General features: G+C 40.7%; 2 protein-coding genes across 2 annotated transcripts; one reads left to right on the top strand and one right to left on the bottom strand.

Annotated features, from left to right (window-relative positions):
* Positions 1-90,560: 90,560 nt before the first annotated feature.
* Positions 90,561-129,976, bottom strand: GABRA4 (gamma-aminobutyric acid type A receptor subunit alpha4; the record flags this gene model as incomplete). Its single annotated transcript, XM_081999464.1, has 9 exons — positions 90,561-91,094; positions 109,245-109,504; positions 112,666-112,818; positions 114,209-114,352; positions 116,131-116,213; positions 116,317-116,537; positions 118,976-119,043; positions 129,668-129,786; positions 129,894-129,976. 9 exons carry the CDS (start codon positions 129,974-129,976, stop codon positions 90,561-90,563), a joined length of 1,665 nt encoding a protein of 554 aa, XP_081855590.1.
* A 17,067-nt stretch (positions 129,977-147,043) lies between these two features.
* Positions 147,044-285,947, top strand: GABRB1 (gamma-aminobutyric acid type A receptor subunit beta1; the record flags this gene model as incomplete). Its single annotated transcript, XM_081998852.1, has 9 exons — positions 147,044-148,283; positions 148,366-148,457; positions 148,543-148,610; positions 224,670-224,890; positions 253,237-253,319; positions 276,725-276,862; positions 276,970-277,122; positions 278,424-278,674; positions 285,600-285,947. Exons 1-9 carry the CDS (start codon positions 148,198-148,200, stop codon positions 285,945-285,947), a joined length of 1,440 nt encoding a protein of 479 aa, XP_081854978.1. The 5' UTR covers positions 147,044-148,197.
* Between the last annotated feature and the right edge of the window lie 2,411 nt (positions 285,948-288,358).

Raw genomic sequence — 288,358 nt, 5'->3', positions numbered from 1 at the left:
TGCATTTTCAGCCTGAACTGAATGTGGTCATGAGCACTCACAGGTTGCTCATCAGAAATGCCCAGGGCTCATCACTAAGAAATTACTCCAGGTGCTTTCTTCCTTATGGAGCAACACATCAAAATACAATGAGGACTGAGGGGAGAAAGGATGGCTGAGAGAAGGATTCCTGCAAGTGAGTATTCCCAGGAGCCACTGGGATTTGTGTTTAACATCAAAAACATCCTGGAGAAGTGTACAAGCTATAAGAGCTTCCTTCCTCAAAGAGCTCCTTCCTTCCTTCGTTTCCTTTTCCTTAAAAAGGAGAACTTTAATGTCTCTCTTCCCTTCCCACCCCACCCCTTTTCCCTCTTTTTTTTTTTTGTCTTTTTTTTTTTTGAGAGGGGTTTTTGGATCCCAGCACTAATTCCTCTGGGAGAGACCAGATTTTGCTGGTGTCAGAGCTATGTCTCTCTTTGCAAATCTCTTTCTTCCAGACTTCTTGTACCTCCAAGACAAATGAAATTCCTAAATAACATGCTTAGGGCTGGTGTTAGCTGTAGAAGTTCTGATCCTCCACTCTCATAAAACATGAGTGAAAATAAGCTCAGCAGGAGCAGGCTTGGGGAGGGCTTCTAGTCCTCCTGCATAACATCTAGACCCAGCACTTCACATTCTCTGCCATTTGTTTCTGCAGCACTTAAGCGACATGTAATTCCTTATCCTGCAGGTGACAGATATCTTTGGTGTTATTGCTGCCCTGTGGGCAATAAATCTCCACTCAGATATAAGCCTGGGTCATGCCATATGACAACTTCTTTACTTATTTGCATCACTGTAAGGCAGCCTGGCAATTATACAGAAAGTATGTTACCATGGCAACACAGAAACTGCAGCATCTAAAAAAAATTAAAACCGCAGAATTACTTAACATTTTATTCCCCAAAGACTTTGGTATTCTGAGTTTAAACTTCGAATGAAAAATCATAACAAATGGTGCCTATTTCATAAATAGTGCTTCCTACGCCTTTTAGAAGTAATTGCTTCTTTTCATCAAAGCATTTTATACTTTCATCTTTGTGGAATTATTGAGTACAGAGTTTAATGAGTAAAATACTCCTCTATCCCCTGTCCAGTTTTTTTTTGGCAACAAACACTACTCGATTATTAGTCAAGTCAAATACAGTAATTATTTCGGCACAGTTAATGCCGTTAAGTCCCCTCACGCACCTCCCACACAAATGACTGCAGACAGCTCTGACAGCTCCTGCATCCTGGTAAAGCTCTGGAACAGCACAAGAGAGTATCTGAGATTTTACTTTTCATAGGGTGGGAAGAGCCAAACAGTCTGAAACATGAGAAAGAAGAAAAAAAATTTGAGGAACACAACCATCCAATGTCCAAGTTGCGGACTGGTACCCACCAACTCAAGCTAAAAACCACTCTGGTTTCTAGCATAAGTCACAAAACTACTTCTGGCTTAATAGCTAATTCAAAACTGAGGTTCAGCCATTCGAAGATGGCTTTGTCACCCAGGTCCCCCCAGCTGCACTAGTTATGGGTGTCGCATGTCACATGATTTCTGCTCTTAAACCTTTTAGTCACATACATGGTGATCAGGGAAGCAATAGGCAACAGAGACTGTACTGTCCTCCATATCAACCTGCTACTGCAGATCACCTTTGTAGACCTGGGGCTTGTAATCATTTAGTATACGAACTGTTGCTAGCATATCATTACTATAAAAAGTGGCAATACAATGAAGTACACATACACTATTAATGAAACTCAAATTAAAAAAATAAATCACTATATCCAAGAGCATTTTCTCTTGTTCTATTGTTTGTAAATTGTTTCATCTCACAAATGTGGTCAAAGCATGTAAAGGCAAAAACTGTTTAATGGCCTAAAAATGTTCATTATGTGCCACTTTGGACAGAAATAATTATAATCAAATATGAAGCAGTCATAGTTTTGTGACACCTTTCTCACAGAGGGTAGGCAGAATGCTCAGTCTGAGCCCTTTTTGACAAAAATGGAACTGTGTGACACAGATACAAAATTTTAGAGAAGTCCATTAATATATAACTAATGCTCTACACTGAGGTACATACTCTGGGTTCAATTTTTTTCTAAATGGTTCAACACTGCTAGCAGGCTACTTTGAAGTCTGATTTTTAAAATCACCCCATCCATCCGTTCATTGGCATGACTATGAAAAGCATGCATTGACTTCTGTAGATCAGAGTTTGAAAAACAAGTCTTGCTGTTCAGTGTCTCTGATCCACATTCCACGCTAATTAATCTATATCTTTCAATTAAAAAGAGATCTTTGTTCCTTAACAAGAAGCTTAATTATGCTACCTACATTGCATTTCTGAAACAGGTGATAAAAGTCCAGTCTCAAATTTAAGTCTTTATTAACACCACTAACCAATAGGATACACAGGGAGCTGGTTAGGAACAGAAACTCTAAAAGTGTCCAAAGCATTTGCACAAATAAAACATGCAGAAATTAACCACCATGGCCTACCCAGAATTATCTATTGCCTTAGTACATGCAATAAAGAATTCAAAATAGCCAAACTGTCTTGAGTAAAATTCTAGAGCTTGAGGCCAACAATACCACAGGAAATAAAGTAATGGATCAGTAAAACCTCAGAAATAAAATCAGCAAGGAAATGCTCATTCTTATTCCAAACAATAGTCTCAATGAACAAGAACAAGAATGCCAGGCATAGCAAAAAGCAGAAGTAGCAGGAGGAAGAGAGGTAACAGAAGGAGATACTTGATGTTGTCAGGGAGTCTACTGACATGTCAACCAAAGCAACAAGCTGAGAGCTGTGAAAAGAAAATGGTAAACAAGAAGCAGCAGCTCAATCATTAAGAAGCAACAGCCAGCTAATGGGAAAAGACATCCGACTATCAGGAAGCCAACTGCTTGGGATAAAACTACCACAACGGAAAGATGACCACCTGGCACCACTGAAAAGAAAGCAATATCCAGTTGCATGTACCGACAAAATTACTAGAGTTATTGAGAGGAAGAAGCAGAAAGAGAGGAAGCCTGAAGGTAAAGCTGCAGGAAGGTCTTAACCACACTGCAGACATTATTTGAAACTAATTCAATTTTTAGTACAGCTTCCTGTAGCTGCAATGCAGCTTTCACAATGAAATGGACTGATTTCCAGGTTCGCACTGGAGAAAATGTGTCATCATAGGAACAGGATTACTTACCAGCTCTGACTAACCGCTTACCCACTTCTCTTTGTAAAAAAATGCTTAATTAAGTGATATTTCTATTCATAGCATAGGATTCCTTTCACATCAGAGCAGTATTTCCCATCATGCTAAACCCCAAAGACAGCCACATGTCTAGCTAAAGAGGAGAAGGAAGGATGGAAGACACAATACCATTGGCACAGGACGTGAGAAGCCAAGCAGGTTCAATTCCCTGCTCCACCACACACTTCTGGAATAAACTTTTACAAGCTGCTTTAGGCAAGACTGCACCTTCCAGTAGACTGTGGTTCAGAGAGCCTTGCCATGGCTTTCCACTGGGCTCTTCAGGTGACACGTGAGCCCGCACTGCGATACATAAATGCTCCTGCAGTCACACTGGAAGCCTTCCTACATGTGAAATGAAGATAACAAATCTTTGCTATTCCATAAAGGTGTCAGCCAGACAGAGACACTGATGGCAAAGGGCTAGTGAAATATTAGTTCTGTGTATCCTCTTTATTCACAGACCACAAGCTGCATGGTTAAAAAATCTAGTGCCTATAGGATGAAAGGAATGTGCAGCCACCTCTGCAGAAAACATATGGCTGAATTCAATCTTGGTGTAAACAAAAATACTCTAAGATCACACTGTGTCTTTTCCTCCTTTCTATTTCACACTTTTGCAATAGCTGCAAACTATCATCAAAGCCCATCACAGCCGAAGTCATTTCTGAAGCCAAGCTATGCATTTTTTAACACCACTTTATCTTTTTCCATATGTCACTCCTTCTATTTCTGTTGCTCTTCTTCACCTGTAAGCCAATTATATATCTGGTAATTCACTCTCCAGTAAAGCCTGATTCATCTGTAGCTGCATAAGGACAGATTCCATGAAGAAATCTTTAGGCGAGACGGTTTGGAGGAGGAAAACTTCACAGTTTCCCCTAAAGATATTTTTCCAAAATGTTCCATTTCTAGGAAAAAATCTCTCTAAATCCTGTGGAATTAACATAATAAATAATACAATCCCTAAGGCTAAAACTGCATACAGGGAAGCATGTTTCTGGACAGGTTTTCTGTCATGCAGTATTCCCCTGTGCACTTTATTCCTTTTTAAAGACACTCTTGAAAGGGGTGAGTTATATTTTACCATGTCTACAGTAACTACAGAAATTATTTCACCCATTTTAACAGGCATCTTTCCGCATTGGTGCTCTTGTATTGTTTTGCCTGTATATCCAGTCTTTTTTGACTCTAAATCAATGTTTTCTCTACCATTTACTTTGCCTGTTTGAAACTCATGGATATGCTTTACCTTTTCCATAAGAAATATGTTACTTTACCTGCTAAATTATTAGCCCCGAAAGAGTTCATTAAACATCTCTTACCTTGTTTGACATATTGTTATTTTTAATACCTCTGGTAGTCTTTCAGCCCTTTTTTGGAACAAGCCGCACTACTCTTGCTCAAGTAAATGTGAATTAATTTTTGTCAGCTGATTTTCATAGGATGAGATAAATGTCTGAAATTAAATCCAGAGACATTTCATCTGCTGCAGTCTGTGCAGCCACTCATTTTCTATTGCACATTCAATATAAACGAACAATGAAAAACATGCCTGGTAAAAAATAACTTTTAAGAATTATGATACTTCCTGCTCAAAGTGTTTGTATATGCTTAGAGAGACATTTTTCTACACTATCTTACTATGCTTCTACAAGCAGAAGCCAAATGTAAAAGTCCTATGACTATCTTCCCCTCACCACTCCCCCCCTTTACTCCCAGCTCACGAATCTGTACAGCCAGATGTTTTTTCTCCCATTTTTATTTGGGAGACAGGGGCTGCTGCTCCTTCTCCTGGCTGCAGAGCCCCTTCTACTCCCTTACTCTGGAATCCCAATGCCACGTGCACGCAACGTCCAGCGTGCGCAGTCCTACAGCGCGATGCAAGCGATGCAGGTGCTGAGGCAGAGGAAGGGATCAGAGTAGCTCATGTTCAGTCCACATCTTACATTGCCCCTGAGGGCTCCTCAAAAATAGCTCATGATAGATGAGCTTACTTAACATTTGTTTAAGTGTTCCCCCCAAAACTGCATGCCATAAATTCTGCAGAGCAGCAGCTCCTCCCGGCTCTGCTACTTCAAGTGTTGCCTCGCTTGCTCCCTTGTCCTCCCCTGAAATCATTTCTGTATGACCTTACCTTCTTTCTATTTTGTGTGTGCACATATGACAAAGAAATTTAGCAGGGAATCTCAATCTTTGCCATTTTCAATTCATAATTAATTCTCTCCTCCTCTTCATTTAATAATGAACTAATTTCTTGCTAAAGTTGAAGTTACTCAAAAAGGAAAAGGCAGAAGTTTTTCAGTGCATGGCATTTTTTTTTTATTTTGCGTTTGCCTCTTATTTCTAAGCCCCGTAAGTCTGATTAGACTCTTCAGAGGAGGAAAACAAAAACAAAGCCCTGAACTGTTCCTCTATAATCATCCTCAGAGAAGACCTTTTTTCACAGCTTTGGAAGATGTGCCTCCCACCGTCACGTCTGGGGTTAGTATTTATTTTCCAAGGACCAGGAAAGCAAACATTTGCATTTGAATACAAAATACCTTTTATGATCATTAGCATCCTGGAATGGGAAGCTCAGGATTTCAGGGGTCTAACTCAGGAATTATAAAAACGCAGAGCAGACCCTATGTCCCGGTACAACTTTTCCCATTTTGGAGCAGCACAGTTGTGCAGGTTTGGCTCACACTTTACATATCTCCCCATATGATCTCATCATTATGCTGAGCTACACATCGCCTCCTATGGGCAATATATTGCAAAGTGAGGGGAAATATGGGTAAGTGAAGATAATCTACCTATACTTCTTGCAGCGAAATCTTTGAACAGTGCATGCCACCAGGCACAACTGCTGGATTACACATGCCTCCTCTTCTCCCTGCCCTCTTCTGTAACTGCGCGTCACACGCTGATTGCGGATTACACTCACTCCCCCTTCGCTAACATTATGTTCTCATTTCCATGTTCTCTTAGAAAATAGGTCTTTAGCTCACTCAACTATGTGGCATCCACCTTTCTAAAACAAAAAAATAAGTTCAACCAAGGTCATAATTACTAATGAAGCCTATTCTAAAATTATGTAGCCTCCTTTTTTTTTTTTTTCTTTTCTCTTTTAATCAAATGTAGGACAAAAGTAAAGCATTTGAATTGACACATTAATATAGGAGGGAGAGTATGTGAAGATGGAATCAGAGTTATAATCAAAGCTTGCTGCATGAAAGCAGACTTAGCTGCAGCTATGTTCAGAGTGTAGTATTGGTAAGGAAACAAGTTACTGGGCCCTAAAATCCACATTTAAAATTATAATTATATTAAAATTTGAGGCAATTCATACTTATAACTGTCAGTGAGTCTTTATTTGTATCTGCCTAGAGCAGGAAATCATTAATTGTGCTAATGTATTTGAAGGAAACTTCATTATTTCATCAGTGTTGAAGTCAAGAAAGGATACAAGAAAGAAATTGCTGAGGAATGTGAGCCCATTCCTATAGAAAGTCAAGCACATAAAATTGCAATACCTTGTTTCTCACAACTTTTGTTAATTTTTGAGGAACCGAGACACCAAAATGCAGCATTTTTTGTTGGTTTCCATGAAATTACCACTATAGACTGCACTGTAATTATCTCGTAAGCAGGCTCCCTTCCCACTTTGCTGTCCATGAAAGAAAACAACTGAAACTCCCCTTCCTCCTGTTCTTGTTTATGTGATACTTGCATGCAGTCTTCCTTGTAGCCTTCTGTTGTGATCTCTTGGGTTTTGTGTGGTCATTGCAACTAATTCAGGGCCTCTATTTCATCTTATATTTTAGGATAAGCCAAGAAAAAGTCACATAAATATCTGCTGGCCCAAGACTGTATAGACCTAGCAGCAAAACCAAAAGGAAAAGTTACTACCTTTTTTTCCTGAGGGCTTCAAAAAGCAGCCAAGAAGGGATAGCCTTTGTGTACCACACATTGCTAGGGAAATGGCAGCATTTCCCTGCCAAATACTGTTTGTTACCAGAACAAAATCCAGCTACACGGTTGTTAAACAAATTTCATTGTTCCTAGATGGAAAGTTTCAAGCCCAAACCGAACAGCAGTGCTTTATTTGTTCTTTTTGATGTAACATTTTTGATTGCTATATGGAAGAAAAATAAAGAGATTCATCAGGGATTACTGAAAATGTTACTAGTTTATGTGAAAACATTACATGTGAAAATATAAAGTGTTGGTAGTTCAAGTGATAAGTGAAACAAGTCAGCACTTTAAGTTTTCCACATATAAATCTTATATATAACTTATATCTAATTAAGACATTATATCTGATGGGATAATTCATATCGCATCCTGTTCTCATGGTAAGGCTGGTATAGGCTGGGAATGTATCAGCTCTGCTTGAACCACTTCTTCTGGGATTTACATGCATGCTGTATAACAAGAATAAAACTTCATGTCATATTTTGAAATAGGATTTATGGTCTCTTTATGGCTTCACAATTCAAGGTCATTTACAGGGATCATTACCCCCACTTATTCTGCCAATTTTTTTCAGTAGTTTGACATAGTCAACTAATAAGGTTTCTGAAAGCATTAAAGCACAAGTTCCCTTAGTTTAAAACAGGTACCCACTTAGATGAACTTCAAACTAGAAAAAAGCATATGTATTTTGGTTGGGTTTATATTATAAAACTCAAGTGTGTATAATTAACTAAGGATCTTAAGCACTTGTTTGTAAAGAGATTCTCATATTCCTGGAATAATTATTAAATTCTGTAACAAAAATTGTTCTTCAAACATTATGTTTTCATGCAAAATACTCCTTATAATAATTTTAAGCTCAAATACCATTTTAATTTTGTTGTTGAAAAAAGTATTTTTATGAAATAATTAACTAGAAAAAGATACTCAGGAATAAGGTATTAAATCCTACTACATGCAGGAAGATGGGTCTAAATCTCTTTGACATTTTTCAGCTGGCAATGCATCAAGCCTTATTTCATCTGAATAGCAGGAAAATTCTTACTGGTTTAACTTCATTTACTTTGCATAGTCACTGGCAAATTTAAAAAATGGATTTATTAGGGATTTTCCAACTCTAGGGACAAATTTTCCCTCTCTTTCCAGCAAGATGTGCAGAGCTGCACTAGTACAAGTATTAACCTCTCAGCATCTACAGTAGTGATACATTTTCCTACTCCTCTCCTAATAAAACTAATTCAGGCATTGAGTACTTTATTACTTCTTAGTACTAATGACTCTTTATGCAAGTAGCATAAAGCAGCATATTAGTTTACTGATAATAACATTGAATTATCAATACGAATATACCCATGTAACTCCAACAGTGAAACTATCTGGCATCAGGTACTGTTCAATGCTGTGAATTTTATTCTTTAGTCTGCACATACCTACAAAAAAAGATTTACTTGCCTACAGATGATCAACAGAAACAAATTATGGACCAGGTTCATTAAAAACATATATCGTTTTTAGTAAGTACTAGTAAGTAGGACATATAATGGAAAAATATTTGTACATAAATACAGGCACTGGCTACACTTTGGCTGCCATCTCTCCTGCGGAGTCAGACAGCAAGGTGCTGTACTGTTAATGTCATCCCACTTTCTGATATGTTCTCCACGTGAGCTTAGAAAGCCTTAACTATGTTTAAGAGTGGTTCCTTGCCACACTTGTCTAAGATGCCTCACACCCCAATTATGCCAATATTTATCGCAGTCATGTTCTCAAAGGACTTCAAAGCACTGAATGCCATCCATTTCAAATGGAAATACTTGGCTTTTTTAGAAATACCTTTAATGTTTATCTGGCTACATTCATCCCAGGATGCCAGTGCTTTACTGAACGTAGCACAGTGCTTTTAAGGGCATGGAGGTAAGGACAAATGAAATAAATCTATCAATCTCTCACACAGGAGTTCTCTTATGAAAGACCGAGAAGGGCTTTCTTCTGCTGTAGCCAGAAGACCGGAACTCTGGTGACTGTTATAGTTAACTTTTATAATTAAAATAGCTAATAATAAATGACCACTCCTTCATCCCTTCTGCTCTCCAGTTAATAAAACAAGTCTCCTGGCTCTTGCTTGTATTTCTCTTTGAGCAGCTTTTGAAAGTGAGATCCAGAGCCACATGTTTGGCACCTCCATGGGAAAAGAACCATTTCTGAGACCGCTGCACTTGGGAGCCTTGGGCAGGAGGATGGGTGCCTGAACAGGCTGAGGAAAAGCAGCCCTCGCTGAGTCTCCAGTCTTCAACAGGAGCATGGGATTTTGTGCTATTGCTGAGAAATCAAGCAGCAGGAAGCCAAATGTTTAATCAAATGGCTAAAATGTATTCCAGCCTTAGAGGTACTCTTTGTTTCTCCTTACTTTTGACCCACCTGAAACTTGCCTTTCTCCTCTGCTGTGTGGCTCACTCTGCTTCTCACTACATCTCTCATGGTGAACAGTTGCTCTATTTGTGAAAGATAATTTTGGTTTATGTTGGTACAGTTAGGAGAGACGATGCCCTAGACAGAAAGCTACAGAAGCATTTGCTGGGCATGGTTTTGTGGTGGTTTTGCACCCCAGATTTGTATGCACACAATGTTTTTCTCTTTCTTCTCAAGCAACACCAAATCAGGAGGAGGGAATATTTCTGGAAAAAAAAAAAATTGTGAAACTCTATAAATTATTTTAAGCCAAAGCCCTTTAGTGTCCCCAAAGTATAGGCAACAACACTGGCTGCTATTGTAACTGGGTCTGCAGTTCAAGGGAGTGAAGCTGATTGACAGCTAGCTCTGGGCTAATAACCACAGAAGCTGAGCCATGTTTTTTCTACAGCTGAAATACTCCTATAGAAGCTTAAAAGCTAAACAAAAACTTTTTATTTTTCTCCACTTAAAATATGTATTTTTAATTACCTGTTTAGAGCCCTCCAGGGCACTTTTCTGCTTTCTAACCAGATTTCAGTGGCATCCCATCCTCAGCATGATAAGGCATATGTCATCCTCATAACAGAATTCCTTGCATTCCTATTTCTTTTAGGTCACCTACAACACAATTTTTAAAAAATCTAAATGTGATATAAGACTGCAAAAAAAACAAAAGGACTTTGTTTAGACTCAGGAACAGTTCCCCAGATCTGAAGGGAGTTTCTGAAATTACAGTGGGAGCTTCTCTCCATTTCAAAAATCTCGCTGTATTTTCACACATTCCCTGACTGATTCATGAGGTAGTCACTAAGTTGATGCAATAGCCCTGAGGGATTTAAAAAGATTATACTAATTGAATTAGCTAAAATGCTGGGAACACATCAAAATCATCAAAACTATTACGTACTTTAGAAAATATAAAGTTATTTAAGCCTAAGGCAAATTGTATATTCTATTACAAAATAGTACATCAAGAAACAGTTGACTTCTTTTTTTCCTTTACAATAAGCCCTGGGCTAAAAATGGATTCTTCTCCCGTCCAACTTGCTTCCGCTGTTTCCTCACAACAACAATAATCCTTGTCTCAGCAGTGTGTGTTAACCTTAATGCAAAGCATCTCAATGAGAAGCAATGCACTGATGTCTTCTGTGGAATTTGGTACTTGGCATATGCAGTACTCAGAATGCACTATGGATAGTGTACATACAAGACACCTCTAAATTTGCTCGTTTCAGTAGTGTAAATCAGCAACTTTCAGAACAGATTGTTTGAAAGCATTCATCACAGAATTTTTTTTTTTTAAATCTTCCATGAAATCTAGTACTGTTTTACTATGGCAGCAATACAAACCTCTGTCTTCCTAAACTTACGGGAACATGTTCTTCATTCTATCACAAACCAGACTAACCTTAAAAGTCAGTATTTTTGCGTGATTTACTTCACAGCTGTGTTCCAACTACATTAGTGCTCAAAGTACAGCCAGCCAGCTGTGCAATTGCTCTGTCAGCAACACAGAGTCTTTTAAACCCAACACACTAAAACGGCTGTTTAAAGATGTGTTGAACTATTCAGCGGTGATTAGAATACTGAATGGGAGTGGCTGTTTGCTGGTTAATGATGGACAAGAGATATCATTTCTTACCCATGAAAATAGATTAAATTTTTAGGACTTGCTTTGTCATGCTACTGCATCCTAATTTACAGCACACAGCACTGCATGAAAAAAAAAAAAACAAACAACCCAAAAACCCCAAAACTGGGCTGAATTCCATAGGCCTTTGTCAGGCAAAAGCCATCACTCAATTAGAGAGTGCAGAATTTGGCTCACAGACCTTGACCATTTGTCTCATAGAACATACGGTTTTCTAAAAAAATGAAAATTTGAAACTAACCAATTGTATTTTGTCTTCCCCTCTTGTAAACAAGAGGAAGTATGAATGTTTATATCCCTTCTATAATTCCTACTTCTAATGCAACTGTAAATATTGTGAAGAGACATACAAAAGTTTAAGACTTTTTGGACTCCTGTTTACCACCTCTCTTCAATGATATCTTGGGACAATGCATGATAGAGATTAATTATCCCTTGCAAAAAAAGTATTCCTTTTTTTTTGTTCACTCGGCTTCATGTTCAAGTGATTGAAGGTTCTCTTGTTGTCAGCATCTAGGAACTGTGAACATGAAGGAGTAAAAGAGACCCCATGAAATAATCTAGATAAATCTACCTCTCAGACGTACTTAACAGCATAAACACCACTTACTCTCAGCTAGAATGACTCCATAGTCTGTGATTTTTCAGTTTTAAGTTATATGCGGTGAACAGACACCACTTGCTAAAAGAATCTTTTTCTGAAAAAAAATTGAAATCTTTTCTCTAATTCAGTAAGCATTAAATATTGCTTATTAAGTTTATTATTGCATAAATGGGCCATTACAGTAAATTGCCAATATCACTTACCTTTACAACATCAACAGTGCCATTCCATGATTCCTGACTGTCATTAAGCATAACGTCAGCTCCTGGTTTTGTTATCTTTAAAGTCATTACTACAACTCTTCCTAAGGGACAAATTCCTGCTATTTGTAGAGACACCAAGAAAATTTTTGCTGGCTTTCCTACAAAAGGATGCCAGAAGGACAGGGCTATCTTCAAAAAGAGTAAAAAACCTTCCCAGAAAAATCTCTGATGGGAGAGCAGACAAGGCAAAAATAATAGACTCTAAGCTTTAGTCCTATTTCAATGTTCAAATGGCCTTTGCATCAAAGCTGATTTTCTGGATCAAAGCCCATTCAACACCAGGGAGGTGCTAACTGTTATTACTCATCTAACAAGATGAACAAGCCCTGAGTTATCAGGAAAGGTTGAGCCAACTTCCCCATACATTTGTACTGAAGCACAACGAAGTCTGCAACAAATTGCAGCTCCTGCTGGAACAAGTTTTATAGTCTGGCGCCATTTATTAAGTCGGACCAATACACATACCCAGAACTTTATCCTCATGATAGATAGCTTTGTCAGTTGAAGCATTTCCAGCCTCTCACTATCACATCTGAGCTGCTTTCCAACAGCCTCTCTGAGCAACGCACAGTATCGTGCACAGCGTCACTTCCAATGAAATTCATTGCTACCTAGCTTAGCTATATGCATTCACAGAATCATTAAGGTTGGAAAAGACCTTTAAGATCATCAAATCCAACCATCAGCCAAACACCACCATGCCCACTAAACCATATCCTGAAGTGACTAAACCATATCCTGAAGTGCATTCTTTATATACACCCCGAAGTGCATTCTTATATTTCATTCTGAAGTTTTCCAATGAATCTAAGAATTCAGTTTGTACGTGTGTGAGTGTGTCCAAAGAAGGGCAGCAGAGCTGGTGAGGGGTCTGGAGAACAAGTCTTATGAGAAGCGGCTGAGGGAACTGGCGTTGTCTGGAGAAGAGGAGGCTGAGGGGAGACCTTATGGCTCTACAACTCCCTGAAAGGGAGCTGTGGTGAGGTGGGTGTTGGTCTCTTCTCTGAAGTAACTAGTGATAGGATGAGAGGAAATGGCCTCAAGTTGCGCCAGAGGAGGTTTAGATTGGATATTACGAAAAATTTCTTCACTGAGGGTGGTCAGGCATTGGAACAGGCTGCCCAGGGAGGTGGTGGAGTCGCCATCTCTGGAAGTGTTCAAAAAACGTGTGGATGTGGCACTTCAGGACATGGTTTAGGGGACATGGTGGTGTTGGGTTGATGATTGGACTTGATGATCTTAAAGGTCTTTTCTAACCTTAGTGATTCTGTGATATTCAATATTTTGGTTATGGATTACACACATGGATCAAGAGAATATAAAAATCCAAATATTTTGGTTGAAGTTTGGAAACACTGGTGTAACATTTCCACGAAAATTTGTGTGCCTTATTCTTTTTCTGTCCTTTGTAGGCCAGTCTCTCCTCCTGGGGAAGTCACCTATTTTCAAACAAAAATTCTGTTTAGTCAAAAAACACTTTTGCAGTGAGAGTGCTCAAGTGTAATGTTCCATCAACTGTAATACTAACAAAACAGTTGAGGCTGAAATTTAAAGTCCTGTTAGTATTTATATTTTATAGCTTGTTCTTTTTCATTCTACTCTCTAAACCACTTTTTACATGAAAGGATACATCTCAAGGATATAGCTAATGCAGGGGACCATAAAGTAAGAATCATTTACAGTCAAGGCTAAAACAGTACTTGCCTCATTAAAGGTTTGTTATTGTAGCTGTTATGGTCTATCAGGAAAGGAAACCTGCTTCAGCACGAAAATTAGAATCGCTTGGTTGAGTCTTACCCCTGCATTTCCCAAGTTTAATCAGATGCTTAATTTTAGTTTAGCGTATCTTTTTCTCTGGATTCCATTTTTGGTGCTTAAAAGTCGAATATTAAAAAAAAGAGTATTTACTACCCAAGCCACTGAAGCACCAAGTATGCTGTATAATTCACAGACAAAAAATTTCTTCAGACAAGTCCTAGCTTCCCTCTTATGTTAGGTTTCTTCCAAAATGACGGAAAAATTTGTCTCTCTTCTGGTTAGAACATACCCGAGGGTCTCCAACCCCCTGCTTACCAGCTGTAAACCTGACAGCTCCAGCCACACAGAGGCACAGCAGAGGGCAAGGCTTGCTGTCACAACACGTTTCAGACTCTCAGACTCAAATTAGGCAGGACTTTGGCTTTAGTAATTAAGTGCTCTTGATCAGTGATCCAGGTGTATAAATACATGCATCAGTCAAAGTTTAGGTAGTCAAGCAGTTACCCGTAGCGGTACCTAAATTAAAAGATATCTGAATCAAGCATGCACGGTTAAGTAACTTCTATACAGTTAGCAGGCTTATTTTTACAAAACACTTAATCACACTATCCAAAGATTAGTTGCATAATTTAGTATGTCAAATACCACCTTCGACAGAAAAAAAATCATAACTAACATATTTCAGTGAGCAGTGAAAGTAACGAGAAAGGACAATATTTTGTTATAATGACAAGCCCATTTTTTGTATGCAACTTTTTTAACTGGATCAATGTCTCAATAAAGAGTAATTGATGTGAAGTCCTTCTGGGATAGTTTTCTATCCTGTGTCAAATGAGATGCACAAATACCTATTGAGTGTTTCCACACATTCTTCAAGCCGTAGTAATTTTTACAGAACTACCTGGAATCCTGGCGCTCAGAAGTTGCTTATCCAAAGACTCTGATAAGACTGTCTGGTTTCTCATATTTCATGATAGATTGGGGGGGTGGAGAACAAAGCCCCAAACCACCACACGATTCATGTTCTCTACTCTTGCACTAGATCACCGCCTTTCCCTATATATTCTCTTGTCTTTCAGACCATAAGTGCTTCTCAATGCCTTCCCCTACACACACTACAGCTAAGTTAAAAACTGAGCCCTTAGGATTAAAGATGGTTCTGTACTGTTTTTTCTTCAACATGTCAAGAAATTAAATTAATTTGTTTCAGGAAGTCACTGTTGTTTGGTCTCTAAGAATATTAACAGGAGTATTTGAAAGAATGTCCTTGAGCAGCAAATTTTCTTATCAATAGCAATTTTGGTCTAGTTATCTACACAGAAACCTCTTGCAGTGGCAAGAAGGGTAATAAAGACAACTGAAATAGAAAGCACCTAACTAATAAAAATGTAAGTGACCAACCAAAAGACAGAAAAATCTCCAATTTCATACCATGTTCACAGAGCTCAAAGAAAGAGGAAGCCACCGTATTATCTACATCTAGAGTCTGGCCTTCAGATCATTGCTGATCTACAGCTTACTAAAAAACAAAAGGTACAAATTCTTCATTTCTTTATGACTTTCATGGTAAAGTACAAGTAAATCTAAAGCTTCACAGTGATGCATGTGTGTTCAAAACTTGGGTAACCACTGTCATCATAATCTCCTGCAGGCACACCTATACTGAGCCCTGTCACTTGACTTACTTAGGCAGAAGTTTTTCACTTCTTAGATAAACAAACAGATTTTTTCAGGCAACAAACAAGAGACCAATGCCTAAGGCAAGGAAATAACAAGATATCCAAAAGTCATGTACGAAAGCCCCACTACCTTCAGGCTCAAGACAAATCCCCTGCCAGCCAAACCAGGGAAGTCGGTTTCCCAGATGTTTGTGATGGTTTCTGTGACCCTGAGCATAGAAGGACACCAATTATTTAACAACATGAATACAACCTTCCTAACTCACTCTGTCATTTGACCAAATTTTGAAGATTCTGATGAATAAATAAATAAAATGTGTAAATTTTTCCAGACCTTCCTAGGCAATGAGCTGACATTGGAGATTCAACTGAAGCAGGAGATTGACTTCTACTTACTGTTTTGTTATGTAGCTGCAAAACATCAAAAATGTGTGCTGAGTGCAACACATGTTTTACTTGTGGATCCTCAAAAACCCACAGATTTCAAAGTCCAAAAAATGCTATGACGATCTAGACCAGTACAAGAATAATGCTTTTAGAAAATATTTTGCCTCCTTTTTAAGGTTTCAGAAAGTGGAACAGTATTGTACTTCCAGTACTACTCTTGAAACACTGAATTACCCTCATATGAAGGAGCCTGCGTCTTTGAAACTAGAGGTTTCTAACTTCAGCCTGCATCTCCTGCATTTTGATAGAGATAGGAGTGGAGAAGAAGGGAATGCTTTCTGGCTTGGAGGCCCATTGGCGGAGAGTGGGATAATACTCTCAGCAATTATATGTTTTCCTTTCATCATGGTCAAGTCACAGGTGTTATTGAATGTTGGGGTTGGGGCGGTGTTAGTTTATGGTGGAGTGTTTCTTAATATTACCCAGCTGTATTGTTTTAACATTCTCATGGGTTTGTAGGTTTGGAGCTGGAAAAATGTAGTTTGGAATAAAGAAAAACCCATAAATATGCTTACAGAGTCCCTTTAAAAGCTCTACGTATATGCTATCAAAACCTGTAGATTTGAAAATGCTTAATTTTAGTACATACTGCCTCACAGCATGTATCTGGTAATCTACCTACCGTACCATACCATACCTGATGGAGCTATCACCCTCCTGCAGAACAGGATTGCCCCTCTGCATTATTATTTATAATCAACATTTAACAATAGCTATTTCTCCGACTGAAGCTTTTCTATTCCTCAGATATACCAGAGAATCTTTGTGTGGTTTTTAAGCAAAGTAATCATCAATATTTGATTATTCCTTCAAACAATCTCATCAGCCATCTATATGATTAACATTTACTATATATTTCATTGCATTTATCATTTGCTTTTCATTATTTATGTGATATAAATAACTAGAGGTCCTTTAAGTAGAATGGATTGTTACCCAGTGTAACTTCTGATTCCCCAACTGTTTTTAAGAGTTTAGGAATGTCTCAAGGTGGTGTGTTTCACCACAGATGTGCTCACAACTGTTTGGACTGCTGTGGACTAGTCTCTACAAGGAAGGTGCATGCAGTTTCACCACTTGGGTTTTCCCCATTTTTCCCAGAGGGAGGCCAAAAAAAAAATTAATAATTCCACAACGCAGTGTTGTCACCTGTCATGAAGCGGGAGTGGCCTCTTCCAACATCAGAGACCACCTGGGTGCTTCATTTCAATACCTCAATACAAATGGGAGGAAAGATACCAACGACAAAGACCACAGGATGCGTTTCACCTAAAACTTAGCAGCGAAGCACACTTCCTCTGCGACGCTGCTGTTTTGCTAATCCATACAACACGCCTCAAGGCAGTGTGACTGTAGGAGATAAAGGAAAGGATGCACACAGTTAATCCTTATAATCAGAAGGGATATAAAGAACATTTCTCTTAGTTTGCTCTCAGACTTTTGGAGTGTTTAATGGTTCCGCTCTGGCAAATACACTAACTTTGAAATTACAGACAGGTCTGACATTCATGTATAAAAGGACGATATTCTACCGAGCCAACTCTATCAGCATAACTAACTAACTAACACAAGAAAAAAACCTTCGCATTAACTTCGGTAGTGGATTATTTGGCTGTCTAAAATTGCTGTGTTCAATCGTTTTACATCACCTTACCTCTATTTTCTAGGGTAAAGCAGCAATGAAAGGAAGCATTACCATGTGGAGAAACATCTCAGTTTTCAGAAGAAGTACTTTCTCAGAGGTAGTACTTCATTTTGTGGCATAAGTGTGTTGCAAAGCCATAGCACGCGGAAGGGAGGCAAGTTGTTTTGTGCTGTTGCCTGGCTAAAATCCATCAGGTAACAGTGAATGCAGGTGCCTGGGGCTAATGGTTATAATGCCCTTAGAGCCCCCGTACATCTATTACCTTTCCATAACAGGCATCTGGTTTTGAAGGGATACTTTACATAGCATGTAAAGAGATCAGTCTGAACTCTAAGCATTGGCATTTGGAGAAGGCAAAAAACATTCAAACTCTAAACTGAATAGAAAGCAACTCAGAGAACACTTAAAAAAGGGGGAAGTTAACAAGTATGAATTCTGTGAAGAACAAAATCCAGTGGGCAAGTCACTCTATTCATAAGTCACTTTTAATAGTTCTGTGAAATTACGTCAAAGTGACATAATAATAATTCAGGAAATATTTCAGAGCCTTTACATCAATTTTAAGCTAGCCACAAGCAATGAAACCAGAAAACCAAAAAGTATATCCATTTTTATGATGAGGAACATCATTTTACAACCACGCACATGGATAGGTTCACCAGTGTCTATGGACTGTGAACAGATGCTTGATAATCTTAAAATAATTCAAATAGCCTCTCTGAGACAGATCACCCTCTTAATCATATGCATTTTGATTTGCTGCAGGAGTCATGCACACACAAAGTAAGCAAAAACTGTGAGGAAAAAAGATAAATAAATTAGACTTTCCTGCTTAAATAAGGACATTGTGTTTTCCTGAGCTAAACTTTTACCTTTAGTTTGTCATAGGTGACTATTTATTCTGTCTTTCCTACTTTGTATAGGTGATAAACAGTAATCGGGTGATAAAGAGTAATCAGGGAGTCAATAGTAAATACAAAATGTGTTATTTTCTGGAAGTATAGTTTCAGCAGACTTCAATATTGATACCAAAAGTCATTATTTTATTTCTATAATTCCAATTATTTTAATCCTGATTTTGCCTTTACATTCTGTTGTGAGAAAACTGCCATTGAACTTCATGGCCATAACATAGTTGCTCAGTTGTGGTTATATTTTGATTTGACATGAAATATTTAAAATAATTAAGGAAATTAATATGTAATCTATTTTCCACTAACAGAAGAAAAAGGGAACCCACCCTCTTAGCTCTGAACCCAAGTGTCCTCAATCTAAAGGAATACAAACTATTCTGGAAGGAAGTTTTGTAAGTTTTGTATTGCTTCACATCATGTACATTTTAAAATCGGGATTGTTTTTTTTTAAATAAACACAAAGGTGTACACAAAGTGGTACTATGAATCACACCATGCATGGAACCTTTGGTAGGGATTTCATTATAACCATTATAGAAATGATTATAAATCTAAAAGCTATTTGGTCAAAACACAAAAAAACCAACAAAAGTGTCTTCTCACTATACAGGTCACGTCACTCTTGTAAAGGTACCAGCAAGTTACAGAGATAACTTGTGAAAAAGATGGACTCATGCTTATGCTTTAGAAGGGGATCTGCCTGTACAAAAGAAGAATACTGAACAGATAGCAACCACAGAAACAGAACGGATGCTTATGGTATATTTTATGAGCTGAAAGGTATGTTACCTGGCTTTCTTGTATCCATCCTTCTGGCTAAAAAAAAAGGCAAAAAAAAAAACCACCAAAGTATTAAGTGTAGAAGTATACTTGTGATACATTTAAAAAAACAGTATAACTCATGTTTCAACTGAAATAAGAAAATTTCTGGTTTTGCTGAAACATCAAATCATCTCATTTATTTTATGTTTACCAGCAAATATTTTGACTCTAAAAAGCAAGTCTTCAAGTAATTGCATGAAACTTTAGCTACGTAAATGGTAAGATGTTGCATATACTAGTGTAATAAGTCTTAACTTATTGACAGGTTGTCTTAACTGTATTTAAAGACTACTTAAGAATTTTTTCTTTTTTTTTTTTTTAACAGATAGATAGTATGATAAATAAATAATTTTAAAATAAGTACAACAGCAGTAAAACCAGAATTGTGTTACAGAGAATGGAGGTCATCTGTAAATGCGGGATTAATTCACACTTGAAAAATTTTTTTTTGAAAGTTCATGTAATTGTGAAAGATAAAGAATAAATAAAAATGCTGAATAACCAAAATTGAATATTTCTGGTTAGATTTCAAGAGTTTGTCTTAAAGTGAACGTTTTTCTTCTCATTTTGTGCAGAGTTCTGTTCCAAGAAAAAATGAATTATGTTTGCCAGCTCCATGTTGTGGCCACCGCAGAGAGGAGAAAAGGAAACCTCTTCACTCTGATAAATAGATAAAATAGATGCATAAGAAAAAAATGGTATAAGAATTGAGTTAACATTCAAAAGATGTTCCAAGAGCTTTCCTACTCCAGAGGTGAAAAATAAAGAGATAATAAAAAATGTTTTTACAAATACATTAACAACAAAAAGAGAGGCAAGGAGAATCTCCATCCCCTACTGGATATGGCGGGGAACATTGTCTCCAAGGACGAGGACAAGGCTGAGGTACTTAATGCCTTCTTCGCCTCAGTCTTTAATAGCCACTCCAGGTATCCACAGGATATTCAGCCCCCTGAGCTGGAAGACGGGGATGGAGAGCACAATGTACTCCTCATAATCCAGGAGGAAGCAGTCAAGGACATGCTAAGCCACCTGGACACCCACAAGTCTATGGGGCCTGATGGGATCCACCCGAGAGTACTGAGAGAGCTGGCGGAGGAGCTTGCCAAGCCACTCTCCATCGTTTATCAGCAGTCCTGGTTAACAGGGGAGGTCCCAGAAGACTGGAGGCTTGCCAATGTGACGCCCGTCTACAAGAAAGGCCGGAAGGAGGATCCTGGGAACTACAGGCCTGTCAGCCTGACCTCTGTTCCAGGGAAGATTATGGAGCGGTTGGTTTTGAGAGTGCTCACAGGGCATCTGCAGAACAGCCAAAGGATCAGGCCCAGCCAGCATGGGTTCATGAAAGGCAGGTCCTGCTTGACCAACCTGATCTCCTTCTATGACCAGGTGACCCGCCTAGTGGATGAGGGAAAGGCTGTGGATGTTGTCTACCTGGACTTTAGTAAAGCCTTTGACAGCGTCTCCCACAGCATTCTCCTGGAGAAACTGGCGGCTCGAGGCTTAGACGGGTTTACTCTTCGCTGGGTGAGGAACTGGCTGGATGGCCGAGCCCAGAGAGTTGTGGTGAATGGCGTTAAATCCGGCTGGCGGCCGGTCACGAGTGGTGTTCCCCAGGGCTCGGTTCTGGGACCAGTCTTGTTCAATATCTTTATAGATGATCTGGATGAGGGAATTGAGTGCTCCCTCAGTAAGTTTGCAGATGACACCAAGCTGAGTGGGAGTGTTGATCTGCTGGAGGGTAGGAGGGCTCTGCAGAGGGACCTGGACAGGCTGGATCGATGGGCAGAGGCCAACTGTATGAGGTTTAATAAGGCCAAGTGCCGGGTCCTGCACTTTGGCCACAACAACCCCATGCAATGCTACAGGCTTGGGGAGGAGTGGCTGGAGAGCAGCCCGGCGGAAAGGGACCTGGGGGTGCTGGTTGACAGCCGGCTGAACATGAGCCGGCAGTGTGCCCAGGTGGCCAAGAAGGCCAACAGCGTCCTGGCCTGTATCAGGAATAGTGTGGCCAGCAGGAGCAGGGAAGTGATTGTGCCCCTGTACTCGGCACTGGTGAGGCCGCACCTTGAATACTGTGTTCAGTTTTGGGCCCCTCACTACAAGAAGGATGCTGAGGTGCTGGAGCGTGTCCAGAGAAGGGCAACGAAGCTGGTGAGGGGTCTGGAGCACATGTCTTATGAGGAGCGGCTGAGGGAACTGGGGTTGTTTAGTCTGGAGAAGAGGAGGCTGAGGGGAGACCTTATCGCTCTCTACAACTACCTGAAAGGGGGTTGTGGCGATGAGGGTGTTGGTCTCTTCTCCCAAGTAACTAGTGATAGGACAAGAGGAAATGGCCTCAAGTTGCGCCAGGGGAGGTTTAGATTGGATATTAGGAAAAATTTCTTCACTGAGAGGGTGGTCAGGCATTGGAACAGGCTGCCCAGGGAGGTGGTGGAGTCGCCATCCCTGGAAGTGTTCAAAAAACGTGTGGATGTGGCACTTCAGGACATGGTTTAGGGGACATGGTGGTTTTGGATTAATGGTTGGACTTGATGATCTTAAAGGTCCTTTCCAACCTAGTGATTCTGTGATTCTGTGAAAGCAATTACACCTTCACTGCATTAGCAGCACTGAATATGCATTTTTATGACCTGTCCTCTGCTCTCTGCATTGACTTCAGATAAAATTCACAAGTCACAAAGTTATTCTCGTCTTGGAATAGTCTGTTACAAAACACTGATCACCCCCTTCATATCTCATGGATTTATGGAAGATGAACTCATCGGTGTTTATTTGTGAGCTACTAGAAACTCTGATAACGGGGACCAAGTGAAAAACATGAACACACAGTGTCAAATAGTACTTCTCTGATCTAAGAGACCTCCAGCCAGTTTATAGGTAAAATTTCTAGTACTGTAGTTCTCAGATTCCAGTGTTGTGAATCTATGATTCTTGTATGGTCAGGCAACATAATGCCTAGTCTAAAAAATTTTAGATGAAGACCGAAAGCCATCAGAAGTTTCTGCAAATCTGCAAAGAACACACAGCAGTAGGGCAGTACTAATTTGCTTTTTGATCCTGTGTGCTGAAAGATTTTGTTTTCTAGCACTGATAGCTTGAAACAGCAAATATCTGCCTAATTAAGATTTGTTTAACATTTAGGACTGACATTAAAATGCTAACTGACAGGTAAAGTTAATAGTAAAAAAAAAACCAAAAAACCAAACACACACACAAATCAGAAGTGTCCAAACATCACTAGAGACCCTCCAGAGCTGAGGAGTCTATTCCACTCTGAAAAACCATTGCAATGGATAGTCTTTTTTTTTTTTAATAACAATCTTCACTTATTTCAAGTTTGAATATTTCTTCTTTCATAAATCAGATACTGAACATCTCTTATCAAAGTTTGTTCTCACTGTTACATATAGACTTTTCAGCCCTTAAATTTCTCTTTGATAAGTTAAATGGACTGAGATTCTTCAGGAACTCATTAAAGGCCTATTTTCTAGTCCCTATTTTCTTTTTTCCCTTCTTTCATTCCTTCTTCCTACTTTCCAGGAAACGTTCATCTTTAGGAATGAGTTTAGCAGAGTTTAAGTAAAAAGACTAGTGAAAAAAACAATCTTAAAAGTTTGATCTCTCTTAATTATTGCACAGCAGCTACTTGCTCTCACTGATTTGAATCAAATAGAGCCAAGTGAAATGTTGTGTAGATTGACTCACTTGAACGAGGAGCCATGAAAATTGGTGAGGCAAGTGGTAGAGGTGACACTGAATGGACAGGGAGAGGCACACCATCAAGAGCAATTTAGTACTGCTAGGCTCAGAATGTCACCAAGAAAGGAGATACCTCTGCAGCACCTTGCTCATTTTACCTGGTCAGGTGCAGCCTAGGTGTTCCCTGGCAAGGAGGATACGTCATGCCTTCACCACATGTTTGGTGCAGGAGGGTGGGACAAGTTACCAGCAGCGTGAGTCTGCAGGTGAAGTACGTCAGCATGAGGACAGCTAGCAAATGACCACCTGAGGCGTCCACTGAAGCGGCCACAAGGCCTGGCCATCTAGTCACCCAGTCAAAACTGTGTTCTTCCAAATCCACCAAAGAACACTCACATGTTTTGCTGAGAGCAGCACAGCCAATTCGAAGGCTGTGTTTCTCCTGGTGGCCAGCATTTCTGATGTTGGGGCTGTGTGAGATCAGACACGCAGACTAGGCTACTCATCGTGAGCAGCGGCAACTACGTTTTGGACAAGTGTAATCCTCAGCAGCTAGCTAGGTACAAGGGAGCAGTTATGGGTCCCTGCGGGGAAGATCACAGCCTTTGAGGAATAGTATGGTCCTAATAAGCAGACACTAATACTTTTGTCTTATTAGATATATCTTACTAGAAATAAACCCTGGATTATTTTTGAGAGCGTGCATTTTTCCCACATGTGTTCTTTATTGATAATAAACACAATTTGGAGACAATCTGTGCAACAGCCAGCATTGCTCTACCCCGACGGCCTGTGCAAGAAATAAAATGGCATTAATATTCTCCTTTTTCAGATGTAGACTGCAGTTGCTGGGGATATTTTAATTATCTTTAGTCACAGTAAAAATATAATAAAAAGCTCTGTAAGAGAGAAAACTGCACTTGGCTCAAGTACTCAGCATGTCATTTTTAGACTTTTTTTTTTTAAAGGTAGACTTATTGCTTACAGCAATTCAATATTATCTTTCAAATTCTAGCATTTTCACATTAATACTAAATTAATAGCAATAAATTAACATATACTGTTTATATAACATCTTTGAATTTAGTTTGGTGGCACCTTAACCCTTAATGGGTGTTTGCAAGCAAATATAGCAAGGATCAAATATCTATTGATTCCTTTCACACATGGGAGACAACAGCTTGTAACCACTCCCTGAAATGTAAGGAAAAAAGCCAAAAGCCTCCTGCAGGCAGTATCTCCCTGTGTGTGAAAGTCATTGTATGAAACAAGAGCTATATGGAAAAGAAAAATAAAGTTGACATCAGTTCAGGGAATTAAACACCAATAAATCACAGAGATGTTTGCACAAAAAAAAAAAAAAAGAGCGAGGCACACAGTTCCACAACGTAAGCATTCTGAATCTTTTGACTCAGTTTCCCCATCTAGTAATGTGAAAATCCAATGTTAAATACCTCTGGTCCATGGTTCCCCTCCCACACTTTCCAGCGAGCCGCTGCACACTATCCAAGCTACAGACCGTGGCACAACACTACACATCCCCCCTTAATTCCTGGGGAGATGCGTTGTCATGCAAAGGTGCCTGTTACGTTGCCTCATGCCTGGCTGTATCACCGCTCCTGTGCAGTGTCGTCTTCTCTTGCTCTAGATGCGCCTTTGTGGTTCTCTGCCTTTAATACAGCCCTCGAAAGAGGTTTTCATGCTCTCAAATTGTCTAACAATCATTTCTTTACAAGCATTATGATCTCAGTGTCAGCTCTTTCAAATTTTATTGCAAGTTATTATGAGTTTCATTCTGGCAAAGGCCCAGAGCCTTTGTCCTTTCCCTTCTGCCCACATCTCTAAGGCATCTGAACTCCCACACCCAGCAGCCCGTGGCTGAGATTCAGTTACGCGGGAGTCTCACTCACCCTGCATCAAATTCACGTCATTTGTTGCTTATTCAGTCAGCAATGATAACAACACCTCACTACCTCCATAAACAGAGCTGGGGGAAAAAAAAAAAAAAAATAAATAGTATTACGAAGCCCAGCCGCGGCGTTTGCACGGGCGTCGCGGCTGCGAGCCGCGCCGAGGCCGCCGGGCCGGGGCTGGCCCTTCCCCCGCTTCATCAATAGATGGCAGCAAGAAGCTCCTTCTCTCCGGAGCCCCGGAGGAGGACGGACAGCCCGGACACGGCTCTCCTCTACAGGAGCACAAGACAAACTTTCCAAGAGAGTTTAGATCCTAGATGTTAACAGCCATGTGTCGCGTCTCCTTCAAGAACGGCTCGGTATACTCTGCAGCCACGCAGAAGTATGGAGGTGACCGCTTAGTAAAGTATCCCGACACGCCTGCGGTATGTTGAGAACACATCGCCAACAGGATTTAAAGTACATTTTCCACTTGCGTTTACTTATATCTTAACTGACGTGGGTTAAAATCCTAAAATGAACCATAACAATCAGTGAAAGCAACAGCTAAACCGGGTCAGGATGTCATCTGCACCAAAGCAAAGGCTGCAGAGGTTGTAACTCATGAGCAGTGAGACTTTGGTAAGAGCCCACTAAACAATTTGAACAGTTTGTGTGTTTAGAAGCAAGATGCAATTTACATTACATGAAAAGTTGGATGTGTATTAAAAATAACGGGTTTTTTTCATAGTAAAGATGAGTCCTTCAGGAGTCTCTCAAAACTACTGCATCCTTCTTTCCTGCACTCAATTTGACTCTTTTTTCTGGACCAACTCCATGTTTTGTTAGCTCCTCTACTCAGAATAGTATTTTTTCTGTTCTCAGAGTATCTCTTTACTCCCAAATAACCTTTCCGCATGCACACCTATCTTCTGCATAATTTCTTTTTTCTTTCTATTTATCCCTTTCTTCATTTCTCATGCCCTTAGACTGAAAAATATTCACATCAAAGCATGTCTTTACAGTTCCACATGTTGTAAATTCACTGGGTTGGACAGGTTATCAAAACTGGCCAAGGAAACCAGTGTCCTCTGAAGGACATGTGGAATGAGAGTGAATATGCCCTAGCCCTGTTACTGCCACACAAAAAGAGGCATTGCATTAGGATTGCTTGGGACAAAGTTTTTACTATGATATTTAGATATATCTGCTAGTACATATAAATACTTAAGCCACAGAATTATTTAAGCAGACCATTAACTATTTTTGTCATACAAAAGATATTTCAACATAATTTCCTGAGCAAATAATATCCAGTAAAAGAGGAAACTATACCTTCTTTGAAGGATTCAGACAAAACCTCTAAGAATCTGGAATTCCATTGTCGATTTTAATATTAAAAGGATTCAGAACTTTGACCTCAAGACCTTTCATTTCCTGCATCATGCTATATACTTTGAAAAAGTCAATTTGAAAAAGTTAATACTGTGTTATTCTTTTCAGTAGCAGACCTATTACTTCTCCTTAAGGTCTGCCAAGTTCTGGAGCAATTAACATTTTCTTACACAGATATTGAGTAAGAGTTCAAATGCAAAGTCTACAGCATCACTTCTGAATGCCTGAAGTCAGCCCTAATGTCAGCAACAACAGGGATAGTGCCATGAACCTGGGAGCATGTGCCTACCCGGTAAAGTTCTTTCAGTCTCCTACATGTCTAAGCAGAAAGGGCTACGAGTGCCAATGGCAGCTAAAACTACATTAAATTCTGGCTTCCTATCAACAGTGTCATACTGTCCATGTTAAGGGGTATGATAAGTTGAGCTGGAGACAGATGGCTAGATTTGTGGAGGGATCTAACATTTTGTGGTGAAGGTTGGAGAATACATGTGCTGGACAGGCTAGGAGTGTCTCAGCACATCACCCAGCTCTCCCCCTGCAAGTTTAAGAACTTTTTTCTTTCCTTCCCCTCCCTCCCCTTCCCTAAAAGTTCTGTTGCTGGGAATACAGAAAGACAAACTATCTTTGGAGAAAAGACAGCTTCACCACAGACTGTGGCCTTTTTTATCCACCAGCTTTATGGGCTCTTCTGACTTCGCTGACCACAATCTCACTCTCAGAAGTCCTTTGAGGATTTTAAGCAAAATCATGTAGTTACATCACCTTGTCTTTGAATTTAAGCTGGATGACATCAGGTTTCTTTTACTTGCAGCTTTTTGTTTCCAGTCTTTTACCTAAAAGCGAAATATTCAGAATTACCACAGGAATCTTTCCTTGTTTTTCACTGTTGGTAGACCCAAACTCAACAAGTATTTCTGTGGGCATCTCAGAGCACGTTTAACAAAGCTTAAGGTTGAGGAGCACTTTCTGCCAAGTTAAAAAGAGGCAGAGCAGAGTCATGAGCTTAGGTGGAAAAAGACTTCCCCAGAAGGTTGAAAACCAACATTTTTCCTGCAAAGTTCTGTTAACAGAGAGATAGCCCAGGACTCCAAGCAGAAGTAAAAAACCCTCATGCTTGTTAATTTATTCTCCTCTTCTACGCAACAGAGATCACTGCAGAAAGGTATGGCTGAGGAGATACAGATTTTTGAAGTTAATTTATGGTATGCAATTTTATTTCAACTTATCAAAAATGTGCAGAGGAGGGAAGTGACACCTACACATTCAGCCAGAGGGTGGCCATAGATCTATTTCTGCCACACTGGAAGCTGCATCCCCCTCTCCTGTCACAATTATTTGCACATCCACTACCCAGCCAAAGTACAGTCACATCCTAGCTGTGTGGCAGCACCAGTCACGGGACTGCAGCGTGGGGGAGCAGGCAGAACAGCCAGCTGCTGCATTCCTCGTTGCAGGTCACGGATGTCACAGGATGCACATCTGGCACATGTTGAAAAGCACCATTGCTTTTCACACGGTGGGCATGTGACTGGTCACAGCAAACTGAATGCATCCAGCTCTGGAGCCCTCAACACAGGAAAGACATGGATCTGTTGGAGCAGGTCCAGAGGAGGCCACGAAAATCATCAGAAGAGTGGAACATCTCTCCTCTGAGGACAGGCTGAGAGAGTTGGGGTTGTTCAACCTGGAGAAGAGAAGGCTCCAGGGAGACCTTATTGCAGCCTTCCAGTACTTAAAGGAGGCTTACAAGAAAGATGGGGACAGACTTTCTATCAGGGCCTGTAGCGATAGAAAAAGAGCTAATGGATTTAAACTAAAAGGGGGTAGATTTAGACTAGACATAAGGAAGAAATTTTTGCCAATGAGGGTGGTAAAACCCTGGCACAGGTTGCCCAGAGAGGCGGTAAATGCCCCATCCCTGGAAACATTCCAGGTCTGGTTGAACGGGGCTCTGAGCAACCTGATCTAGTTGAAGATGTTCCTGCTGATTGCAGGGGGGTCAGACTAGATGACCCTTCTAACCCAAACTATTCTGTGATTCTATAAATGAGAGCAGCTTCTGATTGATACCCCAGCATTTTGGCTGTGTGACCCTTCCCCAGGTGCAAGGGTGAGAGACAGTCCTGAGAGGCATCCAGACAAGGACAACAGGAACATATTGTAGAGGGGAGGAACTTCAAAATGAAGTATATGTGGCACATGGGCCATATCTCAACTAACACTGGTTTGAAGAACAAAAGAATGACAGACCATTATCCTAGTTTAACAGGCAACAGGAGGAAAGAAAAGTAATAGCAATGAGGAACACAACACACAAAATCTTTTCTAAAAGTTAATCCACTAAATAACATAGAGTTTATACCCTCTAGGAAAATATTTTCCATCATGGAGAGTCTTTTCTACTGGTTAAGACACCATTCTGAAAACCACTAACAAGTTCTGTTCATGTACCACATGCGATTAAAAATCGTTACAAAGGTGAAAACTCTGATTTCCCATAATTTACAGGTGGGCATCAGTGAACTATTTTCATTATTACTTAGTCAAGGTTAATATTAAATTTAATTACTTAAAAGATTCCATTCATACAGTGATCTTGAAGTAAAGGATGAATTAATATTTTAAATGCATATTAATCAGATCTCATATCCACACAGACTAATTTCAATATGATTCCCCTGATAATGCTTCTGCAAACTGCATCTCACCCAAGGGTATCTGAGAGCAGAATTACACCAGATTCCCGCTGCTTCTTGTATCTTCTTGCTGCTGTTTGCACTCTTGTAGTGATAAATAGGACAATTTAAGGAGAGACTGCCATAAGTGGAAGGGATGGCCCTTGCCTGTGCAGTTCATACAAGGCTTATTCCCATGTCTTCGTTTCTTTTCGCTGGCCGAAGAGTGAGCACTGCTCCCAGGAATTAAATGGCTTGTAAGTAGCAGTACCTGTCACCTTCCATTACCCTACGCATGCTTAAGGTACTGTAGCTCTCCCTCAACTAAGTTACTGTGGTTCAGGCTGGTGACACCATGTGGATTCTTTCTTTGTTATTCTGCTAGCACCAACCATCTGTTTTCTGCAGATATTTCAAAGATTTTTCAAAGGCTCTTAGAAAGAAGAGATTTTTATGTCTAAGTGTATTAATATTCTGTGGTCTTATTTTCATTACATATTAACTTTCTTGTGTTCTGTGTTTGATATCAAGGCTTCTTTTCTAATTTAGAGCTGAGAAGAAATTTGACCATTGCCAGCTTCTTCAATTCTTTAACCATGCATTTCAATGGAAAGTGGGTAGTTTGGATTGTTAAAGTAGGTGTTACTTTTTTTGAAAACAAAGGTTTCATGCATCACAGTGAGTCGTGTGATATACATAGCTTCCTTTTTCACCAGTTTCTTGCTTGGAGACAGCGTGAGAAGTTAACTTTGCAGAGTCATACATACAGGGCAGATGTAGGAGGTTTCACAGGTCAACAAGCTTCATCTGATCTTCAACTAGTTTCACATAGCAATACCATCACATCTTGTTTACTCTATTCTGAGTTATGACTCTTCCTACAACATCATGAATTTGTGTCTGCAAGGCAGCCAGACAAAGAAGGATGCAATCAGTGGCAAGAGATAGAAATTGGCTTCTCAAAAATGTGCCAGAGATGATAGGAGAGAATGGAATTAGCCCTGACAAAAACTGAGAAGTGGAAATAAGTTTGTATCCATCTGATGTATTTACAAAAAAAACCCAAAAAACACAACAACCCATACCCCACTGTTCTTGGGGAAGGAAGCAGCAGTGAAGCAGGATGAAGAGGAAAACAGTGACATTTTGAATCTATGAAGCATGAATGTGGTCTGTGCAACATTCAGTGAAGTAGCATGAAAAGGATGTTTTTACCAGTTCCAAACAACCACATGACACTTTTTGAGAAAAACAACTTTAAGGTGATGGGTGAGAGGAAAGATGAGAATTTAGATGTCAAGATTACAGTTTTATTTTGTATTATGGAATTCTATTAACCCTGTACATGAACTGCCCTGCTCACTACTGTAATACCTAAAATATTATACATAATAATACCATCTGTTTTAATATTATTAGCAAGTCCTGCAGCATTGCTTTTTCTGAAGGCCTTCAGGTCTTTCCAAGGTGCAGTATTTCATTGTCAGCTTTTGTAGCCTTTACAAAGGAGTGTTCACTGTCAATCCTGTTACCATTTTCTCACTGTATAGTGCACGGTCAAGATAAGTCTAGTCGTTACAAACATATTCTCCCTATGCAGAACTTTACTCATAATTCTAAGATGATCTTATCTCTTTGTTGTGATTTCTTTCCCCTAGAATGAGGGCAGATGTAAAACCGCACTATATGACCTATACAAGGTTTTTCAAGGACTAAGATGGCAACAATTATCTTTGCTTATTGTGGGCTGACAGTGATTTCAACTCCGTCACTCAGTTCACAGTAACCTTTTACATGCAGAAAAATAAGGAAAGAAAAGAAAGAAAGAGAACCTCAGCAACTTCACTTTTTCCCCCTCCTTGTCTGGAAACCATAGAAACCAAACTGAAAGTACAGCCAAGAATTTCGTCATTTGGCTATCTCTGGCTGATCTCCATGGAAACATTTCACTTTTTGTTGAAAGGAAAGATTTTCAAATCAGGCAAATAGCCACAGTCTGATGGGTTATGACATCTTCAGGCAGAATTTAAGGAACAAAACCAATGTCAAGTGTTTCTGCTTTACATATTCCTATTACATCTCTCTCTTACGCTATGCAGGCCTATTTTATTTCATTATAAATTACAGCTTTTCTTTCAGAAATGTTGCCAAACAAGACATTGAATTTGTGAGAAAAAAAGTGATACCCTGCCTACAAACCAGGGTCTCTTCACTCTGGTATCAAATTTAGGTATCATTTGCTGTAAATTATGTAGGTCATCCAATACATTTTTGGCATGCTTTGCCTGGGAGATTGAATAAAGGCATTGAATGCATCATAACAAGACTGAGAGCTAAGAAAACATTCAACCCTGGCAAGTCACATCTCTCAGAGCTATTCTTTAAGGAACCCTGAAGAGCCAGGAAGGTACTTCTGTCTGCTTTCCACCACCTTACCCTGCAATGTTTGTTACAATTAAAATAAGCAGTTGATTACTGGGGAAAAAAAATAATCTACAGACAACTAATAAAAAGGTGATTCCATGAGACTCAATTTTATTGAGCCCATAGAAGTACTTGGGCACTTTGCATCAATGTCCGTGAGGGCACTTCTGACAGAAGGTGGAGTGACCTGAGGTTCCTACTGAGGCTTCAGAGTGCAGTTGGGACACTGATGCTCAGCCACATCAGCAGTGAGGCTGCTCAGGGCACCAACAGAAAGAAGTTTGGAATGACTCCCCCTTTATGACTACTTTTAGTAGCATATAGGTACCATCTACACTGTATGTACCACGTAAGCTGGTAAGATATGGCTAAGCAGTGCCAATACCCTGTTGAACTACGGATTCAGCGGTGAAAATTAAAAATTCTTGTTACAAAGTGGTCTAAGGTACTAAACCATAATTAAATTTATTCTTAAACCACTCCAAGTTACTGCTGCAGCCATTCTACTCCCATAAGTTTTTATTTGCTTCTTTTGCAGGTAGTATACGTAACACAGGTGAGAAGAGGGTAAATTTTTCTGCTACCTTAAATACACACAGAAGCTCCACTCCCAGAAAGCTCTTGGGCAACAAAGGAAGGAAAAATATTCGTGCCATCTTAGCTCATACAGAATGAAGAAAGAATCCACAGCCATTCTAACATATTAAAGAATTATTCTGTTTATCATTATATACAGCAAAACAAGCTACAACGCATATGGGATATGACTTACAGTCTCAGAAGAAACTCTAGATTTCTCTGACTCGTTATGCAATGAATACTGTTTCCAACATCAACATTATTGCATTAAGTGTTGTTAACTAACGCCTAATGGTGGCAGTTTATTACACTGCTCCTATCAGTAGCCTACCTGGAAAGAAATAGTGACAACAGAGATTAATGTAATGGAAATATTGCCAGCGATGGAGACATCATCTGATTTCAGCTGCAGACAAACTGTCACTGAACAAAAGAGTGAAAATGTGCTGATGCTTCCTGAAATTTGAAAGAATGTCAGAAAGATTGCAATGAATTATAGAGACAGAAGTAAACAGAGCAGGAAACTCAAGGAAGTCATGAAAGAACATTCATAAAGAAAGTGACAGGCAAGAAATTACTCTGTTGAAAGTTTTATCAAATATTCAAAAATAATAGTCCAGAGCCAAGAGGAAGAAAAAGGTCACAGCTGCCTCAGTTAGAAGTTACTTTACAAACGTACAAATGAAGACTTGCATGAAAAAGGATGGCAGACTTTGGTCCAGGTTATTCAAATCTGCTGAGGGACAACTGTTCTAAACATTTTGACCCCATCTAGTTTCTCTATCTCTGTACGTTTCAATATTTATCATCTGGAAAATTAGTTGTAAGATGCCCTTTGTATCAAAACGCCTCTAATATCAGAACATAGTAAAGTACAGTTGTGCAGAAGCAATTATACAGGATGTGGCAGTGTTAAGTTCACAGTTAGACTCAATGATCTTAAAGGTCTTTTCCAACCTAAATGATTCTGATTCTATGATGAAGGTGTTAACAGTGGTACAGGTTTTTGCCTTCGTGGCACATAAGTACAGTATGCAGATATCAGTCCTTTCAACTACTCTATCTGTAACCATATGGGAAAGCAGGGTGTGTATTATTTTAACTCAACAGGTATGAAGAGACTGGCATTTTCCAGCCTGATTCTATTGAAGTTTTTTATTGAAATTTTATTTCTTTTTATTGAAGTTCTTTTTAATTAATGCTTGAGAACTCAAAATAATCTCAACAAGTTTATGAAATGATTGGCGGGGTGTAGGGAGGGAGAGAAAAAGTATTTTGTATTTGTGCTTAGAAGGGATCAGCTGCCCAAACAAAGAAGGAAGATGATCAGCTTAATATTACCCAACAATCTCAATCTTGAAAAAGCTATCCTTGTGCCCTGATGTATATAAAAAAATGGGTTGTATGCAAGGCAGCCAAGCTGTTTTGCTCAGCACTGCTCCTGCATCAGTAGTGCTACACCCCACAGAGTACCAACTTCAAGAAATCCATGGATCAGCTGGAAAGAACCCAGAGGAAGACAAGAAGAATAAGAGAGCTACAGAATGTCTTATATGGAAGGTTTGAATGAATTGCAGCTACTTAGTTTGCAGGGGAGAAAGCTAGAGGGGGAATGAGCAGTCTTCTAGTATGCAAAAGCTCCTTGCAAGGAGATTAATCTGTTTTCCACGTCCATTGCAGGAAGGCCAAGGAATAACAGACTTAAATTGCATCTAGGGAGATTTGGGCTACAGACCAAGAGAGATATATTTCTAGCATTAAACACTGTGATAGGTTTTTCTAATAGAAGTGGAAAAATCTCCATCATTAGCAGTTTTTGAGAGCACATCATACAAACATCTGTCAGAAAGTATTTGTACATAATTGGTCCTGCTTGGGACAGAGGAATTGGCTAGATTGGAGTTTCTTTGCTTCACTCCCAAGGCCAGAACCACAGGCCCCTGCAATGGCAACTGAGGCACAGGGCGAAGTACCTTCCACTCTTTAACCTGGAGAGTCAGAGGGGAACTCATCAGTTGGGTGTAAAGCACTGGCCAAGTTATTTCAGCTGCACCAGACTAGACAGCCTCCCCAAGTTCTTCAACCTTGTTTCCTACAATTTTCAGGTAAGGGGAAGTTGGAGTGGTAGAAACAGACCGTTTCAACTTTTCATCATATGACAAGCAATTACAGTTTAAAACTTGAATTCTAATCCAAAAACATGACTCTGAGGAATCAGGTGAAAATTGGTTTTGATTAAACCAATTTAGGAATATCCTACCTGGCATAGCAGTTGGAAAGTTTAAAAAAAAACTCATCGGGATGTTTACTTGCACGTAACCTTTTTGTAGGAAAAGTAAAGCATATTGCAGCATCTCCCCGTGCCCCCTCTGCCAGGCCTTTCCCCATTCCCACCAGTGGGGCACAAGCCTGCACATGTTCCCAAGACACTGCCAGTCCTTGAAGGCAGTAAATCTTCCTTCAGCAATAAAAAGGCAGGCACTAGTGATGATGGGGCAACCATTAATTACTGTGCAATCTGCATAAAGCACCCTACAAATGTCAATTTTTTAATTTATTATGCTTCAAAAAATATGAATGTGCATCACTACAGGGTAGTTTTAGATAAGTATTTCCTGAATGTCTATATTTAATAATATTATTTATTAATTTTAATTATAGATTATATAATTTATAAATTATAACTGTATATATCTTTATATCTAGAAATATATAAGATATAAAGATATATATAAAATGTAAATTATAAATTTTAATTATAACTATGTTTAATAACCACATTTTTATTGTTCTTGCCTCAATCTAAACTACTTTGTGGGCACTAAGGCCATTCTCACATTAACAGCTGCTTCTTTGCTTTCACACAAAACTATGAAAATTTCCCCTTGACTTCTCTTGGTGCAGCTTGTAATAGAACTGCATCTGGAAACATTATACCGTATTCTTATACTCCTTTTCAACAGGAACTGCTAAGTATTTTGGCTCACTTACAAATTCCTCAATTCACTAAGATATAATTGCACTGTGATTCATGCCTTTGCTAGATCTATGCAAGTTGTGGGCATGATTATTAACATCACATCAAACCCTAGAACTAAAAAGATTATCAAACAATTTTTTTTTTTTTCCCCTGGACATGGACACTTAGCAGATAAATTACACTGTCAAAATTGTTTAAGGAAAACAAAGCACAATTATGACAGAAATGGTTTTATTTTGCAGACTGCTCTACTTTTAAGGGTTTAGCAATTGTTATACAGCAAAATACAACATAATTTCAACATTTGTTTATCCATGGAAGAGCACAAGCCCAGCATAAAATAACATTAAGTGTTCAATTCAGGAACTTAGGGTGTTACTTCTTAATTTCAACAGAATTTCACACTCAGGATGTCATAAGCCTTTGTAGTGACATACAGTGGCATAAATAGGCCACTGTATGTCACCTAGTAATTGCTATAGAGCCTATCGTCTTTCTGTGAACCACAACCACTGGGCCACAAATGGGTCCATTGGCTTAATTTCAAAATGAGATTTTACTCAGCTTCAGATTAAAACTGCTACCTTTTCTTATATGTTTTTCTGATGACTGAAATCTCAACACAAGTATGCACCAGCTATGATCAAGTGACCATTCAACTACACTAAAAATGGCCTCGTACTTCTCATTGCTAGGGAGATTTCCCCCCCCCCCCATCCTCAAATAGGTTTGACCCACCAGATGTTTTTTGCTAGGATACTGCAGATTCCCTAAGGAGGGGCAGGTGAAAATAGGAAACTGTTGCCTTGGGTTGAAGGGGTGAACTAAATTGATAATAGCACATGACATTGACTTCAGCAAAATTCTAAAGTGAATTAAAGAGCAACCAGACTTAACCTGTGGCTGCAGGGTATTGTCTCTGCAGCCTCTCAGGAACCTCTCCTGAAAAATTCCAGAGGAATTCTAGAGGAGCTGGGAAATCTGGCAAGAAATAACAACTTTAACTTTCTTAATGGTCAATTTGGTGACGAAGATGTCTTGCCAGGCCAGTTGATGGTAGCAGTGACCACCTTCTGAAACAGTTTCAATAATTTTTAAATTTTTTTTATGTCCTTTCTCAGCAAGATCAGTGCAGAGAATTGTGCTGGAGAAATTGTGGTTAGGGAAAAACATTACACTATAAGCATCATTCATCACTAGAAATCTGCATTAATATGAGCATACAAGCAGTCTGAGCTAAACATAAACTGTCTGTTGCATTTATGATCATTAATTTTGGCACATGTATAAAACAAACAGATTTTAAAAGCCATATTTATCTCTAAAGCCAATAAGGAAATCTGTCTTATTAATAGTGTCAAGAGGTTTATAATAAATGTTATGTTACTTGCAAAATAAATAATTTTTAAAAAATCAGTGCTTTTAGTCATTAATCACTCATATCAAGGAACTTTCTTGTGGCAAATGATTCCCTTGGTGGTTATACACTAGAATATTTTCAGATAAATTGTGTGTAAATGTTTTCAGCAAAGAACAAAGGAGCCGAAAATACCTTTTTGTTGTTTCTGTCAGAAAACTGTAACATCAAGACCACGGAGATTTTCAGTGTCTGGTAGTAGGAACAGATCAAGGCTCAACCCGAATAAAACAAAATTATATTGCGTTCAGATTTTCAGAATACTCAACACAAGAGACTGACAGAGATGTTGGAGCTACCGTATGCAGGAGTACAATTCACTTCAAAGCAACTCCCAGGTAAGAGGGCTAGCTCAGCACACCAAGCCAAAACTACCGAGGCAATCCTGGAGAGACACAGGAGCACGCTTCCCGAATGCCCAACCTGAGTAGCCAGGTATCGTCGCTCATCGCAGGCGAATGGGAGAGGGAGGCCATGGCCATGGGGGTCCACGAGCTCAAGCACAGGTCCTGAGCCCCGGGGACTGGCATGAAGTAGTCATCGTTAGTTCAGGATAAGGGGCACAGCACCACAAATAAGCTGCTGAAACAGCGAGCCTGAAAAGCATCCCGGTGGTTTTTTTCAGTCAAGAGCTCACTGTTGAGGCATCTTTGCTTTCACGAAGGCTGAACGAACACATTCACTCCTCTCAGTAGCTCACTGCTGGTAGCATCAACAAGCCTAATGCTCAGAGCTGTATTATTCAACGTGTTACTGGGATGAATTTCATCAGGATAGCCATGGAACAATTCAAGTACACTGCCTAACAATCAAACCAAGAATTACTAGAACTATAATGCGCTGATTAGCTTTCATAAGACCTCAAAAAGACAACGGCAAAAGTCACAACGCAGGCAGTCTGCAGTTAGATGACAGCCTGCCACATTAAGAGGGCAACAGCACTTCTCCCTATACACTCACCTAGTTAAATTGTTTTTTTAAAGTAAAACATATTAAGTAAAAATTCAAAGCAATACAAAATACCAACCTGCATAATCACTTGCTAGTCAGTCAGGCTACAGCAGAAGAAAGAGCCGAAAGCTACTGAGCAGCAGGTAAAGGCAGAAGTCATTAACAAATTAGCAGTGAAAGAGAATTTTATTTTGATCAGAGACAGATAAGGATAATTACCAACTATCCTTTTTTTTCTTCCTAGTCGATTTGCCCACCCCAAACCTCAGCCCTGTTCATTATGATAATGGTTGTAATGCTTTGCAACCGTGAACGTGACAGAAGATTTTCATGACTTTTTTCTTCTACAAATATTAATGTCAAAAAAGAAGGCGGCACACCAGACAACAAACAATTTCTTGCTTTGTTTATCACAATTTTCTTGTTAGCCACAGGGCTCAGTTTAATTACAGTTGCCAGCATTGGGTCAGCTGATTTCTTGCCTCTGATAAGTTTGTAATTGTGAGTGTCCTCCTTGATCCAATGTTATCATTAGCGAACTGCAGGGCACTGAGCCTGATATCGTCATCTAACATCTACCCAAAGAAACCCAGAGAAAGAGATTTATCAATGGGTTTTGTTTATTTATTTTAAAAATAATGGCTGTAACCCAGAAGACTGACCTAATCAACATTCTGAGAGAGTAGCTCATTAAGCCACTAATTAACAAATAGGCATCCCTCAGTCTCTCTGATTGTTACAGGACTAGGCAATATCTATGAGCAAAAGAGATAATTAGAGATGCTTTGTAGTTTATCTTTTTAAGGCAATCTAAACATTGTTGCTTTTGGAAGGGAGTGTGATACAGAATATGTCAAAACAAGAACTGCAAGCACCATTTAACCACTGTTTTTTCTGCTTTCAGTTATTTAGAGTTGAGGTAGGGCTTTTACTTTCCACAAGCACATAACAGTAAAACTCTGCACCACTAATATATTAATTTCTCCTCTACTGGAAATAATCTCCAGTCCTGTCATGGCTCACTGTATGTGCCATGCTTTAAATCAGACTGGAACAGACAATATGCAGTTTGCTACACTGGTGAATGTCAATTAAGCACACGCAAGCTCATTGTATGGTGATAATTAGAAAATACTATTACCCCTATTATCACTTTAAATGGGTGTTACTAAAAATGTAACTGATTTAAAGAAGTTTAACTTGATAGTATGGTGCAATTGTAGAAAGTAAAATGATGACCATTTTAGAACAGTTCAGGAAGAAGAAAATAGGATTGACATGTCTATATTTCTCAGCATAAAAGAGAGGTTTCTCAGCTAGTTTTAACAAGGCAGTGTAGCTAGAGGAAATAAACTTATCATGCATGCACTTCATGCCTCTTATAACGTGTCATGATATGATACACAAATACAGGAGACTATAGCTCTTTCGGGTGTCCAGGGGCCTCCTGGTTTTCTCTAAGACATACAACTGAACACTAAATGCAACAATAATTCAAAGTAGATATTTATATAAAAGTACATTTGAACAAGTTTAATGTTTATCTGAACAAGTTCGCAAATCCCTCCATATAAATCCTAAACAAGCTGGTTTTATTCTTCTTATTTAATTATTTAATCTGTAAGATCATTTAATTTGCATATAAATATATATTATTTTTGTAAACTATACTTATTGCACTACTCATTGTAGTTAACAGAGTTCATCTCGTTACTTGCCTTAAAGCTTGTGCTGATTTTGTATGACAGATATTACCAGAAACACCAGCTGAAAACCAGATATTTGTAAGTATCTTGGAAAGCAGGGACTGACTTTACTAAAACTCTAGAATACTTGCTGCTCAAAAGTCTTTATTACCTAATTTATAAACAACTTAAACATAATACATAAATGCTAAGGTTAATGCATAATGCATAATGTTAATATGTCTTGTTATTAATCCATTGCTATCAGAAAGACTACATAATTCATGTTGAACTGTTACATAGTTTGTTCATTCCTATTTTTAAAATCTTAATATTCTTACATTTACTTAAAAATAAAAAAGCTTTTAGGTTGTCTTCTTCACATCATTATTATTTTCTATTAATACATCTCTAACAGCATGAAAGTTTTAGTGTTAATAAAATTAACCCTGGACTTATAGGAATGCTGCCAGTTTTTCACTTATTCTTTTTATATTTTACCCTGTTACATGATATTTTATTAATTCCTTAGTTTTGTCTGTTTCCGCATATTTTAGTGTATCTGAGCCTCCATAAGATGTGCTTTCTAGATACATGATGATTTGGATGTTTTCTACAAATCTTTTTTTCATTTTCTTTCTGTAAGGGAAAAGAGAAGACTTTTGACAGTCTTTCCTTCTTACTTCAAAATCTCATTAGATAGTTACGGAACTAGTTAAATATTTTAAATCATGGGGCAAAACAATGTATGCTTTAGGTCATATCGTACCAGATAAACTCTAAATATAAACTGTAAGTAAAGCCACAGAAGGACACGTGGCCTAAAATTATTTTCCAATTTTTTAATGTATGAAAAGAGGCAAACCTTTTAATACAGAAACTATCACAGAAAACATGTCCCTGAAGCCAAGTCAGATTCCAGACAAACAGGGCGTTAAAGTAGAACCAAAAGGATAAAATCTTCATGTGCTCGGGGGATGATGATTCCCTCTCTTGCTGCATAAAAACATGATGTTTCTATTTACTCATCTAATTCCTGGTCACACCCTTTGATGAAGATGGACAGTCAACCCTCTTGGCACACACATATATGGATTTTATGAGTACTGTCCCAGCATGGAGCCCCCCCAAGTGGGTTCAAATGGGCTGGGGCACAGGATGAAATGGCAGATCCTGGTTTCCCTCTTTGCCTTCCTCCTATCTTGGATTTAAACTCCTCTTTTTTCCCGTAGCTTGGGTTCCTGGTGCATCTGCGAAGTTTAGTGGCTTAGCCAAAAATGCATACTATCAAGTAAAAATATATAAAATATATATATAAAAAATATTTTTTTTAAAAAAGCAGATGCATGTAAACAGTGCATATGCTTCTACTTTGGGTAGTATAGTGTTTACTGTCACCCAGTTAGGAATAGCGTACCTGTGAGTCTTCTCATATATTTTGAAGTATTCCTTCACTGTTGTAGCCAGATGGCCTGCAACCTCCGTAGTTAGACTACTAAAATCCAAGAGCAGCTTTCTCTAAAAATGTTCTTTAATAAACCTCTGCTACCTTTACAGTGCTTCACATGAAACTTCTTAATTTTCTTTTCTCCTCCAAAATAAGCACATGTCCCAGTCCTCAATCAAAATTTCCATTTAAATTCTATTTTGTCCCATTATAACCTCTTTTCAGATGTGAATGCTTTTTCTTCCTCTAGTATATTCTGATTTCATGCTGTGAAATCCATGTTTCCCAAAGCTTTCCCTGGCACTGCTTTCATTGCTGCTAATACTTGTTCACTGTGGTGCTGAGCTGAGCTGAGCATTTCCATGACTTCAGAAGAAAAGTTATCAGAAAATTCACTCTGGGTTACTCCTTGACAAGAAATTACTAGTTTAAGCATAGGCTTTGTTTTTGATTTAAGATAACGGCACAATTGGAGAACAAATCATTACTGAGCAGAAAATCTCATGACATCTGGTTTCCTGCATACAGAGAAAGAAGCAGCCCATGCTTATGTGATTTCTGAGCTATCCTGCATTGTACTGGGTGATCAGTAAGGAAAACAGAAGATAAAGGTCCAGAGCTCAGAAGCTCTGCTCTGACAGACTGGAGAGAGCACTAAATTTCTCCCTTCTCACCAGCTGTCTACAAAACTAGGAGCAATTTCGTATCATTGAGATATCTACCCATCTGTCATGTCCGATTGAAAATGTTCAAGTTACACCTTTTGGGAAGGGAGAGGAAAGAGTTAATACTAAAAGCATTGTGGAAATGCACAGCTCAGAGTTTGGGCTTCTGGGCTATGAACTGGTGCTACCTCCCACTTGGCAAAGCAGCGGTGAAGGTGGTGGAGGCCATTTGCAGTTAGGGAATGCAGCTGAACGGCAGCGATGGGAAACAGAGCAGCACCCTGGCTGGGGAAAGGGATCACAAATAACAACCAAGGCTCAAAATAGTTTCCAGGATTCTGCCCAAAACTGGAGTATTTCCTAGCTGCTCAAGTTCTCTGACCACAGTGAAGCTTAAAGAAAGTGAAGCTTAAAGAAAGTAAAGCAAAGACAAGATGCTCTGATTTGAAGAATAGTCAGCAAGAATCTCAAACTAGCATTAAACATGCTTGAAAATTGGTCTGGAGGAATGTTATGACTCTGGAAGAGTTATTGCTAAGATTCACTGCAACATCCAGCAAGTTATGTATCTGCAGTGTCAAAAATGAGACTTCTGAATAGTATTTTAAACTCTAGATTCCATTAGGTTCTTGTTCCCATCTAAATGTGATAGTTATTTAAGAGTAAGAGTTGACTGATTGCTTTTTGAAAGAGTATTGAAAGAAGAGGTTGGAGGTGAGAAGCACTAAAGGACTAGAGGCTGAATTGTGCTTGGCTCAAAGGAAACCAAGGACAAGTCTTCTTATTTATATGTCCTCCTGAAGGAAACATTTAAGCTAGGGAAACCCAGATAAAGTATTTAAGCTACTGTTGTAGAAAGTATTAGTTTCCTGTTTTCTTTGTTATTGTGACATGTGTCCTTTGGAGATTGAGACAACCAGTTTGTTTTACATAGGCTACCAAGACTAACTACTTTTAGTCATTGTTAACCTGAACCAAATACAATACACCGTCCAAAAGGTGAAGTTGTTTCTGCACATTATTAATCCTCTACAAAAAAGGCAGCCAATGGTCCATTTTTTAGATTACTCAGAGATTGTGCACCTCTCAGAAGTATAGTGACACTATGTAGATAGTTTAAAATACTCTTAGAATATAAAGAATTCAAAATTATAAAATTCTGAATGCCTTTCCAAACTTACTTTTCCTTAGGACAGGCCAGAAGTGGAACCTCTAGCATTTTCACTTGGTTTGTGGAGCAGCAATGTCAAATGTTGGGTTCATGAAAGGCAGGTCCTGATGGACCAACCTGACCTCCTTCTATGACCAGGTGAGCCACCTAGTGGATGAGGGAAAGGCGTGGATGTTGTCTACCTGGACTTTAGTAAAGCCTTTGACAGCGTCTCCCACAGCCTTCTAATGGAGAAACTGGCGGCTCGTGTCTTAGACAGGTTTACTCTTCGCTGGGTAAAGAACTGGCTGAATGGCCGAGCCCAGAGAGTTGTGGTGAAATGGACCTAAGTCCAGTTGGCAGCCAGTTGCAAGCGGTGCTCCCCAGGGCTCAGTATTAGGGCCAGTCTTGTTTAATATCTTTATTGATGACCTGGATGAGGGGATCGAGTGCTCCCTCAGTAAGCTTGCAGATGGCACCAATTTGAGTGGGAGTGTTGATCTGCTGGAGGGTAGGAGAGATCTGGACAGGCTGGATCAATGGGCTGAGGTCAACTGTATGAGGTTTAATAAGGCTGGGTCCTGCACTTGGGTCACAACAACCCCATGCAACGCTACAGGCTTGGGGAGGAGCGGCTGGAGAGCTGCCTGGCGGAAAGGGACCTGGGGGTGTTGGTTGACAGCGTGCTGAATATGAGCCAGCAGTGTGCCCAGGTGGCCAAGAAGGCCAACAGCGTCCTGGTCTGTATCAGAAATAGTGTTGCCAGCAGGAGTAGGGAAGAGATTGGCCCCCTGTAATGGGCACTGGTGAGATTGCACCTCGAATACTGTGTTCAGTTTTGGGCCCCTCACTAGAAGAAGGACATTGAGTTGCTGGAGCGTGTCCAAAGAAAGGTAGCAAAGCTGGTGAGGGGTCTGGAGCACAAGTCTTATGAGGAGCGGCTGAGGGAACCGGGACTGTTTCATCTGGAGAAGAGGAGGCTGAGGGGAGACCTTATCGCTCCCTACAACTACCTGAAAGGGGGTTGTGGTGAGGTGGGTGTTGGTCTCTTCTCTGAAGTAACTAGTGATAGGGCAAGCGGAAATGGCCTCCAGTTGCGCCAGGGGAGGTTCTGTCTGTATATTAGGAAAAAATTCTTAACTGAGAGAGTGGTCAAACATTGGAACAGGCTGCCCAGGGTGGTGGTGGAGTCAGTATCACTGGAAGTGTTCAAAAAATGTGTGGATGTGGCACTTCAGGACATGGTTTAGTGGGCATGGTGGTGTTGGGTTGATAGTTTGACTTGATGATCTTAAAGGTCTTTTCCAACCTTAATGATTCTATGACTCTGTGAAAACTCCCACTTCCCACTAATGTTTAGGTGCCAGTCAGCATAGCGTTAGCTCCCCTTCGCTCAGCTTACTCTACGTGTTCATTTCCTTCCCAGTCAATCCATCCATCCATCCATCCATCCATCCATCCATCCATCTTCTGAATACTCCTCAGGCCAGATGTTTGCAGGTCTCAAGATGCAAACACCTGTGTGCATACATAGCGGTAAATCATATCACTGCCGTCTGCCACTGTGCAAATCTTGGAGTTAAGCTTATATTGAGTGTTTTCAGCTTAAGAAGGTAACTTTACCGGGCCCAAGGGCAAAGGCCACAGCTCCTGTCTGTCCCAACATGCACATCCTATTCTATTTGGTCTGGCAAAGAACAAAGGGTGCACAGTGCAAGCATGACAGCTTGGGACCGTGGCTAGGAAAGAAAAAACACAAAAAAGAAACAATAAAAAAACAATTCACACAAAATGAGACTGGGAAGCAAAACTGGAAGACTTTATCTCTGAAGACTATTTGATGATGTAAATAGCAAGTTATATTAAAATCTTTAAGTCTAATTAAGTTGTGGAATATAGACAGTAAAACTAGGTTTGAAATTCAGCAGACTTTCATTTTTAATGGAAAAAAGGTGGTATGATTCAGCCCTAGAGATGTAACTGTAAATGCCAGGCTTGACTAGCTGATTCCATAACAACATTGCTCCAAGTGTTCATTTCTCTGTGTTAACTATTATGGTGTGCAAATGACCGTATATGCTGTGCTTTCTAGATACCTCAGAAATTGCAGCTTCCTCGTGCTCCCAGATCAGGAGACGCCCAAGAAAAACATACTGGAAGTCCCAGGAGTTGGTGTGGCCAGTGTGAAGCCCAGGATAAATCACTGCATGGCCCTATACCTGCAAAGGGCAAGCAGCAGCCCCTGGCCAGGAACTGTGTCAGGAAGGTCCTGGTCCTGAAAAGCCTGTTTTTTCTTCAGGAAAGAAGAAATCCTGCTTCTCGTTGCAACCAGAAGAAATTTCAGTGGAGCTCATGTTTCACTGAAATTTTGCTTTGGTATTCAGACTAATGGAGGTATTTCACTGAGGGGCAAGGATTTTTTTCACTCTAAAAGTTAATGGCAAGCAGAAAACATGAAGGAGCTTCTTTGAGCACAAAAAACCTCTATACTTTCCACTGAACCTGTCTAAAAGCCAAAAAAAGCTATCAGAATTGGTCCTATGGCCCATAAACCCCACGCACCTCAGTGACTGGAAGTACAAGCATGATTGTAAGACTAGGCAGGTGGGCTTTCACTGCTCTTTTGTAGAAGAAATTGTGTAGAAATATATTTGATCCTCTCTGGAATTTCAGTTGCTATAATACCACCTCACTGATGTGAGCAAAGGGATCTTTCTTGGTGGGCTTTGACTGAAATTTGATCTCCTTAATGTTGATGGAAATATTACAGCTACGTGGTTTCTTTATCACCAATAAATATGAGGACTTGTTATTTGGCAGTAACAGTGTTTTGAACCAAAGAAAGATGTTCAGTTCTGATGACTAGGAGCTCTCAGGATTTCTATCTAGAAGGCCATAAAATATAGGACTTGGAAATAGCTGCTAAGGCATCAGGTTTAACTCACATTTGCCTTTTGTTTTCAGTACAGATCGGTATTTTGGCCAGTTTGAGGGTGATGAGTATTGTAAGCCTCGAGATGACCTTCTTAGATGGGAGAACATTTGCCAACAATTTGTCTTTCAGATTTATGCTTGATCATATCAGTAGATTAAATGTTAGTCATTTCATTCCAAGTAGGTGAGTAGTACCATGCATTAATGTGGTTAGCTGACTGTGAAGTGAGTGCAGTGGAACAGGTTAATGGCATTGCTGACCTGAGAGAGATCGGAAACTAGCTCTGATACAGGCAACAGGATTTCTGAGACATACTCCATTGACTCAAATTTTCAACATTAATGGTATTTTATTAGAAAAAAGCAGCTGAAATGAAACATATAATGCTTCAGAGAATGGAAATATACGCAGAGATACAAGTATTCTTAAATGTTAGCATGGTTCCTGAGTCATTATGGCATTTCTTTTCCATTAGTCATCAAGAAAAAAATATTAAAAATACCACTGATGGGTATTTATATGGGTGGATTTACCCATCTGTCTAGCTAATCATAAGGAAACTCAGTTTCTCTGAGTCTGTGTATGTGTATGAGTATACAAATATGTGTACATATATATATATGCGCATATTTGACAAGTATGATGTGACTCTTCAGTTAGAGGAAGAGCTGTACAAACAAGTAACAATGGCTTGAAATCTTTGTTGTAACTGACTGAGTGGGTTACAATGAGGTGGGTAGATGTTCATGTATGCAGTGGTTACTATAGTTACACTATCTATCTCCCTCTGTCCCTTTAATGAAGAACTAATCACTTTGTTCTCTGCCCAAGACATCCGTATTTTGCTCATTCGCCCCTTCACCCACACCAGACAGTATTTCTTCCCCAAGGGAAGGCAGAAATATAGCAATATTAACCCTGCACAGCAAAAGACTCTTTGACTAGCTAATCCCAAGCCCTTAGGGAAAAGAAATAGGATTTCCACAGAAAATAACTCCGCTGAATTTAATAATGGGCAGGAATCTGCCATGCCATGGAGGTAGATAACACTTCCCACCTCACCACAGCTACCAGAAACCCTAAAAGGCTGCCAAGAAGGTACATACCTTACATTTCTATTGCCACCTGTCATTGAATTAAATATCAGAGATGGGGAAAAAAGAACTCAAATTTGCAAATATTTGAAGAATAGCTTGCTACAAGGCCCCAATACTTAGTAGTTCCTAAAATTAAAGACACCCACAGCCTCTATATGCACACATGGTAGCTTTTCTCCCCCTGTGAAATTACATCTTACATAGTCGGAGATGAATTGTGACCCAAATCCAGGGAGGGATTGAAGGACTCACATCCAACAGTTAGGATGCTGTGCTTCTCAAAATATCTGCCAGTTGCCTTCAGTACCTCCCTTCACAGATCTATCTAGCTCTTTTCTTTAGGTAAAAAAAGACAAGATTCAGGGGCATAAATGTAGGTGCCAAATGCCCTTTTTAGGCACAGCTGGGTTTCTGAAACCAAGTCTCATCCTCTCAAAACCTCACCTGCTGGGCTGGTAGGCACAAATACCTCAGCACCCTGAGCAAGTGATCTTTTACACAAGGACCAACAAGGGAAATTTAGGGCTAGCAACTTTCACAGTACATTTTGCCTCTCTATTGAGTAGGACAATCCCTCAAGAGGTGGAGGAGTCTGGTATCAAATATCCTAACTCACGGGTAAAAGTCACCTGAAGAATAACTGTATTGGAATAATCAGCTACTGACCATTTAATATCACTAAGTAAATGCAGTATCATCTTACCCTTTCAGTTTCTGTCCGTCTGCACTACAAATTATAAACATCAATGGCATTAGTCACATCTGAGAGCATGTTTTACTGAGCATAAGCCCAAGCTGAAAAGTAACCAACAAAGAAAATGAGATTGAATGCCCCTAACCACCATGCATATCTGTTATTTCTGTAAGATGCAACTGTCAACATTTTCAGATGAATGTATAGCCAGGCTTAATGTTGAAGAAAAAGGGCTATATTAAGCTTCGTCATAGATTTTCCTCAATTTAACTGACAAGCTGAAATTACCCATACTTGGTCTTTGCCTCAAAGAAATGAGGTTTAAATTCACCGAGGATTCCAATGTGTGTGAATATCTACATGTTTGTCTGTATCTCTGTGTGCTCTTCCTCTTTTGAACCCATTGCCATTTATCAGATAAATTTGACAGAGTTGAATATGCTGTTGTAAATACCATAAAAATATTAAGACATATCTTGTCTTTAACACCTTAAACATATTCTAAATATCTGTACATTCTTAGTTATACCTTAGTATTTTTAACAGTTTCATGAAGATACTAAGTTTTGTAAATATAAGTGGTCAGAAAACGAAGAAAAGATGTGCAAGTGCCAAGGTAAGATTGTGTTGTGCTTTCAATCCATCTGCACCAGAGAATCCAGATATAAGATAGAAAAAAATGGGTTTCATTGGTTTCAACAATGAGCAATATTTTGTTGAAATTCTAAAAAGCAAACAAAAATAAAATAGTTTTATTATTTTATATGTGAGACAGGGAAAGTATGGTTATCTGTTTAGCAAAGGTTTCTGACTTCTCTCAATAGATCCTTCATTATTTGGAGGAAAAAAATTAAATTTAGTATGCTAGTTCTTGAACATAAGAAATGCCACCATAAAACGTGACAAAAATGTGACTGAACTGTCATTGCAGAAAGTTACTGCAGTCTATGGGGATTTTTACACCCTTTGGGAACAGCATCACAGAACAGAGTTTCAGCACAGGACATCATAGACAAAATAGCTTCTCTTTTGTTTTACCTTCAACCTCCTTATTCTTTGTTCAAAATCCTTCTCCGTATCATGCATAACTAATATACATATGTTAACGTTGTTGAGGGTAAACTTAAGGTTAGTCAGTTCAGTTTGGAGGCCTGAAGTCGAAGTGCTGAGTGATCCACCTTAGACTGACAATTAAGATAAATACAGTAAAGGATAACATAAATGCTGATAGGAGCTGAGTTGGGGAGACACTACCCAGACCTTTTGGGGTTTTTCTTATGTTTTATTCATTTGTAAATGGTCTACTTACACAACAGTAAGAGGGAAGAAAGTAGCTGATGAGAAAGAAAAACTGTGCAAAGAGGAGACAACTAAGGTGACACTTTGCTCTTTGTAGAAATGTTATCTTAAAAGATCATTTTCCCTTGTTAGCTAAGATCTTTCTTTTTTAGCAAATCAAGAAAATAGGAAAAAAGAGTTTTTCAGACCAACATGTGAGACACGCATATTAGCCAAAGAGTGATAGAGAGTTGCACAAGCACAAAAAGAAAAGATATTTTACAAAAATTATAGCACCATTAATTCCTGAAAAGGTTATTGTCTTAGAATATGCTCTCCCTTGTTCAAAGTCCCTCACTGATAGCTGCAATTACTTAAAACAATAGTAATTATGTTCCATGCAAATTGACACAGATAGTGAACATGTTGATAAAGTATATTTTTTATATATATATATATATTTTTCATCCTATCCTAGGGTTAGGCTTTCTCTACCTAGTGAATTAGAAATACATTTTTTTTCTACAGAAAGATCTAAATTGCACCTGCTGTTATACCTGTTTCTCTGAATTTCGTGTAGGCATATGAAGTCTAAACTGCCATAACAGGGTTATCTTTGCTAGACCATGCTTATACAAATTCCCCGCATTTGGAAGATGACACTTTGCTGAACGCTACTAACAAAGCAGCTAATAAGTTTCCCTCTGAGCTGTAAAATAGTTTATAAGACCACCAATTGTCTATTTGCATATGAAAGACAAAAAGCAACAATTAAAATAATCTCCAGGAGATCAATTATTTCATCATTGCAGTTCTACATATAATTTGTCATATCGTATTAGCTTTTCCTTGTTAAAATATCATGCACAGCATAACCATTTCTTCCCAACACATCCTTCTGCAAGATGAACGAGCAAACTGTATATTTTAAACATTTCTGCTCTATTTAAAATAGAAAGTGGGTCACTGGGTTTCCAGATAATTTAATTCTCAGTTGTCCTGTACCTCTTGTTATCAGGATGAACATTAGATGCTACTAAATCAAATGGTGCTATTTAATCACAGGAGCCAGCGACGAGGCACCTGCATTGCATGGCAGGCTGCCGGGGACAGCAAAAGCTGCTCATACCTCGGATGGCCCCACTAACAGGCTAGCACATTAACACAAATCACAGGCACGTGCAGACCCTTTTCCTCCTTTCCTGCCCTGGTGGAAGGACGGTTAGCACAGCTAATCACCACAACTAAGGTCATCCATTTCAAACACCAGCATGCCCACTCCTCTGCCAGTGGGTCGAGGGTCTGGGGGATGGGCTAACCTCCTCCTCTATGCCTTTCCTACCCACAGGGACAGTGACTTCCACAGCAGGGCAGTTAACCAAGGCAGGTAGCATCATAGTTCGATCATAATAAGACCAGGAACTTTTGAAAAATCAGGCACCTTCCACATCTGCAAATTCTCAGCCTGGGCGTTAGCGAGGTACAAAGGAATGAGGAATAAAGTTGCAAGTCCCCTTTCTCCTCATGCATTTCTTCATCAGTAACATCTATTTCTTGTAGAGGAATATGGGAACAGATACTACCCTAAAACTTCCGATACAACAGAAATCAACAAGAATAGTCTTTGCTCCAGTTATCTCCATTCCCATTAAAACCAGGTGATCCTTCTCACCTTATTCCCATACTCAGTGGCCAGGAGGAAGGGACATCCTACATCAGGTTAGGACGGTTTATCAGGAAGTCATATGGCACTGATAAACTTGATCTATTTGAAAATCTGTAATCTCAGCAATACGAAAAAAAGAGGAGACGATTATCTCGGCAAAAGTCAACAGAGAGCAATTTCCTGAAATGAAACACTTTGTACTTAAATTGAAATAACAAACTAGCTAAAATAGGTAAGTAATAAAATGCTACTGACAATAAAGAACAGTGAAAGTGGATACCCCTGGGTATCTTCACTTGCCTTGCAAACAATGAGGAGTCAGGTCTCAGGAGCTTCTTTGAGGTAAGCAAGGCCAGCCAGCACCTGCCAAGGTGGCTGCACTGCAGAGCAGCACCCACAGTGCAAGTGGGCCCCAGCACAGAAACATGCATCTAATGTTCCTTCTCAATTTATCATTTACTCACTAGAGATTTCAAACATGGAGGGCTACTAAAAACTGAGACCCTTATGATAAAGTGACTCTCTACAAGATGATACATCCATTAAGAGAAGTATAAGCCACAGTATCTATCTGAGACATAGAATCATAGAATCATTTGTGTTGGAAAAGACCTCTAAGATCATTAAATCCAACTGTAAACCTGATACTACCAAGTCTACCACTAAACCATGTCCCTAAGTGTCATGTCTACATATACCTCCAGGGATGGTGACTCCACCACTTCCCTGAGCAGCCTGTTCCAATGCTTATAACCCTTTCAGTGAAGAAATTTTTCCCAATATCCAATCTAAGCCTCCGCTGGCGCAACTTGAGACCATTTCCTCTCATCCTATCACTTGTTACTTGAGAGAAGAGCCTGACACGCACCTTGCTACACCCTCCTTTCAGGGATTTGTAGAAAGCAATAAGGTCTCAGCCTCCTCTTCTCCAGACTGAACAACCTCAGTTCCCTCAGCTGCTCCTCATAAGACTTGTGCTCCAGACCCTTCACCAGCGTGGTTGCCCTTCTTTGGACACGCTCCAGCAACTCAATGTCCTTCTTGTAATGAGGGGTCCAAAACAGTGTTCGAGGTGCAGCCTCAGAAGTGCCGAGCACAGAGTGACGATTGCTTCCCTACTCCTGCTGGTCACACTATTTCTGATACAAGCCAGGATGCTGTTGGCCTTCTTGGCCACCTGTTGGCCACTTCTTGGCACACTGCTGGCTCACATTCAGCTGGCTGTCGACTAACACCTCCATGTCCATTTCCGCTGGGCAGCTCTCCAGCCCCTCTTCCCCAAGCCTGTAGCATTGCATGGGGTTGTTGTGACCCAAGCACAGGATCTGGTGCTTGGTCTTGTTGAACCTCATTCAGTTGGCCTCAGCCTATAGATCCAGCCTGTCCAGAACGCTCTGTAGACCCTTCCTACCCTCAGGCAGATCAAAACTCCTGCCCAGTTTGGTGTCATCAGCAAACGTACTGAGAGAACACTCGATTCCCTCATCCAGATCATTGATAAAGTTACTAAACAGAACTGGCCCCAATACTGATACCTGGGGAACACCCCTTGTGACCAGCTGCCAACTGGATTTAGCTCCATTTCACCACAAATCTCTGGGCTCAGCCACCCAGTCAGTTTTTTACCCAGTGAAGAGTACGCCCATCCAAGCCATGAGCAGCCAGTTTCTCCAAGAGAACTCTGTGGGAAACAGTGTCAAAAGCTTTACTGAAGTCTAGGTAAATATCTGCATAGGGCTGGCAGATACGATCCAGGATTTACCGTACAGCCCCACTATTTTGAAGAAGAGGCAACCAGGGGCCAAGGAGGTATTTAAAATGTTTAAAATGGTTGTAGGCACTTATGTGCAGGTAACTGAGCTCCTACTCTGAAGTCAAACAAGGATGAGCATGAGCAAATGCAGGATGGGCGGCGAGTTCTTCATCTCCCAACATAAGTGCCATTTCCAAAACTAGACAGAAGATAATAGTTTTGGAAAGGGGAGGGAGAAGAAAGTCTCCACTCCTGTAATGTGCTATACAGTGTTATAAAAATGGGAATGGTACTGGCTATACAATTGAATATAGTCACTACTTGCTAAATGAGAAGTCTGAGATAAAGAATTTAGTTTTGTATTCAAAACCGAAATCCTCACTAGCACTGCCTAATATTTGCTGTAGTATCTAGTTTTGCTAGAAAGGCTATATCAATATTAGCAAGGTTTCATTAAATTCCACTGTACTGGTTAACTTCCTGTTCCTCAGCATAAAAAGGAAAAAAAAATCTGTGAGGAGGAATCTGGATTTAAAACTTACTGTGGAGTAGCTTGGTTTTTGTTTTGGTTTTTTTATATAAACATATACATATTTATACAAAACCAGCAGAAGTGGTAACAGAGTTTATCAGAACAAAAGTATTTTATTGCTCTTGAGTTATTGCCATCTGGGTGTTCTGTGAAGTCATGTTTCTGTGATGTCAATATAGTGCAAGACAGTGATAAACTGGGCAGCTATTAAACTATATTGTAGCTTCTTATGTCCTTTATTTTTGGCGATCTTGAATACAGCAAGAGGCTATGCACAGTATTATAAAATTGAGGGGTAGTAAGTAACTGCTAGTATAATAAAGATGGCTTCATAACTCTATCCTTTCAACAGCTCTGAAAAGAGGAAAAAAAGACAAACAAAACAAAACATGAAGCTCTTTCATGTTTGGCTGGACTTGAAATTAGCTGCTGTTATTCCTTTGTCGACACAGCACCTTCATACAATGCTCTTAGTTCAGCCTCAGCTTTGTGAATATGTAGTTGGCTTCATACATATGCAGTATTTTTCTAAATGGCTTTATTTTTATAGCAGAGAATTTTTACAGCATCTTCAAAGCTCACTTTTTCCTTTATTGGTCCTTTTTGTGAAATATCCTTTTATTTTCATCAGGGTTTAATATAAATTAAAATTCTGTTTCAAATAAGTGCAAACAGGCTTATCTTTTACAAAAAGGTCTATCAATTCTTCAAACTGTCTTTAAAATTTAATCAATTATTTTGAAGAGTCCTCACACTTAAATAGTAATTAAAGAAGTCGTTTTCCTTTACCATTAGCAGTCTTTGGAAAGAGAGCTCTTGCTGTAAGGAAATTGCTTGGTCACTGCCAGACTGTCAGTCCAAGGGACTGTAGATATTCTCTCCTCAGATCATTTCTTACATTGGACCACAGATGGAGCATCTGCTTAGGCTGGTACACCGCATATACACTATCTCACTATTCAAACACAATGTTGAAAGTGAATTTTCTAGTGGATTATGTTAAAACAAATAACATTTGCACCTACACATCTCAGAAGACTTCTTCAAACTGTCTTTAAAATTTAATCAATTATTTTGAAGAGTCCTCACACTTAAATAGTAATTAAAGAAGTCGTTTTCCTTTACCATTAGCAGTCTTTGGAAAGAGAGCTCTTGCTGTAAGGAAATTGCTTGGTCACTGCCAGACTGTCAGTCCAAGGGACTGTAGATATTCTCTCCTCAGATCATTTCTTACATTGGACCACAGATGGAGCATCTGCTTAGGCTGGTACACCGCATATACACTATCTCACTATTCAAACACAATGTTGAAAGTGAATTTTCTAGTGGATTATGTTAAAACAAATAACATTTGCACCTACACATCTCAGAAGACTTGGCTAAAGGATTTAGAGGTGACCTTCACCACCTTAAGAAGCAGCATATCTGAGATAGAAACACCATCTCCTTCAAATTGTGCATCTTTCTTTAATTTGGCGTTTCTAGACAAGAAATTACTTTAGGTAAGAAAATCATCGTCTCCTCTGTAGGAGGGTTTAAACTAAGGTCGTAGTCACCTCCACAGATTGGCAGAGGTTAAACTCTGTTCTACCTCACATGTAGATCACAGTGAGGTAGAGCAGAAGCTCAGATCAGTGGGGTAGCTTTTGTTTAAAGAAGGAAGCCTCTGACTTCCCCTATAAAGGTAAAGTAAGGAATATTTTGTGACCTAGTTACAGATGCTGCATGAGTTTTGGAGCTATCCTGGCTTAGATGGCTGCCCGAGCAGAGAGATTCTACATGGCTATTTTTAATGTGGATGCCTCAATAGATCTCATCTTAATCCTCCTGACAAAACCCTGACTCATTTCATCCAGATCCTCAGGAAGCCATGAATGGTATTATCTCAGGAAGAAAGCCAAGTGCTCAGAATGGAGGTACGTCAGCAAAACTTAGAGAAGAAACACATCTAGCCAGGAATGTAGATCTGCATCTATCCATCAGGGTTAGTCCTGTATCTTTCTGAACAGTAAAACATGACTGTATATTTTAACTAAATTAAACACATGAGTTTTAATTATATGCCACTGTCAAATGCTATGAAAAGAGATTTGAGGGAAGTGTATATTAGAAAAATACAGTTTCAGAAGGAACCCTAAGACCGTCCATTACAGCTTCTTTGACTGTCTTTAGTTAGCTTGGAGTTACAGGAGCAATAAATGACCAATTTCCTGATAGTCTCATTATTTCACTCTGAAAAACATACTTGTCAAGTATAGAAAAGAACAGACTTCTATTCATAGTCTGACGTTTAGAGGAGTGTTACTTTACCTAGGTACAAACTAATTAAAAGGATATTAGGGCATTGCTTCTCTGGAATAAGAAAAGTATGGACACCTGGCTTTTCACAGGTAATCTTCCGTACCATGTACATCTGCTCAATGTGATTATAAATTAGTACCCCTAGTGTAAGCAACAAACTGTAATGTAATAGTGTTTGAAATCCATTTGACAACAACTGTACGTATTTCAAGGAATAAGTAAATAAATAATACTATTATTTACTGGCTATTTGTCTGCTTTTGTTGAATTCAGTTTAAAGAAAGACACTCTCTACCTTTTGGCTTCCACATACAGTGACCTTAGGAACAGTCACTTAATTGGAATTATGAAAAAAAGAATGAAAAGTTATCAAACTAAATTGAACAGAAAAATCATCAGTCACTTACCTCCTCCTTCACCTGGTATTGAAACTCCAATGTATTAGATACTAGATAAATTATCAGATAGCTGTCATCTTTCAGCTTTAATCTGGTGGGGCCACACCAGCAGAACTTCTGTCATAAAAAAGGCTCCTAGTCCCCCAGCTACACTGGTAGTCTCACTCTGCATCAGCTATGTTTCAAATTCATCTTTCCTCTACATAGGTGACCAAAATCAGATTGTCATTCCCCAAGATGAAGTCTGACCACTGTCTCATAGTGTGGTGTTACCAATCTCTTCTGCATTTAAGAATCTAATAGAACTAGGAGAGCCAACCATTTCTTTTGATACACTTATTAAAGCAATGAAAAGTTATTATATCAACTGGACCACCCAAATGGTGTGTCTTTATCCAGTTAGTACAGCTATAGAGAAAAGAGCTTTGTGTCTGAATAGCCTGGCACAACATAATCCCACTCCAGGATGGGTTCTACTGGTACAAATATTTATTAGTCCTGCTTGTATTTGTAATTACCTATGGAATGCCTAGAATACCAGCTGGTAATGACTCCACTCTCATCCATTGTCACTTTTTGAACTTTAAGGTTTGGTTCTATAAGTACTCTTCTTGGAACTGCAGAAACAAGTCCCCTAAACCCTGGACTTTGATACATTAGTCAAGCGTCAGAATAAAAAAGCAACATCAGCAAAGGAAGTGAAGATCAGAAGATGGTTTCAACGGTTGCATAGATCCTGAGCCTTCAGTCTATGTAACTAACATAAATGAATTATAGCCTCATGGGGAATGTGTATGTCTGGAATTACATATGATTTTTGAGGAGATGTCATATGGTGACATTTCAGCTTTTGAACACAGAGATTCCAGTGAGGTTGATTTTTTTTAATATATTTCTTAGAGTTCCTTAATGCAAATAAAAAGCATTTTAAAGTTCCTGAGATCAGAAGCTGGAATCTCTTGATTCTTGCTGGATGATGCTGACACAGCATAAATTAGTATACCACAGCAATATACGAGCCTATGAGCCTGTCATGAGCCTTTTGTCTTGATGGCTGCTTAAGCAATTACTTAGTAGCACTGAAGATGACATTAACCAAACTAAATTAGAAAAACACTCATATACTTAACTTCCATTCACCACCAATAATTGCCAGTTAAATTTAAATTTGTTCACATTCTGGGTGATAAAGTAAAAATGTCCTTAGTGGAAGTATTTGGCTACTTATCAACTCAGAGGGAAAAATGGGTTATTTATGGAATGTTAATGCTCAGACCATTTGAAAAGAAAAGAACATATTAATCTTTTACATATTAAGATTTCTGCTGTTTCACAAAAATGTGTAAGTCTAAAGAGAAAAAAAAATCTGCAAATGAAAATGCCTACTAAATATGTAACAGCTTTATGTGCTAAACAGATCACAAAAGAGAAAAAAAGTTACACAGCGTATGAGCTACCTCTAAGTGAAGAGACAAGGCCTTTGAATATAATTCTGCAATAGCTTTATTTTTAAAAGTTAGGGTTACACAATGAGCAAAAATCAATTTGCAGTCAGTATACAGCATGGGATGTGACCCAGAGATAAGTAACTAAGTTGTAAAGCTATAAATATTCGAAAGCTCAATAGTGGTCTCACCATGAACAGCAAAAATGGAAGCTCAAATTACTTATCGTCACAGCGTGGCTTTGATCATGCTGTGATCAATCCAATCTCGGTATGATTTGTGTGACACAGACGAAGAAATAAATTGGAGGTTGCTGACTGGGACCCAAGGCCTTTTCCAGGCACCTCAAAGCTGGGTGCCCTTATTCAAGCAGTGTGCCTACCTGCTCTGTCAGCAGGTTGGATATCATCTGGTTGCATTAGAGTGGCGGTGGGCCCGACCTCATAAATCCTGCCTTTCAGATTACTGATTAGCCTAGGATTAGTGACGTGCTATCTGGAGCTACACAGTTTTGGCTTAGAGCTGGCTCACACGCAGCCAGCTTGAAGCCTGGAGAGAGCCAGCATGCTTCTACTTGCAAAACACTAGGCAGATATACCAAAAGCCAAACTATACCCTTCTTTCTCCTCTGACATCCATAAACCTTTAAGTTGTGCTTCTACAATGGCACAGCTCTAACAGAGGTGACATCTTACCCAATGCTCTGTGGCACTGGAGGAGGGGGCAATCCCCTGGGACAGGACAGATCTGCTGAAAGTGTTTAACTTAGACTTCCCTCATCCCAGTGGTGTGACTGAACCTTTACATGCAAACAAACCTCTTTTCCCAGAAACAGACTTCTATCGTGTTAAAAGGGACTCCATCACCATTAGATGAACCCTAAAATTTGGAGTTTGTACCTAAACTTATACCTAGATGGTACTTGGGAAGATGCTGTGAGGGAAATTGCCCTTTAAATGGGTCAGAAGCTGATCTGCCAAGACTAAGCAGTGATAAACCATGCAGAGTCACAAGTGCAACGATCTAGATTCAGCACCTCACTGATCTGTGCTACCTAGAGTCAGTTCTAGATGCTGGGGTTGTGGGGGAGCTCTTACTGAATTGCTTAATACCCTTTAGACATCAACTGTGTCTACCCTTGGTTGTTAGGTGCTTTTTTACCAACAGCTTTCCTGCGTAGTAGAGATCAGCTCTTGACTTCAGTATATTCCTTTCCGATGCAAGATAAGGTAAAGGTTTAGAAAAATGGGAGAAATTAGACCTTCCATGCCCACTGCTGGACGGAAAACTTTGTTGGCTGTTATTCTTCCCAGGATTTTAGGTACCACATGAGCAAATCCAGTCAAGCAAAAAGAGATTTGGGGGCTGTCCTGAGGGCAGAATGCTATGGTGAGACTTAGGATGCTCTTGAATTTCAGTGTTTACATCACAGCCGTTGGACATGTCTCCACAAAACCTATCCCCAAGAGTCAGGAGTATCATGCAGCACCAGGCAGACACTCCAGACAGGGAGCAATGCAGGCAGTAAGTGCATTGCCACAGCCATGCTGCTTTGCTTACACTCCCGTGGTGCCTCCTGACTCACGTGAGTACCACATCACGTGCCACCTCGGCGTCTCTGTGGTGCATTAAATCCCCCAAGGTAGAGATGGCATTAAGAGAGCTGGGATTTTTTAGAAGCCTTGGCAGGTTTCAAATTTATATCTACGCTACATATCACCAAGTATGACACAGCCAAAACATTTTTCTACTCTGTGCCCACTATATTAATGCTGAGGTTTTTTTCAGGGACAGTGAAGTCCATTGCCAATTTCCCATGGTAGGACAGCTTTACACTGGAAAAACTGAAAGCAGAGCATGTGGAGTCTCCAAATTTAGCTTTTTAAATTAAAGCAATAGGCCACAACAAGCAATGAATTTCTTGAACAGCTATTGCAGACTGTGGGGGGCATTAAAAGGTACAAGACGAAAAGCCAAATGGCTTTTTAAGCACTCAAGCAGAGTGAAGCTCCACTGGAAATGAATTACCTGGAGTGTGTTATTGCTACTGTAACATGCAATTCAAGCATCTAAATAATACAAGACAAGCTATGTTTTAAATAACAAATAATCTTAAAGAAACATAAGCTAGGAGGTGTTCATAAAGAAAAGCATTCTGCAGAAAGCTCATGTATAATTTCAGACAGTTCATCCATAATTTTCAGGCTCTGAACCTTGAAATGGAAATTGCTAAATAGACTGTTCAAAGCTACACTGTGCACCTTGGTCATGGCTTTACTGAGTACTGAAGAATGAAAAATGTTTCTAAGTAAAAATATCCAAAGTCATCTAATTCTAAAAAAAATTAATTGAAAATATAGTTAGAATTTCACTCAGCCATGTATTTAGAAAATTTATAGGGGTATACTAATTACGCTCAAGTTTTGTCCAAAACTTCATGCATTTAAGTCTGGCTACCATTAAAATAAGATAAGAATCAAGGTAGTGATATTTCTAATGTTTGTTGCTATACCCAGATTATTCTTTATCCAAGTGGGTTGATCTCTTTAAGAGCTCTTCCTAGTTTCTAGGGTCAAGCTAGGTGCTGCAAAGTTCTAGGCAAGTAAGTTCCTATTGTATCTAGACCCAAGCAGGTACTGGCATCCCCACTGTGAAGTTACCCAGGCTTCACAGTGACACACCGCACATCTTGCAGCTGCCATGCTAGCACTCATAAACATTTCTTTTTAGTTTAGAAATGTAAGCCAGAAAGATCTAAACCCACCCTCATATGACTTTAAGTTCAAAGCTAAAGTTGAAATTGGCCCAATCACCTCTGTGGATGAATAAAGCGCCTAGAAGATGGAAGATCTGTGGTAATTTCTCTTAGAAGAGGGCAACAGATTTCAAGAAGAAATACGACATCCACCAATGGCAGCCTCCTGCCTGGATTTTAGTTGAGCATTTCATTTGCAGAGCACTTTATTTAACTGTGTAAACACACACTTAAAGTTGAAAGACACTCCACAACTGGATGGCATACTGAGCCAGGAGAGCCAGTGACCATCCCCATGAGTGGAATTCTGAAAACTAGAATGGAAAAGATATGAAGTACCTTAAGGTTTCACTGAAGTATCAGACTCTTCCAGAGATGCTCTGCATAACGAGATCTTGCAAGAACTCAGAAGTCTCCATTTCAGTCTTTTAAATTCTTCAGTGAAAAGTAGGAGAGGGATTTTGTCATTTTTATTTTAACAGCAGAAAAGCTGTATTAAGGGCAACAGGCATTAACAGGCTGGCATAAAAGAAGCCTGTATATAGAATCATGGAATCATTAAGTTTGGAAAGGACCTCTAAGATCATCAAGTCCAATCATCAACCCACCACCACCATGCCCACTAAACCATGTCCTGAAGTGCCACGTCTACATGTTTTTTGAACACCTCCAGGGATGGTGACTCCACCACCTCCCTGGGCAGCCTGTTCCAATGTTTGACCACTCTCTCAGTAAAGAAATTTTTCCTAATATCCAGTCTATACCTACGCTGGCACAAATAGGCTGCTTCCTCTTGTCCTATCACTAGTTACTTGGAAGGAGACCAACACCCACCTCACTACAACCTCCTTTCACATAGTTGTAGAGAGCAATATACTACATTCTCTCTCTCTCTCTTTTTCTTTCTTTCTCCATTCCCACTTTACTGTAGCCTCTTCAAAAGAAAAAATGATCCACACCATTTTCAAGTGTGGATTGTGATGCAGAAATCTTTCCTTATGATAACAACTTTCAATGTTCCTTTTGCTAGCTTAATTCTGTACTTGCATTGAAAATCTCACTCGTTGCTGTTTTGATGCTTGCAGGATGCCCCATTGTCATGCCATCAAAGTTGCACTCCTCTAGAACCCAAATATATCCATTGCTTAACAAGGTGCTTGAAAATCTAGGATAATATTCAACTTAAAAATTTAATTCTGAGATGAGTTTTGATGAAGTATTTTTTCAATGTATGCACTGTGTGAGCTTAACTGTAGTCCTCCATTGCATAAACATTTGAGGGTGAATGCAGATTGCAGAAGCGTGGTTACCTTTCTTGGCTATGTGGTAGAATGACATCTCAGGTCTAGTGGCCTCATGCTTATTGTATCTGATAAGCAACATGCCTTCATAGGGCAGAGAGATGAGCTGCAACATGGTAATCACCCTGGCTTTTTAGCAATAGTTATGCATCACATCCTACTACACCAGCCTCATGTCGCCTCTGGTGCTTCTAGTTTACAGTGGGCAGGGGTACGTCCAAGCCTTCAAAAGCAAGGAAGTGCATTCTTACCAACAGAGGTGGGAAGCAGTCTCACCAGCAGAGAATCAGCATGGGGTGTATTGATTAATGACCCTCCTCTGCATGCCCAGGTGGAAATGCACATTTGGAAACCTACAGTTAACTCAGTTAACATTTTTTTTGGTCCCCTTCAAATTCTTATGAACTGGGGATCAGGTCATGGATTTTAGCGAGCAGGAGCTATCATGGCATATTTTAATATCCTTCTGTATCTAAGTAATTGCATTGATTCTGCCCTCACCACAAAATCTAGGATGTTGAAAATTAATACAAAAAGGTGCAGAAAATAAAATACCATTTTAGATTTACTTTGGATTATATGAAAATAATGTCCAAGATAAAAAGGAACTGTGGCTAGTACCTAGATAAAGGCTAGTGACAATCTATAAATTTATGGATTGCACAGTTTAAACAAACAGGCCTGAATAAATCCTGAAATACATGTGAGAATAAAATACTACTCACAGATGTGCACATGCAAAAAACCAGAAACACACAAGGAAAGGGACTGGCAAGGTTTAGAGACCCAAGGGCAGCTGAAAAAGTACAGTTTCATTTTGCTCTAATTTGTGCATTTTATCAAATTCCAATTTATACTATCTCCAGGTTAAGAGAAATAAAAATCACTCATGTGAATTCTTACCACTCTCAGATGGGCACCAAGATTTCCATGTAATCATCACATTAAACACCGCCACAGGATCAGAGTAGAACAAAAGAAATGATATCTACTTTTTCTTCTATGTAGGCTTTCCAGAAAGTCTTTCTGTAATGCTCTAATTACAAAAAGCATCAGCTTGGGGGAGAAACAGGGAATTAAAATCAGAAAGCCTTGATTGGGAAAAGGAGAATACAGCTGACTGACCACACGCTCCAAAAGAAGTATTAAGAAATCAGTTGGCTTTCCAGTTGATTGCAGTGTGTAGTCACTGTTTGTAGTACCTTACATTACCTGAAGAGAGATCAGCAGCAAACTGACACTAAACTCTAGGGACAATTCCTTTTCCTTTTCATCCAGTTTCTCTTTGCAATAATTAACGACTGTTACTGGACTAAATCCCTTTGGAGTGCAAAATGTGCATCATTAAAAAAAAAGCCAAAACTTTGGATTCTGAATAGACCCTGCTTCTCTGTGCTCTAGGTTTCATTTTCCTCTCTTATTACTTTTTCTACGTAGAAATGGAGAAGGTCTCAGTATAGATATGAGAAATGTGAGATTCAGTTTGTGGGAGAACAAAACTGTGTTCTCAAGAGAGCTCACCGAGTTCATCACCTGCAGTCACAATTTCTTTGTGCATTAATCATGGGTTTGACGACTGCAAACTGTTGACTGTAAGTATTCCCTGAAGAGTTCAGATGTCTCCATCATGCAAGTTAATAGTAAGTGAGGCACTGACTATTTTAGTAATCTTCATTCATGTTGTGCAGAATTTCCCTGACTGGGGAAAGGCAGATCTTTAACATCAGGAAAAGACAAGTAGACTTAGATGGAAGTGAGAAGTATTTCTTAAAGACATTTTTTGACAATGTATTCATTCAATGTATTCATCTGTCATTGAGCTATTTGAAGAATGGCAAATTAAGAATAACAGGTTACAGCTGTAGTGGGCCACTGCTTAAGTAAATATGCACGATCAGTGGGAACCATTCATATGTGGAAAGTTACCTCATTTCCAGTGCTCTTGGTAAAGATAATTTAGATGAACCGTTGATTCACAAACAGCTTAACTGATATACAACCTTTGTACAAACAGAGTGGAGCCATCAATCTAGATAGTATTAATCTCTTTACTGGCAAATAATTTTGTGGGTACGGTCTAAAACTACAGAAATCCGTAAGCACCTAATTGTTCTCATCATTTTAATCAAGAGCATGTGCTTAAACTGTGGGTGGAAAGGTCTCCCCTTGCCCCCCATGTCCCAAACTGGACTTAGACCTAGCATATTTCACTTCCCAAGAGGCTGCTTTGATGTGGGGATCTCAGTCCCTCTTACTGCAGTTATTTTCCTCTCCCTGGCCCAATAGTAACTCCCTGGCAACGTTTAGCCACCAGACTTAACAAGGCAGTCCATACTTACTCCCTCTCCTTGGCCCACTGAATAACCACGCCATGGAAAGCAAAGGAGAAAGCCACAGCCTCACCCAGAATAACGTGGAGCAACGTCTTCCTGCACAAAACAAATTGCTGGATCTGGGCAGCAGTGATTAGATATTTCTTGTATCGCTTTCACAATATGATTTTTTTTTAAAAGAGAAAACTGTAAGCATCTTTGAAGTCTCTTCCTGTCTTTTCTCTTAGCGTTTGCAGTATCATGCTGCTCAGCAGCTAATTAGCGTCGCACCGAAAAACAGTGCTGTGAATCACTGCCAAGTGACAGGGGAGGGGAGAGGGCTGGAGACTGGTTCGAGCACACACACCTTCCTCTGCAGCCTGACCACCCCGCGGGGGCAAGGGAGGGACACGACTAAGAAAAAGCATCATGATTTCTGATTCACTGGCAGGCCACAGTCGTGATCAGGGCGTGCTCGGCGTTTCTCACCCATCTTTTGCAACACTTTGCAAGCATGAATTTGGAACAGAAATAATTAAACAACATAATTAGACATTTATTTTAACTCTGTGGGCCAACGTGTTGGCTGAGGCTTTGCAAATGACGAGAACCACAGCTGCCATGTTCAGCTTTGGGAGCGGCTCAGCTGCACTGTGTGTCATCAGTTCCCATCCTGCTCTCTCGTTTTAATTAGACTCTCTTGCAGGCAACAAATCAGACTGATATTCTTCCTAAATGCTGCAAGTGCCCAGAGCTGTGAATACTAAGGGAAAAACAGAGAGACAAAGTAGATGTTTGTGCTCTTTAAGACAGGAGAGCTTTGCCGGCAGCCAAATCTATCAAAATAGCCATGTTCAGGAGAGAGGTGGCACGGGACTATCGCAGTAGTGTTACCGCAGAGCTGTCAGGCAGAGATACTTCTGGCAGAGATACTCTCCGTGAGATCAGGCTTGGGTTATCTGAGGTTCCTGGCCCAGGTCCTACCTCCACTTCCCTTCCTTGACTTTTCCCACACTCTCCTCGGCAAAGCACAGAACACAGCAGAGCGCCCTGTGCCTGGCTGATCCCGAAGGGGACTGGGCGGAGGAAACAGCTGTAATGAGTAGAAGAAAATATAACTTAGTGTGGAGGGAAAGGATGAAGCATGCCAGGGCCTTGGCACTGCATCCTGAGGTGAACTCTTAGCTCCCACAATTTCCAATCAGCAGCAGATGAGACGTTACTGTAGTAGGGAGGGAGGGGAGACATACAGCCTCCTAAAACCCCTCAAAAGTCAAAAAAGGTATGCTAGTACTATAGCACTTGGTTAAACTGCAATATTTATGTTAGTACCAATGCTGTCAAAGATTCAAGTAATAGCCCCCATCACTAGTAGATAACTGAATGGAATAAGTCCAGATATCAAATGTGTAATCATTCTATGCCAGACCCCAGCACGTATTTATAATCACACTATCAAGGTATTTTAAGCATTCTAACAGCTACTTTGCTTCAGAAAAGGAATTTCAGACATGATGTGGAAAGATCCATTGTAGCAGGTCTCATTTTTTGAAAGAGGTGGAGAACTCTAATCTTCCAGTGCTTATAACTTGGCTCAGACACAAAAAGCACCTTCCACTTCTCTCACTGTTGTAACAACAAAAAAAAAAATTCCCAAAGAAAAATAATTTAAACCATTCACAAATCAGCATATCATTTTACATAAAGAACTGAACTACTTGTAAACTGCATGAGCCATATAGTTGCAAGTTAATTACAGAATAAGCTGCAGATTTGAAGGATGACTATAGATGAGGCCCTGGGCATGCATATAACAAGATCCTTTAATTCAAAATGATCTTCATCAGGAGAAACAGCAGAGCAGTAGCTTTTCTCCTGACAATGTGGAGGTAAGCTGTTTTACTGAGGTACGGATGCAAAGTGGCAGGGGAACAGGAAATAAGAGCTAATGAAGATAAGCAAAAGACTGCCTCCAGGATGTCAACACTTGTTTTTACAGAATACGGGACGGCTTGTGTGGGTAATATCAATTGTATGATCCTGGTCCTGAAATACTAGTATTCTAATATAACGCTAGTAGAGCATAAAAGGTTGAATAACTAAATCATCTGAGCTAGGACTGCATGGATCCACAACTGTCAAATTCACCATTCTGGACATTCATCCAATCTCCTGAAGTGAAGGCAAATGAAAAAATTATTCAAGCGTTGGGCCAGGCTAAAACAAACTGAGGGAACAAACACTACTTGTACAACTGCCTGTTGACACACTGAAAAGCGTATGCATGTTTGCCAAGGCAGGCAGCTCCTAGGGATTATGCTTTTCTCTGAATAGCTATCAGCTTGCAGCATGTATCTGAGTTTACAAAAAGAGGTTTAAGAAAATGTATTGAACTGCAAACAAAAATAGCACCAAGTGCAGGCAGAGCTCAAACAGCTGCATTGCAGTAGATGTTTCCTTTGAACATCATGACAGAACAGCATTCAGCAAAATCTATCCAGTGCGTGCGTTCAAAAAGGATGCCAGGATGTTGCTAGTTCTTGTCCTCCCACTGACTGGGATGACAAAGCCATGAATGTAATTGTCAGGCAGAATGAAGAAATGAAGAACTGTGCCGAGGTGCTTTGAACAAAGGAACGTAAAGATCTCTATGATCAGCTTACACCCGACTAGACTATGGGGGGGACACGGCACGGGGAAGGGGAAGGCAGAGCAAACAGACTGACGAAAGCACTAGACACACACACTGAAAGAGAAAGGACGGGCACTGCAGAAGGGAAAACTGCCACCCAATAGTGAAAATTACGGTTGAGGAATAGTGTATAGAAGAATGTAGAAAAACTAAATAACATAAAACCAAATCAACAGTGAAAAGCTTGTAAGGTCTTTGGGCCAAAGTTCATCTTTTCATGTGTACCTTACCAAATGTGATCAAGACAGGGTCCCTGGGTTACAGCTACATGGCACACATTGGTGTTAAGGTGATTACATTCCTCCTGGCACCAGGGTCTGTCGGATCTCTCACCAGACATCCCCTGCTAACGATATGAAGTCTGCTGAAAGAGCTTACAATGAATCAAGTTGTCCATTTGTTTTTAAGTGAATGCAACAAACTCAAGTTAACAGCTCTTGATGTGTTGGAAATTATTGATCTGAGCTAAAGGTTAGATGTACTAAAGAAGAGGTAGGCAGGCCCCACAGCAGGATTTAGCCAACCCAATTTTTCCCAACATAATTGCATTCAACATAGTGCTCAAATCCCTTCGACACCATCCAAAATCCTCAACGGCAGACTTCTACCCTTCTGCATGCCTGCTTCAGCCTGCATAATTCAGCATCTAGCTCCCACCCAAGTCTCAAGGGGATTCCAAAGTTCTTCCACCAAAGTCTTGAAAAGAGCCCGTTTCAACAAGTTTCATAATGCCCATAATTCGCTCCGGATCAGATACACTGTGAATACTATTTTCTGACAGTATTGAAATGCACATGCCACAGGGTAGACTTCCAGCAACAGATCACCTTTTCGACATGCAGCTCATGTCCCAGCAGAGCTTTTAGCTCATATACAACATGATCCTAGTGCAATTACACGACTTCTCAATCAGAGGTGTTGAATATACAAGCAATGATACCTGCCCATTCAATTCTAAATAGGTATGTCTCTAACATTTTATTACATACAGCCTCTAAGCTACTTTAAAAATGCAAAATATCATGTTCTCATTTGTTGATTTTTTTTTTTAAATCATGTTTCATTTTTCTCTTGGAAACACAGAAATGAGAAAAGCTGATTTTAATCAAGAGCTGTTTTTTCTGAGCTCAACAGCCTTATTTTCTTTTTAAAAAGGGGTTCTGGATTCTCAGCTATTTTTTCTGACCCATTAGCTTCTTAAAAATTAATGGACCTACTTTTCTCATTTCCTTTCCTTCTTAACCTTCTCCATTTAGTAAATCCTTTTAACAACTGATTAGTTTCAGACAAACGAATTCATTATTACTCTTATCTTTTCTATGCTGATTTTAATAGTGCCTTTAATACTCTTGCTAATGTCTCCTTTATTTTTTACCTGTGGTTTAAGTTTCCTCCCCTCCAATTTTGCATGGTCCTTCATGAAGCTACATGGCTTGCTTCTTGTTTCACAAAAATGTCACAGCATCCTTAATCATACTTTCTCCATTATCATCACCCACAAGTTTTGACTCTCAGAAATTAAAGTTCTTCTAATCAACAGACTGTTATTTCAATCCTTGCTGATGGGTAGGTATCTTGTTCTCATGACTTTACTCATACATTTGTATATTATTTCAGTACAACTTTCTATTACTACTGTTATAATATTTCCTTACATTATTTCTCTGTCTTAATACTGTTTTAATACAATATGTAAAGTGTCATTATCTCCTCCTTATTTACTAAGCAAAAAGCCCTTTATTTGCTTTAATTCCATTTCAATTTCTAACTGAGGTTGACTGCTTGTAATTTTCTTTACCGACTCATTTTCTGACCTCCAAGACACTTTACTTAAATCTTCAGCCTTTCTTCAATTGATTGAAGGCACTCTAAATGCTTCTCAAAACCCTTTCTGAGAGTCTTATTCCCTTAAGAAGATATGGAGATCTTTTCTAAAATATTTTGAATCCCAAGTTTCCTGATCTTTCCTTTCTTTTCTTAAGGAAATCCCAGGCATCATCTTCACATCAATTTCTAAGCTTCTTAGTTCAATTTGTCTTCAGCTAAGTTTTCTTCACTCATTGTATCTCATAGTTTAGTCTGCAGATTGAACATCTTAATTACAGACTTACTTTTCTTCTCACAAAATTTTAAGAGAACTGACATACATCAATTCCATCTAAGGATGTTTTCTATTAGCAGAACTTTCATCACATTTTCAATGCTTACCACACTACCTCTCTATACAAATTTATGTTTCACTGGGGACACAGTGAATTATAATATTAGGAAACAGAGGGAAGCCAGGAGAACATGCAAACAACTACCTATTTTGTAAACTTTACTTTCAGTGACAATTAAGGTTTAGTACCTAACCCTAAATCAAGAAAACTCAACCACAACCCTAAATAGTCTAAAATAATAAACACACCCTAACTAAAAATATATATCATTTGTGCAGCAGTTAGTTAAGCATATTTCCAAGAATATATGATACTAATGCACTCAACCTCTTCTTGTCCCTTATCCTAATATACATTGATGTCCGTAGTGATGAAAGCAGGCAATTAACAGCCATGACCCCAGTACATCACAGCTCTCTTTTTTTAAGCTAACAGAGTCCAGGTTTATTGCCCACCCCCAAACATTCATACCATTCATATTCATTTTTTACTGTCACACACAAATTCAGTTAATCCATCTGCAACTTTTCTCTCTTTGACCTCACATCTACCTTGCACCACAGCCCCCTCCATCACTCTACTGCTGAAATACTTATTCAGAAAGGTGTGCAGGTGGAGGGACGGCAAGAAGAGAAGAGCAGGACCTTTTAGATGCACCTTTTCAAGAGAAGAAAGGAAATAATTTGAATTGCCTAAGTGACAGATGGTTTTTGTCTCGCTACTACATTACACATGCTGCTTCAATAATGTAAAGCTGAGCTGCAGCACTGTTAAAGACTAAAAGCAATGTTGAGAACATCATAGTCTAAGAAAAGCTTTTGTAAAAACAAAAATATTTAATATTTTTATCAATTTACATAGAAATTATCTAACCTCTCTATTCTGATCTAATAAAGCTGAATATGCAGACACAGAGTCTGAATGGAATCAGAAAAAGACTAGGCATATAAACTGCCAGTTGCCAAATCACACTGTGTGATAAAGACAGTAGCAGGAGTCCTCATAATAAAGATGCAAACTCTTAAGAAAGACAAGGAGCTATATTCACAAAAATATGAATCAAAATAATAATTAAAAAAAAAATCACTCCATTTTTTTTCTGAATGAAGGAAATAGACCTTATTTTTCCTCAAGAATGGATCTTAAGAGATCAGCTAATCCAGACTCATACCCAAGGGAGGACTAACAGCATTAAAACTTTTCTGATAAAGGCTTTTTAAGAAAAAAAAAAAAGCAATGACAAAGACTCCAAAGTGTCCCTAGACAGCCCTGTGCTGGAATACAATAGTGGCTAGCAGGTTTTTCCCAATGTCAAATATCACACACTCTTGCTGTGTGTATGTCAACCCATGAGTTTGAGTTGCCAGTCAAAACATAGAATGCTAAAAGGTAATCTTCTACATACAGATAATCAAGAGAGCATATGAAGTCAACTAGATGTAAACACATGCTTAAAATCGCTGAAATACACGATGGGAATGGATCAGTGAAGTGGGACACAGTATTGTCGTCTCATGAATGTCCCTGTTTTTTCCCAGCCATAGCGACACTGACCATCTTCTCAGTTTTAAAGCCTGACATAAATAAACTGTTAGTAAATATCAGTCGCTGATGGACATGGTCAGCAAGCACTGAGCTGTTTGACACTATCAATCAGCAAAGAGCCATGAATCCCATAGAAGATGATAAATGTTAAGGGGGTGCAGTAATTTAGGTCAGGGTAAGAGTCTGCTTTCTGGAAGTAACTTGTTTACTACACCTTTTCAGTAGCATGATCTTCACGTTTCAAGTTTTCAGCAGGCGTACAACTTAACTTACTTGTTCTCAGCTTTTTTAAGGCCTCACATCAGGGATGTTACACAACGACTGTCTTTATTGGCAACTGCTGAGCCAGGAAGTCCTGAAATGAAGAAAGGTATCGAGCTTTTTTCCTGTAATAGCTTGAAGCCAACAGTATTTAGGGTTTGCTTTTCTTATCCCTTAACATTTCCTGTTCGAGGATCAGAAAAACTGTTTTCTTTATGTAATTGTTTCCTTAAATTGCTGTTTTCCATTTGCATAATGTATCATTTAAGTAAAGGTAAAGAAGCATTTCATCTTGATAATTTCTGCCAGAGCTGAGATTGCAAAATTGCTTCTTGTTAGAAGGAAATTTTTAAAAAGTGCAATCACTGCAACATTCCAGATGGCAACTAACGTATTTTTCAGTGTGCTACAATAGTATGTTATAGATGTGCTTGCTATTCAGTTCAAACTAGGAAACATTTCCTCCAGCTGAGGTAACTTTTTTGGTCACACTTTTTCATATTGTATTACACTTCTTGACATTTCATGATTTTTTTAGTTCCATAGCTCTAATTTTTGTCCTGTAGATAATAAATTCTCTAATAATTCGAATTACCAAGGCACTCTATTTCTCCAAGACTAATTTCTTTGCTATTAAATCTGATTAATTCTTTTCTCTGGCTTCATCTTAGAATGCAATTCTTTAGCCACAACACCATTCTACATTTATCAGTCCTTACCTCCTCCTAACTTAAATTCTCTTCTGTTATTAATAAAAAGTATTGATGCCTGCAGTTCCCTATGCTTGAGACCTATCCATAAGGCAAGATCTAGAAAACACCAAATTTCTCCTAAAACAACATGGAGGTTCATGCCTGAAACTCCTCTGGAATTACTGTTTAATTACAGAGTTGCTGGAAATAGCAATGTCATTATAGTGAATAGTTTTGCACATATCAAAAATCTGACAATTGATCTATAAACATGTATTGTTAGTACACCTTTATTTCCACATTTAACTGAACTTTTGACTCAGCCAAGCAGATGAGGCTTATATTTCTGTAATGTCACTCCTTACATGCCTAAACTTTGGTTCAGTGCTGGGCAGGACCAGAATGCTCAATACCAGGCAGAGACATTCAATTATTTAAATTAAATTAAAAAACAAACAAACAAAAATCAGTCCATTACAGGTGACAAAGAACATACAAATAGATCATACTGACTTACACAATCCCATTCCCTGACTTAACCAAAGACTGCAAGTCAGATCCAGAGCTGCCTGCCAGAGACGTATAAAACACTCTTATTCACCTTGAAGCTCTTCACCTGGGTCAGGAATCATTCTTATTTCCCTGAACTCTCCCATCCTCTCTTTGCAGTTCAAGGCAAGCAGGGCACATAGCCTTATTGTCTCTGCAGTACAGGGTCACAGAGCTGTGCAGACTGTCAGCAAAATAAAACAAAATTTGTCCTTGATTCAGTCATCTTCCTTTTCTTACATTTGGAATGCTATCCTTCTCTATTACCTCTCTGTCACCTGCAAGTCTGCAAGCTGATGCAACCCCTCACTTGAAAGTCTTTCATTAGATCAAGTTTATTAGAACTGGACATGCACATCCCTACTCAGTGGTTGTTTTATTAATCTTTTTTATCAGAACTGGGCAAAATTTCAAATGTTTTAATAGAAAAAATTGGTTTTGTTGACTTGTAAACTTAGGCATTTTAAAGATTTATTTTTCAATCATTATCTTGGTTTTTCAAGCTCAACTTTTTAACACTGAAGAAAACAAAAATCTGTGATAATTTCATTTTTTATGACATCTTTCTTGGACAAAGAAAGCTCTATGAAATGTTTCAGCTCCAAACAACTCCCGTGCTTCCCTTGTTTAATGACAATGAGGCGGACTCAAGTGATCTGCAAGAAGATCTGCAAGAAGGCAGCAAAATCAGCCCCCTTCCCAGAAGGGCCAGAAGGATTGCTTGTCTACTGTCAGACATGAAACACTACAAAGAGTGCAGAGTTTCTCTAGAATATGTGCGCTTCGGCCATGTGGATGATGATTCATGGAGATATCACTGTATGTTACTCTGGGTGGTATAAGCTGTGATATGTCTCAGGTGATTTATCTCTATGCCACTACTTGGATGTGATTACAGGCTGTGAAGTTCACATGTGTTGGCACCAGCAAGATCATTTACTTGTGATGTCTGAAATAATAAATGGATTTAATCTCAAATTGAGGGAATGTGTTTGGGTTATTTCCTAGATGATGAAAAGCATTTGCAAAGGACCAAACTGCAGTAATACACGTGATTTCATTTTGAAATACAGGTATTAATGGCATACAATGCCACTAATAGTAGTTAAGTTTGACCTTCAGTTAGGATTCTTATAACCCTGCGGGGCATTCCTCTGCATCTGCTTTTTAAAAAGCCTACTTTCAACAAACACAATTTCCTGCATCCCTCCACACATTCATAATTCAACTCAAAGAAGCTCCTTTGCAGCTTCTACTTATATGACCAGGTAAAATTACAGTCCTTTACTTTAAGGAACACAAGGGCTCTTCTCTACCCCACTGTAGCCTGGTGCACCTAAGCCACTAGGTTAAAGCTGCCCAGGACCTTTGCCTGCTCCTGAGGCCCGCTGGTACTGAACTGAGTAATGCCATTTACTTCTCTTGCCTTCCAGCGAGGGCAACCATGTCGTGAGAAAACTCCCAAATTGTGTCCAGAAACCACTTGGCTAGCTGGTTCAAGCCAAAACCATTCCAGAGACTAGTTTAGGTGTTTAATTTCTAGTATAGACATAAGAAGAAACAAAAGCAAGGAAGAAAGAAATAAAACTATGTCTTTGTTACACTGGACTGCAGAGAATAACTACTGCACTGGGGCATGCCAACAAAAGCTCCTAAATGAATATATAAATGAGGTTATTTCTCTTCCATACCAGGTGTCTGAGAGAGGTTTATCTAGCTCCCTGAATCAATTATGAATAAAGTAATTTGTGACAAAATGAACATGAACAAATTGTTCTTGCATTTATTCATAACGCAGAAAACTCTTCATAAATGTTATTTACTTCAGAGACAATTTCAGTCCTGATTAACTAGAGCATCCTTCTTCAGTGGGACTTGAGGACATGCTCGAGTGTTCTCCTGAAGTCAATTATTAGGTTAATTGAGGGAATTGGTTATGAAGAGAGATCAGGGAGGAACATTGGACAAAGGAAAGCAGGAACTGAAAAGCAGAGAACAGTAAAAGAGAAAAAGAACAGTATAAGGGACAAAGCCTAACTGGGGAAAAAAAAAAAAACCACCAAAAAAACCAGGATTTGAGATTAAATCTGTTTACTTTGGACCACTGTACTTTGGCCATTGTAGGGATCTGTACCTCGCTCTTCAGTAGCTCCAGCACAAACACAGTAGAATATATCTTCGGTACTTCTCTCATTTTTTCATGACTCTTGCAAAATACTTTATTCTATGCAAGTGTCTCAAGAAAACTCTTTAAAGAAACATGTTATTAACACAACACAAAGCTATTTGTAACCTGAATTAACTACTTGTGAGGTTACCTAAATTTGAAGACATTAATGTAACATGTATTAACTGAATGGTGAAAAAACAAAATAATGGTTACAGAGAAATACAACAGCAATGCATTTGCAAGGACATAACCGATACTCATGGGGAAAATCTATGACAATGAATTAAGCACATGATTAAGTAATGATTTGGTTGATTTGCTCAATTTAGCACACCCTGCTCCTATGATAATGGAAGTAAGAGATGCTCACACTCTTACTGATATATAAGATAATTTACTCAATGAATTTGACTTTCACATGAACAAGGTAACGATAAATCAAGCTGCATGAAACAACAAGAGAATGCTCAGGCTCATCCCCTCCGCTCTTGCTTTGAGCACCTGTAACCTGTTACTGCCACAGGTCATTTCTTCCCATCTGATTGAGCAATCAGACCACAGCATGCGCTGGGACAGAGGCTGGATACCTAACCAAGGATTTAATTTGGAGTTCAGTACCAGTCTCTGCATTACCAAATTTAAACATTTCAGCAAGAATTGCATTCCACAGCATACTTGTTAGAGAAAAAGACATTAAAACAGTGACCCCAGGACCTTAAAGTACCTTGGCAAACAAACAATTGTACAAATTAAGCCAAGATTATCTGAGAATAGAATTGCCTTTCCCTCCCAACCACGACCCACCTTTACTTCCTTGCCACCTGCCCTTCTCTCCTCCTTCCCCTCCTAGATAAAAATGTAGGAAGAAAGGCCTTTGCAATGGTATCAGCGTGAACTAGCGTCTTGCTTGGGTTTAGGTTCAAACTTTACTACAGGTTTGGATGTTGGATTTCACTGAGAGGGACCAGCACGTAAAAAGCTGCAATGGCCAGAACTTAGCCCAAGGTTTGCAGTCCAGAGCTTCACAGGAGCAGCTCTTGGTTCTCCTCCTGTGGGATCCCTGGCTCCTTATCTTATGTTTATCAGAGAGTCTGGGGGTCCCAGAAGGGGATTTCAGAGACTAGGATGCTAGAGAAGGACTATCCTGAGGTGGCTCAAAGGGAAACACTGAGAAGGAAGCATATCCTAATCTTTCCTCAACCCTTCCTTTGGGCTTCATTCAGGTTTACGGTTGGAACTTCTCTATCATTTATTACCTCCAGGGTAAAAACTCTAGGCGAGTTGCTGCATTATTTTTTTTTTTCAGCAAACTGTGCAGGTGTCATGTTTCCAGCACATCTTGTGTATTTTTCCCTCTTGATAGCAGCATTTCTCTTCCCTGCTGATAGCATTTATATCCACTGCTTTTGCATTCCAAGCAACAGCTTCGATGACCACAGTGAGCACTCAATGGCTAAGTACTTAAAAAGTACATACAGAACATGAACAAAAGTTTTCACATCTAGGTTTTGATGCACCTAACTATCAGGCTTTGCCCACCGATGCCTCAGAGAGAAAGCTGAACGATCCATTAGAGAATGGCTCTTTCCAAACCTTTCTTAGCATACAGACACATGTATTTTGCACAGATTTCAGAATCTGCCAAACCAACTTCTCTCCCTATCACCTTTGATGATGCTGGTGGCCATTTATGCTCATGTGATTTTGTTCATGTCCCAGAGAAGTCTAATTGCCCGTATTTTAGAATGCAGCTCATTAACAACCTATGAAAATAAGGGCAAGATAAAACACGCATTTACAAGAACAGATTGAAAAAGGTCTGACAGATACAATGATCTACAAGTGGTCACAAGTTTGATAACTATATTCAGAAGCTTCGATATTGACATCTTAGCTAATCTATGTGGATGTGAAAATTATCAAAGCCCAAGATGCTGATAGGATCCCAGGCTCTTAAAATCACAGAGAGGTTTCCACTTAGTGGAGCATACATACACAATTTCCTTACTTATGTAGCTACCTTCATAAACAGTTATAATAATTTCTAGAATTCAGGGATAAAATTTCTCTCACTTGCTCTCCAAAGGTGATATTTATTGCAATCTTATATGCTGAAGTTAAAACATACTGAAAAGGGGTTTTAGGGTAATGCCACCTGCAGTGACTTTCCGAACAGTAGTGCTCCTTAAAGAGGCTGGGAGCCATATAGAGAGCTTGGAAGCAGACCTCAAACACCTCCTCCCATGTGATGGCCAGGGCACCCGGTAGGAGCCTGCTTCTGCAGCCCCAAGGCATCCCACCTTCTCAACCTGCAGCTCTCAACGTACGAAGCAGAGCCTACACATACTGTCTCCAAGGCACTGCTGTGCTTTATAGCCCATGATTAATCAGACAACAGAGATGCAATGCTGTTTAGAGGAGCTGGAAATTGAGAAAGAACATGAGTGCAACTTCAAGCCTAAGCTGACAGATGTGATTGGTTTCCATAAAAGCAAAGAATGCTAGTAAGAAGAATAAATAAAGGCATAAATAAAGTCAATTGCATGGTAAAAAAGAAAGTGTGATGTTGCCGTAGCAAAAATCACACAGGCAGGCCTGGACCCACGTAAAGAATCAGGCTGATTTAATTTCCAGCTGGCTACCTCTACCCTTACAAAGTCTCTCTTTGAGCCAAGTGTCACAAAACCACTGTGACATGTAGCCACAAAGCTGGGGTGAAGCTCACAGGATGGTCGTGTCCCTGGGGAAAAACAGTCCTCCCGTACTGGATAGATCCTGCTGGATCTGTGTCTATACAACCCACATAATGCTTGGACCTCTTCAGTTGAGTCCAGTTCCCATATTGCAAGGCCGTAAACTGCTTTATCAGCTTCTATCTTAGCAGTATTCAGGGCTGAATTCAGCAACATCTGTAGGCACTCTGACACCTGTCTATATGAACTCCACATACAACGTTACCTGGTGCTAAGGCTCCCTGAGCAAACAGGTTCCTCAAACAAGGGATCCAGAAACACTGTGAAAAATGTGTCCAAAACGATCATCTCCTGAATCAGCTACTGAATCACATGCTTTTGCCAACTCCAGATCCTGGACAGACTCGTGAAGAAAAATACCTTGTAGTATGCTTCAAGGGACCCCACGGGGCTTCTCCTTGCTATAATGGCCCACTGGTTATGGTTACTTAATGTTATGGTTCCAGTTATTTTATGTCACCTGGGAACTTGCACCTATACACATCTTGTAAAATGGGCAGGAGTCTTTAAAGGTCTTTTATGGGCAAGTGCTTTAATCATTAGCCTTGTAAAGAAAGGACGTAAGAAGTATCTCAGTCTGTAATCAGTTTAAAAAAAAACAACAAACAAACACGCATTAGATCGAATACCGGGGAGCCCCGAGTTGTTCGTGTTGTTTTGGCATGCCCTCCTAATGCTGTGAACGACACTTCAGAGTAGCTCTTTATTCAGCTTCTTGTCATCTGAAAAAGAAAATACTTCAATACATTTATAATGAATTTTCTGCAGTCTGAAATGAAATTTTGTCAGTTGAGAAAGTAAAAATCTCCACAGAGCAAACAGAAGAAGTCATATAGGAAACATATCCAAAATTGCAATAAATACAAGTGAGTACACTTGGACACATTTCCCATCCTAGAACGCCTTTGGCATCTTGTCCCAACAGCTTCACACCTGCTAGTTCTCCAGCAAGATTCATTTCCCACCACCCCTCAGGGCAGCAATGTAATTCCCATCCAAAGGCTTTCATCAGCATTAAAACCAGCTCAGCAACACAGGTAGGTCCTCCACTCCTCGTAAAGACTACCCTTCAGCATCACTTTCCAGCAAAGTTGAAAATCAAACCTTTGATATATAATTTCTCTAAACCTTGCTGTCTTAATCACGTCAATTCCTGCCTTTGCCTTCCCTCACCTAATAACTAGGTTGTGACCAGTTCCTTCCTGCTCTTACACTAGGACTACCCTTCCCCTTGTCTCTTGAATTTCTCCTCCAGCCTCACTCAGCTGTGCTCTCTTCCCAGATGAGGTTAATGTAACTGCCTGTCTCTCTGTGCCTGCGCTGGCTGTCATCCTGACATAACACTTGCTAGCATAAGCTACAAAAAGCCACGTGGGTTACAGCCAGCCTATTCCCAGGTGTTCCTTCACTTGTATCTGGAGCTGTCATCCGGTTGGTTTCCTAGAGAATTTTACTTTTATCATCCTAGACCATCTAACAGGGTGAGCTGGTTTTACCTTTAATACATTCCAGGCCAGAGTCTGCTCAGTAAATGAACAGCGATATTCAGCATTTGAGACCAGGGCTTTTTATTCAAATAACAGCATACTTACCTGTCTTTTCTCCAGGGACATTCCAACAGAGCATCCCAGAATACATCTGTGAGACCAAGCCCTGCAGAAAGGAAGGAGGACAAGGGCAGAAGACCGTGGCAGGCAAAGAGCCAGAACTTCACTTCCCCAACCGAGTCCTCCTCGGTTGTGGTTTTTCTCTTATGAGAAGTGCTGTATATAAAAGTAGAACATTTTAATGGGAATTGAGAGCACCTATTCCCAGCTCAATCTCAGATTTTCCACGGGCCCACAGTGACACCACTCAGACAGCAAACCCAGGCTCAATTCTCTTAAACCCAGGCTGAAGATACACATATAACAGAAGTCTCACGGTCCTAACTACCAGGAATGGATGCTAGTGCTCTCAAGAATCACACCCAAGTACATGAAGAAGTATGAAAAATGAATTTAAGAGCCACTTCGCATCAGCCCAGAGCAAAGTTCCTAATTGCTTTCAGCCTGCAGACTGAATTCCTCTTACACCACCAGCAGCTGGAGTTCCGACTTGCATCAAACCTGATCCCAGCATCCACTGAAGTCAATGGCAACTTTCCTTGGATGCTAAACGTGCCTCATCTGTAGACTAACAGCAGAATTCCCCACCTAATCAATACAAGTGCCACTAATAAATTGTGGGATGTGGGGTAGCATCATGCCATACAGCATTAAGTGGCGGCAGCAGCACATAAAACAAATTTGTGCATCAGGCTTAAAAAGTACAGCCACAGAAGCCAGGAGAAAGGGACGTAGAGTCTCCCAAATCTAAGAACTAGCTGCGGCTGTCAAACACAGCGGATTTCTTGGCATCAACATCTGTGCCTGAAGCAAGCAGCAATTACAGCACTTTGCAGTGCTGTAAGCCGTTCCGGCAGCACTCATCTCAGCCTGAAAAAAGATTTGATGGTCCTGGCAACACTTAGCAAAAGAAATGAGGGTGCCCCGCTCCCTGCCTTGCACAGGCCATCGCACATACTGAAAAGATTTCTCCATACATCTCTCTCTCTCCACGTATATATTGCTAGGTATTTTTCATCCTTACTAAAACACAGTTTTTGCAAGTCGATGCCTGTTAATGCATGGAAGCTTTACCAGGCCCAAGCACAGAATATTAGAAAAATCACTTTAGGTCAGGTAAAGAAGTAGAGCAGCTGACAGCTGGCCTTTCGGCAGGTGAGGCAAGTAGTAAGTGCTGTTAGATTACCTCACAGGGAATAAATAAATAAATAGATAAATAAATAAATAAATAAATAAATAAAGTGGGCACTGCTAGTATGTGTATTATTTGTTTCTGCTGCTGTGAGAGAGGCAAGGTAATTTATTTAGCTTTTAGTTTGTTAACATAGTGAGACATCTTGACAATGATACATCAGTAGGCTGGTGTGCCATCTTAATAAATTATACAACAGATTATCATTCATCGTACTGCTGATGAAACCCATCCCTTTATCTGTTCATATATAAAGCATCAGGTTGGTTGAATCATTTAGCTAACATCAGTATTCCAGCAATAACTGCAGAAGGATCCCTATCAAAGAAGTTTACTGTACTCTTTCCTTTTCCTCCTTCAGGCAACAATTAGAAAGACAACTGTTTAAGAACTCTCACAATTGTATTTTATTTGACATTAGCAATATACACTGGAGTATAATAGGAACAATTTTTTGCACAATCTGTCTTGCAAGATGGATTTATTTTCCAAATACATAGATATTCATAATACAGGAAGGTAACAGTTAAGCTGCACAATAGCAAAACAAGTTGACAGCTATCAAACCACCTTTTAACTTTGTTAGTATAGTCAGGTGACCAGCATTGAATATATGCATTCAAATAATTTAGTTAACCTCTGATTCTTCCCATCCTCCCAGCCACATTGTTCCATGCAACAAAAACGTGCACGAAGAATAGTGTAAAAGACTTCAACTCCAAGGCTTCCCTTGCTTTGATTTCCTTTCAGTTCTTCCCTATGTATGAGTCAATACAAAGGGACAAACATCAGAATTTGGCATGGCACAGAAGCTCTTGCAACATGCACCTAGGACAGTCACATATTGCAGAAGTAGTAAATTACTGACAGAGAAGTTCGGGAATTTAGGACTTTCCTAAGAGGGTTTTAAAGAAGCATTTCTACTCTGCTACTTCAGCGTGTATTTATTTTCTGTATGCCATGGCTTTTACAGAAAACAAAGACAAAAATACTTCAGCAAGCTTCATATTTTTCACTGGGAGTGTTCCTTACAATGCCTAAGCTTAAACCCAAATGCTTTGGTTGCAATGGACAGGGCTTCACAGGAAAAGAAAAACTTACAATTAATTAAAATACCAGTAAATACCATCTTCTTGCTTTTTACTTTTTCAGATTAAAAATGACACACAGCCGTAGCAGCTGTTGCGCATCATATAGAAATTCCCTTTTTTTTTTTTGGTTCCTCAAGTGGTACAGCTATTACACTTTGAATTAGCCCAGAAGTTAGTATCTCCCAGCCTGCCTCTCTGACCACTGTGAGTTGAGAGAGCGAGAGAAAAGACGTTCCACATCATTTTTTAGCTGGACCAATTTTAACAGCTCACAGAAGTGCCTCAGCAATTTGGAATACCAGAACTGGCAGGATTGGCAGAGCACAAGGGTGGTACGTAAAGGTGAGGAAAAACAGGAACTGGCGGCAACTATTAGGGGGCTTATTTACTTATTGCCAGCAAGTAAATACTGAGTCTGCAGCCAGGCTTTTAACATACTGTCGCTGCTCTGTATATTTGCTAGCGATGCAACACTTCACGTACATCCAAGTCAAATGGTCCCTGCCATAGCAGTCTTGCAGTGCTAGCACTCATCCAGAAAATCTAGACACCAGCAAATCTTCTGTCTGCTCTACAGCTGACTTGTATTTCGAGCGTCCAAAGTGCTTTATGCCACTACGCTAACGCTGGATCTTGAAAGCCATGCAACAATCTTTATGAAGACCGCCGCTTCAGCACTCCAAGCCTACCCTCGCTGCACCTCGCCGTTTGACTGTCAGGTTTTATCTGCCCCCGGCATGGGCACGCACCGTCTCCCTGCCCAGGCTCTGCCGCCCAGCCCGGAGATGCTGAGCGCAGAGAGAGCCCGCAGCCGGGGGGAAGGCGTACGATCCCTCTGCCGACCCCAACCCCAGCCACGAGGCAAGGGAGCAAAGTCGGGGGCAGGTCCAGAACGAATCAAAACGGTGCAAAAGTAGCAGGACACGCTGAAGTGTGGTTTTAGTTTGTACACTTGGGGGTTTTTCAAATAGCTGATGAGCAGGTCTTGAGCCTAATCCAACTCTCACGTCTTACCTCAGCAAAATGCCTAATGGTCTCCAGCCTCAGCTGTTCTTACCCAGAGCTGGCATACCCTCTCCTGCTGAACAGATTGCTCCATCAGGATTAAATTTAGACCTACAAAACCACATTCCTAATTCAGCAAGGCCAGCACTGACCGAGTGCCCTCCTGACTGGACTGATGAACTGAATCTAAAAATTCCTAGGTCTTGTTTGACAAGGCATTGCCTTCCATGGCACAGCAGAGGGAAAACCTGGAAGTGTTTAGGGAAGCTGTTACCTCATGTACTTAGTAAGAACAACTGAGAGCATGAAGATCAAAGAAGGTCTTGTCTTTTACTCACATATTTTCGCTTACCTGATTTCACTGTATTTATGGATATGATATCCAGATAGGAAGTGAGAAGTAGCCTTTTTAAAATCTCTCTACATAATTCTCCCACCTTCTGTTTATGTATGATTTTCACATTCTCCAAAGAAAAAAACACTCAATTCATGTGTTTATGAAATGGCTACTGAGTATCACATGGCGAATCACCTTTCCCACCATGACATATATTAACTAGCTTAACAGAAAACCCATGTACATTCATTGTGTCTTACCTTCCTAAATGAAATTGGCTACAAATAAAATTCACATTTTCAGCACAGAGAAAATATTTTTATAAACTACAACTAATCTTAAAAGTTGTAACTAAATACTCTCCAAATGAGAGATTTTATTTGAAAACCAAAGCTGTTTTTTTACTAATCATTTAATAATCAGATTCTCCTGAGTTTGGCTTAGAAATCTTTTCTACCTTCCCAATGCTTGCAACGGAGCTTGTAATTTCCATGTGTGTAGGTGAGGAAACTTCTTTTTTAAAAAAATAAATAAACTAGAGAAAAACTCAGCTTGATTTTCTTCTTCACGAACACACAACAAAATCGAGAAATGAGCATCAAAGAGAAAACCCCTTTTCCAATGTTTAAGTTACGGGAGAAGCGGCAGGGGCATAATAACTACACCTACAAAAAATCAGTGATGCAGTTCTGCTTCTGAGAAGGCCCTCGAACTGCTGGCATGAGACGGTGGGGACTTACCGGGCAGCGGCACTAAGCATGCTCTGCTTCGTTACCGTACGTGTGCTTGTCACTCCCACCACCCTCCGTACCAGAGCGCTTAGCAGACATGCAAGGAGAGGACAAGACTGCAATACGCCTTGGTCCTCCTTTGGGATGTTCAGTGCTGTTACGGCGAGTATCAGCAGCGCTGAGCTGAAGGAAGAGTTTTCTTCAGCTTCAGTCTGCCCTATTTTGTACTCCAAGAAAGCATTTTCCATCCCACCCCCAGTCCTCCGAGGACCCCGACGCCCACGGTACAGCTTGGATGCACAGCAACATGGATGCATCCCAGCTGGCAGCAGCTGCTAGCTCGCATTTTTCCAGTATTCTAGCCACAGCATCAGAAACCTTAGCACAGATGAACTGCGCTGACCCTCAGGCAGGATTCACAGCTGGTGTTGAATTCCGCACGGCGCTCAGCTGATGCCTAAGATGCCTACTTGGGAAAGAGTTTAGGAGGGATTTTCATTAAGTGGCTTAAGCCAACGTAAGATCCGCACCGTCTCTGAAAGAGGTAGTTTCACTCTCCTTCCTCCCCTCTATTTCTGACCATAGATTCCTACCTTCTCCCACATCAGCAACGTCAGAGCTCTCACGCACCCATATGGTGAGCTACAAACGCATCTTCGCCCTTCACGGGACCCACGCTGTCCACGTGCCGCGGCTGTAGATACGTTTTTCAGACATGTCCACTTTAAATGCAGCCACAGCGCACAACCTGTAGTACTCACCAGATTATCAGAAATGCTCAGCACCAAAACGCTCCCATGAATTCAGCTACAGGAATGAAGTCTTCAGATTTAGTAGGAAGGCACAGTACTTCCAAAAACTGGCTGTTACTGGAATGAAAGCTTTTTTCTGCTCCCCTCCCCCCCAACTGATTTAATTCAGAGACAGCAATCCCTGTATTCAGTCTCTTAAACATAAAGCAAGTTAAATACTTAAAAGTTCCAAACTGCTTCATTACCAAAAATTAAATGTATGGAGTCCCAGAAAGATTAAAAAAAATTTTACCGTTTACATTTTTTGTTGAGAAATGCTCTAAACCAGAGGGAAGCAGTAATACTCAATAAAACTCAGTCTTCTTCCCTTACCGTTCTGTCTCCTAATTCTTCCTGGCTGATGATGAAAATACCCTTTTTTAATGAAAACAACTTCAATGGAACATAAATGTTTCTAAGAGGACATTAGCAACTTATTTTCTTTATTACTTTCTCATTATACTTATAATGAAGAAATAATTATTTCTAGGCTGTTTCCTGCCAGATGCTGTTCTAGTACCTCCAATAGGACATATCTTAAAATAACTGCTTGGTAGCAAGAAACTAAATTTTTCATCCTTACTCATGTTTTCCCTTCTCTTCCTTTTCTCTCTCTTCAAATAACTTTATTGATTTGGGCTCTTTCACAAATTTTGTAAAATTTATGAGATTTCATGAATTTCATGGCCTGGTTTTATCCTTTTCTCCATTATTAGTCATTGATGTAATTCAAAAAATCACCTTTGTGGAAGAAAAATTACTACAGAGGGCACCTGAGGTTCGAAAAATCCTGAGAGCGCTGCTGCTTTAATGCCAGCGGAGGCAGGATGAGAATCCTCAGGCTGTGGTTTCACACCAGCTTTAACCCAGCTAAAAACATCAATCCCAGCCTCCTCACCACCTCCTTTGTACCAGCACGAAGACAGGGAGCCAGATCAGAGAACTGATCCCACCAGCTACTAACCAGCCAAAAGACCACAGGACAGATTCGGTTTTTAGCTAGACAAGTTATTTCAGCCAGCTCACCACAACCACACAAATACTTCCCCCCACACATAGCAAGACAAAGGAAAAAGGTGGGAGCACTACATTCAGCAGTAATACAGTTTTATGGTGGAATAATCGTGGTCTTAAAAAAAAAAAAAAAAAGCGCAAAACCAAACCCACAAACATGGATTCTGCTTGTGGTCTGTCTGGAGCCCTTCAAATATGGATTAAATACTCAAGACCAGGATTTTGCATGAGTGGATTAATCTCCACCACGAGTGTGCTGCTGGTATTGATCTGCAAAGGCATGCACTTATAAAACAAAATTATATTTTCATATAATTCTACAAGAACTCTGGTTATCTGAAACTCCTCAAATCTCCAATAGTCTTGTGCCAGAGAATGTTGCCACAAATTAATAAAAAATGAAATGCATGTACATAGAGAATCATCTCCTTATGAAAAGTATGTTGTTACTTGATGATCTGATACATTCTGGCAAAATAGGAGATTTTCAAGCTTGCAAATGTAAAGCAGACTGTGAAGCTACTGCTAGTAATAAGGTCAATTATCTCACACTTTGGAAGCACTTTGAAGAAATCCTTGTACATGTTCTTGACTTCCGAGTCCTCGATTCTTGTGCATCTTTACTTACCATGGAGATGAGCCACCAGCACAAGATGAAAAGGCAAGACAAAGCAGTACTCGACTAAATTTTGTAATGCATCGAGCTCAGAAGTCCAGCTGAGTGCTTCATATGGTCACCTGCTTCTTCTACCAACATATTCACAAATAATGATTATTTCTTTAAATGCTTCTCTATGCCATCAGACCATCTGTAGCGTGCTATGTCAGTTAACAACAACGTGGATACAACATTCACAAAAAACACACAGCAAATTTGAAGGAGATCAACAACAGCAAGACCACCAGCACGAAATAACCTAGTTGAAATAACTAGCACAGGAAATAACCTGTGCTAGTCGAGCATTAATTCAGTAGTACTGTATTTTTCCTCAGGATCTTTTTCTTGAAAATAGAGATATGAAGATAATAATAAAAAAATACCTACCTCACATGGTGCTTTCCATCCAGAAAGGTACTCTTTCAAAACAAGACTGCTTACAAGTGCATCTTGAGCCCGCCTCCCTTACAATTCAGGCAATTCATGTTATTTGAATGGATACATGTGTATATATATATATATACACATACAAGTATCCAGGCTGCGATCACATAAGTATTTTTAAATGCTAAAACTATGCTATTATTTCAAAAGAACATTCAATAACTGATGGGAGTTTGGATGGTTTTCTAAAAAGGGAATCTCCACAGTTTTTTATTTTTGCAGCTGTTATTTTTATTTTAAAGAAGCCATCATGCTCTCAGTTTTCTCTTGCACAAGAAAATGAAAATAGAGTCATGACCAAAAAAGGTAGTGAATCACAGTGGATAGTAACTGGTTTGCTCTGAAGTCCTTTCTAGTGGAATAATATAAAAAGCGTAAGGAAGTCTAAGAGATATTTGTAGATGCACTAAATTACAGGCTAGAAGGCAATGCTAGTCAATTCTGAAAGAAATACTTACCACATTGTCTAATTCATGTGAAAACAAAGTATGTTTTACAAACTCTACCAATTTTACAGTACTTGCACTTTTCATTCCCTCCAGTTAAGAACACAATACGTAACATTAGCAAAGAGAGACCTTTCCAGAGTGCTCTGTATTTCATGCTACCCTCACTTGCTTGGCATGTGGCAAAAACTTAATTTCAGACTCTGATTTACTCAGAACACGCTGAAACTGCTCACCACACTCATACTCTCCAAAAAAGCTACATCTTAACTCTGAGGAGAGACCTACAAATGAAGACTGTACAAATTAATGCATAGCAGACTCTTCCAAAATGGTGCATTTTTTTTCTTGCAGTAAACTTCCTTTTTAAAGTGCATTGAAGTCGATGAAAAACACGTATTAATTTCAGTGGATACCAGTACAGTATTATAACAATATAAATATAAGTAACATACCTTGGAATCACACAGTAAAAGAAATACAAGGTCTTGAAAAAATAAAAAATATATTTGAGGAGAAAAGATGCTATTGTCACTTAACTGGTTTCTTTTTCCCTGGATTTTTTCCTAGTTTTTGGAGGGTTAGGGGCGAAGGGGATTGGTTAATACTGACCTCCATAAGGCTATTTACCCTTTTGATTTTCAGTGAGTAAGAAATTTTACTTACAGAGTTTTGCTCCTCCAACTTTATGCTGCATTGCTTTATGCTTGTCAGACTATGAAGAGAGGCAGCTCCTGTCCTCCCCGGTTCCCGCTGTCCTGCCGCAAGCTTACTGCCGCATAGTTCTGCAGTTCTGTAATGCTTCATAAAACTTGGATCATCCTTGGCTTTATGCTTATCATCGTTAAACAATACACTTCACCTACGCTTCTCAACACTACAGTTGCCATTTTCCTAATCCGTTATTCAGTGTTAGGATTAAATAAATCCAAGGGCAAACTTCTGTCAGCTGTCTGTATTGCAATTCCCAACAGTGCTAGCCCCGCAACATCCATCAATTTTAGTGCAGTCAAGCCCTACTGGCAAGTCTGAGGAAGACAAGGAAAAAACTCACCAAAATTTCTTTCCTCCTAAATCGTTTGGATGAAGCAAACATTTTGGAGCCCAGTGTGCAAAGTCCATGATCTACTCTGCTTTCTATACAGATCTTTTGGAAGCTACGGGGATTTAGGCAGAGAGAATGCTGCAGCAGAAACCATGCTCCAGCTTCTCACACTGAGAAAGGTTCTCCTAGGAAGTCTCCTGGAGCACCTATGAGAAAATGTCCCAGGTGGCCAATATGTGTCTTCTACACATATGTGTGATCATTTCTTCCATTCCAGCCTTCCCTCCACTTCCACTAGCACAAGGGAGATGGCAATGTTAGGCTTTGAATAAACGGGATGAATATACGCTGTACACTCTGATGTTCTCACATGGCACAGAGACACTGTACTACAGCATAAGGTACAATGCGGCAGCATGTCATACAGGAGGTAAGCAAGAAAGGGGAAGGAGTCAGAACTCTGTGCATATTGAAAAGATTAATTAATTCACTTTTCTGTGGAAATACTGGTTAAATCCGATCAAACACAGTCACTTGGTTTCCCCGGTTTTTTTTTGCAAGGTGCATCCTGAATGATGAAAATTATGAGATGCCAAAGGCTATGCTTGAACACTCTGTAATCAATAACTTTTAGCTCCCATTAACAGAAAAGCTCTAGTCACATTCTTTATTAAATTATTTACCTCTTTCATTCAGTTATCACATGGTCTATTTGCCTGATCACAGGGTAATGTAGAGTGGATGACTAAACATCACACAATCTACTTTTTTTCCCTTAAAAGATACATGGGAGAAGAAATGCGCCTCTGACATCCATTTGATGCAGATGAGTCCATTTTATAGGAGGTGGAACAGACTCCAGTTATGCTGGTGAGCTCTAAGAGCTCAGGTGACCATGGAGGAATGGGATCTCGGTTTGCAACCTTGCTTGGCTTCGTTACTTTCACAATTACAGTGAAACCTGTTAATAGTGGGTTGATGGAAATTTGACCTTGCTCACAGCTGACTATAAAACACACTTCAGTTCCTGTGAAAGCCATCTTCCTGAACCGAGTTTTTAACTGGTTTTCTCAAATGACGGCGTTACTGTTTGGGGCCGCATCACTGCAATCTGTTTTGCTGTTGGAAACAATGTCTCCGAGGAAAAAAAAGTCAGTGGAGATTTATCTCTGTTTCCTGGTAAGGTTTTTTGGCTTTCTATCCAGATTCCTTTCCTGTTGATAGATAGGACTTATCTGAAGTGTTTGCTTAGTTTTAAATCACTACGGTACTGTCAAAAAAAGATTGTTCAACAAAACCAATAGAAAAAAAGTTAAAATAGCTCCTGTAGAGCTCCTCTCACTCAAAACTATCCCTAGTAAGCCATTTGGTCACTGAACTGACACCTGCAATATTCTCCCTTAGGATTTTAGTTACCAGTATTGAACATTTGGGCTGCTATATTTAGCATATTCCTGCTTTTGTTTGTGCTTCTGAATTACACAGTATTCAGAACCTGACAGTATCACTGCGTATACTGCAGGCTCTCTACTGTTTCTCATCACTCTACAAGGAGATTAAATATAATGAAGAATCACTGTTAACAATAAATTCCTATTTACATTGTCCGCAGGTACTTTGGAAAGCTAGTTATGGTAATTGCTTCATATGCTTTAATACAAAAACATAGCACAGTACAATAAATTAGTCCTAGACTCATGATGAGATTTTTTTTTTATATATATCTCATTTTGAACGTAGGCATGCAAGTGTTGGAAGGTACTTCAGAAATACACTGACAGATTAAAAATAGATTTTTTTTTTTTTTTTCCCCTGTGGTATCCTTAAAAATGTCTTCCAAAATAGAAGGATATAAACAAATGTTTGGAATCTACTAGTTTTTGCAATCCTTTTTTCCTTCTGCTAAGTCTTTGAAATTAAACAGGAACTACACATGAATCCAAGCAGCACATTTAGATCGATCTTGGTCAAATAGCCTGAACCAGCATTGATCCTACTGAACAATGCACTGAAAAAGCTGATTATACAATCAGTATATGGGGATGGGTGGAAGGGAGACAGCTGTTTCTAGAGAATCATTTAAAGCTCTGCCTGAAAGAAAACATTCTTGGGTTTCATCATAGAGGAAAGCAAAGAACAATTTCAGTAACTTCGGGCACAAACACTAGGTTCTCAACACACAGAAGGCCGTTGTTCCTCATACTAGAAATATTTTATCATTTGTGCAATTATGATCAATAATTGCCAGAGGATTAACTTTTTTTCTTCTGGCTTAACAAAATAAACAAACAATCTCTCATAGACCATCTTCTATTCTAACAATCTGCAATAATGTGACCAAATTAGGGAAGAAACTGCTACAGCTCCTAGAGATACATTTAAAGATGCAAACTACTGCAGTTAGACATCTTGCATGGATGCTCCAATTCCAGTTCTGCACCATAGCATGTGTAATGGTTTTCTAAGGAGTGTTGTAAGCTCAGGCTTCTTCTACATGTAAAAGACAAGAAGAAAAGTACCATACCTGGTCTATTGAGAGCATCACTTAAGTAAAAAAAGATGAAGGTTACTGTTTGTATCACTACATCATAATAAAGTCATGTAAGACGTGCATTCTATCAACAGTCCAATGCTCTACATGAAGTAGCCTGGGATCCAGACTACACGCTGTGGTACACATCTCTTGCAGTCTCCCAGGTCCTGGAAGTTAAAGGTCAGATTCTCAGCCATGAGCTGGCTACAAGGTTTGGATAGACAGAAAGACACACAGGGATACAGTCTAATTTCACCTTCCGGGGTCTTTTTACTCTGATTCTCATCATGTCTAGGGCAGTCTCATGCGTGTTCTCAATTACCCCAGCTGCTCGTGGTCTCCATCAGTCACTTCATAATCATTTGGGCACAGACCACTCAACACTGATCTGCCCTTCAGCATGAAACTTTGACCATGGGCTACCAATCTGCTATTCCAATCAACTGAAGCCAAGGATTTGTCCACTGAAAGGTGATTCACCTACTTCCAGACTCTTTAAAGGCACAGCCAGATCACAGTTGAGAATCTGGACTTTGATTTTTACTTGTCACCTGCACAGAAACGTTAGCCATTTGCCTAGCCAGATGGATCCGTGCAAACATTTTTAGATTTATTGCCAGCATATCTTCCACCCATTCTGCTGAAAAGAACATTTCTGATCAAGATTTCTATCAGGTTTAAGCTGTCCAATTCTTTAACAAAGTTGCCCGCTTGCATATTGCAATTGGAAACCCTAAGAAAAGCACCTACTTATGCCATAGTATAAGAGAAACAAAAGGACCATAAATAAACCTCATGTTCCCCCCAGGCTCCACCTAGAAACTTTCTTTTCTTGTTTATGTCACAGCATTTCTTCAGAAAAGGGTGTCTTTTATTTACTCAAAGATGTGCCATGGCCGCACTCAAATCACAGGAAAATTTGCTTTGCTTAATTTTGAAGCCAGTTTTAAAACTGTGCTGAAAATTTAACTTAACTCAAACATTATATAAAGGATGGGGGAAAATATGTGTTCAAAAGAAATCAGAGGTGACTGAAAAAAAAGGCGGGGGGGGACCACACATGGACACAGACAAAAAAAACCACCAAGGTGAAAGTATCCAAAGGAAAGAAGGAAGAATTAAAATAAAAAGTTGAACATTGTGGGCCTGGTCCTCCTCTACTGCAATGGATGTAGTTTAGGAACAAATCCACTCAAGCTGGTCAGCAAGGTCAAAGAAGAATCACACACTCAAGATCACCTTACCAAACAAAAAACTCCAATTTTGAGAATTACAACAGATTTCAGATTTTACAAGGTTTACTCATTCTTATTTTGGAATGAGAATTTCCCAGGTTGCAACGCAAAATAATGCCTAGTAAAAATATACGGAGCTCTACAACTCCTTTGCATAACTCTTCTGGAGTTGCACTCTCCCAGGCTGGACTCTCTTTTCTTTTTTCCACTGTTCATTTTTTTCCTCCTATTTTGCCAATTTTAATATAGCAGGGAAAGTCCTTTCCCAGCAAGCACTGTCAAAATATTCAGGACATGGGCCTTGCACTCAGAGAATGCAACGCCGTGCCCAGACAGCAATGCCGGGTGCCTCAGGGATTCGTAATAATCAACACGCATATTCCTAGCAGTCAAGATACATTCCACCGCACAGCTGTGCGCTTCTGCCTTTGATTTGTTTTGGGTGCATGTTCCTCCCAAAGGCAAGTCCTCTGCAGCCAGAGTAGTCTGTCTGAAGAGAATGATGGTTCACTGCTAGCTGAAGGGAGGAAGACAAATCTGTTACCTGTTACTCTGGTAGGAGTTAACTAATTATCCCCAGTAACTCCAGCCTTTACAATGGGAGAGTAGCACACAGCTTTTATAAATAAGAATTATTGACCTTTTTAAATAGTTTCAAAAGAAGAAACTCTGCATCAAATGTGAATATAATTTAGGAACTACTACATAGCAGCAAAACTACATTAGACTTTCCGATTTTTCCATGGTATCCTTGGATAGATACACCACCCAGTAGACCATGTTAAATGCTCCGAAGGTAACAGGAAATAAAATGCGTGCATATTTGTCTATCTTACTCGTGCCAGAGTGTGAGGCGGGGGGAGCAGGTGGTGTGACAGCAGATGGCTTTGCAGATGCTCCTAATGTATTAGATGTGGTGGTCTGAATCTGCTCCAGTCTAGATCCAAGCAAATGCTGAATGGAAGGGGATCCAGCTGTGGCATGCTGGGATACAAATCCAGTTAAAATTGGGGTAGAAGGAGGAGCTGGAGGGGTAGCTCTTGCAGAAGATAATGTCTCTGATGCATTGATGCGTGTGAAAGGGTTGGGACTTGATGCAGAAAGGGAGTGGGGTGTACTGTCAGAAGACCCCTGAGCTACAGAGGGAGGCTGGATGGAGCTGTGCCTTGTGTCAATTCGGCTCCCACCATCAGCTTCGGACTGTACTGTGGCATTCGTTCTTTTCCTCACATTTGAATTAGCATCTGTACTCTGCAAAGTTACAAAAAAAAACACCAAAAACTAATCATTCTTAAAATAAACACTTAAACAGAAGCAATGGAAACTTTATAACCAGGACTATCAGAATACTACTCACAAATTAACCAGTAGCTTGATCCTGAAGCACAAAGATACCGCATGCTCATGAAAATAGATTTAGTAGCATATAAAGTGATAAACAAAGAGTTCGTTTACCTGTGGCTGGAATACCAGGGTGAACACATCTGATGCATCACACTCCATGTGATGTGGTACCTATGTAAATTTAATACCATGAAACTAAAGGCTTCTTAGGTTAGAGTTGGGGTTTTTTTCCCAGGCTCATGCTCAAAACAAAATTCTCTGATGTTCATCTATTTCTTTGATGATATAAAAACATTCTAGGTGCAACTTACCAGCCAAGATGGTTTACTTCTGCTTTGCATTTCAAGAAACGTAACTACCATATATTAGTCTGTCTTCTAGAGTAGATGCTTTTAAAATGCATGTATTTACCAAAGTTACCACATTGCTGCTCTTTCAGAAATAAAGGCAGTGCTTTTTCACATCAACCACATGCAATAAATTCTCCAGCTGCAATTGAACCAGTGAATAAATCAGGCTTTCATCAACTACTCCTTTCCATTAATTAACTAAGAAAATTGGTGAATTCTCCATCACTTGATGTCTTCAGGCAAGTCTGGATGTCCTTCTGAAAGATATACTTAAGCCAAATAGTACTTATTAGGCTAGATGAGAAACTGAAACACAGATAAGGAAGTTGAGCCCAGGAAGAAGGGAGGGGTGGGGGGGGAAGGTGTTTTTATGATTTGGTTTTATTTTCTCATTATCCTACACTGATTTGATTGGTAATAAATTAAACTAATTTCCCCAAGTCGCACCTGCTTTGCCCATGACAGTGATTGGTGAGGGATGTCCCTTCCGTCCTTACCTCGACCCATGAGCCTTCCATTACATTTTTCTCCCCCTGTCCGGTTGAGGATGGGGAGCGACAGAGCGGCTTTGGTGGGCACCTGGCATCCAGCCAGTGTCAACCCACCACATTTATCAAAAAAACCTCACACGTTTTGCATCTCTCTGATGATGCTGTTCCTAAGCATTGCCCTGCACCGCAGCTGCTGTGTCTTTGGCTCCCCTTCCCCCCACCAAAGCACCCTGCCAAAGCTCACAGCACAAGGAAAAGGGAGAGAAAGTGGGCAGCAATCTCTCTTCCCTCTTCATCCCACAGCAATTCTCTCCAGCTAAGTGCCAGAGCAGTAGCAGAGAATAACTCGGATGTTATTCAAGGTACTAATACATTGAGCAGTGAGAAGAGTGACAACCATGTCTGTCTGCTGTATCAGTTGTGTTTAGCTGTTTTGCTCAAGGAAACAGAAATGGGAGCTGAAAAAAAAGCTGAAAAAAACAATTTTAAAGAAATCAAATCACTTGACATCTCCAGTGACTCCCACCATGGCCAGAATGCTGGTCCCAAATCCTGTTAATTGCAGTATAAATCAGTCACTGGCAAATACTGCTGGCCTGGATTTATCTGAAGTTGTCACAGATATATGCCAGTTCGTGGCTGATGTATTTGCCAGTTCACAGTTGATATATTAAAGAATCCCTCTTAGGTTTCACAGTTTTCCCTCCTGCATAGAAGTGTGTCAATCCCTTTTATTTATTTTTATGCATCTGCAATCCAAAGAAGCAGAGGACTGGAATAAATACCAGAGAAAACAGGTATTTCCTGAAAGAAACACTAATTGCACTGTTTGAAAGAGAGGTCCGAGTCACTCTTTGGGAAGTACAGAAGTACACACAAGTGTGCAATTTGGATACTTTCACACTAGGGTTGTTCAAGACCCAGGAATACTAAAGCAGCTTTCAAGCTTGTATTTTATAATTTCAATTTAGCAATCAGGACAGGAGTTCATTTATTAGAGACTTGGTAACACCTGACAGAGGTATGTCATTTGAAGGCTTGCAAAGCTAAGCAGATGCAAGTCATTGACGTTCACTGTCCAAAACAATAGCTCTGTGCTATGGAGAAGCTGTCACTAGAGTCATTCAGAGGACATGACTTTTACCTTCTACGTGCAGATCCTTGGACAACCTTGCTTTGCTTAAGTAAGATTCTCCCATCACAAAGCCCTCAAGCTTTATGATTTTTGCTGAGGAGCAAAAAACTATGGGCTGGGACAAGGGTTGCAAAGTAGATCAGCACTGGAACTAGAATAAAATGTGTCTCACTTCCCTCCTGCTCTCTGCCTACATTAGACCGGTAGCTTAGAGGTGGTGCTGCTGAAGAATAGAAATACCACATCTCCAATCACTCCAAGTACATAAAAGAATGGTCCCTAGAGTAGAGGAGAGAATTAAGTGCTATTCACACAGGCACCATTTAACTCTCCTACTCACTTGTACCATCACCTGTTTTCAACAGCAACCTCAGTATCCTTCCCTTCTGTGCATCATCAACCACAGACACTGACAAGATGGTCAGGTACCAGCCAGGCTTCTTCTCACATTCCAGTCGTCTCCATTTCTTTTGTGGAAACTTGTTTCCATCAACATGTTTGCATAATACCTCCTCTTCCTCCCACTTCAAATGTCATCTAAGTTACCAAATAAGACCTGTTGCTATTTAATCCACTACTCATGTTCCATTTACAGTGATTATTTTAGAATAGCCTTATCTATACTATTTCAAATGGTCAAAACATGTAACTGTTTAAAAGTTTACTGGGCATTCTCTTTCTTGCCACTGATACACAAAACTTCCAATACTTCAGGAACCTTAAGTTTAGAGAGAAACCCAGTTTCCTCATAAGTATTACAATGTACACATAAAGCCCAAATAGATAACACTGTAAGATATCATAGAATCATTAAGGTTGGAAAATATCGATAAGATCAATTCCAACCATCAACCCAACACCACCAAGCCCACCTAACCATATCCTGAAGTGCCACGTCTACACGTTTTTTGAACGCTTTCAGTGATGGTGACTCCACCACCTCCCTGGGCAGCCTCTTCCAATGGTTGACTACTTACTTGGTGAAGAAATTTTTCCTAATATCCAATCTAAACCTCCTCTGGCGCAACTTCAGGCCATTTCCTCTCATCCTATCACTAGGTACTTGGGAGAAGAGACCAACACCCACCTCACCACAACCCCCTTTCAAGTAGCTGTCGAGAGCGATAAGGTCACAACATAGCACTGCATAACAAGCCCCAAAAATATAGGTACATTTTTTGTTAATTCTCTGGAAAACACCTTCCAAGTGTTCAGAGCATGGAAATTAAAAAAGGTTATTCCTAACTTGCTCCACAGACAACATATCACTGAAAACCAGCTGTTCTTGCATAATGTCATTGCAACAGTTTGGATTTGTGTTCTTGAATTGAACCTTGTCCTTGAAACATACTGAAACAAGCACATTCCACGGAGATGCTACATTACACATGGAAAGGCAGGGTCTTTGGCTGCTGCTGGAGTAGCCTATTAACTGTTAACACTCTAGCAGTGCTGACAGCAACTTAAATATTGGAGATATTCTGGATACCTTACACACCTGGAAGCCCTGTCCAGCTCCTCCTCCATGCTCCAGCTCCTCCTGTCCCCAGTAGGTTTTGCAGAATCAGTGTGCAGCAGCAAGACAAGAGGCAGGCAGCCTGCCTCACTGCTCCCTTTTTTAAGAGGACAGCTGTATCACTCACACAATGAGTGGTGAGCACTCAGCTCCATGCCTTGTCAAAGCTGAGCAGAAGGCACACTCATTCTCAGGGTGGCCTCACCAGCACATTGCCCACCACCTCATCCCATACATCCTTTTCTTACTGTTGCCTTACTCAAGACTATGTCATGGCAATAGCTCGTTCTCCTCCTCCAAAGCATTCAGGTGTCTCTCCCTTTTGGTTTCTCCAGTTGAAAAGTTTCAAGTAAAAATTCTTGTTATTGGTTGTATACATATGACCCTATATACTCTTTTATTAAATGTTATCGAGATCATTGATTTCTTCCTACATTAGTCTATTCTTCCTCTGTACCAATACCATCTCCCAACGCCATGCCATCTGAAGATTTCATTAGTCTACTACTACCTTGTGCCAAGGTCATTAATAAAAATGTTAAACAAGGTAGATCCCATGGCGAAGCCTTAATGAACCAAATTCTGTTGACATCAGCAGAAGTCAGGTTAACTACTACATTGCAAAACATAGTAAAATGCAACATTCGCTTCATACTAAGCAAAACACTCCACAGACATTTCAGCTATGGTGCGTATCCCTAGTAAAAGGATATTGTGATAATGACAATCTGACCAACGAAATGATATACATACATCAAGCACTTGCTGCCTCCCAAAATTATTATACTTAAGTCTTTTTAAAAACAGCAAGAACCACAAACGTACTGCCTTTTGGTAGATTTTATTTTGAAGGCATGAAAACAAGAAATAAAACATGAAAATCAAATGGAAGCCAAATTAAATGCAACCCAAGAAATGAACGGATTATCCAAGTAAAGATTCCTTTCCAAGCACAAGTCAGGAAACCACTCAATTATCCTTAGCCAACAGAGAGCTACTGTGCTACTCCAGATGGGGCTCCACAGGAAATACCGAGTCCACATTTTTTACATTCTCACTCTAGATTGAGAAAGGATCTGTTTGCTGGAGACGTTTCAGTGAGATTTTTGTGAGACATTTAAAGCGGTGTAGCTCAGGAATGCAAAATGGGAGCCTGGAAGCTACCATAAAATGTAGCGTATTGCAGCATGCAACACCAGTCTTAGTACGTTTGATAAAGATTACCTTTCTCGAAACAGGCCAACTTACTGCTTATGTAAATTACACCTTATGTAAACTACACCTCAACCTTCCTTTGGAATAGCCTATCATTCTGATTTGGTCCAACTAACTCCACACTTCACAACCACCACCAAACCACATGCTGTAAGTACTTTGCTTTGCTGTATTCTCCTTCAAGAGGAAACCTTCTTGCTATTGATCCTGCCAGGAGAATTAAGCACCTGAATCTTAACTGGCAGGAAAACATTACGGATAAGGGTTTCAAAATCTTGGGCAATCTGACATCACAATTCTTGTCCATGCATAGACAAAGTCCTCAAGAGCTCTGACCATAAAATCTAAGACCTTATCGCTCTCTACAACTACCTGAAAGGGGGTTGTGGTGACGTGGGTGTTGGTCTCTTCTCCCAACTGACTAGTGATAGAATGAGAGAAGAAGGCCTCAAGATGCGCCAGGGGAGGTTTAGACTGGATATTAGGAAAAAATTTCTTCACCGAGAGGGTGGTCAAGCACTGGAACAAGCTGCCCAGGGAGGTGGTGGAGACACCATCTCTGGAAGTGTTCAAAAAACGTGTGGATGTGGTGCTTCGGGACATGGTTTAGGGGACACGGTGGTGCTGGATTAATGGTTGGACTTGATGATCTTGAAGGTCCTTTCCAACCTTAGTGATTCTGTGAATAGATATTTTGTTATGATTGTAGGACATCTTCATTGGAAGCTCTGTGGTTGGCTGAGATATGTTAATGACAAGAATCTACAGCACCGATCTCCTATTTAATGTTTAACACACAAGACTGGCAACAGAGAAAGCTACGTTTCAGCCTGTATGGGACTTCAAACATTTATCACTGAGACTTTGATTTAGGGACACTAAAAGGTACAACATGCCAGAGGTAGATTGGTGACTGCACTAACAAAGCCAAGGAATTGACAAAACATAGGGAAATAGAGACTCCAGTCTTTTTCAGAAGAGATTGATAATCACTCCTTCTTTCTGTCCAAATGAATATTTCTTTAGTCCATACAAATTAAAAAAAAAAAAAAAAAAAGGCTCAATACAAGAGATTTAGAGAACTCCATCCAATGCAGTAGCATACTTTACTGAGAAGTGTGGGGGCCACGGGATACACAGGAGGTTCAAATTCAGGACAGGAAATAATTGAATCTGTTCACATCTCCCATTTCCTGCAGAAGTGTTCCAGTTATTAACCACGGGACACCCCTCTGCTTCCCTATTTGTTGAAAGCAACTGGAGCAGGTTGTCTGTAAACAGCAGCTCCTGAAAGCTAAGCTCACACATCCCAAGATCTCTCCCATGGTGTTCCATCTGGCTGGGATTCAGCAGTCTGGATTTGAGGTATCAGCAGGAGCTGGGTCTCCTCAGGCACCAAGTATGTATGTAGGACTGAGATCCCACCAGGTCTGTGGATGATGTGCTACAACATCCAAGTTCTTTGGGGAATTTGTGTACTAAAACTAAAGAAACAAGCAAAAACATCACTGCAGTTTACAACCAAGAGATGCAATCAGACAATTTACAGCTCAGAGCGGAGCATGGCAGATCTTTGCAAAGATGTAGCCTTCTGAGGTATCAATGCAAACGTCACAGAAGTGACTGGTAATTCCTAGCATTTCAGCTAAGAACTGTTTTAGATTTGGGGTTTGGTTGTTCTGCCCACCCTGAAAAATAATCCTAACTATATTAGAATTTATATTAAAATTAGGCACATATTCTAATTTATGTGTGGTCATGATGGACTTACACCAAATTTGGTATTCAACGCATTAAAAAGGCAGCAGATCTGCAATAAAATAATCTAAACCCTCTATTCCATACAGGATAGCTGTGTCCCTTGTAGTTAATGACTTGCTAAGTTAAATTTATTTGAGAAGATGGAAACTGTTTTATCATGATCAAAAAAACAGCATGCAGTATGCAAAAAAGTTTTTGAGATATTTACTGTATTAAAAAGCATAGACATCTTGCTTTAATTCTAATCATCATATGCTATGTTGCATGGGTTTTATCTTTAAATGAACTGAAGTGGGGAAAGATACGTTCAGTATTCAAATTCTTCCTATGTAAAAAGTCCTGATGGAAGATGCCCTTTTGCTAATCCCAGAGCAGAAAGTCCATTTTACTTGGCATGAAGACAGGATAACTAAACCAACCTCTTTGCTGGCGTGTGTAAAATGTGGTAATTAATGCTGTATCCCTCCCTTGACAAGTGGATTCACATGCAATTGACCGTGAGTAATACAATGAACGATGCTGTTAGCATACTTCAGGATAAATCTATCCAATTTATTGTTAAATACTGTGGCAGATTTGTGGAGCAAGTTTGATGGTGAGCTTCTATGACAGAATGTATGGAACAAAAAAAACCCTACAACAAATCTATCGCCCAAAATCAATTCATAGATCATCTACTTTTCCATTTAGGCTCCACTTTGATGGATACTGCTGTTTACTACCGCACCAAGATGATGCATAAATATGAGTCAATCTAAACTCTTCAATATTTAACAAGGTTTGCACACTATAAACAGCTGTTCACATAATGTGGAAGTTCTGAAACTTTCTCTAAGCCTACATAATCCTTGACTTGAGCCAAAAAAATAAAGTACTGGATTGTTTTGTATGTATTACCAGGTTTTGACAAGCAAGCCAATTTTGCACTTCAATAAAGTCAAGATTGCAAATTTAGCATGAACTGAAGAAGCATGCAGCAGCTGAGCTGAGATTCATAGGAAGGGGATCATCAGCACAGCAATATACAATACTGAACTGACAAACTTCAGCTTGTTACAGAACAAAGAGAGCTCGTAACAACCACAGTGCATATTCCTTATGATAAGGCCAACTTAGAATCTGTAAAACAAACAAGGACATGATTTAAAAGTCACGTGCCAGGTCTTGGGGAGCGTGCAGCATTGATAATAGTGATTATCAGGCCATTAGGCAACTTTATCCTTAGGACTGTATTTAAAAACATAAGCACTGCAAGCCATGAGAAATCCTTGCGTTGGTACAGGAACACAAGTGTGTACAGTTAGCTCCTTCACACAACTCAAGAGCATCTTCCTATAGCCTGTTAAATGCTCTATGTAGCAGCTTCATAGCTTGTATGATGGATCCATTCTGTTGGGATTTGAATCCAAAGAAAGCAGTACCTACTGCCTGAGCTAACAGAGAATCTGAAGTACTCACCACTTCATAGGTCCTCTGGTCGCTAGGAAGCATAGCCATCATCAACTGCTGATGAACAGGTACACTTCAAAACTAGAGCCATGCATTTGCAATATAATTCAGAGCTATTCTTCTAATCTGCCTCAGCACTCTTTGGAAAATAGTTCAGCAGTCCTGGAGTTGGATACATGGACACTTCAGAAGACCTGTATCAGCCTCATCCTACAACAGACCTTCACAGCAACGTTGTGCATGGTCCCAGGGCTGCTTTTGCACCATTTGTTTACTTAAACAACGAATTCATTGCTGCAGGTCAATGCATTTTCTAGATCCTTAGCAGATCTTTCACACAGGATTTCACTAAAGTGGTATCTCTCTCTGGGACAGAGGCAGTACAATACCTAAAAGCAGTAGCTTCTACTTTCTCAAGGATAAATTCACATCAGAATTTACAAGTCACAACACTACCATCAGGTACCAGTCCTAGCGGGAGAAAGCTAACGCTTTGACACCCAGCAAGCAGCTGTCAAAGCTGGAAAGGAATGCCCTGGGTAGGATCAGAGCCTTTAGATTACATGCCTTTACAGAAGCACCCATCCAACTGTACCCAGCGCTCACAGCTCTGAGCTCTTTCCTGAAGCTAGAGGGCAAAGTCACACTGAAAAGACACAAACAAAAAGACTCCGTCCTCCTCTACAATAACCCAGCAACGAAGATGGGAACATAGGTTTGGTGATAGGAGACCTCTTCTCAATCTGCCCTGACTGTAGCAGGGATATCAACATAGGCTTCCCACATCTAAAGCGCTTTCCCACCAGGCCACTGGAATATTCTAAGACAAGTGGTCCTCATCCTTTGTTATAGATGTTGCATTCTGCACACTTTAATCTCACCCTCCCATTGCAGCGCATGCCCAGACAAGCTGTCTCCAGAATCAATTCCTCTCCTTCCCCCTGGACCCATAGAAATCACATAACATAACAAGAGCAGCTTCAGTAGGAACTTAACACCCTGCGGACTACCTAGCAGCCTGGTTACTAGTACACTTCTCCAAGACAGAAGGGGCAGGACTCAAGCCTGCTCAGACTCCCATCCCACATGGGGTTTGTGCGAAGCTGTATCTAATAGCCATGCTGGCCATTCAGATGAAACGGAGCAGGTATTTTTCCACCGAAGGTGCATGACAAACACTTTGCAAGCAGCAAATCAGTTCTGTACATGCCTACCCAGGGAAATTTAGTAATTAAGCCTTTTAGGTGCCTAAGCACCATTTTGGATACTTAATCTCCCTAAGTAAAAACAAACAAAAAAAAAGAAAACAAAAAACAACAAAAACTAACCAACCAACCAACCATACACAAAAATACCCTGAAAAGGGTACCACAATCAGAACAGTTTTAAAATTACACAGAAGAACTCTGATTGTTTATTAGAACAATCAATCATATAACAAAGATGTGTTACTATAATGAAATGAAAAGTGGGCAGTAAATAAACATCATTATGCCTCACTGTTAATTTTGCAAGACTAAGATTAGACCCTTCCATGACATCACTATTAAACCTTCAATGAGATGCAGGTAAATTAATATGTAGGAAGGTCAGTGTTGTGCTATATGAAAGCATAGGTTTCCCAAATTGGGAATTAATTCAAATAAAAAAACTAATGTAAAAATTGGAAGGCTTAAAGCAACGAAAAGTCTGGCATCGCTTACTGTTTAGATGCAACATCAAAACTGTTTGTGTGGTAATTTAGTAATATTTTCCTATTAAACGCTGCCGTAGTGGTTTTTTATCCTTACCATTCCTTCCTAAGAAAACAGTCTGTTCTTCTGGGAGGACATTACATAGCCTGCCAAATTCACACCATTTGACATTTACCAGGGAAGTAGCATGTTGTCATCAGTGTAAATAATGCTGCTTGTCCCAAATCCCACTGAGTCACCATATTGCCGTGCTGCTAGCAAATGCACAACTTGGAGGAGAAATCTACCATGTTTTACTATCATGTTGTAGAGCCAGTCAATCAAAATTTTACTGGAATAGTACTAGAGATTTTGTTTTGACTTACAGAGCCCTGGAATATGACCAAGTAAAAGCTCCACCTGCCACAAAATACAATGAATTCTAGTGCATAGGTTTAGAAGTGCTAAGAGCAATTCAGATTATCTGGGGAGAAAAAGTGAGGGGAGATAAGCTCTAAGAGCCAGCCCACCATCCATGCTGCTCATTTTGCGATCTGAACCGTATGATGGGAGGGGAGGAGAGGTAAGAACAGCACTTCATCTTATATTCCACCATTACACATGCCTAGAAGTGCATGATGTGGAAGAAAAGTGAATTCAAGGTTGTGGAGACATAAATTAGAAGGTTTTGTTGTTTTGGTGTTCCGTTTGGGGTTTTTTTTCCCCAAAAATGGATGCTAAATTTATGCCATATAAACCATCCACCTGTATGGTACCTGTACGTATGTATCTATATGTAAGTATATGGTTCTTAAGCACTGGTGTGCACAATTCTTAAAGATTTCATTTATAACATGACAAAAATGAAAGAACTGAAAACATAACTATGGGGAGGGGAGGAAATAAATCTGTTAGGATAGGTTGTGTGCTCACCAGCTGTGGAGGTGCTCTGTATAACATTTATGAAAGGAAAAGAACAGCTGAATAGGGACCAAAGATCTTCATTATTTTCTGTATCTTTCAATTTTCGGTGACCTTAAAGCTGTAGTTAAATTTGCTTCAGCAGTTTGCTGAAAATGCCTTGAACACTCATTGCCTCATAGATTTTCCCAAACCTCTAGACGTTTATTTCTTCTGACTCCAATTTTCCCAGTGTAAAAATGAAGTCAGCTAGAAATCTCACACACAGCTGTGAAACTCAATTGCAATTTGGTGTCATTGGGCTCACTAGTATTGAAAACTCTTTGCAGAGGGGAAACAAAACGGAAATTTAAATATAAATACAGAAGAAGGTTTAAGCAGAAAATATGGAGAGTCTTGTGTTCAAAGGCATCATTTTTTACTCATCATCATAAGGAAAACTACAAACTCCCTGACAATTTGCATTATAAGGGATGCTGACCAATCTGAAAATCTTACCCCCGTCACCATACAGGTTTATTCTGACTTAGCATTTCCAAAACGCTACATTTTTTTTTGAATACTGAATGTTTGCCTATACAAAAAAAGAAAAAAAAAAAGAAAAGGAAAAAAAAGGAGGAAATTGCAATTAGATCAATACAAGACCTTGCCTAACATCTGCAACTGACATTAGTAATAAAAGTTATTTTCACGGTAAACAGGATTATATTACTTATTCTAATGACAAAACCATAAGGATTGTCTCTTTTCAGTAGACCAGCAGTAGATTTCCAAAATAAAAGCCTTATCCTAATACCATTTAAATTAAGTCTTCCAGTAACTACAGTAAACACTGTCAGGTATTTGAGCATCAGATGAAAAACAGCAGAGCATATCCCTCATATTCCCTTGCCCACTATTGTGGTAGTTCATTGTAATACTCATAGAAAATTGAACAGTGAGCAATTACTGCATTTCCTAGCAAGGCTTGGAGGAGACAGCACTCTGGCAGGATTACTTGTTTAGTTATTAAGTCAAGTGTTGAAATTAAACTCCTGCTTTTTTGTGCATATCAACAAAAAACAAGCACAAACAAAAAAACAAACAAAAAACATTTCCACTATCAGTAAGAAAACAACTCATCCCCCAACTTCGAATTCCAACAGTTTTGTTTGTTTTATCAACACCCAGACATTTTTTACCTTAATTGTAACTGAATTCTGGCATTCAATGCAGTTTACATCACAGTTAAGTTGGATCAGAATCTAGCCTCAAACCTAATATTACACTGCATACTTCCAGTAATTACTCTGCTCATTTTGCAGTAGACAAATGTTTCTATTTCCAGTGCAAATTTATTCCACAACTCAACCATGTTAAAAGGTAAAGCAATATTATATTCTTGGAAAGAGACCAAAATTCTTAACGTAACACTTTGTGCTATTTAGAAAGACATACTATTTGAAATATTAAGAGAACTATTTTAAATTGTACCCCCCACATTTATGCCCCAATCTGATTGTTTGAGCACATACTTAGCTTTATACGTTGTGAGTAGTGCCAGTTGCTTGGTAGGACTATGTAAGTCTAGCAAACCAAGTGAAAAAAAACCACAAAGAAAAACAACAACAAAAAATCCCAAACAAAACCAAGCAAGCAATTAAAAAAAAAAAGGGGGGGGGGAACATTGTACCTGAGCATCACAGCTAATAAAATATTTGAAGAACTATTTTGGATCTTTTTTATCTTCAGGTATCCAGGCATTCAAAGTTCCCACTAAACCACTGCAGCCTTACCCCAGGTAGTCATCCTCTCCTATCTTTCAAATAGCGTTCGGTACAAAACGTGCCAGTTGTTCATGACCTGCATCCACTCTCATCCTACTTGAACATGTTGCTAGCATATTATGACTGTAAATCATCAACAGCAAAAATATTGACTGATGAAACTACAGTGACAGAAAATTGTTGACATGTCAAAGAAATTATTCACATGGCACAGCAGCCTCCCTTTGTATGGTCCTGTCCTTATATTTGCATGAACTCTACATATTTGAGTTTGAAGTCCGTCATTAGGATCTGAGTTTTAAATGCCACTGCCCTAAAAAAACCCTGAACCATAATATCCTAAGCAGTTGAGAAGCAGTGAAGCGGCAAAAAATCGTTATTATATTTAAAAACTGTAATGCTGTTCCAACTGCAGGACTATTCAGGTCACACAGAGGAGGTAGGCTACACATCCACGTAAGTAGTTCAGTAAACAGAACGTCACCTCGTGGTCCAAATACTGCCATTAAGATCTAGCCGCTCTTCAGGTAACTCCCTCCACATATGAGGGAAGTGGGTTTAGCTCCACTTCTCTGTTTGCTGGGACAGGGGAAGCTATTATTCTACTGGTCCAAGGAAGAAGGAAAGAAATTAAGTGGTACTACTCTAGATATGGTACATGTTATGGACCTCTCCATTACAGAATATGCCTACATATTCAAAAAGAAGTTTTGGTTCAAAGGCTAAAATTTCCACTTTCACTTACAGTCCAGGCCTTAGACACATTTCAGCATTAATCAACTTCAAGGATTAAGAACAAAAAAAATGGCACACACACACACACACTAAAAAAAGAAGCATCCAGCCTATGGCCTCTGGATTGACACAGCCCATCAGAGCAATTCATCTGGCCCAGTCCTTGCTCTGGAAGTCACAAGACAGGGCACAGAGTTGGGCACAGAGACTAACTGCTCCAGATATTTGTTCACCAAATGCTGCCAAAGGGTCTCTGCCCCTCCCCTTACCCCTCCATCATGTAACTTGAGCTGTGTCCATCATATGACTAAAGGCACCACAGAAAACACATCTTAATCACATATGTACGCATGCAGGTTGCCACATGACAATGTTGCTTGTAAACTTGTCAGGTACATGCCAGTCACATATCAGCCCAGCATGGATGCTCCTGGTAAGGAAAGGAGCGTGCACCTACACTGCACTGAAGAGTTTGACCTTTGAGTTCCTCCATTAGATGCTACAGGGCTTACTAAAGACAATGTCACAGTTAACTGGCTTCAGAAAAGAGGAAGAAAGTTTGAGAGTTACCATCTATTTGTTATAAGTTTGAAGAAATTATGCCATTCAAAAGGTTCAGTTGAGTCTGACCTGTTTTTTCCAACTTTCACACTATTTTAACAAACTGCTGAGGTTGAAGCTCATGTTAAGAGTGTTCAGGAACCTGTTTTTTGAAGACTATTTTTCAGTAGCATCCTTAATCTCCAAAATTGTGTAGGTCTTTAAAAATAAACTTCATAGGAATATAGTGAAAAGGAAATAGTGCAGAAGCATAGAAATAGACTCAGGAGTCCAATAACAAACTATAAATCATTCATTACCATCACACACTGACTTGCAACAACACTTCTGCTTTTACTAAAGAAAGGAGTTCAGAACATTTAGGGACAGGTTCATTCCTTCTAATGTGAAAGCATTTTAACTTGCTCCCAAGATAAGGATATCACAGGAGACCATTATGCAAGTCATCTGCCTTGGCTTAGACAGAATCCAGTGCTATCTTCTTGTGGCTGACAGGAGGGATGAATAAGGCTGTCCAAGTCCCCTGAGAACTCAAGACAGATCTCAGACAAGCTCAGGTCCTACTCGTAGGATGTCTACTGCAGAACTGCACTCCTTATGGAAACACATTAAGTTTGTATCAGAAAGTTATAGGCAACAAGAAGAAAGAGTTGAAATGAGGCAGGGAGGGGGAGGAAGGTAAAAAGAGGTTGAATAATACCATGGCTAAAACCAAATCAAGTGATAGAGAAGCACACATTGCGTTTGCAGGCACTGCATGCTCACTCCTGCTTCCCCCAGCCCAGTAAATTAGCTTGACACCAGGATTTTTTGTTGGAATTAACACAGTTCAGATTACTTAGCCAGCTGCTGAAATTCATTTAATGCTTACTGTAATCAATATATTGATCAGTCACACCCATCATGTGTCTCCAAAAAGTAAATATAATCACAAAAGAGAGTAACTGAGAAAAGCATACAGTCCACTTTTGCTACTGTAAAGATGTATTGATTGTGGTGAAGAAATACATAATACGAATGAACACATGCCAGATCATTTGATCATAATGACAGGAGTTGCCTTTGATCTAAGGCAATTGGAAAAGTGGTTTTGACTGAAAAGAAAATAACAACCTACCACCAAGAATTCTAATGAGTGTGAGTAATATATGAATTGATTCAATATAGAAAACCTACTTTAATTCTATGGTCAGAAATGGGGCAAACTCATGCACGTCAAAAAATGACTTACAACTCTGTGCAACTGATCTTGTTTTTACCAAACTTTACTATTAATATGCCTAATTTCTGGTATTATCAGACAGTAAAATCCCCATGTTCTATAGGGAACCCAGTGTCATAGCCCAACTCACTCCCTCCTAGAATCCCTCTAAGATAATTGGGGGGGGGGGGGGGGGGGGAAGGAGGGCAGAAATCAAATGCACATAACCATCCAGTGATTAATGCAGAATCAACAGCCCATAAATGAAACGTTCATTTAAAAGTATAATATCACCTTGTTTGCTTTCTTTAACAGCCTCAATTGCTCTGCACTTTTCTTGTTTTCAGGGGACCTTATACAGATGGGACCTCAACTATGAAGAGCCAGCACAGCCAGCGGTATGCCACTTCAAGACAGGCAAAAGTACCGGGCTAACAGGCATAAGAGAGGGATCTTCCCCTCCAAACAGCAGAAGATCCAAAGCAGGTTGCAAATGGTGAGATATGCATTAGAAAAAGCTGTAGGGTTTAGGTATTCAGGCATCTTCTTTTCCAATTTACACACTAACTCTCAGGATATGCACACTTCCTTCTTGGGCTAAGTGAAAATCTTGGGAGACTGGCAAATTTACCAGATTAGGCAAAGTCTGTTTGAAAAAAAATTCAAGTTTAAAATAAATTTTTTTCTGGAGCTCTGGCAATTGTATCGCTAACAACAGAATTTCTACCGCAACAGTGGCAACGTAGTACAGACTTTTTTTAAACACCAACTAGGTTAGGAAATCAAACGCTATCATTTAGCTATGGAGACAAAATGTGTAGTCTTTATGTTTAAGAAACAATGCTTACAGATTACATGCTACAGTCAGGCTACTGTCCTGCATTCTTTGTGTACCACAAACTCACAGGGAAGCTGAGATTCTCTTATCTCTGGTAAATCAGCACTGATTAGACAGCATATGTGCAGAAAAAAATAATGAGATTCATAATAAGACATAAGAAAATTCTAAATAAGCCTTTTATAAGAAAAACTAAAAATTGTAATATATTACATGTCAGGTTGGAAGGCAGAGTCTAACGGCCATATTAGCACTAACGAATTGGAACAGCCATCTCAGCTTCTGTTCTGCGCAGCAGGAGACCAGAAGAGAAGTCATCCTCTAGTCACAGAAAGGACTGCTTGATAGCTAAGCCTTTGTAACAGCACCTGTGGGCTCACCCTCTATGCCTGTCCTGAAAGAGCAAAGACTCAAGTCTTAGCATAGGCAGAATTAGAGAAAAAGCCATAAAAACAAAACAAAACAAAGAAACAGTTCAAGGTAGAATCAACTTTATCACTCAGACATACTCATAACATTAACGTGTAACCCTTCAAAAAAGTAGATTGCTCCCTTGAGTGCTTTCAAGATCCCCAAACCTGTAAGCACACTACCACGTTTATCACAGAGGTATTAAGCAAGCAGTGGAATATAATTGTTCACATCTCATTTTACCTAGCTTTTGAGTTGCGTAAAGCTGTGTGTGTTGTGTTGTTGCTGCCGTTAAAAAAAAAATGAAAGAAAAAAGAAAGAACAGGAAAAAAAGAGAGAAAGAGAAGTTTCTCCAAAACATGTGTGTAAATGGCTAAGCATGATACAAGACTGACTTACAGCAATTCTGACCATGAATCAAAACAGTTTTGTTAAGCCTCCATCATTGCTACCCGAGAAAATTACTATTTTTCTTTTTGTTTTAATCAAATCTTACAAATAAACTTAGGATAAAACTGTTCTTATGACATTTATTTTCCTATCGACCCAAGTAAAACCCGACTATCACCAAAAGCAGCGAGTGCCCTGGCGTGCCCGAGACACTATACTAAACTGCATGCTGTACAATCAAGAAGCTTAGCATAAACCAACAGCACTAATACCTCTACGTGCAAGATGAACTACACACTACTATAAACATACTTTTTCTTGTTTCCCTCTCTTACTAGCAGCCAACAGAGTGACAAGTAAACTCTTCAGGAGCACATCTATCCTTTTAAGCAGAAATGGGAGCTAGCAAAACACCACAGTCAGGAGACTGAAAACAGTAATCATCTATGCTAGGAGAGCAAAGAAAAGGAAGAAAAATGGAGGTGGGTGGACAGCAGCTTAGCAGCGATATCAAATGGAAGAGGTGGGAATGCAAAAAAAAAAACCAAAAAAAGCAGATAAATAGGGAAGGAGTCAAATGAGATAGGAAAAGACAAAATAGAAGACAAAATTACCAAGAGTTAGTCTAAAACAGTGGTTCTTAAATCATGGCTCAGTCAAAGGAAATTAGAAAGTCAGCCTGACAGGAAGAGTAAATTACCACGCTGCTGTCAGCATCTTACTTCTTGAGTGGTGTTGCCAAGAGAGTCAGCCATGGCTGGGAATTACTGGTCTACAACATGGCCAGTGCAAGTGCTGTAATGACTTTATTAGCTACATGTCTCATGAATAAAAGGAGCGATGCAGCAGAGAGTAAGCATATGGGAATGGGAAAAGGGAGGAGAGGAGAATCACCAGTGAGCTCAACTGGAAATGAGATTGAACTTTTATTAACTGGTCCGCACGCTAAGATAGCTGCCACAGAAGTCACACTTAATCAAAGCACTATGAAAGCTGGAAAGTGTTTTGTTAAACAGAGCCCCAAAACATGCTCAGGAGTTGAGGTGAGCTCTTGTGCACAGATACGTAAGTTACATAAAAATTAAATCTATGGTGGACACAAAGGTTTCATCCAGCATTCTCTAAAAATTCCTGAAATTGTAACTGATTAAGAAATAAAACTCTAGATAGCTGATACATGCAATAGAAGGAGGACTGTGATGTCCAGGGAAATGCTCCAAGGTAGAACTGCATATTTTAATTCATTAAAGACCTCAGCCATGTAAGATAACATGCTGTCCTTATAGTCTGTAATATCTCGTCCTGTATAATCAGTCCAATCAGAATCAATGTGCGAAAGGAGAGTTTCTTAAAGATACCCATCCTAACCGACCTTCACCAAAACGCAACTAAATATAGAAGAGGCTGCAGGTATGGCTGGATACAACCTCCTCCTCTCCTCCAGGTTAATCCAATACTGCAACTAAAAATTAAATAATGTTTTACAGGATTTTATCATTGAATATGGTGTAGCATTAGTCTTCCATTATGCTGACTTGCATGGCATCATTAGCTCAGAGGGAACCTGGGAGAAAGTTAAAAGCCTGTTTTTACTGAGAAATACTACAAAAGTATGGAAAATATTTGTATAAACTGAAAACATACCATAAGCGTCTCTTCTGTACTTCTTTCTCTTTGTATTGGAGCAACTGGAAATTCAAGGAGGGATTTTACTGTCTTCCTTTTGGCTTTTTCCATTTGAATATTAGTAAAATAGTTGACAGCAGCAAACTCAATGAGAGCAGAGAACACAAAAGCAAAGCAGACCGCTATGAACCAGTCCATGGCAGTAGCATAGGATACTTTTGGCAGCGAATGTCTTGCACTGATGCTCAGTGTTGTCATTGTCAACACTGTGGTTATTCCTTCAAAGAAACAAAGCAAAAGCACTGCTGAATTCAAGTAAGTCTGCATGAGAATAGGCAAGCAGCTTCAAGCAAAGAATTTTAAATCACTTAGGAGTCCTTCTTTGCTGCTTGCGAATGATGCATTAGATTTAAGTCATGGCAACTACCATATGTCTATGAGCAGCTATGCACACAAAACAGTTAACCAGTAAAATTTCTTACAAGTTATTTTCTAAACATTTGAACATAATTTCAGTTGTTAAATAGCGGAGTGCTCCTCAGACTGCAACAAAGACATCATTTTTCCTTTAATGGGTTCAGAATGCCACCTATTACTCTGTATCTGTTCCTCTGATCCCACTTGTAATCCAGGTGCCACTAAGTCATGGTAAATTATTTTGGTACTAAGGAAAAATAGAATGTTATGTTAACAGCTCTGTTCATTAGCAAACCATCATCTTATCTTCTAAACCCTTCTGCTACTAGTCGACTGATGAAACTTAATTAGAATTTCATCTTCTGAAAAACCAACTTTTTAATTAAAGTGTACAAGCATAACACTGAGGCTAAAACATGACCACTTCATGTTAATACTTCAAATGCAAATACATGCTGTATAAAACCAGGGTATGGGTTTTTAATTTTTTTCATCCAAAATATCCCATATCATTCAAATGTAAAATACCAAGCATATAATGAACACTGCCTAACTCATACCATGATAACCTCAAGGACAACTGACTACAAATGGAGGTGTCCTTACTCTTATGAAAAGAACACCGTGCCCATTTTAATTCAAGATGAAATGCATATGCTAAGAAGAATTCAAAACAATTAAGAGCATGTTTTCCAACAAGATCCTCACATCCCCTATTCCCTAAATGGTGGTATTCCATCTGGGTAATCTAATATGAGAAAGCTTCACCTAGGCACTGCCATACAGAGAGCAGGACACAATGAAAGCAGTCTCCCCTACTGAAGAAAAAAGGTAATAGCCAGTTCATAAAAGCACAAAGAATATCTCAGAGCTAACTCAGAGGGATAAAAACACAGATGCAAGATCAAAAACCTTCTTCAGTGGGAAGGTGTTGAAAAAACACACCACTAAAAATCCTTTAAGTCTGAAGAAAAAAAAAAATTATGGAGGGTTTTTTTTTTTCCTGGAAGAGACCCGTCCCTTATCCTTCCCGATTCTACCTTTGTCCACTTCAAGCACGTAGTTTGTCTGAATTGTCTGTCTGGAGGCATTTGTTTAATAGATGTAAGAACAGGGTGAAGTGACTTGAATGACCAACCATTCCTCAAAAACAAGGAGGAGAGGAGAGGCCATGACAGTATTATAGTTTACTGCCACAGTCTTTATCAGATTTCCCCCTATTAAATCATTCTTCTGGAAGGCTTGCAGTTGCCACTGCAACTGCCCCTGGATACGTGCCACAGGGCTTTACAGGGTAGGGAATTAAGTTCTCGTAAAAAATATTATAGATACACATGAACTCTAATTGTCCAGAGCTAAATACTTGCCAGCTTCTGGTAAGAAATGCACATAACCATATAAAAATCATAGTAAGAGTATTTTAATATAAAAATTGTTAAAAACTTGTTTTAAAATTACCACTGTCTTTCCTCTAAGAAACACCAATCTCCCACAACTACCAGGTTCAGGTGTCTGAAGCTCTGACTGCAGAAATCATGTACCTTAGATCCTTGTGTACCCTTCCTCTACTACCTTTGCCAAGTTTTCCCTAATCATGCAGTGCCCAATAGAAAGATCTTTTGGTTAGCCTCTTCTGACAGTTCCTCTAGAAAGCTGCTACCATAGCAGGTATTCTGGCTTCATTCCCATCTCTTGCCTGGAACATTTCTATCTTCTTTTAAGAAAACCTCTAGAAAACAAGGTCCCTATTGGAATTTGTCAGAAAACTAAAAAGATACCTTTAGCCATACTTTAAGCCACTTGTTTTCAAAGGTGTTTTAGAGACTTATCTGTAACTTAGTGGATGTCTTATTTGTTTTCATATATTACATCTGTTGCTTTGTAATTTTCACATTTTCAATTATCACATTTTGTGTGTAAATACAGATTCTACCTTTTCAGTTTATGGCAATACTCCCTTCAAAAAAAGTACTGTTAGTCAACATCACTGCAAAGGCATGTGGAGTTATATACTAGTTCGCCTAACATAAAGGCGGAGTTGAGAGCTAGCAGGGTTCTTATTAGGTTTACAAGTTGTTTTTCCTACAACTAATCATTAACCATCTCTAATTTGTGGTACTAAGCAGTGTTCAGACTCTACTTACATGTTTGAATGGGCAGTCACGTAGAAACATTAATTCCTATCACTCTCGCCAGCATCTATCTATCTATAGAAAGGCTTTTTGTAGAACATTCTCTTCCTGATTAGTCCTGCTTTTGACTACAGTACATTATAAACTCAAGACATTGCTCTATAAAGACTGCTTTTTAAAATGTCTTTGTTCTACTACTTTGTTAGGGATCTTATTTCCATTTAATTTCTTATGCTTTGTCTTCCACAGAAGCTTTTTTGTTTTTTATTTTCAGAGTTCACTGTAGCATCTCATTCAAGCTGTATTTTGATGATGATCTTGCAATCATTTTGCTTTTTTAATTCATTTTCATAATGGCAATGGCAGAAAGGAGAGAAGAGCACTAAACATGAAATTACAGTAACAGGATCTAAGCCTTACTCATAGCAGCCTTCCGCTGATGACACAGGTATCTCGTAAGAAGACATCTGCAGATCTCGCACGCTCCCAACTATTTTAAAAGGATTTTAGAAGGTGTGACTTCAAGTAATTACACTACTGTCCACTGGAGGATAAAACTGCTCTGGATGTGGACTAAGGACTTGACTGAATTACTCAGGGCCAGGTCTTCCCAGTTTGCTCCCCCAAGCCAGCAGAATCCCCACAGATGTACACCCATTTGCCACAGGCAACCGTGTCACCTGCGGTTAAATATTCCACGTTTCTCTTGAGATTCCGAGGATTCACATAACAACAGTCTTCTCACACTGACAGCAACAATTCCTCTGAATTTACGTTATTCCCTCATTTCTGCACTAGTGCAGAGGCAGTACATCCCAATGCACTAAAAAAGCCTATCCTAGTGAAGGTCGTTAAAAGAGGAAGTACGAGGAAAAAAAAGAAATAATTACCAAACACAGTTCTAGCTGGAACAGATTCCTTATTTATCCAAAATGAAACTTGAGAAAGGATCACGGTCATAATGCACGGGATATAGGTCTGAATCATAAAATAACCCATTTTCCGTCTGAGGTGGAAGTAAACTGTCATAACAATATATTCACCTAAAAAAACAAAAACAAAATCATTTTTCTGACTGTGCAAAGAATTTTTGTTGCAGCATAACTGTTGCAGACTATCAGCTAGGATTGTTTAAGATGATACCATTCATACCACTTAGCATGTATAGAAAGATATGTTCATTAGATACAAGAATTAATAAAAGTTTTAAACAAAAAATCCTGGAAGTAGTAAGTCCTTCCAGTGCCATTCTGAAGCTACTATCAAAGATACAATAAATGTAAAGCTAATACTGGATTACATTTTAAAGTATAAGCATGATTTTAAAAATTCTTTTGCTATCTGTGGTAGAAAAGAATCCCAAGACACAAGCTATCTACCTATCGTAATATCCAGAATATTGTGGTACCTGGCTGGCAAATAAAACAGTAATAACAATGATGCACATTAAATGATATAGAAGGATCTCAGCTTCTTACTAGGTTTATACATCCAGCACTACTGTGATAATGAAATAAATGCAAAAATCAATAACAAGATTTAAAAATACTGTATCTAAAATATCATCATTCATAGTAAACCAAAAAATTGCAGTTTTACCATAAACTGAAAAAACTGTCTAAATAATGCACTACAGAATGAGCATTTTGGGGACAGGAAGGAAATTTTGTTAACTCATAATAATCAATATGCTGAGAGTAAATTTCTAGTGTATTGCAAAATGTTGCTTTATCTTTGAGACAAACATCCACAGAGCAATACATCAAATACATTTGCTTTATCTGTTTCATTTTGACCGTCTCACAACACACAAACTCGCTGATGCTTAGAAAATTATTCCAAATTTTAAAAATATTTTGGGAATATGCTTGTTTATCACCACACTGCTCATCAGTGATACTTTACTCATTTCGGATGCCTGTAGTTGCCATTTGCCTTGTTTCTTACAGCACAAATCAGCAGAAGTATCTATTGTGACTAACGCATTTGTGCCTGTCCACATCTGACTAGAGGGTTTTTATGGCTTTAATAACCCGTTCTGTATGCTGTACTTCTATCCTGAGCTGTTTGCACCGCCAAACAAAGGAAGTCTTTTGCACATAATGTGGATGCAGTGCTGAGAAATTACTTCCTCACCCAGGCATCCTCTTGACTCTTCAAACTGCATTTTAAGCAGTGATTAAATGCTCATTTTGTCCCTCGGAGTAATGATCTCATTCTAGCTTTCTGAAAAAAGGTCGCAATCTACTGTAATGAATCTGCAAATGTAAATCTGAACGACAGAAACCTAATTCAGATTTATGCTCTCAGCCCTTAATATATACCCTATGACATTCAGTAGAATACTTTACAGGAAGGAAAGAAAAAAAAGCCTCGGGCAATGTTACAGGATTAGTTTTACCTCAAGTTGATTTTCACTAATGAGATTCCTACCTGTAATAGATTTAATGGTTTCGGTGGATACCGTATGCCCAAGCAGGTCATACTGAACTAAACTGGAAGACTCCTCGGGAACTTCTACTGACTTCTCAGGTCCTTTTGTCCAGGTATAAATCATTTCACTCTTTGGATAAGCATCTACAACACAGCATCAGTTTGCATAAATAGGAAACTTCTCACACCTTACTAAGAGCCCAAACCAAACCTACTGAAATCGAACGGCAAGACTCACACTAACAATTTCAGAAGATACCCTTCATGTTAAGTTACCCCCAAAAGCCACCCTCGGAGGAGAATAAATAGGAGCTAAGGTCGTATGTCAAGCATCACACGCAAATTCACTTCACATTTGAATGTGAAGTCTAAACACAAGCTCTTTCTGGATCAGCCCTTATTGGGCGTATAAAGTATCTCTTTAAATTAGCTTAGAAATATCTATCTAAAATTTTATCATTAAAATATACTAATATATAAAAAAGAGCACGTATAAGGAGGATACATTTCGGAGACTGTAGACATTTCTTTACAGAAAAGCATGATTATACTAATATACTAAAAACTCTAATATTTTAAACTTGTGTTTAAAATATTTGCCAGAAACCAGAGGTCAGTAAAAATTTCACAATAGCCCAAAAATAAGTACACACAAAGAAACATTTTACATTTAATACAAAAGACATAACTTAGGGCTAGCACTCAATCCCTACACAGCCCAAACTCCTGTTAAACATAAATTCAATCAGTCTTGCATTTGAAATGGCTACATCTTATTTCAAGTTTCACTGAGGAAAGTATTAGATTAGCATCAAGTGCAATTTCTGCTGGTTGGTGACTCTGCCTGAAGAAATATGTGGAGAAACTCCCATTACTGAAGCTCCCTTATCGTAGAGCTGATACCAAAACCAATTCTAGCAGCATCTGGTCTCCAGTCTCAATGCAATAGGGATGAAAAACCTTATCAGAGCAGTGTCTTTACCATCCCCCTTTTGGTTGACTACCCAGCTGTATAAGCTAAATTTACGCTAAGGAAAGACTATGAGTAGCTTCCAGCCATTTCTAACTTCAGAGCTCTGGGTTCAAGGAAAACAGGTTAATGTCCAGCCACGGACTACATTTGAGTGTAAAGCAGAGAAGTCAGTGATTGAGGAGGCTTAGAAAAGTGACAAGACAGTTAATGGAGTGCACCAACCGTCCCCAGGTGGTCTTGGAGGTCTCTGCCACAGATTCAAATCAGGGAATCATAACTATCTCCCTTGGTTGTTATGCAGTATGTCCCAAAATGTTCCTTTTAGCCAAAGTTTGGAGATTATCCAAAAATGTACATCTAATTTCAAAGCAGAAAAGGAACCTGCACTAAGATTCTTCTCACCAGTCTAAAAATTATTTATCTAGACTAAACTTGCCATGCAGACTCCCGTTATAGGCCAGGAGACAGGAGATAGACAAATACAACTAAAGATCAGATCTTTACTCGCAACCTGCACATCTAACTTAGGATGTCAATGTGCCTCCACTGACTGTAGAGAAAGTCAAATAACCTGCTTCCCTAGGTGCCTTTTACCTGGCTCTTGGAAGGTGAGATGGATCCCACCCTCTTTGTCTTCTCCAGAGAATCTCTCACTTCACTGAGTATCCAATTCCTCCCTAAGAACCAAGAAAAACTATGTATTTCAAGCAACTGTGTGGCCAGAATAGTGGGGTTCAATGTAACAGCTGAATCATTGCCTACTTTTCAATTCTCCACCTAGGTTTAATTTTTCAGACCCTAAATAAAATTCCCAAGGAACTTAACAGGAGTTTTGTCTGCATAAGGATTGTGTATCGAGACTAATATTCAGCAAGTTCAGTAATTGTTCAAAATCTACTTCTACTATTTAAATTCTGTAGTTACAAGAAATTTCATAATTGCAACTTACAACTCCCAAATTTGAGAGGACAAGCATGACCATCCATGGGAAAATCCACTAATCTCATGGGACACTCTGCACTTATTGTAAGCCTATAACGGAACAAATTAAATAGTCTCTGGTTGCCATTTTGTCTAGGCAGTATAACTTTTTGCATACAGTAATTGTAAGAAGCTGAACAAACAAGTTAGATACCTCATTGTGTACAGGATGGTGCCATTTCTCATTATTCTGAAGAGTTTATTTGGGGCTGTCATATTATGCGCAACAGACTTTTTCCCATTCCTGAAGAAAGTATCAGGAGTCCACACCTTTGAAACCATCAAGTTGTTCAGTCTTAAAATTTCAATAGGGCCATCATATTTTAATCTTTTGTCTACCCATGTCTGACGGAAGAAGACATCCATTGTATACTCCTGTATTAAATTGCAGAGAAACAAAGATCACGTTTGCATGTATAAGTGTTTCCTGTAAAAAACAGAAATCCCTTAGAAGCAAAGAAATCAGTAGTAAAGAAAACGCTAAGTCCACTACACAAATATATTTCCACCAATTAGAGTGTGTTGTGTACTTCTTAATAGCTTAATTTCCCACATTACTCATATCAATAAATTGCTACACATATTTAATCGTTAAGGAATAATTAATCTAATTAGGTTGCAGGAAACAGGCAATTGAATTTGTAGTCAAGCATGTAACTGGAAACAAAATGATCTCTGACAATAAGTGTCAACAGATTTTTAAAGAAAATATATCTATAGATTTTCTGCTGCTGGCTAAATTAAAAATACCAGGACAAATGATTACTTGCACTTTAAAGTCAGGAAATAAAATTTAATTTCAACTGATGCAAAGTAAGCTTTTAAACAAGGGAAGCTAAATATTTCTTTTGTCATGCCCACAAAACATGGATGAATGCGCATATATACACATTTGTTTTTAACTATGTAGCTATGCCATTAACTTCCTCAGAAAAGCCTTTCAGATGCTCCAAAGAAAGCATGCAAACAACTGCAGAACTGCAGGCACAGGCACATCATGAGAAATCATATGTGAATGAATGAATGAAGGAATGCATTTCTCATCTCAGGAAGATAAAGCATTTCACAAAAAAAGCATCATGTGGCATTGAAAAAGGTAACACAGAAAGCTTTAAGTCCTTTCTGAATTAAAGTTGTGATTTTGTTGTTAAGCCAAACAGTGTTTTCTGACTTTATTTCAAACTCTTCTGCATAATGTTACCATTGAAACTACTTATATGGCCATATCTATTCGCATGGGCAAGGAAGCATGTCTACTAGTGTAATGCATCTTAGAATTTTATCTGTCGTCTTTTCCGTTGCTGCATCCTCCACTGTGGTTTATAATTAATCTATGAAAAGTCTCTTTTCTAGTGCCGTTTCTTGCTGGTGACTACATAGCTCATAAGTAGCGGTTTTTGTTATTAGATTCTACGCAACAGATTTTATAGCGTAAGAATATAAGAATACCCCTTTTCATTACACGGGGTACCAAAGTAACCCGGATCTAAAAAGACATTCTGATTATCCCCTGTACTGAGCTGTGTCACACTTTGCTGTTTCGGCGAGTTTTATGAGTCCAGCCACATCCAGATTACATTGGGTCGCTAATGGATACACTAACTAAAAATTATTCCAAAAACAATTCCTGGGTCCCTGGATCCTAACTAACCCCTAATGATGAAAGGCGAAACACCTCCTGTAAACTCTCCTTTTGCCAGTTCCTTACCTACCGTCAGTCCATGTTCTCACTCCTGCCTTCTCCGATATAACTAATAATTTCCCATGTGCCACCGTGTCAAAAGCTTCAATGAAACCTGAGAGATGCCATAGAGACCTCATTTTAGACTTGACGCACACATTACTGGATTTCCTCGGGACCAGATTCTTGTGTGCCCCCTTGTCACACTGAACAGCATCACACTGAACATGACAGCCATTGAAGGGTGAGATGCATTTCAACATGAGACTGCTGTCGTGAATTTAGCCCTTGAAAAAAAAATCTTGCTACCACATAGCTTTCCACATGGTAGAAACAAATGAGGTACACCACAAAGTGCACGACAGCACTGTATGGGAAGAAAGTTGAAACTGCCTTTCCCTTAAAGCAGTTCAGTTCAGCACCTATGGCTGCGTTACTTCCATGTGATTTCTTGGATATTTTATAAAAAGGTAAATTATTGTGTGATTTAAGGGTATACTACTAGATTACAGAAATTGATGAGAGTTATGCTGGATTTGACCTCAAATGAATGCAGATGCAGTTCAGGCACAAATAACAGTACGTGCAAATGTAATGTTTCTCTTCTGTGACTATTTCATGCACGTCACTTTGATGTTCAGTTTCTGCAGACACTTATGAAAACTCGTATCAGTCAAACATTCGCTGAAAGTGATGCTAAAAGGGGCACAAAGATAGCAAAGGGCATTCATCTGAAATGAAAACGTCAACAAGTATTTGTGAAATTATGTCATTATTATTCACCTGAGAATAACGCAAGTTCCAGAAAGAAAAGGCAATTTCAAAGGTATTAGAAGTTTTTTCCCCACAGCAGACTGACTTAGACACTCCCCACAAGGCCTGATTCTGTCTCTACACCGTGAAAGTCTGTTTTAAATCTTATGAAGATAATTCCTTAATCCAGCCAAAAACCAGTGAACGTGTGACCAGAATCAGGCCTGATGTATCTAATTATAACCTGTAAATTAAGCTGTTACTACTCTTGTCTACTTTGCATGATTGGCAGAACAGTACAGATGAAGCATCCACTCCTTACTGAAGCTAATGGTTTCTCAGAACCAGGAAACGGCATTTTAATCCCAGATATACATACCATTTCTACATCAGAAACAGGTCCAAAACTGGTGACATATATGTCTGTTTTGACTTCAGTAACAGGACCTAATGTATGAAAAGGAAGTGAACAAGAACATTTGAATTTTGCAGGTCAACAATTCCCATGGTCCTGGCATGTGAACAGTTATCGCTTTGGGGGTTCTGCGGACAAGCAAGAGCAAAATGCAAACACAGGTCATTTCAGATAAGTCTAATAACAGGCACTGCTCAATTACCTTTACCACATAAGTAAATCAAAAGCAGCCTTTCCATGCAAATCCCGATTCAGAAAACCAACGTTGATTCAACAGATAAGAAAACAGATGCCAAAAAATTAAAAGGCTCACTGTAAACACCATGCTAATTAACAACAAGCGCCAGATTCAGGAAATCCACATTCCCCAAGGCATTTCTTACTAACATTCCATCCTACTGGCAATAACTGGACTACGGATATTAGCATGCCATGCACCAGGTGATTTAGTACTGCAGTATCAAGAAGTGCATCTCAGGATATGGATGCAGTTAAGTGCTTCAATAATAACAATCAGAATAAAAATTGTATAGCTAAGCATTTTTGAGTGTCTGAACCTAGGTCCAGAAGCTACAACAAAGCCTGTCTTGAGAGAACTAGTGATACTTAGGACACTGTTCAAAACAGTGCACCAAGCAGAGGTCTTGTACTCTCACAGCTGGGTACCACATAGCAACCGTCTGAGAAAACAGTTTTGTTTTAATGTATCATTTCCTTTACTACAGGACAAAACACCTTGAAATTTCAGATGGGCATTTGCTCTACAGTACACTTTACAGTTTCCCTTAAACCAAAGAACACATGCACTAATTTCACTGTCATTTAGGTCTGCTCTCAGTGTAAAAGGCTAGAAAGCTGCTAATCATCACCAGTTATGATGATGATTTTGTGATCAAAGCATTAGCTAATGGTTTAATTCAGGTAATTAACTCACATCATAAATTAAAAAAAAATCTACTGATGGTCTTACCAAGGACCACCAAGTATCTGTTTGAAAAAAAGTATGATCTACAAATTCACAACCACAGTTTGTAAACCCCTACAACTCAAATTTCTAAAGAGGATAAGTGGCTCAAATTTGTTAATTCAGCCTTTATCATAGTATTTGCAACCTAAAAATGAAAGGCTGAAAGACTTAAGACTGTTAGCAGCAGAAGAATATGTCCCTCTTGCAAAGAGAAAAATATTTTAAAAATCACTGTTCACAGATGTCACTTTGAATCAAACGTTAAAGGAGAAAAAGAAGTAAGGAACTGGAAAACAGGGAACCTAGACTTCTTGCACCTAGAACAAGTGTCAGACTGTGAACAAAAAGTAAAAGAAAACCATGTAAAACTATTTCACTAAACAGTTTGAAAGTTATGTGGAGAAGAACAGCTAAGAATTTTTTCGCTAAATGTCAAAAACACAACTTTGCTGGAAATCAAGAGTTTCACAGAAGGACTTTTTTTGAGATAAAATCTAAAGAAAATTCACCCTACAACAGTTGGTAGCTCAGCGGTCCCTGGTCAGTTTGGTATGTCTGTCTTGAAGAAGTTTTAAGAAGAAGCTCCCAAGTTCCAGATAACACACTTTCATACCGTGCTGTTTATTTTGCAATGGGTTGCTCTCTAAACGTGCCAAATGGAAGCTGCTCCCAAATAACAAAGTGTTCATCAGGTCAGGGAAGTCCGTGAGTGGTTAAACCACTCATTTTACTGACAACGTTGTCTAATGACATTTCCTGAATATAATTATTCCTGGAGAGCAGAAGAGCTCCAAAAGATTGTAAAGGTCTTACTGGAGCTGTCAAGATACTGAACATGAAGACATTCATCTGCAGCTTTAGAATATAGGGGAGAAAAGCCCAATCACACTTGTACATAGAAATAGAAGAGATCGAATCGTATCTGACCTCCCATAATCACAAAACTATAATTTATCTACATAAAAATATTTATTTCACCTGGACATAAATTGTTTCTGAAATCAAAGTTCTATAGAAATGAAAAAGTAATTTTCTCACTTAGCTCTAATAAGAAAATGCAGGAATTAGTCTCTGTTAATAGTAAGAGAATACTCAATGTTGCAATGAGTTCCTGAATCCCTTTCAGGAACTCTTTTGGTTTTTAGTTCTAAGAAGCTAAATAGAAATATTCTGAAAAAAAATTGCAAACCTTTAACTGCTTTCCTCTGGTGGTATCTTCTCTTTAGCTCTCAGAACACTGTAATTTTGTAATCATATCAAATTATGCAAAGGGACAGATTTTTCCCACAGGCATGAGCTGCTTCTCCTCAGGCATTGATTTCTTTTGTTTTATTAAATGATTACAGCTTCATGGGCAATAGATGTTCAGAGATTTTTTGCAAGTTTATTTTTTGGAGTTTCTCAGAAAGAAGGGGAGAGCTAAGACCAAGCAGCTAATCTCCAAATCAGCAAGCCTACGATTTAATGTTATTAGAAATCCTACAGCAACAGCCCAGGACTAAAACTATGCTGGAGTTCACTCTTCAGTAACTGCTATTCTGCTCTCAAATCTTTATTTATTAGTAGGACCCATGAGAGAGAACGAAGCAGCAACTCTCAGACAATAACGAAGCCACAAAATAAGGCTGAAATTAAAGTTTATTTTTGGTTGCTTGCCTGGCATGATGGCAGTACAGTGACAAATGTTAAAATCACATTTGAGGCCACTATAAAATGGCAGACGAATAGGATCTAGAAATATTTTAGGCATCATAACAGTTATCCAGCTAGTACTGATGTGCAAATCTTTGCTTTGCATCTAAAGCCTCAGTCAAACATTGAAATGTTTGCTAGGAGTGAAGACAGCAGCAAGGGACAGTGAAGCTGAAGTCCCACCGACTGGAAAAAGGGAAATATAACGCCCATTTTTAAAAAAGGAAAAAAGGAAGACTCGGGGAACTACAGGCCAGTCAGTCTCACCTCTGTGCCCAGCAAGATCATGGAGCGGATCCTCCTGCAAACTATGATGTGTCACATGTAAAAATAAGGAGATGACTGGTGACAGCCAACATGGCCTCATTAAGGACAAATCATGCCTGACAAATTTGGCAGCCTTCTACAATGGGGTTACAGCGTTGATGGATAAGGGAAGAGCAAGTGATGTGATCTACCTGGACTTGTGCAAAGCATTTGACACTGTCCCACACAACACCCTCATCTCTAAATTGAAGAGATGTGGATTTGATGGATGGACCACTTGGGGATAAGGAATTGGCTGGATGACTGCACTCAAAGAGTTGAGGTCAACAGCTCGATGTCCAAGTGGAGACCAGTGACGAGTGGTGATCCTCAAGGGTTGTTATAGGGACCAGCGCTGTTTAACATCTTTGTTGGTAACATGGACAGCAGGATTGAGTGCACCCTCAGCAAGTTTGCCCATGACACCAAGCTGTGTGGTGCAGTCGACATGCTGGAGGAAAGGCATGCCATCTAGAGGGACCTTCACAGGCTTGAGATGTGCACCCATGCAAACCTCATGAAGTTCAACAAGGCCAAGTGCAAGGTCCTGCACATGGGCTGGGGCAATCCCAAGCACAAATACAGGCTGGGCGGAGAATGGATTAAAAGCAGCCCTGAGGAGAAGGGCTTGGGGATATTGGTTGATGAGAAGCTCAACGTGACCAGGCAATGTGCACTTGCAGCCCAGAAATCCAACCGTACCCTGGGCTGCATCAAAAGCAGTGTGGCCAGCAGGTCAAGGGAGGTGACTCTGCCTCTCTACTCTGCTCTGGTGAGACCCCACCTGGAGTCCTGTGTCCAGCTCTGGAGCCCCCAATGTAAGAAGGACATGGACCTGGAGAGGGTCCAGAGGAGGGCCACGAAGACGATCAGAGGGCTGGAGCACCTCCCCTATGAGGACAGGCTGAGAGAGTTGGGGTTGTTCAGCCTGGAGAAGAGAAGGCTCCAGGCAGACCTTACTGCAGCCTTCCAGTACTTACAGGGGGCCTGCAAGAAAGCTGGAGTGGGACTTTTTATAAGGGCATGTAGTGATAGGACAAGGGGTAATGGCTTTAAACTGAAAGAAGGCAGATTTAGATTAGATATAAGGAAGAAATTCTTCACTATGAGGGTGGTGAGGCACTGGAACAGGTTGCCCAGAGAAGTTGTGGATGTCCCATCCCTGGAAGTGTTCAAGGTCATGTTGGATGGGGCTTCAAGGCAACCTGGTCTAGTGGAAGGCATCCCTGCCCATGGCAGGGGGCTTGGAACTAGATGATCTTTAAGGTCCCTTCCAACCCAAACCATTCTATGAATTTCTGATGTCCCTAATGCTTTTTCTCCACTTGCAGCCCTGTCATGCTCCACGTCTTCGATCTACATTGTCAGTTCACAACTGTTAGGGCCAAACCTTGGATTTTCTAGTACATCCCAGTACTTAATGTCAACCCAGGAGTATCTATGGCAACACCAAAACCTATCCCTTAGTCTTCTTGTTCTAGAAGAAAACATAACTCCAGCTGGTAACAATAGTGGGGGTACAAATAGTGAGTCATGCTTTTAAAAAAAACCCAAAAAACACTATTGTTAGTCATGGGAATTCCTGTCAACGAGGAGGTGATCTGTAGTCACCTAACCTACTTTTACTGGTGATTTAAGCAGCCCTCCGAAATGAACGTGTTGCACCGCTTAATCGACTCAGGCTCTGCAAGCAGAAGATCCTATTAGAATCCTTAACACCCTATTACTGACAATAAAATGCAGCAAGTTGTAAGAAGGCCAATTAACTTTAAATATGACCATTTGGGCTTATCCCTCAATGGATGTTCAGAAAGCACCTATCTACCATAAATCTTCAGGAACGCTGAAGAACTATTTATAACATACTGGTGTGTATTTTTATGTCAATGAAATAGAAGGAGAGTCCTACACACTGCAGTGGGAACAGTTAAGTCTGAATCACTGCTTGCAAGATAATATGCTTTAAAGAAGCTCAGGCAGGATTAAAAGCAACCCCTGCAAAAAGCCAGAATAGTTCAGTGTTAGATAGAGATTTAGATGTGGGCTGAAGAAGTGATGCCAGGCCCTAACCTTGTGAAGAGGAACATAAGACAGCTCTCCCATGCATTTTATGCCAACATATGGTTTGAACTGCAGCACAGCTCCCAGCGAAAGACTTTGGGCTCCATTATCCCTGCGTCTCCATAGGCAACTGTCACTGCAGAGATCTCCACTGTATGTAAACAGTCAAATCCTGCACAGCCTTTCTGTATATTGCAAATTTTCCCTTTAAGAGTCCTGCAACCAATTGGGAACATTAGCCAACAAGTCTGTACAAAGGTTTCAACATACAAAGTACAATTTAAATGCTAAGTGCAGCTATTGCTGCTATTATGAGATCAGTCCCAGGATACATAAACTACATGAAATTATATTACATCAGTTCCTACACCTACATCTAAAAAAAAAAAGTTGCTACAGATTTTTTTTTTTTTAAATATAACTACATGTGAAAGATTTGGTGCCTTCTCTTTCCAAATTCTTGCTACCTGAATAGGGTTGATATCTTTTAACTAAAAAGAAAAACAAAAACAAACACGCCAACAAAAAAAGGAACCGTCACATGAAACATGTTCTCTTGTTTCATTCTATCAGAAAGAACAGCAGAGGACACCTGCTATATGGAAGATTTCTGTTAGGAAGCCAGAATAGCTAGATAGAGCATTTTTAAAAAATGCATGTGGAATTTAAACATGGGCTACATTCTCAGCCAAAAGACAAATACAACAAATGCAGCAGCACGCGATAACCTTTGTCTCTACATACGTTCATCAGCATGTCTGGACTCTGAAAAGGGAAAAATATACCTCCAGAAAGGAGGAGATCACTCTGGTTTTTTGCCTGTTGATCAGCAAATAATCTCTGCTGAGCCAGCCAACAAGCTTGATACTAGTGCCAGTTTTCATGATGTGGACACCTGCCTACTAAGAACTGGACTAAGAATATCAGCTAATTTTATGCAGGTCACTGAACAATAGACAGATGGTAATTACTTCAAGCAGTACTAACCTCAGCCAAATTCAAAGCAGTCAACTACAGGTATCTAACACCATATCCTGTCAAGCCTTTGAGTCATCTACTCTCACCAGCTGAGGAAGACTGGACAACTGCCTGGAAAAAAAAAGGATCAGCTTCACTTTACAGTGCTCACTTAAGTCCATTTGCAATCTAAAAAATAAATAACTACATCTATTATGCTGAGCAATGGAACCTTGAAGGTACATGTGAGTTTCTAACAAGAGCAGATAATCACAGATATTTTTCTGTTCTCTGAAAAACAGAAAATTGTCTTTGCTCTTCAAATGTATTCTGTGTTTATTTTCTGACTGAAGTCACTCCTCCTGCGTTGACAGGAAATGAAACTCTTCAGAAATGCTGTTCATCAGCTGAACATCACATAGCCTAAAAGGGGCAGAGAAGCTCTCTCCTATCCTTCTTACGGGAGACAACAGCCAACACATTTAATTCCACCAAGTACTCAGCTGCATTTTCACAGGTGCGAGATCATGAAAAAGAGTATGAAAAGAGGAAGGAAAGAAAAAAGAAAATTAATGATCATGGTCCTGTTCCTTTTACTCATGAACCATTATAAGTGGGAACTTCCAAACAGAAAGACACAGAGCTATCACCATTTCGCTAGCTGATGGTGAGACTTGCAGCTCATGCCAGACTCCACCTCACATAAATAACAGAACCCAAGACGAGCCTGCGCTCCAGCTTTCACTGGTTGATGGGCAACACCAGCACCACGAGCCAGGAACATGCTGTGGGCAATACTGCCAGCCCGTTTAGAGCTAATATCAGTGAGTTTCACAGGTAACCTAACAGCCTTGGGCAGGAGGCAAGTCACACACCACCTTCCTTCTTTGGTTTTTGGCCATAAACCCGGCCATGAAAAGCAAGACGCTAGAGACAGGTATGCCTTTTAGACAACACCTTAACAGAAAAATTCATTAAAATGAGCAGATACACGGCAGCACGCAGTGACGCAGTCCTCACCAGCTTCAGTCCCCCCATTTCTTCTTACTTCCCAAAGTGTGATGAGTTACCATATCATGAAAGTTTCAAAGACAACTGTTACTTTTTCTATGGTTATAATCCAATACAGGTTTGAATCGGGTCCTTGCTTATGTCAAGAGTTCCTCAGGTAAAGTCTGAAACCATGCACGTGTTTAAAATGGCAAATCAGACCCAGGTCTTTTACGTCAAGCAAGTAACGCTCCTTTCAAAAAGTCATCTGGATTTCTACTGTCACTTTGAAACTAATCACCAGTAGAAAGGTAACTAGGGGATTTTCAGAGATAATCCAGGTTTTGCAACTTTCTATATAGAATTTTCCTTTGTGTCATACAGAAAATGTTTAAAAAGCAGATGAAAACTGGAGTCAAGGTATAACTAGAAATGCTTTTGCTTCGAAGCTTTCCAGATAAATCAAAACAGCGCTGTGGTAACACTCTTGAAGTTTTCCAGCAGCTAATGGTGGCAATTACAGGTGGCACCTGTAAACTCCCTGTTCTTATGACCTGTTCAATCATAAAGTGTTTTTGACTAGGAAATCCCCATGCATTACAAATTGCATCTGAAATTCAGGATAATGATAAAATGGAGGATACAGTGCAGGGAATGGAATTGACTTCATTTCCGCTACACTATTTTCAAACATCATACAGCATTACTTTATTCGTTAGTGCTTAAATACCTTCCCTCCACTGAAATGCAAAACTCTTCTGCATTTAAAATCTTCCTGACAGCACTTGTGGTTTGATTTTTTTCTTCCCTTACATGAAACTGCCCATTCTGCTTTGTTTCATTAAATTTCTAGGTGAAATCTCTTTGGTTCTCTCTTGCTTTTTTAGATTACCTCCCCCCAACCTCAATGTGAACATTCACTTAAATGGTCTTTAATAACCTCTCCCATAAACCTTTCTGTCTTTTTTTTTTATTAGACTACCAAACCCCACAGTGCTTAGTAAATGACAGCAACTTTTTACATTTTTTAAATCTATTTAATAAAGTGAATTTGTAATGCAAGGTGTCAACCAAATGACATGCGGAACTTCATTTTTCTATTGATCCTCAACACGCACCATGCTGCTAAATAAGTACCAAAACAAGCTTCCATATCCTCCACTGAGGTTCAATACCCTCCTGAGAAACCATGTCCACATTTGTAAGCATGCTCAGGCAATTTAACTTGCCTCCATAAGTACCAAAAATTGTGCTAATTAATGATAGCATGGAGAATTTGGACCCAGTTTCAGGAAACCTCCAAAATCTAACATTTTCTACTTTGCTCTGCATGCAAAAAATCTTCATGAATTGTTATTTGTAGCAACTCTGGAAGATGCCAGCAAAATTCAGAATTTGGCTACCTCCCCAAGTCTGATTTTAAACATCATTTGCACCAGAATTAGAAATGTTTTCATCAATTTGAAGTTTAAAATCAGCATCAGTCAGACCTCTGTGCAGCCTTTTGTTCTTAAAATAAAACCTTCATTTCATTTCGAGCCACGTGAAAACTAGATGGTGAATCAGCTTCAAGAATAAAACAAAAATAAATATTCTGCTGTTCAACAGAAAGTGACACAGTTTAACGTTACCAAAGCACACTATACTTTCCATCTCTAAATATTCACATCCCCTCTGACATTTTGTTTGCTATACTATAAACTAGTGAGTGACCCACTTCCATGATGCAAGTCACATTTGTCATAAAGATTTATCAGCAAAAATAAATGTAAATATAGGGGACACTTGATTTGGACAGTGTATATTTCAATAACTAATCCATAGTTATAAGTCTGAACTATGTCAAAAAAATCAAATCTGACCAATTGCAGAAATTTCTTTCTTTGGTTGCTTTTGGTTTGTTTTTTTCTAAAAGCTGTTCCTGTCAAATCAGGTGAACGTAACTTTTGCCGTAAGGAGCTAGGGAGGGAGGCATCATTCTCAAAAATGAAGCATTTTTTTCCCCATGTGTTACTTAGAAGTTCAAAACTCAAAGATGAGTGGTTTAGATGTTATAAAGAAGAAACAGCAATATAATATCCATTTTGTGAAATATTCACCAAGAAGTGTTCTCCCCAGGCTGAAATCTGAGGGTTTTTTTCTCCCTTTATCATTTACTTCAATACTGCTGCTATGAAAGTTCAAGGAGATACAAAGAACTTTTTCTCTTTGACAGCATTTTGCTGAAAGTCTGTAACACTTACTGGTGAAAAAGATCTACTCTTGCAAAATAGCCTGCAAAGGACAACTGTATTAAAAGAAATATCCATAGAAAAAAGAAAAACCATAAACTGTATGTCACATTACATATTTAGTAGCTGTTTAATTTTGGAAATCTGATAATGCTCATAAAGCATCTTTGCTAGATGACTAATTAGTTGGCATTCAACCTAAAATGATGCCAAACATAGCACATCTCTTGTACGTGTGCAGAAGTGTCTGTAACCTCTCTGCAGAGACTAAATTGCAAAAGGCCACCAGTTCCCAATGATTCCTCTGGGTGCTAACAAATTTAGCTCCCTTCTCACTTAATGTGTAAGCTAACTTACAGAAGGCCTCATTTATTCCATACACTCAAAACAATAAAGGAGCGCTCAACGATGCCAGGCGTTGTCCTTTAACAATCACAATCATGCATGTGAGCACCGTACGTGGCGTGTGGGGAACGTGTTGGCATATGTGTCAGTGTAGATGGATCACACATATGAAGAAGGTACTTTCAGAGGAGGAAGAAAGTATACCGCAACATAAACCTACGCAAGGATCTCATTCAATTCTGTATAGGAAGCAGCCTATAAAACACTCGTTGCAGCTTTGTGCATCACAAGAAGGGCTGTAGCATTTCTTTTTACATTTTCTTTTAACTTTCAAATATGTATTTTTAATACCTTCATTCCAGATTACAAAATAAACTTCTACTTCGTCTGGATCCTAACGATTTTTGGTTCCAAGTCCCTACACAGTAACATCAAAACCAATAAAGAACAGCAAGTCCGACTGCTTCATAAGCAGCACAAAACTGCATTTTAACAGCCTGGGGCACGAAAAGGGCACAAAATTCCCACACGCAGAGCACAGGTGAAGGCAAATTGGAGACGACTCCACTTCTAATTCCTATACAGCAATTCAGCCTACTACTTCGAAATCAAAGCTGGGATTAGAGCAACTGTGGCAAAGAACTGGTGTACTCAAGCACCTGAGCTCCTGAACTAGTGGAACAGAACCCATCTCAGGCTGGTAAAAGTGTACTTGTTTCTACTAGGACCCGATCCGCGGCATTTAGGGGGCAAAAACTGCCAAGAACCAGTAGAGTCTGGATGTCAGACAGGTCCCTCCACCCTCAGCAAGGCAACGCACACCGGCTTCAGGGCTCCTTTTTTTTTTCTTCCCAGCGCAAGAGCGGCAGCCCGAGGCCGGGCTGTGGGCAGAACAGCAGCGCGGGGGCTGAGCCCCCCCACGGCCGGGGCTCCTCAGCCCCCCCAGAGCTCTCGGGGCCAGGCGCTGCCGGCCCTTCCCTCCCCGGAGGGCTCGGACCCCGGGCCGGGGACGCGGCGGGGCGGGGTGAGGGGTGTCAGTCGGTAATGGGTCGGTACGAACGGCGACCACCCCCCCCCTCCCCCGCCCGCACCGCGCCGCCACCGTACCCCCGAATCCCGGTCGCAGCCTGTTGTCATAGCCATCCAGGAGGCTGTTCAGGATGCTGGTGAAATTCTCCGGCCACAATTTCTCCTCTTTTTTGCTCTGCCCCGGCGGCCCGGTGAGGCTACGAGGCAAAGAGGGAACGGGTGAGCGGAGCCGCCGGGAGCCCGCGGGGGCACCGGCACCGGGACCGGCCGCCCCGGGCCCCCCGCCGCCGCCGGGGCTACTCACCACGTCGCCAGGCACAGGCAGTGCAGGAGGGCGATGGAGAGACCCGAGGACATGGCGATGGCTGGATCCTTGGCAGAAACCATCTTTGCATGCCATACTTCACGCCTGAGCACGTTAAACGCCTTGTCCGGGGCGGGGAGGGGGACGCGGGGCCCGGCGGGGGGGCGGCGGCGGCGGCAGCCCCCGGCGGCCCTACATGCGCGGCACCCCGGTTGCCAGGCGCCCAGCGCGGGCGGAGGAGCGGCGACTTTACCCGCACCGTTAACTCTCTCGGGGCAACAGGCGCCGGTCCCCGCCGCTCCCCCCCTCCCCACCCCTCCGCTCCGCCCGCGGCCCCGCGCTCCGCCCCGCGCTCCCCTCCCGGCTGCCCCGCGGCGGAGCGCGGCCGCGGCCGCCGGGGCTGGGACCCCCCGCCCGTCCGGGGTGGGTGGGTGGCCAAGTCGTGCTGGGGAGCGCGGCGGCGAAGTCCTCCTTCGTCCCAGTCGTCTCCGCTCCCCAAGGGAAGGGCGAGCGGTTAATTCCCCGGGAGGAGGGTTTGGGAGCAGGAGGGTCCCTCCGCTCCCTTGTAAGAGGGGCTGATGGGGGAGAGAGGAAAGAGAGCTCTGACTTCAAGGTTAAAACGGAGCGCACCCAAAACGGATGGGAACGAGTGGGTCATCCCGGGTTTCTAAAAGCAAAAACGCCAGAATAAGGGAATGGTTTCACATTATATATTTTATTTTTCTTTTCATTCCTATAATTAGGAAACGAAGATTTGGTGACCCAAATAACTTCCATTATACCAGGTCCACGGGATTCTGCAGCAATTACAGTAATATCCACTCAGAAATGTTGCTAATCTGTCACAGGCTGTTGGGATGGTTGGGCGGAGAGGGGAAGAGGAAGGAAGAGAAGGAGGGGAGTGTTTCCCACAATATGTATTGACAAGAACTTCTTCTTCTGATCAAGTGTGCTGCAGGGACAGTTGCTTAGGTTTGGAAATCAGTGTGCATGTCCATTTTAATGAGGAGGATGAAGTTCATCGTGCAGGAGCACACAGAGCAGGTATTGTAATTGACTCCAGACCACAGGACTATCAACACTGACATAAAAAGGTTTTGTTAATTACTTGCTACAGTATCTCCAAGCACTGAAATGCCTGATTATCTTCAAAACTACTGTACACTTGAAATCTTCCTGATTATACTTCAGAGCTTGTTCCAGCAAGGGTGCCCTTTGCTGATTCCTTTGAAAAACAATTAAAGCTGTGCTTGAAATCCATTTAGCTTGCTGATGCTGTTTATCTTTCAGAAAAACTCTGTCTATGCAGCCCGTTCTGCTTCCACTTTTAATTTTATTTAGGCCCCTGCAGGTTACTAGTCTGCTTCCTGGTACTTTGACAGGATCCCGACCTCCCGACTGCCTTAGTGAACGATGAATGTTCTGCCGAAACCTCCCAGAGCAGGCAGCCTGCCTATGGACGGCATGCACGCTCCATGCAGTATTTACAAGCCTGGACGTCGCAGAAGGTAGGGTGTCACACCAAGGTCACGTCAGGTCCCATGATGAGGCTCTGCGAGCAGGCTGTTGAACTCCGTACACAGGTGAAAACCAGCACGCCAGCGAGAGTCCACTGCCCTGTCTCCATTAGCGATCTGATCAGGGACGACAGGAGGATGGATCAGCAGCTCTACAGGAGTCTTAATTTCACCACATCAGGTAAGTTCGCCTAGGTTAATCAGCCACTTTTGATCCTCTATAAAGTGATGTAATTTGATTTTCTGGACCAGTCTTCTGCTATAGCAGGGACTAAGCCAAGGGGATACTTAGAACTGGCCTCCAATAAATACAGCCTCTAGTTTTAATGTCCCTTGCAAGAAAAAGTAATGCCTTGTTGCAGAACATTGAAAATATTTCTAAGTGAGGTTATCTGATCTAGGGATACCTCAGAAAAATTCTGCTGGCAGAAGCCAAACTCACAAAACTAAGGCAAGGGCAATAGATGGTAACTGAGAACTGGGAAGGATCCTGCTGGCTAGTGACAGAGCAAACCGCAGCTCTACGTCACTGCCACTTCTAATAGCTGCCGTGGAAGAAAGCCAACAACACCTGGGCAGAGCCAGGGACGCCCTTGGGTTTAGGTTGTTTTATTACCTTCTGCATATGTATAGACACCTGTGCTAATTGGAATAGAAAAGTCAAGTGGTATTCACCAGTAATGATCTCCCTACGTGAATGTCCTGAGAAATGTTGCCACTTGACCCCATCTCAAAGCCATGCCTGGAGTCATAAGGAACATGGATGCTGTAGGCCCAGTAGTTCTGCTACAGGTAGAAATCAGATAAATTCACTCAGTTATCCCCCTTCCAGCAATTTTAGGAACTGAGCTGTTCTTTGCATGATTCCCAGGTTCTTTAGAACAAAGAATAATATGATATTATAATATTACAATATTACTGATATCTTTCGTCTCTTCAGTACGGGTACTTCAGGAAAGGTAACATCCAGCTGAAAGATTTGTGGACGTGCCATGCCAAGGCACCAGGCAAGAAGTACTCATGGCTTCTAAGTAGATGCTTATGGTTTTTTTTTCTAAGAAAAGGTACACATGTGCCCTCTGTCACACCTCCCTGCCGCAGGTTATATTTGTGTAGGATCCAGGTGCCACTTGAGTGCACTTACTCCCTACAAGTGTTGAAACTAAATGAGAAATCACTGTCTCTAAATCTAGAAAATGAATTTGAACGCTTCTCAAATATAACAGTGGTTAACATCTCCCTTAGATCCAGCAATGACCATCGAGAACTCAGTAAGATTAATACCAAAACCAGAGATTGTTGTCCTTTGTATCTGAAAAACTGTGTCATTTGTATATTGCTGAAATTTTTACAAAACTAGGCTTGAAGGCAACAAAAAACAGTTCAAAATAACAGTAAACAGTCCTGTAAGCCAGATATATCACCTCTGAGTACTTGTTTATTCCTTCTGATATACGCATTGCCCTGGCTAATTTCAACATTTTTTAAACAGCATCTTCAGAGATATTCTAGATTCTTTTTTAATGTATTTGTAGCACAGACATATACAGAAACTCCTAGGGTTCTTCTTTGTCACCAGCAGATGTATGCTTATTTTAAAAATACTGCTTCAAATGGTCTTTGATCACTTCAAGGAATTTCTGGGTTATATCATCTCTCTAAAAGAACTTGATGACTCCAAGAACGATTTAGTGGTCACAGGCTGGACTGATGGTCCCTAAAAATGTTTGCTGAATTTGGCATTTTCTCAGCTTCTCCAGCTTTCACCACCAATTCTTCCAAGATTTCTCTGAAGAAATCTCACCCGTCGTGGACTATTGTAAGAAGGGGACTATTTTTGCCTGGCTCCATATGCTCAGAAAGCACTTGAATATCATAAATAGCCTTTTTTTTTTTTTTTTTTTTTTTTAACTGCCCCTGTTCTGATGTATCCTTCTAATGATTTTTGATGAAGCAGACATTCTGGCCATGCCTCAAAAGCGGTTTTACCCAAAGCTATGGATCTTCAGGTATAGCTTGATCATTTTTCATTTATCACAACACACAAAGAAGGAGAAAAGTTTTTCATCACTCTTCCCGTTTCTACTTTACCATCAGACTACATGTAAAGAAAAAGGAAGTCGGTACTTTTCTTGTGGAAGGCATTATCTAACCTTTCTGGGGTTTTTTTGTAAACCACAGGCTCCACCAACATTACAGGTTATATAGGTAAATTACAGGTTATATCCTTTTCCAGAGCAGATTTCATTATTCAGCTGATTTTGACCTAATTTAGTCTTGTTATCAAATCCATGAAGACAGCCAAGCCTATATGGAAAAGTCTGGGAAAATCTTTCATGCCCAACTATATTTTGCATAGTTAAAAGCCTCTAACACTTAGAAAAGAACAGATAAAACTGGGGACACTGCCAAGCACCTAAATGTTTCTTTGTCTGAATAGCTAAGTCATTGATTTCTTGGACTTTTTACAGTTTCTGCCCATATCAGTAGAGTTTCTTACAGTCTTGATCAAACGTCTTCACATACATCCTTTTTAAAGGTCAGGGGTTGAATACCCATTCTTTGGAATATTTATACTCCAGTCACATTTTTGGTAGATGACCATGAAAAGATATGGATACCTTTCCTGTACAGCTAACTAGAGGGTCTGCCCCTCCCCTCCTTGCACCTCCTCATGGGTGCAAGGGGTCTTTCGCTCCCCTCCTCTCCTGCATCCACACACATTAAAGATCACGGGAACCTACAAAAAGACCAGCTGTCCTTGGCTTTATCAAGACTTTGATGTGGAGCTCAGGAGGAGCCTGAACTACTTGTTCAGGGAAGAGTTTTCCATCAGTGGGGACACCAGGAGACTGTGGGCCTCGACTGCGGCTCTAGCGATGTGCTTATGTTTAAGGAGTCTCAATTTCAGGTCCATTGCTTGCAATTTAAGTTCTGCTCTGTGAGCAGTAAGATAGATGCTTGAGCTCCTTCTGGCTCTTCTTCCAGTCCAGCTTTCCCTCCCTGCTGTAGTTCTGGTAGTTTTCTTTCCAGCTTCTTATTTCAGTATCTGATCACAAAGTTGTTACCTCCAGTTTTAAAAGGATTCTATTGCATTCATTGTAGCAAAAGTGTTACCAGACACACTTCCTTTTCTCAAGAACTTACAGTCCAGATAGATAAGACTAACTAAGGATTGGACACACGAAAGTACTATTATTTCTGTTTTGCTGGGAACGGAGATGCAAAAAGTACCATAACACTATGTAAGAAATTTGCAGCTGAACAGGAGCTTAATTCCAGTCTACTGTGTCCCAGGTCAGTTCTCTAATCACCACCTCAGCTGTCCTTTCAAAGCACAGCATAAGCTCTGTGTAAAACTGAACCTTCAGCTGGCCCAGCTTTGCTTCACTTCCATGGCCAGAACTCCTACAGAACTGCAGGAACTGATGCCGACATGCATTTAGCCGTGTATTTTTTCCCCTGACATATGGTATTTACAAGACTGTTCCACAGAACCATGGTTATTTTAACACACATGACCTTCATTGCTTGGAATAAGGCTAGAAAATCCTTTGAGTACCAAAAATATATACATATATATTTAAGCGCACACACACATACATATATTGCTATTACTGATTGCAGTAGGATTTATGTGGATTCTTCTAGTGATTGACGCATGGATGTTTAAAGAGGTAAACTGAGAGCTTCATATTTGAGACCTCTACGCACTGCAATGGAAATGCGTTTGTGGAAGCACTCGCTGCAGGAACTGCCAATTTGGGGCAAAAAGGGTTCTCAGCAAGAAAGCATTAGAGAATTCCTATGCCTCTATTTCTCATTTCTCATCTAACCCTACTGCTTCCCCGGCACACACACGGGGGACGTAACTGACCCACATCACACCTGCAGCAGGAGCCTAGGGATGCAGGGGACATGGGGGCAGGTCACAGTCACCTCCTCAGCGGCAGAGTGGGGAATAAAGCAGATCTGATTTCCGTATCTAAAATGGGCATCCCCAGAAAATCTCTTCATGCAGGGGGAAGAGAGATTTTTTCTAAAAGCAGACCTTTTAGAAAAGGTTTTAGGCTGTCTCTATCTCATGGAGGTGAAGGCAGCCAGGGTTGTGGGGAGGAATCTGAGAAGCCACTGCCCTGTACCCTGCCTCCCCCTGCCCAGGCTGCCAAATTTAATGCAAAATGTGCCAACACTTTTGGTTATCCCGAGCAATATTGGCAAACCTCCTGCAGCTTTCAGAGGCAGCAGGCAGAGCAGAGAGAGGAGCAGGGGGCTGAGGCAGTGGGCAGCTCATGGGGGCTGCTGTGGCTCAGAAGGAGAGGGAAGGAAGGCTGGGCGCTCCTGCTTGTGGTCTCCTTTGGGCTCCTGCTTTCAGGCAGAGCCTCCTGCTCTGCCACCTAGTTTTAAGACAGCTGCATCCCGCTGCTGGCCCCTGCTCCCAGAGGGAACGAGAGAGCAGAAGCACCAACGAACTGCCTCCCTGGAAGGTTTCATGTTCCCAGTCATTGCATGCCTATTAATCCCAGAAGTATATGAGTCATGAGCAGATGCCTGCAGAATGAGGTGAAGAATGCCATGGGAGCCATAGGTCTGGCTCCTGACCCACACTGAAGCCATTGGTGTCAGCTCCGGTGATTTTCTCCCTGCCTTCATGGTGCTTGGCTTGCTCAGGTCTGTCAAAGGCAGGAGGAGCGTTATTTTTCTTTAGAAGAGAGAGCAGGAGAGCTGCAAAGTCTCTGGATTGTACAATGAGGGAGAAAAACCTGAATATTTGACCTAGGTGTTTTACCAGGTACTGCATAAAGAACCCAAAATCCTGCAGACAGGTAAGTGAAACTGAGACTTCTGAATCTCATGACCCCTGTGGGGCTGACTTACGATTCTCAAGTCTGGGGCTAGCAGCACTGACAAGGCTCTGTTTATGCTGCTCTTCCCTCACGTTGCCCTGCTGGGGGGGTTGGTGAGCCGTGCTCGGCACCACCTCTGCAGTGACAATGGTGTCCAGTAAAGAAGAGACACTTTGCTTTGATTTGGTTCTCTTCCCACCACTGTTCTCTTTGCTGATGTCAAGCACACACCTTAACAGAAAGACCTTCCTTTCTGCCTTGGAGGAGATACATCCTTTACGTCATGACATTTTAAGAAATACTATGGCTCCAGAAGGAGCAAGGCATACAGTCACCTAAAGGCGTTCTGCATCTACCTTCTTACAAGGGATAGCTTTTGTAGTTGTATACCAACTGGTCAAAACCTTCCTTATAATGATAACATCGCTGTACTAAATAGTAATATCAGCAATCATGTTAGGTAGAAAACACTCCTTTTAAACTGTTTTAGCATAAAAACAAACAGAAGGATATTTTAACGCAAATAGAGCTGCCAAGCAGACTTTTGAGATGGCCCAGGGGTCTGTAAACAGCTGAGCAAATTGGCATTTAGAGCTGTACTTGTAAGCTCTGCTTGCAAAGGCAAAATTTGCCATTGTGGTAACACACTTAATGTACGGAAGACACACAACCAGTCTGCTCTTCATTACCATCTGGTGGTTGTTGCGTGGAGTGGCATTACTCGCATCTGAAGAAGTTACTGAGGGGAATTTTCGTATCATCACCAGAAAGGAAAGGGTGCTGCAGCAGCAGTAGGCAGCACAGGAAGGCTGGTTTTGTCTTAAAGGCATCGATACAGAGGCATCAGAAAACACTGACAAAATGAGCAGGTGGAAAAGAGAAAATTAAGAAGCATCTGGTGGTACTTCAGCATGTCATCAAGTAATTTAAGGCATACCTGAATATCATTTGCAAGGAGCTGAGAACTGCTTGGGGAATGTACTGCACTGTTCCCTCCCACTGACAGCAATGGCAGCTGAGACCATTTTGCAAGATAAGGTATCTTGTTAACCACTTACTTTTAGTAACTAATTTCCAGATCTCCTTCACTACTTACCCAAAGAGGTATCTTACAAGTGGTATCCTAGCACGGGTATTATGTCCTCTGTGGTGAGGATGAGGGAGATAATCTCATGCTACAGATATGGATATATCTCACAGCCTATGCTCTCATGCTAAAGCTATAAGTAAGCACCATTAAATATGATGAAGCTATCCCTACTCCACACACATTTAGATGTCTCCTCCTCTGGACAAAAAGTGTTTTAGGTTAGGATACCTGAGCAGCTGGGCAGAACAGCCACGGCCTCTGCTCCCACACCTCTGAGGAAGATGCCTGTGTTTGACACACAGTAGTCCCTTCCTCCCGCCCCACAACAGAGCCTCTTCCCCTTCCTACCCAACAGTTTCATCAAAGAGAAACTGTGCCGTGTGATTCAGCTTGGAAAGAACTTTTGGAAGTCAACGATCCAACCTCCTGCTCAAAGCACAGCTAGCCTCCAAGTGAGATGAGGTAGCTCAGCAGGAGATCCTGACCCTTTTCAATCTTCTTGGAGTATTTCTTTTCTTTCAGTATTTGTTATGAAGGAAGGGTAGTCTGCTCTCACACCAAGTGAAAGTAGTACAATAACTGATGAAGTACAACAATACTTTTTTGCTTTTAACTGAGTGCATGGATGAACAGATAATTGATATAGAGAGACAAACCCACTGTAAGTATTTTACAGCAGTAGAAATATAACTTCTTGGCCACAGTCACAGAGGCGCTAGGCTGGATACAGCATGAGGTTGATCCAGTGCAGCTGCAGCATCTCTTGTCCTACGCACTACATTGAATTTTTCAAGAATGGCATGAAATGAAATAAAATAAATTCATTATTGTAATTATAAAATTCAGGAAGCATAATACACTTAAAAACAGAAATAGTTTTATGGCTCATTTGCCTTTTTACCTTTAAAGAAGATGCACTCTTCAGTTCCTTTTCTAGCTCTGCCACTGATTTCTGTGACCTTGGGTAAGTCATTTAGGCCAAGTCTTCTCAACAAGTGTAGCTAGTACCAAGTGCATGAACGTATAGGAAGACTTTTAGAAATAAGAGTGACCCAGATCTTGTGGAGGCCAAATACCTAAATCTGCATGTAAAATTTTGATCCCCAGACCTGTGTCTGAACTCCCTGTTCTGTAAATTTTAGAGAAGACTTACATATGTTGCAGGGATATCTGAAGGTATTAATTAGCTGAAATGCACACAGTGGCTTAAAAATGTAAAGTATATAAATACTATGTATTAGTATCAAATAGGTCAGTATTTAACCAATACTCATATCCTTGTTTAGACATTTTGTCGACTTTGTGTCTCATTTTGGATGTTTAATACATAATCAGCTTTCTAAATATTTCTGTGCTGGACATAGATACTGAAGAACATGAGATTAACAGTATCTGAGAAATAAACGCTCCTCAAGCCAATACACTGTCTACATGAACAGGCCTCCACAGTCACCTCCCTGACCTCTTAGCCCACTTAGGTCTGAGAAACAAAAGACTTCCACTGATGATGGTGAAAATGAGTGGGTGGAAAACCCAGGGGACAAAAAGGAAGCTGAATATTTTACAGAGACAAATACGCAGTTCCAGGAAGCAGACTTCACAAGATGGATGGTTTTAACAGGATGGATGAGATCTGCACTCATGAGCACTCTTTCTTACCTCATGGAAAACCATCTGTGTCTTCCCTGTCCTATTACTCTGGAGCAATGCATACTCTTTTTCCCTGCTGTACGGTTCAGCTCACAGCCCCAAAAGATGAAGTACAAATCTACCCTGACTTACGTATGGTTTAGACACCAGGGTCATTTAGGTTCTGTTCCAAAACTCACTGAAGGAAACTAAAAACCTGCCACTCACCTTGGGGATTCTGGATCAGAACCAGAAAGCATTTTTCACTCTGAGTTCCTGATTTACTATAGTGCTGGGTTTTTCTCTATATGTATAATACTTTGTTTTCTTACAGCCTCGTTGTTGGTGGTTTTATCCTATTATACAAATGCTCTAATTCCTCAGTTCCCCATCTGACAGGCAGGCAGGCAATATTTTGCCTTCAACAAAGTGGGGTGGAGAGGAATTTGACTTGGCTGCCACTCCTGTGGCCAACTCCTCAGACTGGTATAGCGCAGAGACAATACTGAAACGTTTCACAGATTTTTCTGAAATGAAAACCTTGATAATGTCCAGAAGCTGAAGGAAAACTTAAGCCTTAGTGTGCCAGGTGAAGGGAGAGAAACTTTCTGAACCAAGGAACAAGTCACTTTAGGAAATGCTTGGCAAGACAAAGGAAGGCACAACAGAGAGGTTAGGAATATGAGAAGTTAACTCATGGGAAGGAACCAAAAATCATCCCGTACAGTAGGAAGAGTTGAGAGGGAAATGCTTCCAAATTATAAAATTAAGTATGTTCTTGATATTTCATCTTTTGGCGTCTTCTGCCCATGAAACTAAGTCTTCTTTCAACTTCTTTCACTGCTCTCCAGAGATGGTATTAGAAAGTATCGGAAGCTAACACTGTTGACATCACACCGATGCTTGCTGCTGCTCAGGGGAACAACGGATGCTCCCCCACCCCTTATCTCACCCTTAACTGCTTGCTGAGCACTCAAATTCTGCTGATTGCCCTGGAAGAGGAGTCAGGATGGCTTTGCCCTCTGTGGTGGGTTTGAAGGCAGCCACAAACAGTTCAGTCTTTTCCAAAATGCATGAACAGTGAATAAACCAATAACCCCTGTTGCTCAACCATCCCCCCCATGGGCCTCTTAGAGCAGTTATCCCTGGGAGAGCCTCGGTGCCCAACACTGCTGTGGGGAGAGAGCTCAACAGTGGCTGCACAACTAGTAACATCCCAGTTTTGTGATCTGGCTTAGGAACCTCTATCTCATGTCTTTACCAGTTCTCTTTCTTTGTGTTCAATTTCTTTTTTCTTCCAAATCTTATCTTTGCACTGATTTTAGGCTTTATTTTAGGGTTCTTTTTCAACTAGCCAAAACCAGCACAAATGACAGGGCGTAATCTATTTCTCAGTTTATGGATCGCTTCCAGTGACTGCTGCCAGCCCACATGACATATATAAATCGTGGATTTTAGACCTGCACCCCTGCATCAGTTAAAGAGGTACGTAAAATTACTTGTTGTCTTACACCTCCCTGTTGACAAAGTGACTCCCAGCTGAAGAGATTCACATGTGCTCTTTATTTCAGCAAGCAAGAAGCATCTATCATCTCACTCATCAAATGTGCTCCTGAGACAAGAAAGAAGTGTGCAAGCAGATGTTGTGTAGGACTATTGCATTTGTTAAAATCATGCCCACTTTGTTTTCTCCCAGCATAGGTATGACTGTACGTGGCGATACATATCTAATGCTGTCACTTTTATGGCTGTAAATCTACTCAACAGAATTCCAGAGGAATTTGCCATCGGCAAAGAAATCAGCCTGTAAGTTTTCAGTCTGGCAGCTTTTATTGTTATATTTTGCTGGTTTTCTAATACTCACTTTTAAATCTGAGAGGTGGAATATTTTGTAAACATATTCTTGAAATATAATGCAAATTTTCAGTCTTGTCACCTTTGTCCTTGAAGGCAGCAGAAAACCTTGATAATGAGCAGAAATATAAAATGCCTACCTTTCGTGAGGCAGGTGCAACAGCAAGAAGGTAGGGAACAGTTTCTATTTGCAGTGATGATTCTTGGCTCTGTTCTGGCTTCTACTCTTCAGGGTCTTACCATATATAGATACAACCTCTTAAAAAATAAGTACTCTACAATCTCAACCAAAATGTCTTTATTTCCTTACTGAACCTGGCTGTTGGAGGAGTACGTGATTTGGAGGAGTACGTGATTTGGAGGCTGGGTCTCCAATGCATTTAAGGACATTTTCAGGTAGATGTAATTTTAAAACTGGAAGTGCTAACCAATGGAAAAGGCCTCTGTTCAGCACCAGTTTTCATCCCAAATAAGACTTAAGTTAAAACCCCAAAACTTTTAATGCAAAACTAGTTTGAGGAAAAACTAGTTAGGACCTTCAATCCCCTCAGCAATGAAGCACAGCAAATAAGCAGGGCCTAATGAAGATGAACAAAGGAGCTGGAACTACAGTTTGCATGGAAGAACTGCAGACCATAAGTGGAGGCAGACAGCGATGTTACCACCTTTTATAGTAACAGGATCACAAAGTACTTGAAATTGGGAGGGGAAATTATCTATCGCACCTCCTGCTCAACTGCAGAGCTGAGTTCAGCTCCTGCTCTGAGCTGCACTAACCTCAAAGACAAATCAGGTTGCTCAGGGCTTTAAAAGGAGTACTTTTTAATTCTAAATTTCTTGAGAGAAAATAATGCAGGAATCTGTCTTTTCTCAACAAAAAGTTCATTTTGAATAAGTATTTGCTTTCTTCTTCCTGACGAAGGAATGCTTTGGCCAACACGTTTATGTGAAAATATCCCCAGAAAACTTGCTTGTGTGACTGAATTCAGCCATTCTGTCTCCATTGCTAGAAGCAAACTAAGCCAGGCTCTTATTTACGTGACTCACAGATTCATAAGTGTACTTAGCGAGTGCATCACATCACTGAAATGGGACAAAGAGAGACATTGCATTCTAGTGGCTCAGAGTGGTAAAATGCTTCTGAGTATGAGAATACTACTTGTATTTCTCTGCTTACTACTTTTAAAAAGACTTATTTAACCTGACAATTTAAATCGGGTTTTGCAGTGAGCTGCTTCAGAAAACAATGAACTGGCAAAGCTGGAGAAAACGAACTCCGTTTATCAGAAAAATAATTTCCGAGCCATTCCAGTAACAGTGCTTCATTTCTTATACCAAAAAAACCACCATACAAATGAAGACAGGACCAGGCCTAAACATCATAGAAGCAAAGGTCTCAATCCTACAAATACATACACAGTTTGCCACAGCGTGCATCAGCCTGTTAAAATCAAGGGAGCTGCTTGCAAGGGAAAGGTATACGTGTGCTCGGTTTCTACAGGATAATAGATCAGGTATTAACTCTTTCTGTCCTGCTTCTGACATCTCATCAGCACTGATCAACCTTAGTTGTTAGGAACTATATATAAGGAAGTACCTGAAATACCTTTTAACAGGAATTATAACAATATCACACTTCATATGTCTCTGTTCTTCAAATAACTCCTTAAAACCAGCCTCTGCAGTACTGTCTGCAGCTGCCTGCCTTTTTTTCAGTGACACTTAAGACTACTGGCTACTGGTAGTTAATACCCCACTGAGGCCACCAAACTATGCAAATGCATACAGATTAACTTCTTCATGTCTGTCTCAACACTTGTTGAATGTCTTCCTAACTTATCCTGGATGGTTTGTTCTCTGAAGCCAGGATCTTCTCTTTTCATCATCTCTGTAGCACCTGGCACAGCGATCTTAATCTTCAGCCTCTGCTACTTCTCTTGAGCTAGCATCAGGGGAAGAAGGAGCTCATGAGTCTCCCATACCTGGGATGAAGGACTCGGAAAGTCAACAGAGTTGTTTCCCAGAGGCAGCGAGGAGGGGGGCAAAGAGGATGTACTGCCGGGGGGGTTCTGCATTAGGCATGCAGTGCTGGACTTGCGCGCCTTGAGCAGAAGCAAGTTCTGTAATGTTAAGAAAGGATGTCGGATGAGTGGTGTAGACACAAGGCTGGGAGATCTAAAAAGTGATTTCACAGGAGTGTTACAGATGTTTATCTGGCATGATTTAAAGACTCACTGAATTATTCCGGCTGTAGATACTACAGCACAAAAAGAATCCTGTAGCTCTTATTATTTCTCACTTTGATTATTAAAGGTGAATAACTTCAACTCACAGTTTTGATATTTACTATTAATTCTTTAAAAGCACTGTCCTAAGTGTTTTACAGGCTCTTAAAAGAAAGTAGAATCTGCACTGAGACAATCTTAATTGGCCTTTCCAGCATATAAAGACAGGGATAAAAATGGGGCACAAAGACGGCATGAGTTTTGAGCTGTACCTTTTTTATTTCCTGAGGGAAGGGCGAGGGTGTGGAGGCTTACCGAGAGAGCCGAAAGAAATGGCTGGGAGTGTGAGGTGCTCTCTTCAGCACAGGGCGGCATCGCACCATCGCTCCCAGGTTAAAGCACCAGTCCAGTGTGTCACTCCACAGCTCTTCTCGATCGCTTGCGCAGCTCTCCCACCGCCCTGAAATCCCCGAAGCACAAGTGCAAGTATCTCCAGCTTGCCATTTTCTGCCATCCAAGAAGACTGCTCACAAGCTGCATTTGACTCAAGGGATTACTGTAGGTATAAAATGACATTAGCATTATCACTAAGCAGATGAAATATGTGACCTATTTTATTACCTGCCTCTTTAAGTATTAATATTAACAGAGGTTGGGGTTTTACCTGAAAATGTAGTCATTTCAGAATTCCTAGGTTTCATTTCATAGTTTTCAAACCCAACCATTTGGCTTAATTTTTACAAATTTGAAAATTTGTTCTAAAATTTTGAATATGCTTTATCAGTATAGTTACTGCAAAATGTCACCGGCTCAGTGCCACGTATGAAAAAATGTATATCCATCCTAATTACCTTTTTTTTTTTTTACCTGTGGCGTATGCAGTCTGGCAAGCCACACAGCCAAGCAGCCAGCAGGGCACAAATGTCTGACAATGAATAATCCAAAGATCCTGAGCTCAGTTGCCCACTCTGTTTTCTGGGCACACTGTTACCCCGTAATGCAATTTTGCTAATTAACGATGCTGCTTTCACACTTAACACCGGTCTTGCTTCTGGCCTGCTTCTGTGGCCGATGTACCTCTTTCCACAGTAGTTCTCCCTGCTGACTGGAAAACTGCAAATCCAGCTGGACACTTCGATTATGAGTATCCTGGGTCTGCAAGTCCCTATTTCAAATTACTCAAACAAGTCAGTATTACAAATATTAGCTTTTTCAGTTGTCACCTCCACATAAAAAGTGCAGTGTGAGGCACACAGCTCCCCTTCTCTGTTGTGAGCAGAATCACAAAGACACACCTTCCTTCATTCTACATTTAAGGCACAAAGTATTACTAGAGAGAGATGCATGGTCACCACTTTTGCAAATTTTTTCCCCCTAGTTTCATTAAAAGTTGTGGTCTTCCTTCCTACAGATTTTACCCCGTGGAAAACAGGAAGAATTTCCCCCTTTTTCAGTGATATTGCATTCTTTTTAATTGTCCAACATTGTCTGAGCAGGAAATTATCTTTGTACTGTGTGCCCTTTCTGATTCCAAATGAAAATAAGCATTGCAAAAAAGATCTTTCATAAACTGGAAATGTTTCTTTGTGTAGGAAGAAAGGTTCCCTCATGAAAGTTTATGGATAACGAAGGTGAAAAAAGAACATGCAGTTGGCCTCAGATGGTTTTATGAATCGTGCTTCGAGATTATAGTATTTGTCTTGCTTCTAGTAAGCATTCAACATGCCTCAGAATAGGAGAGAAAAAGTCATGGTTACCATGCCAGAACTAGTGGATTTAAATTGTTTTCGTTTACTAGTGTTTATATATGCTTAATTAAGGTGAAACTATTCCCCACCGAAAAGGTCTGCCTTCACTAACACAGCACAGAAAATATTTTTTTAAAAAATCTATTTACAAGAAGGATATATGTCTATCTCATAGACCCTATAAATACTAAACCCAGCGTAGAAATGAGTGGGATAGGAATTTGGCATTATTATTAGCAATGGTTTAAAGAAAAGAGATTATCAAACAACGAATATGAGAAAATAACCATAAGAAAAGACCATCAGAGCAGAAATTGAAGCCACCACAGAAGTCTGTTTTTCTTTAAAAGTATTGCAAAGTAGTGGCAAAAGTCTCCAGATTAACCTCCTAGGTTTTTAGCCACTAAGCAGCCTGATTTCCAAAAGTGCAAAACAGCACATCTACTTATGTGCCTAAATTCTGGGGTGCTCAGCAAATTCCAAGATGCCTAAAAGCCACACTGGGGACCCATCAGGTTTCACTCAGCCTGAGTGCATGAGCAAACTCCACTGGGGTGGATGGAGAGGCACACTGCTGTGTTTTGAATCAAGTTTATTGGCTGCAGAAGCAGCTGCAGTTTGTAAGCCACATTTGTAAATCACACCTCCAGATATTTCATCACCTGTAAAAGCTTTTAAATGTTTGTGAACAACAGTGATAATATCTGGGCTTTGAAAGTTAGCCTCTTTGCCACGGTCACTCATTTAGGACCTCACCTGTTCTTTGTAAAAGGCGTTGTTAAAGAGCTGCCAAAAGCAAGAATGCAAGGAGCATTTTTATCAAAATTACGACAAGATTCTTCTGCATTGGTGGCCTGGAAAAGCATGCTATATTTTCCTAGAAATAGATCTTCTGCAAAGAAAGCAGAACATCAATAGTCCTTAAACTTCAGATAAAACCATTAGGCATTTCAGTTGGTAACACATGGGAGAGTGGAAGTTCTGCTGTTAATAATTTAACATTTTCAGTCCTGGAAGCCATGGAAGACAGGTCCCAGTCACGTTCCAATCATCCACCCTACGGGGCAAAACAGATCCTCCTTACCACCCCTGGTGTGGCAGTGTAATGCCATGCAGCTCCTCTTTCGTGTGGTTATTAAAAGGACCATACGAATCTCTTTGTTCCCAAGCCCCAACCACTGAGGGATCTTTTCAGTAATGTCTCCACACAGTGGGATATTTGCAGTTGTTTCAAGACCCCAGGTGAGAGCCCAGATGTCTCCAGTGATCAAACTGAACAAAATGGAGCTATATTTCCATAGCGTGCCACCTTTGGGAAACAGTCAACCGCTTAGTGGTCATTTTTGGGATGCTCAGTGGAGGAAGCTCGATGCTGGTCTGTAGAAGACAGGGCTGCTCAGCTGGGAGAGCTCTCAGAGGAACTGGCTTGCCAAGGAGAAGACCTTCACCCTTCCTGGAAGTACGGCATCCCTAACGGGAGGAGACCTGGAGGGCAGGCTCCTAGCTCACACCTTTTCCAACCAGATGATAAGCTCCAGAAATGCGCCTAAAACATTTCAACCACTAACAGGCATCCAGTCCAGGGAGCCGGCTACGGCTAGTCTGCACTAAAGCTGCCCTGAAACGTACAGAGAATGAAGAATTCATATAGCATAAACCCCTGCACTTACACCTTAAGATGGATTTTGGCAAGCCATAGAGAGCAGCGGTCTCTCTTTCATACGAGCGTATCTGACTTTCACATGGCTTATGGCAAAGCTAAAACTGTCTGCAAGATGTAATACTGCACACCATCAAGAAGTAAAAGGGACTCTATAGTCCCATGGAAAATCCTAATTCAGTGTTTCAGAGGAACCAGGTAACTTTATTATGGCTATGTTTGATAAAACTCTGAATAGAGAGATACTTTTTGGCAGACTTCTATGGGCAGGAATTTTATTTTTTTTTAAAGTGCTATACCCAAGCTGCACCAATTAAATTAAACACTACTAAAATGTACTCATTATGATTGGTAAATTTTAAAAACTCTTTCCAAACAGCAATGCTAAAGTACCATTGGGTTGAGCTGGGAGGTCACATTTTTCAGCAACTAATGACTAAAATAGGAGGAAAAGAAAGGTATGTTCACTGTAAAAGTCCTCAAAGGTGATTGGAAATATTTATTATGCTGTTACAAACCATCAATAAAATAACTATTTTCAGAAACTTGTATTGTCATGGTTATAAGAAGTAGCTGTGAGGGTAGGAGGCTTCTGTAATCTCCCAGGAACTATGTTGTGCTCCTTACTCCAAGAGTGACAGATTCGCACAGAAATACACGTAGTTAAAACATTCAAAATTATCATTACAATATGTGTCACAAAGTACGATTTAAATATTCCTGCATTTTTCAAATACTGTGGCATATTTCCAACCACAAAAGCATCACCGGAAGCCTGACTTTTCTCAGAAGTAAGTCCGCATGGTGTCATGCAGAAACATCAACCACCTATCCCAAGGTCACCGCGCATAGGATTGCGCAGCGCGCAGATGAGGCGGGTTGAACTTGAAAGGGATAAATGTGATCTCTGCTGAGCTACTGTGCCGGGAAACAGAGCGGCACCGGCAAAGTCATAAATTGTTCACAGGGCTCCGATTAGTCAGCGTGCAATATTGCTCACAAGAGGTCGGGCTATGTTACAGTGTCAATCCATAGAGCCCTTAAAAAACAAAAAAAAAATCCTCTTCCAAACGCAAGACCTATCACTTTGGTTAAAAAATAGCAACTAAAAATCTGCTGTAATCTCCTGCATATGCCACAGCGGGAGCTTCTGCGGGACAGCTCCCGCGACAAACCTGCTCAAGGGGCAGCGCCATGGACGGAGACACAGTTAAGCCTTCACAGCTGGACAAAGCACTACTTGCACCAAAACCCCGCACCTTCCTTTCCAGTCTCCCAATTCCCCTTTACGTTACGAGCCTACCAGCGTGAATTTTCACAAAGAAGTGTCCTTAAGGATTATTTATTCTCTCTTGACGAGAAGTTCGGGCCCCCGCGGGGGCGGCCGCACCCGGCCCCGGTGGCCCCTCACGGCAGCCCGGGGGCTCTCGGTCCCGATCTGCCCAACCAGCCGCTTGGCTTCGCCGTCCGCTGCCGCAGGGCCGCCCCGCCGCCGGCACCTGTTGCCGCGTCACCGCCCTCAGCCCCTCCGCGACGGACAGGGGTCCGGTCCGGTCCGGGGCAGGTCGGGGCGGGGGCGCGGGCCGCGGGCCGCGGCGGGCAGAGGGGCTCCCCGGGGTCCGCGGCGCCCCGCTCCGCGCATGCGTCGTGCGGTGGGGAATTGTTGCTCCGCTCCGCACCAAGTTGCAGTCGGCGGCTCTTCCCCCGCGGGGCGGCGGCACGGCCGGGGCCGGGATGGGGCGGGCGGCGACGGCGAGGCGGGCCGGCCCGCGGGCCCTGTCGCTGCCGCTGGTGCTGGCCGTGGCGTGCGCGGCGGGCAGGTGAGCGCCGCCGGGCCGCGGAGGGGCGCGGGCGTGGGCCCCCCCAGCCGCCTCCTTAACCCGCCTGTGCTCCTTCCCGCAGCGCCGACGGGCCCAGCAACATGTCCTACGTGAAGGAGACGGTGGACAGGCTGCTGCAGGGCTACGACATCCGCCTCCGGCCCGACTTCGGAGGTGAGGCGCCCGCGCACCCCCGACCCGCGCCCCAGCCCCCCGGGCGCCCCCCGCCGGCTAACGCCGCCTCCCGCTCCTCCCGCAGGTCCGCCCGTGGATGTGGGTATGCGGATAGAGATCGCCAGCATCGACGTGGTGTCGGAAGTCAATATGGTGAGTGACCCGCGGGCCGGGCCGGGCGGTGCTGCCGCCGGCTCCCCGCCGCCGCCCGCCCGGAGCGGCGGCACCCACCCTCCGCGCCGCAGCGCTGCCTGTCGGCCGCCCCGCGGGGCTCCGCGCCGCCCCGCAGGTGCGGAGGCGGCCAGCGCCCCGGCGCGGAGAGCTCGGCCCCGCCGGCAGTACAGGCCCAGCGGGGACGGGCTGTGACCCGCCAGGTGCCCGGCTGCAGAGGGGGCTACCTCCCGAGCGAGAGCAAGTATTACAAAATAGCCAAGCGCATGGCGGTTGCTAGGAAAAGTTGTTTGCGTTGCTGGGATAGCGTTTGCATGCCTGAATTGGCGCTCCAGAAGTGCCCCCTCCCTTGATCAAAATACCTGCTGCAGGTTTGAGGTTCAGGGTTCGGCTTGCAGTGGTTTGCTCTTTGCATGATCAACAGCTATCTTTAGAAATCTTGGTGTTTCTTGAGCTTTAGGAGCAGATGTGGATTTTTTTTCATGGGAAGTGATTCAAAGAGTTAGACAAGCTAGTGGCGTTGTGTAAAAGGTGCAAAGGGAAAAGAAAAAGGAGCCTTTAGAAAAAGCTCTGTTTCTTGTAGAAGGGGGAAAAAAAAAAACCAAACTCCAACGTTGCAGATTAAGTACATAAGGACATTGTCTATCCAGCTATCAAAATCAGAAGAGTCTCCTAGCTACAGGTGTGAAACACACTGCATTTGATTTCAGTCATGCTGCTGGAAGGAATGCTAATAGACATGCAGGCTTAAAGAGCAAAAATGTGTCTGTATAGTGCTTGCCTCATTTGACAGCCTTTTCCCAGAAGAAAATGAAAAATCAGTTACAACTTTGAACATTTTACAAAATTGTATTGGATTAGTATGCACCCTGGGCATTTGCTCTTGCTCTCTTTTCTTATGTTTGATCTCCTATGGAAAATATAAGATGTTTTCTTGCCATAGGGGAACACCTGTTTAGTTAAAAGAAGCTAGAAACCTTGCATTTCCGTCCTTATCAGCAGTTTATGTTACTCAAAAAAAGGTGATATTTGCCCATCCAAAGTAATTTACCTAAAAGTGGGCATTTTTTACTTGGTATGTTAGTTAATAGTTGTCATTAAAACAATCTCTTCAGAGATTGTTTTCATTACCACATTTAGTTTTTCCTGTTGTTTGTTATATATACACAGTTCCTGTTTGTGTGTAACTTAACATTTGCTTATGAATGGGGAGGAAAGGAGATCTGTCACATTGCATGTGGCATACCAGGCTCTGCAGAGTGCTAATACCACACAGAGACAACGTTTTGAAAGTTTCAGTTCCTGGAGTCCATATTGCTGTATTGTGCTTTCAGGGAGGACATGCTAGGGACTCTGCAGATGAGGCAGAGAAAACAGAACATAGGCCTTATGAAAATTGTCAAAGAACAAATCTATTCCAACTCCAAACTGTTTCTACCACCCTGTAATGGGATTGCGGCTTCTACAAAGTGGTACACCCTGGGAAAGCCAAACTCAGTGAACACCATCACCAAGCTACCCGCTCTGAAAGGTTCAGAACTTACAACTTACCTTATAAACTCTCAACGCCTGAAATGCTGTTAATTTGGAGGGGAATGGATGTGACGTTTTCCAGTGGCAATGTCGTGGAGCATTAATTGCATTGCACCAACTCACAGCATTTCTGCTTAGCTTTGGTGGATCCAACATGCAGCTTCCTCCTCCATTCCAACCCTTGCACAGCCCCTGAGAAACTGTAATTTGAACTTTCTGGGTTTTGATTAAGGAAAGTTACATGCTAGACGGATTCTTTGACTAATGTCCATGTGCTAGGGGAGCAGCTCAACTAAGACTGGTCAAAAAAGTAAGCAGATGTTTTTATTTCATAAAATGTCCCCTCTGTCAGCGTGGAAGGAAGCAGCCACTCGCACGTACAGCCAATAGCCCATTCCTTAAGGCAAAATACGGAAAAAACAGTCTCCATTCTGAATCAATCTGAAAGGGGCTGTACCATATCACAAGTGCTTACCTGTACCTACCCATGTCTGAAGTGTTCTTTATTGTAAGGTCTTTATTGTGTTGCTAGAGACTGCTATATAGTCTTTTGGACAATGATCAATAATTTCATCCATCATTGCAGAAATGAGGGGATCGATATCGCCGCTTAAAAAAAAAGAAATTATCTAGTAAAATAATGCTTTATTCTAGTACTTTTTCTGAGAATCACAGCCTTGAAATAATGTTGCAGCAACCTGTGAATCATTCCGCTTTTCTCCTTTCCTTTTAAACTGTTGTCTTGTAGATTATTTTTTGTTTTGTTTAGTAAAAACTACCATTCTGTGGCTTCAGAGCTATAAATGTTTACCAGAAGATGCTAGTTCATAGCTTCTGTTGTCTATAGGGCAGTTTTGTTGCTGAAGGAAACCAGTAACAGAAGCAGAGAGAGTAACGTCCTCATCATGTGAGCTCCTGCTGGCAAGAGAGTCTGGTTTGTTGGATTCCAGAGCTCCGTTCTGTCAGTCTCACAATAGCAGTAATGGAAGGAGTTGTCTCATCCCTTGGTTCTCCTCAGGCACATGAAACCTTATTTCCAGAATGACAGAGGCAGTTATTCCAAATCCTGGTACCCACAGGCAGGGTTAAATTTTTTCTATTCTAGTCTCAGTGCTTAAATAAGAGTAAATATTAAGAAAAAAATATATATATATCTATCTCTTTATGCTATGAAGGAGGTGTACCCTTTTGGTGTGTTAGCTGAGAATTTGTCATGGCTGTAGGCTGTCTGCCAAGCCAACAGGCTGATCTGTATGTCCGAGTAAATCCAGTCTTCAGGTAACAAGTTGAAATATAGAGAACAGACCTATTGTGAATTCTGTGAACACTGTCAGTAATAACTGTCTGCTCAAGCAGCTTGTCTAGTTGGAGTAGATTCTTCAAATATACTAAACTATTGTGAAATACTTACTCAGTTAATGAATCGAGACCTGCACAGCCTTGAAGTCAACCTTGCTGTTATTTCCCCTGAGCATTTGGTCCTCATTTGTTCAGCTCTTTAAACTGCATTGTTTTATAGCTGCTTGGTAGTTCAATAATACTGTAGTGAGATGCCAATAGCAACTTTTACAGCAAGGATTAATTGAAGCACTCACTCTCATGACTCTCCCATTTGGCATCAGGTATGTTGTCATATATTGATTTTTGCAGATAATAAGCTGAAGAGCTTGTCATACATTGAACAAGCAGGAGAAGTAGAATGTAAAAGTCCTGATGACCGTTGCCTGGTTCTAACCGTACCTTCTCCCTAATATACTACGAGATAAGTTTTAACCTGTTTCCATCAGATTTTCACATCCTTGCCACAGTAACTATAAGCATTCCCTTCCAAAGGTACAAGGTGACCCTTTGCTTTGTCTCAGTTAATGACTGTTCAGCTAACTGTCATCCATGACAGAGTTCCTTTAGAAGTTTATCAGACGTTTACATTATAAAGAATTCATTAAGAGCCGTGCTACAACTGAATCTATTAAGCTGCTGTGACGTGAATTGTCTGGTTTACTGATACCTTTGCATGGTTAACAGAAGGTGCTGCTTGTACATCAGGAATAAACATGGATAGCATGATTCATGGTAACTACCTTCAACCTTCAGGGCAAGCAAACAAGTAGCGTATTGCTATATCTACTAGGAAACAGTCAAGAAGTAGCTGGACTCTGTAAAAAAATCACATGCATGACATACACATGGCATTCACACACATGACATTCACATCACGTACATGACATAATTTTTTCTAAAATGTACTTCCTGCTGAGCAGGTGGTCAGACCTTTATAATAGGGAAAAGAAAGCTGTACATGTTCTAAAGTTTTGAAAACCAATGCACATGATAAAGAACCTTTTATAGAGCAGTTAAGAGACATGGGGAAAAAAAAAAAAAAAAAAAGCCCATTATTTTATATTGGGAACACTGTTCCTGACTTGCCATACTGATTTTACAGTGATGATGATGATCTGGTTTGTATGATAGCAGATTGAAGGTTTTGCATCCCAGCAAGAAGTGCATAAAGAAAACATGGAAGGAATATTTCATCATTCTTTGACAGGAGAAGTATAATTCTTTAGATTTTCTACACCTAAAGTCACTTTTACTCAAGACTCTTGCATTTATCTGATCTCCAAAATAAGCCACAAGTCTTGCAGAGAAGAAGCATCTTATCTGTTGCCTGCTGCTCAAAAGTCACTACATAGTTCTCAGGATTTCTCTTTAAGTAGTCTGTCTTCTGTGCTGTAAACACCCCAACCTGTTGGATGTTTTTTTTGCCCCAGAAATAATTTAATTTAGGTTAAACCACTCACTTTTTGTGTCCTTTTGGGAAAACTGATAATTAAATAAGCTGAGTACATAGATTATTTTTTTTTTATCCATTTCATGGGATACTACCCTCTCCTATTCCATCTCAGTCCTTCTAGCCTGTATGATTATACGTAAGAAATTAGACATAGAGACAGCCATTATCTTCTGGTGCGTTTTTGACACCATGACTTAGCTGAGCGATGAAGGAGTGTGATTGCAGCACAGAGTAGACCTGGATGTCATGTTTGATCCCACACTCTCATGACTGCAGATTATCATTGGTTTGGAGAATGAGGTGTCTCCCACAGTACATAAACTCCACTGCCCATGTTGCCAGACATCCTTGTCTCCTATGCTTGTTTAAGCTTTCCATGGAAGCAATATAGTATTTCTCTTCTTTTCTTGCTTTGGGGCTGCTCCCAGGCCTGCTGCTGAAACACTAGCTTACATTAAAAATTAGATCCAAGAAAAATGCATTTTCTCCTGTATTAGAAGTTTATAGATATATTACTTTAGAGGCTTCTAAACAGTTCTCTGTTTGAAGGCTCAACTATATTAGTTAGTTCAGAGCGTCTTACTTTGTGCAGTTTGGGTAGTGAACAGTCCTGCAAGTGTGGAAAAACGAAGAACAAACTTGTTCTCCTCTGACGTGATCTCTAGAAAGAATCTTCCTGATCTTCAGAGTGTGTCTTTCTGGGATACTTGATGCTTTTTCTGTTTGAACTTTCACAGAGTCATTTCCCACATAACAAGTATTGATGTGTTTTATCTCTTTTGGGATCTGCACAGGTTTGCTGTTTACTGTTTATCACCCGTCTAACTGCTCAATTTCCTTCAAAAAATGACAGAAGGCAGCAGAATATATTCTGGACAGTCTGAACATTAGAACCAAGGCAAATGAATAATCAGTCTTTGAGCGAATACCACTCTGCAGGTTGAAACAGAGGATTAGAGTTTTGTTCAGCTGTATGAACAGCAGTAAAGAAGGACATCTGTATGCAGAGCTGCATGAACTGGAGCACAGCCGGTAGGTTGAGGGAAATTACTTACCTCTGTTTAGGACTCACTAGACTGCATTTAGGTACCGCATCGAGTTTTGGGCTCCCCCTGCCCCCTCCAGTACAAGAAAGATGTTGAGCAGAAGCAAGTTCAGTGGAGAGCCACCGATCTGATCACGCTGCAGCACATGCTCTGTGAGGAGAGGCTCTTGGACCAGGGCTTGTTCAGCCTGGAAAGAGGTGGCTTCAACGGCAGTTTCCCAGGACCTGTGAAAAGGTTAGGGAGAAAACGGAGCTAGGCTTTTCATAGAGGAACATGGTGGGACGGCAAGAGATGACAGATATGAAGGAAACAAGAGGCGTTCAGACCGGGTGTAAGGAAGAGTGTTTTTTACCCTTTAAGAACATGCCTAGGGAGGTTGTGTAGTCTCCATCCGTGGTGGTCTGCAAGACCTGACTGGATCAAGCTGTGAGCAACCTAGTCTGACTTCATAGCTGACTTTTTTTGTTTTATAAAATAATAATTGGTTCACATTCAGGAGGCAGAACTCCCCTTAACATTAATAAACACTCACCAATAGTCAGTTCTGCCTAATTTTAAGAGTTCTAGGTTGACCACACAGGATGAGCTTGTCAAAATATGTATATACACACAAGTTTTGAAATTTGCCTGTAAATCCAAGGCAAGAATATAGACACCTCTAGAGCCTAGAAGCACAGAAGGGCTTCCCCTAACTTAAGGGCTGATGCCAACCCAGGTGGTGATGGTATCCTACATTGGTAGGTATTCAGTCAAGAGAAGCTAAATCTGTGGGTTTAAACACTCAGGCTGGGTAAGGATTAAAACAAGGGCACTGAAAGTTTGCCCATTAATCTTGGCAGGCCTGTGCTCATGCACTGGACGCCAATTTTAGGAACGGTAGAGAGACTTTCATGTATAACGTGGTGCATGTTATCTTAAGGCACTTTTTGCAGGCTGAGCAAGGCTTAAACTGTGTTTATAGACATAGCCAGAGTTTGTCATATCATCTTGTCCCTTCTCTCTGTCTCGATTACGGATCTGAGAATTTAGTATGGTGGTTGTGGTGAATTTCAATCTAGGAAACAAACTCTACATTAGGGAACCAAATTGGCATTACGAAGCCCATCTCATACCTCTTTGCATCACAGCAGACAAGTCTCATTTTTTGGAATCTTAAGTCTGGTTCCTGCAGCACTAAAAAGTTAAACTCCTTCAGCTCAGCCAGCAAGGAAACAGAGGTGATCAGGGTAGTCACAATGATAATAAATGGAGATCCGTGGTCTAAATATATTTGCCTGAAGATGTTCATACAGATTAAACTAATTTTTAAAAAAAGACATAAACCCCAATAATTATTAATGAAAATTTGCTTAGCTGTAGTGCCAAAGAAGAAAGGAGAAGTACATTTCTGTTATATAGCAACTCTCTGGAAAAGCATGAAGGGCATGCAAAAGCACTTGAAATGAATATTAATAAGAATGTTCAGCAACTGATTTTATTTTTTTCCGGCAAATATGGAAAAACTAATCAAGTAATGATACATAAAGGTCAGATCATTTCATCACTGTCTATTCCAAACAGGAGTAATTATATTAAAGAGTGAAACAAGGAATGAATGTAGAAATAGGCAGCTTGAGGTTAAACGACTGGGTCACTGTTATTGGATGTTTTGTTGGGTTATTTTTCATTTGACTGCATGAATAAGCAGTTCTTCAACAAAATTAACAAGGAGGCAAAAAGGATAAAGTAATAACTTAAATGTTATTTCATATGACCCAGAAAGTGGATATATCTTAATTCTTCAAAAGTTATGCTAACCTGAGACCAGCTTCAGGGTTGATACAAGCTGTATGCCAAGTTTTCTTTTGAGCCTGACAAGCACAATACTTCCCTGATTTCAAGGTTTAAATAAACTGGCTATGAACACCCTTCATAGAAAAGATGTGATTCTTTTATCTAATGAATCATAGACTAGTTTGGGTTGGAAGGGACCTTTAAAGGTCACCTGGTCCAACATCCCCTGCAATGAGCAGGGACATCTTCACCTAGATCAGGTTGCTCAGAACCCCGTCCAACCTGACCTGGAATGTTTCCAGGGATGGGGCATCTACTACCTCTCGGGGCAACCTGTGCCAGGGTTTCACCACCCTCACTGGGAAAAATTTCTTCCTTATGTCTAGTCTAAATCTACCCTCTTTTAGTTTAAAACCATTACCCCTTGGTCCTATCACAACAGGCCCTGCTAAAAAGTCTGTCCCCATCTTAGAAGCCCCCTTGAAGTACTGGAAGACTGCAATAAGGTCTCCCTGGAGCCTCTTCTCCAGGCTGAACACCACCAACTCTCTCAGCCTTTCTTCATAGGAGAGGTGTTCCATCCCTCTGATCATTTTTGTGAGGGCTCCAGAGCTGGACACACATAAATTCAATTTCCCACACGGGCAACTCTCCTGACTCCCTCAATTGTTTCTCTTCCTAGCTGCTGAAGGTGGCTTACCCTGACTTTCCAGCTTTTCTCAAGAGCCGATAAGCTCAGTTCTGACCTGTGGACTTAATCTTTTAGCCCAGATTTTACACCTGACACCACAGAGCATCCTGACACATCTGTAGTCCAGCCTGTGCAGAGTTTACATTTCTGAAAACAAGAAATAAAATAGTCACACTTCCCATTGGTCTAAAACATACTTCAAGAATGGAACTGAATAGCACAAGGTAACAAAGGACAGAAAATCAATAGAGTCAGTTGAATTTGTAACATAATCTTTTTTGTAAGCTGCTGCTTACATTGTTGTTTCTCCTGAGCATGAAGTCAGAAAATCCTCCAAAACAACTGCAAGTCTGAAATACGACGGTATTACTGTGAACTGTTAAAAATGTCTTCCACTGGAGTGAACAAGCAACCACCTGCAAAGAAAACGACCACACACTTTCTTAATCATGCCCCAACACACTTCTCCAGCCAGGTCTTGGTTCCTGAAATCTTCAGTTAATTGTATCACAGTGGTGACCAGTGGTGCATGTGAAGTGGTAGGGGTGACACCCTCCCCTTATTCAGTGGAAGCGTTAGCACCCAGTTTGGGGTGTCTAGGATTTCACTAAATAGGGGGTAGACCTGGAAGGAGACATGCCTTTCAATTACGTGGATGAGAAAACCAAAGGTTTTCCCCTGTTTCGTGCAGCCGCATCAAACAACATGGCTGTGCTGTGACCACTGGAAACTTGCCTGTGATCTGTTAGTGTGCACAAACCCCGCAGTTCAGTGGCACAAACTTTTTGAAATATCCAAATGATTCTTTAATAATGGAACAGTCAAGGATTTGCACAAAAGACCCATTCCCCAAAATTAACCACTTTCTAAAAAGAGAAAAAAATGTAATTTTATAGATTTGTTAAGTTTTTCCAGGAACGTGAAAGATGTTTCTTTTCTTGTGTGTATGTAGGACAGGGCAGGGGCTTAATTAAAAGCTAGAGTTTTCATTCTCCTCAGCTGCATTGCCTTTTTACTTCTGATTCTGTAAAGAAGAGAGTATCAGAATCTTCCAAACTGAGCATTTTTCTTCACAAGGAGGTTTAAGGGATGCATTTCAAGTGTCTGCAAAACTTAGTGATTTTTTTTTTTAAATGAGCTTTACTTTGTACTCTATTGCCTGAAAAGTATTCCTTAACTCCTCTAGGCTGTATTCATAAATTCTCTTCTAACTGTATTTCAGTACAGACTTGGAGCTGAAGCTGCGCAACAAAGAGAGGGAACAGTCACACCACCAGTTCGCCCTGAGGTGGGAAAAGATCCTAGCCACAGGGGGGGAACAGTAACAAGCTCCAAAGCTAGCACCAGAAGGACTTAGTTCTGTTCACAGGATGCCAAGTACTCTGGGACAACAGCTGAAACTGTTAAACCCAGAGATTGCCATAATTCAGAAGTATCCCCAGCTGATGTGTTTTGTTGATAGCTGTATTCCAAACAGCAGCTGCTGGGAAGAGTTCTCTGGTGTGTCTCGTCTCCCATCCATCTAAATGTACTGTATTTTAAAGCATCAGTGAAGCCTGAAAAAAGAACTATCTATAAGGGCTTCTCGTGGGTGATGAAAAAGCCCAAGATGGCTGCCAGAAAGGTTTTATACTTTGATGCTCTTTGAGACTCCTTCTTTTCTTCTAGAAAAAGAATTCTGTATCTGAAGGCATGCACTTCGTACTTGTAGAATTCCTCTTCCCTCATATACAATACCGCCTGTAACTCTGGCAGTGCTCCAAGAAGCATATTAAAATGGAATTATTTCCACCCCAAAGGCTAAACTACTGCAAATATGTTCACAAGGAAATCTGTAGTAGCAGTCACTGAATAATCTATCAGAATAACACCAGATAATGCAGTTTATTCCGTCCTTTCTTTAAGCTATATCTCTGTATTAAGATTTATGTGGGCTGGAAAAGGTAGATTAGATTTCTTGCCTATCAACCTCTACAATGTCCTTTCAAGATTAAAAGGTTGCTTTTGGCCGAAGCAGTGTCACACTGAGGTTTGCTTCATCCTCTGCTGGGACAAATCTTTAATGGTTTGTGTTATGTCGAGAACAAAGGAAAGGTAATTTAAAAGACACAAAGGCAGCTTCTAGAAGGCTGCATTATCACACAGACATCCACCCTATAGCAAGATTGAGTTATAAGGTTTTAAATGCTCATGGTAGAGTGCATAGTTTCAAAGCAAGGATTAATGATTTCAGACTGCCAAACTTAATTAAAGGTTGGAATAAATGTTCTCCATTAAAATTCATCAATCCATTTGGCTGAAATGGAAGAATTGCAGTCATGTCTTTTTTAATTGCTTATAGAAAGAACTGAAGAGATAGCAAGGTTAAAACTGTTGAAACAGATACACGGTGCCTAAATACTGTTCAGGATGTTAATCATATTAAAAGAGGGCTGCATTTAATTCCCCAGCATATTTTTAAGGTGAGGAGACTCTTAAGTGTAGCTGAAGTAAAATGAGTAGCAGTATGCTGCAGGTAGATCTGTTCATGCTTTTGTATCTCAGGAACTTCTAGGCAGTACTAATTCCTACAAAGCACTGAGGACTCTGGTCCCATCCAAGCAGACTAGATGCTGATAGTCCCATTGGTTTCAATGAGTATGCTCATAGATAAAATTTCTCATACCAGTAAGATTAAGTGCATATTGGCTTTACAAGCTCAACAGTTTGCAGGAGCAGTCCAGCTCTCTGGTTTACATCAGTTTTAAACTTTTGTTTCTTTATAGTTTTCTGTGTCATTACTCTTCAACATGAGAGAATAACCAAGCCTGGAATGATACCCTCCCACCCTCTTTTCTTCCATGATGATGTATCCTTTCTTTAACTAACTGTTTTGTAAAACATTCGCTCTGAGTACCAATATGTTGGTCAAAGAGAGAAATGAATGATATTCAGAGCCCTCATACATATATTGCATTTCATAGACAGTGCAGCTTTGCCACTGGCTTCCTATGAAGGAAGCAAAACATGGGATTAACAGCCCCTTGTAACTTCTAGGTTTATTTTATCTACCATGCCAGGACCAGCTAGGGGAAAAAAAAGTAAGCTGCAGAACATCAATAACATGATGCAACGACAAACTGCAATGACAGACTTCACAGCTTGTTAAATGCTCCATGGATTCCTAAACTAATAGGGAGCAAATACAGTGTCATTGTGGTGTCAGTTGGAAATTAATCCTTTTCAGTTCCCACTGTCAGGAGAAATGAGTTTGTTTTCCAGAAGCACACTAGTGTTGTGAACTTCTGAGATCTTAAGGAATATTTATATTCCAGATAACGCATTTTAGTTATTCCTGGTAGAAACATGGAGTAAGCACAAAGCAGATGATGAGAAGGGCTATCAAACTTCAGGAAAATCGAGAGACAAACATAACAAAATAGTAACCATTCAACTCACAGCAGTCATCCTGGCTCTTCTCACCAATATGACATGGTCTATCAGAGAAAGTTGCTCTTTGAGGAAATTACTGCACTAGATCAGTTCAGTGAGCCAATTTCAAATATGAAGCTAAAAATTCTGCCTCATTCTGGAGTGTCTTATCCCAATAGACATTTCATCACGCCAATACTGAAAACAGACCGTACCACAAATCTTTCACTGTTCACTTGCCAGAACCCTATAATCCTAAATGCAGTTTACACTGTTCTGCACTTTAGATGGCACCAGGGAAATACTCCTGCCAGAGACAAAATAGGGAAGTGTGGCCTATGTCCAACCACTGACCTTCTCTGGGTTTGATCTTGGTCTTTTAACTGGAACAGGGGTGCTTTGTAAGTAATACTGCTTTAGCTCCTAGAAGAGGAATAGGCAAGAGGAGACACAAACAGCATGAGTCAAGACCATTCTCATGAATAACATGATACTACACTGTCACTGTTACTCTCTGGACATTTTGTAGTGTGACATGGGTACAGTATTGTTACACTGCCCACTAAGAAACACCATGGATTATAATTTATTTTATTTTAGTGCCTTCAAAGTACCTGTAAGCATTCCAGTTAGTCAAAGAACAGACATTAAATACATACCATAAATTACTTTTTAAGGGGTTTTAATATTAATTCTTCAGCTCATCATTAAGAGTGCAGCACTGGCAAAGAGCAGCAGAGCAGCCACCAGTGTCCTCAGTGTCAGGTGTTTGTTTTTCACATCTGCAGAGGCCAGAAATGAAATAACAGGTCAACTCCTGAACTGCCTCATTCTCTCAGAGGGTAACACAGAACAAAGGACCAGCCAGGAACACCGATCATTAAGTTGTCCAATTTAAAAGGGGTAGGGTGGTGTTCTCAAAAAGAAAGAGAAAATGGACTACTCTCTCTTTTTTTTTTTTAATTGATTTACAAGTCACTTTTTCTCTTGAGGTAATACTTCTGCTTATACCTACCCTCCTCCCACAGCAGGATAGCTATTAAGCTACTGTTTTATTGGAAGCAAATACTTTTTAAAAAAAAAACATTAAATATTAAGCTGCAGATGATGCAGACATGTATTATTCAGACAAGCTTATTGCATGGGTTTATTGCAGAACCTGATGGTTTCAATGACTTTTGCCCAGCTTGTATTCAGAAACGCAGGCAACACTGGCGCTCCAGATCATAGAGAACAAGTACAAGAGGAGCTGCTGACAGCAACCTGTTGTTCCAAGGAACAGTGTCAGCACCTGACTCTGGAGGAGAGGACTGCTGGCTCAGCAGGGACCCTGCTGATCTCACTGCTGCTCTGCAGGGCCCATCAAGTCAAGCTGTTGTCATGACAGATGGCTAATTCTTTTCACCATATTTAAAACAGGAATACTGTGGTTTAGATTAATTTTTATAGAACTACACAGAACCTCTAACAATGCAGTCGACATTTTATGTAAGTTTCAGATTTATATTTCCAAGGATGTTTGTTGGGATAGAGGGTACTTGAACTAAAGCAGGTGTTCCTTAATTGTTGTGGGGTTTTTTTCTCATTCAAGATACTACAGGGAAGGAGACTTCAGCACAATATTGTGGAAAGGGATTAAAAAATATGGAGGTCTGTACTTAAAATATTATGAATCCAATAGACTCATTACGATGCATAATTTTGCACTTCTTAGTCCCAGTAAACGAAAGTTGGTATTTCACATGCCTTCCAGTTACAGAAGTGTTCACCATAACATATTGCAACATTCAAGCACTCTGGAGCAGAAAGCTGGACAAACTTTAGGCAATAGTAAGCGAAACCCAATTTGGAACCAATACACTTTGGTTGAAATACTTTAATTAACTAATATTTAGCTACATCCATGTGCTCTTGAGTCATCTTTTTTAGAAATTCTGTAGAAGAAAAATACATACATTTGAAATCTACATAGGGAAAATGTTATTCCCATTTCTAAGCCATTCCTCCACTGAATATTGGCTCCAAAGGGCTCTTCTGGAGTACCTGGAGTATAGAAGAGCTCAGCCTACATTGTCCTTTGGTTAGGTTCCACTGAAATCAGTGAGGATGCGACAGCAATGAATCAAAGCAATTTTATTCAAGCTGGTTAAACTTTCCTGCAGTAATTTCATTTTCTTGAAAAACACTGCCTGTAACATTTGTAAACTCAAGACAAACTGAACTGTCCTGAACATACACAGACATCAAGGAAAAGCTTTTCAAAATGCTTAATTTCTATGATAAAGCTTCTGAGAACATCTCAATAGCAAAATGCAAACAAATAAAAATGAGCAAGTGAGAAAAAACAAGAAGCTCATTATCCTCCCAGGAATATATTAGTTGTCATTGCAGAGTCTTGGCTTGCAGACAACTTGGTTTTTCTTGCAGCTTTTTTTACAATTTTCCTGCTGCTATATTCATCCATCCTAACGTTTAAATGTTGGTATAAGAAGCTATCAGTCTTTCTGACAGTAATCTGAGATCTCAGTCTCCTTAGTCTACACTGAGCCAGCTCAAGTGGAAACAAAATGAATGTGAACAACTACCTATGCATTTTCTTTTTTATTATTCACACCCACAACTACATTATAAGAATGCATACAAGCTTTAAAAGTCATAAGTGAGAATCTCTTCTGTTCTCTGTAGGCATGAGTGATCACCTACCTTTGATTTTATTTGTATGTTTGTCTTTAAATTAAGAAATCGGGATAGGTCCACAATATGAGCTTTGAATTTTGTGCTGAATTTGGGAAAGTACGTGGGTGTTAATGCTTCTCCCTCCCAGCGATCGTGTTGTCATTGTAGCAACAGAAAAAAGCCGCGAGAGGAGGTCCCAATTCCAAAGGAAAAGGCAGTGATTTACCTGGCTTGAGACAGCTCAGGAAGCATTTTGGCAACCAGTGCAGAAGCCTTAGATTTCATTCTGTGTTCAGTAGGAGATCGGTGCCTAGAATTATACATTGCTGCATTATAGAAGAAAAGATTGCAGTCTCAGGGGCGAGGACCTAGGTAGAACCATAGGGTCGATTTCTGTTCCTTACACAGATTTTTTTTGTTTGGGTGTTGTGTTTTTTTTCATGAGTCTGGACACACAGCAATTCCTCTGGCTCTCAGTTCCTCCTCTGTTATTATTCCTACCTCACAGGGATATCATGAGAATGAGTGTTCATTTGGACAGTGGGCAAGTTTCTGCACACCCAGATGGAAAGAAAAGGCATTCAGCCTGCAGCTAAAAAAGAATATATCCCCTGTGACCAGTAATTTCAACACAGCATCGTGGCTTGTGGCCCAGCTGGTCTGTTCCTACATCTCTACAGCAGCGTTCCTGCAGTACTGACAGGAATTTATTTCTTACTTACCTAGTGAGAAATCCTAAGACAGCACAAGATGTTGCATGGTAATTACATTTTCCTCAGTGGGATTACTGAATGACATACTGTGATATATCAAGAGGCAACTGTGAATTTAACTTGAGTCAGCACAGTAGACTTTGCCCATTACAGTAGGTTTCCAGATGAACATAGTGTGAGTGTAAGAATAAAGGGAAGTTACCGAATGCCTCACAGCATTGTGCATCCTCTGTCAGCATTAGCTTTTAAAACACACAGTTCTGGGCTGGCTTGGGAAAACTTTATGTATTCATTATTTATTTAGCTTACATATTCACTTTAGTATTTAAGAACATACTGTTTCTGGAATGGATTCGTAGGAGAAGACAATGATACTGATTTGTTGGAAGAATCAGGCATGTCAAAATACAAAACTTTCCTCTTTCTGCTTACTCTTTGATGCCAATAAATGCCTGTTTCTTGTGAGTAACACAACAGGTGAGCAACATGCATGACTATTCTGTAAATCAGCTATTTAATTTCATTACATTTCAGATTATTATTTGCCCAGTTTTTGGAACATGACAACATGCAACTGTAGAGGGCTCTGCTGATCATTAAAGAGATGGGCAAATTTTCATATGTATCCCTCCATGGTCTTATTGTCTTTTGCAAGAAATTGCAAGGGTGGTATTTGGGGAGGAAGAAGCAATAGAGACTGACACAAATTCTGTTTTTTGTCTCACATATTTACCAAGGCAATTAGCATGAGCAGAAAATCCCATCTGCAGAAAAGATTCAATTCTTTAGGTATTTGTGGAAGAGTTTTAGTACACTCTAACGAACCATAGCCTTCATGCAAAGTGTGAGGCTTGTGAGTGGAAAAAGTCTTCCCAGACCTGCCATTCTCATTTCTAGAATGGACACTTACTTCACTGGGTTCTCTGTCAGTGCCAGGCCCAATGTGCTCTTAAAAAAAAAAATAAATTCTCCATAGCAACATTGCAGTTTCATCAAATCACATCATTGCAGTTTAAGCAGTTTCATCCCTTTGACCTTTCAGGTAAGTTATATCTTGTGCTGGGAGCAATACTTTTGTTGTCAGCCGTCCCTGGGGGTACAAGAGGTTGGATACTCAGCTTTAGCTCCTGGGTAGATGAGCAGGTCAAGTACTTCGATTCCAGAACGTTGCTACTGAGGTACTGTAAGGAGACCTGAGCATAGCAGTGCCAAATACCTTCGCTTGCTATCAGTCTACTCACCAGGGGTGTAATGCAGGTTGCTTAAAGTGCCAAAGAGGAAAGTTTCCCTCCCTTCTCTAAATGACTCAGTTGAAGGATCTTTTCTGTCTCTCTCTCCCCCTCCCTCCCTCCCCATCACTGCTGTCATACAAAGTCTATGCGATATTTCTCCATGGTTAGGAAGATAGAGTTAGGCAGTATGAAGATCTTGACCATGATTTTTTTTTCCCTCTTGTTTTATAATCTGTTACTCCTTAAATTCAAAACAAGCAGCACCTTTTCCCCCAGCAATCCTTAGCCTCATGATTCAAGCATTACCAGACCAGTTGCACAAAGTAATTTAGAGCCACTTAAAAATTGTATGGATATTAGATGTGGTTTGGTGGATAAAATTGCTCATCAGACTTGTTCTCTTGGCCATGTCTGTACCATAAAGACCAGTCAAAGGCAACAGAAGTTGGTGTGTGCCAACTGGAAATTTTCATGCACTTGGCAAAAAGTGCCTGGATAACTGGGTAAACTGGCATTATAGCTGCATAAAGACAGTGAATGAGTAACAAGACCTACGCGAGAACAAGGTGTGTAGATCCATGACAAAAACTGATACATTTGTTAAGAGAAAAGTGTAGAAATCGGCATGAAATGAGTTATCTTACCTAGTCCATGTACTGAGTGAGGAGAATCATGCCCTGCTATTTTCTGTGCTTACTCCAAGCTAATCTGAAAGACTACAGGAACTAAAATCAGATCATTGTTGAGCAGTCCTTCCATATCTCAATCAAGCAGTTCCTTTTGTCTCCAGGTCTCATGGTTTAACCCCAGCTGGAAACTCAGCACCACACAGCTGCTCACTTACTCCAGCTGGGGGAGAGAATTGGAAGAGTAAAAGTGAGAAAACTCATGGGTTGAGATAAAGAGTTTAATAAGTAAAGCAAAAGCCATGCACACAAGCAAAGCCAAACGAGTTCATTCACCGCTTCCCATGGGCAGGCAGGTGTTCAGCCATCTCCAGGAAAGCAGGGCTCTGTCATGCCTGACAGTTACTTGGGAACACACGTGCCGTAACTCCAAACGTCCCCTCCTTCCTTCTTCTTCCCCCAGCTTTATATGCTGCGTATGACATCCTATGGTATGGAGTATCCCTTTAGTCAGTTGGGGTCAGCTGTCCTGGCTGTGTCCCCTCCCAGCTTCTTGTGCACCCCCAGCCTCCTCCCTGGTGGGGTGAGAAGCAGAAAAGGCCTTGACTCTGTGTAAGCCCTGCTCAGCAGTAATGAAAACATCCCTGTATTGTCAACATTGTTTCCAGCACAAATACAAAACATAAGCCCATACTAGCTACTATGAAAAAAACTATCCCAGCCAAAACCAGCACACTGGGACATTATTTCTCCTACATTCACTTTATGACTTTATATCACGTTTGGTAGTACCTACTCCTTTCAGATAAGGGTAAGTCGTTTTGTGTCCTTTGTTCTACATCCCATAATCCTTTTTCTCCTCAAGTTTTTCTCTTATATGATACACTTAAACTCAATGACCACTTTACTTATTTTCAAGTTAACGAAACAGCACATCATACATCATTCCAAGTACCAGCCTGTGTACAGATCCACCTTATGCAGTCTGGAAATGCATGCTTGGCTACCTTACTGCTTCCTAGCTGTATTTTCACAGATGTCTCTGAGAAAACTTTAACTGGTGAGTAATGTCATGCTTTGTAATGTGAGTAGTCATAGAATCATAGGATAGTTTGGGTTGGAAGGGACCTTTAAAACTCATCTTGTCCAACTCCCCTGCAATGAGCAAGGACATCTTCACCTAGATCAGGTTGCTCAGAACCCCGTCCAACCTGACCTTGAATGTTCCCAGGGATGGGGCATCTACCACCTCTTGGGGCAACCTGTTGCAGAGTTTCACCACCCTCCTTTTTCACTACACATTGATGTTGGATCAGAACCTTTTCTCACCAACACTATTATAAATTAGCAGTAACTAGTCTGAAATTGGTGAATTAGATCCAGATGAAAGAAGGACAAGCAGATATAGTGTATTTTCAAAAGCTGACTTTGCATATATATTCATACTAGAACAAAGCATCTTTCAAATGTTGGAAAGTAATTGCAATTCAGAGTATTTTTCCCAAATCTCCTCACTTCCCTGTAATTTCTGTTCCTTGCAGCACATCCCTACTGATTTTTTTTAATACTCTGAATTATCTTTTATTAATTCTGTTATCTTGTCTGTTTTTACATCTAAGCAATCTTACTTAAACATACCTGCACCCTGTTTAGTACATGACTTCTTGCATTCACTCAGCGTTCTGGTTGTGTCATCCCACAGATTGGTCCATATCAAATAATCCTTACAGAGGTCACTTGCGGAGACACTGGTACATTCCATCAATAACTGAGCCTTGTGATCCCCCCCAAGGATACTCGACACATTGCAAAGTTGTGCTGTAAATAGCTGTTGAATAACACTGAGCTAAGGGAAGAACAGTAAGTGATTTACACTAAATTCCTTTGTGAAAAGAGCTAGGAATAAACAGGGTCAGGATGCTTTATCACACAAGATGCTTTGCTGGCATAAATTATTTCTCATCAAGTTCCCAGGTGCTCCAGCTGAGGCAAGTTTTGAACCAATGTCTTTGAGATAAGGCTGCAGATAAAATGCTTTCACTACTCAGCCTGGGCAGTATTACAGACCTGAAACAAATTCCTGGAAAGACAGTATATTTTCCACAGCATGACTTTTAGTATATAGGAAACTTCTATATTGTTTTCCACATCAGTGCCACAAATGAATTTTTATGCAAGGCTGAGTGAAAATATGTTACAAGAAGATAAGTAAACGCACATTTTCTAATGTCAGCAGTACAGCTCATTTTCTCAGGGTTGGCTTTTCCATTGGATATGCAGCAGTAGGCAACCACCAAATGATTTTTTTTTTTTTCAGATTCAATATCTTCTGACACATGAGCTATGCATGATGGGGCAGCAAGCTAAAGGCTCACCGGGTGTCTGATTCATTATCATGGAGGTGAGCAAACCAAACACCTGCATGGCAGATGAGAAGGGGAGTTCTGGCAGACAGTAGGAAGATACCCAGCTGGAGTTTAGTTACGGACTTGCTGAAATTGGCCTGCAGTTTCAGAGTCACTTTGGATGGCATTCAGTGGTTTTTACCTACTTCCAGGGAGAAAATTATGACATTTTAAAATTACACTGGAAGCAAACAAAGCAAATGGTGAGTGAGTCTCAGCCCAGACAACAAGGCATAGCTTAGACCCAGACCAACAACAGCACTTTAAAAAAAAGGCAATCTTTTCTCCAGCAGATTCTCAGTTTTGTGAGGGCGGGAGGTATGTTTCTCTAAAGTGGATTATAAGCATCAAGCAAGAATATTTTTCTCACCTTTGCAAGGGGTGATGCAGTACCCTGATAGCAGATGTGGGCAACTTCTCAATTTCTTCGTAGTCTTGATACACCCAGACAGTCTTACTGACAACTGCATTCATAGAGTCAAATGATAAAAGCGTATCAGAGGATCAGCAAAATGTATTTCATAAATGATCAACAGAACATATATGTAAATAATATAATAATGTACCTAGAGCGTGCCAGAACACAATACAAATACTAGACTGTATTTTAAAATTTTAAAAAATGAACTACATTTTTCATTAAAGTGAAAGATGGTTTTTGAGCAAAGAAATCTCTCAGAAGATGCAACAATAAAAACTAGATACAAAACAATTGCTTTTTTATCCATCTCTGTTAACAGATCTCTATTATCTAGACATCTGTAAGTAGAATATAATCTAAACAGGAATACGAAAACATAGGATCAACTTCTGTTAAAAAAAATAATTCTAGTTTAAGTTAGTTTTCTTTCTTCACTTCAAGTTGCTTTTTCTTTATGAAATATTTTACTGTCTATGTTTAGCTGAATGAGAAAGGATGGCCAAGAAAGTTTACCTTCAAAAATAGAGCTCTCTGCACTCTGCTGTCCCATGGCTCCCATCTCTCACCCCCATCCCTTGCTGTATCAGTAAATGATAAAAAAGCCAGAACCAGTGTTTGAAAAAGTAGTGCTGAGGTCTTCGGCTCAGGTAGCTGCATAGTTAGGAGTTTGAGCAGGAGGATTTTCGCAGAAGTATGGTGGGGAAAACACCATCCTGAAAAATGTTTCATCCATTCCTTTATTTATTTAGTGATTAGCATTAACATAAAGGTCAACAAAAGGCTTAGGTTATGGTGGGGAGTTGGCATTAGCATTGGAGAATGGAATGGCATAATCTAAAGCGTCACTTTAACTCTCTATTCTGAATAGATTCGGCAAAAGCAAAATTCGTAGAAATCTTCCCAAAGAGGAAAGTCAAGCCTGTAGTGCTCCACCATGTGAACAGAAGATATTAGCTTTGGAACTGAAATGCATTCACAACTCTACTCTAGAGCCTTCTTGCTCCAGAAAATGTTTTGTAAAGAGATGGTGCCAACTTGTCCTTGTTTTGTAAAGCAGACAGTACCAACAACTGAGCATGATATTAAGCAGTGTTATGAAATTTCCTCTTTGCTTTGATACTGTTTCTACATATAGATACAAGATTTTAAAAATATAAGAGTGACTGTAATCAAAATGCTATAACTCAGTTTGTCTCCCTTTCCAGTGTTCCATGGCAAAAAGCAATGGATTCCCACTGTGTACTAAATAGTAAATGAAAACAATTTAATACAGATATCCAAGTTTTATCCTGCAGGTTTTATAAAGCACTCTTCCTGTACCCGTGGCAGCCATGGTTTCTTTAGCACGGCATCACATGTTTTGAAATGTGTAGGATCCTCTGGAGCCTTCTCCACTTGGCATTTCCTGTTGATAAATTGTCAGCGTACAAAAATACGTTGCAGAAAATACTCCAAAACACATAAATCTATCCCTTGCCTCCCACAACAGCTATTTGCCACTGTAAGAATACAACAGTTGATCAGTGGCAGGAGAACTGTGAGTGTATTGCACAGAACTCCCCAAGCAACACAACCTTTGAAAAATAGGTCTTTGAAAAAAACAAAATCACTCCCAAGAGAGATAAGAATGGCTGGCCAGAGTTATTTAAACATTTGCTCAGTCAAAATGGTGAGTCAGGCAGAAAAATGTTAGGTGAGAATAAGAAACTGCACAAGACAGTGATCAAGGATATCATACGTGAGGTTGTTAGGGATCTTACAGAAATCAGTATTGGTCTTCCCTGAACCAGGATTAGAAAGGAAAGCTGTTTTTTGGCTAAGATTCTAGACAGCCTAATGCAATTCCTAAATCAGCTGTAGAGTTGCAGGTATATTTTATCTAGCTCTATTACTGCCTTTTGCTGAAGACCTGAGCTTTCCAACATGACCACAGAATCACAGAATCATTAACATTGGAAAAAAACTTTAAGACCATCAAGCCCAACCATCAACCCAACACCACCATGCCCACTAAACCATATCCCGAAGTGCCACGTCTACACGTTTTTTGAACACTTCCAGTGATGGTGACTCCACCACCTCCCTGGGCAGCCTGTTCCAATGCTTGAAAAGAAATTTTTCCTAAAAAGAAATTTTTCCTAACATCTAATCTAAACCTCCCCTGGCTCAGCTTGAGGCCATTTCCTCTCTTCCTATCTCTAGTTACTTGGGAGAAGAAAACAACACCCACCTCACCACAGCCCCCTTTCAGGTAGTTGTAGAGAGCGATAAGGTCTCCCCTCAGCCTCCTCTTCTCCAGACTAAACAACCCCAGTTCCCTCAGCTGCTCCTCATAAGACTTGTGCTCCAGACTCCTTACCAGCTTTGTTGCTCTTCTCTGGACATGCTCCAGCACCTCAGCATCCTTCTTGTAGTGAGGGGCCCAAAACTGAACACAGGATTCGAGGTGCGGCCTCACCAGTGCCAAGTACAGGGGCACAATCACTTCTCCTGCTGGCCACACTATTTCTGATACAGGCCAGGACGCTGTTGGCCTTCTTGGCCACCTGGGCACCCTGCCGGCTCATATTCAGCCGGCTGTCAACCAGCATCCCCAGGTCCTTTTCTGCCAAGCAGCTCTCCAGCCACTCCTCCCCAAGCCTGTAGCATTGCATGGGGTGGTTTTGACCCAAGTGCAGGACCCGGCACTTGGCCTTGTTGAACCTCATACAGTTGACCTCTGCCCATCGATCCAGCCTGTCCAGACCTCTCTGCAGAGCCCTCCTACCCTCCAGCAGATCAACACTCCCACCCAACTTGGTGTCATCTGCAAACTTACTGAGGGAGCACTCGATCCCCTCATCCAGGTCATCGATAAAGATATTGAACAAGACCGGCCCCAGAACCGAGCCCTGGGGAACACCGCTTGTGACCGGCCGCCAGCCGGATTTAACGCCATTCACCACAACTCTCTGGGCTCGGCCATCCAGCCAGTTCTTTACCCAGCAACGAGCACACCTGTCTAAGCCATGAGCCACCAGTTTCTCTAGGAGAATGCTGTGGGAGATGCTGTCAAAGGCTTTACTAAAGTCCAGGTAGACAACATCCACAGCCTTTCCCTCATCCACTAGGTGGGTCACCTGGTCACAGAAGGAAATCAGGCTGGTCAAGCAGGACCTGCCTTTCATGAACCCATGCTGGCTGGGCTTGATCCCGTGGTTGTCCTGCACATGCCCTGTGAGCACTCTCAAGACCAACGGCTCCATAATCTTCCCCGGTACAGAGGTCAGGCTGACAGGCCTGTAGTTCCTGGGATCCTCCTTCTGGCCCTTCTTGTAGATGGGTGTCACATTGGAAAACCTCCAGTCTTCTGGGACCTCCCCTGTTAACCTGGACTGCTGATAAATGATGGAGAGTGGCTTGGCAAGCTCCTCCGCCAGCTCTCTCAGTACTCTCGGGTGGATCCCATCAGGCCCCATAGACTTGTGGGTGTCCAGGTGGCTTAACAGGTACTTAACTGTTTCCTGCTGGATTATGAGGAGTTTATTGTGCTCTCCATCCCTGTCTTCCAGCTTAGGGCCTGAATGCCCTGCGGTATTAATGAATACCCTGGTCTGGCTATTAAAGACTGAGGCAAAGAAGGCATTAAGTACCTCAACCTTGTCCTCATCCTTGGACACAATGTTCCCCGCCATATCCAGTAGGGGATGGAGATCCTCCTTGCCTCTCTTTTTGTTGTTAATATATTTGTAGAAGCATTTTTTGTTATCCTTTACAACCGTGGCCAGGTTGAGTTCTAGCTGGGCTTTTGCCTCTCTAATTTTCTCTCTACATGACCTAACAAGATCATTGTACTCTTCTTGAGTTGCCTTCCCCTTCTTCCAAAGGTGATAAACTCTCCTTTTTCCCCTGAGTCCCAGCAAAATCTCCCTGTTCAGCCAGGCCGGTCGCCTTCCCCGCCAGCTCTTCTTACGGCACATGGGGACCGCCTGCTCCTGCGCCTTTAAGATTTCCTTCTTGAAGACTGTCCAGCCTTCCTGGACCCTTTTGCCCTTCAGGACGGTCTCCCAAGGGACTCTCTCAACCAGTGACCTGAACAGGCTGAAGTCTGCCCTCCGGAAGTCCATGGTAGCAGTTTTGCTGGCCCCGCTCCTTACTTCGCTCACAACTGAGAATTCTATCATGCTGTGGTCGCTAAGCCCAAGACAGCCTCCGACCACCACATCTCTCACCAGTCCTTCTCTGTTTGTAAACAGCAGGTCCAGCAAGGCACCTCCCCTGGTGGGCTCACTCACCAGCTGTGTCGGGAAGTTATCCTCGACACGCTCCAGGAACCTCCCAGATTGTTTCCTCTCTGCCGTGTTATACTTCCAGCAGATGTCCGGTAGATTGAAGTCCCCCACAAGAACAAGGGCCAACAATTGCGAGACTTCTACCAGTCGCTTATAGAACATTTCATCTGTCTCTTCATCCTGGTTGGGTGGTTTGTAACAGACTCCCAGCAGGGTATCTGCCTCGTTGGCCTTCCCCCCTCATCCTTACCCATAAGCACTTGACTTGGTCTTCACAATCATTGATTTCTATGCAATCAAAACACTCCCTAACACACAGAGCCACCCCACCGCCTCTCCTTCCCTGCCTATCCCTTCGGAAGAGCATATAGCCATCCATTGCAGCACTCCAGTCATGAGAAGCATCCCACCATGTTTCTGTGACGGCAACTATGTCATAGCTGTCCCGCTGCACAATGGCTTCCAGCTCCTCCTGTTTGGTGCCCATGCTGCGTGCATTGGTGTAGATGCACTTGAGCTGGGCTATCGATTTCAACTCTGGCATGCCACCCCTAGGCTCATCTCTAGTAAGCCTGGTTTTATCCCCTTCCCCCTTCAAATCTCGTTTAAAGCCCTCTCGATGAGGCCTGCCAGCTCGTAAGCAAGAATCCTTTTCCCCCTCGGAGACAGTTGTGCTCCATCTGCTGCCAGGAGGCCCGGTGCCATGTAAACCACCCCGTGGTCCAAAAACCCAAAATTCTGCCAGTGGCACCAGCCCCTGAGCCATGTGTTGACCAGGTGTGCTTTCCTGTTCCTTTCAGTGTTCCTCCCTGCCACTGAAGGGACTGACGAAAACACTACCTGTTGTGACAGCATCCAACAGATTTATTACTAAAATTCTGGATTATTAATTCACTGTGGTATTTTATGATAACTCTAGTTTCATTTTAAAATCACAGTTATCTAACTGAATTTCACAGCATAGAAGAGTCGCAAAGAATGATTTATTTCTGTGTGATATATTTCTGCCTCGGTGTATTTTATGTTTTGTTAGATGACTATGATTTGCTTCCAGCATTTTCAGATCATGGAGGAATTTCTTTGAATGCTCATAATTCAAGTTACTAACAGCTTGACAATTCATTTTTCCGTAAACAGTTGGGGAAAAAAAAATTGGTTGAGGTGCATTTTTCCATACAAATTTTCTTTTGTCCTGTCAATTATAAACCTAAGAGAATTAAATTAACAATATTTACTGGACTTACACACATCAGAAAAAAAATAGGTAATTTTCCTGGAGCCTCCAAGTCTCTGAATTTTTTTTCTTTTCTATAAGTTTTTACAATCTGTAAAACGATTACAGAACGGAAAAAAAAAAATTGTTCTTTTTTTTACTGAGTGAGTCTGGCACATTTTGTCAGACTACTGATATCACTTGCTTCTATGGTGGACTGTAGAGAGACAACTGTTTTTTTATTTTATTTTCCACTTACCATCCATTCTGGAATGAAAACAACTGGAAGCAATAACAAAGTCAAAATCCTTTCTGAATTAAACCAAGGGAAGGCTTGCCAGTATAGACAGAGGAGGGGAAGATCTGTTGGTACAGCACTTAGTCACAGTGTTGTCTTGCATTTACTTTTAGTAAGTCATTTCCCCTTAGCAAGTTCTCCCTGGGTAGACTACTGTTTGGTTGCTTCAGAACATCAGAAAATGTAGAAGATAGTATAACGATGAAAACTGGAAGGAATGGCATGAAAAGAGATTCAGAATTGCTTATCATTTGTATAATCTTGGTAATTTCAGAAACACTGGGCTTCACTATCTACATTGCTGTACATCTATCACACACACCCCCTTCACCTTGTTCTTCATCAACAGTGGAGAAAGGTTCATCCATTCCTTTTGCTCAGCTTACAAGAAACTCAGCTTCTCCATTGCAGTGGTATTGGAGGTTAGGTGTAAAGAAGAAACAGAAGGAACATTAACTCTTCAGTAGTTCTCTAAATGCATAAATACGGCACTAACTTCAGTTCATCAGGGACATTCCTTTAGTGATGGCCATCGAGGTGAAGTATTAGACAAACATATGTAGCTCAGCAAGGAAACGTAAATAAGTAAAAAAACCTGGTGCGCAGCCTATGGGAAGCATGTTTTTAAGATCATCCGGAGAGATAACTTCCCATGTAAAAGCCTGAGTTTTGCCACAGGAGCTAGCTGTCAGGTTCTCCACATGCACTGTGGTCTCAGGCATGTTCAGCTGTGACTGGTGGTTCTTCCTTCACCATGCAGGGTATCATCTGTCAGTAATCATTCCAGAGTGCAGTGATTAGGTTCAACATTTGCTTTGTGTTCAAATCTGAGGAAATTGCTAGCTGTCCATAAATCTGCCACGAGGAAAGAGCACAGAATATATTTTTCAATATCTGTACAGATATTCTGATAACATGGAATCCACATATATCAATTCTTCAGGCAAGCACCACATAGGTGCTGTTCTATGTTAGAGCCATCAGCATCTTTCAATACCTTTGATAACCAAAGATGTGGTTATTAAAAGGTGGGAACAGTCCTCTTTAGCAATGGAACTCGTTTGTTAAAAGGTGGCAGGGAGCGTTTGCACACTGTTCTACCAGCATCTCCTTGGGGGCAAGTAGAAGGAGCTGCTCTCGTCTCTCTTTTTGGTATGGCTATTTAAAAGTAATTCAAAATTTAGCACAAACAGGTGAAGAATCAAAGCACACCTTTCTCAGCCAGTTTAGAGTCTCTGAATCTCTTCAGATTTCACTCTGTCACTCACATCGCGTTTGAACTGTAGACCTGACAGAGGGTAGGAGCAGCAAAGACTGGTTCACACACAGAAGGAACCGTAATCCCATTCCCAATCCCATTCCAGGGGTAACAACCTCAGAGGGACTTAATTCTTCCACATAAATCAACGATAACTCCACTTATATCAGGGGGTTATATCAGCAACAAAGCCTGGTATCAGGCTCAAGAATTATAGGGACAAAATACTGGCTTCTGTTAAGGGCTTACATAGTGCTGATGCTGTTGTGGTAATGCTATTTTTTATCAATACAGCTATTAAACAATGGGAAAAAGATGAATAAACTACACTTGATAAGCTTGGGACGCAATTTTTCTTTTATCAAAAAGGCTTCTAAAGAAACTGTAGAACAGGATCAGTACTTTAATATTCATAGCCCAGTTAAATGGCATGACTTAATGTATTTGTGTGATGAAAATTTATAATCGATCTGCCTAAAAAAAAGTCCAGATGTGATTTCAGATAAATATCTTAAAGCTTGAAAATATCCTGTGTTAAACAGAGAAGGATTTTTTTAATCTCATTAACCAATCAGCTGCATCTTTGAAAACCAAAAAAACTTTAAACAGAAATTTTATGAGACTCTGAAAAAAAAAAAAATTATACTGCTTTTAATAAAAAGAGGCAAAAAGGGAAGCCATTACAGGCTAAGAATTTATATTTCAAGTTTTCGTTGGATGGTTGTATTGTAAACTCCACAGATTCATTATGTTCACACTGCCAAGAATTACTCTAATGTAGTAGATGAGAATTGCTCTAATCTATTACTGTGGGCTGCCAACAGTAATTCTATTAATTCAAAGAGCTAATGACATTTACTAGTATTGCCGTGCTGTTTTATTGCATCTTTGAAAATAGATGGGAATACTCAGTGGTGTGTCATTCTAAACAGACTAAATTTAGACCCTCGTTCCACACTCTTGCCACTCTATTTCACGAGACCAAATCTGAATAGCAGTGCTATGTGTCTGACTTGCAATAGTGCAGTTGAGTAGGTGAATGGCACCCATGCTCCTGAATTTTACATACTGTACACCGTACGTGGAGAATGTGAGGTGTCCAAGGCAGTGGCTTCTCCTGTGATGGAGTGTAAGCTAATCATCAAGCTAGTACCCTTCCAGGCTTGTATTTTCACATGATGCAGGATGGCATGAAGATACTGGTTTGAGTCTGGAAGCAGGGAAGCCAGATCATGCAGCACTATGCCCAAAATAATTAGTCCAGACTCAGCAGGGCTAATTAATTTGCATTTACCATCCACAAATATAGCTGCACCATTTCTGTTTTAAAATAGACATGGGTCAGAAGTGGTTTAGGTTGCCGATACGAAGACCTGCAGCAAGAGACACGCATGCACCAAATCAAAGCATGAGCTTGGCTCACTACAGCTCCCAGTAAGCGGAGATCAGTCTCAGCTAGCCAGGTAGAAGACACCTTCCTAACTCCAAATGCTCACGGTGTAGGTGCCCAACCAGATGTTTTTCGTGGAAGAGGAAGGTGCAGTACTGTTTCCCTCTCACTTGGCTGCTTACAGATTTGAGCAGTCCTGCAAAATGCCGTTTCCCTGTTCTAGAGTAACCAATTTCATGCCTCCTTGAGCAATGCTCTGAATAAAGTTATCCTGGTGTGGGCCAAGTTGCTCCTTTAGATGTTGTTGTATGTTTTTGAGTAACAAAACACGAGAGGAACCATATCTGCAGTCCAGCTGTACCCTGGTAAATGCCTAATATCAAATACACACTAATTTCAGACCAAAATGTTTGCCTATGAAGCTCTAGGGGGAATTACTCTTTCACCAGGAGTTAAGTGGAAATCCAGCAAAGTTACAAAAGCAGAATGTGTGAAAACTCATGATTAAAAAGTTCTTTCTTTGCCTCAGCAAGGAACAGGGACTGGGCTGAGGCTTCTTCCCTCATCTAGAACTCTGTGTAGGTCTATGCAAGAACCCGTATTACTGATTTTCAGTACACAGCATTTACAGGGCCACATTTTTAGCAGAGATAAGAATATGGGAGAGGCTAAATAAAGTTAGTGTTTTTGTTAGGAGAAGTAGTATGTTATTCCTCAGGGATCTCTACAGTGAGGTTGTAAAACCTCCCTAGAAAGAGAAAAGAAGCCTGCTTAGAATTCTGATTGTTTGGACAGGTGAAATCCTTCTGTACCAGATGTGCACAGACAGGCTTTGTTTTTCAGATGACGAATTTCTTAATATGAAGTCCCTTCTTCCCAAGCAAAAGTGCTAAGATCTAACAGTAATAAGGCAATAGCCACAAGGATTGTAAACAGGAACATGTCTGGTGGTAACTAATGTGTTACCTTTCTCCAGGCTTGTAGCAGATTTATCATCAAAAGACCCGGCATCTGTAATTGTAACCAAAATACACACTCAGTAAGTCGGCGTGAGCCAGCTGTACTGGGGTTTCCAGGCTGGAGCCTGCTGCTTTGTGGCTTCTTGTGCTAATAAAGAGTGGAAAGCAAGAAACCGGTAGCTCCCACCAGGTCAGGATTCCTGAGGGATGGCATCACCAGATGATTCCCAAGTGCCGGTGCAATGTATGGGAGCACTGCAGTTATTCCCTACAGGCTTGCAGTTCCCAGACAGTACAGATTAAAATAGAATTTTGAAGGCTATGGTCAGCAATGGTGAAGGCACAAGCAAAATAAGTGGCTACCTAAACTAAGTGCGTGCTAGACACAGCAAATTTGTAGGAGTAAGCACAGGAGGGAAGTGGTGTAGGTCTTATGTCAGCGACCCCATCTCCGTTGCAGGTTCATGCTGTCTCCCCAGAGCAGCTCATTCAGGTGCCCTCTCCCCACGCACCTCTGAATGCAGGTGCCTCTTGCAGCGCACACCTGACCCCCCATGCTCTGCCCGCCAGTGCTGATGCTGAAGGAAAAGGCTGCACAGGTAAGGCTGCGTTGGTGGGCAGCATGGTGGGAGGGAGAGGCAGCTGGCCGCGTTCTCCTCATCTGCCTCCAGGCAGCAGGGCACGGGCTGGGCACGTGAACTCAGTATCTGCAGGGGAAGCAGCAGCTTTAGATACAACCGAATACAAAAACAGACACAAGCGTCAGGACAGGGAGCTCGTTCAGCCTTTGCTCCCACCCCACATAGGTAGATGGTGTCTGACAGAGACACTCTTGTGGCTGTGAAACTGAATTTTGTCAAAATGAGTAAGTTACTTTATCTTCATCCTCAAGGCAGTAATATTTAATTGTATTTGCACTGATATGAAACCTGCAGCCAACTCAGTGTATGGGCAGATGCAAAACAGCTCATGATGCATCTTCCCCGTGCTTTTCATAGCAAAGGGCTACAGATCTTGACACAGCATGCTTTGCCACAAGGAGAATCTGTTTGCTGCCATTGAACATGTCCTCCGTAATTACCAAGATGTGACTTCAACTGTGCTGAATCTGTAAGGACCAAGGAGCAGTTACATGTCAAATGTGCTTATATTTCCCTACAACCTACCCTCTAACTCCAGAGGTCTTCTCACTGTTTTTGACTGATGTAGCCCTGATGGAATAAGAAGCCTGTGCAAACACTCTCAAACCCATCCTAGAAGAATCACTTCAGTCTCCAAAAGAAAAGGTTGCAAGAGAACCAAGAGCCTGAACTGATCCTGCTGGCTGCAATCCCAGGAAAGCAGCATCTCCCTACAGTGTTAGGCTTGGTTTCAAAAAGAGAATTTGCTGCAGCTATTAATGGTTTAAAAGTAATTTTATTTTTTACATGATCTCTTTTTCATTTTTCTGCTACCCAACATAAACCCTTTCAGATTATTGACAGGAAATTATAAAGGCCCAAGTTGTATACACTAAACTACTCACCTGTGAGCCTTGTTTGTGTTCTACCAAGGTGGAAATTTTCAGGCCGAAGGTGTTAGGAATCTGGTCCAAATCAGTCATCTAAGCTCATTTGTACCATCATCAAAGAAAGACACATCTGCCCAGCAAGTTATCAATCAATTCATCCCCGTTCTAAGATGTGTAAGATGTCTGTCAAAGAAAGTTGTGATGAAAGGTTCTTTTACTCCCAAGTGAAATGAGAGTTCACATAAAAAGTGATTTAGTAAAGGGGGGGAGGGAGAGGGGATCTACATGAGCTAATGAGCAAGGGAAAGAAAATGAAATCAAGAATTGACAATGAAAATTTCAACAAGCCAGGATAATTGAATCAGTCTCAAACGTTATGTGACTTTTTCGCCCACTCCAGTTTAAAGCAATGTGAATAGCCATAGCAAAGGCTATTTGGAGATCCTCTGCAGTTCCAGATTTGTCACCTGGAAATGGCGTGACGCAAACACACTGATGTGCATTTAAACACACACCCACACACAGCATGGTCGCAGTTACATAAGAGTGAGAAGCAATTAAAGCCTCTTGGAAAGAAATGGTGTTATGTATTGCAGCTAATTTCACGCCTCCTTGTGCACATCAGTACAGCATCACTAAAGCCATCTTTCTGGTGGAGTTTAAAACATGTTCATCTGAATATAATTAAAATGGAAAACAGGAACTTTAGAAGTATTACTGTAAGAACATAGGTGGTATAAATATATATATAAATGGAAATCTGTGAATAACCTTCAAGGCACCATCCACATAAAAGCCAACAAAATAATTCTTATTACAAGCACAGAAGAACCGTTACCAGATCATTTTCAATAGACATCAGTCCATTACAACATTGTGGAGCCTACTTAGGATTCCAGTGAACAGTGTTTTCTGAAAGGTACATGTGGGGAAAAAAGAGAAGGACAGAACAATTCATAAACACTGCACTCAAAGACTCAAAGTCATCCCATTTTAAATGTTGCCATTCATTAGTAGCATCTTTATTACCTCTGTCTCCTATTTACACCCATCCCTCACACCCCTTCTTACAGCCCTGGCCTCGGTGTGCCCAGCCAGACCCATCCCAGTGGCCCGAGGGCACGTTTCATGCCATGGCCTCAAGTCCCTGTGGCCCCATCACGGCATCCAGGGGATGAATAGGAGCACAGCGTGGTTTCTCCCTTCCCGTGTACTTGATTTCTCGAGCATGGAGACCGAGTCAAGGGAAGATAAAATAAGCCCCACTCATTTCAAATGCTGTCATGCTTAATTTGTAGACTTTAGTTGTATAACTAAGTCATAGAAGCTCTAGGACTTCGGGGCACCTGCTGCTGTCAGACTTGCACTGCTGAGTTTTTTTTAAAAAAAAAAAAACAATGAAACCAACCTGGTTTTCTGTGTGCATTGCAAATTTAAATGGCTTTCAGCTGAAGAAAACTTCTCAATCAAGGCTTACGGGGCTGAAATTTGAGGGAACAGTGGCAACTAAGAGACCCATCATAACATATCAATTATAAAAAGGCAGAAACTATACAACTTACTGTAAAAAAAAAAGTGCTTATGTCAAGCAAGTATAAAAAAGAACTGTAATAATGAAGTTATACTTGATAGGAAAAAATGCTGCACCTTATTGCTCTCTATACGTAAGTAAGTGTTAATGGTGCAAGTGGCAGCACTTAATTTTTGTTGATAAAGCTGCAAACCAGGGAGGTATGTCCATTTCTGCTTGAAAAAGCCAGACTGCCCAAGGCCAGTTGCTGGCTGGACTGCATAGACTGTGTGCATGTGTGTTATTACAGTGGGTTTCTTTAAGAGGGTTTGATCAGTGAATGAAGCAGTTGCTAGAAAGAGAACAATAAAAAAAGTTCCATGTAAGAAACATACCATTTGCTTGTTTTCTTTATGTTAGCAAGTACTTCATTATGGATTTTACTAGGACTCATATTATTCCAAGAATCTTTTTTATGTCCGTACCTCTGACAAGTCTCACTCCGTTTCCTGCCAAGATCCTCTGGTTCCTCAGTGGCTAGTGTTTGTGAATCACTTCAAAATTGTTCTTGTCTGCTGGTATAGTTCACCGGGCCGAGAGAGGCATTTCTAATTAATTCTCTACTGTGAATGAGAGCAGCTTTCTGGAGATGATCATATGCCGTGATCTAACCCTTAGCTAGCGCTCAGTTCCCCTCGCTCAGCAACTAACTGGCGAGCAAAATTGTTTTATCTTGGCTCCAGCATCTATGTTCACATGGAGCAACGACAGCTGATATGTGATGCATTAAACAAAATCAGATGGTAAACCAGGAGTAATCAACTCAAAAACAAGTGGGTTCAATACTTAAACGCTTCACCTGATGAGCAATGGCTGCAGCCCCCTCCCCTGGCTCCTAATACAGTTCCCTTCTCTTCCATCATTGCTAACACCCCTCTACCTACTTTTTCTACAATGCCCTCTCCTTTTTTTTCCTGTGATGTCCATCCTCACAGACTGCTTGGCAGCTTGCTTCATTTGCCCACTGGCTGGCTGGCCGATATGCTGAGCAGCACAGTGTGCATCTTAACCAGCCGGCCGCTTTCATATGCCACGTATTGCATGTAAGAGATAGGATTTATTAAGAATTTAACTGGAAATCAGATATCAATGATTTAATCAAGCTCTGCGGTTTAGGGCTGTTTCCAGAATGAGTGCTGTATTCACATTTCTTGACAAGTCCTTGACCTGAAATCGTTCAGATTATTAAGCTGATCTGCTGTTCTAGGCACTCTGAGCAGGTGAAGGGCAGGGGAGAAAGTACCTAAGAGACACCACAGCCATCTTTACATAGAGGAAAAACCCACATGCAAGACATTAATCAAAGTAGTAGGTGGAAGCTCTGACTCAAGACTTTATAACCTAAATCACAAGACTTAATATTTGGATAAATCAAACAAGTGAGCCAAAAGAAAATCATGTAGGAACCTGGCTTGTATTGGAGAGCAAATTTTGTTTTGTCCAGTTACAGTCATCCTGGGTACACGATTTATAACAAGTGGTCCTGATGACAACTTGCCACCTGCCATGGCCAGATGGAAACACTAACTGTATGTTGTGGCAAAAGGGACTGAAGGAACTGTCCCTAGGAAGTTTTCCATTAGTTACAAGAGGTAATACGAGAGAATAAAGGTGGGTTTGGAGGTGGGGGAGGAACCTCAAAAACAAGACCTCAGCTGAGAATGGCCCTGTGGCTCTGATAACAGAGGCTGATTTGTATCATGAGGGTTACTGTGTGTGTACTTAGGAAACTTTAGATGTTATTGTAAGTTCTTAATGCTGGGATGCTAGGAATTCGCATAAATAGATATTTGGATAATTGTAAAATAAAATAAATATACTCCAAAAATGTTACCTAGCATAATAGTTGCCTCCCATCACCTGGAATCAAGAATGTCTATCCATATTCAACACAGAAAGCATTGGTTTGATTGAAGCTTCCCCAGTCAGTAGGTATCCTGCAAAATGCATTTATAGTTTCTTTCCTGTCCTAATAGTCATTGCGGCTTCTATTACAGGCAGAAATCTGAATAAAATAAGATAAAGATAACAATTCCTGATCACAAGAAGTGTTTAAGGTAGAATTCGCCACTATTGCAGAGTCTTGTATCTTACCCTCTCCATACGACATTCTTCTAGGAGGTGACAATTTCCAGTGAAATTTTTCTCCCATAGAATGCTGAGAAATCCACCAAAAACAAGCCAGAATGTCACCTCAATCTTCTCAGTGTCTCAGATACTTAGTTTATAAGTTCCAGTTAATATCAAGTCACTTTAACCATGAGGAAGTCACACACCAGAATGTTTTACTACTACAGTGGGTCACTTCAAAATATGAAATTCTTTGTTTAATGACATCTTCTTTTGGCATGCAATGTCTGTCAGCTTCTAGAAGCTATAGAGAAAGCTTAGCTTGTTGAACTACTTGCACTATAACAGAATCCAAGAGTCCAGCTTCTAACACATCAAATTAAAGGCAACCTCTTATTGAAGCAAGAGATGCCACACTTGATCTGCTCATAACAGAATAAATGGAAAGCAATTAAAAATAGTAATGCAGGAATAAGCACAGTATTTTTTCCACGTAATATTTAGGATAACATGTCCAAATCCTTTTTTACAGTACTACACACCGAAATACTGCAAGGAGTAAAACATACAATGAAGATTGGAATTTCCAAATTGCGACTCCAAATGCCACTGGAAACAATAGTGAATTTGCATTATCTCAAAGTAAATGTGATTAGCAGGCAAAGATTAGAAAGAAGATAAAAGTTAAGACCTTAAATCCTTAAATTCTTGGTGAATATCTGTACTCCAGTAATATCCAAAATCTCTATCCAGAATCAAATGCTCTGTGTATGTGTCCTAGGCACTTGCCCATGCTACACCCTGCCACTCATAACTCTCCAGCCTCGGGGTAGATCTCTGGGTGATGTTCTTCTAGGAGCAACAGGAACGTGCCAGTTTGAACATCCCAAGGATATTCAGAATTCTGAAGAGCAACTGTAACTAGCCTGGAGGAGAAGGGGAAGAGGAAGGAAGGTGTCTCCCCTGTAAATAGGCTCTCCAAGGAGAAAAGGTAAAACAGTGTAATTATTAATAGTTTCCAAGAGATGGCTCCCAAAGTATGGAGATGGCAGCAATACTAAGTACAAATACCAGGTTAGTCTCAGTGCTACACGTTACAGCAAAACAATAGCCTTGACAATAAGATACCATCTTTTACCATCATGGGCTAAACAGCACAACAGGGAACAGATACTGCAAGTAGTGCGTTACATAACACAACTCTGAGAACAAGCACAACAACTTCCAGAGCAAATAAGTCAATGTTGTGACCAGCAACTATCAAACTAATATAATGAATGCTTATAACAAATTTGTTCTAATGTGCTCTGGTCAGATCTGTTGTTCTGTCAACCCATCGTGCCTCACATTGGGTGCCAAAAAGGAGTGTTGTGGTTTAACCCGGCAGGCTGCTAAACACCACACAGCTGATCGCTCACTCTCTGTCCACCCCCCACTCCAGTGGGACAAGGGAGAGAATGGGGGGAGGGGGGGGGAGTAGAATTAATGGGTTGAGATAAATGGATAAATGCAGTTTAATAGACCAGAAAAAGAAAGGGGGAAAATAAATAAATAATTATATACAAAATTAGTGATGCAAAACACAATTGCTCACCACCCACTGACTGATGCCCAGCCAGTTCCTGATCAGTGACGCTGCCCAGCCAGCTCCCCCAGTTTATACACTGAGCATGACGTTATGCAGTATGGAATATCTCTTTGGCCAGCCTGGGTCAGCTGTCCCGGCTGTGTCCCCTCCCAGCTCCCCGTGCATCCCCAGCCTGCTTGCTGGCAGCCCAGCACGAGAAGCTGGACTGTCCTTGACTGCTCAGCAACAACTCAAAACATCAGCATGTCATCAACATTATTTTCATCCCAAATCCAAAACACAGCACTATAGCAGCTACTAGGAATAAAATTAAATCTATCCCAGCTGAAACCAGGACAGTATGAGAACTGTATAACTGTACAGAGGTACAGGAAGGCAGCACTTGTCCAAAATTGAGAGTATGTCTAATTACTGATTTCCGATTTTAACACTGAGCCAGAGTAAGTGTTCATCTCAAGGAGGCAACGTTACAGCTCATAATCACCTCTTGCAAAAAAAGATGGAGAGCAGCTTACATGCACTGGAGTCAACACAGACTATTGTCCATTCTTTCTCAATCCGTACAAGAAAGAAGGGGGGAAGGCGACTAACGGGTCCCAAACGCTGCTCCATCTCTGAATCCAAACAGATTGGTTACAGGTGGGTAATGCAGAGGAGTAATCCACAGCCCTTGCCTTGCTGTGCAAGCAGGTAGGGCGAGAACAACCCAGGCTGTGGTGATTTAATACCTGCCAAGGATACTACTGCTCAGAAGATACATTTTGCAGTACTACCCAGTGCAAAATTTGTAAAGACCAACTGTGGCGTATGTGTGACACCCATGACAGGACGGATTTATAAAAGACAGCTCTGAGAAGTTGCTAGGTAACAGTGTCTTGTCCTCACAGCTGCTGAAAGGCGATGATCTGTTCTCAATGATGCAATGCTGCAGCCTAATGTCCTTGCTGAAAACTTCTGTGTATACAGATTTTTAAATGAAAACAGATCTGAGCCGATCTCTCTAATTTCCAGAATGTTTCCTTTGCCAACTTTATAATAGTCTGCCTAATCTGTAACTCTTACACCAAACACAGCTTTTCCTATTTTTGGGAAACCACAGCCTGTTTCCGAATGCCCACTCTTTCTGGAAGACCAATAAGGAAATTTTACAGCAGAAAGCTCCCCCCTCTGCTCAGCTTCAGTAAGAGAAGACATGACATGCAGTATTGCATTCAGTGTGTGCGTTCAGTCTGGTGTCAGCTCATGACCAAAATAAGTATTAAGGCAGCAGGTACAGGAAAGTGACTTTGAAGTTTATGGACCATCTGAGAAGAGACTCACTCTGCAACAGGGCTCTCAGAAGACCAGAAACGGCCTAGAGGAAAGAAAGTAGCACCAAAACAAATCCAGCTAAAAGGCAAATTCCCCACAGCCCATCATAAATGATGGAAAACATCTGCTACAGACAAAGCATCACTGGGATTTGTACAATTGACTATGGCAACCAAGGAACTCTGACACCAACAATGGATTTTTTTGGGCGCTTCCCCCCACCCCCAACCATATTAACACGGCTTACCCATTCCCTTACTTCATTTCACAGTGGCATTTTGTCCCTGATGTTGTTTTTAAGAATAGAGTAAGCAATACATTATAGATCATTGTCTTCCCGAGTTAGAAATTCAAGGCTGAACAGTCACCATCTGAGGACTGAACTGGTGCGGTAGCTCCTGGGGACCTCATGTCCAAGGTGGACACGAGGTCTCTTGAAGGAACAGCTTGGCAGCCCCATCTGTTCACTGTGATGCTTTATTACCCAGCAGGGCAGGCAAAAGCCATGGAAACCTGGCTGCGAGAGCCAGAGGAAAAGAAATATCCCCCTCCCCACCTTACTGCGCAGGGAGCTCTTACAGGCCAGGCGTCTTCGGTCAGATCCATTATAGAGAGAAACAAAACTGTAACTCGGGTTGATATTTAGAGTGATCCCAGACTGCCCGATGCTGGTGTCGGTGCCCTGCTGGTGGCAGTTTTGATCAGCTCCAGCCAGGAGAAGAGTTATTAGCTTAATAAGTTCTGTTCAGCCAGAAGCCAAATATTCTCAAAAACATAGTTTTTTGTAACGTAAAGCAACCATCATAATTTTCTGCCGGTTTTCTTTCTTTTACAGTGTATGGCCCTAAGCATTCTTTGTACTATCTAGAAGTAATGGCTCCACGTTAAAGACTCTCTAAAGGCAAACGAGGGTTTGCAAGGTCGCCTTACACCCTTCGCACCCTGACCGCTGCAAAACCATAACGTTTCCCTGAAACTTTTGTTAAGTTCAACTTCTTTGAGGCGTGAAATGGAGTCGAGGACTGAATTTCCCCCTGCAAATTCCCTTTTCAGTGCAGTTAATTTCAGCATCTTTCACAACACACACAGACTTTCGGAAAGACTGTCTTTGCCGTGGGATCTTTCCAGTTCTTCGGAGTACACCTGAGTTTTCAACTTAGCAAAAGTAGCTTCCTTGGATGTCACATCTTTATAACCAGTAGGACCTAGTGAGCCTTTCAGGACATACTGGGCTGTTCCTTCACTGCGTTATCATGCCACCAAGAGCCTGCATAGGCACATTCTCCCATTCCAGTGCCCAATACCTTAGTCAGCTGTCCACCAAACGTTTGCACACCGACCACACCTTTTCCTCCTAGAGAAAAAACAGTATTTTTTTAAAAATGGTTGTTACATACTTTGGAAATCTCCTGTCCTCTGCGGGGTGGGGAGGAGGGTGAATCCGTTCCTGTTATCTACAAAGTCTGCTGTTGGAACTAAGAAATACTCAACAGATTTTTATCTGAAGCTTTTTTCAGGGTTGATATTCGAGCCAAAAAGGAAGAGTTCAAAGAAAACAGAGACTTCTCTTACATCCATTACAGCTGTAGATTTCCTGATGCTCACTGCTGCCGCAGCGCTCTTTTTTTCTGTTATTGTATTACATGGTCTGTCTCATCAGCCACCACTCTTGGGTTAGGTTCAGCTGTGAGCTATTTGAGACAGTAGTCTTGAAATAACCCGTGTGTAACCAGAGATTTCACTAACACAACTGCACAATGTACTATGCAACTCCCTATTTCTCTTTTTAAAATAATTTTGCAGACATTTCAAATCCTAAAACAAAATTCCCAAATTTTCTACTGTTGGCTACGTGTTACACATGACAGTCTTCTTCAGCGATCACTACTGTCTTCTCTAGACTTTTCTCATAACACGACAGATGATTAAAGAACGTAATTTTGATCTATCTTACCTGATTAGCACTAGATTTATTGTTCCTTGTACTCATTTCAGCATCAGACTATTCAGTACAGTTCTTTATTACCACAGATCTTTACTCATTAACCCAAAACCCACACTTCGAAGTATAAATCACCTTCCTTATGTATTAACATATTCCACATGAAAAAAATTCTACTAATTTCATTATTTTTAAACCAGTTTGAAGTAAATATGCTGCCTACAATTTTAAAGTAAATGGAAAAATCTAATTAAGCTCCCTTTCAGTAAGAGGAGTGAGTTCAGTTGATATCATACTAGTGTTTGGAGCCGCTTGCCTCCATATTGAATCCACTTCAGAATGGACCGTCTAAACGCTTCCTAGACACATAGATGGATGCTTGTTTTTAACAGCCAGCCCACATTATAAGGCACAACAACAGAGTTAACATAATTTTCAGTAGACATCAATACTAGAAACAAAATTACTATGCAAATTACCATCATTCTACGCACACCACAGAAATGATACATAGAGGTCAAAGCAAAAAGTCTGGAACTCTAGGAACTGTTTTAGCTAGTTAAGCTCATCATATGCCCAGTCTAACGTTCCAGTGAACGTCTCTTCCACTAAACTTCTGAGCTACAGTCTTCCTCAAGTGCAAAAGTGAGGGTTAAGGAGACAAATCATGTACCCAGAAATTTCACTGAGAAGTTAAATGACAAAAACACTTGCAAAATAAGGTTTCAGGATTTTCCAGTTCTTTCTAAAGAACACATGCCTAGAAGTTTCCCTTGCTTATAATAGACACCACTCAATACCGTATGTCAGCTCAAAGTCCCCAGAGCAGGTCACATTTTTGTTCATTTGCTTGTATTTCTCACTTCCCAGTTTGCTGTGATATGAAGGAAAAAGGTAGATGGATTATTACTGTTCATGAAATGTTTCTGCTTTATCCCTTCTCTTTTAAAACTGGTTGTTAGTTCACACATTAACACTAATTGCAGCAGCAGAGGTATCAGATGTGGAAAGCCAATTCTCTGCAATAACAAAGTCCCAAAACATTTAGAGCTTTATAGGGTAATAAGGCAGAAAGCAGCTAATGCAGCATGCTAGCAGAATGTGTGAAGCATTACAGCTAAGATAAACCCATTCAAACCTAATTCACTTTGTGGGTGATCTCAGTAAACAGTTCCATCTACTGCGTAAACATGTATTGGTGAAGGGTGATTACGTAAGTCAGAAAGGACAAATTCTCCTCAGTAGACATTGTGGCTGCCCAAACATCCAGGGTTTAAACCACTTAAAAACTGCAAACTTCTAATAGACTATATATTGATAAAAATCACAGAATCGTTGAGGTTGGAAGGCACCTCTGGAGGTCATCTGGTCCAACCCATCTGCTCAAGCAGGGCCACCAAGAACACACTGCACAGGACCATGCCCAGAGGGCTTTTAAATATATCCAAGGATGGAGACTCCAGGACCTCTTTTGGCAACCTGTGCCAGTGCTAAGTCACCCTGACAGCCAAAAAGCGTTTCCTGGTGTTCAAAAGGAACCTCATGTGTTTTGGTTTGTGCCTGTTGACTCTTGTCCTGTCACTGGGCACCACTGGAAATAGCCTGGCTCTGTCCCATCTGCACCCTCCCTTCAGGTATTTATATACATCAAAGATCTCCCCAGCACCTTCTCTTCTCCAGGCTAAACAGTCCCAGTTCTCTCAACCTTTCTTCACAGGAGAGATGCTTCTGTCCCTTCATCATCTTTGTGGCCTTTTCCTGGGCTCAATCTAGTACGCCCAGGTCTCTCTTGTACTGAGGTGCCCAGAACTGGACACAGGACTCCAGGTGTGGCCTCACCAGTGCCAAGCAGAGGGCAAGGATCATGTCCCTGCACCTGCTGGCAATACTTTGTCTAACGTAGTCCAAGATACCATTAACCTTCTTTGTGGCAAGAGCACATTGCTGGCTCATCTTCAACTTTGTGTCTACCAGGAACCCCAGTTCCTTTTTCTGCCAAGCTGCTTTCCAGGTGGCTGGCCCCCAGCATATACTGGTGCCTGGGGTTGTTCCTCCCCAGGTGCAGGACTTTGCACTTCCTGTTGAAGTTAATGAGGTTCTCCAGCCTGTTGAGGTCCCTTCTGGGTGGCAGCACGACCCTTTGGCATATCAGCCACTCCTCCCAGTTTGGTGTCATCAGTAAACTTGCTGAGGGTACACTCTGCCCCATCATCCAGGTCATTAACGATGAAGTTGAACAGGACTGGACCCCTGGGGTACAGCACTAATTACTGGCCTCCAGCTAGACTTTGTGCCACTGACCACCACCCTCTGGGCCTGGCTGTTCAGCCAGTTTTTCAGTCTACCTCACTGTCTGCTCATCCAGCCCATATTTCATCACCTTCTCTCTGAGAATCTTAAGGAAGAGTATCAAAAGTCATACTGAAGTCCAGGTAGACAATATCCACTGCTGTCCCCTTGTGTTTCTTCCCCATATTTCCAATTTCTTCTATGCCAATCTGAGGGCAAAGCATAGACTACCGCCCTCAACTATAGCATAGCTGAATAGAGCCTACATAAATAATGTTGTAGTCTTCATCTCAGAGGTCTACCTGACCACAATCTTCCAACATCCTTGTCTATATTTGCCTTTTGTGTTAGCTCAATATGGTATCTATACGTTATTAGGATTCCCATTGTTCCTGTTGGCCCCTGGGAACAATGAGCATCCAGGCTTTTCCAGACTTTTCCAAACCTTTTCCAACACCTCCTTCTATAGGATCATCCATCAACTAAAAGCAAAGGGTGTTACTGTGATATGTCAAAACCAACTCTTTTTATATATGTGTGTGTATATGTATATATTTCCCTCCGGGATTTGCATCAGGGAACTGCAAATTTCTTAAACAAATGTTAATTTTCTACTGCAGTGTAGCTGCAGGGAGTGTTTTAAGTAATAGACACTAATTGAGTTGAGAGTAGCTGCTATATCCAAACTACTTTAAAGGATGAAAAGGCAGCTTCCTTCCTAAGCAAACCAAAATTTGCTTGGGATTGGAAGTCTACCAAAAACCCAAGACGAAATGTACTAAAACCCTGTGGGCCTTTAGAGGAGCCACATACTTGCAGTTCCCCAGGCAATGACAGACAGACTTTGCCTTGGTTCTGAAGCAAAAAAAGGTCTCAGAAAAAACAGAGCAAAGACACCAATTCTAGTACTAAGAACTATAGCTTTCCAAAGGATTCAGCTGATATATTGTAGTTAGGTGGTAGATTAGCAGGATGCCTTCAATGTTTGAGTTCCAGTCCCTCATTTCTAGGCTGAGGACACTGTGCAGTCTTTCGTTTTGTCTCTGGTTTCCAGAGTCTACACATTCCCACTTTAAAGAAGGAAGGAAACAATTTATTTTTTCATTTCTGCTTCTCAAATTACTGCTGCAAAGAAAGGTAAAAGCACCTGCAAGAGACATATCCTTCCTCCTCATGTATAGCTATTTAGACATTTTGTTTCTTACACCAATTTCAGTGTGACATTTTATATATCACAATATAATAACTATAGTTCTTTAAAGAGTGCAATTAATTAAGCTTCCGAACAGCCCTGTGAAATAGCCATGGTTTATTATTTTACAGGTGAGTGAACTAGGCATAGATAAGTTAAGACCAAGAAGAAACATAAGAAGTACTTCGTATGAGCTCACCACAATCATTCTTGAACAGATACTGTAAGTTTCCACTACTTGCTTCTAATAGCTTAAGTTGCAAGAATACACAACAAACAATTTTTAATGTTGTGGAGCTAGTTTTGAATAGTCTGTTAAAATCCCTCCCTTTTTTTATTTCTCTCTCTCCCTCCAAAGTTTAGCATATAGCATGAAGGTCTGCATTTTCTGCATCTGAAGACACCAGGCATAGATGGCTTGAGGGTCATTCAGAAAATAAAAATAATGAGTTTCTGAAACTGCTTGTGGTGAAGGAATCAGCCTTACCTGTCACCTGTCCAATTAATCCGATTATTCTCGTGACATATTTTAGCAGCAATAAATCTATACTAAGGCTATTATGACTATGTCTTGCAAAACAAGACACTGAAAGCATGAAAGTAACCATTATGTTATAAATAATTAATAAAGAAAACTCTGGTATGGCTGAATAGCATATATAAAGTAGAACAGTAAAGCATGGTATGGTGGATGCAGCTGCCAATAAGCCGTATTTTTTTGAAGTCTGACAGCATTTTAGGGCTAGAATGATTTCCATTTCACAAGGAAATTAATTTTTATTACTTGGCAACAGCATGATGTAGGAAGCACGAAAACAAGGGTGGATTTTAATGAAGCTGATGACCACAGATCCTATTTATTTTACAGAGTCTGCAGCTTCAACTTATGAGTCCAGGACCACTATCCCCGAGTTCAAAGGCCAACAACTTAAGTAGCTCTCACTTGTCAAATTTCACATTTATCACATGATGTTGCTTTGCTGCGGTATCTCAGACTCTCTCCAGCTGAACTGTTCAACAGTTCTTTTCATAAGGGGCTCACTGAATTTTTCAGACAGCCCATAGTTTGGAAACAAGTATTCACCCGTGGCAGCACCTCCAGTCTATCTTAACCAGTCAACGCAGGCAGAGAATGAGAAAGCCTCAATAGCAGAAAAATAGCAGAGGTGGGAGGAAATAGCACTCACCATGTCATGCAAAAGTACATGAACTGACCAAAAAAGGAGGAGATTAAGTAGTACTGTAAGAATTAAGTCATTACACTCAAAGAATAAGTATTTTCAACATGTCACATTAACAGTAGGTACAACAGATTAGGGTCAGAGAAATTACTTATCCACTAAACACCAGCAGCAGGGAACACTGATCACCTATTTTGACCGCTTTCTGAACTAATCCTCTCCTATACAATACTTCAGAACTTTCTATCTGAAGCTGTTAGAAAGACTTAGTGTATATTAACTACTTTAAAATAAGGGTAAGAAATAAAAACTTTCAAAATATTGCGGGATCAGCACAAAGACACCCAACTAGAGCAAGAAAAAATAGTTTTGAGAAATTATAAGTTATCAAAATCATGACATTTCGGGGAAATATAACCAGTAGCCTGCCTTCAGCTGAATAATTCAAAAAATTTCCTTAAGTGAGCCAATAGGTACCAGTATTAAGTGCCCAAAATTATGCTACTATTCAAATGCTATTATTAGACTGTCAGGTGCCTCATTGGTTGTCATCTCATGCCTGTGGTCCTTTAGAGGGCTTACACACAAAACGTCCCACCTCATGTTGAAAGTTCAGGTGGCGTATCTCACACCGAACCTCTCTGACAGCTTGAAAGCAGGAAACTGAATCAAGCTTTTAGGAGATGAAGTGATCACCAGCAGGTGTGTACACGCTTGTGCGCAAACTAAAGCCCTGTGCATGGCCCAAGAAATGGTAAGCAGGTTGTTCCAGAAACAGGCTGTAAGTGCTGCCCAACAGGTAAGGTGGAATGGGCAGGCACTTTAGGCTACCTCAGTACAGCAATGGAGAGGCAGCTACGAGGTCCACAGCTCCTGATCAGGAGACCTCCATCATCACTCCCACTGGCCTTGCAGGACTTGATAAGGAGGTACAGAGATGTTGGTCTATGGGCTCTCCACAAGCACATTCAATCCTCTCTCACTAGTTCTCCATTACTTAGAGACACTACTTAGTCTTAACAGAGCTCAGCCTCTGTGCTAGGGACCTGCAATGCTAAGCTTACGGAAACCAAGGTGCCCAGGCAGCAGAGGGTCATCTGAAGAGATTGCTTAGAGGGTTTGTCTTCCTGGATAAATCTTGCCACCTGTTCCGATACAAGATGATGCCCTGGCACCACTCACTGCTCTCAGCACATCTAGCTTAATTTTGTGACTGAGTCACCCTTTTTTAGGCCAATTCCCAAATTAAATTATATGCAGTTATTATTTAAAATAAGAGAGCTTAAATGGAAATTTATTTATTAATAAAAATTTGAAAGAATTTTTAAAATTACAATGAAACAGTTTTGGATTCTTACATGTTCTGTCACTATCAGATCTGTATGGCAACCAGCATTTCCAGAGCAGCTTCCCTACCCCAGAGAGCAGAGCAAGGTTAAACCTAGTGCTAATACCTGTGAGAGACTTAACATGATAACAAACAACATGAAAATAATTAAAAATTATGAGGTGGCTCTTACTGTCTATCATGAAGTACTGTGTAAATACATGACAACATGCTCATCTCTTCACAGTGATTTTAGCATCAACACCACAGGATACACAGTGTGTCCTCATGTATGGACAAGGTTGTGTTCTGGTTCAAAAGGGGTCTAAAAGGCTAAAATTAGGCTTCTGAGTTTTGACTTAAGTTCTGAAACTGGTAGCGTGTTGCTTAAAACACTGAGCAGCTGCCACTGTAGATGTTCAGAGCTTACTCTTTCCACCACTATACTCTGCATGGCAATTTCCAGTCCAGCATAGTACAAGCAGTAACACCTCTTCTCCCAGCAAGATTATCTACATGTTTTTATGTCATACTACCTTACTACTTTTTCATATCCCTTTTATTTTTATTTCATTTAGTAGCCAGGAAAGACAGACTCATGGTAAAAATGTCTGTCTTGTTCACAGAGGACTTGGCATCACCATGCCACCCTGGTGGCCTTTCTTCACTCTTCCTTTCAACCAACTATCTACTCATCTACCAGCAGTTTCATTCATCTCTAACCACCTCTCTGAGCACAGCTCAAGAATCTTATCTGTTGCTGGCTGGCTTGTCACCTTTTCTAATTATATTTAGTCATAAAGTTCAACTAAGCTTATGTTTCACTTTTTTCTTTGCTTCCTTTGTTAAACACTTCAGGATAAGGTAGCATTGATCCCTGCAGTTGTACAGTGTGTGAACACCTTCTAGGATTTTTCCTTATGCAAATGCAGATATCTGTGCTACCCAAATCTGATTTAAAATTTATAATAATTATTTCTGTTTCCCTAATACTGTGGCATCATACTTATACATAAGGAGGCAGTTTTTAACATATAAAACATGCAAGTGATAAAATTTAGTTCTATTATGTACTCTTTAGAAACACATACACAGTCTCTTCAATCTGGACACTGTGTCCTTGTCCCTCTTCTGCCTTTTGTCCCTATCCATTAACTCTCATATTTAATTATGTTCATGACAACTGAGATGAGAGATTTGCCTTTCTCTTCCTGATCTACAACAGTTCATCCAGACATCTTTTTCTGTTGGCTGTAACAACCCTTACACAGTTTTAATGCACCTACGAACAGGGAGACTACAGGGATACTCGTCACTACTCCTCCAGCCCGGCTCACAAATGTTGGTCACCAACCACTTGACTGAAATGACATCTGACAAGTCCCTGCTGTGCGTGTGCAGCTCGGTGTTGCCAGCTGCCTACCATCCCTCCTTATCACCTGCACAAGTATGTTTGGGAGGACAGTGTGACTACAGCTGCAGATTTCCAACATGTCTGAAACCATAGAAAAGTGTAGAAATAAATAGGTGTCCCCCTTCACATAGTCCTTCTCCTTGTTTCCAAAGTCTGCTTAGTTAAGTCTTGAAATTAGTGGCCATATTTTTATTTATTTGTTTTTAAAGTGCTAGAACCCACAGATCTGCTCTTTGTAACTGTTTCAGCACCTGGCCTATATCTGGGCTTTTGTGTCTGGCTTTTAAAGTCCTGAGTGTAATTGTAGAATACATGTTAATGGTCCAGTGAGTTAAGTCAAATATAGGTGACACCATTGTAAAAGTCTACATAAAACTCCATAGTACTGTCAAAGAAAAGACACTTAAAGAAAACAAATCTCTATCAGGACATTTTTCAGGTATTATTTTTCTACTTTCCTTTTACAAACTATGTAAGCCTTAGAGAGTTTATCCCAAATGCAGCTGATGGTATCATGTGTCAGATTCCTGATGTGACTGCCCAGGGAGTTCTGTTCATCAAAATTATCCTTTGAAGAAAGAAGTAATAACCTTAGTATAACTGGGCTGACAATCTAAACTAAAAATGCCTCAGTCATATGCTAATCAAAGGATTAGCAACATCATATTCTACAAAACAGGCAAATTAGTAGTGTCCATTCACATGTGTGCCAATTTAATTTTTTTATCTTTTCCATTTCCTGTTTTTTTTAAATTATTTTCCCACTTGTTTGGCACAATGTTTATGAGTCCATTCCAAAGATGTTTATCACAGGGATTTGACTCAAATCTCTGTAGACAGCTCTTAGCACAGAGCAGAATGCTGTTAAAAAACAGTTGTTTTAACATCTGCCACCACTCAACAGGGCAGGTGACCTATTTACATAAGGCTTTTGTAAAAGTCTTACAGTGCCATGTAGTCCTTTAGACTTTGTCATCAGGTTCTATAGATGATCTTTTCTAAAATCCTTCCTTTTTGCTTGCTTGTTCAGTCAAGAGTTGAAGTTCACACTTTCAATAAAGCTACTGGGAGTTTGGCCAGCACAAGAAGTACAAACCCAAGACTTAGTTTAAGAGAAACATCCTAAATCAGCTAACACTTATTGAAATCTCATTAGTGAAGCACCCAGCAAATCTGGTTTTCCTTCCAACAGATGTACGTTCATGAAGAATAATTTACTATTAGATGATGTGCATGTGTGCTAAAACAAGGTTCTAATGCACTTAAGTCTTAGTTTCCCACCATGGGCCAGATAGTTCCTGTCACTACTACAGGCCACATTTTGCCCACAATGCAATTTGTGTGTTGTCAACAAAAAGTAGAACCCTTACCAAAACCTCCAAGATATTAGAGGACAAATATGTGACTGGGACTCCCCAAATGCCATATGGGGACCTAAAAAAAAAAAAATACCCCAAACATGAAAGCAGTGACTCACTGCCTCCAGACCACAAGGCTGTTCAGTTCAAATAATCTGTTTTCGTTATTTACGGCATTCATCAAATATAGATACATTTGCCCATCCTGTGCTGATCCAAACATGCAAAAATACTCAAGATTACTCACAAAAAATGAACTCCAAGCCTGAAGCCACTGCCCTCACCATGACTAAGAGGAGACATACTTCATGATGTGCTAGAAGTTTAGCAAAACAGGCTGGGGTCATGTCCCTGTACCAAGGACCTTTCAGAATAGCCCTTCCTATCCTGCGCTCTCCAACAGATCACAGATGTGCTGGTGTATCTACTGTCATCAGCAGCGCTGCCCGAGGGGCACGAGCACCCTTGTCACCCATCCTGCTTTCCAGGCCATGAACAGCCTTTACCATGTTCTCATTCTGCAAAAAATTGTGGTGACCCAGCATTTCTCCAGCTCATCTGGGCTTCCTCCCAAAGGACACTTGTGAAAGCCACTGGCTGTTTCAATAGATCCTCCAGCTAGGATGACTGGTAGACCAAGACTAATGGGAGTACAGCAGAGCACACCTGATGCATGTAGATTGAGCCAGTGACAATATGGCACAAGGCAGCAAAATTTCAGGTCCCTGCCCATTAGAGTTCCAGACATCAGTACTTGTTCCTTCAACTTCACCTGGAATTCCACTGTGGGACAGGGCACCGGCTATGGACTCCATTATACACACCCATAATGATGCTTCCCATTAAGAAGATGCTTGAATTAGGAGGACATAAGCACCAGGAAGAAGGGCTAGCTGTTCAAACATCACATACACTTGGCTTAAGGCAAAACTGATGAAAATATAAATATTTTCTACTTTTAAACTCAAGAGGAATTACAGTTATCCACTAAAGCTAAGACTGACTGTTAAAATATGTTGCATCCAGTGAAGGAACGTGAGTAGGAACATGTAATGGAAACCTCATTCCCTTGAATATAAGAAGATTTCTGAATGAGTATCTGCCACTGAAAGTTTGTGCACAGGATAGAAATAAAGCCAGGTTTTAAAAAAAAAAAAATCTTACCCTCTTGAATCCATTTCAGATCTAATCATAAGTATTGATTTTCACAATTTAACTCCTGGAATCTTATGTGAGGAACATATCATAATATGTATTAAGAAAACTAAAACAATATGTTGAAGTAATCCTCATGCTTTAAAGGTCCAGCCACATGTCACTCATGGGAAAGAGAAATCCTCTAGCAGGCTGATCTGGAATTTTTCAGGATCAGTGAATCTTTCATCAGGGAAGGATTAGCCAAGCAGCAAAAAACTCACCCTTCTGCTCTATGGAAAGAAATAACGTTCCTTATGAATTTATTTTAAATTAAATTAACTTTGACCCATCACTTCTCTGTAGCGTTACTTCTTCCTTCATCTTCTAAAACAACTTCTATCATCAAGTCTATTGAAAAACAAGTCATATAAATCAACTAGTCACAGCCTGGACTTTCACGCTGATCATTTCTGTAAGCAATAAAGTTTATGATAAAGGAATTTTTTTATATTAACATATTAAAAGGCTGAAAATGGAAGAGTAAGACTATCCTATAAAAGAGGAATTTTGAAAAAAAAGATAAAGTGAAAGAAAAAAGGCATTTAGAAGAAAAAATTCTTAGGATCAAAAAGGATAAAGAATCTTTATCTTGGTAGTAATCCTTTTTCTTGATGTGTGATGCACTCTTTTTAAGAGGGACATTTTTAATATTTGAAGCATGCTTTAGGATAAAACACTATACCATAGCGGAACTGACAAGGTGGGAGTTTGGGGGAAGAATACCATTTTACTCCAAAACAGAGCCCTTCTGAATACTGTCTTTGTAAATACCTTCCATCATGGGCATGCAAATTTAAATTGTCCTTTGTAAGACAATGGCAGATTCTTTTAGTCTGTTCGCAAGTGAACTTCATTACATAAAGGCATCATTACTAGGAAGAAACAAAAACACACTTAGAGTGGTACACAATAAGCGAATAACAAGTACTGAAACAGTTCCAGAAATTCAGGCCAATTGCTTCAAAATTCAGGTTATCAGAATAACCAAAACAATATGAACAGACTTTTTCATTTGCCAGAAATACAGCAAAACAGACATCTCTGAATTTCATATGCTTCCCCTATTTGCTTTACAGGTCCTTGTCAGGCACAAGTCTATGCTTACTTATGTCATTTCTTGTGAACAAAACATTCAGCAAATTCTGCTTCTTTCACTTTGCATAGTTTGTACATGCAAATTGTAACTTTCCTCAATGTGATCGTTATTCAGTAATCCTTGGTCAACCTGGACTGCTCATATTAATGAGGGTATTTGAACTTTAGGGTGGGCTAATTAATTCCGCTTTAACTGCAAAGTAGGGTTTTGAAAGTTCTCAGAATTGAATGTGTATAAACAGGAATAGCAAGTAAACATAACAATTACTTATTACTTATTTTTCTAGCGAAATAGAAGCACAGAAAGAAACCTCACAACAATGATCAAGCAGCTAGCGTTCATAATCACAGGATTCAGTGTTGGATTATCCAACATCATCCTAAAAAGTCTACTTATTCACCTCTCAGCAAGCATTTTGGAAATTACCTCTTCACTGTAGGACAAAAAGCTACATGTGGCCACATGCAGTGGAAAGGAAGGATTATAGGTTCCCTTAATTAAAACATTGATGCAGTCTGGCATTCAAAAGCCAAATTTAGATTTCGGCATTTGTGAAACGTAAGAGTTATCTTTGTTAGGTCAGGGTGGTTGCCTACAGCTGACGCTACCTGCCATTACAAACTAATGCATTTGTCAGAAAAGAGCATTGGTTTCCAAAGGCAGTCACCACCTGCCCTTACCAATTTTTCTTTGGAAAGCTGGTATGCTGCTTTTCGTTCCTTAAGGAGCTTTGTGAATCCCATGTTAAGTTTCTTATGATAATAATTTTCTGGGTTTGCTGCTGGCTATATCACATACACCTTCCCACTGTATTTCAGATCTTTACAAACCTTCATAAAGTGGGTAAGATAGAGCTCTCTAGCCCAATTCTGCCAGGCATGACAAAGTTCAAAGATACATAGCAATTCACTTATCAGAAATAGCAACTCCTTTCAAGAAAAGTGCCTGGACCCGGGTCCCACTACCTCTAAATTCACTTATGAAAACAAAGCAGCAGCTTGCTCAGTGGCTTATGATTGAGTGGCAGCAGAGAAGAGTTTTGTTTTAAAACAAGGCTGAATATTCCTCCTGACAGGAGAATGTAAACAAAAAAGAAAAAGTTACAGAAAGTACCTGAGAAAACTAGTGTCAAAGGTCAGTAGATCAAATGATGTGTTCATGTGAACATCCCTGGAGTATATATTAGCAACAGAGCAATTCAGTATTTGTCGTGGTTTAGCCCCAGCCGGCAACTAAGCACCACGCAGCCGCTCGCTCACTCTCCCTCCCACAGTGGGACGGGGGAGAGAATTAGGAAAAACCTCATGGGTTGAGATAAACACGGTTTAATAGGACAGAAAGAAAGAAGGGAACAATAATGATAATACCAACAAAGGAATGTACAAGAACAAGTGAGGCCCAATACAGCAATTGCTCACCACCCCGTGATCGACAGCCCGTCCCCGAGCAGCGATTTCCGCCCCCCCGGCCAACTCCAGTTTATGTACTGGGCATGACGTCGGATGGTAGGGAATATCTCTTTGGCCAGTCTGGGTCAGCTGTCCTGGCTGTGTCCCCTCCCAGCTCCCCGTGCACCCCCAGCCTGCTCGCTGGCAGGCCAGCACAAGAAGCTGGACTGTCCTTGACTGCTCAGCAACAACCCAAAACATCAGCACGTTATCAACAGTTCCTCATCCCAAATCCAAAACACAGTCTCACACTAGCTTCTGTGAGGAAAACCAGCTCTATCCTGGCTGAAACCAGGACAGTATTTTAGACTAACAAACTATGAAAAAATCAGGAGGCTCAGAAACAATTCTTGTAAGATACTAACACCTTCCTAAATTTACAATAAATCTTCTCATGCTCTGCTTTCACTACTTCTTCCAGATTTTCCCAGGACTGAAATAAGATCTTCCTTTTTTTCTGCAAAACCATCTTCCTCTTCCCCAGCATCCCCACTGGCAATTTTACTTGCAATTGAATTTGGTTTTTCTCTCTTTGTCCCCATACAAAGGTTCCATTGCTTTAGGCAGCAAACTCTTCTGTAGCCGTCGCTTGCAATCTAATTGTAGAAGCTCTGTAAGCCTGTGCAAAAGCCAGGCTGCCTGTTGACCTACCCAAAGCAGTGTTGTAGACAAATTCAAAGGGCAGGAGGTACTCCGTTCAGAATTTGTACAGGTTCCAGTTTTATTCTGATTCCGTCAGTGGCTTTACAGCGTATGCTCAGGACATGAAGAGAGCCAGGAACATCCCAGCTTGAATAGGAAGTATCTTATTAGTCATAGCCACAAAGAGCCACATCAAAGTAAAAGTTGATATTAAAGAATGTTTGCAAACAGGTGAGAAAGTAATGCAAACACTTTCGCAGTCCCTACAGTTTCCATTATGCTCCTTTGTTGTAATATCAGTGTGTTCTATTAAGGAAATATGTCATCATTATTAAAGAAATATCAAATAGCTTAGAGAGAATAAAGGGAAATGAGCGCTACTATTCTAAAGTCAAATATCAGATTTTGCCCTATCTAAACTTGCAGATGCTTATGAAAAGCTTAGCTGGAAGCCAGTCCCTATGCCAGCATATACACTGAAGCATTCCTATAGACTTATTACTTGAGCTACACAGTTATTTCTATGGTAGACACCTAAACATCAGAATACATCGGCCAGAAATAAATATTATTTGCAGACACCAGCTAAAGAAAATGCTGAATACATTCTCATATAAAAGAATGCATCACTATAAGCAAGCAGCTACAAAACTTATTCCCAAAATTTCTTTGCTAAAAGCGTACTAGCAAAAGTGCTTTTCTTTCCTTCCCCCCCCCCGCCCCGTCCCCCTCAGTTTTCATCACACTTGGGAATATGACAAGAACCTAAAACAAATTAAAAACACACCTGACTTTTAATAGCTATTACTCAAAGTGACTCAAACCTTTCACTATTATCTTCTTTACTAATAAGAACTTAATCACAGTAAAATGTTCTATGTTAATTCTTTATGACCTCTTTTTCTGTCGTTATTCTGCTGAGACATGACAACATTTCATTGTTAAAAAAAGTTAATCTTCCGTATTATTTCCTGACATGTTTTAATTAGAAAAGTAAAATATTATAGAAGTACACACATGCTATTACTAGAACATTACCTTAAAAGGTCAGTTTCAACCCAAAGATTCTATAATTACAGGGTAAGATAATGCAGAAGATGATCTCAGGAAAATACCTTATGTAAATGAAAATAATTTTCTGTGTTACCTTCACATAAACGAGAGACAGATGTTCCCTGCCAGCTGAGGTTTTAAAAATCACTGACCCAGCCCATGTCTGTGGGAACTTTCCCTTCACCTGTAAGTGAAGATTTATGAAGTTACAAAAAGCCTTTTTATCTGCTTGATTTTCTGGTCTACATATTTAAAACTAAGCATTGCAGCCAAAATTTCAAATATAAACTCAGTGGAACAAAAGGTATTTTAGAGATAATTACAAGACACTTAAAGCTTTTGTCCATAGGTTGTCTTACATAGCCACATATAATTCTATTTTAACATGATTTAAAGGCTGCGAAATTTCCTGTTCAAAAAAGAATGTTAAAACATTATTAGTAAATATATAATAAGAAATTAAAAGTCAATATCATCATATCTTTAACAATCATCTGTAATGAAATTTTCAGTTCAGTACGTAAGTATGAGCTTCTTTGTATTTAACTTCTACATATCATAGGGATAGGATAAGAGACAAGAGGCACAAGTTGGAATGTGATAAATTCTGGCTGAACGTAAGGATGAAGATTTTTCCCTATGAGGGTAACGAAACACCAGAACAGGTTGCCCGGGGAGGTTGTGGAGTTTCCACCCTTGAACATATTCAAAACAACTGGAAGAGGCCCCATCTCATTGTACTGCATGAGCTCACGTTCTGCAAGATGGGGGTTGGAGGAGGGTTTTCTTTTCCCTCCAACCTGCATGATTCCATAATTCATATATAGACCTGTAGGCATAGCTTAGCAAGACACTGAACACCCACACAATTTGAGTCATTTAGATGGAACTGTGGTCTCTCACAGCAGAAATATATTTAAAAACTGTTCATTAATTCTTACCTTTTCTGAAGACTTTCAACCCCTCTAGCATAAAAACTACTGTCAACAGCCTGATATATTGATTTTTAAGTTTATATTTTTATAGTATATTCATCTGTACTTATTTATGGTCATAAAATCATTTGGGTTGGAAAGGACCTTTCAGATCATCAGCTCCAGCCATTAACCTAGCACTGCCAAGTCCACCACTAAACCATGTCCCTAAGCACCACATCTACACATCTTTTAAATAACTCCAGGGATGGTCACTCAACCACTTCCCTGGGCAGCCTGTTCCAATGCTTGACAACCCTTTTGGTGAAGAAATTTTTCCTAATACCCAGTCCAAACCTCCCCTGGTGCAACTTGAGGCCATTTCCTCTCGTCCTATCACTTGTCACTTGGGAGAAGAGACCAACAGCCACCTCACCGCAGCCTCCTTTCAGGTAGTTGTAGAGAGCGATAAGGTCCCCCCTCAGCCTCCTCTTCTCCAGACTGAACAACCCCAGTTCTCTCAGACGCTCATCATAAGACTTGTTCTCCAGACCCTTCACCGGCTTCGTTGCCCTTCTTTGGACACGCTTCAGCACCTCAATGTCCTTCTTGTAGTGGGGTGCCCCAGTGAGAGGCCGCACCTTGAATACTGAACACAGTCTCATATTCAGCTGGCTGTCGACCAATACCACCAGGTCCTTTTCCGCCGGGCTGCTCTCCAGCCACTCCTCCCCAAGCCTGTAGCGTTGCATGGGGTTGTTGTGACCCAAGTGCAGGACCCGGCACTTGGCCTTGTTGAAACTCATACAGTTGCCCTCTGCCCATCGATCCAGCCTGTCCAGATCCCTCTGCAGAGCCCTCCTGCCCTCCAGCAGATCAACACTCCCACCCAGCTTGGTGTCGTCTGCAAACCTGGGGATTGAGCGCACCCTCAGTTTGTCCAGATCATTGATAAAGATATTAAACAGAACTGGCCCCAATACCAAGTCCTGGGGAACACCAATTGTGACCAGCTGCCAACTGGATTTAGCTCCATTCACCACATCTCTGAGTCTGGCCATCCAGCCAGGTTTTTACTTTATGATAAAGTTATTTTAAAAAAAAAAAAAAAAAGAGAGAAAAAAAAAAAGAAAAAAGCCCAAACCAAATGTGAGGTGTCATTTGCTCAAAAACATCTCAGAGGAATTTTCATTTTGACAAGAATATTGAAGTTTTTAGTTTTGGGTGATACAAAACGATTTTTATTTTATTTTTCCATTTGCCTGCTGACCAAAAAAAAAAAAAAAAAGAAGTCAAAACCAAGAAAACATGACAAACCCTGAACACCCCATTCTTCCTTCCAATACTACTATTCCCTGATGCACAATTATGTAAGTTTGCCTCTTTCCTTTCCCAGGCTTCTCCAGTACATTGCTGCTTATACTTCTTCTATTACAATTTTATTTTTCCTGTTCCTTAGAAGTGAAAGCTTTGTGGAAGGGAATGTATTTCCCTGACTTCATTTAAAATACTATTCAGAAATGTGATTTCCTGAACTATCTTCTCATCCCTCCTGATCACTTTTTTCTAATCTCTGAAGAGCTACCCTTTGCCTGATCCCTCGCCAACTGCTTTTTTCTCCTCCGGTACTTCACACTCCTTCCATCTCCTCTCCACGTTCACCCTCCTGCCTTTATTCTATTTTTTCAGCCATCACCTTCCTCAGAAAACACTAAGGAAGATCTAAATAACAACAATTCCAATCAAACAGCTACAGACATCTCTACTGTTGACACCTTACTGAGGGATATCTCCCCACACCTAGATCTTTGACATGCAATTTAAACTGAAATTGCCTTCTAAATTGTCTTCTCCTGCCTGCACACAGCAGCCTAGCCTCGCTAGAGCTTGCAGGCATCCTTGGAGTTATCAGGATAATGTTGAAGCTGAGGGAGGGAGGAATTGCTCTCCTACTCACAGCACGCAAGCGAGGGATCAGCTACAGCTTCAGTAGAGGCAGATCCAGCATTATCAGCTAAGGTGTCAGCGCTGACAGTACAACAGAGTATTTTTCAGAATTGCATTTTTGACAGCCGGTTCACGTAAAGCAAAGGTGTGGCGTCGAAAGCAGAGGAGGTAACCCTGCCAGTCTTTCCTTGTAGAAGCGCTCCATTCCACACGTCTGTCTCACCCGCCAAAAGCCATTGCTGTTGCTCTGCGTTTCCCACACCTTTCACAGAGTTTTTTTCAACCAGGTCTCAGCCGACGATAGCAGACCAGCGGGCTCAGGCCCCCCGAGCGCCTCAGAGGTATGTGCTGGCTGCCTGCGTGATGCTCAGTCCAGGTTTTACAGCCTGCCACTACCCAGCAAAGCAGCTCATCTAAGAGGCAATCAGGATCCCCGTGTGGTAGCACACAGATCTCCCAAACCCTGGTTTACAAGCCTGCTGCTGTCACGCAAGGCTGGACCTGGAGTTCAGGACCCAACTCTGTCTGCCTGACCACTGCCGCAGCCTGAATTAGCCTCCTCGGTGATTAACTGGTCCTTCTGTGAATGACCAGGACAATGCTCGGCATTCCCAGCCACACTTTCTCATGGACAGCAAGGTTAACTTGTCCCCGACTCGTCTGGCACGTGCCATGTAGTATGCAGTGGGATCCTATTTCTTCCATCATATCTGCATAGGGTAACACATCAGATCAATAAATATTCAGATCTCCCCTTTTTTTCCCCCCCCCCATCTCATTCCCCAACAGGATATCAGCTTATAAAATAAATCCTTGTCATTAGTCTCCTAGTCTGTGACTTCTCAGTATTGAAAATAATCTCACTTCTACTACCCCAGCATTCCAGATGCTCCTTGTGATATTCTGATACTCCATGATACTGACAGTGGCTCCTTACTTTAATATCAGCTGCAAATTTCACCGACACAATTTTTTTGTGCCAGAGACACAATATGAAAAATAAAACTTAGTCCCAAACGTGATCCTTGAGCATTTCTACCTGTAATCACCCTTGGCGTGTTTCTTTTAAGTTCAGCACATGCTACTGGCACATCCCCTTTTAGCCAGTGTCTTAACCATTCTGCTGTTCTTGTACTAATTGCCATCTCGTCCAAATTAAATTGCACAAGCAAAGATGTTTTACTGAACCTCGGGTAGCTGAGGTCCACCACGTTTCTTTAACCTAGGAAACCAGTTATCAGAGGGAAAAAAAAAAACAACACACCACACACAATAAATTACATGATCTACATTTGCTCAGTACACGTTGCATTTTATGCCACCACCAGCTGTTTCTACTTTTGTCCCTTGTGGCCTTAAAAAACAAACCAACCAGTTAGCATAGTTCTTAAGCTTTCTGTGAATAAGACAAAACAAAAATCTCCAGGGCAAAAAGAGGTAGAAATTACCCATCTCATACTTCAGATACAAATGAAGTTTAATCTGAAACAATGCATCCTTTCAAACATCCTCAATTTGAACATCAAATGATAGCAGCAGCAGCTACCTCCTAATTCATATACCAAAAAAACCCCCACACCACCCCAAACACATACACCATGGTAAGTATGTCCAAACTGCTTGAGATAGAGTTGACTTAGTTATAAAGTTCAAAGACTTGCTGTCTGGAGAACATTCATTCTACACCCACTATTAAATTTAATATATTCATGACAAAAAACCCACCAATGATGAGTCACTAAATGGAAAAGATTACTTACAGTAAAACTTTATATATTATTTCAATTGCCTGAAAGACAAAAAAATTAATATTAAAAAGTAAAAAATATATATATCAAATGGAAATGTGGTGTGCTATTGATAAGTAATGTAGAAAAATATTATGAATGATATTTGCTTAAACATGCTTAAAACTTCTAATTAGTTCAACACTTCCTTAAGAATCTAGAGAATAGTTCTTATAGGATAATGAACACTTCAAGATTAGCAAGTAGTGCCATTCTAAGAAAGCAATAAAAGCCTCCCATTATCACATTTTATGATATAGTCACTTGATTTGCACTAGTTACTGTACTCATGCTTGAAATGCAGTTCTTGGGGACCTCTGAGCCTTCTTTTCCTGTCAATTAAGCATAAAGACAACCCTCTACATTCATTTATTGACCTGAAGAACAGAATGGTCCAGATTCGTTAGACATTTCCCATCCAGATTAACTCCTGTCCCCGAGCCGCAGCCGTAAGAGGTATCTGCCAGCAGAAAAGCATTATTTGTTCAGATTCTCCCATTAGGCTTGGCCCTGAGCAGAGCCCCCAGTACTGCTCCAACAGCACTCGGGCACTTACGTTCCTCTAAGCAGCTTCCATGTCAGTGAGAACACTGGGCACTTGAAGTCGGGCACAAGATTAAGTGAATTGCCAATCCTGGCAGCACCAGTACAGAAATCTGATTTCCAGCCCTGCAGAGGTTTAGCACATTAAAACAACTGAAGATCAAGCAGGCCTGCGTGCCGATTTCAGTTCCATAAGAAATTTAAGCCCACACTTAACTTTGCGCATACAAGCCATCACGGCTGAAGTCAATTTGCACACTTGATGTTAAGCAATAGCTGGGCGTCTCAACAAATGTTGAGCAATTCTGGTCTTGGGTTGCTAATTTGTCTTATTGGATGGATATCTGCTTACTGTAGAGAACTGTGGTAGGTCAGTCTTTCCGTCATCTGTAAGCAATTGGATTAAAATTGGTTACTGATTGGTTTGAGAGACCTCAAGATAGGAAATACCAACCACCTGGGCCATAAAGTCATCTGCTGTAGGTTTCAGAAACTCTGGTGCTTCACAATGTTCATAGATCTCATAATGCCCAAAAATGGCCCGTGGTGATATCTTGGTAATATTTGCAGCTGGGAAGGAACCAAATTTTAATCTTTTTTTTTTTGGCTGTCAGTGTTGACACAGACTGCTAACCAGGTGGTGATTAAACCTTAGATATCTGACTTTAAAAACCCAACACTGCTTCGAGCTATGTTTTAAACTAGTGTGTATTCTTTCACTTCTTATGTAAGTAATCCACTTATGATAGCAGACCACTGTCTTGCAAGCAAAGCGTTGCAATGGAATTATCTAAAACTGTCAATGTCTGGTTTAACACTTGCAAACACGATCCCAAATGTCTGGGGGTGTCTCAAATATATATATATTGCTACAAGCGGTAAGACTTAAATCTTGGACTCATTGCTAGAACTGGGTGCTGTAACCATAGTGATTTCCTTTCAGTTGCTAGACTTTGACTTGCCATGAAATGGAGAGGGATAAGGTTTTGGGAGAGATTTAAACAGTTCATCCAATATTGAACTGACACCTACTGCTGAACTTACATTGATGCTGCAGAAGATAAGTGTATTCATTACAAGGAATCTTTGCATACAGAATTTGAAGAAGGAATATAGTTAAAAACTGACTAAAAACAGGATTCAAGAACTGGAATTGTTCCTGTAGATACAAAAAAGGGAGAAATAAAAGCATTGTTCCCACACAGAACACTTATCTTCCACCCAACAGATTCACCATCACAGAAAACTTTTCCCAGACATCAGGCTGGTGATATAAGAGAGCTTATATGACAAAAAGCAAGTGCTGGGCAGGGACTAAGCTTTCTTAGCTGCCCCCTGAGATAAGACATAAGTCAAAAGAGTATTATCCATGCCACAAAACACTGACAGTTACCGTTACAGCAGGCGACATACAATATTTTACTAAGCCTACTGAATTTCATTTTGCTACAGCCAAGCCCAAGCTGTTCTCCCATCCTGCCCCCCATACATTCCCAATGAGATTACATTTGCTGAATTAACTATATCCATGTTTCTTGCAGAAGCTACAGAGCTTTCTCTCACCTGCAGCTATTTCACCGCTTGATACACAGACATTTGTTTGCCTGTTTTATAACGTCTGTAATCCAGGAGAGACCCTAGAGTTGACATTCATCTGGCTGCCTTAGAACAACAGGGCTGTCATGCTGCCTAAGACTTGAGGTCCATTTAGAGTCCTGCCTCCAGTGATGGCCAATGTCAAATACTACATAAAAAAATACAAGAATCCTCCAGCACACAGAAGTGGAATAATCTCCCCACAGCATTATTTTCATTCTGACCCACAACAGGGAAATGCTAATTTATATTCCTCCCAAGATTTATTTACAACACATTTTCTTAAGCCTATTTTAACCAAGTGCAAATTAGGTATCAGATTCACTTCTGTCATTAAAAAGAGCAAACTGAAAAGTGCACCAGGAAAGTAATCAATTTCGCTCATCTTAAATTATGAGAAATTATTGGAGAAAATCTCTCCCTTAGAACACTGCTGAGTGCTGGAGTGAGACCTGCTTCTGGTCTTGTGCTCTAGGGTTCAGAGTGGGTGGGAAAGGAGGCAGGACTGTCCGTTTCTGATGATCTGCTAACACAAATCGCTAGAGCAAGCTGTTCAAGTCCCAATAACCATCTGATTTTCTGTCCTGCTCTGAAGAAAATGGGCTATTGCATCTGGCAAGTTTGCTGTAGGATGTGTCAGAAAGCCAGTCTGGTGAAAGGAATGAACTACTAGGGTGAGAGTTCGCAAAGAGAAGCAGAGCTGTCCCTAGTTGTTTCCTAAACACCATTCTCCACTCCATTCATTAGCTTTATGATTATTACCTGTGAAGAGTCAATATCCAGGGAACAGATGCTCATATTATCCTGAGATACCTAGAGATGTTGTAATCAGCTGAAAGCAAGCAGGAAGATAAATTACTTGTTGGTTTGGTAAATTTATTACTATAACAGATACAAAAGCCATTCCTGCTATAAATAAATGAAAAACTAAACATCCACTCAGATACAACAGATACATCTGGAAAGTCCTGTGGCTAGACAGAATGCATTCAGTGTCTGTGGGTACAAACCCACTAATTCTGTAACTATTTAATTAAGCTTTATCTGATTGGGTAAGTCAAATAACAGGCAATATATGGAAAAGGTTCATTCCACTGAAGCCATACTTGACTACATTTACGCCATATAATCATGAACCTTAACTGAAGCCGTTTGCCATATTGCATCAAAGCTTTTGTTGCTGCATGGCATGGTTCTACATCCTACTTTGTGCTGGAGCATCACCTACCTGATCACATGTAAGGGTCTTATCTCTGATTAGAAGTCACCAGGCAGAGCCATTTTAGCATACTGAAGGATAGTGAGACTCGCTACCATTACAACAAAGAAGAAACCTCCCCATCATCTCCATCATTGCTCACGTCATGAGCAACAGCATGACTTAGTCACTTCTGCCATACACCAAAACTGCCAAACAGCTGGTCTCCTGTCCCGGTTCAGTTTCTTCCTATCATGCTCTCCTTGCCACAGACCATCTTTGTAGGTGGCAGGAGAAGAGGTACATCTGCCCCGTATTTTACTCCTCTGCAAGGAGTGCTGCTTCACTGGCATTGGTTTCCATTCATGTCCACAAACATCTCATTTATCAGCATTATCTTCAGAAAAGCCAAGATTTCTGGGCCTCTACACTTCATATGCCTCTGACACCAGCACCTTTGATTGGCTCTGTAATAAGTTAAGCCAGCCCTACAAAAAGCCATAGTTGGGAAAACATTACATTTCACTTTAAGCAATAGTGGCACAGATGTAGGCTTCACGTAGTTTGGCCAGCTGCATGTAGAACTTTTCTGACTAAATACAAGTGGATTTTAGTGGAAAATTAGTCTTTTTACTCAGTGGAGGCATTAATGAAAAGAAGCAGAAAAGCAGCCGTATTTGTAGGAGGAGGAATAAATACATAGGCACAATTTGAAAGGCTTGTTTCACTCCTGAAAACACACTGAATTTCCATTCCTCTATGGGATGGAAATTGTCTAATTTGCAAAGCAGTGAAAACTTAGCAGTAACAAGCAGCTGTTTTCTTGTTTTTAAATGGAAAAATCATGAGGACTTTTAGTTGACATGGTTAAGGCACTGCAATGACTCCAGAAATTAAAACCCCAGAAGTAAACATTGCCTGGCCAACAACCCATGCATTTAGGATCCATCAGCCCTCAGATAGCCTTGGCCTGTATCATGTCAAGCACAATAAATCGAGGACACACCAGAACTATGCCTTCTGTGTCAGTGATCATCACATATAAGTCTCCGTGAGATGTTTTAACTTCACCCTTCATACTGTGACACAGCTGTCCCTAAAAAGCACTAAGGAAAGTGAAGCTGAGTACAAGAGCACTGCTACACGTACTTCTGCTGACATTTCAGGATGGAGCAAGAAAATGAATATTTCGTAAGGGGGAGTGTGCAGAGGGGAGAGCAAAACAAAAAACCCAAACCAACACCATACTTCTCCCAGCAGTCTCACCCTCTCACAGGTCACCATGCAGGACAAGCTTTATAACAGTGCCCAATATTCAGTAATAGGCTCTAGAAAGCAAGGAAAAACTAAAGGGTCAGTCTGGCTTTCCTTGCTTTGGCAAATGGTTTGGATGCTAATTTTTCCCTACTAATAAATAACAGCAAAGGCAAGATAATATGGAAACAGCCAACTGGTTGCTGAGCTCCTGTGGTATTTTAATGCTGTGAAAACACTATGAAACCTAGACAGCCAAAGATAGCAGGTAGGCCACCAGATGTCAACCCACAGACCTTGGGTGCCACAGTCATTTGATTAGTGACGGTGCAGCCCTGGCATCTGTCACTGACCTGAAGGTGTAGAACAGCTTTACCCAGCTAATAAACCTGGCTTCTGCTGTAGCCCCATGCATGGCACCACACCGCAAACTTGTTCTAGTTCCTCCTGGCCTCCTTCAGCTAGCAAATATGAAAAATGCCATGGTGTTTGCCTTCAGCTGAGAACAGTGGTAGGTGTGCTTTATGATCTTTCACAAGCGCCTGAGGTTTTTTTCCTTCGTTTTTGACGCTGTAAAGCCCACTCCAGAACCGTAGTTTCACAGCTGCTCTGAGCTGCCCTGCCTTCCGCCTTCGCTCCTACCTGTCCTTTCCTGCCCCAGCATTAGTGCTTGGGTAGCCATGGTGGGGACAGGATCAGAGAATTTACCTACATAAAAAAATGCCACACCAGAATACTGATGACAAGGTTCGTTTCTGAACGGGATTGATTCCCTCCGCTTCCTAACTAGCTATTCAAAAGTGTGCTGGCCCACAAGAAGGGATGGGAACGGTGGTTGTCTTGGGCCTCAGGGGAGGTGAAACCCCTCTGAAACTTGGGTCTCAGAGAGGTTTTAATGTCATAAGCATTAAAGAAAACTGATTTTTGGTTTTGCTTTATTTATAATGAAATTTGCAAGAACACACTTCCCCAAATTTTCAGTGTATTGGCACAATCCCAGCTTTCTGCACTAAGCTACTCATCTCTCCAAATAATTACTATTCCTATGTTCTCCCCAGTTACTTATTCTGCGGGAAAGACGGCACTTCCATGTCCCAGTCAGTACTCAGGAGTATTATCCATATGCCTTCAAACTGGCTGATGGGTTATTATTTGCTCTTGCTTGTTTTCCTTTCTCCTAAAACACCTACACATACTATCAAATGTTTTGAAATGTGGGTTCGGATTCCCATGAAACTGGCAATGGTACTGGATTTGTAGGGTTTTAATCAGATTAATCATATTAGATTGGCCAACTCAATTAGTTATCCAATTGGTTATGCTATTAGCAAGATAAAAATAAAACAAGGTCCTTTATTATCCACAGTGGATTCTGCTCTGTGGATTTAGTGTCAAATGATACACGCATCTAAAGGTAAACTAATTCCCTGCAAAAGCAATAAGCAAGTTTTCCACAGAAAATTTACATCAGTGTTGTAAACTCATCAACTATGATGTTAGATTATCATGTAAGCAGCTTAATATTTAATTTATGCAGCTCATGAGAAATCACACAGGGAAGCTTTTTCTCAAGCTGTCTTTTGTAGAAACATCCCAGATGCAAAGCAAGTATTAACAGCACGCTTTGTTTGTAGTGACCATAAGATGAGAGAGTTCAGGATCTGGAGGACAGCTGGGAAAGGTGAGCAACAGAGTTAGGACGCTGGGCTTTAGGACAGTAGGATTTGGCTTGTTTGGGTAATTGCTAAGTAAAAATCCCCAGCAAGCAGTCATCAGGCAGAAAGCATGGAGGCTGATTTTTAAAAGAAAACTTATTAAGAACCAGGAACAATCCACCTTATCATGTAGGAAGACCAAGAATTTCAGTAGAAGGCCTGGCTGAGACAAGATTTTCTCAAACTAAAACACAGAAGGGAACGTACAAGAGATGGAAGCAAGGCAACAAAACTGGCAAGAAAACCAACAACGAAGAATTATTTGTTGTTGAACAAGCTGGAAAGGTGAGAAGAGGAAGTTGCCCTCTGCGTGCGAGAGCAGCTGGAATACATGGAGCTCTGCCTTGAGATAGGTCAGGAATTGGCCAAGAGTTTATGGATCAAGATCAGCAGGCAGACCAACGTGGGTGCTGTTGTAGCGGGTAGCTACTATAGACCTCCTGACCAGGAAGATGATGTAGATGAGGCCTTCTTCCAACAACTGGAAGAAGTCTCATGTTCACAGGTCCTGGTTCTAACGGGAGAGTTTAATGACCCCAATATCTGGCAGAAGGATGATATAGCAGGGCTCAGGTAATCTTGGAGAATTCTTGAACACATTGATGACAACTTCCTGGCACAGCTGAGAAGTTCACAAGAAAAGGTGCTCTGTTAGACCTCAGTTACAAAAGGGAAGAACTTGTCTGAGATGTAAAAGCAAGAGGCAGCCTTAGCTGCAGTGACTGGGAGATAGTAGAGTTCAGGATCCTGAGAGGAAGGAAAAGGGCAAAAAGCAGGACCACAGCCCTGGGTTTCAGGAGAACAGCTAAGGCTGCCTGTGACTTTCACGTCTCAGACGAGTTCTTCCTTGGTCTCAAGAAGTCCCTTCTAACCTAAATGATTCTTTGATTCTGTGAAGCATAAAAGTATTGCTTCAAAACCCAGCTGGACCTGAAAGTAGAAAGAGACAGGGTAACAAAAAAAGCTTTTGTAGGTACGTTAATTGCAAAAAGAAGGTGAGAGACAAGGTGGGTCAAAAGGGGCTTAGGAGTTGACTGATACAATTTCCAGACTGCTACCTACCTCTCTGAAAAACTTGTGTGATCAGGGATGTCTCTGATGACAGGAAAAATGACAAGTATTATATCCATCTCAGACAGACAAGAAATAGGCCCCAGGGAGCTATAAGCCTCACCTCAATCCCTGGAAAACTCATAGAGCACATCCTCCTGGGATCTATTTCAAAGCATATGGGGGACAAAGTGGTAATTAAGATAATCAACACAGATCTACCAGAGGCAAGTCATACTTGATCAAGCTGACTGCCATTTATAATATAGAGGCTGTCTACATGGGTGAGGAGAGAGCAATGGATGTAATATAACTTGATTTTAGTCAGGCTTTTGACATCATCTCCCACAGTATTCATGTTTGGAAGCTGAGGAATGATGTGCTGGACAAATGGGCTGTTAGATGGGTTGAACATTAGCTAGCTGAACTGCCAGGGCTCAAAAGGTAGTGATTGATGGCTTGAGGTCAAGCTGGCAGCAAGCAAAACAGGCAAGACTGGAGCCAGCACTGTTCAACATCTTCATAAATGGCACAGAGTGCATCACATCAAGAAAGAAAGACTTTTTAATCAGAAAGGCAGTGCAACACTAGAAGAGGCTGTGGAATTCCCACCCTTGAGGGTCTTCAAGGTTTGCTAGAGAAAGCAGTGTCTGACTCAAGACCGAGTTGGTGACAGTCCTGCTTCAAATGGGAGATTGGACTAAAAACTCTCAGATGACCTTCCAACCAGCATGTCAGTAGTTTTATCATGCTATGACAGTGTCACTAATACCTTTAGTGTTATCAACTCCAAGTGCAAAATACCTTCACTTCAAATGACATTATAAAGCAGAAACATCATGATGCTTCTCTATCCCAAGTTCCCAGATGCAGCACAAAATGTTACCATTCTTCATTTAGAAGTATCAGGCAGACAGTCTAACCTTATGATTTATGGGTTAGAATTCTGTAAAGCAACCAGGATGCCAACAACATATGGGAAAAATCTCTCCAGCCACACAAGAGTCTTCATTGTCATCACCTTTTTTATACAATGCGATTCAAGTATAAGCGTCATGAACAATGAAATAGTCTCAAGCAGTTTAAAACAACAACAACAAAACACACCCAACAAAAAAGACAAACTGAAACATACATGCAAAACAAAAAAAAAAGAAAAAATACCATGAAACCCATTAAGGTATGTACAGGTCTAAAGATCTGGCAGCTAGATGATTACTATTTCTATTCCAGGTAGAGCCACTGACTCGCTGCATGTCACTTTGACCTCCATCTGCTTCTCTCGAAACAAAAGCAAATTGATAAAATAGAATGACAACCGAGAACCAGGCAGGAAGAAACAAACAGCTTTCAATCACCAGACCCACAGAAATAGCAATAACTCCTAACTAATCTGCACAGAAACAAATTGGTAAAACATATATTACTCTATATATATGTGTGTGTGTGTTAAGGCATTAAAAAAAAATAAAAAAGAGTAGCTGTTGTTATAAAGGTAGCATAACCTCATATATATATATATAAAACTTCCCTCCTACATTGTTCAACATCTTCTGGAGCCAAGAAGCCTCTCCACGGTTTGCTGTCTTCGTTACTGATTTTTAACTCATAAGCTTTGCTTAACATAAGCCCCTGTACAACAGAGAATTAAGGGTTGTGGGGCTTTTTCTTTTACTGTATGTGCTCAGTTACCTGTGACTCCAATTCAATTTTGACATTGCTGACATTCTTGTGCTTGTGTTCTCTTCAACTTTCTGTCCAGTGCTTATAAGAATTCTGGTAGTGTTATCACTTACACAACAGTGTTTAAGACAAAATTCAGTAAAACTCTCCCATCTGCTCCTAAGCTAGCAAGCAGTTCAGCTTCGCCTGCAGCACTGTGCACCAACACCATGAGGAATTCTTCTGAGCTCTTAGCACTGCACCATCCTCCTTGGACATTCAGTGCCCTTCACAATGGTCTGCTAGTTCACCCCTGCTGAGCTAACCAGAAATTACAAAGGTTTGTAATTTCAAAAATAAATAAAAACAAAATTAAAAAAAAGTGCTTCAGAAACAACTATTGTTAGGAAAAAAAAGCTGCTTTACAATTATCTTGCTTCTAGGTAGCAAGGGGAGTGTAGTTTCATTAATTCTCCACTTTTCCACAATGTTTTGCCTTTACCAGAACTTTATAGTGCTGTATCCTCCCATCATATATTTTTCTTAGTTTGCTTTACTCTTCACATCACATTCTATGTTGTAGATCCTCACAGCTGATCTATGCCCATCTCATTAGGATTCTGTCCTCCAATGAGTAGTGAGCCATCTCCACATAGTCCACACAAGAACCTGGGAAGTACAGTTTCCTCCCAAATGCCCAGACCCGCTTCTGTGTATTGGTGCTTTCAGTCCAAGCTAGCTGAAACGTTTTGGAACTTAAAGTTGAAACTTCTTTTCCTTGGAGTGCTTGCTCCACCTGCTTTGCAGAGAGGATGAAGACAGCACTACTTGGCCACAGTGTCACAGTCCTCAAATGTCACCCCACCATCCCCTTTCATACCTGCCTATGAAAAGCAAGGTTTTGCACAACACACAAGGAGGAGACTCTTCGAACATCCTTGACTTCAGCACAAAGCAGCATGTAATACCTAGAACACCTTTGCACCGTAGTTGCTAATACCTGCACTTGAACACTAGTTGGAGTCTTTAGATACAAACAAGCATAGACCACCTGGACAACTTTGGTTTTGTTGGGTTTTTTGGTAAAAACTTGTTTTCAGCTGCCTCATAGAGAGAAGTGTCCAAGAAAAAACACGTTTGTCTCTTACTGCTGTCTACAGTTGCTCTTAAAAGATGTATCTAGACATGGATTAGCATATGTTGGTCTGTGGGCTACTTGCCAGCAAGAAGCTTTTCTGTTCCTTTATTTTCCTTTCAATTGCTCTTTATTCAACCCCAGGTGCTCTCACTGGAGCCAAAATATAAAGGACACTTATTTGCTGCCCATAAAAAAAAAAATATATATATGCACACATTGAATACAGTTACTCTATATGCTGGTACACTTGTATTTGTTTACTCCAGCATTCATTACAATGCCATCTTACTTAAGCACATATATCTCCTGTGCCATATTTTTCCTGTTCTCCACCCCTCCCCTCAAGCATCTTTATGGCAGTATTACCCTCTCGAAAAGATCGAAAAGATCACCAGCTTCAAAAGCAAAATAGGATAGTATAGGAATAGATGTCATTACTTGTTTCCTACCGATACTAAAAGCAGTTCATTTGTCTTTCAGGGAATACAAATCATACCATGAACATGTTCTGATTCTGATGTCAGCAATTAGCATCGCCACTTAAGACAGATGTAGTATTAATCTGCACTGTGAACAATGTTATATTGGTGTATCTCATTGCTACCCCAGTGTCATGGTTTAGCCCCAGCCGGCAACTCAGCACCACGCAGCCGCTTGCTCACTCCCCCCTCCCTCAATGGGACGGGGGAGAGAATTGGGAAAAAACTCGTGGGTTGAGATAAAAACAGTTTAATAGGACAGCAAGAGAGAAGGAAACAGCAATGATAACAACAATAATAATACCGACAAAGGAATGTACCAGAACAAGTGATGCCAAATACAGCAATTGGTCACCACCCAGTGATCAATAGCCCATCCCTGAGCAGTGATTCCCGCCCCCCGGCCAACTCCAGTTTATGTACTGGGCATGACGTTATATGGTAGGGAACATCTCTTTGGCCAGCCTGGGTCAGCTGTCCCGGCTGTGTCCCCTCCCAGCTCCCCGTGCACCCCCAGCCTGCTCGCTGGCAGCCCAGCACAAGAAGCTGGACTGTCCTTGACTGCTCAGCAACAACCCAAAACATCAGCACATTATCAACAGTTTCTCATCCCAAATCCAAAACATAGCCTCACACTAGCTTCTGTGAAGAAAACCAGCTCTATCCTGGCTGAAACCAGGACACCCAGACAGCAGGTTATATGGCTGGAAGTTTGAAGCGCAGCTGGGAATACTATAGTGGTTTTCAAGGTTTCTTAAAGGAGTTTCCAGCATGCAAGGAGCATAACAACAATATATCTATAAGACTGCCTTACCTGCTACCTTACTTTCCTGCTAAGTTTAGCCAAGTCCACTCCTAATCAAAGCAGCCTATATTAGTATTTGGTTACATCACCTCTATTGTTCCTGTACAAAGAAGCAGCGGCACGTTCAGACCTCCCAGGTCAGCAAAGCTCAAATAAGAGGAAAAAAAGCAGAGGACAAAGCAATGGGGTATTGATGCAAAGTACAGAAGTCCTTACTCTTCTTCTACCCCAAGAGGCAAAGTGGAACACGCAAGATAAAATTGGTGCCAATGAAACACAACTATTGTAACAACCCATTTAAATGCCAGCAGAAGTATTTATTACTGCTTCTAAGTATTATTACTAAAACACTGAATAAAATGCAACAAAATACATAGTCTGCTGTTGTACCTGAGAAACTTTTTGCCTTTTGGTTTGCTTTTTCAGTAACGGTTGAAGACATTGGATGTCATTCTAATCCCATTACAGTTAAGGGGACTTCTGCCTTGACTGCAAAGGGTAATATTGGATCCCAATACAGTAATGATGAACGCCTTCATTTCCAACATGCTACTCTTATAATGAGTCTAACCTTGTTCCTGGCTGCGCTTTGAGCAATAAAGGGTGCCATCATTACAGCTATGCGGACTCCTGCCAGATCTCTGCTTCTTTCTGTAAGACACAACTGTGATGCCGTGTACTTAATTGAATTGTGAAGTTATAAATGCCAAAAAGGTTTACAAAACATTTCTCTGGAGCGTTGCCATTGCATTTGAAAAAACAAAAATGCTAGACCCTTCACTAGTAACTAGAGCTACCAACTGCATCAAACAAAACACAACTTTTTCTCCCACAAAAAATCTCACGTCTACAAGTGATTTGGAATTTTCTGACAGAAAACATGATTTCTGCGAAACTGAAACACGCTGTGGGAAAATTCTGATCCTGTTAAAAAACAAAACAGCTTCTCACAGGAAAATAGAAGTCTTTTATTCTATTGTCCTGGAGTGAAATGGAGCTTCCTATCTTGTTTCCCCTGACAGAAGTGTAATTCACAAAAACCACAGCCTCCTCTGAACCAGGCCAGTGCACTGAATAATTCAAGTACATGCTCATTCCCCACTCCTCCCATTGCTTTGGGCAGAAGAGGGGAACTGGATAATGTATGCTGCATCAGTCTTCACTGAAAACAAAACCATAAAGGAACACTGAACTATGTGCTTAGGAAGGAAGGCAGGCAAATAAAATTGATCTACTAGTGTGCAAATCCCTAACTCCCTGCCTCCCTTGCTTGGCTGGACTTCAGGTTTAATAGAGAGATGTAGCTGCCCTGACATTTTTAGAGAAGAGCATGATTAGAACCAGTACTTAATTCCACCATAATTTGGGTTAAAATGTTTTCCCCCAATTTCTGTGCACTATCTTGAATTGAGCACCAAGTATATATGTGAAATTATACAGGATATAAAAAAAAAAACCCAAAAATAAACAAGCAAGCAAAACACACACCAAAACCAACCACCCCACACCCAGAAAAACAGATCACAATTTGCATTCCCTTACCTTAAAATAGCTTTTACAGGTGAGTGTATAGAACTTCCCTAGGAATTCCAAGGTAGGACAGCATTTGTTTAGCAACAGCTAGCTAACAGCTGCTTCTGATGCGTTAGCCTGCATGTAACATATGAATGAATATGCTTTTTCCAGTTGGCAAATTCAGCACTTACCATTGTCTCAAAACTCTGCTCTTCCCATTCTTGTTAGTATCAGATAAACACAGAAAAATATCTTCCCCAACTAATAAGAGCTTGCAATCACAGCAGCATTTACATATATTACCATTCTACATTTATGGCCTTATTGCAGTCAATATTAGTATTCTGATCATCACTGCATATTTAAATTGCAATTTCAGTCATGTTTGTCTTGATTAAGTTACACTATATTTGAATTGCATTGCATCTCACTTTCTGTGATGCCACCATTTATTTAGTTATTGGATGATTCCCAAGGATATCATTTAAATTTAAGATTATTTGGGTGTACAGTCCGCATCCCACAACTACCAATATACACTGTTATCTATTACAAGTATGACATTGACATGTTTCATATATTTATTTTGCTGCACAGTGCCTTCATGTACAAACTCATCTAGAGATCCAACATTTGATATTGAATTGGCCTAGAACAGCTAAATATTCACAAAACATTCTTCCATTTACTAACTTTTGTAAAGAACTGCATCCATATTTTTAATTTTAAGCTGGAAAGAATTTTGGAGTGTGGTTTGATATTTGGTTATTACATAAATATATGCTAAGATGTTCTTCAATATGTGAAACAATAACAGAACTTAGATTGAGGCCACCTTGGAAAGAGGAAAAACACAAAAGGTCTTTTAGATCACAAAGTTGAACATTGCAAATTAAGAGGTTCCCTATTTTCCCCTTAAAACATGTCTGTCTGGAATTTCTGAAAGATTAAACAACTGCCAGTACAGCAGACATGTAAACTGGTCTTTTATTCCACTGGAGTACAAAATTCAAGTGATAAGCATGGTGATGTACCATTTCTGTGTCTCCCAGAAGGTTAGATTATAATATAACAATGCATTCCACATTATATTCTGCCATGCTGAACTGGTAAACCACACAGTGGAAATTACCGGCAAGACCAAATTATCTAGCTATTTTAGTGCATCTCTACTAGTTTCAGAGAGATACAGAGGTTTATCAGGAAAGAGAAAATTCATTATTTCACTTACATCATCTCTACATATTGCACAAACAAGATAAGAGAACAAAAAAATAGAAATAAAAAGGAAAATTAGTATTGTATGGGAACTCTCCAGCCTATTACTTACTGAAACTATAAATTTTCCTTCTAACTTTAAGTACAATATGCCTCAGTGATCCATTACAGAATCATTGTTGGAAAAGACCTTTAAGATCACCAAGTCCAACCATCAACCCAACACCACCGTGCCCACTAAACCATGTCCTGAAGTGCCACGTCTAATTGTTTTTTGAACACTTCCAGTGATGGTGACTCCACCCCCTCCCTGGGCAGCCTGTTCCAATGCTTGACCACTTTCTTGAAGAAATTTTTCCTAATACCTAATCTAAACTTCCCCTGGCACAACCTGAGGCCATTTCCTCTCATCCTATCACTAGTTACCTGGGAGAAGAGACCAACACCCACCTCACCACAACAACCCCCTGTGAGGTAGTTGTAGAAACTGATAAGGTCTCCCCTCAGCCCCCTTCATTTTCTTCACAACAAGAAATTTATATTACCCAAGTGAACTGTGAAGCTTGGTGCCAATACTTATTTATGATGCTGCTTAAATTCAGATTAAGAAATAATTTGCTACTTAGAGTAAAACAGATTAGTTTCTCTTGCTCACATTTTCATAGGATCTCGCTTACCTCGGACTAGAATGTAAGTAAGTATTTGTCTTGGCAACCTAATGAACCTTGTTAAAACACCGATACACAGACTGGCTTATATGTTATAGTACATATCTGTACGTGCTCTCTTACACATTTCCAGTTTGGTACAAAGAAGTTGGCACAATTATTGAGAAAGGAAGAAACCCATTTCATTCTAACAAATCATAATTCATCGCATTAAAAAAGTCAATACACATCAAAAAGACTTTATCATTGGTGCTCAGACATTTACCACTAGGAAGGTTGACTATGCCCTGGAAAGCAGGGAAGCACTTCTGAAAGCATAGCTCAGTTAAATCTACTGAAAAATCATGATTTTTCAGCAGCATTACAGCTTTTTCCTTTTCTTTTAGGAAGTACAGTTAGGCAAAAAATATTCATTGTGTTTCTAAAAACAGTGATTTTTTTTTTTTAAATTTAAAAGAACAGTTATCTGCAGAAACAGTTTCTCTATTTTAGTTTTACATTGGGCCCTGCATTTTTAACTCATGATTAGAAATTCTTAAATACAAATGTTAAACATAGCCTGATTTATCTTCATATCCAGACTGATGCTTGAGATCTTGGGAAGCTGTCATAAAAAACTAAAAAAAAAAAATTCTGTAGCAATTACCATTATAGATATGAAAGATTCAGAAGTTACTCATACACTCTAGAGCTTGAAACAACAAAAACCCCAGCAAAATGTAATGACTACTTGCCTTCTACCCTGTAAATTTTCACTTCATTCACACCACTAAAATATTAAAAAAAAAATACAGAAACATCTAAGATGTGTCTAGCCATATGGTTTGCCAGCATTTCATTCTTCACTGGTGAAATATGAGAAAGGCTGTATTCCATTGCAAGAATAAGAAAATTTCTAACTATATAACTTGGATTATTATAGCTCAGATATCATTTGCTTTTTATTAAAGGTTATTTTAACTATGCTTTTTAAAATAAGAACTTAAAGCAAGAGGGACTCTTACAGTCATGACATATGACTCTTCATTTTTCACATTAAAATACTGAATAGGTAACACCCCCACGTTTTAGGGAACGCAAAAAAACCAGATAATTACAGAATCACAGAATCACTAAGGTTGGAAAGGACCTTCAAGATCATCAAGTCCAACCATTAATCCAGCACCACCATGTCCCCTAAACCATGTCCTGAAGTGCCACATCCACACGTTTTTTAAACACTTCCAGAGATGGCAATTCCACCACCTCCCTGGGCAGCCTGTTCCATTCTTTCTGAGTTAAGAAACACTGATATTCCTTTAGGATGAAACTCAGATTCTTTCTGCCCATTAACACTTGTTGCCTTGCCATGTACTTCTATATAGTAGCACAATTGCACTTTCTGTACCATAGTGTTACCAACGGCAGTATTCTATATATAGCCCAGCGGGATGAAATTAAATTTGTAAAGCAGACTATGATACTAAAAATAGCAATTCCTTTTCTTCTAGTAGCTATAGCCAAAAAGACAGATTCCCCCCCCCCCCAACTGATCACATCCCTTAAGATCTCTTGTAGCTCATCTTGGCTATTTTTCTCTCTTGGTTGCGTTTTGAGAACCATCACATAGGCCCTACTCCCAATTGTTAGCTTTTTCCAGGATGGCATGACAGTTCTACAAAAGCAGCTTTAAGACCTGGTGAAAATATAAAGGAAAGCAGGAAGTAAAAAAGGTAGCTCTATATAATTGGAATTTCTGTTCCATCTGTGCTGCAGACTGCATAGGCTCTGCTGAATCAGACAGAAGATGTAGAGGATACCAAGTGAAGCACTGAGAATTTAATTTGTATCAGCCATTTACGAAAGCTTTTCTACCAAAATTTGCTTGAAATAGGACAGGCTAGAAAACAGACATAACATATGAAAACTGCACCAGAATAGTAATTTATTAAAAAAATTTTCTCATCCAACTCACATCCAGTCTGTGTGTCTGTATATGCATAAGAGGAAGAAAGGGCAGGATTTAACTTCTTTAAGTGTCTTCTAATGCAGTTCTGTTCAAATTGTACGTTCCAAAACTTGCCTCCTTAGGGTTCATGCTTCTCCGTACCACTATTTAAATTATAAATCACATATTCAGCAGAGCACAGCATACGTCCCACTGCATTACTTTGGAGTCCCAGGCTTGACAAGCATGGTCTGAAAACCAAAAGAAGCTGTCCTGATCTCCTCCTAGTCACCTGGGCTAGGAAAAAAACTTATGCCTTTGGCACATCAGGTCTTGGCTGTACCGTGGGTAACCATCATCTTGCAGGGCTGGAAAAGGGCATATCTACAAAATCCTTGCAAACTGGTGCTCACAATGGAAGCAACTGTCTTATTGTATACGACCAGTGATCATCAAGTCATGGTATTTCCTCCATACAAAACAACTACTACTTGCCCAGGGCAAGCAAAAAGAGTATTTTCATTAACTTCTTTTACTGATGATGAGTCTATAGCTCTGCTAGATGCAACGTTTCAGGCAGAAAGTCTTTTTGAAAGGTAACAGCTCTGCTTTGATTTCTTGGCAACAGTACAGTCTTAAGAAGCCACCGGATGAAGAGAGCAAATCATATCGGACAGCTTTTATTCCTCCATTTCTTCAAAAATTACAGTCCAGGCTAGAATTTGTGAGGATGACAGAGGTAAGGCTTTCCCTCACATAAAAGGAAATCTTGCCCCTAACCATATACATAATTTTGCTGCGCTTCTACTGTTAAGACATCTGACAAAATGACCTACTACTTGAAAAGGGGGCTGGGGGAGGAGATGAGGAAGAGAAAACTAATAGTCCGCATACTGCTGTTCCAGTCATCTTTTACGAACTCCATCAGCTACAAAGTACCTGGGCTTTTCCACTTTAAAAAACTGACTACCTTTAAAACCCACCAAATTCCCAGAAAGGCAGACGCAAGAGGGTAAATCAGACCAGAAGCCTTTTAGAACAATTTCTTTTCAGACTAAGTTAGAGCTGAAGGACTGCATAAATGCACCTAAGCCACAACGTGATAGTCAAGAGAAGATGTTCATTTTCTATGCAGTAATATTTGATTGCCAAGGACAGAAAGCACCACATTCCCCAGGCTGAGGTGAGATGTGCCCAGGTCATTACATCTGGCAACTTCAGCAGGTGCCAAATGGGAAGTTGTTCATTATACGTTCTGAGGTCATATTTGGTCTTTCTCAGGAGGTCTACTGGGCTTTCTGGGTCTTGAGGGGGAATCTTTCAGGACAAAGACAGGGAGTATCAAAAGAGTGTCCTCAGTGGTACGCAATGCTATTTGGCTGGGGTCAGCTAGACCCTGCTCTTTTCACATTAAAGAAAACTTTTCAAAAACATGCAAGGGTGATTCATAGGCTGGAGACGCAAATATACCATGTATTCCCTTTGTCTCAGGAGGTTTTGAAAGCCGGTGGCTGGGGGTGGTCACTACCATTGGTGAGCAGCGTGAAGTTCGACATAAACACGAACAGGTCAAGACTTACGATCATGATTAATGACAGCAACATCTCAACAATCCTTAAACTGCCTGTTGCTACTGATATTTGGTTACTGAAAGTTATCCAAAAATAAATTTCTGTTAAGTTAATCAGTATGCAAAACACAAAAAGCCCTTCTTATTTCTTTCCTAGGACTACACTCTGACCATGTACTTCCAGCAGTCCTGGAGGGATAAAAGGCTCTCTTATTCTGGAATACCTTTGAACCTAACGCTGGACAACAGAGTGGCTGACCAGCTCTGGGTGCCGGACACATATTTCCAAAATGACAAGAAGTCATTTGTCCATGGGGTGACAGTGAAAAACCGAATGATTCGACTCCATCCAGATGGGACAGTCCTTTACGGCCTACGGTACGTTGGGTTTTTTAATTGGATATACGGCTGTCCAGACAGAGTGCAAGTCACGATTGGTAAGTGCAGGTAGCACCAATGCTGCTCTCCTCTCCTTTCTTCTGGTTTCTCAGTGCATCTTTACGAGTCAGCAAATGCTCCATCTGGACCACCATAATACATCCAAGAATTTTCCTCAGGGCATCAAAACTACCTTTAACAGCTACAGCCATAGCTAACAAAGCCTAATGCCTCTGTTTCTTTCAGCTCTTCTGAGCATGTTAACACTACTGAGTTCTTTGATTACCAGATGAGAAGCATAATAATCATAGCTTAAACAAATACTTCCTTCCTTCTGAAATGTCTCCAGCAGTTCTTTATAACAATGTAAAATGTAAAATTGGGAGTCATCCAAAGAAAAGTGACCAACATTTGGGAGGGAATAAAAAGAGGACATTTGAAAATTTACATGAGTTAAGGATTATCTATAACTCTGAGTGCAGGTTTTCTTTAATCTGCCTTGATTTATCACTGCCTCTTCACACCACAACTGCTTTTTCATACAGTGCAACCCATGTTCACCCCTGTAGATAAAAATATGTTCTAAAATCTGAACAGGCACAATTTAATGATAAGGTACACAAATGTAAAATGAAACCAAGTTATTTGTTATGTTAAGGTTACTGGAGAGCCTGAGTAGTCTTTGCATTATTTTTCCAGTTAAGGTACCTTTTCTTGGCAAAAAACACATCACCTGCTTGAAACAACCTTTGATCACTGTTATCATTCAACAGTGAAAATAATGTCCAGAGAATATAACCCTGAAAGCATACTTCAGTTAATCAGAAAAAAAAATATCATAAAGCATAAAGCCTAGTTGAAGCACCTCAAAATGATACCTAAGATAGGATTGAAAAAAAAAAAAAAACGCAAACTGCCACAGCAATTCAAAATGAAAGTAATATTTGGGGAAAAATAACTTAGAGCTTACTGAAAATAAAAGTTTGAAATTACTTCTTAGCCAATAAAAACATAACCTGTTAAAATACAACACTACCTGTGCACTCAGAAAAAGCCTTCCAACCCATCAATTCAAGCTTCACAAGAAACAAACAAACAAACCATTTAAAAGTTATTATTTTGGTTCATCATAAGCTTTCTTTTGAACTTGTCAGATTCACAGGCAGTGCATCAGTCGCTACCAAGAACCACACAGGCACTTTGATACAGCCAGATCTGTTCTGGTACAGGAAAACAACTACTTCAGTTGTGAAGACGAAAACAAGGAACTCATGAGAAAATAGCTGATAGGCTACAGGCTGTCATTATCATCTGCTAAGCAGAACATTTGAAAAATACATCTTTCCCATTGACTTCAGACCTCCTACATTTCCTCTAAATCAAACTGACTCCTGAAAATCAGCTTAGCAGGACAGTTAACATTAGAGGACTTTTGCTGCTGATTTTTTTTTTTTTTTTTAAGGCCAGGAACTAAATTTATTTACGTTCTAGATTTGCATAGTGGCAAAAATGTGCATTAGAGCCAAGTAGTCCCTCACAAGCAGTTATATACAATATAAACTACACCTAGAAATGTATGCCATGCACATACTTCCATCCACGTGCCATACATCCGATATCAACACCTGTCTTCTGCGGAGGTGTCAAAAGAAGCTGTGACACATCTGGTGAACCCGCTTCATCCACAAAGCGCCAGCACTGGCCACACAGCTGCATCCCTGCCCGAGCGGGACGCCTGCGCTCTTCCTCCCGCAGGCAAACCTCCGGCGCAACAGCAAGGACCGTCACCTTCACGTGGTGAGGCTGCGAGTCCGTGTGACTAAATAACCATTCACATTTGAATGGTTAAGCAGCAGCTCTGCAAGTTAACGCCCCATCCAGCGCCTCACTGCTCTGTAGGAAAATCAAATAAAACCAAAAAAACACAAGTAAATGGGGAAAAAAAACATGCTAATATTAAGGGCAACCTATATTCCACGCACTTGAACTCTAGTACTGGGCGATTCCCTTCTCCTCCTTCACACCCTTCATGCACACCTGCACAGGGGCAAGCTGGGGCCCTCCCAGGTTTCTGGGCTTCCCCACCTTCTCACCCCAGAGAAGGCAGCACGGGCTCAGGGTGCAGGAGGGCCAAATATTGGCAGATATGCCCATATCCGCCGACAGTGCCGTCACCAACCACGTACAAAAAGAGGTGCTCAGCCGTCAGGTCTTTTTCACAGCTCAAGCTGATGTGCCATGCTTTCTCCAAGGACAAGGCTGCTGTTTAGGCATAGGTGAGCAGACTTTGGTCTGCCAGTGAACAGACACGTAGCGTCCCCATCCAACAAGAAAGATCTGATCCAAGACCTTGTTCTTTCTTCTGGTCATTTGTTAAGAGACACCGAGATAGGTTTTATATAACAGATGGTAATTACTGCACCGTTTGCATCTACTAGCGGTCGGTTTTCTCATGGTAATAGATACGCTTCTGTCAGCCTTTAGATCATACAAACAGCAATTTCTTCATATACTGGATGACGTATACACCTCATAAGCAATAGAACAGGAGAACACACTGCGGAAAATGCTCTTAGGGAAAATTCAATATTGCCTCTTAGAAAATTGAGCACAGCTCCAATCTTCGTCCCACAGGTCTTCACACAAAGGAGACCTTCGCAACATACTAGCTTGCATTTAGCTTCTATGCAGTAGGGCACACGAAGACAGTATCACCAAACCTCTCACAGAGGAGCTGTGACCTGTGAGCTTCATTTTCATTGCTGAAGATGGAGCATTGGTCTGGTATGGCTTGAACAAGACAGACACCACCAATTGTGCTGCAGACCAGGATCCGAGTTCCCAGCAAATTAGGCAGGGCCTTAAACCATCTCCCAAGGCTGATTTAGATGCTTGCTTTCCCTCTGTTCTCCTGTTCCCCACACAAATTTTCTATTTTCAGTTCAGAGTTAAATGTTCCTTTGCAGGCTCAGATATGAAATTTTACTGGCTTCTTTAAACACGAATTGGAACAATCACAAGAGCTCTAAATAACTTGCTTTGCTTGCATCCACGTACTCGGCAGTTTGGCATTGGTGCAATCTTCAGTCTCAACAGAGTTGAGGAAAAATAAAACAAGGTTAATCATCTGGCTCTACAGATGAATAAACAGGGGAAATATGCACTGAATACACTGGACTGGTTTTAGATCATATAGCAGAGGATTATCACTTCAGTATGTCTCCATTGTTGTATTATTTCTATGATGAAACAGTCCCTTTAGCTATTTTTTCCAGTAACTTCCAGCTGCTATATCCCCACAGTTCAAAGAATGATGTCTGCATATAAGTTTGGACAGACACAGAATTCTCCTAAACCTTCTGCCCTGTAAAACTGTGCATTGCTGTTATGTCACTTACTACAAATGCTACTTCTGTTAATTCTTCACAGTAGTGAATAACGCGTAACATTACTAACCAAATAACGCTTTCATCCTACTGCCTAAGCAAATAAATGCACATAAGCATACTTAACTCCACATTCATATTTCCACTAAATTCCATTTCAGATATGCCAGGGAAGTTGAGGGTCACTAAGTATTATGTACCTGAAGTGTGTGATTCTTCAGTTTCTATTGAGTACTCCCACCAGCAGCTATTATTATTTTCTGTGGTGTAGCCACCTGCTTCTCAAAAGAAACAAAAAAAATCCTTTTGAGTCAGTGTGCAAACCCACAGCACTCTGAGGCTGGTGTCCGAGATGGCTCTAGCCTGGTCCCAGTACAGCTGGTAAAATACTGAATTCTTCTTTATTTTTTCCCCCATTGTAAAATAAATCATCCTTTCCTAGTATTTTTATGCCACCTCTTAATTGTCAGCATTTCACTAGAAGAACAATGACACCTTATTGCTTCCAAGACATCTGTGCTGTTATCAGGACATGGTCTCAAAATAAACATCAGCAGAATTTCATCCGGTGTGGTGAAAGAAGCAGATCCTTCAAAAGTATTAGTTAAGAGGTGCAACATACCTTCAATGATACTTTCACATACATTTCCGTCCCTTCTGATGTTCAGACACAAAGCCATCTTTCGTTAGACCAGGGCTTCATTTATTTCAAGGCAGAGGGACTGAGCATATCTTGACAAGTATGCAAAGGGGCGGCTGGGAGCACTGACCACCTTTGGTTTTAGCGAGACCACACATTTTTATGCTGCTGCAGGAGAGGATGATTTTTGCCTTCAACCTGAGTCCTTATTTCACCACTTCTTGCACAAATAAGGTCATCTGTGACCTAAACAGACACATCCATCTACCTCCAACTGATTCACAAAGGTGAATTGACACATACAACGTGGGATTCACTAACCACTTATTCATGCAGTATCAGTGGAAGCCCATCTAACATATCTTAAAGGTGAAACACAAGAAAAACTATATTTAAATTCAAAATGCTTTGGTTTAAATTTACTTTTAAGATTATATTTGAGTGTAAGCTTCCCTTCTTGACTGTCTCTCATTTTGGCGATATATTTGAGAGTGTTGCTAAAGAAATTTGCTAGCCAGAAACTTAGGTCTTTTAGTGCAGTGAAATTTCACTGCTTTGTGGCTTAGTTGAGTCAGTTATCGGGTCCTTCCGAGGACATCCAACCAGGGCAACAAGCAGCCTATTCACACTGGTACTCAACAGATTGTCCTTACCTGTGTTACTAAACAGCTCCAGTGAAAGAAAGACTGCAGTCATTCTAAATGATAAAAAAATCTAATAATCTGACCTAAATAAGAAGCTACTTTTTATTTCACTCTACAGAAAAAAAATAGAGCAACTTATAAAGCATTCTTTTATCAGGTGATAGAGTAGTTTTGAAAATGATACAAGAAGCTACATCTTCCGTGTATCAATGCCAAAAGATTTAGCAGCAGGCATCTTTAAAAAAAAAAAAAAAAAAGTGCTATGCTGGAGTAAAGAATCCAAGGAAGAGCAAAGCATTAGGTCACAGCTGACACAGAAAATTTTACTCTCTCCTACTTAGTATTTTCATATGTGGTCACCTGGTATTAAGGCTCACAAGAACCAATTGGGACTTCCTTTGTCTTTTTGAAACCTGAAGATATAAAAGAACTTCGCAAAAATAATTCAATCAAGTACTTGTCATTTCTTCCACCTCCCAAAACTTTTCCATCTATGAGTGTCAGTTTTCAGGATTCACAGGGAAACGAATATATTCCTCAACGTACAGCTATTAGGAAGGGGTAGGGGCGAGAGGGGCAGCTCACGTGTGCGTTGTGGATGCCGGTTTAGGCTGCCACAGGTCACGCTGGGCCTGCTGCAAACTTTCTTCCAGCAGACTATGCTTAAATGAGTAAGCGCTCCCGATAGGCAGCCAGCACAGCCCCTAATCACAGGGGATGCACTGCTAGGAGCATCAGCTCAGAAAGAAAACAGGAGAGGAAGAGGACGCAGCAGACTGACCCCAGGCAGGTGGATTTTCCTCGTTGTCCCACCTGCTTGCGGACTGTTTGAATTGTCTGCGCTCCTCTGCAAACCTACTGCCATCTCCTCTTCCTTGGGCACAACCCGGTCCTTGGGCATGGCGTGGCTGGTGCAAGGAGATCAGCGAGCAATGACCAGCAGCTAAACCCATAGGGAGAAAGCAGTTGGCACCAGCAGTCTATGTATGGAAGACAGCATGCATGGCCAAAATACAGGTGCAATTATCCAGGCTTCAGTAGCTGCAGGAGAAAGAGCTACTCCTTACCCTTGGCAGTTACCAGAAAGGAAAAAAAAAGCACCAAAGTGTGTTTATGATCTCTCATGCTTGGGCAAAGTCTCCTCCAGCCTGTGTGTTTATGAAGTTGTAACAGAGAACATCTGTATTTGCCTGAGAGCTGCAGCACCACCAATGTGTGATGTTGCCATAATCTAAAAATTTTCAGGATCGTTCTTACCATGTGTGAAACTGGTTAATTGGACAGAGTCTGTCCCAAGTCACTTCCCACACAGTTAATCTGATAGAGATTGCAAACTGGTTTGTGTAATACATTCAGAGGAAAAAAAAAAAATCATCTCCATATAGCTACAGTCTGCAATTTACTGCACGAAGCACAGTACCACTCAAGCAGGCGCTGGTGTACCAAGATATAGCTTATTTCTCACACAGAAGCTGAGGGACGTGCTTCTCTAAATGCTGCTGAGAGCACGAGGAGGCAGCAGAGGTGCAGTCTGTCCCATAGCTCTATGCAAGAGCAGTGAAGGAGCACCAGGGAATGAGACACTCTGTGTCACTCATTTTTAGTGAACGAGCGAGCAAATATAACTGAAGAACAGTTATATGCTCTAGTTGAGGGGAAAAAATGTGGAACAGAATAAGAGAATCCTGCAGAAATTGTATCTGCTCACTTTGTTTTTCAAACAAAAAAAAGAGGTGTAATTATAGTCAGACACCAAACAAAGCATAGCAAGAATAAAGGAACCATAACCTAGCCACTCCGAAGTTCACAACAAACAACTGCATTACTCTAGTTCAAATAAAAAGTACTACTTTTATTTATTTTTAATGGTTGTCTCCTCCCCAGGCTGGGTGTTCCCTGCAGCCGTTTAACTTGCTAGCAGCAGGCAATGCCGCCGCAGCAGCGCAGAGTTCTGGGCCTGTTGCATTTAAGAAACACTTTTTCAGATCCTGCCAGACTTTTCTCCAGCTTAGATGTTGAAACCCGCCTTTACACTCCCCAACAGCTTAGCTGCACTCTCCTCCCCAAACCTGCCTCCTCCAGCTTCTCCCAGGACTCTTCGTGCTCAGCCTGCAGTTTCTTATTCCCCTACTTCATGTACAAAGATGGGAAAGGAGAAAGTGTCACAGGATGATAAATCGGTGGGGGACCAGCACATTTAGTCCATTCTCTGCACGAAGCTCAATTCATCATTGTTTTGCTTCTCCAGTATTTAGCTGGGCACTGGTGGGAAACTCCACCTACCCCATTGCTCCATATCCATCCCTGGAGGCTGCTGCGTACTTCGCCGCTTAAGACCACGGCTGCAAATCAAAGAGCCCACCTCGGCTCGGGCACCTCCTTGCTCTGGAGTGGTTGGATGTGTAACCTTTAGGCTATGTCCATGTAATGCTGTCTGTACAGTGGAAATGCAATCTCGCTGGTACTTTACTCACACATTTGTTATACGTAACATATATTGCAGGGTTTTTTATATATATTATATAATTTGTATATTATATAATATTATATTAATATATAATATATATTATATATTATATTAATATATAATGTGTAATATTATATTGATATATTATATATATTTTATAGTGTTATATAGTATATTAATATTATATAATAAAATTTTATATATAATATAATTATAATTATATAATATATATACACACATAATATACCAATGCAGGATTTTATCATTTCTTTAACATCATAATGTTAGTTAATACCCGAGACCAAGATCATTGCAGTAATTCATAACTGAAAGCACACAGCCAAAACTTAGGGAATTTAAGACAAAAGTGAGTACTTGTGGGGAACGATTTATGTAGACCTTTGCTACTTCAGGTAAACCAGAAAACCTGTAACTGCTTATGGGTGTCTATGCGCAAACCGAAAATATGGCTTCCAACACACTGAGGTTTTGTTGAGCGTCAAGCACAAACGGAGCCCCCAGGCTTGATGAAATGAAGCGGTAAACTGGTCGTTAATAAACAGTACAGATGGAAATGGAAGACTGAAAACTGCAAGAAAAAGGAAGAAAGCTGGGGCCCACTCTGGCTGCCGGGGCAGGGTGAGAAGTCCCAGGCGTAACTCAGAGACAGCCTTGCTGTCTGCCTTCAGCACGAATGGCCTCACAAACAGCCAGGGGCAAGCCACGGGCTGCCCATCCCAAAAATAAGTGCCCTCCTGGTCGCTGACGGCAGGCAAACCGAAATCCCTCCGGTGGCACGCACAGCGAGCCTTCGTCCTCTCTTACCCCCAGTAAACAGCAGATGTGGCGGAAACACACAGCTCTCTGGGGAGCAGCTATTCATAAACTCCTACTGAATGGTCAAATAATTCCCTGTATTTGATTTGGAACTTTTTCCTCCAATTTCAGCCAACTTAATTTTTTATTCCATTTTCACAGAGGTGTTTTTTTGTTTTTTTTTTTTTTTAGTGTGAAAATAACCTAGGGAAGGTGAAGAAACACTTCAGGTCAAAAGAGTCCTATAGACAGTGTATTTAAAAAAAAAAAGAAACAACAAAAACACACGAGTACTTAACATGGACTCAGCTTTAAATATGTGAGTGGCGGCTCTTGTAATCAGTAGTTAAGTACATAAGCAGTCTGGTGGAGTCACAACAACAACTGGCTTCATGGACTTGAATTTAAACACAAGCTTTAGATGCTGCAATTGATTACGGCTATCAAATACAGCACTTTGAATAAAGCCTAGTGGGCTTTGCTCTACAAAATGCTTATAATTCAGTTCTTCAAAGACTGCTTAATTCAAGCGGATTCTAGCTCAAACTTAGATTATTGAAATTATATGTAACCTATTTAAATATATTAGTATTGTTAAAATAACACCACTATCCAAAGAAAAATAAAAAATAATTAGACAATATTTAACAAATGTTTAATTTTGAAGCTAAAGAACACTGCAAAGAATGGATTATGTATCTGCTATGCAGAACATCATCTCTTGCTGTCTTGGTATAAATTGGTTTTGGCTGTTTTTCTCACCCTCTATTTTACAGAGCATGTTCTGCCTACTAAATCTGAGCATGTCCTTCCCTTTCTCTCATATCAGAAGCACAAATGTCTTCCAATACTTCGGAATTATTACTCTGCCACTGTCAACCCAACATGCATCAAAATTGCACTTCTAAATATAGCGGTCTTCAATTTTTTTACTACTTATTTTTAAGAGAACTCAATTCACACCAAAGCTCATCTCTAGTATGTATAAATAATGCTGTTATTTATGGTTGCCTCAAACACATTGGGAGACAGAAATTAAGTAAAAATAATTTTAATGGCAGAGATTAACACTGAAATACCTTTGATCAAGAAGAATTTCAAATAAATTTATATACACTCAAAGAATCATTTCATCCAATAACAGCATAGGCAATTTTTTACAAGCGTTTCTTTCTTTACTTCCTTTTAGGGGGTAGATATCGGATAAGAAAGGAGTTTCTGTATATTTACCATCTCAGCTTTGTCCTCTCACAAGTCATAAAAGCTCATGCCTGATAACCTGTTAGGTGCACAAATATCCTATAATTGAGCAACCAGAAAGAAAAATCCCCACAAGCTTTTCACAAGTGAGTTATATAACTCCTACTGTATCAGTGTGGCCAGTTGCATACGTACCATTGTGGTAGCACTTATTTCAACTTCATACTGTAGAAGCTAGCGCTTAAGTTTGCATAACTATAATATTTGCTTTTTCCCCAAAAAAACCTAGATTTTGAACACATCTCTTGCTGCTTATACTTTTCAAGAACAACAAATGGGCATATACAGTTACACCGCTTGCATTTTTTAAAGAAAAAGGCAAAAGCTTTTCTAAAAACCACTGCAATTTAATTTATAGGCTGGTCAGATTATTTAGTATATCTTTTTATATAATGCTATATATAAGTACATAACAATAGAGATATGTGCTGAATCCCAATGTGCTAACATACTTTAAGTAGTACATTTCATATCAGCATACATTTGGTACATACCACAGTATGTGTGTTTTCCAGGTCTTGAAGTTCATTAAAAAGACATTTAATAAAAAAAAAAAAATCCATTTTCCTCTAATAAGAAAAATTTAAAAGGGACGGTAATTAAAGTTGTACTTTGCTGCAGATTTCCAATTTGCATGGTATTAATTTCAAGCATACTGAGAACAGTTATTGAGGGAGAAAATGTAAGTTCTTAGCTGCTCAAAACCAATCTCGCTCTCATTTCATTTATATTGATGTTGATTAGTGACATCAGTGAAGTACCTGTTCAACCAAAACTAGAGGGGCAGGGGGCGAAGGGTAAATCTGTTCTTTTTCTATGCAAAAAAAAGTATCAGGTAAATTAAGGTCCTAGGGGAGGCAACAAATATTGTACCAGACCTGCACCAGACTGATGAATGTACTGAAATCCACAAGAGGCAGGAGTCTTAATTTAGGTATTCTCTCCAAGAGAGAAGAGCTGTCCTAACGAACACTACCCTAAAGCTGCTGAAATCCTGAATAAATGCTGGGATAGCCCATTCACTAACAACAAAGTGGAAAAGAAAAATTAATAAAAGGTGCCACGTTGTGGGGGATGCTGCTTCTCGGAGACATCCCCTTTGCTTGCAAAGCTCACAGCCATCAGGCCATACCTGCTCTGTGCTCCACCACCCAGAAAGTTGGCTTGTACCATATCAAGAGTTTAAGGATATTGGCATCAAGAGCAACCCTGTCGTGATTAATTCACTAAGGCAATCAAACACTGTGTTTTTAAGTAATTTTAAGACAAGAACTGTTTTTTTGAGTACAATTTTAAGATGCAAATAATCATGCATAAAAACCGAAGTTTTAAGGCAATGTATTTTCTCCTTAACCCTCACTCTTCTACAAATATCTCCATTTAAAAGAAAAAGGGGATCAGCCTTCTCAAATATCATTGGCCTAGATTAGAAGTAGCTGCAACAGAATTTACAATCTAGAAAATAGCCAAGCCCTTGAGTATAATAAAATGTAAAATGAATTACTCTATAAAATACAATAGTACATATGTCTATTTGGCACTGTTGCTATAGTATCAGCATACATGGTCTCATAACTGCCAGGCCAAAATGACCTCATTTTAAGAGGCAAAAATGTGTGACAAACAGAATGATTTTATTTATAAAGCCATTAACAAGGTGAGATTACCAAGCATTGCTATAGCATCGGTAATACAATCCCACCTCAAACTGCAAATCTGACCTCTTTGTTAGACTGAGAGGTCAACCCGAGCAGACATGAGCAGGTAGGTACTTCAAATACAATTTACGTAGTTTTGGGTAACGCATTTGATTGGGTTACAAATATAATTAGACATCATCTTTCCAGGAAGAATCTAGAAGTATCAGAAGTACTGGAGCTACTCGGAGTTTAAGGCAAGAATCAAAAGCGTGGACAAAGCAACTTGAAACTCACTTAGCAGTTAAACCTACAGTAGGTAGATTTACGTGGGAGTGACCCACAAGAGTTTGAGCTGACTGCAGACTATTTCTTGATCTCTGGATAAATCACCAGGCAGCAACATCAGCCTCAGCTCCCAAAGCCCAGGTACAGTGTTGCCTACGCCCAGCGTGGCTGGTTTCCCCTTAGCTGAGGTACCTGCTGACAAGTCAGAGTAAGACAGCAGTCACAGCCTCCAACCTTAGTACCAACATGTCCAACTGACAGAGGCATTGGCTCCAATTCTTGAAATTCCATTTAAAAAAAACCCCAAAACTTCCAAAAGCAATCACCAAAGAACCACGCACAACACACACAAAAAAACACATCGCCAAACAAAACACACACAAACTACTAGGTTCTTCCTAGAGCCAGGTCAGCAAGAATATACACTTCGCTTCTCTTTTGATTTGTTTTTAGCTGTTCTTTCCAAACAAGTATGAGTTATTTGTGCTCACTTTTTGCAAAACTGTTTATTTTCTACATGTGAAAAGTGTCCAGTTCTTCACATTCATGAAAAAATGCCAAAGACCAATTTTTTAAAGCCACGTGTATAACAGTAGGCTTAGTCCAACAAGACGTAGATCACCGTCCAAAAGATAGATAGATAGAACAGCATCATTTCTACAGATCAGACAGAAAAGTTTATCATCTGACAAGACAGGTTACATACAAAGGAGAAGCTGCCATGTCCTGTGCATCATGGCACAGGCAGAAGAAATTTGGGGAAGTTTAGACCCCATGGCATTTCTCAGGACTGGGAAATTTAACTATTTGATGCTCCAATGCACATGGATGATGTCTCTTAGCAGAACCACTCTAGCTACCTCCGAGAGCATCGTCACAAGAGACTGCAAATGCAGCATTTTTCATAATCTTTAGATAGATGGATTTGTAAACACTGTAAGACCATGTGATCAAGTGGTTATATTGGAAGCATAAACCTGCTTCCAGTCCTGTTCCTAATATATTTGTGTAAATGAAGAACCAGGAAAGTAAATCTGGTGTGGAAATCTTAATATTTTTTGTTTAATTAGCTTATGTGTGATGTTTTAAACTTGTTCTCAGGTTTGATGATAAACCTTTTTACAAAGGAAAGGCCATTTCTCTTAAGGATATCTATTTTTTGATGAAATGGGAGACAGTATTTAAGAGCTTTTAAAAGGCCTAACAGTTATCCAAGTAAATCATCTCTATGTCCCCAATGCTGTATTTATCAGGTTTAGTATGTTCTGATCAAGGGACAGAAAGAAAAACATTGCACAGATTTATTTTATTGGTAAGAATTTAGTTCAAATAATGTCTTAACCCATTTCTTATTATTTTCTTCTGTCAGAAAACATCTGTGGAACACATTTTTAGAGTCCAATAAAAAAAAAAATCTCAATTTCTATTTTATTAGCTTATGGACTATTCTACAAGGGATATTTCAATACCCGAAGAAATACTTTTGACAAATCTCTAGTCAGATATTTTGCAAGTGGAGGGAGGGATGAGAATAAAAAGTTGTCAAATTTTTTCCTAAGAATTAGTTTACTGACCCCAGCTGGCTACTGGCCTACTGGTCTTATTACAAGGTCTCCAACTGTTGAATCTTTCACTGAAAGAAATAAATGAAACAGCTATAAAATTAGCGCTTTCATTTTTATGACAGGATTTTAGGATATCATATCAATTTTTTATTTTTAAATTATTTCTTTCCATGAGTGATAATTCTGCTCTTAATACAGTGAATGGATTCTTGATACAGAGTATACACTTATCCCGTTTGCACAAAATTACTAAAATGCATAAGAAATCCAAGCTCTCTCGGTTGTTAGATGGTGTTAAGCCTAAATTGGCACAAGACCTATATCAGCCAGATTTTTAAAAGGTCTAAAGGCAAAAATTTCAGCTTTTCACCATCTACCTTTGGATCCAAGGAACAGCAAATTCCACTGAAACACTAAGATGAGTCAGAAAAATTTAGCAACTAAACCTTCCTTAAGTGCTTTAAAAAAAAAAAGACTCTAAATAGTAATTTAACTTAAATTCTAGGATGCTTTAAAATACACAGCTATCATTCAAGTGTGGGCAACTAGTGTGCATTAAGACCGCCACCGATTTCTCAGTGTTACCTGGGAGCCCGCTGCTGGGACTCTGCTTTTAAAAACAAGCAAAGAGAAGAGTTTTGTTTTGAAGGTATGTCACAGATGTTTCAGTAATATTTGATGACTCTACATATGGTGCATTATCAACCTTAGAGTCACCGAACGCTTAGTTTCCCATAAGCAAATCACTACACAGGAGAAAAAGAAACATTTTTTTTTCTGCATTACAAATACATTTGCTTGGTATTAGTTAAATACTTTAAAATATTCCCAAGTTCTGAGAAATGCATGAAGATTCAAACAGACAGCCAGTGTGCTATATATAAAGGATCCAAACTGGCAGATGATCTGTGTGGTTATCATTAAAGATGCCATAAACAGAATTAGGTTTATTCAGATTGATTAACTAAAAGAACCCCAACAAGCAACAACAGCCCAGACAAAAACAAAACAAACAAACAAAAATATTAAAAGACTTCTAAGACTGCAGGAAAAGAAAAATGCCAAAATTAATCTTTGTCTTTTATGGAAGAAGAGCATTTTTATTGCACCACCTGATATAACTGAAAAAAAATAGACAAGTTATCAGGCACACAAGGTCCTCTTTAGGTTAAACCAGAGCAACAAGTTTCGGGTTAAGCACAGGTTAGAACAATTGCTCTGAACTCAGATCCATCAGTATTTTCTTTCCTGACAAAATTCATAAAGTATTTCAAGCCATACTGCAGTCGCTATCTCCTCCATTCCACCAAGTACAGCTGTTCAGAGCACTGTACAATTAAACTACCCGGGGTTATAAGCAGCAGCTCTTACCACAAGTATTTTGTGCCCATATTATTTCACTCTTCTGGTTATAAATGGTACAGCCATAACGCTTAGTTTCCAGATACATCTTTGAGGGCATTTTGTAGGTCTCCCTAGAAGCTCAAGATTCAGACACCAACAGCAGAGCGTCTGCTTCATTAGAAACTATTTCTCAAGTCAGTGGGACTTTGTCTTTTATGAGCATTGAGCTGATGGTTGGTTGATGTATAATATATATCTATATATATCAGATCACTGCTGAATGAAAGCTCACATATATATATAAAAGAGATCATACATATCACCAGTGATATTTTATTTCATTTCTAATTCCTTTTTTCTATTATTTCTTAATGGCAAAATGTCAGGCTTATTTTTAAGATGCCAGTGAAAATATCAAAACATTTTCCTGAAAAAACTCAAGGCCTGCATGCCCACCAGATAATAAGCTGCCTGAATATCACACAGCACTGTCCATGAATTTTCACTCACATGAGGAATAACTCAATCTTCTGCCATACTCAGTTACCTGTAGAAAATGTTATCAGTACGAGCGAGGGATTATTTGACAAATTGAAGAGCTATTAGCATACTCAAAGAAACAGCCCTAGCCATAGCAAAAGGAGGTGAAAGATCAAGGGAAGAAAAAAAAACCCAAACCACCTTATAGTTCTTCCCACTATGCCAGGTATGCACTTATTTTGTGTAAATGTAACAAGAAGTAAAATTTACATGTAAATATTCCTCCTTCCAAAGAAACCTTAAATTAGACCCAGGAAGAACGTATTAAGCTAGTAGAAGCTGCAATATATAAAGTCTAAAATATAGCATTTTTTCCAAACCCATTTTTAGATCCCTCTGCTGGAAAGGTTCCCAACTCCTTCCTTCAATGCAAAAATAAGGTGTCGGTTAAAGGAAAAGAAATCCTTCTGTGAAACCACTGAGTAACCGGTATAGAATTTGAACACAGTGTGATAGCTCCTTATAGCGAACTATTTGCAGCCCAAAAGAGAAGACAATAAAACAGCAAGCAACATTAAGCCTGTTCACTCAAGTAACTCATGCGCTCTCGGACAATTCTGAACCAGCACAAAAAGGGCTAAACCCAGAGTGTAAATCTTTCCCTATAAATTATATATTCCTTCTGCGTCTTGATCTGCTGGGAGTAAGAGAGGAACTGCCTCTGTGCTTATCTCTGAAGTAAGCAATCTTGCTCTTTGAATATCTAGAGTTTATGATAATCCACTGAGCAGTCATCAAGGATGTAGATTACTAGAGCATCTTTCCTTTAGGCTTACCTGAAAACCAAGTCTTACCAATGACATGTTAATTAGCTACTAAACATGAGAATAATAGCAAAAAAAGTTATACGGGATGGAAAGTGGAAGGACAAGAGTTTCAAAACAATGCATCCCAGAGTCCTGAGGGGACTGGCTGATGTAATTGCTAAGACACTCTCAATGATACTTGAAAACTCACCAGAGTCATGTGAAGTCCCTGGATACTGGAAAAAGGGAAACATTGCACCCATTTTTAAAAAGCGTAGAAAGGAGGACCCAACCCATCAGCCTCACCTCTGTGCCTGGGAAGATCATGGAACAGATCCTCCCAGAAGCTATGCTAAGGCACGTGTAGGACAGGGAGGTGATTCAAGACAGCCAGCATGGCTTCACCAAGGGCAAGTCCTGCCTGACTGACCTAGTGGCCTTCTGTGATGGAATGACTACATCAGTGGACAACGGGAAGCGCTATGGATGTCATCTACCTGGACTTCTGTAAGACCTTTGACAAGGTCCCCCACAACATCCTTATCTCTAAATTAGAAAGATACAGATTTGATGGGTGGACTGTTCAATGGATGAGAAACTGTCTGGATGGTCACATCGCTCTGGTAGTGGTCAATAACTCAATGCCTAGATAGAGATTGGTGATGAGTGGTGTCCCTCAGGGACCCATATTGGGACCTTTAATACCTTCATCAATGACATAGTGGGATTGAGCGCACTCTGAGCAAGTTTGTAGATGACACCAAGCTGAGTGGTGCGGTGGACATGCCTGAAGGATGAGAGGACATCCAACCTTTTACTCTCCCACTTGTACAGGCCCATCTCTCTGGCTGCCCTGTATTCCATCCATTTGAAAAATGTTCTGTGCCAAGGAAATTAGAATAGCTAGTGGATTTTAGTACCTAATTGGGTGACCAGGCAATCTTTTTATGAAGCTTTTAAAAGTGATGCTTATGTTTTGGAATAAAAATAAAATTAAAAAAATTGAAAAAAGCAAACAGACAAAATAAGGTCTAAGATATCACAGAGAAAGCATTTATACAAGTATATTATCTATAGGACATACACGCATTAAATTCTGAAATATATATTTAATTCCTGAAATAACACTACACTACTGAAATAACAAGCCTGGGTGCTCTGTTTAGGAGAGGTGTTCAGTTTGCAGAGGAGCAGTGACAGATGTCATACATTCAAGATGCTACACAACTACGTATCAGTCTGCAAGATCACTGGTGCACACAGCATTTGATGAATACAGGAGACCACTAAGTATCATTGCTTCAAGGAAAAAGAAATTACATTTTTAATATAAAGGAAGCCCAAAACCAAACAAAACAGGACAAAGCTTCAACATTGGAGCAGATTGTTCTCACCTCTATTGAAATAAAAGTTGAATAAATATGTATCTTCTGCTCTAGAACTGCTTACAATTTTTGTACCTTTTTCTTCCCCATAAGCCATTTTTGGTATACACAACTGCTACCCACCATGTAAAACAATTACCACTACTGAAAGACAAAAACAGTGAAAACACTTCTCTGCCCCCAACACATTCAAGTACAAAATATCCACTCCCTACCAATTCAAAGTTACCAATATTGGGTTTAGTTAACAGATCTTTTAGGTTAAAAATATCTCATCGGCACAAATCCAATTTTCTTTCCAAAGATGGGACCCACTCAGATGAAATCTGCATATGACTCATCAGTGTTGGCAGTCAGAAGAAACTAAATGCTCTAAGTATGACTAAGCTACTCACTCTCTGGGGCTGGTTAACCTGCTCCATCTTATGCAAGCCCAGCTGAAGAACCAAGTGAAAAAGACAAGCTCAGATAAAACATTCACACAGAGGAGCCCACATATGTACACACGTATTCTCTCCTAATCCACTCTGCACTGGTTTAAGGAGGTGTCTCCCAGGCAAGTTACCCAGGTTACCAGTTCCAAGTTACCCAGCACCATCTCTCTGTTTGAGATTACAGCTCTTTTAGAGGTGCTGAACACTTCCTAATCAACTTCAGTCACTATGAACTAGTTGCCACCTTAACCAATTTAACTACTGGTCAACAAAAACAGATTCACAAAGATTATTCAACGTGTTTTCACATCAGTAGCTCTGCTGGTAGATAAGAATGGATTTTAATTTTCAGGGAAGGGTGGATAGATTAGAAGATGGTAACCTCTTCATCTAGTGCTGCTGCAGCTGGGAAAGGACATACATCTGCTTAACAAGGACAGAGAATTTTGTTTCACCCAGCAAAAGCAGTACTGACAAGAGATGCACTTGTTGTCCAGAAAGGGGAAAAATGCTGTGTAAGCCACAGGACAATATTGTCCCAAAGACAAAGGGGTACACACCAGCCATAAATCAATTCAGGCTGTAAAAAATAGAGGTCTTACTATCAGAAAAAACGTGGTTCCCCAAAAACTTTCTATTTAATAGTTTGCCCTACTACTCCCAAGTATTTTGACACATCTTGAACACGTCTTGATCAGGTTATGAAAGAAATATCACAAGGCAGCACTTGCAGTAGTACTAACAACAACCCAAAGATCCTTCCCTTCCCACCAGGTCCCAAATGCTTTAAACTGATTCACTGTCTGTCATGGACACTGTCACAGAATCAGCCTTGGGCCACATGCAGTGAAAATATTAATTTCTTCTCTGATTTAGCTTGTTTTCCAATCAAGATCCATTAGCAGGGCACAATCATCAATCAGTTTTCTACACAAAAATCACATCAGCACTCCTCCTAAGTCAGGAGTGTGCAAAAAGGCAATCTAATTTCTTTGGTCACACTTTACACTGCTGGTGGGGGTCAATATTTTGGTGAAAGCAAAGATCCTCTCATTAAGGTCCTAGGGCAAGATTTTCATTTTACTTTCAGTTCTCCAAGGAAATTAGTCATCACACATAGTAGATTAACCACAGCAGCTCAGCTTCTTCAGGTGCACTCGAGTTTCCTCACAACATACGCATCAAGACATAATTACGCTGCCAGCTTCGCTGACTGGAATTACTGTTTTTCACATCCAGCTACCTATCTGGAACAAATGAGGTGTGCTTACTGTCTGGTCAGGATGGGAGAACTTGGGAAAACAGTGAATACCAAAGACCTGAGAAAAACTTTCAGAAATCAATCACACTTTATATAAAGAATTGATTGAGTGGTATTTAAAGGCTTGATAATTCTAAGTGGTAAAAGCATATTTTAATGAGTATAAGGTCTTACAGTTACAAGCATAAAGCAGCACAATACCATACTGTAAGAAGCCATTTACTGCTGCTATTGCAATCTTTCCTAGGTGATACACGCCGTTAATAGATTTCATAAGTGAGCTTATTGTAAAGAAGTGTGGCCGTAAAACTAACCACAGATTCAAGTGGAAGCCTCTTTTCTTCTACATCAGGGTTCCAACTGCCACTTACCTTTCCTTCTTTTCTCCACAGGGCTCCTATAGAAAATGCTGCCTTCCCTCTCCGTTGCATTTTCCTAGGAGCAGGGACTGTAGTTTCAACCAATATAGGGCCATGAAGTCCTAAAAATCTCAAGGTTTTCTGCAATTGATTAGTTACTAATTTCTTCTTCCTTATAGCCAAGAAAGAAGCAGGGCTCATCTACCATCAGCAAAAAGCCTAGAATTTCACATCTTAAACAGATGCTTAGCCCAGCCAGGCACCCATTTCCACAAAACAAAACAACAAAAAAAACACAGAAGTTTTGCGCTTACTTGTATTTTCTAACATTTTTTTCCCCAAGACGACTGCCCAACTCAGTGCATGCTCCCAGAAACTGGACATCACACCAGCCACGACCAAGAAAAAAGGCAGATACCTCCCCAGCTGCCCCCAGTTACTCTCTCAGAGCCCTGCCCTTTGTGCTGGCCCACACAGGTGTTGTGAACCAACAGTAAGGGCCGGCAGCATGTGTTTTGAGTAATAGTAACTGCATAACAGAGTCAGAGGACACGCCACATTGAAAATCATGCTGTTTCTCGTGTGAGTTTTGCAAAATCAAAAAAGGATTAAGCTTCTCAACTATGAGTTTCCATGCCACCCATGAAAGCTTGTAACACCTCATTTTTCTTCATTTAAAACCACTAGACCTCTATGTCTCTCAGCCAAGTTTGTTTAGTACTGGAGCCACGTTTTTGGCCCGTTTTTCCATTGCGTAGGTAAAGCTACCACCACTGGAAAAGGAGCAGACTCCCCCATCGTGGAAAATCCAACAGGCCAGGCGTCAGAAGAAGGCAAGGAACATGAAAGTGAGAAATTGTTTTGATCCTTGCTTCTGCACATTCCTTCCCCTGACTGAAGGTTTCTGTTTGAGGTGCACTGATATGGGCAATGTTGATGTGTAGAAGCTATGTGAGAAGTCACAGTTCCTGAAGTCACACAGCCCCTACAGGGAAATGACAGCACTCTCTTCCAGCCTCACCCCTGCTTCCAAAATTCAGGCAGATCTTCCTTGGTCACAAGGCAGTTAGATAGCAATGGGTCAATCCAAAGTATGAAACAGTCTGGTTTTTACCAGTCATTTTCACAAGCACCTCTTGAAGTCCTCCAATTACAAACCAGGCTGGGTGCGGAAGCTGTTGCCTGGATTTCTCTTTTGCCAAAAAAGGGGACACATCTGAACATGTGCAAGTCTTTCTTTCATGCATACACAATACATATCTTGGTGTCTGGTTTGGTTTTATTTTATTTTGGAATAAACAACAAAACAACCCAAAAGATGAAGGTACCATATGACACTAGCATCCCTGCTGCCATCTAGCAGACCTCTATTCCTTCCTGAGCAGGATATTTCAGTCTGTGGATATTATCTGCATCTAGGAATTTCAGTAGTAACATCACTCTTCTTGCATTTAGTCACTTTTAGGTTTGTATAGAGATACTGAAAGAGTTCGAGATTTAACACCTTTTTTTTTTTTATTTAAAACCAGATTGAAAACATATCCGACTACTTCCCTCTTGGACCTTCCTTTATGCTAAGCACTTCCCATTTGGCTCACTCCCTTTTTCTTTTTGGCTTGCAAAATACTTGCGCTGTCAAACTGAATTACTTTTTGCAGTAAATTTCAGCTCCAACTCTCAGGCACTTTTTACTGAAGTATCTTGTTTGCCCTGGTATAGTTATAGTTCTCTTGGGATTTATATTATAAAATTTATTTTCATGGTTTTATAGTTTTGCAGTAAAAATTCTCATTGCGCTGAAATTTGGCTTACAAGCATCAAAGAAAGGGAGCTTTTTGCTAATATTTAAAAAGTCACACTGTAACATTTTAGTGATTTTTTAATATATTTCTAGATCTTTACAAGCAAGTCCTTCATCTTCACTCTACTATGAATTATTCCTTATACACTGCATTGAACAGAAAAAGATCTTACATTATCTGTAAAAAGTACATATCTATCTTAAGGTTTTGATTTTAGAAGTTTCTAATAATTCAGTCAAAGCAAAATATTTTCTTACAGACCTTTTCTCCCACTACCTCTCTCCCCCAACTCCTCCACATCAGAGCTCTCCCTTCCCCACCGCCTTCTACTCACACTGCTGCCCTGGAGCTTCAGGCTCTCCTGCTGGGGAAGACTGAAGCCGGCAAGTATATTTCCCCCTCTTTTGGTAATCTGCTCACCCCATCCCTGCTTTGTGATAGTGCTATGTAACTGTTCTCTGAAGCAGAGTTCTGGCAGCTAAAATCAGGCTATTCAGCAAGGGGTTTTTTCTTTAAGCAAAATAATGATTAATTTACTGACAATTACTTTGAGTGCCCAGTTGATCTCCCAAGACAACAAAAATGTGATATCCCCTTCCCCAAAATATTTTCATGCCTACAGCACCGAAATCTAACCTTTGAGACGATTCCACTTGGCACTGACCGTAGAAGTCAATGTTGTATGCGAACAAAATATAAAGAGAGGTGGCCGGAATGCATACATAGTCTAGCATAAGAAATCCTGACTTCTTCCCGGGAATCAGACACCTTGAAAGGGTTGAACACCTGCTCACGCGGACGTTATTCTGTTAGGTTATGCTTTGTAGTGCTGGGCACTTTGCAGGTCTCTGCATTCAAGGATCGGGTTCACTGTGAGGATGACTTCAGGGGTGAATATCCATTGAGCTAGTGTTTATAATACACTGACTCCAAAACTTACCTTCAAATCAACGAGCTGCTAGCTCAAATCAGACTTTAAAATATGCTGAGCGTGACAGCGTAGTGCTAGATTTCAGTGGCCGCCCACTGCCTGCAGCACACCACCCCTTCGACTCCGCAGCGTGACTGCTGACGGAGACGTGCTGTGAACAGGAGGCTTCTCTTGGACTAAGAACAACAATTCCTTGTAGAAAAGTGGGTATTTATCCCTGAATATCTCAGTGTTTCAGGTAACACCACCGTCCCACAGATACCTCTGCCAACACAGTGGAGGGGCCAGCACGCAGCAGCCCAGTGCTCAGGGCGGCATTGGCGGTGAAGTATCCAACCATCTGCTTGTCGCAGGCAGTTCGTAGGCAGGACGCAGGACTGTCCTATAGATCAGTCTTTTTCAGAAAGGCACACCACAAGATTTCCACATTTAAAAACTGTTTTCACTTCTTTGTGATTTTTAATCATTTTTTTAGTTTTTTTCCTCAACGAAAAACAAAGATGAAGGAGAGGCAAATCAAGCAAACACCAGTTCAGGGTATCAAAAAAACACAGTAGAACGTCCATAGTCTGACACACTCTTCCTGGCCTCATCTTTGTGTGACTTAAGTAGAACAGGTCACTTTACCCGATATGATAAAGGTGATTGAGCCCTTCTCATGCTAGACCCTGTTCTCAACTGCTTACAGCTTTAACTCTTTGAGCTGTATATTTCTCTGTACATGTCTTCTTCAAGACGGTTTTTATCTTTTCATGTTTATGCAACTCTACTGTTTCTCTGAGCAAGATTAAAAGGAAATGTGTGTTGCACTTGCTAACCTAAATCCATACAAAAGCTTTCCTTATAAACTTGAGTGTTACCTCAAAGTCTGGAGTCTACAGCAGTGATCTAGCAGTTGGCAAATTGTGTCCCTGGACTTAAAGATACATTTCCTATTGATTTGGGGGAGGGGGAGAAGGGGGGGAATTAGCCGAATTATAATCATTTTCCAATCTAAAAAAATGGTTTCCACATGATAGTGTACTCACATCTAAAACTGTCTAAATCTTTTACTGTATCTGGCTCAGGACTCAATATTCCAATTTTCTCTCAACTTTAATGAGATCTGTGAAAGCATTATCATTTAATCACCTATTGGCCATTCACAATTTTCCTAACACTTTTAATTTCTTTTTTAACAGAATTTGACCAGACAAGCAATACACAGACTGTTGAACACAGATTCTCCAAGTACACACTGCATTATGTAAAATACATGATACCAACTCAAATAATGGTAATGCTCAAATGCACGTCCTGTAAGTAGGCTCTTCCAAGCACTAGAAGTTGGGCATGTTTGCAGGTTCAAAGCTGACATTTTCTCCCAGGGTCAAGTGCTCAGGCTTTGCTTGGAAATTTACAGTGTCAACAGGCATGACAACTGTAAATCTTACACATGACATGGACAGATGAAAAAAATTGCAGATTAAATGTACTTTTTTTTTCTGCCTTCCTCTGTTCCTGCAATAACTCTCCCTACAAGACATCCCATTAAATCTTACACATCAAGATTCTTCCAAGTTCCAGAAAAAATAAGCCAATTACACCAGAGATACGGGATTCGGTTCTGATCTCAAACAGCTGCTATGGAATTAAGTTCCCTGATACCACTGAAGTTAAATTAACACTGATTTAATAAAAAAAAAGTTTTACCTGGGATATGAAAATCTACTTCCAGTGTGTACTAGAGCCCCAGTTCTGCAGTGGTTAAGAGAAGCATGGTTATTCTTTATTTCATTTGAAGATTTTATTTTGCTTTTAAGGAAAAAAAAAATTAGTCCACTCCATTTCATATCTTCACGTACATTTATAATTTATGTTCTGTTGACTAAGAGAAAAAAAATGAACATATTAAAATTTGATACCTGTCCTCCAAAGAGAGGAAACATTTCACGACAGAATTTGCATTGTTTACCTCTGATCAGCTCCACATTTAGGTGTCATTTCTGCCTTAAACATTGCTTCTATTTCTTCTTCAAGAATTGAGAAGCAGCTTTTCGACAGCATTTTGATGAAATGCTTTAAGTACTGAACCAAAACTCCACTTCCAGCACTCATTCTGAACTTACTGTAACTGCTCAGTGATGACTTAAGCCAAAATATTAAGCTTTACCATTTGTTCCTACAAGACCCGCTGCTCTGCAGAGAAACATCTGGCAGTATTACTTAAGGAAATCAGTTTTGCAAATACTGGACATCAGTGTTTTCTTTCATACAATTTTATTTTTGGCCAAAAAATAACTTGATTATACTGTAAGAACATGGTATTCAGAGAGTCAGGCATCAAAATAAAAGCTAAGTAGTGCATCAGATAACTTGAAACCCAAGCCACCCACCCACACAAAAAGAATCAGTTAATTTTGATTTTTGCAAATGTTTTTTATCTTGCCTGTTAGCAATTCAGACTTCACTCCATCCCAGAATGTCTGAGTACTGACATGAATGAAATTAAGCGTAATGATATATCTCCACCTAACTGCTTGTCTTCTTTGCATATTCCTATTTTTATCATTTGTATTCAAGAGTCTAAAGAATGTAAGGACAGTAGGGTAAAGGGCACTGTGCAAACAAAATGAATTATCCCCAACACCAGAACTTAAAACATATTTTAAGAATGGAAAGCCTGGAAGAAACATATCCTACTCTGAGATATAAATAGCTCTGCTTCAAGTGTAGGATTAGCCCTCTGCCTAAGTTTTACAGACCCTCATGATATTCAACCATTGCCACAAACTGCTCGTGCCCAGGGATTTTCAGGACTAACCCACCTGAAGATTTATTGCAGCTTTGCTCTATCTTCGGACTATTGCATTCCCCTTCCTGACGTTACACCCTTGTATTCTGCACTTGAGTGTCTTCGTTGTTAAGCTTCTGTGCATGTGCAAGCCATCAGTGACTCTCTTCACTGAGAGAGTGCAGCCAGTAACAGGTTTGGGATTTTACTCTGTTTATTTTTTTAATCCAGACAGCAATTACTATGATTGCATCTGGGTTTAATTTATCTCCTTAAACAAGTTTTGTGGTTATCCAGAGTATAATGCCATTAAAAATCTTACACAGCTGTGATCTATCATGAGGGACAAAGAAATGCTTGAAAGGCAGATTTATGAACTACAGGTAATGAATGTTGCTGGAACCTGAAGCACTCCTGCTGCAGTTACAAGTAGCTATTTTCAAGGAAGCCTAAGATTCCTCCAGCTTTAGGAGGCACCACACTGTGTTGGCAGGTTGGTGCCTCCCTCCCCTTCAGGGAGGAGCCTCCAGTAGCTACGTTTCGCATTCACACAAGCACGCAGTTCAGGCTCAGCTGGCTCTCACAAATCCTTGGGCAGGTACTGCTCATCATCCCCCCTGCCCAGGGGACTGTACCCCTTTCAAAGCTGTGGGCCTACAAAGGAAGCAGGATCCTTTCTGCTGCTGCTGGAAGCCACAAGCTTCAAGCTTCTTGACAGCCACCCTCCACTACCTGCTTGACAGTAGTCTCCAGTTGTCCTTCCAATCTCATGTGGTGCAGCTCTCATCTCTTCAAACTTCAGCAGAAGCCCTGTCACTCCCCTCTTCCCTGGAAACAACTGCTTGCTATTGCACCCAAGAGGCACAGGAGCATTCAGCACTGCTGCTAAGGGGTTAAGAGTCACCAGGGGGAGAGCTGCTCCCCACCAGCACCTTTGACTTTCCCCAAAGTATAGAGACTGACCCCAAAGTATGGAGACAGCCTTACAGACCCTATAGGGAATTCAAGCCAGAGCTGAGGGAAGCAGAGAACATAGGTTGTGCGATTTGGATCACTTATTGCTGCCAGAAACCAATACCAAGGGTTTATTATCTTTCTTCTGCATAATCCAAGTATTTACTTCCAGACCCCACCTGCAACTAGCAGTGCAGTGTCTTAGTAACATATACATACATTTTTGTTCTTGGATTATAGTAGTGATCCGACACACCAAACCAACCAGTGTGCCACAAACTGCACAAAGAATGAGAAGACAATACAGTTGTCAGAATTACAGTGTCAGGAGAAAAATCATTATGTGGCATATTTAAATCTCAGGTGTACAACAATTGCATTATTTACTACTGCACAATTGATTTGCATTGACATAGCAAATTGCTATTGCTTATGTAGCTTACGTAGGATATGCAACACCGCAGAAGTCATCAGTACAGGTACACTGGCCATTAGGAAATAGCTGGCCACTGTAACTCTGTGGTCTAGGAAACACTATGTCAACTTCTACTTCTGTACACACTTAAATCTGGTTGATATAAGTCAAATAAATTACCATAAAGGCTGATTTATTAATTGTGAATGAAACATTACCCTATGAAACCTTCATTAAAAAGCATTTAACTGCGACTAATGTTAGTATATTGTTATCTATGATCTTAAGCGTTATTAAGTAGGCATCTGACAAATGATTACTGCATGTCTTCTCAAGGCCTCTCAGTAAGGTGTATTTGGTACATGGCCAAACTAAACGAGGTCCTACCTTTGCTGAAGCCCTCGACCTTTTTTATGACAAATGCGAAATGCGTTAAGACACATGCAATTCAATTTAAAGTGACAAAAATCAGCCTGAGGAAAAGCATAAATATGTAATTTCCATGGTACTTTACATAGTATTCTAGAGTAGTTTCATGGACTGATTCTCATAACAGCACTTGCTAGACGGCCTTATACAGGTAAACACACAGATTTTGTAGACTTAGGATAATTTAAAGTGTGTCACAGTAATGAAGCATGTGGCTTGCTTTTTCTTTTAATTCTGTCGGTTCTGTGACAGCAAGAATCATCACCCCCAAACAGCACGTAAGCGTGCTTGGCTTTCTGCACATGAAAAGTAAAATCTTCAGGTGTTTTCCTGTGGCATTAATTAACATGGAACTGGAACAACAGGACCAAATCCAGATCAAGAAAAGCGGTTTTCTGCCTTTCTTAGGAGAGCGGGGGAGAGAGAGAGAGAGCAATAAAATTACAAACCAGGTTTGCCCATTTACACCTTCAGAAGTTTAATAAGCATTTAAGAACCTATCTATCACAAAAAAGGCAAATCCAGGTCATATAACTCACTTCTGAGAGTTTGAAAGCACCACTATGAGTGTCTGTCTTAAAGGGATCATCAAAAGAAGCTATAATTTGACTCCAATGCTCACGCAGTCACTTAACCTTCCTCCCAAGTGTCACAGGCTTGTCAGCAAGCATTTGCTTAGATGCTTTGTGATTTCAGTGTAACAAAAGGAGAGGAACTGCCTTTCAAAAAGGCTTAGGCTATGGAGCTCGAGAGTAGGAAGGCTTTACAGAGGGATCTGGACAGGCTGGGTCAATGGGCTGAGATCAGCTGCATGAGGTTTAATAAGGCCAAGTGCCGGGTCCTGCACTTGGGTCACAACAACCCCATGCAACGCTACAGGCTTGGGGAGGAGTGGCTGGAGAGCAGCCCAGCGGAAAGGGACCTGGGGGTGCTGGTTGACAGCCGGCTGAACATGAGCCAGCAGTGTGCCCAGGTGGCCAAGAAGGCCAACAGCGTCCTGGCCTGTATCAGAAATAGCGTGGCCAGCAGGAGTAGGGAAGTGATCGTGTCCCTGTACTCGGCACTGGTGAGGCCGCACCTCGAATACTGTGTTCAGTTTTGGGCCCCTCACTACAAGAAGGATGCTGAGGTGCTGGAGAAGGGCAAGGAAGCTGGTGAGGGGTCTGGAGAACAAGTCTTATGCGGAAAGGCTGAGGGAACTGGGGTTGTTCAGTCTGGAGAAGAGGAGGCTGAGGGGAGACCTTATTGCTCTGTACAACTCCCTGAAAGCAGGTTGTGGTGAGGTGGGTGTTGATCTTTTCTCCCAAGTAACTAGCGATAGGACGAGAGGAAATGGCCTCAAGTTGCGCCAGGGGAGGTTTAGACTAGATATCAGGAAAAATTTCTTAACTGAGAGAGTGGTCAAGCATTGGAACAGGCTGCCCAGGGAGGTGGTGGAGTCACCATCACTGGAAATGTTCAAAAAACCTGTAGACGTGGCACTTCGGGACATGGTTTAGTGGGCATGGTGGTGTTGGGTTGATGGTTGGACTTGATGATCTTAAAGGTCTTCTCCAACCTTATTGATTCTGTGATTCTGAGAATACCTTCAGGGACCAAATATCAACTCACATGTTGTCTAGAAGGAGCAAGGATCTAGAAGATCCAGCCTAGATTGTAGCTACTCTCAATGTTCATTAAGTAACCACCATACAATATTATGTTTCACAAGTGTTTGATTGCATCATGACATTTTTAAGAGGTGACGTTCAATTATCATAGTTAATGATAAACTGATTACAAAACCATAAAAATTATGAACCAGTTATTACCAATAATTCCACAGCATGGATGAAAATGCACATACTTATCAGACAAAATGAAAACAGCAGTAGGTGACAACAAAAGAAAAAAGAAAGCTGTCAGCAGTATGAGTTATAAATAAAGCAATTTGTGAAAAAATTTGAAGATGCCTGAATTAAGAACATTCAAAATAAGATGTCCAAGAAAATCTCGCTAAATGTTCTTCAAAACACTGCACACTTTTTCACATAAAGTTTTCAGTCAAAATCCTGCTCTATGATATTCAGCATATGCTCTGATGCTTTATTCTGTAACCAATATATTGTGCTGTATGAATTATTTAATCATGCTTTACAAGCTATGTAAAGCTGTATGCCTGGAATCCATGTGCACAGCTATTCTGTACTTAAACATCCACTACAGAAAATCTTACCTTCTCAAACAAGTAAAATGTCGTTTCACATCTTCTTTTCACCCTCCTCTTACAGGATCACAACAACAGCTGCTTGCATGATGGATCTACGCAGATATCCTCTGGATGAACAAAATTGCACACTAGAAATTGAAAGTTGTAAGTTACTGGAGGGAGAGGGTTGGCCAAATGACAGCTGTGGATTGAAAGACATTCACAGGTTAGCTAAAACAGGAGCAAGTTGTTCAAATACCGTGTGTCCAGCGAGCTCGCACACTGAACATACCCAATATATTTCTATAATACATAAGCCAAAATGTGCTCAGTCCATAATATTGGTTGATCCAAGCTTGTCTTTCAAAATGTCTTGTCAAGGAAGGGAGAAGAGTATTTCTTCATGATTAGATCAGAGGACAGCAACCGAGCACTGTCCATCTTCAGTGCCTAGTGACCACAGAACCTGAATTAATTACTTGACCTCAGTGCATTCATCTCTAACATCAAGATTAACATCTACTCCGCCTGGTGGTGGCAGGATTGATCAATTGCTCTTACCAAAACACTTGGAGGTTATAAAAGAAAACAACTTGATCCTTCAGCACCAAGGTTAATGAGAGCTTTGCCATTGTCTTCTGTGAGCACAGGATCAAGGCGTGCACTTGCAAATTTTTGTCGTTAACATAGTCTTTATATCTTTTATGATGATGATCTTTCACAGAGATGCTGATCAAGGTTTTAGAAAAGAATTTTTATTCTGTCGTTGGTCAAACCGGCTGCTGCCGCTGACCACAAAGCAGTCTGTCTAAACAAACCAGTTAAGACTACACAGAGTCCAAGGCAAAATAATGCAGCAGTTTTCTAAGAATTTCCATTTTTCACATTGCAACTGTTGCACTGTTAGAGTTAAGAGATTTTTATGGACTAATTCTTCTCTTTAAAATATCAGGTTCTAGGAAGGATTAACAGATTTCCCCAAATACAGTATTTCCATTCTATTTACTGAAGAGAAAGAACAATTTTAACATTTGAACTTCTGCTTTGATGGATAGTTTAAATTGTTAAATAAACAGAGAAACAAGCTGATCCGGGATTAACCAAAATAATTCCCTGATACCTATGTCATCAACAGAAGCGATGTTTTCATTTTTTGTAATAATGAAGTATTTTGTTTCTTTGTAAGTGCATAATCAATATCAACCTTAATATAAGTCAGTGGAGGTGCAGCTTTTCATTTAAATCTTAAATTGTTTGGTAGGAAACTTGAAATGATTCCCTAATAATTATTTGGTTTTGCTCCTTTTCCTGGAATTTCATTTTACAGCGATTTTAGAAATTCTCTGCCAGGTTGAAAACAACAAACCTTTTATTCCAACAGCAAAAGATTTCAATCAAGCCAACATTCACAGTAGGCTTAAGGAAAAATAATTTTTACTAAAGAGCATTGTCTGAACAGAACCTGCTCATTCATTTCTTTAGAGATTCAAAAATGGTGGGTTTTATTTTTAAGATCCTAGTGTTTTGGCACTGCGGGCAGACAACTCAGAAAGAGAAGCAGGGAGACAGTGTTGTCACAGTTCCCCATGAAGCACCTCAATAGCTGCAGTCCAAAGTCACCACAATAACGTATTCTCCGTTCACCGTTCAACACGTACAAGGAAGTCTCTGGAAGGACATACTGGTTACGCACCATATTGAACCCCCTTAGCAGATGCAGTAGCATAGCAAGCTGGGCCAAGTCGCTGGCGTGTAATGAATACTTGTGTTAGACCAACATGTATTAACTTTCCCTGTATGTCTGCTTTCGGTTAGCCTGTCATACCTACATAGCTCTGAGCTGACTGAAGCACCACAAACCCACACCCCTCTGTATGAACACATATACAGACATTTTCTTCTCATTCCCGAGAAGCAGAGGCAGTAGGCAATTGTAACTTCCCTTTCCAGTGCTGCCCTACTGACCTGCCCAGCTACTTTCTGCTAGTGTAAAACTCTGTCCAAGTCTCATAATCCACCACTTTATGGGACCTAGAGAGCAACTCATTAAGCTGCATGGTTGTCATGTGCATCCTTGGGCTTTGCAGTTCCCTGCTTTTTTTGGCACAAAACATTTTTCTTGATGTTGCTTGCTGCTGCTTGGCTCATCTTCTGGCTTAAACTTATTAAGGAATGCAATGGATATGTTTGAAGAACGAGTCATATCTTGATTTTCAAAATAAAGTGCATAGCATCTCTCTTCAGTAACCTTTCTATCCAATCATGAGAGGAAGTGGATATATATACAGTACTGCAGCAGTCAAAATGAGCAACATCATATTGAAGTTGCCTTCATACTGAATTCATACCTGAATTTTTTTGCTGAGAGACAGTTGATTTGAAGTCTTCAGCCTAATCATGACTAAAGCTGATCAACGTACATGAGCATTTATCAGCTAGCAGCCCAAATAATGAAACCAGATTGACACCTGGCTGGCTCATACCTCTTTATTCACAAGCTTTCACATGAGTGAGGCTTTGTAGGTATGAATGCTCAGTGAGAATAGACTTAGTACTACCACTGAGACCTCATCAAGAATCAAAATTAACATCAGATGGAATAAGCAATTAAAATGCTAACACAATCAGGAATGAGAGAATACCATGTCACCCATGTGGCCAGCCACACATCCCCAAAAGAAAATTGCATTTCAGACCTTTCGAACACTTGTTATAAATAATTCATGTCTCCAAAGATATTTATGTTGATATGTTAATACTTGTTGAGCTGATACAAAGAAATCAACAAAATCACTATTTGCCAACAGGTCAAAATTGGCAGAATGCATTACTTCTAATGAGTATTTAGATCAGTTCTACTAACAACTGAATGATTTTTGAAAAGCACAAACATGCTGACCTGCTGCTGGAAGCCCACAGGTAGTAGATATGTCAGGAACACTGGTATCTTTGACAATTCTCCACCTTCTAATGCACCACAGCTTTTCTCCTCTGCATCTCTAAAACTCTTGACAATTATTGATCACACCTGGAAGAAGAACGGAGTTCTGAAGAGCAGGCTGCCTACTTCTTTCTTAGGCATTTGAGTACAAGCCAGCCAGTTGTCCTGAGTACTCTGCACTTAGTAGTACCCATTAATCCCCTTGAAAGCTACGAGGGGGCAGAGTGGAGAGGGTGAATAAAGAGGTGATAACCGTGACCACTGCCTCTCTGTTCATGCCACGTGCATGTGACATTTTCTTCCATGACAGGACCAGTTTATGAGATTCCCGCTCTACACCACTCCTTCCAGCTCCTGCAACACACTTCAGCTATTCAGCTTTCTATTGTGCCAGTATACAGATCTTCACAGAGCTACGATGAAAACCAAATTGTTAACATTTTCTTGGTTGAAAAAATATCCCTTTGAAAGAAAGGCTTATCCACCTCCGTTTTGGCATTGACAGGAATTAAATAAACCCTAGGGCAGAACTGTTCCTTAGATAAAAGGGCCAGGGAAGGTGGTGCTGTAATCGCTATGCAATCCTGGAACTGCCTGTGTAACAGCAAGCAGCATCTCTCACTGCCAGACAGATACTGTGCACTATGGTCACTGCCAGACCATTTTCAAAGCACTGGAAAGCGATTTTGTTCATTTTTATGAACAAATATAAACCATATAACTGGTTTAACCCACATGGCACTAGCTTCCAGAACAGTAATATTTATGGAAACCACCACTCAACAGTAATTGCTACTTTGAGGACATGTACCCTAAGTTGCCATTGCCACTGACTTTCTTCTTGTGCTACCTACAGTCGTCTTGGCTTCAGCAGGAATGTAGTAACAGTAACACTGACCTTCTTTTAATCCTACCTTTGTTTCTTAACAGCATTTTTATCCTTGGTGCTGCCAGTACTCATGCAAGCTTCATGCCTGAAGAAAGAAAACAATAAACAGAACTGGACACACAGAGAGGAAAAAGACCTTTATGGATTTGTAAATCTATGCAATACTAACGGCTCTAAATCTAGTAGTTCCCAGCAGCACATAATCTGACACAGAAGTAACATGTCTGATCTTCAGCTGGTAAAAACTGGCCTGGTTCCATTTTTGTCAATTAAACCACCAAACTCTCACTGAGAATCTTCTCTATCTACTTTTTTATAGAATCCTAAAATCATAGAATCGTAGAATAGTTTGGTTTGGAAGGGACCCTTTAAAGGTCATCTAGTCCAACCCCCCTTGCAATAAGCAGGGACATCTTCAACTAGATCAGGTTGCTCAGAGCCCCGTCCAATCTGGCCTGGAATCTTTCCAGGTATGGGGCATCTACCACCTCTCGGGGCAACCCGTGCCAGGGTTTCACCACCCTCATTGGGAAAAACGTCTAGTCTAAATCTACCCTCTTTTAGTTTAAAACCATTAGCCCTTGTCCTATTGCTACAGGCCCTGATAGAAAGTTTGGCCCCCTCTTTCTTATAAGCCCCCTTTAAGTACTGGAAGACTGCAATAAGGTGTCCCTGGAGCCTTCTCTTCTCCAGGCTGAACAACCCCAACTCTCTCAGCCGGTCCTCAGAGGAGAGGTGTTCCATCCCTCTGGTCATTTTTGTGGCCCTCCTCTGGACCTACTCCACCAGGTCCATGTCTTTCCTGTGCTGAGGGCTCCAGAGCTGGACACAGGACTGCAGGTGGGGTCTCACCAGAGTGGAGCAGAGGGGCAGAATCACCTCCCTCAACCTGCTGGCCATGCTTCTTTTGATGCAGCCCGGGATACGGTTGGCCTTCTGCACTGCAAGTGCACTTACCACGAACTGCCTGTGCATGTCTTTCTTGCCCTTTAGTTTGACCATCAGATCTAGACTCATCCATGCTGGTCTCTTGCCCTCCTTTCCTGATTTCTTATACCTGGGTATTGAGATCTCTTGCATTCTATGGAAAGCATCCTTAAAGATCTGCCAGCTCTATTCTGCTCCCTTGTCCCTGAGGGCAGTTTCCCAAGGGGTCCTATTGACCAACTCCTTGAAGAACTGGAATTTTGCTTTCCTAAAATTCAGGGTCTTGACTTTACTCTTTGCCTGACCCATATCCCTCAGGACTGCGAACTCCACCAGTGCATGATCACTGCAGCCCAGGCTGCCTCCAATCTTGGCATCACTGATTAGCTCACTTGCATTCGTGACCAACAGGTCCAGTATCACATCCCCTCCAAGAGGGATGTCTATTACCTGGCTTAAGAAGTTCTCCTCAATGCATTCTAGGAGTTCCCTGGATTTCTTACAGCTCACCATGCTACTTTTCCAGCAGATATCAGGGTGGTTGAAGTCCCCCAGCAGGATGAGAGCCTGCAAACATGATGCCTCCTGTAGCTGGAGTAAGAAGGTTTTGTCAATAGACTCCCCTTGACTGGGTGGCCTGTAGTAGACACCAACCACAAGGTTCCCTTTGTTGCCTCAGTCTCTAGTTCTTGCCCATAAGCTTTCATCCTGCCCTTGGCTATTCTTCAGTGACAGCTCTTCACACTCTATCCATTTCCTGATGTAGAGGACAACGCCTCCACCCCTCCTTCCTCCCCTGTCCCTTCTGAACAGCGTGTAGCCATCGACAGCCACACTCCAGTCATGGGATTCGTCCCACCAAGTTTCAGTAATGGCAACCAGGTCATAGCTTTCTAGCATCACAGTGGCTTCCAACTCCTCCTGTTTTTTGCCCATGCTGTGTGCATTGGTGTAGGGGCACTTCAGCTGTGCTGTTGGCTGTGTCACCTTCTTAAACGAACACCCCTTAATTTCTTTGAGGTATTTCGCTGGTGTTTCCCTGTTGGCTCCTATTACCTCAGGAGCCCTTGGCTCGTCTCCGTAAGACTTCAAGTGTGCTCCAGCATACCCAGCATGTCTCAGAGCAACAGGCTGAGGGGCCTCGCTAGCACCCCGTCCCTCTAACCTTGGCATCTCATACCACAGCTTGTCACAGGCAAGCCTGATATCCATATCCCTCTCCCCCTTCAAGTCTAGTTTAAAGATTTGTCAATCAATCAGCCCTGATAGCCTGTGAGCAAAGACCCCCTTCCCTCTTTGAGAAAGGTGAACCCCATCTGATGCCAGCAAGCCCAGTGGCATGTAGGGCATCTCATTATTGAAAAACACAAAGTAATGGTGGTGACACCAGCCATGGAGCTATGAATTAACAGACTGGGCCTGTCTGTTTCTTCCAGTGTCGCTGCCTGCAACTAGAAGGATAGAGGAAAAAAATTACCTGTGCTCCAGATTCCGTTACCAACTGGCCCACGGCCCTGAAATTTTTTTTGACTGCCCTTGGACTACATGTTGCAGCTTAATCACCACCCACATGGAAGAGCACTAATGGGTAATAGTCCAAGGGCTGTACCAGGCTACGAAGTTTCCTAGTGATGTCCTTAACCCAGGCCCTGGTTAGTTGTTTCAAATGTTTGTTCTAAGTGGATGGCCCTTTCCTCAGTCCCACCCTTTAGATCTGATCAGCAGAAACACTGTAAATTAACTCAGAAATTAAGATACATATTTATGAGGAGCGTTCAATGCCTGTAGAAAATGCACACAACGATTTGGAACTTAAGCAAAATGACAAAGGGTGGATAATAAATAATAAATAATAATATTATTTCTTAGAATAAAGTCAAAGGTCTGTATGGGCACGTAAAATATCTATGCTGCATTTAAACAGGAGTAGTTACAAAACTGATCTCCACTCTCCTGCAGACGTAAATGCATGGCTTGCATGGAGGTGCATACCTGCAGGTGCAATCACAAGCAGTATGACTGAACTTTATGAGCTTTATGTTCTTCTAATCCCATGTGCAAGGGCCCTAGGGCTGCCAAGTGGTTCCCTGAACAGCATCCTTTGGAAAGCATGTCAGCTAACAGGTTTTACACTCAGATTCACAAGCGTTTGGTGCCACACCGTCCTGTCTCCTTGTGTTTGAAGCCATGCCTGCTTCCTCAATTCAGCCTTGCTTATTTACCCAGGGTCAGCCTGTGGCTGGACCGTGGAGGGATGCCAGGTCAGAAAGCTGCTGCAAACACTGCCTCGTCTTCCCCTCAACGTGAGAGCTGCAGGACCTCCTTCATCCCTAAAGGGTGGCAGGAAGGTGGCATCTGAGCGAGTCCTCTGCCTGTCCCACCTGCTTCCCCACCTCTAAACCAAGCAAGCTGGGGACACATTTTCCCCTCCAAAAGCTCGGTGCTCCCCAGCACGTCCACAACAGCTGCACAACCTGGTCCTCTCTTGAATTCCGCTGTGTTGTTAAGGGAGACTTACTCCCACTGCAGAAGGAGCACGCTCCAGAGGAACCAGGCAGCCCCATAGATGAATTGCTCTTAAGCTACTCAAAGAATAGATTATTTGTGAACAGAAAGGCAGTGAGTCATTACACCTCACAGGGATGCTGTGGAAATTAGCCAATTAGCCAAAGCCAACCCCTGAAAACCTAAAGTGCTAACAATTGTTCCTTAATAATACCAGTGAGTAATTTAAGGCACTGCAAATAGTAGCAAAACAACTGTGCTACACAGGAATGGGAAAAGAGCACAAAGAATCAAACGCTGCCCTATGATCAAACCTCTCCAGCAGAGCAGCCAACGCAGGGATAATATGTGCTTATATTGAGCCAGCAGATTATTTTCATTAAAAAATTACATTTCCAGCTTTCCCGAAGCTATCTTACAGGACTGCAGAAGCTATGTATGCACAGCTGACAACCAGAGAAATGTATACATTTAGGAGGAGGAGAGCATTTTGGCTGCACATGTTCCTTCACACACATTTTCATGGCTTTGCTCAAGCAATTCACCTTATTCTGAATTCTGCAGCAGCAGATGGGTGGACCATATCAGAGGCTCTACACCTGTTTCTGTGTCTAATACCGTGATGGCCACTGGAAACTTCTGCGTATAAAATCAAGGGATTTTATAACTAGAACTGCTTCATCAGCAGAGCTGGGATCTGTAACAATCCATTTCTCACAGATTAGCATATACGGGGACAGAGGAGACTTAATACTTGGCTGGAGCTTACCCAGACTGCTTGGCACTCTCGTGTGAGCTCTGATGGATGTCAGCTTGGCAATTTAAGATGTTAAATCCCCCAGCTGTTAGTGCTGCTGTACCAGGTAGCCTCTGGCAAGGACTACAACTGCTATGGCAGTTCACAAGCCAGTGCCTTGGCACAAGCCCACTGTCCCTGGCAGCAGCTGTGACGGGCTTTGGACCAGCATGGGTGAGATGAAGATACACTTCTCAGCCGACAAAGGAGCAGACAGAAGGAGGAGGCAAACAACCAGGGACAGTAGCATCGAACTGCTGCAGCTAAATCACCCAGTGCTTACTGAAGTCAGAGACTTCTGACTGCACAGAGCTGCCCCACTCTAGCATCCTTCCTTAAAAATACAAGTGCTGACCTCACCACACCATCTAGAAGATAAGGCAGGATACTGTTATTACTCCAATACTCTTTGTCCCTTTGAAGTTGCCAGGATCACGCTCATGGCGTGACCTTGTGGACTAAGCTTGCACCTGGCTTTCACTCAGCAGAAAAAAATGATGTGCCGACAGCACCACTCCGACAATAAATTAAATCCCCATTGGGGGTTTCTCTTCCAGCATCCCCCAAACTTAAGTGAAACATGTTTCACTGTCATAGGAGAGGCTGCGCTACAATTGGCAAAGTTATTTACTTATTGGCACAACACTATGTGTTTTACAACAGAGTGGATTATCAGAACTGTCCCTTTGGTCTCAAAAATCCGTGTCTCTGTGACAACTGTAATGCTGCAGCATGATTCAGGGATTGACACTGCAACGCTGAACCGGGTGTTAGCCTTGTCAGCAGCACTCAGAAACCACTTCACATGTGTGGGTGAACCGAACAAGCCCACAGAAACCTGAACAGAGCAAGCTGGGGAAAAGAGGAAGATTTATTTAGTTGGTTACAGTATAGAAAATTCTGCCTTGACTCCATTGCTTCTATTGCTGTCCCTGCTTCATATAGAAATAGACCTAACAGTAAATATATGTAATGCTTTGATGAAAGCACAACCAACTTAAAGTGATATTGCAGTGAATCAATAAAATACTCCACTTGAACCTCTACATAGGTTGTTGCCAGAAAAAAACAACTGTGTTCATACCTAAACATCCATTATCACCTCTGTTGGCACAGAGTGGTCTGACAGAACGAGATTTGAACAGATTCATCACAGCTCCCTGCTTGAGACAAGATTGCATTGATCCAGGGTATGATTGCATTTGAACTACCAAGGATATAAGAACCTACACCTCAAACAAAAAGGGCTATTTTTATTAGAGATGAAAAGCCTGTCTTAAATCCAAGCTTTCCCAGACAGCTTTTCCTTTGCCTGTCTGCAGGCACCAGATATCTAGTAATTTATTCATGCCTGGCAATAAAAATTCACTAATGAATATGACTGTGCTGGTACCTGAGGCAGCAGGAGCTTTGAGCTGGATCCACTCATGTCTTTTCCCTAAAGTATTCAAAACCACTCAAAGGGCCTCTGGTCTCATCCTGCTTCTTCTCACCAAGCATATCAAATCGCTTCCACAGAAGTCATAATTTCTCCCTTCCCAAAGGACCTCGTTACTCAGAGTATTCCAAAAACCAGTTGCAATGCCCCTTCCCATTAAAAAAAAAAAAAAGGCTGGAAGGACGCTCAGCTCTATGCCTTTTTTAAGAGATTACATCTTTCTGGTGTTTCTAATGAGGGCAGCTCCCACGCTTCACAGTTGCTTAGGTTCTGCCACATCTGTAAACGAAGAGCTTCTCTCACTCACCCGCCTGTCAGACTCCCCCTGCTCCCCCATGAGCCGTGTCAGCTGTAAACCCATGTCCTGGCACATGTTGCTTCCCACAGGCCCTGAAAACCCTGGGGAAAAAACCGTAATTTTCTCCACTTTGACTTGTCTCTGTTTATTATAGTGTAGCACTGTGAACAAGAGCTCTCTTCTGGTTCCTTTAACTGCTCTAAAATACACACTCAGTGTATTCAGTATTCACTCAGTGAAACATCTTTCAAACTCAGTGGACTACAAAGAGAGAGACCGAGGTACCTGTTCCAAAACTCAGATCACTCAAAGAGTGTGATCTTTCTGAGATTACCTATCTGAATGCAAAGGGCGTAAGAGTTTCTTCCTGCCCATCTTGATTTAATCTGCCAGCTATAAGTGATACGAGGTTCTTACCATTTCATCCAATTCACAGCATTCGCAAGTCACCAGTGTGCGGGTGGGTCTCCATCCGTGCCGCCTTCTGTACCGCCATTGCCGCCGGCTCTATGGCGTGCACAAAACGCCTTAATTCACAAGGGCTCTGCCATGGATCAAATGCCATATTCAAGCAACCAGCTCCCGCAAACCCAAGCAAAAGCATCGTTAACGCCAGAAAAACAGAACGCTTTATCGCAGCACGTTCGTAAAACGAGCAAGACAGTACCATAGGAATCATCCCCGCAAGAGCAGGAATGGAGATCAGCACACGCAGGCTGCTGCTGTCATCCCATACACTGCCCTTTGGGACAGCGAAGGGACTCTCTGGGCAACACATTTTACAATTTGAAACACACTTCAATCATTTCTAAAGACGTTCGGATACTACACCCTAGGCCACTGCGTACACCCTATGCAGAATACACACACTGAGCTTGTATCACGGCAAATCCGCCCTCAGAAGGATCGACCATGGAGACCGCACGCGATCTGTAGATGCACATTAACTTCTGACGTAGCTGAAATGCCATCCCTCTGAGCTGCAGAGAACGTGTTGGCAGCAAAACAGGAGTGGTTTTAAAGTTACAGCATGAGCATCCACAGCAGCAGATTTAAACGTCACGGAGATAGAAAGACTAGCGCAGAGCTGTGGAGCCGAGCAAGTTGTTTGTCAGATACTCTGAGAGGCAGATTCACAAATAGCTTGTTGATACTGAAACTGAGAAATTAGTCAAATAGGACTGTATGTTTCTTTTTTTTTCACATCGAAATTTAAAATGTATTTTTGGCTCAGTTTATGTCATTCCTTACCGCTCATCTTTTAAGTCAGTCACTAAGCTAAAATAATTAATTCTTCACAGTGCTAGTGTTAAGCCACAGAGACTGCTCTGTTTCCACACTTTGGAAAGATTTCTCTCCCCAGAGGCCTATAAACCAGTTATTTTACTTTCACAATGTATTTTTACACTGCACACAAATTTAGAAATTACTCATAAGCTGCTAGTATAAGTCTATATGACTTTCCCTTTTTATTTTCAAAAAGATGGATAGCTCATGTCTATATGGATGCATAGATTTTAAGAGCAAATACTTGATACTCAACGATTTCAGTGCATGAGCACATGAAATTAGCCAAGTCATTTATCTGGTATATCTTAAGCACTTTTCTGTTGCACACAGAGGAATGCACAGTTATTCTCACCGACTGCTCTTCTCATTTTAGTGCCATCTCAGTAGCCTCAGAGGTACCGATACAGGGTCCAGACTGTCCCCCGGTGACCACAGAGGACAGGAACGCTGGGGACAAGTGGCTTCCCAGCACAGCCTCACCAGGTCTCAGGCCAGGGGAACAGCAAAAGGAAAAGCTGGGCTTGCTTTTCCAAAATAAGGGTTCATTTAGAGGAGGGGCTGATTTCTGTGGAAACAGCTGTGCTCTTAAATGAGTCTGTATTTCTGCAGTCAGAGCAGCGGGTAAAATAATCTCTGCACCTGGTCATATCACATTTTCGGAAGAGCTGGCATATTGTGCTTTGAGATGATGCAATTGTCCTAGGATGTTACAGCCATAAGCACAGTTTATGTATTTACTTGTCTTTTGACAAGGTGTGAACTGCTGTATAAAACAAACAAAACCCAGAACAAATCGGGAGATTCTGGTACTCACAGATTCACTTCAATTTGTGAGAATGAAGCCTTGCCTTACACCAAGTTGCATCTGAGATACAGATATTATAAATCTTGAGAAATTCTCTGTTCAGTGCCTGTCCACTCTATGTCTTGATCTATACCTATGGCTCCATGACACTGCAACAATACAAATAAACAAAACACAGTGCCTCAAGTCTCAATGTGCAAAGACTGCTTACCTGACCTGGGACAACATTAACATGAAGTAGTTTCTTTAAGCGGGCAGTATACTCACATACGAGTCCTCCAGGCCTAAGGAATCTACTCCACAGAACTGAGAACAGAATTGAGTCCTTCAGATAAAATTCTTAATGCTTCTTCCATTGGCCTTCTGCTACCGCTTCTAACAGATTGATTTATTTATTCAACTTCCTCATAAAATTAAGGCAACAAACATTAAGTGCAAGAGTAGACTGTACAAAGAAATATCAGTCATTATGAGCAAATCCACAGTGTGTGGGAAACTTCAAGAAGAAAACATTGAGCATTTCAGTTGTGTTGGAAGAGTACATTCATACTGATATGATTTTTCACTGAATTTATCTTTTCCGGTGATTGGCAGCCCTCAATTCATCAGGCTTCCATGGAAGTAGCAGCACCAAGTTTCCCGGACTGCCAGCCCAGATCTCCCTGGCCATGCAGGAACCATCTGTGAAGAGAGGTGTATGTTTGTCTCCCTCAGTCTTTCAAATACCTGCTACCATTGTAGTGCAAGCCTGGTTTGTACAAGTGACAACTGTCCATCAGCATGTAGATTGAAACTGAACTAGACAATGATTCATTTCACACCAGACACTGGACACCAGGATCAGGGCTGCATAGCCATAGTGCTGATGGCCAGGGAAAATGAAAAGGCTGCACAGTAACTCTTAAGTACAGATCTGAGCTAAGGAAGCAGCACCTAAAGGTTGCTAGATTGCTTTCCAGTATGTCTGTTCCTGCTGGTGAAATGCAATTTTGGCTAATACCCTCAGTGACTTACTTTTAACTCAGAATATATGGCTAATCTCCTCAGCAATCTATCTCCATTCTTATTCATTTATGTTCTGTAAATGCCTATGAACACTAAATTACCTATAGAGAGTTTTTTCTCGAGAAAACACACGGTTATTTAACATATTACCATTTCTAATCCAAACCACACAGAGCATAACTGTCTTACTTGAATCCACGTTTAGGGTCAAAGCAACAGAACCTATAATTCAAATATTTCACACATTTTCTGTGGGCAGGAATTGGTACCAACAAGATTAGGCACACAGAAAATTATTCAGCACCCTTTGATTGTAAGACCTTGGACCTTCTCTCTCTATGGAGCACCTGCCCCTCCATTAACACCTCGTATTAGTCCACTAATGAGCGTGTGCCGCATGTCTGCCTCCACACAAAACTGCAGACACTAAGCTGACTTTGTGCATCCACCACCTAAAAAGCCTGTTCCTTGACTTTAGCCTATGCTTTTAGCCACAGAGCCCCCCCACTTATTCTTTAGTGCTTAAGAAAAAATGGCAACCATAGCAGTATCGCAGACACCTTGGTGTCCAAGAAGCCATCCATCTCCTCAGTGCAGGACTGTACCCTGCTCCTGAACCCAGCCTGTTCATTGCCCAGGGGAACATGCAGCTTGCTAATTCTGATTTTCAGCCCAGGCTAGTCATACCAGACTAGTAAAGTCTAACATTTCTCTACATACTCCTGTCTTTGGCTTATCATTGATTTGCCAAGGTGAAATTAATAACACAACACGTTGGTGAAGTACGCAATATTCCTTCCATACTTCCCCTTTATGCACTTCAGGCCTCCCTACAAAATGGAGATGGATTGATTTTATAGAGTGTTAAAGGCCATGTATGAAAAGTGGTGTATATTTTCTTAGTAGTAACAGAATTTTTCTATTTTCTACTGTAGTTTTGCTATTTTGTTCCTAATCATTGCTTGCACAAATTCAGTCTCAGCAACACAGCCCCAAAAATGCTGGTAGCTTGCACTGCTTAGCCCAGCTGTGAACTGCAGTACATGTCGTGGTGTTAAAATGATGCTGGTTTATCTCAGTGCCTTAGCAGAGGTAAATTTTCTCAGGAGAAGCCAATGCCATCCCAGCTTCATAAGCAACAGGGGTCATTTCTATAGAACCAAGACCAGGAATCAGTCTGAAGCTCCTTTTTTTATTTTCCTGTTACAGCTATAAATCTGTTAGCAAGTACAGATCTGGATGTACTTTTCCCTGAGCTTCGGTTCTTTGTAGGACTTTCTTGCTCCTATTTCTTGGGCAGTACAGAATTAGTATTTACCTATAGTTACAGAAGTAAAGCGGATCAGTGACAAAGTTTTAAAACAGTCAAATCTACGTTTCCTTTCATGGTTTTGTAACAATGTCATAAAGAACAACATGGTACTTTTCAGGCAAGGCTTTTTCCCCAGTGAAGTGAATTGTAAAATATATTTTCTAAAAAGGGTCAGTATTTCATTTTCAAAAGTCAAAATAGTTGGTATTTTTATTTGAAATTAATTTTGTTTAGAAAAGCCCTTTTTTCACTCAATTATTCCTAATTTTGGCTGAATGAAAAATTTCATGTAGCTCAGTAAAACTTTAAATCTTTCTACAATTGTTCATGAGTTGAAATTTCAGCTAGTTACAGTCAGAACAGTGAGTGAGACCACCGTGAAAACTTCGTTCTCATAGTTTATCTAAGAAGCCCATGTACGGTGGCCTCATACTTGCCTCCCTATTCACCTCTCTGAAAAATTTACGCACTTGAATTAAGTAATCAAAATTTTAAGAGTTTTCACCATCTCAGACAGGGGAACACACTATTGCATAGAAATATAAGGTGTACTTGCGTAAGCCATGCTGGCATAAGTAAGAAACACAACATGTCCTGATTCATCTGCGGTCTGAGTGCTGTTGAAAACAGAGACCCTACTGCCTTAGACAAGAGCAGGTTTTGGCCTGACACGCTGGAGCGCAAACCAGATGGACCTGGATTTCAGATACCTTCTTCACTGAGTACAACAGCTGTACCTGAAATTGGGGAGTCTGCCTGGCAACAAAATGAGAGCACTTAGAAGTAGACCTTAATTAGTAAATGAAATAAGTGCTCAAGGGCAAGATGTGTTTACAATACGAGCAGACAAAACTACGTACCATGCAATATTGACTGAACTAAATTAATTGAATGCTAAGCAGCTGGACCTCTGTTGCTAATGTTTACATAATGTGCTTATAAATAGTGTTGTTCTCTTTTTAACTTTGTAAAGCAACTCAAGTCAGAAAAAACTTCCAGGATTATGGCTTAGACTGGGATAGCCACCTATTGTACAGCAGCACTAGGTGAGAAAGACAGAGGACGAAACTGAGGGGTGAAAAGAATGATTTGCATCGGACTTACAACCTTTACATAAAATGTGCTCTTGACAGCACCACAAGCAAGTTACCTTAGTCTGCTTCGTGTGAAGGTGTGGAAGTCCTCTGAATTAGCAAGAGAGGTGAGGGACGGCAACACTGGGCTTCCAGGAGAGGTCGGGTCTCTCCCGACATGCCAAGGTCTCTCATCCTGAGTCAGGCACTCCCAGCCTGTGCTGCCAGGATAGGAGTAGAAACAATTTGTGGGCTGCATTTTGCTGTTCCTGAAAATTGACTTTTTTCCTCTCCTCATCAAACAAGGAGGGAATGAAGGGTAGAAGATAAAAAGAGAGAGAGGGAAGAAAGCAAGAAAACCTCAACAGAAATGATCAGGAGCTTTGGTTCAACTTTCTGCAGATTGAGATACAGCTGGTATCCAGTATAAGTGTCCATTCAAAAGGAGAAAAAGAAAGGGAGAAGTAGAAAGCTCAAAACAGATTCAGGATAAGGCATCTCAGAATGAAAGTAAGAGAAGACTGGGGTTTCTGACACTTGCTACTGGCAAGAAATAACCCCTCTCTTCCCAGCTCAAAACTGAGAAGGACAGTCTGGTACCAGCAGCAAGTGAACCTGGGTGCAAGGCAAGGAAACTATTTGGGTTAATCTCCTCATTAACCCTCTGTTAATAGCCTCATTAACCCTCTGTCCTGATCGCTGTTGACTAGCCTTTAGAGAAGAACACGACACTGTGACTTCAGAACTTTACTGGTTTCAAAGCCAGGAGAAGAGGATTTGGGCAGTTCAACTGGAAGCAACTGAACAAACAGTTCCTCAGCTGTTAACTACCAAAGTTAACTAAAGTACCATTTTAAAACTTCATGCTTCAGAGCCACTCAAACTAGATTATAAGATGAGAAATTAGCTAAAGGTTTGTAGAAACTGATGTGTGGTGGCTGTACTTATCAGGGCTGATCTGTTAATAGCAGTTGTGCATCTGTACATGCTGCATGTTGCATGTACAATTACGCAAGTATCTAGTCTGCACAAGAAGACACCAGTCAGGAGCACATACTGCACACCTCCGTTGTTAAAAAGGTTTAAAAAGCAATATCATTGCTGCTAATTTTGAGACAACAGGTTATCAAAATCTCTCAAGTCCAAAGTTAAATCACTGGCACTGCTCGCTAAATATTTGCATGTGAGACATCTCTGAGTTTGCAGTGACATTTTGGCCACTGAGTTACTATGGGCAGGTTGGTTATTACCACACAAAATGCGTGGGCATGAACAAGGTTTTCTAATCACCATTTAATTTACATGAATTACACAAAGATGTATAGAGTCAGAGGCTCTCAACATCAGGCTAAAAATCATCACTGCAGTGATGAAGTAAAAATATGAGTTGTAAAGGTGAAAGACATGAGACGGGCAAATCACGCTGTAGTGGAACAAGTCAGACCCTTAACTGCTGGACTGTCTCAGATCAAATGTCTGTCTCACACATCACCTGATCTCTGACAGTGGCCAGCAGCACGTATCTATGAAGCTAGAACAGAGCATAGTATATACGTGCTGGTATTTCCCCAGTAAACTCCTCCAGTAAGTGTTCTGCACTTGGCTACCTCAAGTCAGAAACAGTATCTTTGTGTTTAATAACCTGGATAGATTTTTATTCTGTGAATATATGATAGCTTCTGGACAAGCGTAAACTTCTGACACTCACATCACCTCGTGCAATGAATTCTGCAGTTTATCTGTATGTTCTATTTCCCCTTGTTTCTTTCAAACTAGCCACTAGCCATACGATTTGTTGCTTTCCTGGTCTAGAAGTGTGAGGGATTGTGAACAACCATGTCCCCTTCAAGCTCACCATGCTAATTTAGGATCTTATAGACTTTTGTTATAACATTCCCTCAAGCCACCTTACCTCCAGGTTGAAGAATCGTGACTCAGTCAATCCTTCCTTCAATGGAAGGAAGTCCATCCATAATCATCTCCATGGCCCTTCTTTGTAGCCAATTTAGTACAGCTATTTTTAGGAAAGAAAGAAAACTACATATAGCAGTCAAGAAATAGCACAACATGAATTAGAAAGCATATAAAAATGCAAACAAATAATTGTGCATTTGGTCTCCTTTCCTAATAATTCCTTGGTTTGTTTTTTTATAGCTAATGAGAATGAAACACTTACTAGTGAACAGGAAAAAAAAAAACAAAACAGTATGCCTTATAAGAGGTACTCTTGCTCATGAAAGACAGAAGATAAAGCATATTAATGTGCATTTCTGATTGTGCACTGCATTATATTTATTATAGGCTCAGTAGGTCCTTTGACATCACTGGCATAACCCAGTAGAAAGAGACAAATAAACTGGTACGGCATTTTCAGTACAAGTTTGACTACTTATCCAGAAGTCTTCAGTGTTCCCATCTATCGAGACTACAGTGATACTGAGAAGTCCTGCTGTGTTAGTCATTAAAGAGATATTAAGCAAAACCAAACAATTTCTCTCCCAAAGGACATTCAACCTTGTATCCAGTCTCAATGGCAAATGAGATTTTAAAAGTTAGAGGAGCAAAAAATCATAACAAGTAACAATGAACCAAAAAGGTGTTTGCACAGTAAGGTGAGGTTATAATTCACCCACTGAACCAGATTAGGATGTTGCAAGAGTGACTTTATGCTGTAATGACATTTATTTTCTGCTTCTAATGGATAGGAAGTGATGTCTCCAACTGAGATGGAGCAGATTGCCCCATATATTAAGTTTATTTTTATTTGAGAAACCTACTTAAATAACTGACAATTTGTAGTACTCCAGCAGTCTAACCAAGTTTTCATTTGGGTCAGTATTGCTGAGGCTAAATTCTGACTCATACCCCCAGTTACAATTTGCCATCTGCCTATAGACAGTATTTCTCAGTGAAAAACAAAGTCACTTATAGATACAAACACCCACACGAACACAGGTGGCAGGGAGCCTTTTCAAGCAATTCTATCACCTTGATGTGAACTAGTGACATTGCTTTCCAAAACACATCTTCAGATCTGCAGGGCCCTGTTCACATATTTGGCTTAGGTTGAAATAGTACAATAAATTTACCACTGTATGGACCACCTCAGTGGTGTGTGGAAGAAATGTTTTATCTTCCTGTTTGAATACAGTCATAGGAATAATAATTGTGTGAAACAAGAAAAATTATATTGTAAGAATACATTGGGCAATGAAGACTAAGTTGTTAGGCAAGGGATGATCTGGTAGTGATGGAAGAGGGTTGGGTTCCAGCCTCATGTCCTTACACAAGGCCAAATATTCCACATAGAGTGGAAATATTATTTTGAAATGCCCTATTTAGACTCAGATCCCTAAGGCAGAGACCCTGTTGTTGGGTGTTTCAGAGCTGCCTACCCCGGAGAATCAGAAGGAAAATGGGGTTCCATTTGGACATCTCTGTGGAATTGGTAGTAACAGTAGAACCATGATTTTATTTGCTAAGTTAATGTAACACAGATCTTTATTTATCCCAGAGGTATTTGAGATGGTAAGTGCTGTGATGGAAAATAAAATAGCCTGGTGACATTAACATCTAATACACTGTTAACCTCAGCTATATCACAATGTCAGCAACATTTCTAAAATAGTTTTTTTTCTGTGAACAGCAAGATTTAGACATGACCTATTTCTTGCCGTGCTTGAATCTAGTTACTTTTTAGATCTGTGGTACTTCTGCCTAAGTGTTCTCCCTTAAACTCTCAGCTGCTGGTCTGGGGCCGGGGGGCCGGTGGGGGAAGTGTTGGCACGTCAAGGACTATATTATCATTTCTAGCCATTATTTCCAAGGAAGCAGAAGTTTAGTATCTTGAGTTGGGCAATTAAATGTATTTTAATGGTTTTGAAGGTGGAAAAGAATCTAGAAAGGAAACAAAGGCTTAAATAGATCAAATAATTTTCATTAAACTGAATTAGTTAAAATTTTATTAGTTAAAAAAGAAAAAAATCTTAGCAATCACTTATTATTTAGGTCAACAAAATTACACGGAGAAATCCTGGGAAAATGGTTTGATTAAGTGGGCTAGACTGCTAGGGATGTCAGCCCAGAAACCAGGACACGTTTGCTCCAGGAACGTTGAGCGAACGTGTTTAAATCCCAGCGCACCCCCCGCATTAAGTCCGGCCATCAGACACCGCCGCTGACATTAAGCGACCCGGCGCCCACCACCGCCCCGAACCGCGGCTCTCCTCTAACGCAAGCTGATCGCTACCCCGGCCAAATTCGGCAACAGGCGTAACCCCTCCGGGATCGCACGCCCCGGGCCCGGCGGGGAGCGGCCGGCAGCGGCGGCGGGGGGGTACGGGCGGCGCGCCGGCACGGCCGCCACCGCGGAGCGAGGGCGCCCCCCCGTGGCCTCTGCGCCGCGCCACGCCGCCGGGCGGAGCGGGGAGGGGGGACGACGGGACACGCGTGGCCTTCCCCGTGCCCCCTCGGAGCCGCCGGTGCGTGCCTTGAGAGCGCCGCTGGAGCTCGGCCACCGGCGGCTCCCACGCGGACAAGCCGCTTCTGATACTTAGGGAGCGGGCGTAACTGAATCGGATTAACTCGTTATTAAGTCAGTTGAATGTTATTAATGTCATGTTCTTGCATATTTAGGGAAATAATTCTAGACTTCTGCAGTTAAAGTTGCAACCACTCTTGACACCTCTTAGGCACGTACCTGAAATATTTCAGGTTCCCGACGTTTGACTTCTATGCGATTTGCATGCAGACATCCCCGTCCAGTTGTAAGTATTGCTCGCTCTGGCACAAAAGCAGAGGCACCCCTTTAAAGCAGTGACATGGATACGTACGCAGAGGCAAAAGGATGACATGGAAAAAAAGCTGCCGAGGGAATACCTGGGCAGCACAGATAAGTTCAGTGAACAAATCAGCGTGTTAGAGCTGGCCGCTGCACAGACTAGACCCACCACTTCTAGCACTGAAATAGCTTTTCTTCCATTGCAAATGTTAAAGGCATATGCTGCCAGAAATGAGGCTTTATCATTGCCTGCTAGTGCTGCTCCACACTGAATGTCTCTTAATTTACACCACTTCGGCTCCTCACTTGAAGACGCTATCCCCTTCAAAAAGGAGAAGTGGTGATCGGTCCTCTGCTAACTCTGTTCAGAGCTGAGATTGGTTGCAGTCTTTAAAACACAGCCAACTATGTTCCGCTCGAGTTTGCTCGTTTGGAAAGCAAAAAGCAATGTCAACGCCTGTGGAATACGAGGACCTCCAAGCCCTGCATCTGCGAGTCATCGTCAGCCATGAAAGCAATGCTTCTCACACACCTCGAACAATGTGCGAAGAGTGTAATGAAGGGCATCACACAACAAAAATTGTATCACGTCAGGGAATGGACTGCCTGGGGACAGTTTACACTTTGTTAGTGTCTAGCAGAGTTATTACAATGACTGTCAAGGAAACCATGATCGTGCTGAGGTTCTCTCTGTACAAAACCACAGGAAGACGTTCCTACTCAATTACTCTTTTTAGAAAAGAGCGCTAACAAATATGAATGCTCCTGACTGAAAAACATCACTATCCCTTTCTCATAATTTCCTCCAGCTTTAACCAGAGTGAATTCAAGGAACAAATCAGCATATTAGAAACAGCAGTAGCTCACACTACATTAATATTTTGTAGTATTTGGAAGTCTTTTTTAAGTTTGTAAAAATTAAAGACATGGCTTGCCAGCAGTGATGGCTTGTCATCAGCTGAAATCTTCCACACAAGGTTCTTGCTTCTGGTCAATTGACTTTATAACCTTGTAATTCTACTTTTCATTTAGCAGCCAAAGTCATGGAAACCTTTGCAAGACTAGTGAAAAGCCCATTTGCCAACATCACAAAACTCTCACAACCTGTTTTTGTGAAGGTCCAGCACCACCACACACTGTACCAATAACATGGTGCGATCCTCTTGCAGGAAGATGTGCCTGTTTTCTTTTTGAAACCTGCCCTGTGATATCCCAGGTGCTTATTGGGTACCATTATGGTTTTATCAACTAAGTCTACAGTAATTCACCTTTGGGGAAGGGAATTTTATCTTCAGCAAGGTGCCCAAACTATTCCCTCTTTTGTCAAGAAGGCAGAGAGACTATAGAGAGGCTAGCAGAGGCTGCTTAAAGAGACAGCAAATAAAGTCAGGACTTGCTGAGGACTGGAGATGATTCCTCTTCATGCCCCAGTGTGCACTGGATGAGGAACCAGCACAGCTGGAGGGAGGGGTGTGAAAAGAGCCTCAGCTGATGATGGCCCACAACAGAAGAATCAGGTTCACTGTTTTCTTTCAAACCCTGAAGCAGAATCCAGAATTCTCACATCTAAACCTTCACCTGGCTGACTTTGCAGCAAGTACCTGTGCAACATCTGGATAGTGCTGCACCTTTCTTCTTTCTAAGTCTGGCCCCTAAAGACAAAAAGATACCTGTGACATGTAGAGGATGTCTGTGTGGTACTGAGACAGGGTACCGACAGTACCCTTTCAGTGTGAGAGGACAGCTTACCATTTCCTCTATTTCACTGCACCTTTTTTAAAAAGGGAAAACATTCAAAAGATTTTTTTACAATACAGATTTGCAAGAAAATGAAGTTAACACTTCCCTCACAATCTTAGTCTTGGCCTTTTATGCAGATTTAGTCTTCATTCCCTCCTTTACTCATTCTGTATTACACCCTACACATGGCTCACGTTGGTTTGTGTGCAATGCCTTTAAAACAGCTACTGAAGTCCCACTACCAAGCAGCTGCCTTGACTTTTGCAGTAAAAAGCTCTTGGCTTCTACCTGGAAGACATGAAAACCAGCCACGGAGACTGCCCTGTGTGACAGCCCTGGGGTGGTTGATTTAGAAGAAAATCAGCATAAGTAATGGGAAGCACAAAAGTTTTAAGCAGACAGCAGCAACCCATATTGCACAGGTTAGTACGGTTTCAGGAGCAATTCAGGTAGTTAGCAAACCATGGCACTGAGCCGTTCACAAATAAGCTGTGTGAGCACTTAACCTTGCTCAGCCCATCACTGTGTGTTTGCATCAAAAGATATCTGTTCAATAACTGCAGACCTTCCAAGCAGTCCTTTGAGCTCGGCAGCAAGTGGGAGCTTCTCTGATTGTCACCGGGGAAACTATGGACCCGTTCTGCATGTGGTCAGCCCTCCAGAGATGACGCTATTACCAGGCACTATCATAGGGAAAGACATCTCAAGTCTAATTTCCCTAGCTAAAAATTGCATTACTGGTGCATAAGAAAGGGTAAGTTCCTAACTCTTATAGGCTTCTGATGCTATGGCTGGCTCAGTTGGCAAAAATATTGTCAAGTTTTCTTAAGCTTTGAGTTGAAACACATTTTTTTATTTGATCTGTGTTATATGATTTAAACCTGATTAAATCTAACACCTTGAGGAAAAGTCTAAAAATAGATTAGATCATGTTGTCTCCTTTGGTAGATATCTGGAGAAAGTAGTAAAATGCAATAAATTGAGATCAGTTTAAATATTAGTTCAAAAACATCATAAATCGTGAGGTTTTTTTGAAACTCAGTCACTTTTGAGTTTAATCAGAATGTGTTTGAAAAAAGTAACAATAATGATAACATTCCTAGTGGTGGAATGGCAAATTAATTTTTCATTAAATTATAAATAATCAACATCACTATTAAAAGGAAAGGAAAGGAATGTGCTAGTTTTGAAGTCAATAGGAAATACTTCTGTGATAAGAAGATCAAAGATGGCATGGTCTAATTAAAACAGAAAATGCTGCATGAATATCAAAGGGATACCTACAGCTCAGATAGACATTGTCAGGTAGTACAGACACCTGAATTCTTCTAGCATCATCTTTGCCTCCACCAGCCCCAAATTCTGTACTTTGAAATGGACTGCATGGAAAATCAAATGCAAAGCTGGGAACTGAACCTAGTTTTAGCATCAGAACTCCTCCTAAAGAGTTTAAAAGTTTCGCTGATGTTGTATCAGTCTGTTGGTAAACTGAGAAACTCAAGACTGAACTAAAAGTAGTAGTATTAGAGCTAGCTAAAAATTGTTCTTTAATCTTAAATTCTGTCCTTTTTTTCTGTCTTCTCCCTTTCCACACCCAGAAGCTTCCCCTGGGTACAGAGGAAGCTACATGGCTTTCGTACAACAGAAATGTCACACAACAGAAGGCTGAATTCCTGATTAACAGCAGCTCCTTTCACTTTAACCACAACTATTTAAGCCAAGTAGTAATGCAAAAAGAGAAACCAATAGTCAAATGGTGCCTCTGTTTCAGATGGATACACTACTGACGATATCGAATTTTACTGGAATGGAGGAGAGTCTGCAGTAACGGGAGTTAATAACATCGAGCTCCCACAATTTTCTATTGTTGATTACAAGATGGTATCAAAGAGAGTGGAATTTACAACAGGTAAGCACTGGCTAGTTAAAAAAGGTCCCCCCAACTTTCCCCCAGCCAGAAATACCAGTGTCTAACTTTTGTATGGCATTAGTCATTATATGACTTCTTTCTTTCAGGAGCATACCCTCGATTATCACTTAGCTTCCGGCTTAAAAGAAACATTGGATACTTCATTTTGCAAACCTATATGCCTTCCACACTGATCACAATCCTGTCGTGGGTATCTTTTTGGATCAATTATGACGCCTCTGCAGCCAGAGTTGCTCTAGGTAACTTCTTTTCAAAATCACTGAACTACATAGATACTTCTTGCCTTTGAACAAAGTAGCACCATATCCATACAGCTGATTGCAGCAGCACTGGCTGTGATCTTACACATGCAGAGTAGGGTTTTCGTTGTCAGGAAGGCAGGAGGGTGTCACCTTGCCTACATCTGAAGCTCTTGCTCTGCAGTTAGGCTGGGATCCTGACTGACTTCCAGTGGCCATAGTAGTCTTTGGATCAGGCCAGAAGTATCTCGCTTCCAAACTGAAGCGTAAAGGTCTAATTCAGGTTTCTAAGGGTATCTACATCCTGCTGCATCAATATTTTGTTGATGTTAAAAAGCATCCTCTCAGGCCAGATGTGTGGCTGGAATGAATATACAAGATCCTACTGACATCAGTGGAGATATACCAGCTTACATCACATAAGCCTGTTTTACCTACATAGTTGCTTATTTCCCATACCGTGTTCTTTCCTACAACTTGCCATAAGAACCAATATCTTCTGCCACCACTTGCACCTTAGGGCAGGTATGCTTTTCAAATGCCAGAAAGCCTTTTTGTCCCACCTCTATTTTGTCCCATCTGTCTGTAAATTCAACTCATCATACCTGTGCCTAGAGCTATTATCTAGATGCATTAACGACCCGTGATTATAGCAGGCTAAAAAATAATTTCATCGAGCTAAAATAAAACAAAAACAAAAAAAAGGAAAGAAAGAATCCTGCAGTGATGGATAACGTGACAAGATGGGAATGCTTTACTTCCAAGAACCCCTTTAACAAGCAAAGCTGTTTTGGCACAAGTATATCACCTTTTCTTCATCAAAGGCCATCATTTGATGATAAAGTTCCCCTTGCACCTTTCAGTCCTCTGTTTTGAGTCAAAAGCTAGATACTTATTCCAGCTTCCCGGAGCAATGCAAGCCACCCTCTGGGGTCAAGCAGTGCTACTGCTGTAAATAAATTGAGAAGCATTTCCTCACACAGAAAGAACAGCGATCAACTCTTTGCTATCCAGGTCAGCTAAAAACACATTCCCTAACAGCATTATTGTAAAAATTAAGGAAAGATGTAGCAAGATAACCTGAAATTTTGAAGGCTATTTTGCTGACTTTCTGTTGCCAAGGCATCATCTTTCCCATTCCTGCAAAACGCATTCCCTTGGCTGTTAAGAATCTGATCACATAATAATTAAGCCACCGGCATGAAAAGTGCATGGTAGCTGGGCAATGCTGCCATTACACCTTTCACGCTCAAATCTCCTTCCCTGTCTTGTTAGTCAATGCCCTTTTCTTCCTTTTGCAGGAATCACAACTGTGCTGACCATGACCACCATCAGCACACACCTCAGGGAGACTTTGCCAAAGATTCCCTACGTCAAGGCAATAGATATTTACCTGATGGGATGCTTTGTGTTTGTGTTCCTGGCCTTGCTGGAATATGCCTTTGTAAACTATATATTCTTTGGGAAAGGGCCCCAACGTCAAAAAAAGGCAGTGGGAAGGGAAGGACGTGCAACAGGCGAGAAGAGCAGACTGGAAACTAATAGAGTCCAGGTAAAATGTTCAAGCTGACTTTTCAAACGTTATTTCTGCTGTGATAATGTTGATGTGTATGGTGTTAGAGATAAATGCAGTTTGAACACATATGCAAAAGCATGTAAGATTGTTTAGAGCAAAGTCGTATTTTAAGGAGATTACAGCAACATATAGTTTGTTCCATCTTCAACTGAAAACAGAGTAAGAAACTACAGAAAATGCAAATGAATATTCAGAACAAGAATTTCTTTGCAGAAGAAATACAAGGGGTACAAGGAATTTAAATATTTACCATTTCAACTGTATATTTTTTTGCTATAGAAGGTGGTATAGAATGAATGTTTATTATATAGTTCCTCTTCACACACAGAAACTTCACCAAAACTAGAAAGCAAAGACAGACACTGTTGCTGCAGTGCGTCTTGAATGAAGCCCACACCGCTGAGCTTTCAGGAACACAAGGAGGATGCTGCTAGAGTATAACAGCTTTCACAGGTGTTAGGATTTTTCCCACAGGCTAAATTCAAGCAGACCACAGCTACCCCCTCTTAAAAAAAAAAAAAAAGCCAGACAAACTCCAGGAAGTAAGACTATGGGCATTTTTTACAGGGAGAAGTTTAATTTAGCAGCATATCACTGAGCACTTGCAAACTTCCACAAACTATTCCAGGTTTTCAGAAATAAACACTTCCCTCGGGTGTATTTGGCTGTCTGACTCGGAGGAAAATACACATACTAATGAGCCAAAAACTTTATTCTGCTCTCTGCTTTTCATACAATATATTATATTAAAGTATTAATGAGGCCTTACCCAGGCTGCCCTATCGACTTCTGTGCTGTTGTGGCCTAAGGTGATAACACTTGGACAAAACTATATTTGAATTCTCTGTTCAGCTTGAAGAATGAGAGACTAAAACTCTAACAGGTAAGACATTAGCTTGATGGATGGTTGCAACTTCACATACATGTTCAGAAGCTCTGTGATATTTTATTAGTTTTAGAGTTGTGTGTCTTGTGTCCCAGCAGCCACACCGCTACGGCGAAGCTGCGACATCATTAACAGAGTCGTCATGCTCTCAGTCCCAGTGAACTCATGAGCCCGTTAAAAGTCCTTACCCACATCCACCTCCTTTCCCAGCATGTAGGAGATGCTTTACTACAGTGGGTGCAGAAATTCAGTTCAGGCTTGCAGCAGTCTCCAAGGTCCCACAAAGTATTGTCCTCCACAGAGCAGAGGAGACAAGCCACCCCGTTACGGATTGTTGTGGGCAGATATTGTCTATCCAATTCTATGGAAGATAAGGAAGGGGGAAAAAAAAAAAACCCAACAAAACCCAGAAACTGGGACCAGCCACCACAACAGCTCCTGAGCTAACCCAGCCTAGGGGAGAACAACAACAGCAAAGGGTTCATGATGAAGAGGGAAGCAACATTTCTTCAGAGGTCAGCCTTGGCTATATGGGCCCCAGTGCACTGAACTGAGTGAAGAATGAGAAATTGTAAAGGATAAGAGTGCAGGTAAGCTCTTTTTCCTACATATTTGGAGAGTTTAACTAACAAAAAGCCCTAATTCATGACTAAAAGCTTTTGTTTAAATGTTACGCTGGCAAGGATTACACTGAGACCAGACCATCAGAATGGGGTGGAAATTATTTACAACCACACTTGAACTTTTCAGAGCACCACATGCATACACCAGCATTTTTCTGCCAGAAAATGTAAGGCATAGATGTTTTGTACCCAGATTTGTAAGCGTTCACACTTTAGACTGCAATTCCATTCTGAGACTGAGAATGCTGTAAGTGAACAGACTGCTTTCTGCCTGGACGGTGCTGGTTTGTGATTTTAAATATATATACATATACGCACATACACATAGACACACACATTAATGGATATCAATAGGTTTTGTTATCCCACTGGAGATACATCGATGTGAGACCTTGTGAGCACTCGTTTTACTCAGCGTGGAAATGCTGACGTCCAACAGCCGTGTTTCTGTCTTCAGCAGGAAGAATGCAGATGACCGGAACAGTCAGACTGTGTGATCTCTAGTGAAGACAGCTCTCAGGCCCTCTCCAAAATCTTTTGATATTATTCACTGGTATTATGATGGTCTGTACCAGGGCAGGGGAAAGTTTTTTGGAGCACAAAAGTAGTACAGCTGTAAGTATGTACAGCTGTAGGATACTTTTTTCCTTTTTACTCTTGACCCATACCATTTATCCATACAGGGACCAAAAACGAGTAGAATATATGTAACAGTGCTTCCTCTCTTTGTGCCAGGAGAAGATACTGCTCATTCCCATCTGACATACAACCTCCACTACTAAAAGAGTTCAACTTCCTTCGCCAGATAACAAAAGCATTAGACATGTGAGCAACACTCCACAAACTGACCGTGATACTAACACAGTATAGAGAAGACCAGCTGGAAAATGAAACTATCCTGCTGTTTCATATGTGGCTGTTCCTTGCTCTACAGACTGAAGAAAGTGGAAATGAGGCCTCTCCAGTTTCACAATCTATGCCATTTTAATTTTTATTACACAAAAAATATAAATTTGTAGAAAACAATCTTGCTGTTCTTTTGAATAAAGCATAAACACTGCTTATATCTCCTTGTCTGTTTTTCAAAGCTAGATGTCACTGAGGAAACCACCATAATTATGGATAAATAGGACAAACCACCCAGCAAGAAAATAATGGTCCATGCATGCAACTGCTTCTGTTTCCCCAGCATCACACCTTCCTTTCAAACCTTCTGTGAACAACAAAACACCTGGGATGGAAAGCCAGAGACCAGCCACAGATTCCAAGGAAAACACACAATTTTCCAGTACAGTGGCTACTGGAAGGAGAAAAAGGAGTGAGCACACAACCATACAACTAGCTCAACTGAATAAGTTTTTCCCTACTGAGCGTAACCTGTTTCTTTGCAGATCAGATTGTGATACCACTACTGCATTGTTCTGACAAGACAGCTTGTATGTAACATGGCCCTTTCATCTTAAGAGAAAGAAAAGATGTTTCTACATTGAGACAAAACAAAAGTTCTTTCCATTTAACTCCCAACAGTTAAGGTAAAAAAAGTAGGTAGGTAAAAACCTATTGCAGACAGCACTAAGCATTTGAGACCCATCCTCTGTCAAGGAATGCCAACATGTTCTTTCCATAGAGATGACTGACTACTTTTTATGTGGCCAACACAGGATTGTTGCTTTGAAGGGTTTTTTTATTACTTTAACTATTTTACACTTACAGTATCATTTAGATGCCCCTAAGCAGGAAGCTCACTTTCTAAGTAAACTCACAATCCAGATTTTTATTTCTTTTTACAATGTTTCCTGAGCATACATCAAGGCTTTTCCATCATTGATGAAGATTCATATAGATGTACCTGTGCTGATTTAGGGTTTAGGTGATTCCAGTGCAAAGAATTAAAAATCTATAAAGTTAATGTAGATACAAACTCAATATAAATACAAACATCATTACAAGAAGCATCACCACATATAACCATCTGAAGAACATCTAAACTTTGTTAATTATACCAGATGACTAACACAATGTCAGTTTTAGATGCTTTGACATCCTTCTCACATATTCTTCATGTTATGTTCAAAAGACAAAAAAACCCACCAATTCTTCTTCAGCTTTCTACAACTTTAGGAAAAATTTCTGCATAGTACAAATAAGGCAAACTGTATGTTCATGCAAACACACATTTAGGCTCAGAATATCTGTTAAGCAAGAAATCCTGTTTCCATCTGAGCAATGGTCAGTTTATGTAATAAGATTTAGGGCATTCCAGTTAAAGAATAAGGTGGTATTTGAAAGAATAAGTGGGTTCTATCAGAGCAAGGAAGAAGTACACTGGGCCTGATACGGCTCATCTTTCCTATCTAAGGAGGGGACTGAGATACTCTACTCCTAAGCAGGCAGCCAGCTAGCGGGCCAGAAAACTGGGCAGACAGAGCCTTGTCTCTTCTACCCCCATTTTTTGTCATGCCATCTGACGCAAATGTGTCAAAGACTGTGTACAACTGCAGTACATACCTGATGCGGGGAAAGAGCCTTATCACTGAGACATGGGGTGCAATGAATCAAAGCCTGCTGACTGTTTCTGCTGCACAGGCTTCCTCCAGCACAGGACCAACAACAAGCCCCTGGTAACCTTGAATTAAGTACGGGAGAAAAGATTTTAAGAGAGAAAATTTACAGCATCTACTGTGCGCATATTTACTGTTAACTCCTTCTAACATTAATATAAACAAAACTAACAACAAGTCAAATTACAAGGAATTTGCAAATTTTTCAGATTCCTACGGGAATTTGTAGAATTCCTATGCTTCAGTTACAAAGCCTCAGCTGCACAAGTTTTGAGAATGTTTTTGAGTGAACTTCAATAAATTCTGAAAGGGTTTTTAACAACGTGCGAAATTAACTATTAGTCCAGCTTCATGTCACACAAGCAGAGAATTTGACCCAGGTACATAAGAAGAGCTTTTATACTTCTCTGAGTTAATTTATCCAAGATCAGTGTAAGGCCCTTTGCTCTGAATGGCAAAGACTGCAATTCAAAAGCTGAATTGCTTCATGATGTATACAAATCAACGCACTTAAAATGATTTAAATAAAACTAATTTTAAAATACAACAGGTGCATTCATAACACTTAAAGTGGGAATTCATATGCTGCTTGGCTTATAATAAACTGTCAGGGCATATTATTTTAAGAAACATGCCTATGAATCACTTTATATCGTAGGCAGTTATGAGTTGTCTTCACAAAAGAGAAGCCATAACAACTGCTTAATGATGCGTGCACCACTGTTACTACTATTCTAAGACTGAAGTAAATTAGCTTAAACATTAGATTATGTAATCAAAGACAGCTCAAAGAGCTATTTTGTAAAACTGGGAAGAAAAGGTTGACCTATCAAAACTTCTGAGAATTAAAAAAAATTCTCTTTTTACCTGGAGACAACTCTGAGATCATTGCTTTTTCCACAGAAAATGTCAGAACTTAGGAGTAGTGAATAGTCCCATAGTTATAGCAGTCCTCTGGAGAGTAGGAAACCCTAGCTTAGATCTTCCTTCTGCTTAAATTTGAAGACTTGACCTAAAAAGTACAACCTGGGTAGCCCATACCTCAAGTAAAGACTGGAAACACCATGCTGATTTGCGACCATCTGACCTCTCTAACCCAGAATTTGTGAGCTTTTTCCACCAAAACAGTGGTGGGACGTGGAACGTTCCCACTGAATGCTCATTTCAGTGTGTACAGAATCAGTTGCTAAACCTGACTAGAGCATTTTCTATCTGTGGTGACTTGTTATTCCATTTAGAAGACTTTTTTCCCCACAGCTCTCCTGGGTGGCTTTTGTACAAATATCCCCTTCACTTCTTTGTTTTCAGTTAGTAAGTGAGTAGTCTGGCACAGTGCAAATACGCCAACAGTCATCACACATTTTCTCCTTCTAGTGACAGGAAGGAACATCTTCCACGCTGCCAGGTGGAACAGAGACTTTCTCTGGCTTCCAGCTTTCCTCTGCGGCAACCCCCAGAGACTGGATTTCCTGTGCTCTCCTTGGAGTTTTTCTCAAACATACTTCAAACCTGCTGTAGATTATTACACCATTTCCTAGCTCTGCTATGTCCTGCTAAAAATGTAAAGCTCAGGGTGCGAACAAAGCGTTGCATATCACTGGTACTTCACAAGACTAGATATTATCAATAAATAATTTTTTTCCCCCTTGGTATAAAGGCATCCCCAGGCAGCTGTGGTATAGACTGCAATGTATTTGGGGTAGGTCCAAGGCCACAGTTTACAAAAAACAATTTTAATACTCAAGCCTCAAGGCAAAGTCTTTGAAGTTTCATGTAAGATGCCTGTGACCTGATGTGTATTTCCCTCATATGAGCTCCAGTGGATGTTTAAATATCTGGGAATTTGAAACGTCTAGAAAGTCTTTATGGAGAAGTCAGGAATCATCTTGGAAACATCAAAAAACTTTTCCTAAAAGAGGTTTTACTACAAACATGTAGAAAACTAAAGATGAGTGAAAAGGTAAACGCTTTGTAGTAACGCAGCCATTCATGGTTAATTTCATTAATACATAAAAAAGGCAATGATATTAAAATATTTTATATAAAAATATATATGTTGTTTGCACCAGACATGTACATAACGATTTCAGTTTCCAGTTCTTTACTCGGGTACTTAAAACAGTGCCCTGAATAACTACCAGCACAACTAAAGTAAACGATAACAACTGCTTCTGGTACTGACATATAAAAATGCAACTGAATGCTAGGTTTCATTGAGTAAAATGGATTATTCTACCTGTACGTGAACAAGTTAATGGTATGCTGCGGCAAGCAGGGATTTCCATCTCTGCAATACAGTAATTCTCCAGAAGTAATTCTCATCACAAGCATATTGTAATAACTGATAAAATGCACATGTACCTATGTGTTCTTCGTATGATGAAATCATTGTTACAAAACTGTTCTTGAAACTAACCTACAGCACTGTATAAAATTGACAGACACAGCAACTTTTTTTTTTTTTCCACCTTGAGTACATGAAAGTTTAGGGTGTCAGGTCACCAGACATTGAAACTCAGTATTTCATAAAGACCACCATCCAAGTTAAAGATAAAATTAGAAAACTCTTACTTTACAGGGGATGAGATAACTAACTGAATGAAAAGGTCCCAGACCAAAGAGCTGGGTCAGAATGGAAGATATTTAGGTGCCTAACAGATAACTTTACACCAGTCAGGAAAGTGTATTTTCACTTCTGTTGATCCTATACAAGACTGTTACTGCAGCCCCAGGAGCACCTTGGCAGTAGAGCCAGAAGGTACCTGTCCATTTGGGAGACACCTTGGGCTGGCTGAGGAACTTGTCTAATTCACATTTCTTTCTTGACACAGGTTGATCCCCATGGAAACATGCTGCTTAGATCACTGGAAATACGAAATGACGTCAGCAGCTCAGACGTGTTCACGAGCCTCCGCGACGCCCGAGCCACCACGTACACATACGACAGTGCCAACCTGCAGTACAGAAGAGCCACTTCCAGCAGAGACCTCTACAGTAGGAGTGGTCTGGACAGGCACAGGCTTCATAAAAAAGGACACTTACGAAGAAGGGCATCCCAGATCAAAGTCAAAATCCCTGATTTGACTGATGTTAATTCGATAGACAAGTGGTCCAGAATGGTCTTTCCCATCACATTTATTCTTTTCAATGTTGTTTACTGGCTGTATTATGTCCACTAATTGATGCAATAATGTTACTATAGACTAACATAATTAGACTTGTTTCTTTTCCTTCTCAATTTTCTTAACTCTGAAGAACTGCAGTAGCCATGTTACATGTTCAAGGTAAGATACCCAGCCATTGAATACTTTTAGGTTTAAGCTTGCAAAAAAAACCCCAACAAACCAGCCTCACCACATTCACATCAGAATAGTGCAGATCTGCCCTTAAAGAGCATCTTCAGCAAAAGTGCTATTCCTCAATTTTTACAAAGAGTTTGTGCCTCACCCATGATCTTTCTGTACCTGCTTTTATCTTTTTTTTTTTTTAAATGGAATAAAAATTAGTCTCACTGTGTTTCTTACCTCATATTGGCAGCCCACAGCAGCATGCTTCCAAACAAGACAGTAAAAGAAATCAAAGTAGTAGTCATGTCACAGTCTTTCAGCATTTAGAGTGTAATGAAATTTGAAATATTGGAACTATTACATCACGCATCATTTCAAAGTTAATAGTTATACTAGGAAGTATTTCCATAGTGTCTGTGAGAAGTAGCGCTCAAGGAGGTGTAAGTCAATTCACATTTTTAGAGAGGCAGGGATCTTCAAAAGAAAGAAAGGGTAGCAGAGAGAAATCCCACTGAGTTTCCAACTGAGGAATCGGCTGATTTGATCTAACTGGAATTTTGTTATTTCCACAAAGTAGCAAGGTTGAAACTGATGAGAACAAGTGTGCCATCTGTAATTTCATATTAAAAAGTAGAAAAAGAACACGTGTTCATTCCTGGAAGCAATTCCTAAGGCATACCCCTGCCCAAGGGTGTCCACTTTTCTTGATTTCCAGGTTTGCTGTGGCTGGTAATTGCAACACATTCTCCCAAAAGTCAGCAGATGTCTGGGAACAGATCTGAGGAGAGCCCTGCACACAGTTTCCCACAGATTTCCCACAGATTTCCTTACTCTGCTGAGGAACAGGACATACAAGTGAGTCTTACGGCACACCGGTCATGTTGGGTGCACTGCTCCCAAGGAGCTGCCTCTCCCCACCCGGCTGCTTATCGCCTGACACAACTCCAGCCAAGGAGCCATCAGCAAAGCGCTAGCAAGCTGCACGCAACTGAGGAGTAATAGGTCAGTCATCTCCTACCTGTATCAAATCCATTTTCCTTCTCTATTGCCATTTTTTTCCTAACAGTGTTCACACTGTTGCCTAACATAGCATTTTAATGAAATGGAACCAGTATCAGTTAAATTTTACTTTGTATTGTAAGCATTTCATATTTTTAGGAGAGTCAAGATATACAAGCCAACAGAGTCTATGTACATACCGAGATGACTGTTACCAAGTGCCAGCTTGTACAGAAAGACAGACTGATCAGGACAGTAGGCAGCAATACCCAGAGTCAGGAGTTAGTAGAGAATACAAATGAGTGATGTGGAAAGCTTCTTCACCAGTTCTTTGTTGCCTGGCAGTAAGGTCAACTGATGACCTTGTTGCCAGTTGACATTACAACATTTTAATCAGAACATAATAAATGAAACACTCCTACATGTTAATGGTTGTCACATCCTGCAAGACCTGGACCTCCTCACAGATCAGGACCTGCTGCCCCTTCCCTTTGCTTGTGTAGCAGGCTTCTGCAGAAACAGTCTGGAATGATAAATGACCAAACAAGAAAGGGAACAGGTTTAATTTACTCATTAAAACAAAAATACAAGGCAGCAAAACAATCATTTGACGTTGCTAATCTAGGGTGCTCCGTGAGACTATCAGTTTTTCCGTGGGGTCCAAAGTCCCAGTCTCATCCCAAGTTCAGTGGAGCACAAAGGTGGTGGTCTCAGCTGTCTCCTCTCTGCTACAATCTTTAACCTCCAGTGTATTAAAGAGTTGCACAATTTTACCAGATTAATCAGCCACTGGGTACAACCTGATGTGATTCAGGCTGAACATTAATTCAGTCAAATGGCTCTCCTGAATAGGCCATAACTTGTATGCCTATCCCCACCCTAAAACAACTCCAAATGTTTTTTCAACATTTGCACCACATCGGCAATGAAAATAAGAACTGCCACACATCAGCCCTCAAGGGACATTTTGATTAATTTTTTAGTTAAATTCAGCAATGTTTAGGTCAAGAATATTTTAGTGGCAACTAACAATAATACTTTGGTATCATAAAATAAACAATACACAGAATATATGGAAGTTTTGCATGCTAAGCCAACTGAACTTTGTAACAGAAAAAAAAAAAAGCCCCAGGAGGGAGACAGCAGTAGGGCTCTGTGTGCTGTCCATTCGAAACACACACCCCATTAAATGGTTTTGAATTCAAAGTGGTACCAGACTTTACAGAGAGAATAAGTCCATGAGCCAGGGAACTTTGCCAGCTTTGTGGTTATACACAGAAATAAATTCAAATAAAACAATACAT

This window comes from Phaethon aethereus (genome assembly GCF_964289735.1).
Source record: "Phaethon aethereus genome assembly, chromosome: 4".
In the NCBI taxonomy this organism is placed as follows: domain Eukaryota; kingdom Metazoa; phylum Chordata; class Aves; order Phaethontiformes; family Phaethontidae; genus Phaethon; species Phaethon aethereus.
This window is presented reverse-complemented; position numbering and strand designations above follow the sequence as displayed.